This window comes from Rhinatrema bivittatum, chromosome 6 (genome assembly GCF_901001135.1).
Source record: "Rhinatrema bivittatum chromosome 6, aRhiBiv1.1, whole genome shotgun sequence".
NCBI lineage: Eukaryota > Metazoa > Chordata > Amphibia > Gymnophiona > Rhinatrematidae > Rhinatrema > Rhinatrema bivittatum.
In genome coordinates this window covers 258,309,431-258,597,788 of record NC_042620.1, presented here as the reverse complement: position 1 = coordinate 258,597,788, position 288,358 = coordinate 258,309,431, and the positions used below count along the sequence as shown (strand labels likewise).

At 45.8% G+C, this 288,358-nt stretch overlaps 2 protein-coding genes across 3 annotated transcripts; both read left to right on the top strand.

Annotated features, from left to right (window-relative positions):
• Window positions 1-69,788: 69,788 nt before the first annotated feature.
• Window positions 69,789-199,660, top strand: FBXL19 (F-box and leucine rich repeat protein 19). Its single transcript, XM_029606906.1, has 12 exons — window positions 69,789-69,869; window positions 70,141-70,246; window positions 126,656-126,857; window positions 131,093-131,236; window positions 133,414-133,500; window positions 148,514-148,690; window positions 149,080-149,112; window positions 149,621-150,255; window positions 156,472-156,635; window positions 160,828-160,989; window positions 182,842-183,060; window positions 199,417-199,660. The coding sequence occupies exons 3-12, from the start codon at window positions 126,687-126,689 to the stop codon at window positions 199,599-199,601; spliced, it is 1,977 nt and encodes a 658-aa protein (XP_029462766.1). The 5' UTR covers window positions 69,789-69,869; window positions 70,141-70,246; window positions 126,656-126,686; the 3' UTR covers window positions 199,602-199,660.
• A 37,220-nt stretch (window positions 199,661-236,880) lies between these two features.
• Window positions 236,881-245,779, top strand: ORAI3 (ORAI calcium release-activated calcium modulator 3). 2 transcript variants are annotated; one of them, XM_029606905.1, is made up of 3 exons: window positions 237,450-237,577; window positions 238,216-238,386; window positions 242,186-245,779. In XM_029606905.1, exon 3 carries the CDS (start codon window positions 242,192-242,194, stop codon window positions 242,741-242,743), a length of 552 nt encoding a protein of 183 aa, XP_029462765.1. In that variant the 5' UTR covers window positions 237,450-237,577; window positions 238,216-238,386; window positions 242,186-242,191; the 3' UTR covers window positions 242,744-245,779. The 2 variants fall into 2 exon arrangements, with proteins under 2 accessions (XP_029462764.1, XP_029462765.1); XM_029606904.1 differs by lacking the exon at window positions 238,216-238,386 and having other exon boundaries at window positions 236,881-237,577.
• Window positions 245,780-288,358: the final 42,579 nt, after the last annotated feature.

Genomic DNA, 288,358 nt, shown 5'->3' with positions numbered 1-288,358 from the left:
TATGGTCCCAGGCCATGCCCCGGGACTTTCACTCACCGCGCGGCCCCGACCCAGCCACGGGAAAGTCTCCTCTTCGGCTCCCAGGCCCGAAATGCGGCCTACCGTGGCGTTCTCCCTGTGAGGGAGACGCCGTCGACAATCCGCTGCTGGCCCCGCCCTCTAGGCACGCGCGCGTGCCGGGGCTCCTGATTTAAAGGGGCCAGTGCAGGAAACCCTGGGACAGCCTCCTGGTGACATCAGATGCTGCTGGGTTATTTAAACCCGGCAGTCACAGCTATGCCTCGCCTTGCAACGAGGTTCCCTCTCTTCTGAGAGCTTCCAGTTGCTGTTCCCTTCTCCAGGTTCCTGACTTTGTACTTCTGACTCCTGACTTCTGACCCGGCTTCGTCATTGACTGTGATTCCAGCTTCCACCCCTGGTTTTGGCTTCGGACTTCTGACTTCTGACCCGGCTTCGTCATTGACTGTGATTCCAGCTTCCACCCCTGGTTTTGGCTTCGGACTTCTGACTTCTGACCCGGCTTTGTCATTGACTGTGATTCCAGCTTCCACCCCTGGTTTTGGCTTCGGACTTCTGACTTCTGATCCGGCTTCGTCATTGACTGTGATTCCAGCTTCCACCCCTGGCTTTGGCTTCGTTCTTGGACTCTGACTTCTGCTTCTTCCGCCTCCACAGGTATCTGCTTCTTACTGGCCCAGGGGATTCTCCTAAGTCCCAGCGGCTCGGGCTCTCATGGGTTCCTCCCGGGGGAGCCGCGGGCTTCTGAGGGTGAAGACTCTTCCAGCCTCCTGGGCCCTGCCGTCTTCATCTTCCATCTCTTCGGCCGCTTATTTATTTATTTATTTATTTATTTATTTATTTATTTAAACATTTTTCTATACTGTCGTTTGGTGGGAACCGTCACAACGGTTTACATTAAGGCACATACAATGGATCCTTGATCGCCCAGGGTCCCACCTAAGTCCAAGAGGTCCGGGTCCCTACGGGCTCCTTCCGGGGGGGACCTCGGACTTCCAGTGGTGAAGCCTTCTTCGGAGCCTCTTGTCAGCGCCGCCTGCCGGCTGCGACACTCACTGTGGGTCCCCACAGTGCAGCACCTGCAGCCTCAGCCGGCCCAAGGGTCCACGATCCTAACACCATGAGGTTAAGTTCTATATTAGGCGTTACTGCCCAGGAAAAGGACCTGAGTGTCATAGTGGAAAATGCTTTGGAATCCTCAGTTCATTGTGCTGTGACGGTCAAAAAAGCAAACAGATTATTAGGAATTATTAGGAAAGGAATGAAGACTAAAATGGTGAATGTCATAATGCCTCTGTATATCTCTATGTTGTGGCCACACCTAGAAAACTGTGTGCATTCTGGACACCGCATCTCAAAAAGATTTAGTTGCACTGGAAAAGGAGAAAGAATGGCCAGCCTATGAAGAAAGGCTAAAGAGGTTAGGGCTGTTCAGCTTGTTACTTTTTCAAAACTACAAAGAATAGGGGACCCTCCATGAGGTTTGTAAGTAGCACATTCACAACAAACTAGAGAACATTCTTTTTCACTCAATGCACAATTAAGCTCTGGAATTCATTGCCAAAGGATGTGGTTAAGACAGTTAGTGTAGCTGGGTTTAAAAAAGGTTTTGGACAAGTTTCTGGAAGAGAAGTCAATATACTGTTATGAACCAAATAGAGTTAAGAAATAGCCACTACTTATCACTACATGATAGCAGCCTGGGATCTATTTTGGGATTTAGCCAGGTACTTGTGATCTGTGTTGACCACTGTTGTAAACAAGATGCTGGACTTGATGGACACTCAGTTTCCCAGTATGGCAAATTGTTATGTTCTTCAGAAATGACCTATTTTAGCAGTATATCGGATGTGTGTAGAGTAGAAGAGAGAGCCATGATGGAAGCTTTTGTTTTCATAAAATAATCTAAGTAGCACCCAAAGAGGCTTCTTCAGCACATCATTCCCACTGTCCCCATTTTAGTGTGATGTCATTGTCACTCTGTGGCATCACAAAGGGAGAAACTAATTTGCATTCTTATGTATTGGTCTTTCATAACACAGATACCCCACCTGGTGCCCCCTGTCTCTCAGGAGAGCATCATGGTCCTGAATCATTTCCTGTATCTCAGGTGAACGTAAAATGCTATTCATATGGACATTATCTCTCACTTTCTCTTTTTTCTGCCTTTCCTATCTCTTTATCTGTTTCTTTATCTTTCTTACTTCCTGTCTGATTCACTATGTCTGTCTGTCAATAGCATTTGCCCAGAGATAGGCAGCTAGCAGTGACTGGAGTCTTGTCTCTATCTGCCTTTACAGTGCACCTCAAATTCCTGTCCCTTCCCCAGTCACAAATCCCCTAGGATAGGGAAGGGGCCAGAGTAGGGGGGCAAATGGGGACAGCAAATTGGAAGGGAGTGAATGGGTCCTGTCACCATCAGGTCTCATTTGCATGCCGTTGCCCAGCATTCTGTCAGCCTTTCTAGTATAGGAGGCTCCGGAGACCTGGAAGGGTCTGAGCTGCTATGATAATCCCTTGGCAATGAAGAGCGACCCATCAGCCAAGCCTCTGTCCCAAGACAAGCCGTGACCTGTCCTCCCTCTCTACCCCTTTATACCATGAACAGGTAGAGCAGGAAGCGACCTCCCGTGAGCCCTGCTGGTACATAAAGCGGACAGCTTCAGGTTTGCAATCCTGACTTGAGGGTGGCAGGAGGGCAGCCGAGGAATTACAGGAAGTGGGACTCCTTCCAAACAAACGAAAATATTCAGGACAGTTATATGTACCAAGTGCAGAACATGCAATGAGCTAGCATAAAGCAGTATTCCTTGCTAATTCTTACACATTTAGGACTACATTTTAAAATCCATTTCAGCATATATATCGTGGGTTTATGTGCTTAAATAGTTGTTGTAAAACGTTCCTGGGATCCGTGTGCATGTAACATATGCTTGCCACTTGATTTTGTATTTACTCCTATTTGCATTGAGGAGAAGGGTTCCGGGGGAGTGGAGATGGGACTTAATGTGCCTACTCCTATATTGTACGTGCCTAAGTTCACTTACGTAAGTTACATCAACTTTGTGCAGGTGAGTTCATGCGTATATCAGCTCAGTTACCTGGGAATTTTCAAGGAAAACTTGTTTGCATAAGTTTGCTTTGACAATTAGGGGTAAAGTACAGACTTTACTTATATTAATTACCCACCCTTTGGAATACGAAATTCACTCACAGCAGTTTACAGCATGTTAAGAGAAGTTAATTGCAACTTTCCAATAAGAAAGCTGCACACGATTTAATATAGCAGCAGAAATCACATAGTCCGTTAGTAATGAAGGTGTGCTTTAGCACTCACTTTGATCAGCACACATTAACTAAGCTCTGCCAACAACACAGCAGAGATACTAGTAGCTAACTCAGAAAATAAATAATCCAGTAACAAAGATATTAGTTTGCAGCAGCACATTTATGCACTCAAGGTGATTCGTGCAATTTTTGAAGGCAGTTTAGCATCCTCGAGTTCTGTATTGGGCATTAAAGGCTTGACAGGCTTTTATTTGCATCCTAAAGATGTGTAAGCGTGGATTTGTTGGAGCTCTTTTGGAAGTTCCAGAGGGCAGGTGCTGCTCACATGAAGGATCTGTTGTGGTTGCCTGTTCTTTTGATTTCCTTTGATGGCGGAATTGACAAGGAGGATCCGAGTGAGGATCTTAGTGGTCTGTAGGGCATACATAAGGATAGCCGTCTGCTTGCATAGGAACACTCACTTTTCTTAGAGCCTTGAACATCTTGAATTTTGTTCTGTATGGTATTGGTAACCAATGTTGTTTGTTTCGAATGGTTGTGATGTGGTCACGCGGTTTGCATACTTCTATTAGTCATGCAGAGGAGTTCTGTATTATTTGAAGTTTTTGTAAATGGCCTCATCTGTTATACCCTTGTAAAGTGTGTTACAGTAGTCCAGTCATGCGGTTATTGTGACATGAACCACTGTGGGTAAGTTTGTCTTCTTGATGACCGGGTGCAGTTTTCGAAAGTTTCGTAGTTGAAAATGTCAGCTCTTTACTGTGTGATGCTGTCAAGGAAGTGGATCCTTGTGGCTGGGGTGTGGTTGGCGCCATCTAGTGAGTGAACTCAGTAGGCACAAGCCGGCAGCTGGCAGAGAAGCCCATAGGCAGGACCGGCTGGAGCTTCACCTATACTAGCCACCTCCCCTGCAGGTTGAGCCCTTGGGTTCTGGCGACCGGCATGACTTTGGTGGGTTTCTGGGCAAAGCTGAATGAGAGTTCAATCTGAGCAAGGGTCATAGCAGGCAGCAGAATGGGTAACAAGCCAGAGGTTGAGGCAGGCAGCAGGCAGTGGAAGGACAGGAGCCAGGCCAGAGTCAGGATCCAGGTAGTCAGTCCAAGACAAACAGGACAGTCAAGACAGACAAAGCTAACAGGACAAGCAAGACTGTGTGTGTATTATGTGTCTGTGTCTGTGTATGAGAGTGAGTTGAGAGATTGTGTGTGTATTATGTGTCTGTGTTTGTGAGTGAATTGAGAGATTGCTTGTGTATGAGAGTGAGTTGAGAGACTGTATGTGGGAGCGAGAGCCTGAATGTTTGGAGAGACAGCATGTGAGAGCCTCTGTGTGTGAGAGAGACAGCATGTGACAGTGAGAACCTGTGCTTGAGCAGGACAGCATGTGGGAGTGAGAGAGCCTGTGTGTGTGAGAGTGAGACAGCATGTGCAAGAGAGACAGTGTCTATGTATGTATGTGTGAGAACGAGCATGTGAGAGTGAGAGCTGGTATGCGTGAGACAGCATGTGAGTGTGAGAGCCTGTGTGTGTTGTATGTGTGTCAGCATGCATGTGAATGAGAGTGTGTGATAGTCAATGTGTGTGTGTGTGTGTGTGAGCACTCCTGCTTCTTAATCCAGCTTTGATTGAGCCTGCATGTGAGTGATCATGTGTTACAGAGTGCGGGTGTGTTATATGAGAGAGAGAGGAGAAAGTTTGTGCATATCCTCCACCCCTGACTAATGCACAATAACTTATTTGATTTTATATTCCCCTTTCAGCTACTTCAAAGTGGATTTCATACTCAGGATGACTGTAAAAATAAGTTCCAAGGTTGGGGGAGTGGAGGATTGCTTTTAATCATTATTAGTTTTAATTATTGGGTGTTAATTGATATGAATCCTATTTTGAAGAATGTTGTTGATGTTTAGGAATTTTTAAGAAATGAGTTTTTAATTATTGGATGATCTGTTTGTCAGCTGTTTTGAAATATTCTTTTTATTAGTATGATTTTACTATTATGTTTTATTTTTCTTGATTTTATGGTTTGATGTTTTATGAGGCATGGTGATGTTTCTGTTTTTCCATTGTTGCACTGCATACAGAGTTCGGCTTGTAGTGTCCAGTTCATTTTTTGTCAGCACATTTTCTATTTATACTTCACGATCTCTTTGTTTGTATTTAGTGAAGGTCTGGCTGTGTTCTGCATGTTTGATCAAGGTGAGGTATTTATTCTTCTAGCATAAAGTTCAGTTTATTTACTTTCTAGATAGCTTTTAGATCCCTACACCAGAAAAGAAACTTGGCTTGGTCTGTTTTCCTTATAGGAAGTGTATTGCTGTCTTAGGGCCTGGTTTAAAATGTGCAGTGTTGCTTTTTCATAGGTAGGGTTGTTATTGTTTGAGTGCTGGCAGTTAGTCCTATTTTGGCATGGGAATTTACTCTGTTGTAATGCTAATTGTTTACTCATAAATTTGAGGGCTAAGCCCACACCCAATGCATGTTACAATAGGCCTAACATCATATGGGCTCCAAGTTGCATGATATGAAAAAATGCAAATTGATGCAAAAGAAGGGGAGGGAATAGACATCGCCCTCGGTCTTCAAATGTCCAGTCGTGATCTGTGGAAAAGTTGGCAACCCTAAACAGAACATAGGGAAGGAAGGACAACACAAGGAAACAAAGCAGGAACACAGAACAAGGCACAAGGCAAGAACAAGACAAGGATAGCAATACACACTGGAATGCAAAGGCACCAAGAAACCTGATGCTGAGGTGCTGGCTGGTTGCAAGAGACTTTCTTATTACTCCTGGAGGATATGACATCATTAGCCAGTGCCACAGAAAGTCCCAGTTAGGGGACCTATAAAGGCAGTCTAGAGATGGAGGAAGTTCTATCCCGGGTCCTTGGAGCATGCTGCTGGAGGTTATGCAAGAGCCGCTTTGGATCAGAGTGCTCCTCCAAAGCACCCCCTCCCAGTCTTTTGGGCCTGGCCTTCAAGGGGAATCTGCGGTGGAAATGGTAAGCGGAGATGAAGTCTAGGACAATCCCAAATTTCTGGCATAGGCTTCTCCAGTACTTTGCAGTGAATTGGACCCCCCCCCCCCCCCGATCTGAAAGAAAGTGGGTAGGGAGTCCATGGATTCTGAATATGTGCTGAGTGAAGAGTTGAGGAAGTTTGGGCGTGGATAGGAGTCCAGGGAGAGGAACAAAATGTGCCATCTTTGAAAACCTAGCCACAACCATCCATATGATGGTGTAGCCATTCGAAGGAGGCAGATCGCAGATAAAAATCAGTGACCACATGGGTCCAGGGTTCCATAGGAGCTGGCAGTGGCAGTAAGAGCCACTGCCACTGCCAGGCTCGGTCACTCTTCTGCATGGCACAAATAGGGCAGAAACCCACATAACGTTGAATGTCATTCCTCATTTGAGGCCAGCAGTAATGGCACATGCTGAGTTCCAGGGTGCAGGTGATGCCGGGATGTCCTGAGAGACGTAAGTCATGGGCCCATTCTAGAACCTTTTGCTGTAAATGCCGGGGAACCACATTCTTACCAGGAGGAACTGTGACGGTTGCCAGGAGTACAATCTTGGCTGGGTCGAGAATGGGCTGAAGTGGCTCTGGTGCACCTTCTGCATCGAAGGAGTGAGATAGTGCATTGGCTCGACAGTTTTTGCCAGCAGGGTGGCAGCGCAGCTCGAAGTTTAACCTGTTAAAATACAGGGACCAGCAGGCTTGTCTGGGGGTCAATCTCTGCGCTTGTGCCAGGTGTTCAAGATTCCTATGGTGCATATAAATGGTTACAGGATGCTTGGCTCCTTCCAGCAAGTGCCGCCATTCCTTCAGCACCAATTTGACTGCAAGCAGCACATAGTCTCATATAGTGTAGTTTCTCAGCCGAGGAGAGTAAAATGTGCGGCTTGGCTGCACATTTTACTTACTGGATCCCGCGCGCATACCTAATAGGGCCATCAACATACATTTGCATGTTGAGGGTGCTATTAGGTGCCGCGGGTGGGCCGCGTGTTTTCCTCCCCTTACTGAATAAGGGGTAAGGGAAAACACGCGTCCAGAGCAGGCTGACAGTGCGCTCCGACGGAGCACACTTTACTGTATCGACCTGTTGGTGAGATGGGTTCCCTCTGCCGAGGGTCCCTGGACTGCTACCTCTGGATCAACTCACTACTGCCACCTCTGGCAGCAGTATACATCAGCTGTACAATAAAAGACAAAACTCTGTGTTTGTGCGTCCTGAGTCTAGCCCAGTACTGTGGCACCCCACGGGGCTCCTCCCTGTGGGCGTGGTCATCTCCCACAGTACCCAAGAATCCACTCAAACACCTCGAAACCATAACAGTTTGCTAACTCCATGGATTCGGCTCAGCCCACCGCATTGCAGGCCATTCTAGGCTTGGCCCAACAAATCTCCGAACAGCAGAATGCACTGGAGAATTTGACTGCTGCATTTAACCAGCTGCACGCACAGATGAATTCACCAACCACTCTAGGGTTACATGATAATGTCCTGTATCTGAAAGACAAGATGAGATTTATATGGAGGGCATAACTACAACTGAGCAGCACCAAATTGAAGCTATATTCAGGAGAGCTCAAGCGGTCTTTGGAATTGTTTCAAATGCAGTGCAGCATACATGGATGTATTCTTGAGCTTGAGTTTGATTTAGTGAAAGCCAATCAGAAATCACTGTTTGACATATGAGGACCTCGGGCTAATCCAGTTCACCATTCCTGCTAAGCTAAATTGCATAGAACATCAATGCTCCAGATCGTTGTTGAGACAACAGCTGATCAATGCATATGTATTTCATGCACCACCAATATCTGTTCCAAATTAAGTCTATGTTGAGCTCTGCCCCAGTATTTCACGTGCTCAGTGCAATGTACCAGTAGCAATATGTAATGTGGCACAGAGTGGACCCTTGGGCCAATGTGAGGAGGGAGTACTGCGAGGTGGCTCTCTTCGATGTGGCATGCTGCAGCCTGATGGTAGAACAAGAGTAGACAAAGTCCGAGCTGAGGTCATGGCAGGTGGTAGGCAAGGCAAGGTCAGTGTTCAGTCCAAGGTCAAGGCAGGCAGCAGGCAAATGTGTAGTTGCCGTCCAGTGTTGTGGCGGGCAGCAGGCAAGGTGAGGTCAGTATCCAGTCCAAGGTCAACAACTGAATATCAAAGCCAAGAAGACAAAGACCAGGGAAATACAGACGAGACTGGAAGGCAGGATGAGACAGGAAGACTGTTGCACAACAAGTCAGGAACAAGGCAGGACAACTGGAACACAGCAGGGCGAGAACAAACACTGGCACATGAAGCGACTAGTGCTGCAGGCAGGAGCATGGCAGGAGACCTGTTGCTGAGGAACTGGGTGGTAGTGCTGAGCTTCCTTTTATACTAGAGCTGAGATGACATCATCAGTCAGAGACAACAAGAAATCTGGCTACATGGGCTATAAAAGGGCTTCAGGACTTGCAGGTTCCAGGTCCTAATATTACAGGAATGTTACAGGAATATTACAGGAACGTTACAGGAGGCTATGCCGGGAATGTCTGGAGGTAAGGGGTGTTACACCATAAAGCCAGAGATCAAAGCACAAAAGGACAGGCATGAAGCTGTTGGTCATCTGGCACAAGTGACAGAACCAACTGATTGAATAAGCAATATGGTCATAGTAAGGAAACTGGAGAAGTTTAGAATTAGTATTGATTCAAGGTTTCTAAACCCAGCACTGAAGAGATCTCTCTACTTCATGCCAACATTTGAAGATGTCTTATACAAACTGCCTAAGGCTCGAGTGTTTATACGTGTTGATGCATGGAATGCACTCCTGCAACATAAATTAGATAAGAAAAACATTCTCATGACAATGTTCTGCTCCCCCTGGGCAGAAAACAATTGGTTCAAACTACCATGTTGAGTCTCAGTAGTACCAGAGGTGTTTCAATGGCAGCAGCATGAACTGTTAGCAGGGATCAGTGATATTGTGCCAATAGCTTCATCATGGAAGCATAACAGGACCATGCTGACAATTTCCTTCCCCTAATGGATTGATGCAGGGAGGAGAAGCTAAGGCTTCGTGCAAAGAAATTGCAGTTCAAGGTGAAGGAAGTTCGCTTCCATGGACACATCCTGTTCTCACAGGGACTGAAAGTGAACCCGGAAAAGGTCAGAGCTGTACAGGATATACCACAACCAACAGATGTAAACTGTGTGAGTGCTTTATTGGGATTGTGACTTAGCAAAATTCATGTCACACTTGTCCGAGCTGTGTGAACCCTTAGGCAAACTTCTGGATAAGGACACTGCTTGGCACTGGCTTCCAAAGCATGAAGCGGCAGGTCAGGAAATAAAGCGCTTAGTTGTAGATGCACCTGTGTTGAAGTGCCTCAATGTCAGCAAACCTGTTGTGATGCCAGTAGAAAGTGGGTTTGGATGTAAGATGCAAGCGTGACAGCAGTGGAATTTGCTTCTAGAGCGCTTACCCCAGCTGAATGGAATTATGTGCAAGTTGAAAAGGCATGTTTGGGCATTGTGTTTGTCTGACAACTTTTTCATCATTATCTCTATGGCTGCAATATAATTACAGCAAAAAACTGACCATAATCCGCTGCTAGCAATCTTCAAGAAGTCCTTATTGTGAGCTTCCAAGCGTCTTCAGAGCCTGGTGCTTACACTGCAGCACGACAACCTTGAGGTTGTTTATAAGCCAGACCCTGAGATGTATATCAGTGATACACTTAGTAGAGGACCAGAACAGGATCGGCAGTCCAGTGCAGAGCCTGAACGGCTCAGGGTTTGCTGAATGCAACAGAAACAAACAGACGTTGCACAAATGTCATGGACCAGAGCCTGCATCAGATCGTACAGCACGCTGCAGGTGATAAAACCTTGCAAGCACTGAAATCTGTGAATGGTTGGCCAGAAAAGAAGCAAGTGCCAGCACCATATGAGAATACTGGTCAATCAGGGATGAAATCAGCCTACAAAATGGCATTTTATAGAATGGGCTAAGGGTCATTATATGTAACTCACTGAAATCAGAGCTGACTACACATTGCAGCTATATCAGTGGGGAAACATGTTATTTATTTTTATTTATTTAAAAACTTTTTTATACCGGCATTCGTAGGACACATCATGTCGGTTTACAAATAACTGAGAGAGGAAAGGAAATTACAATGAACAGGGGAGGGGTTAACTGGGTGATATACAAAGAAGAGGAGAGGAGAATCAAACAGGCAGCGTTACAAAAAGAACCAATATACAAGGTTAGTTGGCATGTTACAGTTAGTTGGCATGTTAGTTGGCATGTTACAGGCAGGCACACAATATCCTATACTTGCCGAACATGGTGAGATCAAAGACTTTGTCAGGACTTGTAACGAATATGTGCAAAACAGCAGAAGAAAACTATAAGGTCGCAAGACATGCCAGTGCAGCCTTGGCGGAGTGTCAGCATGGATTTATTCAGCTGTGCTGGGAAAGAGTTCCTGTCGAGAGCTGATCACTATTCTGACTTCTGGGAAACCGAACTGCTCCCAAACATATTTGCAGAAGCTACAATTAGGTGCTGCAAAATACAGTTTGCTGCACGGTTGACATTATGGTCAACCAGACTGAGTGATTTCAAATAATGTAAAGGTATGTATATCAAAACCCCCTTAAAAGACCAGAGCCAGACATTTAGCCTGGTCCACTTAAGATACAGCCCAGAAGGGAATCTTGCTCCCAGGGTATCTCCATGAGCAAGGGATTAAGAGAGCAGGCGTAGGAGGAAACGGAGGCCCTGTGGTGCTGATTCTTGATTTATGCTGCTGAGGTGAGCAGGTTGTTTCTGTTATTGTGTCATGGAGTGTAAGCGCTTGGCGGGCAAACCCACTAGGCCCACACCAACAGTAGGTGGACACGCTTTCTCTGGCACAAGGTCTAGGCTTCATCTATACCAGCCCCATTCCCTGCAGGTTGAGCCCTTGGGTTCCAGGGGCCGGCAGAACTTAGGCGAGGGTCCCATAGAGTGGATAAGTGAAATTGGGTAACAGGCCAAAGTCAGGACAGGCAGCGGACAAGCAGCGTTGTGGTCCGGGCAGAGATCTGGGCAAATGGAGATCAAGAAGCATGGTCAGAAACCAAGGCCAAGATCAGAACTGGAAGACAAGCAGAGACGGACAAGACACCAACACGCAAGGCAGGAATGGAACTAGGTGGGATGCAGCAAACAGGACCCAGCAGGAGGCAAGGCAGGGACTGGACAAGTTAGGACCAAAACACGGCAGGAGTGGGACTGGGCACGGTAGGGCAAGATGAAGACAAAGGCAGAGACAAGGTAAGGTAAAGACAGAATAAGCCATAGGAGCAGGACAGCATGACAGGAATATAAGCAACACATACTGCAAATGAATGCAGGAGGACCTGTTGCTGAGGCATTGGCTTGCTATCCAGTGGCGGTTTAAATAGCTAGGAGTGATGATGTCATCCATCGGCGCTGCAGAGAGGTTTCCCGCCATGTGACCATGTGCGCCAAGCGTGCACTCGTGCACCCGTGGGAGGCCGGAAAGTCAGCGGCAGTGGAGGCTGCATGGCGCCGAGGAGGTAAAAGGGACACCAACCGGGATATGGCATCCGCATCGGCAGCACATTACATATTGTTTTGCTGAACTGTGAATAAAGCATTTTTCTGTGGAGAAAAGGGCCAGAGTCCATTGTTCTGTCCTCTAAAGCCTAAGACCGCTCACATGGCATCACAGACCTCGGTTTGCATGCACGTAATTTAAAAGGTCTGCTACGGATTGGAAGCCCGAGCATGTCACAACATCTCCATGGTATCCACAAGCTAACGGCAAAGCAGAATCCACTGTGAAAATATTAAAAACCTGTGAAAGAAGGCAAAAAGAGATGGAAAGCTGTACTCTGTAGGAGCAGCAAACCAATGGAAGGGACGTAGAGCAGTCCAGCACAGCAACTGATGACTTGGAGACATTATTGCCAATAGCCAGTAAACTACTTGATCCCTGTGCAATACAAGATATATTGAATAGGCTGCGGCACAAGAGACAAGTGTTTGCCAAGCTGTGGCATATCTGCTAAGGATTGGCCTAAGTTGAGGACTGGTGAGCCAATCTGTATGAAACCATTAGTAAGAGATCAAACAAGCTATTGGAAGCTGGGTACCTGCATGCAAAAAAAAGTTGCACCTCGCTCATATCTGGTGGAAGCTGAAGCAGCTTTCTGTCACCGTAATCACGTGGATCCGTGAGAGTGGTTGGGCAGCCAGCTTCATAAGACTGTTGTGGACAGCACACACACGGCTCCACTGAAAGGCCAGGCCAGGCCAGCCCTCCCGCACAGGTTTGTTCCCGAGCACGGGGAGCAGCGGATCTCTGGGGAACGGTACTCAGACCCGTGAAGAAGCAGGCAGTTTGGGGGGCCAAGCATGACAGCCAGGAGAGATAACAGCTCATTGATGCCAAAACAGACCACAGCAGCTGCTTGCGGTGATTTACACTCAAAGCCTTCTCTGACTTAATCCATAGGACATTTTCCAATAGAAAGTTGTGCATATACTGAACAAAAAAAAAAGGAGATGTTAACTTCTAGGACGATGCCACTTTGTTGCTGAATGTTGTACTTTACTGTTTTCTGCTTCCTGTCCCTGTCGTTACTGTTTGTTGCTTGCTGGGTAATACAACAAGGTACCCATTCACTAGCAGTTTTCAGTTGACTTTATTTCTCCAAATGAAACACTTCACCACTCATTCCTCTTTCCTCTGAGTGATGTCCATTTACCATTACCTTGTTGCTTTCTATCAATCACTCAGCCAGTTTCTAATCCAGTCAACCCTCTCAGAGCCCACCCCCACTCTGTTTGTTTGTTTTTTCAGTGAGCCTCCTGTGAAGGGCAGTATCAAAAGCTTTATTGAAATCTGAGTATGGTACATCCGGTGTACACCCTTGATCTAATTCTTTGGTCACCCAAATCAAAGAGATTGATGAGATTTGTCTGGCCTGACCTCCTGTCAGGGCCGGTGCAAGGGGATTGGGCGCCCTAGGCACCTTCAGCCTTGTGCCGCCCCCCCCTGTCGTACCGCCCCCGGTCGCAGCCCCGACTCCTCCCCCCCAAAAAGAAAACTTACAAAATACCTGGTGGTCCAGGTGGGGGCCTGGGAGCGATCTGCCGCTCCCGGGCCTTGGCTGCCACTAAGCAAAATGGCGCCGGTGACCTTTAGCCCCTACCATGTGACAGGGGCTACCGGTGCCATTGGTTGGCCTGTGTCACATGGTAGGGGCTAAAGGCCACTGGCGCCATTTTGCTTAGTGGCAGCCAAGGCCCCAGGAGCGGCAGATCACTCCCGGGCCCTCCGCTGGACCACAAGGGGGGTGTCGGGAGGGTGACCCGGTGCCATGGCGCCCCCTAAATCGCGGCACCCTAGGCACAGGCCTAGCTCACCTAGTGGTTTCTCCGGCCCTGCCTCCCCTTGGTATAAACCATACTACCTCAGATCTTGCATCCCACTGGATTCGAGGTACTTCACTATCTTTTCTTTTTTTTTATATTTGAACGATTTTTATTAGGAACCAGAAAAAAGCAGTACCAGATATGAAGCATAATACATGGTGAGCCAAATGAAAAACATAATGTGAATCAAACCTCAATTAACATCTGAACAGAAAGAAAAAACATCAACTGGCTCCATGATATACCCAAACATCACAACCCCCCGCCCCCCCCATACCCCCCACCCCCCTGACCAATTCAGCAGAGAGCATATTATAGAGGATGCAATACACCACTGTAACACCGAAAAGAGGAACATAGAAATCAGATTAACAGAAATATGTGGGAAAATGGCTCTTAGCCAAGGGTGCAAAAAAAAAAGATGATGGAGTAGTCACTATCTTTTTTTTTAACAGACTCTTCATTAGTTAGGTAAGACTAAATGGCCTGTAATTTCCTACCTCTTCTCTATTATCACTTTTATGAAGAAAGATTATATATGCCCTTCTCTAGTACCACGAAATCATTCCTATTGCCAAAGATTGATTGAACAGATCCATCAGTAGACCAGCCAGAACGTCCGAGTTCCCTTAAGGTGTTAAAGATAAACAACGTATTTAAGAGGCATTTTATAGTGCTTTCACTATAAGAGTGTTTTTCTAATTTCTTAACTTTATTTTTATGATTTGTTTTGTTTGGATGATTTTGTTTTATAGAATAATTTGCAAATAAATAAAAAAATAACGTTGATAAACTAGCTGGCAAGGGACACACAGCTAAGGGGTAGTCTGCCGTGCGTCTTATCTTGGGAAGGGTATTTCAGAAAGCCATGTTTTTAGTCATAGGATCCAACTTTTCCAAACTATTGGGGATGCTAAATTATTCCTCTCTGGACACTTCAAATATATAAATAAATATAATGAAGGAGTTAACATTGTGGGTGCTCAAGCATCCACTACACCTAAAGAACTTGCTCCTATGTTTTCAGTAGTTTTCTGATGACTAGCAGATTCATGGCTAGTCTAATGTTTAGTGGCAGAGTGTGCCACCGAACTGACCCTGCGAAGGCCCTCTCTTTGCTACTGGGCAAATGAGGTTTTTTGGTTTTTTTTCCAAATTTCTTTTTGAGGAATACAAAATAACACAGCACACAATACAGTATTATCACTAATACAACCGGACTCCTACAGATTTTCTCCCCCTCTTTTTCTCCCCACTTCCACCTGCCCCTTTTCCACTCAAAATCCCATAACCTTTAAGTTGACCTTTCAATATCCACATCTCTAGCAAAATTTAGATATTTCAAAAGGGTCCACAAATTAAACAAACACACAACTTTCAATGTACAATTTCTTACTGCCCTCAGGTAGTCTCAATCATCAAATGGGAAGGCAGCACATACTCCATCAGGCAGCATCTGATGAAACCCAATCCAAATGTCCTTGACGTACATCTTTTTGCGAGCCAACCTGCGATATAAGGAGCCATATTCCACCTGAAGCAACTCTGACACTAATGATGACCACATTGTGATCGTAGGAGATGTCAGCTTTATCCAATGAAGCAAAATGTATTTCTTTAGCATCAAGCCTGCTTTTAGTAAAAACATGATATTGTCTGAATTTACACTCTCTTCCCCTGAATCATTCCCCAGCCTACAGAAGAAAAAGATCATTTTACTTCGAGTCCAAACATAGTACTTATCATTTTTCTCACATCTTCCCACAGCCCCTGGATATTAGAGCAACTCCATAAGCAATGTATCAATGTAACCTGCAAGTTACCATATTTGGGGCATCTTTTGTGCCTGCTGGAGCGAAAAAATGGTGCAATGAAATATTCTCAGCTGTAATTTCCTTAATCCAACATTATTAGACATTTTATACACCGGATCAATGGCAGTCTCTAAGCATTATGTCATCCAACTCCTCCTCTACATCTCCCTGCCATTTTGTTGCTGAATTCTCAAAAATGTGGTATTTTTTATTATGCAACAAGAAGTGATAGAGGTGAGTAGTTACCCTTGTTTGGCAGCAATCAATTTTAGCAGTGCTTCATATGAGGAATTACTCAGTTCCCCATCCAGATTAGACATGGCTTTTCTAAAAAAAAAAAAAAAAAAAAGCACGTATTTAGTCACATAACAAAAAATGAGCCTGCTGGAAACCTAACCGCTTTTGGCATTGATCAAACATATATAGCTGCCCTGTGGTGTTATCAAAAAATGTATTTAATTGCCAGTCAGGAGATACCTTCAAATTATGCCTCTTTGGTAAGATGTATGATGGAAAGCTGGGCTTACCCTGCAGAGACTGACTGGGACATAGCCTTACCTATGAACAAACATACTTTTCTCACCAACCCAACCAACATCGAGGCCATGATTATACCATGCAACTCCTCTGATTTAGCATGCAAGAGATATTTTATTCCATATGGAGCACAAAGTGCCTGTCAGTATAACTAGATGTACCATATAACCAGTCCTCTAGAAATCGCAAATTGGCCGCCCAAGCATACATTTTGAAATCGGGTACTCCCATGTCTCCCATTGCCCGGGGGCCATCATGGTAGCATACAGAAACACAAACACAAAAACAAGAAGGACAAAAGATGTTAATTAAATCTGAACTATAAATCAAGCGATACATTATTACTCCTGGGGGTATTCTGTGCAAAATAATTTAAAATTCTGTGCATAAAAAATATTAATTCTTTGCACTTAAAATTCTGCAAATTTTATATTGGTTAAAATAACACAATTTACATGACAGTCCTTAAGTAATTACATTTTTAATTAATACAGAAAAAAAGTTATTACTTAAAGATGCAGAATTTTAAATATTTTGAGCAGAATTTCCCTAGAAATTCACTGTAAGAGTTTCCCTTCCACTCTCTCTCCCTACTCCCCTGGCCACTTTGCCCTCTCAGGCCCCAACTCCTCCACCTGCCAGTATCTCTCCCCTTCACCTCTAGGCTCAACCCCTTCCAAGCCAGTCCCCGAGTTTGACCCCGTTCTTAGTACTGCCCCTCACACCAGCTCCCTCTGTCCCTCCCTCTCTCACATACACACAACCTCATCCAGGCTCCCTTACTCTCTTGCACACACTCATCCCCTCATACAGGGTCCCTCTCTCTTGCATGCACACCCACACAAGCTCCCTTTCTCTCTCACACATACACCCTCACACAGGCTACCTATGTCTCTCTCTCATGCACCCCTTCACACAGGCTCTGTCTCACACATACACATTCCCTTCACACAGGCTAGCACCCTCACATACACATGATCCCTTTTTCATACACACGAGCTCCCAATCTCTCACACACATACACACTGCTTCACAATCTCCTCATATAGGCTCCCTCTCTCTGGCACCCACACTCAAACATCCCCCTGCTCTCTCTCTCTCTCCCCCCCCCCTCCTGCTTACCCTCCCCACTCTCTCTCACACTCATCTGCTCTCTCTCCCACCTTCCTGCTCACCCCCTGCTCTCTCTCACCCCCTCACCCCTCCTCATCTCTCATACCCGTCCCCCTCTCTCACACCCCTCCCCCTCCTCACACACACACTTTTCTACATACATTCATGCTCACCGGGGCCTTCATCTTTGCCGCGAGTGAAGTGTGTCCCGAGGCACGCAGGGGCCTTCATGTTTGCTGCGAATGGCGCACATGCTCCGTTTGCGGCACACCGGGGGCCTTCATGCTCACCGTGAAGGGACGCCAGGGGCCTTCATCTTCAGTGCGACTGGTGCCCTGGGGGCCTTCATCTTCACCAAGACATTATGCTGGGAACCTTCATCTTCGCCACGAATGGTGCACTCCATTTGCGGCATGCCGGGGTCTCTGCCATTTTCTGTGCAAAGAGGAATTCTGCACAAATTCTGCGCTCTGCAGTAGTGCAGAATTCCCCAGGACTACACATTGCAAAATCTTCAAAACAACTCAATAACTAAGACATGAAACCATAACCTCATAACTTCACTATCCAAACACTATACCTTTTGTTCTAGATCAATGTTAATATATACTAGAAAATAGATTTAGTAGATTTGCTAGATAAATGCCTGCCTTTACATGCTCCCTCTGTAACCACATTTGTCTGTAAACTATGCTATAACTATAAATGTCACTTTGTAAACCATTGTGATGTATAAATGGAACGACGGTATATAAAATGCATAAATAAATAAATATGGCAATCATGCTGTCTTCCCTCATCATAGAAAAGTCCTAAACATCTTTTGTACAGCTTTCAAATCCTTTGTTTTAAAAACAAAACAAAACAGGAAGCATCAATAATAAATATAGTAGTTTGGGTGCTATAACCATCTTGATTAGTGCAATACGCCCTTGTAATGTCAGAGGGAGGGTCTGCCAGCTATCCAGCTTTTTCCAAATCTTTTCTAGCAAAGGAGGAATGTTAGAAACATACCCCTGATAAGCCTATCTATGGATTTGAAACCCTAAATACTTTATACATTCTCCTACCCATTTAACCGGAAAATTATCCCAGTTTTGGTGAAGTGTATTAGACACATCTAGCACCTGTCTAGATTTAATTTAAAACCTGATACCTTTTGATATGTTGAAGATCCATAAAGCCACTGGCAAAGCCATTTTTCCATGCAACAGTAATAAAAGTATATCATCCGCAAACAACAAAGTCTTAACGGGAAACTCATTTATTGGTATCTCTGTAATTTCCTTAATCATTCGCAGTTTTTGGACCAACGGTTCATCTGTTAATGGAGAGAGGGGGCATCCCTATCGTGTACCTCTTTGTTGGCCAAAGGCCTCAGATAAATGCCCATTCTCTAGGATTCTAGCTGTGGGAGTTTTGTATAATGAAACAATATATTTGAGAATCCTACTGTGAAATCCAAACTTTTGAAGAACCTTAAACAAGAAGGTTCATGACACCCTGTCAAATGCCTTCTAGGCATTACAAGCGATCAGTAGGGGTTCTGGTACAGATTTATATACACAGCACTCCAAAGCTGCATAAACTTCTTGGATGTTAGCCGAAGAGCCCTTCTCATAGACAAAACCCACTTGGTCGCTAGATATCAGCTCGGGCATGAGATACATCGCCATGATTTTCACATATATTTTAATATGCAAGAGAAGAAGTTATATAGGTCTATATGATGAAGAGAGATGCTCATCTCTACCTGGTTTGGGAAAGACAACTATGGTTGCTTCCTTCATTGTATCTGGCATCTTACCCCCATCACACATATTCTCAAATGTTAAATGGAAAAATTCAGGAATATCCTCTACTAATGATTTATAGAATAGTGCATCCTACCCATCCAGGCCGGTGCCTTCATTGGTGGTAAGGATTTATTGGCTTCCCTAAATTCACCCACTTCAATTGGTCAATTCAATTTCCGCAATTGCAGATACCACAAGACCTTGTTATCTGCCAAAAAATCTGTCTATATCCCCAATCTCAACCTCCCCAGTTGCATATAGACTTTGATAATAATCTAAAAACACCTTTACAATGTCCTCCATGGAAGTTAGTGTAGTATTTTGCCCCATTCTCATTGCCGAGACAAAGTTGGACTGTTCCCGACTCTTCAAAAGATTAGCCAGAAGCCACCCTGGCTTGTTCCCAAATTGGAATAATTTAAACTTCATTTGATTTATTGAGGCCATCGCCCTTGAGTGGAGCAGATTATTCAGGGCTGTTTGTACAATTTTAAATTCCTCCAGAAACTTCCCATCAACATCTCTGTCCAATTTGTGGTTAAATGCTCTTAAGTTTTTCTCCAAATCAATTATATCTACATTTTAACTTTTTATGTTTGTATCTAACAAAACTGATTATTTCCACTTGGAGAACTGATTTGGCCGCTTCCCAAAACAGCACTGGATTATCCAAATGCTGACATTGTTCAAATATGGCAGCATCCTCCACTGGACCATAGTGCCCAGTACCAGGCAATGATCCGATATCACCAGGTCTTCTATGCTAGCTTTAGAGTATCGAGATAATAAATTCTCAGATACCAACAAATAATCCTAGCGAGATGGGAAAACTCTTTTTCTCCCGGGTGTAATATGTGCCATAGCCTCAGATGATTGCATAAGAATCTGATGCCCTTATGTTCGCTCATCATATGCCCACCTAAGCTAGGGTGCCTGTCAATAGTCAGATCCACTATACAATTCAGATCCCTTCCAGTTATCATTGGGTGATTCCCATTTGAGATACCTGCAAAAACAATTCCACGAAAAATGTATGATCATACTTGTTTGGGACATATGCCGACACTAAAGTTACCCATACTCCCATCAGATCTCCCATAAGAATTATAAACCTTCCTTTAGTATTCGCCACGCTCTTTATCAGCTTAAAGGATATAGTTTTATGAATTAATATTGCCACATTGCAGCTCACTTTGTGGATCCAGTGGCAAAATAAACCTGTGCCACCCATCACTTTTTCAGTTTTGTAGCTTCTATAGAAGTTAAGTGAGATCCTACGAGACTATGATGTTTTTTATTGCAATTTATTTAAATGGCTCAATACTTTTTTCCCTTTTTACCAGGGCACCTAGACCAGCCACGTTCCATGTTACTATATTAAATGGCATTTTTCCACAAAAAAACAATTTCACATACCGCTTGGCATACTTTCTCCATATCGAATATTACCTATCCCCCACTTGTTGATCCTTCAGCATCAGACCCTGCCACACTGAATACCACATCTGATGTGGACACTCTCACTACCTTCCCCTCTTCTCACCCTCCCCCACATGTCCCAGTTGGATCCCCTTTGTTTACTCATGTAACTCATCCTAAACATCCCGTCCAGCCCTCCCCTATTCCCCCCATTCCCCAGAATAAACAAACCAGAATCATCCCCAGTCTGGAGTCACAGAATCATAACACTCAAGAAGTGCTCAAATACCAACTTCCCTTACAAAATATTCTTGGGCTTAAGATGAAAAAAAAATCAAAATCTTTGGAAAGCATTTATATAATCCATGTACTGCACATTTTACTGCCCTCTTCCTTGAATAACTTACATGGATTGTAAACCAAAAAGATTATTTTTTTTTTTTTTACATGGGCCATATAGCTCTACTTAATCCAGACCAATTTATAAATCTATGCAGCTTCGCATAGCCAGAACACCACTCTTGCTATTGATCCTGAGAGCATAGTTTCAGATCTCCCCGTAGTGTTAACAGTTCAAGCACAATCTTTACTTGTTTCTCCTCTCGGCAGTTGTTTCACAAAATCTGTCGCAGCGCTTGCTGTCTTAACAAAATGTGTGGAACCTTGGTGCTATACCCGCAACTTGGCCAGGTACTGGCGAGCAAAGCGAACTTGTTGCCCTGCCATCTCCATCCAGATCACCGAGAATTCTTTCCGTTGATTAGATACTCGGAGAGAAAAGTCTTGAAATATTAAAATCTTTTGGTTTTCAAATTGCACCTGCTCTTCTTCCAATGTAATATGTGCCATCACCTGCCAGCAATGTCCCTCTGCTGTCTACATAGGACAAAGAAGTAAAACTGTAAGGTAAAGAATAAATGGCTATAAATCTGACATTAGAAATGGTAACATTCAGAAACCAGTAGGAGAACATTTCAACCTTCCAGGACATTCTCTATCTGACCTTAAGGTTGCCATTCTCCTTCAGAGAAACTTCAAAGGAGCACTCCAGAGTGAAACTGCTGAATTGGAACTCATTAAAAAAATTAACATCATCACCCTAGGGCTGAACAGAGACAATGGCTTCATGACTCACTACAATTATCTATGAAGTTAACTGTTAGGAGATCATTCATTCTGTCTCTTCACACTTTCCTCAGTTGTCAGTAGGCTTTACTATAATGCTATTAACACTCTCTCCACACCATGTCCTGCCTAGTCCAATGCCTTCTCTGTTCTGTGTACATTTTTTACCCATATCTTGTACATCCCTTCGTGCATCTGACAAAGTGGATTCTGACCTTGAAAGTTCATGCTTTAATAAATTAGTTAATCTATAAGTACTACTCGATTCCTGTCTTTTTTGCTACACCAGACTAACACAGCTATCCCGCTAAAGATTTGTGTGTGAATGTATCTTTGCTCTATAGTAGACTAGTTCTTGATTCCCTTCCCTCTACACCCTCCCTCCCCTCACTGGATTCCCTATAATCTAAGAGGAAATGAGTCCTTATTCCCCCAATCTGTTCTTTGTTTTTTAAATAGATGAGTCCTTTATTTAACCGGGTCTCCCCTTTGGTTTGGGGCAGATGAGCTCTTTATTCCTCAAATCTCCATTTAGTCTATAAATAGATGTCTCTTTTAATCCCCCGTGTTTCTCATTTGGTCTGTGGGTGGTTGAGTTATTTATTTCCCAAGTTTCTCTTTAATGTATGGGTGGGTGAATCCTTTATTCCTGCTGATGGTACCTTTATGGGCAGAGTGCTTTATTCCACTAAATCTCCCCTTCAGACTGTAAGCAGATGAGCCCTTTATTCCCAGGAGTGTCCCCTTTCTTCTATGGGTAGAGAAGCCATTTTTATCCTCAGTTTCCTCTTTGTGCTAGATAAGTCCTTTATTGACCCCCCCCCCCCCCCCCGCCCTAGTCTTCCTTTAGTCTATGAATGGATGAGTCTTTTATTCCCTTGATTTAAAAAATATTGACTTTTGTGAAATGGGGACATACCTTGAGGAGGAGCTAGAAGGCTGGGAGAAGATGGATTAAGTGGAACAGCAGTGGACTGAACTAAAAGTATTTAAGGTAAGAGGAAAAGGAAACCTGCATGGTTCTCCAAAGAGGTGGCTAAAAAATTAAAAGCAAAAAATGCAGCCTTCAAAAAGTACAAAGGATCTCAAAGGGAAGAATATCTGGTGAAGGTAAAAGAGACAAGGAAACAATCAGGACAGCAAATGCTCAAGTGGAAGAAAAGATTGTTGTCACCTCTTTTTACCTTTCTAGCATTCTTCAGATATGTCAGAGGAAGGCCAGAAGCAGTATTGTAAGATTGAAAAGAGACAAAGGACAATGTGTGAAGAAAGATGAGTAAAAAGCAGAAACATTAAACAAATACTTCAGTTCGGTGTTCACTAAAAAGACCTATGAGATGGATTGCTGCTGGTTGACAAGGATACGAATGGGTGTAGGATATATTCCAACCCAGTTATGAAGAGAGTGTTTTAGTGGAACTCACAAAACTGAAAGTGGACAAGGCGATGGGGTGGGATAAGATATATCCCAGGGTACTAAGGGAGCTCAGTGAGGTGATGGCAGGTAAGGACCTATTCAATAGATCCCTGGAGTCGGGAGTGATGCCAAAAGACTGGAGAAGGGAAGTTGTAGTCCTGTTTCACAAAAGTGGTAGCAGAGAGGAGTTTGGAAATTAAGGGCTGGTTAGCGTCACCTCGGTGGTCGTAAAATTAATGGAGAACCTACTGAAGGAAAGGAAGTGAACTATCTACCATCCAGTGGGTTTCAGGATCCAAGGTAACATGGTTTTAGCAGAAGAAGGTTGTGTCAAACAAATCTGACTGATTTTTTTTTTGATTGAGTGACTAGAGAACTAGAACAAGGATGAGCACTTGATGTAATTTACATGACTTTCTGCAAAGCTTTTAACACAGTCCCACATAGGAGGCTCATGAATAAAATAAGCAATCTCAGAGTGTGTCCCAAGATGGTAGAATGGATAAGAAATTGATTTAGTGACAGACAACAGTGCATAGTAGTAAGTGGAAGTCACTCCAAAGAGAGAGGCGATAAGTGGAGTGCCTCAGACTTCACTTATGGGGCTGGGTCTGTTCAAATATCTTTGTGAATGATATTGTGGAGGGTTACAAGGAAACGTTTATCTTTTTGCAGATGGCATCAAGATCTGTAACAGAGTGGAAAGCTCTGAAAGACTAGAGAGAATGAAAAGTGATCTAAGAAAGTGGAGTGGTCAAAAGTTTGGCAGCTGTAATTCAGTACAAAAGAGTGCAGAGTCATGTATTTGGGGTGCAGTAATCCGAAGGAGCTGTAGGTGATGGAGGGGTGAGAGAGTGATTTGCATAAACCAGGAAAGAGATAGTATCTGTTCTCAAGATAGCAAAGCAATGTGCCAAGGCTGTGACTCAGGTCAGAGGGATGTTGGGCTGCATTGAGAGAGACATAACCAGCAGAAAAAAAGGAGGTGATAATGCCCCTGTACAGGTTTTTGGTGAAGCCTCACATGGAATATTGTGTTCAGTTCTGGAAATCATATCTCAAAAATGATAGAGAGGTAGCATAAAGATGGTCCAGAGAAAGGCAACCAAAATAGTGTGGGATCTGTAACAAAAGACATATGAAAAGTGATTTGAGGACCTAAATCTTAAATATGTATACTGGAGATGAGAGATGGGGGGGGGGGGGGAGGGAGGAGATGATTCAGACTTTTAAATACATGAATGCTATTAATAATGCACAAGTATCAAACCTTTTCTAATGGAAAGGAAGCTGTATATGTTATAATTTACTATGTTACTATGAGTTTCTCTTCTAGTCTAGGGTTTAATTCCTACCTATCTGCTTGAACATTCAAGTAGAGTGGGACAGTCATCTCTCAGACATTACACCTGTGCCATTTGGTGTTCCACAAGGATTCATTCTGACTCTTCTCTTATTTAAGATTGTGGGTTCCGCCCTTCTCTCTATGCTGATTACATTCATATTCCATCTTTAAAAATACTAAATCTATCTTCAATCTTGTTGATCTAAATAACTGTCTAGATCAAATAGCACAGTGGCTATCTGACCATAGGCAGAAGGTCAATCTATCCAAATTTGGTTTAGCTACAGATCATCAGTTCCTGTCTTAGTTCCTGTAATTATTGGTATTCTAATTTCGCTTAAAGATACTGTCACTGCTCTAGGAGTTCAACTTGACTCAAAACTTTCCATGGTGCATTACACTTCCTTTATCTTTGTCCATTGTTGGACCACTATGACTTGAAATATTAACACATACCTTTGTAATCTCAAGGATTGACTACTGTTATTCCCTTCTTCTTGGTCTTCCTAAAGGTCTACATCAGTGATGGCGAACTCCAGTCCTTGAGTACCACAAACAGGCCAGGTTTTCATCTCATGCATATTCATTGTAGATATCCTGAAAACCTGGCCTGTTTGTGGCACTTAAGGACTGGAGTTCACCATCACTGGTCTACAACTATTACAGAACATTGTTGCTAAGGTAATCTGTGGTGTGAAGAAATTCTATCACGTGACCTCTTCACTACAATCACTGCATTAGCTCTCTATTAGCTACCGTATCAGACTTAAAATCTTATGTTTAACCTTTTATGCTCTCTACTCAAGATCCCCATTCTATCTCTCCAAGCTCCTGACTGCTTAATCTCCGTGTTATGAAGCACAGTTCGCAGAGCCTTCCTGTGAGCCACCTCACTTACCACAGACACTACCAGATCTCACATGTGGCAGGAACGTCACTCTTTGCTTCCTGGGTGGCGCCATGTAGCTCGCATGTCAACGCGATGCCTGGGCCTCACTGTCTTCCTGCTTCCTCTGGCTCCCTCTAGGTACACGCCTGCGCTTAAAGGAGCCATGGCAGAAATTCTGACCCGGGCGCCCAGTGATGATGTCAGCCACCACCAGAATTTTAAGCTGCTGCAGACACCCCCTCAATGCCTCAGCAATGGGTCTCCAGTCGTAGCAGTGCATGTTGCTTGTGAGTTCCTGGTTCCTGTTGTCCTGCATTCCTGAATCTAGCCTTGCCTCTTCCAGCTTTACCGCCCAGCCTTGCCTTCTCCAGCCTTCCTCCTCCTGCCCTCCTTGTCCAGCCTTACTTTGTTCCATCTGTCTTGTCCAATGTCTTCTGTGTGTCTGTGTTCAACCTTTGCCCGATTCTTCAGACCTTGACCTCTTGCTTGGACCTGACCACGATTTCCTCTGCCTGCCCCGACCTTGTCTGTCACCAACTCCATTAGGTCTGCTGCCTGCCCTGACCCTTGGGTACCTAGGGACCCGCCTAAGTCCTGCCGGCCGCCAGAAACCACGGGCTCAACCTGCGAGGGAGGCGGCTGGTATAGCTGAAGCTCCAGACTGTCCCACTACAGGGATGCAGGCTTGCCTACAAGGCTCCATCAACTACACCGAAGCACAAAGGGCTCACACCCCTGCTGCCCTTCAAACTCCAGTTCTCATCTTGCGTTCTTCTCAAAATTGCTTTCTTTATCTACCACCTCCCTCAGTTATCTGGCCTGACATTACCAGAGAATCCTCATTCAGTTACCCGGCCCCCAGCTCTTTGGAACTCTCTCCCCTCAGACAATGACCCTGAACTAAATTTTATGAAATTCAAGAAGACGTTAAAAACTTGTTTTTTCAATCAAGATTTTAACTGTGAAAGCTCTGTTGCCTCATAGCGCAGCCGTATGTTATTATAAGCCAGTTGCCTTTGAAATGTGTCTTATGTTTTAATTTAGGACTGGTTTGTTTTATGTGTATCTGGACCTTCTTGCTCCTGCTGAAAACTCTGTATGTGACTTTTATTGTATAGCTGCTTGGTTAACTCGTTTTACAGGCGGGACATTACATTTAAATAAATAAATGAGCCTTTTCCTCTTTTCATAGATACCTTTTTTATAACTCGCTTTATTTTCTTTGGCATGGCCCTGTCTCACTGCCCTGGGGTAATTATGTCATCATTACATAACTATTAGGTCACCTTAATAATTCTTAATGGGAAATGCTTCATTAGTGACTCACAGCAGTATTCTCTCATGTGGTAGAAAAGTGTGTGAGAGCGAGAGAGAGAAAATAGAAGACTTTACCATTAAAGAATGAACAAGAAAAAGTCAGAATTATTCTCAGGGAAACACCAGTCACAACAGCTATGGCAGTAACACAATAATGGGTTTCATACTGCCACTAGGCCACAAATCTAATACCAACTAGAGACAACAATGAGCATCACTAGATACCTGGAATCCTCTTTGTTATTTTTCCTGTCCCCCTCGTATTTCTTTCTTATTATTTTAGCAAGGGATTGACATATTTTCTTTGGGCATGCAGGACTGCACACGGGCAGAGAGAGGGCGATGGGATTCTGGTGGAGGAGGAAAAGGGGGCTGGTGAGGAGAGACAGGCAGATGTAGGGGTAAGAAGGTGCATTGGATGGGTAAGAGATGGAGCTGAAAGACAAAGAGAATGGAGAGAGATCACGGGGGGAAAGAGATGGAAGTGGAGAAAATAAATCTGCATAAAGGTCAAAAGAAAGTAAGAGAGATAAGGTAAAGGAGGGAGGACTGGAGACAGGAAGACTGGGATATAGAAAACAAAGCAAATGTAAAGGAGATATAGCTTAGGATATTAATGCAAAGTATATCTCTGACTGCATGCAGCCCATCCTAAACGTTGCATATAATAAATGAATCCACAAATGCCTGTATGCTTTTACTGTTTGTTTGTTTTTTTTTAATTTTATTTTTAATTCAATTTACAATAAAGACAAGATACCTTGTACCAGTAATAGGAACACCACTGAAATACAATTTTAGGAAATTTCCAAAAAAAAAGAAACAATAATTGACATTCCTTCAAATATTAGAAGAAATTGGGGAGTCCAAGAAGAATAATGAAGCGAAACTGCCAATGAATAATCATAAAGAGAAAAATGAGAGCTTAGCCTACATTACAACTTTACTGACAAGACTGCATAAGGGACCCTTAGGAGAGGCTGCGATGGTTCAAAGAATACATAATTAACATCTAAATATTTCACCAAGCATTTACATGGATAGCGTAATAGATATTGCTCCCCCACGAGAAAGAACCTCAGCTCTCATGGACAGAAACTACTTTCGTTGCTCTTGTGTTGTTCTTGTCACATCTGGATAAATCCAGACTTATTTTCCCCATGAAAAGTAAGGTTCCTGTTTCGTAGGAAAAGCCTTCGGGCAGTATTCCTTTCACTCATAAAAGCAAAAGAAATCAACATAGTCCCCCTTTGCGTAATCTCTGTCTCTTGGGAAAGTTCCAATACGTCTGTAATGTCCATAAGATATTGATCTTGAGAGTCAGCTCCCGATGGTTCGAGCTCCTCTCGAGGTAGATAATAAGCCCTCGTTATAAGGGGCGTAGCATTGGATGGAATCTGAAATCCATCGGTGATGCTTTTACTATTTTTTGTATGCCTTACCTGATGTAGACTCTTTATGCTACTATCTCATACCCTTTACAGGATCTACAATTCTAATCAGCTGAAACATGCTTTAAGCTCTCTTGTTGAAAAAGTATGAAATAAATAGATGATGATGATGATGATGATCTGAAGGGGAAGCTTGATGGGAATAAAGGACTCAGCTATAAATGACAGAAGACTTGGTAGGTAGGATGGGAAGATAAAGGGGTAAAAGGATTCATCTACTCTTGTACCAAATGGAGGCTCACTGGGAGGGCAGGGGAAGGAATAAAGGACTCCTAGGCCCAGAAACCAACACAGTGGGAATAAAGGACTCATTTAGGTATAGAGCGAAGTGGAGTTTGGAAATTAAAGCATAGATCAAAGGATGACTCACAGACAGACAGTCACAGGCACACCTGCATCCATGTTGTCCTGGGATTCCAGTGTATACCTCGGTGCTGGGGGGTGGGGAGGGGAGAGAAGAGGAGAGGAAACTCACAGACACCCCTGGATGTCATGTCTAAATATAGAAAATGACCTCACGAGGGGGAGGGGTCTATTTTATCAAAGGCTTTTAAAATTCTTCTGCTTGTGGGCATGAGACGAGAAACGAAACTCAATTATGATTCAGAACGCTTTGCAGATTCCCGCCTTTGGATCTGTTTCCCAGGGACAAACTCTTATTCGTTAACCCTTTCAGTCATACCCTATAATTATAATGGAGAGAAAACGCACGTCGGGCTGCTTGAAATATCCTTTTCTTTGTTGTTTCCTTTTTTGGTCTTATTCATAGGTGTTCTTTATTTGCTCCAAGGTGTGTTATGGCTTATTCTCATCTCTCCGCATCCACCGGGTCTTCACCCTTCCAAGTGGTATACGGACGTCAGCCCCTGCCTCTGCTTCCACTACCTCTGTCAGTGGCCTCTCCTGCGGCGCAGGCCATCGCCCAAGAGTTGCATCAACTTTGGGATGATACTAAATGACTTCTACAACAAGCTTCCCAGAAGTCCAAGAAATGCTATGATACCCATCATCAGGCAGCCCCTCAATTCAATCCTGGTGATAAAGTATGGCTTAGTACTTGATTTATTCGCCTGAAACTACCTTCAGTCCGTTTCGCTCCCAGATACATCGGGCCATTTCCCGTACTTTGTCGCCTGGGCCCAGTTACATACAGCCTTCGCCTGCCCACATCACTCAAGATTCATAACGCCTTCCACATCTCATTACTTAAGCCTCTCATCCCGTCCGAATTTTCCAAAAAGCTGCCTGAATCTCAACCTCTGGCGTCAGAGGAGGACATCACATATCAATTTCATTTTTTCATTTATCAAATTTATTAATCGCCTAACACTGTTAGGCCTAGGCGATATACAAGATATACACACATAATAAAAGCAAAACAAACTAGGTACACATGCAGACAAGACGTTTCTTAGATACTAAATACAAATAAATAATTAATAAATAAATAAATAAATAAAACAAACAACGGTACATGTTATCCAAAAAAAGAACAATTAAAGTCTCATCCAAAATTCATAACCAAAAGCATTAAATTAATCAGAAAATTTGCATTAACAGTTATATATACGTTTGAGTAAAAATTCCTTAAAAGAACTTTTAAATTTCTTCACATCTTCAATGGAACGGAGATCAAACGGAATCATATTCCAGTGATTAGGTGCCGCTATAGAGAAGGCTGTTTCCCTTGTACTATATAGATGGGCTAATCTTACGGAAGGAACCTCAAGTAAATTAAGTTGTGATGACCTAAGTGTTCTAGCTGGCTTATGAATCCGAAGTAGAGCGTTAAACCAAACATCTGAAGGTAAAGCACGGAGTTTAAAAACTGTCATACCTATCTTAAAAACTATACGTTCTATTACAGGCAGCCACTGAAGTCTAGATAAAACAGGAGTAATTTGGTCAGACTGCTTAGAAGCAGACACTAGCCTGGCTGCTGAGTTCAGCAAAAGTTGAAGTGAGTGAATTGAATTTTTCGGCAGACCAATATAGAGACTATTGCAATAGTCGATGTGTGGAAAAGTAATGGCCCTTACAACCATCAGAAAATCAGAGTCATACAGTAAATGTCGTAATCCGGCTAAAGGTCTCAACTTAAAGAAGCCTACTTTAATTACAGAACTAATCTGTGCTTTGAATGACAAAATTGGATCTATCAAAAAACCCAAGCTTGTAATCGGTTTAGAGAGAAAGAGAAATTCTCAAAAGAAATAGTGTCAGAAATAGGTTGAGAATGAGGACGATGGATCAGTAGCATGGAAGTTTTGCTCGTATTCAGAAGAAGCTTATTATGTTTTAACCAACAAGAGATGGAATTCATATCAAGTTCAGGACGTCCTGGATTTACGGAAACAAGGAAGATGATGGGAAAATCTGATATTGTGGGAGGGCTTTGGGCCCAAAGAAAATAGCTGGGAGCCTGCAGCCAATATTCTCGATAAAGAACTGATCAAGCAGTTTCTTACTTCTCACCCAAGAAAACCCAAACCCCGGGGGGGGGGGGGGGCCCTAAGAAGGGGGGTACTGTTATGCTCTGCGGCCGCAGACAGCTGCAACCTCTGTTGCTCACCTCCTTTTTCTCTGCTTTGGCTCTGTTGTGGGAACTCGCAGCCTCAGCCAGCTACCACCAGCCTTCCTGCCTCCGTTCCTGGGCCCATCTGAGCAGCATGGACGCGACCAAATGCCATCTAACCCTCGGGGTCCCCTAGGCACGCGCATGCGCTCCCGGGCCTGCTTTAACCACATCATGGCGGGAACCTCGGGGGTGTCCCCCTCAGATGACGTCACTCATCTTGCATACTTAAGCTCGCCGGCCCAGACAGCCGATGACTTGGCAACGAGTTCTTCTTGCTGAATCCACCTACTCTTACTTCAGTACTTGTTCTGGTTCCTGCTTCCGTGGTGTGAGACTGCCGGGTACCCGCCCCTCGGGGGCCCTGCCTCATCTCTCAGCTATCCGCTCCACGGAGGGCCTTTCATCCGGACTCCCGCCTGCCTTGCTTCCCGAGGCTTTCTACTGAACTACTCCCTTGTCTTCAGTCACTGTGAGTAACCACGCTGTGGACCACTGCTGTGATATCTACGTTGGAATCCTCTCCGGTGTACCCCGCTCTGCGGACCATTGCCGTGATATCGCTAGAGGAGCCCTCTCCGGGTCTACCCTGCTCTGCGGACCTTTGCTGTGATATCGCTAGAGAAACCCTTGCTGGTGTACCCCATTCTACGGACCACTACCATGACCTCCCACCGAGGAACCCTTTTGTGTACCATCTCTACGGACCCCATGTACTTCAGTGACCGTACGTTCGCTCTGCACCTCCACGCCTCGGGCAGTGCTGCTCCTATTGCCTGACTCCAGTTATCCGAGCTGAGTCTGACGTCAGCACCTGTGCTGTTGTTCTGTGGCCCGCCTCCTGGGGGTCACCCTCTCCTTCTCTACTCTGCTGTATACCAACCCACAGCCGAGACCTCGCCACCCGATGGTGAGGCTCAGTGGGGCTCCTCCCCTGGGCGGTACCATCTCTCACCTCGGCCAAAGGGCCCACATACTCACAAATCCTAACAAGGCTCCTATGTCACTCGTGAGTCAGCCCTTAAAGGTTTAGGAGTTGGAGGCCCTGGAAGCACTGGAATCACTGCCAGTCCATAAGGAGGCTAACTTGCACAGGAAAACAACACTGCCCTTGGGCTAATGTCCTGGGGCTGTCCTGTAAATGTTTGAGAACATCAAAGTTTTTCTGTGTACTCTCTACATCTTAAAAGTACAGGAATGCGGCATGCCTGACCTCAGTGGAAGCCTATTTACATAATGGCTTTACAGCATTTTGTATGGAGTAGCTGTCATAACCACAGAGGGAGAGGGAGAGACAGTGAGTTAAAAAACCCAAAACATAAATTAAAGGGTTTTCTGGCCACTGCTGAGAAGATCAACAAAGAATGGGGTAAGGGTTAGGGGTCTAGCACAATGCCCACCCTTGTTAACCTTGGGCCCCCACCCTAGTGCATTTAAAAAAAAAAAAAAAAGTCTTTCCCTGAGGCCTGCTTTTCAGACGTCCGTGCATCATTCATGTGACACCCATATGGCGTGTGACACCCAGTAGCGTGTGGTTATATTCATAGTAAGAACATAAGAACATGCCAAGCTGGGTCAGACCAAGGATCCATCAAGCCCAGCATCCTGTTTCCAACAGTGGCCAATCCAGACCACAAGAACCTGGCAGGGGGAATTCAGTCTCGCTCTATCAGCCCTCTTTCTGCTTCCAACTCCACCCCCCGCAACAACCAAGTCACCAACAATCTTGCTCCCTCCGTTCCCTTTACCCTCCCCAACCCTTCAGCAGTTTCACTCTTTGTCTCCTTTCCCCAACATACAAAAGACAGTTGGAGCCCATATGGCATTAGGCTTTTTGTAGGCTAATAAGAAGTGGAGGTGATGAGCGGTTTACAGTTAGGTAAACACCATAGAAGAGGGTATAGCACTATAAAGGTTCATGGATCCAATTTTTAAAGGATTCAACAAATCAAACTTGAGAAATTGATGAGATCAACACATCCTTCATTTATTAATTAAATAATATTCTTGCAAAGAGGTTTTTAGGTCTCCCGACATGGACCATGTTTCGCCACAAGGGCTGCGTCGGGAGGGACAAAGCCCAACAGTAGAACGGTGGAATGTGTGACTTGACAAAGTGGGATATGTTGAATGTTGAGCGTCAGAAATCAGTGTAGAAATCAGAGCCCTAAGGAGGGGATCCAGAGCAACTAAAATCTTGCAAATATAAGCGGCAGTGTCTCCTTAAGGAAGGGTTTCAACCGAAATGTTCACATTTTAACCAATTCGACGAAAAAGTATGGCGCTCCGTAGGGCTCTACACTGATTTCTGACGCTCAACATTCAACAATTCCCACTTTGTCAAGTCACACATTCCACCGTTCTACTATTGGGCTTTGTCCCTCCCGACACAGCCCTTGTGGCGAAACATGGTCCGTGTCGGGAGACCTAAAAACCTCTTTGCAAGAATATTATTTAATTAATAAATGAAGGATGTGTTGATCTCATCAATTTCTCAAGTTTGATTTGTTGAATCCTTTAAAAATTGGATCCATGAACCTTTATAGCGCTATACCCTCTTCTATGGTATTAGGCTTTTTGTAACATGCATTGGGTATGAGCTGGGCCCTCAGAAAGCCATGAAGAGACAATTAAAATATAAATATAGTAAAACCTCCCACATCAAAACAGCACTAACTGCCGGTACTAAAACTGTAAAAATCTTATATATAAAAAGGCAACAATGTAAATGTTACATCAGGCCCTAAAACACCAATACGCCACCTTTTAGGAAAACAGAACAAGCCAGGCTGCCTAAAAATACCTGCAAAATAAATACCTTTACCTAAAAATAATGTACAAGACCTTTTAAACTACATAGGCTCCTTCTTCAGATGTCAGATCAGATATATTCACATCTAAGGACGGGTCCTATATTGTGTCAATAGCTCACATTCAGTATTTAGGGATAATATTTGCATAGGTCCAATAAAAGCTATGACAGCTTGGCAAGAATACAGTTTACCGCAAGAGACAAATCTGCCATATCAAAACAACACTAACTCCCAGGACTCAAACAACAACAACCCTATCCAGGAAAGAGCACCATTGCAAATAATTACATCAATAAAACATTTAAAAACAGCAGACATATCAAATAATATCCAACAATTAAAACCAAAAAGGATTTTAAAAAATCCTCTGCTCTCCAAACCTGGGAACCTTTGATTTCCAGTCACCTTGAGATTGCCCTGGATTAGTAGAGGGGGAAGAGTGTACAAACTTTATCCTCTTTCTCTCCTCCACATACACACTCTAACACACACACACACACACACACACACAAAGGCACTCTCTCACATTCAGTGGCTCTCTTTCCCTCACACATATAAAGGCACTCTCTCACACTCAGTGGCTTTTTGCCCCTTACAAATACAAAGGCACTCTCTGGTTCTCTCTTCTTCACACATACAATGGCACGCTCTCACACTCTGTGGTTCTTCCCCCTTCTTATACACACACAGGCAATCTCACACATACACACACACATACACTCTCTTACACTTTGACTCTTACACACACAAAGGCACTCTCTCACATTCAGTGGTTCTCTCTCCCTCACACACGCATACACACATATTCAGGCACTCTCTTACATTCAGTGGCTCTGTCCACAGAAATACACACATACTTTGGCACTTTCTCATATTCAATGGCTTTTTCTCCCTCACACTCACACACACACACACACATACACACACACACACACATGCAATCTCTCACATTCAGTGGCTCTCTGCACACACACACACACACACATACATACACAGGCGCTTTTCACATTTAGTGGCTCTCTCTCCTTCACACACAGATAGCCACTTTCTGTGAAAATGCCTATCTGCTCACACACATGCACACACTCTCTTTCTTACACTCTGGCTTTTACACACACAAAGGCATGCTCTCATACAAAAAAGGCACTCTCACACTCAGTGGCTCTCTCTCTCCCTCACACATATTCACACACACACTCACATTCTGTGGTGCTCTTCCTCACGCACTCATACACACATATTCAGGCACGCTCTACATTCAGTGGCTCTCTCCACACAAAACCACACATACTTTGGCACTTTCTCACATTCAATGGCCTTTTCTCCCTCACACACACACACACGCACTCTGGCAATCTCTCACATTCAGTGGCTCGCTGTCCCTCACAAACAAATTCCTTCTCTTATACTCTAGCTTTTACAAACACAGGCACTCTCTCACACAAAAAAACGGGATGGGCTCCGCTGGCAGCTGCTGGGTTGCAGGTTCTACTGTCTTCTTCGTCTGCCACAGGATAGGGTCCGTGGCGGCCTGCCAAATCGCATGGACCATAGAGTCATGTTGATGCAATGTAAACTCCTGCTGCTGCAAGGCCGATCTCGCAATAAACTGTGAGTTTGGCCCTGCGGCAGCAGGAGATGACATTCAGTTATATATGGCTCCTGCTGCCAGCTGGGGGGGGGGGGGGAGTAAGGAAATGGCAATAGAGTACAGTATCGGCTCGGCAGGGGTTTGGCTTATCCCTGCCCGACTTGAAAAAAAACCAAATTACAAAGATAAAAAGAATTAAATAAAGGAAATCGGACAGGGCTGGGGATTCACTGAATCCCTTGAAGGCCCTGACTGCCCACCACTGGTGACACCTGCATGGGGTTGTGATGAGGAACCTGATTTAGATTGAGAGCCCACTGGGGACAGGGAAATGCTCACAGTATCTAAACGTAATCTGCTCTGAAGTGCCTAAAAGGCAGAATATAAATCAAATAAAAAAAAAAAGAGCCACTTTTCAGATGTCGGTGTTGTATTTAAGCTTTCAATGCACAACAAGTGGCACAACCCACATCCAAAATATATAGCAAAAACAAGAAAAATGTTGATCCAACCCTCTATGTAACCCTTCAGGAGGGGCTCACCTTCTCAGCCCTGCAGAGCACTGGGATTTGCTCAACTAGGGTGGGCAAAAAGGGTTTCTGGCTCCTGTGTTAACTTCTACTCAGTGGCCTGCAAGGCCACTGAGTAGAAGTTAACCCCAAAAAAGTACAATCCATATAAATGCTGTGCTCCAGAGAAAAGTTTACTTCGAAAGCAGCTCAGTTCAGCAAATACAAAGGAAAAAAAAAATCCACAACAAGAATAGTAGAATATCCAGGTACAAGAATGGAAAAGTTCAAAAAAACTCATCCAAAATGACTTTCTAGAAATTAGACCTTATACCCCATAAGTCTCTTCCAGGGTCAGCCCCCTGGCTCCTTCTTCCCCAGGTTCTTTGCTGCTCTCCAAAGGTTATAGCGTCTCTTTATTGCTTGTTCACGATACTCACAACTTAGTAGATGACGCAGAGAAAACTCTTCACCCTGGCTTCCTGTGAACCGATGTTCCAGGTTCCAGGTTTCTGGGCTGTCCAAAGAAGAGTTCACTTCCTTCCAAAAGACCATCCAAGAGCGAGAGAGTCAGGCTAGCACAAGGTCTCCATGTTGTGTCTCCCTTTTCCCCAGTTCCTTACTCTTCATAGCTACTCTCTGTCAGTAACACCACGTAGATCTTTCAACTTCAAACTCCTCCAACCAACTCCTGCAAAACTCTACCCTGTGCCTCCTGGGAGGCCTTTTTATATTTCTTTCTTTGTCCTAACCTTTTTCGGGGAAGGAATCCGCCATCACTCACCAGAAGCGCATTCACCCTTGGGCCTCCCACTACTAGAAATTTACCAATGCTTACCAAATCATTTTAAACTTTTGTAGGGCCTAAGCTGCCCTACATTCTCCTCTCAGCTTGACAAATAAATGCTGAACTTACAATTGAACCATTTTTTTCCCTACAATATACATAATACATTAAGACAGTTATACACACAGGCAGTATAGCAAAATGGAAAAGATTCAAGTTATCTTCCACCTTGGCCACAATCTCCTAGAAAATAACCAGTGAAGTTAAGTTCCTTCATTTAAGCAAATATGATAGATGGATATAAGGAAGAGACACATAAAGAGATATGAAGCATATTTTCTACATTTTAAGGTTTTTATGGGATTTTTTGGTTTTTCACATTTTCTAAAACTTTCCTTACACATTTTAAAACTCTGTCAATTAGTAACATAGAATGCCCAAAATACATTTCCTTTGGATCTGATCTTAGGTATATGAAGCTGTGAGGCAGCGCCCCTAATGTTCCCTTGTCAGCATGTGCAGGATCAGGCTAGGAGCCTGATCCCCTTTAAATATCCTAAAGGGAGATTGTCTATGGGCAGGACCCTGCCGGGCAGGAGGTGCTTGGAAGGTGTGCCCAGTACAGGGGAGGATAAGTTGTTGAACCAGCGGGGAAAGGATGAGCCCTGTGGGTCTGGGAGTAGGAGCTCCAGGTCTTGTCTGAGAGTGGAAGCTCCAGACCTTTCTGGGAGACTTCTGGAGAGTGCCTAAGAGATACTGTGAAGGTCAGGCCCAGTGCGACCGGGTGTGCAAACCGTGCAATTGAACAGGGCGGCATACCCAATAGGGCGGTGGCTGCAAAGGAAGGGAGCCCAGGGAAGGGATCAGCCAAAGGCCCATGTAGCCACCAGTGGACCCCATCCCACCAGCAACAGAAGCATACAGAGGCCCGTGCAGTCACCGGAGGCAGCAGCAGAAGAAAAGAGGGAGTTCGTCATGTGACTCCTCCTCTTGTGCTGGCCAGCCCCATGGTACTCAATACTCACAGTGCTACAAAATCATGAAAGGACTTGAAAACGTTAATATAAATCAGTTATTTACTCTCTCAGATAATAGAAGGACCAGGGGGCACTCCATGAAGTTAGCAAGTAGCACATTTAAAACGAATCGAAGAAAATTCGTTTTCACTCAGCGGATAGTTAAGCTCTGGAATTCATTAGTGTAACTGGGTTTAAAAAAAGTTTGGATAAGTTCCTAGAGAAAAATCCATAAACTGCTATTAATTAATAAGTAATAGTAGCTTGAGATTTATTTAATGTTTAAGTACTTGTCAGGTACTTTGTGACTTGGTTTGGCCACTGCTGGAAACAGGATACTGGGCTTGATGGACCCTTGGTCTATCCCAGTATGGCATATCTTATGTTCTTAAGTTACAGCAGAGTTTGAGTGTGATTCCTCTGGCTGTATCCAAGCCATTGACTGCTCGAGTGCCACAGAAGCATTAATAACCAGAGTTATTCTTCTGGCCCTGAGCCAGTCAATTAGCTTTAGGGATCTGGTTCCCTTCAATTTCAGTAAAAGTCCAGCATCTCAAAAAACCAAAAGGATCAACTTCTTTTCCAGAGGCTGGATACTTTTCCCATCTGAAAACAAGCACCAACATGCATACATACGGTAATAGAAAAACAACACAAAGAAAATGTCCACTTTGTGATCAATTTTTCTTCAAAAGGCCTTCTTGCAATGAACAAATCCAGATTATCAATTTTGTTAAGTTAGCTTGGCTTGGTCAGTTCAAGGTGAATACCAAGCAGGCTCTGGAATCTGAACATTATTTCCTCAAGGCAGAATTCTAGTCTTGGAATATCTTCTGGGTCTCCTATCTGTATCCACAACAAACACAGCATGCTTCCTCACGCTGCAGCCTACTTGGCCATGGAGCACACTGCTTATTTATAGTTGAAACCACCAGTGGCTGATCCCAAGAAAAGTCCTTGTAGGCTATTACAGGTCTCTTGTTTTACCCATTCCTCTCATGGCAGTTCTACTATGCACATTACAGGAAGAGGCACATATGGATAAGTATACTTCCACAGCTTATACATCATCTGGCGCATAAACCTCTCTTCTCTGGACTAGGCATGCAGTTTCTTCCAGCTCAGCAATCTGCCTTAATCCAGGAATCAGTCATGAATTCTGTAGTAACCAGCATGGTGGCCAGGCCCACTTCTTCCTCGCAATCTATTCCTCTGACCCCCTGAAGCAGACACAGCATCTTCCAGTATGTGGTGCTACCTGCAGAAGATCTGGTCTTCAGTTCCTGGCTGGACACAGAGCAGCCTGAGGAAACTCTGGAGGTGATGGAATCCTCAACCAAAGATCCAATGGCCAAAACCACAAAGTTCAGTACAGTCTCCATTCTCGGTTCCATTTCCGTCACTGGCGTCTGTCTTCATGGAATAGATGCACCTGCTGGTTTCTGATCCCACCTCGGTCCCTGCTGAACTCCGAGCCTCCCAGGAATCTATGCATTCCAGCCATGACATGGCCTCCCAGCTGGGCTGGGGATGTCAATAGCACTGGGCCGAACACCTTCTCATGAAGACGTTACACAAATGCCCTCTCCCCTTTCCAGCTTTTCCTGGGCTCCCTCTCTATTTAAGATCTCCAGTCGAATAAGGCTCTTTCCCCACCCCTTCGATATCGGGACCAATACGTAGGGTGGCTGTAATTCACCTCCAACTAATTTTTCTTCGACTGGGCCACCATAGAACTTTCTGGGAGATAGGTTGGTCTCTCCCTGGTCCTCACCATCTCTCCACTGCTGCTGCTGTTCATTCCTGCGAGTTGCCTTGCAGCCTCCTTTGGTCCATTGCTATCTGCTGAGAAACAGGCCGATGCAATATCGGCGCACGTTAAACGGGTGCTCATGATTGAGTGCCCGATCTCTTAACGCACTCTGATCCACCTCTCCTGGACGCCCAATTTAATATTTAAATTTGCTGCCATGGTAGAAAGGAGGTGCTAGGGAAAATTTTGCATCTCTAACATCTTCTCGTCATCGGGCGCCCACTTTTTTTTTTTTGTTCTCCTTTTTTAGGTTCCTCCGACTTAATATTGCCACAATATTAAGTTGGAGGAACTATAGAAAAGCAGTATTTTCTGCTTTTCTGTTAACTTTTGGGGCTCCTAAGGAATTAACGCCAGCTCCAGGGCCGGCGTTAATTTTTGAGAGTAATAATTTGCTCCTCAGGCGCACTTTTTTTTTTTTTTTTTGCATCGGGGGTAATAGCTAATAGCCTCATCAACATGAATTTACATGTGATGAGTGCTATTAGCTTCATGCTTGTTTGGACGCGCTAATCCCCTTATTGCATGAGGGGTTTTGGACATGTGTCCAAAACGAACGTCCAAGCACCGGTAAAGTTGTGTGCTCAGCCGAGCACCCTGTATTGCATCGGCTTGAAAGTGAGAAAAGTCAGAGATCCTTCAGCTTTCACTGCAGCTTCTCTTCCTCTTTCTGACAATAGAATAGCTCCCTCTGGCAGTACCTCTCTCAGTTCAGAAACCTCCCTGAACACCGCTGGGGGTGCGGGCAAGGCTGGTCGAGTCTACGATCCAAACCATAAATGTACTGGAAGACCACTGGTCATGAGTATTAAACCCAGAAGCAGCCATGACATTCTGACTGCACGATGTCCACGCCTCCTTCAGTGGAAAGTCAAATGCAGTCTTTCAGCCTGTAGGTCAACTTGTCTTGCAATGGAGCAATCTTTGCACAACAGAGAGGCTTGATCAGGTCTCCTCCACCTGCTCAAAGTGCAAGGTGATGCATATATAGTTACACAATGTTAGGTTCCATATTAGGTGCTACAACCCAAGAAAGAGATCTAGGTCTCATAGTGGATAACACATTGAAATCGTCGGTTCAGTGTGCTGCGGCAGTCAAAAAAGCAAACAGAATGTTGGGAATTATTGGAAAGGGAATGGTGAATAAAACGGAAAATGTCATAATGCCTCTGTATTGCTCCATGGTGAGACTGCACCTTGAATACTGTGTACAATTCTGGTCGCCGCATCTCAAAAAAGATATAGTTGCGATAGAAAAGGTACAGAGAAGGGCGACTAAAATGATAAAGGAGATGGAACAGCTCCCCTATGAGGAAAGACTAAAGAGGTTAGGACTCTTCAGCTTGGAGAAGAGACGGCTGAGGGGGGATATGATAGAGGTGTTTAAAATCATGAGAGGTCTAGAACGGGTAGATGTGAATCGGTTATTTACTTTTTCGGATAATAGAAAGACTAGGGGGCACTCCATGAAGTTAGCATGTGGCACATTTAAAACTAATCGGAGAAAGTTCTTTTTTACTCAACACACAATTAAACTCTGGAATTTGTTGCCAGAGGATGTGGTCAGTGCAGTTAGTATAGCTTTGTTTAAAAAAGGATTGGATAAGTTCTTGGAGGAGAAGTCCATTACCTGCTATTAAGTTCACTTAGAGAATAGCCACTGCCATTAGCAATGGTAACATGGAATAGACTTAGTTTTTAGGTACTTGCCAGGTTCTTATGGCCTGGATTGGCCACTGTTGGAAACAGGATGCTGGGCTTGAGGGACCTTGGTCTGACCCAGTATGACATGTTCTTATGTTCTTATATTTGACAAATCTTCTCCCTTGGAAAGAAATCCGTAGAACTAGGGGTCACGAAATGAAAATCCAGGGAGAACGACTCAGAACCAACATCAGGAAATATTTCTTCACGGAGAGGGTGGTGGATGCCTGGAATGCCCTTCTGGAGGAGGTGGTGAAGACAAAAATGTTGAAGGATTTCAAAGGGGCATGGGATAAACACCGTGGATCTGTAAAGACTAGAGGATGGGAATGGAGAAAAGTGTATGGGTGTAACTTGCTGGTGTGGCAGTTACTACCCTTAACCGATAAGCCTTATACTTGTGATGTAACTCCAACATTGCTCTCTGCTTCAAATGGCAAGAGTTAACAGGGAATTGGACTCAGACAGGAACCAACAAGAGCCCTTACTTTAATGGTTTGGGAAACTAAGTAAGAAAGTAACTTGTAAGGCACGGCAGTTGCCATCCCCTGATGATACCTTTATAGTATAGGGAGACTTGTATGGTGCTGGTGCAGCTGGTGCTACCATAAGCTTGCTGGGCCGACTGGTTGGACCATTTGGTCCTTTTCTGCTGTCATTTCTATGTTTCTATGAACAGCACAGCAGAATCCCTAACACTATGTGGGAGAGTCCAAGTAGGTTTGAAAGGTCTTGGCAGAGCTGTGTGCGAGTCTGAGTGCTGGAATTTAAGGGGCTGATATACTTCAGCATGAAATGCGTTAGCAGAACTCAGGGTTGCCAACTTTCAACCATCAAATTTCCAAACACTTGGAAATGTTGTTTAATCTCGTCACTGATGGGGGTTAATCACATGTGACTTTCATTGACACTCTCCACCATTAGAAAAACACAAAAACAGATTTGGTCTTCCCAGTTTACTTCCTGTTACAGTACAACAGACCCCAGTTGATCTCCGGTTTTCCCCTCTGTTCCTCTGTACTTGCTCCATGCTTTCCTGAACTGCTGTTGATTTTGCTCTGTCACCTGTGCTGCAAGGCTGTTTCATGCATCCTCCTCCCTTTCTGCAAAGAAATGTTTTCTGATGTTGCTAAGTCTACCCCTTTGGAGCCTTACATCATGACCTCTAGTTCTGGAACTTTACTCGGAAAAGGTTGGCTTTTATCAGCCCAGAGGCCAACTAGTGTTTGATAACATTTTTCAGGCCTCTGATTAAATCGTGGACTAAAGTCAATGTAAGTGACACAAAATAAATGTATCCAACACTTACTGAAAATAGAGTAGCTACCAAAGTGCACTCTGTATTGTATAATTGCAGGGGAGGATCAGATGCTAAGCTTCAGTGAGAGGGCTAACATATTTTTCTGTACAGTATCTCAAAAATCTGTACATGCTGTAAAACCATCAGGACAGTTGGCAATCCTAGCAGAACTGTGTGTGGACAGAAGGAGGGAATCTCAGAATTAGAATCGCTTCGCTTCCCTAGTATCATTAAAAATGGAAGAAAGCAGGTAGTGCAGCATGCAGCCTAATGAGCCTTTTGCAGTGGCAAAATACAGGAATGGCATATAATGGAACCCAACTATCAATGGCTCAAAAAAACCTCACGTATTAACCATTGAAAAACACCACACCACTCTCAAGGAACACTTCAGATTCTTATCAATATATTTTTTTTATATATATATATATATAGGGAGTCAGTATCAGAGATAATTGTGCTCTTTCAATCTCCAGGCTCTTGCCCGCAATGGGCTTCAACCAGTATCATCAATGAGCACCAGGTTTTACGTCATCTGCTGCTTCCCACACACCACTTTATTTAATTTTTATTTAATACTTTTTATTATGTCTTTTTTTTTTTTAAAGCAAATTTCTTCTTTTTATGCTTAAAACCCTTTAATTAAACTTCCAAATTGAAATGTACTTATCTTTCACTTCGAAGATTTTTACTTTACAGGATCTTAATTTTTTTTTACTTTGCCCACTGCGTTTTCTTCACTAAATGCACCCGACATTGACAATGTTTCGACATAATCTTATGAATTTGAAGAACTGCACTCGACAGTTTTAGAAGTGGTGAGATGTGGAGTGAGAGGTGGTGATGTAAATCTGTGATTACTTCAGAGTGAACAACATTGGATCTTTAAATTAGGAACTGTACATCCAGCCAGCCTGAATAAAGAGGTAGATTGGTCAGTATTCAGATAGGTCCAGTGGAAATGGTTTGATAGGTTTACAAAGAGGTGGTGCCGACCTTTAAAAATCTTACTTCCGGTGGGGGTGCTTGAGCGTTTTTTGCCATTCTGTGTGAGCTGCAAGGAGAAGCCAAGGTGGCTATGAGAAAAGGGTGAGTTTGACTCTGGTAGCCTGTTTAAAAGTTTAAGAAATGTTGGTGAGTTTGACGTGTTCTTTTAATTATAGAGAAAGTTGTATCCCCTGAAGAAGGCATAAGATTATGCTGAAACATTGTCAATGTCGGGTGCATTTAGTGAAGAAAACGCAGCGGGCTAAGTAAAAGATTAAGATCCTGTAAAGTAAAAATCTTCGAAGTGAAAGATAAGTACATTTCAATTTGGAAATTTAATTAAAGGGTTTTAAGCTGATGCTTTAAAAAAAAAAAAGAAGTAATAAAAAGTATTAAATAAAAATTAAATAAAGTAGTGTATGGGAAGCAGTAGATGACGTAAAACCTGGTGCTCATTGATGATACTGGTTGAAGCCCATTGCGGGCAAGAGCCTGGAGATTGAAAGAGCACAATTATCTCTGATACTGACTCCCTTTATATATATATATATATATATATATATATATATATATATAACGCTATGTTTTAATGTAACGCCTTAGCTGCTATTGTTATGTTTATTATTTATTTATAACTTTTATATACAGACATTCAAATGAATATCACATCGGTTCACATACAACTGGGAAGCCAAAAAACTAGTAGGGAGAAAGGAAGGATAACGTTACAATTAACAGGGGATCATAAGGAACGGGGAGAGAATGCGGAACGGTCTAAGGGACCAAGTGAGAGTAGTAGCAGGAAGGATACAGCAAACTTACAACTTTGTTGAGATAGCAACTATATTACATAATATATTTACAAAAACTGTATGATAGTCAAAAGCCCTAGTGGTTGCAGCAAATTGTTGTGACAATGTATAATATTTGGGTTTACCAGAGATGGCTATAGGAAAGTTAGTTGGATAAAGGGTTGTTTTATATATTCTATTAGAAGCTTTGTTTTAATGTAACGCCTTAACCGTGATTGTTCTGTTGTATTGTAAACCGATATGATTTGTTAATAATACAAGAATGTCGGTATATAAGAATTCTAAATAAATATATATATAGATAAATATATATAGATAGATAGATAGATAAGAATATGAAGCGTTCTTCATGAGTGGTGTGGTGTTTTTCAATATATAATGGAACCCTGCAGCACTCATCCCGGGCAGTATACAGAATTTACTGGCTAGTTGTACTCAGTTTTAATCTGTCACATCCCTGTAATCGTGGGGGAGGGGCAATCAGATAGCAAGCAAAGTATGATGAATGAAACCTGGCCCCTTTTTCCGCTTCTACGGAACAGGAAGCTGGTTTTCTAAGAACTGGTGGGAGATTTCTGCTGATAAATCCTGACTTGAGAAAGTTAAACAAAATAAAAAAAAGTTGAAAAGATTTCGTTCCTCTGTTTGCTAGAGGCGGAAGAAGCGAAAGGGAGCAGTGTGTATTTGAGTGCGTACTGCAAAAAGGAGGGGGGGGGGGGGAGGGAGGGATTGGCCATGATATGCAAATGAGATGGTCCTCATCTGGTCTGAAGACAGAAACCTGGCTGCAGTATCCCTTGCTACTTCCTCTAAAATGAAAAGCAACATCCCCAAGCAAAACCCCGGCCCATTTTTCTTTCAATTTCTATTTTTGTCGTGTAACAGTTGATTGTTCTTCTGTGTGCTTTTTTTGGGAACTTAATCAGGGCAGAGGATGATGAAATAGGATGAATCGAAAGTGATAAGGGAAAGCCCACTCCGAAATCTTCCAGCTATGAACGGAAAGGGCTTTTGTTCTCCCGGAGTACCCGTGTCATGTTCTGGCCACGATCAGCTTCCTGCCCCTTCGGCTGAAATTCTGTGTAATACTGGAGGGCTCAGCATGCTGCCTTAAGAAACATGTGGAAATACCCAGCCGCTTTCCAAACGGCCAACACTGGAGGAATCAACTTCCTGGAAAAAAAAAATAAATGCTCTCATTTTTTTTTTTGTTTTGCTTTGGTTCTCAGCCTTCCTTCGGTTTGAAGTACACAGCGCTTCTATTTTTGGCTTCTGTGGTTAGCCTGCCCTGGGGGAGCTTGCTTTCTTCTTCCCCACTCCTGCTTTTTCAGGAGACATTTCCCTGTTCAGGAAGGACTGATGTTCTTAGGACAGGTTTCTCCTGTCCTCGCTACCAACTGCAAGCCTCTCCCTTTTTCCGAAGAAACTCCTCAGCTCCCGAGAAAAAGGCTAGAGGTGGAAGGAACGCCTAGAACAAAATGTCAAGAATAGAACAGAAAATAAGGAAGATTATGAAACAGTGAACAGAAGAAAAAAAAAAACTAGGGTGTTGGTGGTTAACTTTCATGATCTGATTCTGTTTAAAACTGATAATTTTACAATGTCGGTTTACAATGTAACCTTGTTACATTGTAAACCGGCATGATGCGATTCCCATCACGAATGCCGGTATAGAAAAACTCTAAATAATTAATTAATTAATTAATTAATTAATTATATTTTTTGTATTTGAACTGCAGCAAGATTTCCCTTTTCATAAAGTGAGAGAATGTATTTCCACATTAATTTGGGGGCCTTATCTGATGTCAGAATGCCTCCCTGCAAAGGCCTGGACATCTTGGGGAGAGCTGTTTATTTTGCTACTCAGATTATATGAATGAAATTTGGATGAGACGCCAACAAAAGGTAGAACACAGGGTCTGATAATACCAGTGACTCCAGGCTATCAGAAACCAATAAAACCGATAATACCAGTGACTCCAGGCTTTCAGAAACCAATCCTAAAATGATATAAAAAGGAAGAAGAATGAGGAGCAGGACTTTTAAAGCACAGCATGGAGTTACTGAGAGAAACAGAGGAAACTGTGGAAAAATGGTCAATTAAGAACATGCCATACTGGGTCAGTCTAAGGGTCCATCAAGCCCAGCATCCTGTTTCCAACAGTGGCCAATCCAGGCCATAAGAACCTGGCAAGTTCCCAAAAACTAAGTCTATTCCATGTTACCGTTGCTAGTAATAGCAGTGGCTATTTTCTAAGTCAACTTAATTAATAGCAGGTAATGGACTTCTCCAAGAACTTATCCAATCCTTTTTTAAACACCAAGGGGTAGATTTTATAAACTTGCGCGCGCGCGTCCATGTGTGCACCCTACCTGGCGCGCGCACATGGATGCCCAATTTTACAACATATACGCGCAGGTATATGCATGTTATAAAATCAGGGGTCGGTGCGCGCAAGGGGGTGCACAATTGTGCACCCTCTACACACTGATGCCCGCAACCTTCACCCATTCCCACCCCCTTACCCTAACCTCGCTTCCCCTTACCAACCCACCCCCCTATCCCTAATCTAGGCCCCCACAAAAAAATAGTTTTACCTGCTGCGCCTGCAAATGGCCGCTGTGCGGGAGGCTTCTGGCCCCACCCCGCCCCCCAGACCACATTTGCTATCCTCCAGTCTTCAGGTACAATGGATGATTTTAATGATAGGTTACAAAGTTTTACTAATAGGTCTGAAATTTCATTTTTTAGTTCCTTCAGAACTCTGGGGTGTATACCATCCGGTCCAGGTGATTTACTACTCTTCAGTTTGTCAATCAGGTCTACCACATCTTCTAGGTTCACCGTGATTTGATTCAGTTCATCTGAATCATTACCCATGAAAACCTTCTCCATTACGGGTACCTCCCCAACATCCTCTTCAGTAAACACTGAAGCAAAGAAATCATTTAATCTTTCTGCGATGGCCTTATCTTCTCTAAGTGCCCCTTTAACCCCTCGATCATCTAACGGCTTTCTGCTTCGGATATATTTTAAAAAGTTTTTACTGTGAGTTTTTGCCGCTACAGCCAACTTCTTTTCAAATTCTCTCTTAGCCTGTCTTATCAATGTCTTACATTTAACTTGCCAACGTTTATGCTTTATGCCATTTTCTTCTGTTGGATCCTTCTTCCAATTTTTGAATGAAGATCTTTTGGCTAAAATAGCCTCTTTCACCTCACCTTTTAACCATGCCGGTTATTGTTTTGCCTTCTTTCCACCTTTCTTAATGTGTGGAATACATCTGGACGGTGCTTCTAGGATGGTATTTTTTTTTTTTAATTTTTTATTTATGCGAAAATATTTTACATACAGACAGCAATATCAGCTTGCCATTTAGATAGGTACAAGCAAAAAAGAATACCACTTGAGACTCTTAGTTTAAACTAATACATCTTAGGAAGTTAATAATATAAAGTATTTTAATTAAACTTATTTTCTCATTGATGAGGAAATGAACCCTGTTATAAAGAAAATAAAGAACCAAGATAGCATACATTTTGAGCAATTTCAGGCAAATTATAACATTAAGAAATTTGTGGTACTACTTCTTCATTACCGAGACTTGGAATCAGTGCAGGTAATCTGGCATCAAGAAATTTCCTTAACTCAATAGGAGCTAGAAACACAAACCTCTCTTGTTGGTATTTTACAACGCATTTACTTGGATAGTATATTGTGCTTTGAGCTCCCAAAGTTGTCAATTCCTGATTCATTTGAAGGAAACTTCTCCTACGAGTCTGAGTGTTTCTTGTAATGTCTGGAAAGGTCCAAACCTTTTGACCCAGGAACAATTTATCTCTATTTTTTAAAGACAACTTAAGTATCTTATCCCTCTCTAAGCTGTTCACAAATTTTACACATAATGTTCCCCTAGATTCGACCTGCTCAGACATAGATTGTTCTAAAAAAGCTGTAAGATTATTTATTTCATTTTGCGATTGTATATTTTGCTGAGAAACTTCATTCTTTCTTTTTCCCAACGATATAAAGAACATTTTCTCAATAGATGGTAATTCACCTATGTCTAGCATTAAATTCTCTATCATACATTTTTTATACTGCTCATATGGTGATATGAGTTTAACATTGGGAAAATTAAGAATTCTTAAGTTATTATATCTCATTGCATTTTCTATCATTTAAATTTTCCTATTATTCACTAATTCCCCCTGAATCAATCCTGATTGAACCTTTTCAATTTGCTCAAATCAATTTTCAAGCCTTACAATTTTTTCTCCATGTTGAGACATTTCTGGTTCCACTTTCAATATCCGATTCTGTATATCTACAACAATATTATTCAAAGACAAACTAACTGATTTTAAATCGGTTAAAGTAGACCAGACATTTTCCAGAGTTACAGGCTGTGATTGAGACACTTTTGAGTTATTAGATAAACTCACTGTTCCTGGAGAGCAGGGTTCATTCCTCCTATCAGAGGCCTCTGTTCTCCCCTTAAGCCCCGATGGTGTAGATGTTAGGGGGAATTCATTTCTTCCATTAGAATTCCCCCTAATTTTTGGTCTTGCCCCTTCTTTCTCCAGATTTCCTCCGATAGAGACGACTTTCTCTGACAACTCAGGTCGATTCCTGTCGCCCAAAACTGGAGAATGAGCAAGATTCGGTGGCATCGGAGCCTCAGGCTCTCCAGGGCTTAGAGAGATATTTAAGTCCAGTGGGATGTGTGCTTGCTCGGCATTTACACCCATACCTGGAGGCCCACCCGGAGTTATGGTACCACTTCGTGTAAAAAAGGTTCCAATGGTAAGCTGAGGTGGGACAGGAGTAGTTGGAGTCGGGGGTTCCCCTCTTACTCTTCCCTTCCTCTTGGTGTGAGGCATTGGAAGAAAAAAGGAAAAAAAAAGTCTGGGACTCTTACTTACACAAGTCAAACTGCTATCTTGGACTCTCACTTGGCAGTCGCTGCGTCTCGAAGACTCCTCCGCCGCTACTCCGTCCTATTCCGTACTAAGCCGGACAAAGCCGCGCACGCCCCTTTGGCGGCGCGCCGGCGGCTAAGGCGCGCTGCAATATCGCTGGTTATATGGGCGCAGGCCCCTCCCAGTGAAGTCAGGGGGACCAGGAAACGGAGAGGTTCGGCTGTAGACTGGCACCAGGTAGGGTCTCCATTCACAAAACAGCTGCAGCTTGCACACCGCAGTATCGCCGGTTATATGGGCGCAGGCCCTTCCCAGTGACGTCAGGGGGACCAGGAAACGGAGAGGTTCGGCTGTAGACTCTGGCACCAGATAGGGTCTCCGTTCACAAAACAGCTGCCAGGATGGTATTTTTTTTAACAATGTCACGCCTCTTGCACACTTTTAACCTTTGTAGCTGCTCCTTTTAGGTTTTTCTCATTTTATCAAAGTTTTCCTTTTGAAAGTTTAGCACTAGAGCTGTGGATTTGCTAACTGTTCCCCTTCCAGTCATTAATTCAAATTTGATCATATTATGATCATTATTGCAAAGCAGCCCCACCACAGTTACCTCTCTCACCAAATTCTGTGTGCCACTGAGAATTAGATCTAAAATTACTCCCTCTCTCGTCGGTTCCTGAACCAATTAAACCATAAAACTGTCGTTTATTCCATCCAGGAACTTTCTCTCTCTAGCATGTCCAGATGATTTATTTATTTAATAATTTTTATATACCGACTTTTCATACAAGCATATCAAGATTAGACTACTGCAAATATTTGCTAACAGTAGTTAGCAAATATTCATTTAAAAGTATTTGCATTTCCAAAGAAGAAAGGAAGTAAATACATTGTTTCATAATATAAATAATTAACATAGCAAAACGAAATAGTAGGCTAAATAATCAAAATTTAAACACTTTGGGGTAGATTTTATAAGAAGCGCGCGGGCGTACTTTTGTTTGCACAACCCTGCGCAAACAAGAGTACGCCGGATTTTAATAGATACGCGTTTTTAAAATCTGGGGTCGGCGCGCACAAGGGGGTGAACATTTGTGCACCTTGCGCGCGCCGAGCCCTGCGCGCGCTGCCCGTTCCCTCCGAGGCCGCTCCGAAATCGGAGTGGCCTCGGAAGGAATTTTTTTTTGTTCCCCCCCACCTTTCCCTCCCTTCCCCTACCTAACCCAACCCCCAGCCCTAACTAAATCGTCCCCCCCTACCTTTATTTTAAAAGTTACACCTGCCCAGGCCGGCTGCTGGCGCGCCATTCCCCGGCCCAGAGGCAGTTTCGGAGGCCTTGGCCATGCCCCCGGAACGCCCCCGGGCCAGCAACATAGGCTAGGCGCGTGCAGGGGGAGCTTGGGGCAGGTTTTCGGGGGGTACGCGTGTATCTTATGCGTGTACCCCTTTGAAAATCTGCCCCTTAGAGAGGTAGTATAGTTAGTGTAGAGATAGTATAATAAAAATAAAAATATACATTACCTTGGTATAAAATCAGAGGTGTAAGAAAAGCCAAGTTCTAATCCCCTTTTTAAATAATTTGATGTCAGCTTCTAATCATAATTCCTGCAGAAAAAAGTTTCATAGTAGGGGTCCAGCAATAGAGATAGTTCTTTCTCTTACATTATTTAGGTGGGCAATTTTGGGGGAAGGAATTGGCAGCATCCCTGTTCCGGTTGATCTGGTGATTCTTGAGGGGGTGTGGAAGTGAAGGAAGAGGTTAGCCATTTAATTTTTTCATTGTAGAGGGTTTTGCGAATTAGTGATAAGATTTTATGCTGGGCCCTGTATTTAACCGGTAGCCAATGAAGTTCTTTTCATATTGGGTAAATATGTTTGGATCTTCTAGTACCTGTCAAGAGTCTAGCTGCAGAGTTCTGCAGAAGTTGCAATGGTCTTGTGATATTTGTGGGAAGGCCTAAGAATAGTGAGTTGCAGTAGTCTAATCTTGATAAGACAAGTGTCTGTAAGACAGTTCTAAATTCTTTTGGGAATAGGAGGGGTTTTAATCTTTTGAGTATGTTTAATTTGAAGTAACCATTGCTTATGATGGGGTAATTGAAATCTCCCATTATTACTGCACTACCAATTTGGTTAGCTTCCCTAATTTTTTTTAGAATTTCACTGTCCGTCTCACCATCTTGGCCAGGCAGACGGTAGTATATTCCTATCATTATACTCTTCCCCAGCACACAAGGGATTTCTATCCATAAGATTCGATTGTACATTTAGTCTCATGCAGGATGTTTATCCTGTTGGACTTTATGCCATCCCGGACATAAAGCACCACACCGCCTCCCAGATGCTCCTCTTTGTCATTGTGATATAATTTGTACCCTGGTATAGCATTGATCCATTGGTTATCCTCCTTCCACCATGTCTCTGAGATGCCAATTAAGTCTATTTCATCATTCACTGCTATACATTCTAATTCTCTCATCTTACTTCTTAGACTTCTGGCATTAGCATACAAACATTTCAAAGTTTGTTTTTTGTTTGTATTTTCATTCTGCTTTTTAATTAATAGGGATAAATTAGAATTTTTTAACTCAGGTGAGTTTTTAGTTACAGGCACTTGGACTACTTTTCTTATTATTGGAACCTCACTGTCTGGATGCCCTAATTCTAATGCATCATTAGTATCCTTTGAAGATACCTCCCTCCAAACCATGCGTTGCTGAATGACTGTCGGCTTTCCCCTTTGTTCTAGTTTAAAAACTGCTCTCTCTCCTTTTTAAAGGTTAGCGCCAGCAGTCTGGTTCCACCCTGGTTAAGGTGGAGCCCATCCCTTCGGAAAAGGCTCCCCCTTCCCCAAAAGGTTCCCCAATTCCTTACAAAACTGAATCCCTCTTCCTTGCACCATCGTCTCATCCATGCATTGAGACTCCAGAGCTCTGCCTGCCTCTAGGGACCTGCAGTTAGAACAGAGAGCATTTCAGAGAATGCTACCCTGGAGGTTCTGGATTTAAGCTTTCTACCTAAGAGCCTAAATTTGGCTTCCAGAACCTCCCTCCCACATTTTCCTATGTTGTTGGTGCCCACATGTACTTCAACAGCCGGATCCTCCCCAGCACTGTCTAAAATCCTATCTAGGTGACACGTGAGGTCTGCCACCTTTGCACCAGGTAGGCATATTACCAGGCGATCCTCACGCCCTCCAGCCACCCGGCTGCCTACATTCCTAATAATCGAATCACCAACTATGATGGCCGACCTAACCCTTCCCTCCTGGGAAGTAGCCCTTGGAGACACATCCTCAGTGCGAAAGGACAATGCATTACCTGGAGAGCAGGTCCTTGCTACAGGATCCTTTCCTACTGCACCTGGTTGGTGCTCTCCCATCATGAGACCTTCTTCCTCCAAGGCAGCACCAGGGCTGCCAGTCTGAAGTTGGGAATTGGCTACTATGTCTCTGAAGGTCTCATCTATATACCTCTCTGTCTGCCTCAGCTCCTCCAGGTATGCCACTCTATCCTCCAGAGATCGGACTCATTCTCTGAGAGACAGGAACTCTTTGCATCGGATGCACACATACAACTTCTCACCGGCGGGTAGAAAATCATACATGTGACACTTGATGCAAAAGATTGGGAGGCCCCTTCTTGCTGCTGGACTGCTGCCTTCATCTCAAATGTATTCAGTTCCTAGTTAAGTTTTAGGTTGCTGTGGGAGTAGGAATGTGTCTAATTAGCGTCCTTTAAATGTATTAGAGAATTCACTATTTGTCCAGTAGTGGCCTATAGGAGAATGATCAAACTCTCAATAAGGTGTGGGGAAATCATGAAGTGAAGTTAAAAGGCTGATTTTTTTTTTAGTGTGAAAGTGGCACCTGCCTATAAATTAAAGGATGAGCTAGGGGTGGGTGTGTGAGGGTTGGGAAATACAAACACACTAACTTCTGTTTATTAGCTGCCTTACTGACTATTAAAAGCACAAACACACTAAATAATATACCCCAATAGTTTACTTCTCCCCAATACTTAAAAAAAAAAATTTCCCAAGCAAAACTTACTGATTCTCTTCAGCCACCAGCAAGGTGATCCTCTCCTTTCAGTGCTCCCAAATTAAGAAGAAAACAGTGCACTAAATATCTTTAAAAAAAAACAAACAACTTACTAAATGAACTTTATCTTATCACAAAATACAGTGTCAGTAAAGTTGCCTTTATTCTCTCCATCAAAAAGAGGAAACAAGTGGTATTCCACAGACCCAGGAAGAACTACACGTCCCATCATGCCTCTTTGAAGAAAGAAACTGGCTAGCAGCATTGCCAACTTTTAAATGGGGTTTACAGCCCAAAGCAAGATACTTTGTAGCCCAATTAACCTGGGGGAAAGGAAGTCCCAAGCCCAAAAGAAGCTCAAGCTTCAAAAGATGAAATAAATGTTAATATAAATAATATTTTCAATAATTATTTTCTTTCCGATGTAGTAAAACAAACAAACAAACTTGTAGAGCATTAACAGTATGGCAATAAGTGGATATATAAAACTGCATCAAGCAAAACTGAAAATAAATAGATTTTGTAAGAAAAAATTCTTAAAATGTTCACAAAAAACTTTGTACATTAGGAAAGCAATTATCAAAAGCTATTTCTATGCTAAAAGAAAAAAAATGCAGCTTTAGATATCTTACATGGTGCTGTCAAACTTTACCAGCACCTCACAAGGAGGTATAAACTATGCTGAAGTCAAGCCATTTCTGTGCAGTCCAAATCAAATAGGCAGTATGTTGGATAATACTTTTGAGTCCCAGTCTGTTACGAGTGTCATCTGAGAGAATACGCTTTCAACTTGGGCATTTGACATTGGAAATGATCACAGCCTGATCACGCCTAACACCATCTCTTAAAAGCAATAGGTACCAGCAGCATATATTATTTGTATACTTCCAACCTGAATCCTTCCATGTTTTCTTTTTCTGTAAATTTACATTAAGACATGGTCTGCCATTACGATTCAAGTTCTTCTGTTGAGCAAGTAAAAAATTGTCCCGGAACTTCAGTCACAGATGGTTTTACATCAGACAGTGTTGCCTTTGGCTTTAAGAGCTAATTTCTTCAGCATATCCAATGATGCTGGAAGCCTCATTTAATACTTACATAGAAACAGAAATGACGGCAGAAAAAGACCAAACGGCCCATCCAGTCTGCCCAGCAAGCTCCCACACTTATATTCCCATACTTATCTGTTTCACCGACCACCAAGTTTAGGGCCTTTGTTGGTAACTGTTTGATTCAAATTTCCTGCCACTCCCTGCTGTTGATGCAAAGAGTAATGTTGGAGTTGCATCAAAGGTAAATCATAAGGTTTAATGGTTAAGGGTAGAAACCGCTGCATCTAACATGCCATACTGGGTCAGACCAAGGGTCCATCAAGCCCAGCATCCTGTTTCCAACAGTTATCCCGATGCTTGTTTACCCAGACTGCACAGATTAATGCCTTGTTGGATGTTGTCTAAATGTAAATCCTCATTTCCACATTTCCCCCTGCCGTTGAAGCAGAGAGCAATGCTGGATATGCATTCAAAGTGAAGTATCAGGCTTAATTGGTTTAGGGTAGTAACTGCCGCAATAAGCAAGCTACCCCCACACTTATTTGTTTACCCAGACTGTGTAGTTCAGACCTTTTTGGTTGTTGTCTGAATGCAAATCCTCTTTTCCACATTTCCCCTTGCTGTTGATACAGAGAGCAATATTGGAGCTGCATTAACCGTGTGAAAGCTTATTGAGTAAGGGTAGTAATCACCAGGTAGTAGCCATCACCATTTCAGCAAGCCATCCCCTTGGCTCTTCTCTTCATTCCCATCCTCTAGCCTTTATGGAGCCACAGTGTTTATCCCATGCCCCTTTGAATTCCTTCACAATTTTAGTCTTCACCACTTCCTTCGGAAGGGCATTTCAAGCATCCACCACCCTCTCAGTGAAGAAATACTTCCTGAGATTGGTTCTAAGTCTTTCTCCCTGGAGTTTCAAATCGTGACCCCTAGTTCTACTGATTATTTTCCAATGGAAAAGATTTGTTGTTGACCATGGATCATTAAAACCTTTCAAGTATCTGAAAGTCTGTATCATATCACCCCTGCTCCTCCTCTCCTCCAGGGTATACATATTTAGGTTCTTCAATCTCTCCTCATAAGTCTTTTTATGTAGACCCTCCACCTTTTTGGTCACCCTTCTCTGGACCACCTCCATCCTGTCTCTGTCCCTTTGGAGATATGGTCTCCAGAACTGAACACAGTACTCCAGATGAGGCCTCACCAAGGCCCTGTACAAGGGGATCATCACTTCCTTTCTCTTACTAGATATTCCTCTCTCTATGCAGCCCAGCATTCTTTTGGATTTAGCTAGCTATCACCTTGTCACATTGTTTCGCTGACTTCAGATCGTTAGACACTATCACCCCAAGGTCTCTCTCCTTCAGTCCTTCACCCCCCATCAAATACAGTTCTTTCGCATTTCCACACCCCATATGCATGACTCTGCACTTCTTGGCATTGAATCTCAGCTGACACAAACCAAAACAACAGAAGCTGCCTCCTCTCAATAATCACAGCAAAACAATATCATGTGAGATTCACATTGAATCTCAGCTGCCATATCTTCAACCACTCTTCCAGATTCCTTAAATCCCGTCTCTTTCTCTCCACTCCTTCCGGCATTTCCACTCTGTTGCAGATCTTAGTACCATCCACAAAAAGACAAACCTTACCTTCCATCCTGTCCGCAATGTCACTCACAAAGATATTGAACAGGACCAGTCCCAACACCAATCCTTGCGGCACTCCGCTTAACACCAATCTCTCTTCAGAGTAAGTTCAATTTACCATCACAAATTGTCTTCTGTCCGTCAACCAGTTTGCAATCCAGGCTACCACCTTGGCACTCACTCCTAAGCTTCTCATTTTATTCACAAGCCTCCTGTGCAGGACCGTATCAAAAGCTTTGCTGAAATCCAAGTAGATGACATCGAGCGCTCTTCCTCGATCCAATTCCTTAGTCACCCAATCAAAAATGTCAATCAGGTTTGTTTGACAGGACCTTCCACTGGTGAATCCATGCTGCCTCTGGTCCAGCAATTCTTCTGACTGTAGATAGTGAACTGTTCTTTCTTTCAGCAACGATTCCATTACTTTTCCCACCACCGAGGTGAGGCTAACCGGCCTGTAGTTTCCAGCCTCCTCTCTGCTCCCACTCTTGTGAAGCAGGACCACCACCGCTCTTCTCCAATCACTCGACACCACTCCCATTTCTAGGGATCTATTGAGCAGGTCACCAGCGGACCCGCCAGCACATCTCTGAGCTCTCTCAGTATCCTAGGATGAACCTCATCAGGTCCCATGGCTTTGTCCATGTTCAGTTTTCCTAGCTCTTCCCATAAGTTCTCTTCTGTAAACTGAGTTCTTCTACTCCACTCCCTTCCAGTTTCTTGTTAACTAGCGATGGTCCTTCTCCAGGGTCCTCTTTAGTGAACACCGAACTGAAGTATTCGTTTAATATTTCTGCCATTTCTTCATCTCTCTCCACACATTGATCCTTTTCTCCTTTCAATTTCACTATACCACTTTGGACTCTTCTCCTTTCTCTGATGTATCTGAAAAAATGTTTTGTCACCTTGCTTTACGTCTTTGGCAGTCCTTTCTTCCGCTTGACTTTTTGCTTTCTTGATTACTTTCTTCATCTCCCTCAGTTCCACCAGATATTCTTACTTATGATCCTCCCTTTGGGATCCTTTATATTTCTTAAACGCTGTTCTTTTAACTTTATTTTATCAGCCACTTCCTTTGAGAACCAGATAGGTTTCATGTTTCTCTTGCTTTTCTTTACTTTTCTAACATATAGATTAGTTGCCTTGGTAATTGCTCCTTTTAGTTTGGCCCACTGTTGTTCCACATCTCTTATTTTCTCCCAACCTTCTAGGTCTTCCTCCAGGTACTTCCCCATTTCAACAAAGTTCGTGTTTTTGAACTGCAAAACTCGGGTCTTCGTGCGACTTCTCCGTATCCTAGTTGTGATATCAGCACATCTTTTATGAACTCAATGCACCTGGTGACAATTGCCTCTTTAGCAGCAGCAGGTAGTTTGCTTGCATCCAGGTGTTACACAGCTTGGAGTAGACCCTTGGGCCAATGGGAGGAAGGAATATGCGAGGCAGCTCAACCCTCTGGTGGCAGGCTGCAGGCCAAAGGCGATACAGGAGAAGTAGGAGTCTGGGCTCAGGCCTGGGCAGGTAGTAAGCAGGCGGGATCAAGGTCTAGGCAGACAGCAGGCAATGGTGTGGTCAAGGTCTGGGGTCAAGGCAGGCGAAAGGCCGAGAGATGGGAAACCAGGAAACATAGGCAGAGGCAAGGATGGAGCACGCAGGATGACAGGTGCACGACAAAGAAGAGATGAAGGATCAGGACAGGACGGGACATGAAGCAATTCACTCTACAGGCAGAGGTTCAGCAGGGGACCTGCTCCTGAGGCGAAGGCTTGTAGTACGAATAGGGTTTAAGTAGACCAACCGGCCTGATATCATCAGGGAGAGTCTTGTGAAGCCAATAAGAACATAGGTTTCCCACTGTGGAGCCAATAAGAAGCGGCAGTGTGCATGCATACACATCTACAGGCAGCAGACAAGTTAGTGTCGGGCTGGGAGCAATGTCCCAGGCCTGTCCTGGGTGACAGTAAGGTGTGCTGCCATGGAATGGGCACCACAGTTGGCTTGTTACACCAGGTTTTGATGGAATATGAATCCAAGGTCTGAATCAGCTTGGGAAAAGTAGATACTTGAAGTCTGTAAATCCAAACTGAGAAACTGCTTTTCATTGCTAATTCTCAAAACATGGTTTTATAACCTTTTTGAGAGCTGACACATAAAGCTAGGCAGATCATGGAAAATGGCCAATGTACCTCCTGATTCCTGCTGGAAAATTTTGTTCACTGCTTAAATTAAAATGTGATGGGCTTCGGAAATGTCAAGTAAAGAAAATTCACCTCATCATTGTGCATTTCATTTAGTAGCCAAGCAGAATAGCAGTGCTTCACATAAGATACTTGACTCAAGTGCAACTTCAGTGCATCAAATTGCTGCAAGACCCACTTTACAAATTCTGCTATAACAAGCCTCTGATGCAGCTAGGAGAAATAATTTCAAGTGGTGAGGTTCCTTCTAAAGTTTGGTACAACTCCTTATACTCAGCCTGTCTTCTTGCAGAATAGACAAAATGAATTATGTTTCCTCGATCATAAAGTCCAAGTTGCAAGAAAGCTTTGCATGGCGTTTTGAGCATCAATGGAATGGTGCATACAATGCATCAGTTGCATAGCAGGCTGCTTTTCTTTTAAAACTGTGTAGACAGAATGATTCTTGCCACATATTACACTTGCTCCATCTGTGGCAATTCCAATAAAGATTTCAATTTTAAGACCATTATCTTATATGAAATTAACAATAGCATATGCTGTATCAGTTGTACTTGCTTTGCATAATTCAGTCATACCGAGGCATGTGCTGACAAACTTCTGGTTGACATGACTGAAGTAGAGGCAAAGAAGTTTCTGTACTGAAATGTCAGTTGATTCGTCAATCAGTAGAGAATATGGAGTTGTGCTGACATCATCAAGCAATTGCTGTTTGAAGCGTGGTCCTAAAATGAAGTTAATAAATGCTGTATATTTTGAACAATACATTTTAAACAGTCCAATTTCATCCTGAAGAATTTCCCCCAACTCATCTACTGCATTTATAGATGTTTTATCAGTGATGTAAATTGCGATCCTTAATTCCCGGTGTTTCTGGTCATTCGATATGTACTTGGTCGAGTAGCAGCAACACCAAAACATGTCATTCCTGCAGAAGACGTACAATTTGCACAATGCTTGTTTGTCACTGAATGCATTTTTAAGTCGTGATAATGCACACGGATTTCCACTCAACAGTATTTACAACGGTCCTTTGTCTCATCAGTTGGAACAGGATTTATCCATTCAGTTAACTCTGGATCAGACTCCCATGCTTTTCTATACTGCTTTCTCTATTGTTACCATTTACCCACTTTCTGGTTCTCAAATCTGAAGTAAAAAATGATCATGAGTATCTCAAAATTACTATATTTTTCCAAAAATTATTGTATGCAGCTAAACAGCAAAAATATGCAGTCTCCGTTCTACTGGCCACAAAATATACTGTGGGCAGCATGGTCATGCAGCAAGCCAGATTCAGGCAACTCAGGCAAAAGGAGAGAGCAAAAGCACAGAGCACATGCATGCATTTGACCAGGAAAGCACCCACTTCTGCAAGGCAGTCCCTAGCCTTCATGTTTGCATATCAGTGCAGCAGGGCCTCTGTTTCTCATTGGAGTCCAAGCCTTCATTTTAGCCAATACCTGGCACCTTCCTCCACTGGTCTCTGAGACTAACAAAAATACACCATGTGATGCATGCACCTCATGTGTAGGTCTTTCTTGAGGTCCGGATGAAACAGGAAGGCAGACACCCTGGCCAAACAAGATCACTTACCTGATACTAAGCCTGGTCCCCCAGCTCCACACACATAACCCTAAATGGTATGATATAGAGAGAAGCGTGTGGGGGGAGAGGTAAACCTGCTGCTGCTTCATCAGGGAAGCAATGATGGGTCTGGGAGGTACCATGTCAACATTTTGCTTTTCCCCCTTTCACACAGAAATGTACTCTCTTAATATGAGCTATTTCCACGGCTTGCTTTCTCTAGTGTTCTATAGACAGGAATATCTTCTAGGAAGTTGCAGTTTGTAAAATTAGCTGCTAGTGCAGTTAGCCCTGCAATTTCTAAAAATTGACAATCCCTCCCATCTACCTAGCAGCCCCAGTTTAGACAAGAGAAGACCAAGAGGTATGAGGGAATATTGAGAGGAGAAGATTTGGCTGGTGGCTGACGAGGATTGGTAAGTATTTCTTGTTGGGTAATACTGGGTCTTAAAAGTTTGGGGAGAGATGAAATTGCGGAGTAAATTAAATTCAAGTGTGTATCTAGATTACAAGCCAGGAAAGGTAAGTAATTTCTTTTAGTGTGTACGTGTGTTCCTGATTAAAAAAAAAAAAAGACCAGGGAGGTAGATAATTTCTTTTCTAGTGTGTGTGCCTTTGATAAAAAATGGAAGACCAGGGAGGTAGGACATTTATTTTCTAGTGTTTTGTGTGTGCCTTTGATAAAAAAAAAATAAAAAAAAAAAAGGCCAGGGAAGTAGGTATGCTTTTCTGGTGTCTGTGTGCCTTCAATATAAACAGAATACCAGGGAGGTAGGTAATTTGTTTTGTAGTGTCTTTCTTTCTCACCCACCCACCCCCTAAATTCATTCTTTGATTTAGAAACTCTTATCCCATATAAGAGGACAAGAGTCATTTCCAAATCAAACTTCAATCAGGGAGTGATATAGAACAAGGGAGTAATGCTGCTCTTATCAATTAGATTAATTGTCCCCTTGCAGGTCATTGCCAAATTAACATTAAATACATCACATAAATTTAAAGGTCTCTGAGTTACACTTCCCCATTTCTACAGCAACATAAATCAACAATATGAAGATGCAGACAGCAGTCCAGCAGCAAGATGGGGGTCTTCCAGTCTTTTGCACCGAGTGCCATATGTATGATTACCTACCAGTTGACAAGATATTGTATGTGTGCACCTGGTGCTAAGAGCTCCTTACTTTTGGAGAACATCTCTGGAGGTTAAAGTGGCAGATATGGAGGAGCTGAGGCAGATAGAGAGGTATATAGAAAAGACCTTGAGAGACATGGTAGCCAAGTCCCAACTCCAGTCTGGCAGCTCCTGTGCTGCTTTGGAGGAACAAGGTTACCTGGTTGAAGAGCATTACCCTAGTGTAGCAGGAAATGATCCTGTAGCAAGGACCTGCTATCCAGATGATACATTATCTTCTTGCACTGAGAATGAGTTTCCAAGGGCTAGTGCCCAAGAGGGAAGGGCTAAGTTGGCGATTGTTTGAATGTAGCTAGTTGGATGATAAGTTGATGTGAGGATCTTGGTAACTTATCTGTCTGGTGCAAAGGTGGCAGGCCTCGTGTTACCTAGATAAGGTTTTAGACAGTGCTGCAGAGGAGATGGCTTTTGTGGTTTATGTGGGCAACAATGACAAAAGAAAGTGTGGGAGGGAGGTTCTGGAAGCCAAATATAGGCTGTTAAGTAGAAAATTGAAATCCAGAACCTCAAGAGTGGAATAGTCTGAAATCTCTCCGTTCTACACACAGGACCCTAGAGACATGCAGAGCTCCGGAGTCTCAATGGGTGGATGAGGCGATGGTGCAGGGAAGAGGGTTTTAGTTTTATTAGTAGCTGGGAAACATTTTGGGGAAGGGGGAGCCTATTCCGAAAGGATGGGCTCCACTTTAACCAGGTGGAACCAGGCTACTGGCGCTAACCTTCAAAAAGGAGATAAAGCAGCTTTTAAAACAGAACATGGAAGAAAGCCAACAGTCGATCAGCAGCGCCAGGATTGAGGGCTTAACTAGTTACCTCAAATAGAGCTGCTACTTGCACTATGAAAGTCTGTAAATATTTTAAAGGAGAAAGCTGCATGGGTCATATTGGAATAAATAAAGATTCTAAACAATATATTTATCTTCAGCAGATTGATCGTTCCTGCTCAAGAGACAGACAGCTCTAGCCACTCCTGCATATCATTTTTAAATGTCTGAACAAGAACAAAAAGGTCATAGTAATTATTCACAATCTAAGATTTTGAAATGCCATCCCTCGCCACTTTAAACACAGAAAGACATTCTGTTATTAGTCCAATTGGGAGCAATTCTGATTTTGAAAATTTGTATACCTTGATACAGCAACACACTCCCTTAGTGACTACATTTTTTATTATAGTTTTGAGAGAGAGAGGGAAAAAGGATGAGAGAAAGCAACAAAAAGCAACAAGGGCTCACTGAGCCCAATATACGACTCGCCCTTCCACAAGAACACCACCACTTCTACTAATATTATTTAATATCTACCTTGCGCCCATTTGTGATATTCATGCCAGTCTTTGTGAGGGCTGGAGACATAATTCCCTCTAAGCTGAGTGCGTGAGCGATCGCTCATTCATTTCAGAGCATTGCTCACAAGTTTTACATGGTTGCTCATATGCATTTTTCTTTGTAATACAGAAATGCAATGTTAATACTGGCGCTCAAAAATTGTTGGTTTAAAAAAATTGTTGGGAGGCGGAGCAAGATGGCGGCACTGAGCTAGATGCGGCTCTCAATGCTGATATTCCTTTTGTTTCCTCTCTTCATTTTTTTCCTTAAGATGGCTCCTAAGAGGAAAGGGAAGATTAGAATACTTCCTAACAGACTTTTGGCGATGACGTGAGGGAGATGGAAGTGCAGAGACAGAGCTCCGCGGCCCTGCTTCCTTTAATCGAGTAAAAGTAAGGTTTCCGCCTGCCGAATTCAGGTCCCTAATTGCTGATGGCTTACCTGACCTGTTGCTGCACAGCCCCGAGACAGCATAGTCGAGCAGGTGAGGAGTGATTCGGGCGCTCGCTGTGCCTCTGCCTGCCGAGTGAAGCCAAAATGGCGGGGGCACAACACTTTTTTTTTTAATTTAAAGTTTTTTTATTCAGCTTTTACAGAATTATAATCATAACATTTGCAAGCTTAATAAAGTACAATTCAAACATATATCCCCTCCCACCAATCCCTGATTCCCCCCTTCCCTCCCTCTCCCCACATGACAGAGTCTCTTTCTATAATAACAACGTAATGTAGTCAACAAAACCTTAAATCAATAAAAAGGTGAACAACAGGCATACAATTATGGGGTAGATTTTTAAAAAACGCGAATAGGCGTACTTTTGCTGGCGCATCAGGCGCCAGCAAAAGTACGCTGGATTTTAGTGGATACGCGCGGAGCCGCGCATATCCACTAAAATCCTGGATCGGCGCGCGCAAGACTATGAATTCTGTATAGCCGGCGCGCGCCGAGCCGCACAGCCTACCCCCGTTCCCTCCAAGGCCGCTCCGAAATCGGAGCAGCCTTGGAGGGAATCCTCTAACGCCCTCCCCTCACCTTCCCCTCCCTTCCCCTACCTAACCCACCCGCCCGGCCCTGTCTACACCCCCCCCTTACCTTTCTCCGGGGATTTACGCCTCCCGGAGGGAGAAGTAAATCCCCGCACGCCAGCGGGCCTATTGCGCGCCGGGACGCGACCTGGGGGCGGGTACGGAGGGCGCGGCCACGCCCCCGGACCGCCCCGGGCCATAGCCACGCCCCCGTACCCGCCCCCCAAAACGCTGCCAACACGCCCCCTAAACGCCGCGACGACCGGGCCCGCCCCCCCTCGGAGAACCCCGGGACTTACGCGAGTCCCGGGGCTCTGCGCGCGCCGGTAGGCCTATGTAAAATAGGCTCACCGGCGCGCAGGGCCCTGCTCGCCTAAATCCACTTGGTTTTGGGAGGATTTAGGCGAGCAGGGCTCTGAAAATCCGCCCCTATATCTTAGCGTTCTCTTCTCGATTTCAATACAAAATAATCAGTAAGTGGTAGAAAGGAGTCAGACATCCAAAACCATAAAGAGATATCCCTGCTCTGACTCTTACAGAGAGCAGGACACAAGAGACATTCCAGAGTAGTTCCTGACATATCACAAGTGTGCTAAGTAATTCAAAAAAGGTTTCCAGGTTTTCATAAAGGACGACACTCAGTTATATTTAGTGGCTGTCAAAGAAGCCAATCGATAATAGGAATGTAGTCTCTCTTTGTCCTCCGAAAGCTTGGGTATGCTCCGATTTCCAACGAAGGGCCATTAGGCTGCGGGCAGCTATGAATAGTTGTGCACACAATCGCTGTTGATTCTTAAGTATCGTGTCTGGGAATACATTCAATAACGCCGTGGGAGCCGAGGGCAATACCTCAACTTCCAAAAATTCGCTAAGCCAGGCGAAAATCACTCTCCAAAAAGGTGCGATTCTGGGGCATTCCCACCAAATGTGTAAGTATGTGCCCTGGGCTCCGCAATTACGCCAACATGTATCCTCTACTTGGGCTTAAAACCTATGAAGTTTATCTGGGGTGAGGTACCATCTGTATACCATTTTGTAACAATTCTCCTGGAGTTTGGCAGAAATCGAGCATCGTCTGGCCGTTCGCAATATTTCTCCCCAAGTACGCGCTCCCAGTTGGATATGCAAGTCGGATTCCCAGTGCTTTATAAATACACAGTGGTCTATCCCGTGTGTAAAAAACAATTGGTAGAGTTTAGAAATGGAGCCTTTAAGCAGATCACTATGTAAAAAGTAGGACTCTACCAGAGAGGACTGGGACATAGATGCCTAGCTCTTTGCAGGGAATGTATGAAATGGGCAATCTGCGCATAAGTCAAGAAATCACGATTTTCAAAGTTATAATTAAGAGACATCTGTTCCAGTGAGAGAAGTTCTCCCTAGGACAAGAATTGTCCTATAGTAAGTACCCCCTTCTCTTGCCATTGTTTAAATTGCTGAGATTGGTACCCAGTGGGGTATTGCACATTGTAGAATAGGGATGTCTGATAAAAATACCTGTGATCCCCCACCAATTGCTTCCGCCTCTGACCCCAAATGCACAAGGTAGTCTCTAGAGACCAGGGGACACTCTTTTCAGGCCGCCAGGTGTTGCGCGGTTGTCAAGGCATGGCGGCTAATGCCATAGGGCCTACAATAGCTTGTTCGATTTGCACCCACTGTTTGGGAAACTGGGTCCAGTTAATATCTAATAGGGCCCTCAGCTGTGATGCAAAGTAGTACCACAGAATATTGGGGACCCCCCAAGCCGCCCTGTAATTTGGGTAGGTATAGAAGAAAGCGTGAAAGTCTAGGGGGACGACATCACCAGATAAAGTCAAAGATCTTTTTCTGCCAGCTGCGAAGAATTGGAGATGGAATATAGACTGGTAAGGAAGAAAACAAGTAGGGGAATTGCGGTAGGACATTCATTTTAATAATGGCAATTCTGCCTAACCAGGAGAATGCGCCACTATTCCCTTGACTCAGGTCTTTGAGGATTTTATCAACCAAGGGCTGTCTAGTAATTTGGCACCATTCTTGGGCAGCCATGGGCAGGATGCGGGGTCCATCTGTCTACATTAAAGAAAATGAAATTATCAGGTCAGTAATTTCTCCATTTCCTAGCCAGATGGACTTAGGACCAATGGGATGTACAAAAGCTACTGCCGATTGGGGTGGGAGGCTGCCCACGGTCCTGTTAACATCGCCCTTGCAAAGGCCGCATCCTCTCGGGCCTGAACATCCAGGCAATAGAACCTGGAGAAGGTGTGCAGGGAGAACCACGTTGCTGCTCGGCAGATGTTCACAGGAAACAGCAGTCTAGCTTCTGCCCATGAGACTGCCTGAGCCCCCAGTGGAATGAGTTTTAACCTGAAAAGGTAATGGCTTTCCTGCCTCCATATAGGCTCCCGTGACCACCTCCTTAATCCAGTGAGTTATGGTAGCCCGCGAAGCTGGTTCACCCTGCTTTCTTCCACTGTGAAGGACAAACAGGCAGTCCATCTTTCGGACCTGTTCTAAAACTTCCAGGGATGGTAACAAAATGCACTGGTTCAAATGAAAATCCAAGACTACCTTGGGCAGGAAGGATAGAATAGCATGTAGCTGTTACGCTCCTGGAGTCATCCAGAGGAACGGTTCCTGACACGACAAGATCTGTAGTTCAGAGATGTGATGGGCTGAGCATATAGCCACTAACAACATCGTTTTCAAGGATAATAAACGCAAGGAAAGACTGCACAGTGGCTGAAAGGAGGGCCCTTCCAAAAACTCCAATACTAGATTAAGATTGCACAAGGAAACCAGTTACCATAGGGGTGGCCGGAGGTGCTTCAAACCTTTCAGAAAACGGGCCATGTCCAGGTGAGCCAATAGGCGGGTTCCTTTCACCTCGTCCCTGAAACAGGAGCGAGCTGCTACCTGGACCTTCAAGGAGTTAAGGGTCAAACATTTATTCAAGCCGTCCTGCAAAAATTCCAGAATTAGTGGGATTTTGACTGTCCAAGGGGAAACACCGCGTTCCTCGCACCAGGCCCACACATACGCTAGGGACATAGAGAACTTCCCTGTGTGGAGTAAGCTGGCTATTACATGAGAGAGAGACATAGGTAGCCTGTGTGAGGATATATGTATGAGAAAGAAAGGGAGCTTGTGTGGGTGTGTATGCAAGAAAGAGAGCCCTACATGAGGGGATGTGTGTGCGCGCGAGAGAGAGTGAGGGAACCTGTATGAGGATGTGTGTATGTGTATTAGAGAAAGGGAGCATGTGTGAGGGGCAGTACTGAGAACGGGGTCAAACTCTGCGATTGGCACTAGAGTGGAAGGGGTTGAGCCTAGAGGTGGAGGGGAGAGATACTGGCAGGTGGAGGAGTTGGGGCCTGAGAGGGCAAAGTGGCCAGGGGAGTAGGGAGCGCGAGTGGAAGGGACACTTACAGTGAATTTCTAGGGAAATTCTGCTCAAAATATTTAAAATTCTGCATCTTTAAGTAATAACTTTTTCTGTATTAATTTAAAAAGTAATTACTTAAAGACTGTCATGTAAATTGTGTTATCTTGACCAATATAAAGTTTGCAGAATTTTAAATTTTTCTGCGTGGAATTCCCCCAGGAGTAAAGTGCACCAGGATTCACTTTTTTCTCAACGCTGTCTCTACGACCACAATAATCTTGGAAAATGTTCTGGGGGCAGGGGGCAGTGGCCAGGCCAAAGGGCAGCGCCCAAAACTGAAAATGGCGACCCAGTACTGCAAAGCGTAGGAAACAGTGATGTTCTTCATAGATTGGAATATGTAGGTAAGCCTCGGATAGATCGAGGGAGGTTAAGAACTCTCCTGATTGTACGGCCGTTATCACAGAATGTAGGGCTTCCACGTGGAAATGACTCACTCGCAGATGTCTGTTGATGCTCGAGGTCCAGGATGGTGCAAAAGGAAACTTTCTTCTTGGGTAAAGATGAAATAGATGGAATAATGCCCCGTATTTTCCTGAGATGCAGGTACTGGGATTATAGCCCTCATCCTGAGGAGCCTTAACAGGGTGGTCTCCACTGCCTGCCTCTTGTGCTGGAGTTGCAAAGAACCAAAAACTGAAAAAATGTATGGTATATATGATAATCGAAATAAAAAAAGAACCACACAAGTTTGGAAACTTTTTGAAAATAATATATAAAAAAGTGGGAAAGACCTCATATTCAAGGAATAGGTGCTATTTTTTTGCAAAACTAGCATTCACTTATTTAAGGTGAAATCATATATTCATATGTCACCGAAGTGATTGTGCACCCTTTAAATATAATCATTGGGCTCCACACTTTTTTTTTTTTAAACTTAATGGCACACTTATTTTATATGCCACAACTTAATGCGCTCTAGAATAAAACAGAAAAGCGCTCTTATTTTATAACACCGCGATGCGATCTACTCCGGATGGGAACAATGGACACTCATGCATATTATGCAATTGGTTTCATAATGCACGGCCCGACATGGCTTGTGTTTTGAAAACCTTCTTCAGGGGCCTCGGGCATATATTAACTAACTTGAGTCTTAGCTCCAGTTACTACACCCGCATGGAAAATGCCCGAGGCCCCTGAGGAAGGTTTTCGAAACACGAGCTGTGTCGGGCCGTGTGTTATGAAACCAATTGCAAAGTTGAAAGATTCAAGTTTGTCCGATAAGTCTCCAGATCAAGTGTCAAATTAACTACATCTTTTTGCACAGGCCTAACAGTGGCGTTTTTCAGTGATTGTTGGACAATCCCTTCCATTAAAGATCTGTTTACCATACACAAAATAGCTTCATATGAAACAGACTTTACTGTCTTGACTACACTAAATGGACAGGGATCTAAAACTGAACATACTGATTTTAATCCCCCAATAATGGATTCTAGCTCTTTTAAGGAAATGCACCTGAATGTGGTCCACTTGTCACCCTCCAATACTCTTTATTTATTGAGATTTTTTTATATTCCACTTTTCAGCACTTCAAAGTGTACATCAAAGCGGATTTCGGATTACATTTAGGTACTATAGGTATTGCCCTCTCCCCACAGAACTTACAATCAAATTTTTGGGCCGATACAGTAAAAACCACGAGAGAGCCGGCGCTCTGAGGTGAGCGCCCACTTTCCTGGGCACGGGATCGAGTATTTAAATGAGGGCCCGCGGTAAAAGAAGCGGCGGCTGTCAGTGGGTTTGACAGCTGACGCTCAATTTTACTGGCGTTGGTTCTCGAACCCACCGACAGCCACAGGTTCGGAAAACGGACGCCGGCTAAATTGAGCGTCCATCTTCCAACCCGCGGGCCGATTTTAAATTTTTTTAAATGTTGGGGCCTCCAACTTAATATCGCGTGGGAATAACTAATAGGCCCATCAAAATGCATTTGCATGTTGCGGGCGCTATTAGTTTTGGGGGGGTTGGCCACGCGTTTTCAACGCGCTATTACCCCTTACCGCGGCTATTACCCCTTACGCGGCCAAACTGGGGCTAAAGGCCGAGCGCACCATATTGAATGGGCCCGTTTGTACCTGAGGCAATGAGGGTAAAGTGACTTGCCCAAGTTCACAAGCAGAGACAGTAGGATTTGAACCCTGGCTTGTAGCCTGCTGCTCTAACCACTAGACTACTCCTCCATTCCTGCTATTGGTTTTAAAGGTGGAATTGGCCTACATGTACAATCCAAAGTGGAACCTATCTTCTCACTCTTATCCTTAAAGCAGGGTTTCCCAAACCTGTCCTGGGGACCCCACAGCCAGTTGGGTTTTCAGGATATCCACAATGAATGTGCATGAGATAAATTTGCATATCATGGAAACTCAGTATTGTGGATATCCTGAAAATGCAACTGGTTGTGGGATCCCAAGGACAGGTTTGGGGAACCCTGCCTTTATGTGATCAGGAAAGAATGAAGGCGTTAAATGATAAAATGGTCTTTTTTTTTTTTTTACTAGCCTTTGCACGATAGAAAATAATATACATAATGATTAAAGTAAAAGGAGAAGAAAAGGGAAAAGATTACAAAATAATAACAGGAAAGTAAAATTACAGATTACATACGGGACAACAGCATGAACAAATCCCAGGTTTTTGTAGGCAAAAAGATTGTGAGCTTTGATAGAATTCTCTCGTTGTCTAACATCCCTCATAATCTCTTTACCAGAGGATGCTTAGTTCCATCTCACAGCTCCTACCTCAAGTCACCTCTTCTTGGGGTGGGCTTTAGGACTTAAAAAAAATAGATCCCTAAATCCTAACGTTTAATGCTCAATTTTTTTAAACCCGCATTTTTGGGAAAATAAAAGTCAGAAATCAGAACACACCATAATAATGGGTGTGGGGGCTTGTGCTATTCAGATTTAAAAGTAACACCATATTTCCCCTGTGTAGATCCTCAAAACTACTTCCTTTCCAGGCCTGAGTTTGATTTCAAGGTATTTCTTGCGAAGAGGAGAAAATTATTTTCTGTACACTGTGTGATGGACTAGCTCTTCCTCTGCTGCGTTCTTTAGGCTGCAGCAACAGTCGCGGCTCTGCCGTTTCTGCCGCCTCTGATTGGCTGCTACAGACGAGTCATCACTCTGCGACTGCTGGCAGGGCTGCCTGCGGCAATTCAGCAAAGAAAAAAAAAAAAGGTGCCAGTAACAAAGAATGTTACTAGCCCTCAGCTGCCCAGTCGCCTAACACAAACCTAGTCAAACCCATACAGCGGGAAAAAAAAGTAGCCCATTTGGGCGTGAAATAGCCCAATCTGGCAATACCAACCTTTTCCGCGTGACTGCCATTACGTTTGTAGTCCGCAGCGCCACGGTTGCCCATTGCTTCTCAACAGACTTGAATTCGAGACAAGACTAAAATTCCCGTCCTTCCACGCTCGCCTTTAGCGTCTTGCCAGGCCCCCTCCGGCGGCCATGTTGGATTTTTTTTTGTGTGTATATGTGTGTGTGAGTGGTGTTGTGTGTGTTCTCTTAAAGGGGGAATGATTGCTGGCAGAAGGCCTTAAAGGGTGAGTGAGGGGGAGAGGGCACCACACACCTCCGACTCCAAAGTAACTTCGGTTGCATTGCTCCCTAATGAGGGGGAGGTCTTTAGTAGTTCAAACTTTGCAATCAGCTCTTTGTTTCTCTAGGAGAACCTTCAAAGATTGGGATTTTGTGATGGGGGGCGGTTTATAAAGGATTCTGGGGGAAGGAGAGTGGGGGTATCAATGATAGTGCTACTAATAATGCTGATGGTGTTGACAGTGATGGTAATAATTAATCACTGGTCTTTTCCAGGAAAGCTGGCAGTGCCAGGAACCACCATGACATCACCAAGGAAAGGTGGCCGTGGTGTCGTTGGAAGAGATGGGCGTGTAGAGGTCCAGGCAACCAATTGCAGCAGGTCAGTGGACTTTGTTTTTTCCGTGCTAGTGCCCTCATTCCACCCTAAGGTGAAGGTTGGGGTGTGGCAAATGTGCTGTTATATATGCAAGTATACCAGGTTGTGATCTGGTGTCAAGATGCATCGAGAGGGGGCATGCTTCCCCTGCTGCCATTTTCCAGTCCACGTTTACTTTTCTCCTATACTGCCTCCATTTGATTAGTGGGTGTGGGATGGAGTCCATTCTTTTTCAAGTAATTGTATCAAATTGTGAGTTGAAGAGTGGGGACCCATGAGTGATCAGGTGGCAAGGAAGGGGACCAAAATCTTGGGTGAGGCATATTTTTATGATGAGCAGAGCAATCTCATGCACAATCTTGGAAGCAAAGGCTTTGCCACTGGTGAAACCCAGTAGCTCCCCGCCCCAACACACAACCCCTGCTTTTTTGCATTCTTTTGTATATATGGCAAAGAATGCATTAAGGGATGACTGTCTGTCCATCCAGCCGGAGTGTGTATAAGTCTCCAAGAAATCAAGGAACAGTATGGTGGATGGAGAGATTTATGTGTGTAAGTCTGCGGGCAGAGTACATAAACTAGTAAACACAAGTGGAGAGCTGAGCATTCTGTTTACAAAGGACACATTGGGACCCTCTAACCCTTTCCCAACTAGTTAAATCGAGTGGCTGAGGAACAAGAAAGGCAGTGCACTCACATAAGAAATGCCATATTGGGTCCGACCAGAGATCCATCAAGCATCCTGTGCCAATCCAGGTAACAAGTACCCAGTAGGATCACAAAGAATAGATCCAGTCCTTGCCTACAACCAGGCATAAATGGTGGCTTTCCCAAATCTTTGTGGCTAATAATGTTTTATGGGCTTTTCTTCCAGGAACTTTCTAAACCCTTTTAAAAGCTATCCTAACATGCTTTCACCTCTGGCCACAAATTCCCCAGTTGTGAATTGAATGAAAAAATTACTTTCTCTGATTTGTTTTGAATGTGCTACCTATTGGCTTCATGGAAAAGGTAAATAACCATTTCCTGTTTACCTGTTCCACCCCACTCAAGATTTTATAGACCTCTGCCTCAACCATCTCTTCTTCAAGCTAAAGAGCCCTAATCCGTTTAGCCTTTCCTTAGAGAGAAGTCATTCCATTTCCTTTATCATTTTGTTTAGACCTTCTCTGTACCTTTTCTAGTTCCTTTATATCTTTTTTGAGATGAGATGACTAGAATAGCACACAATACTCAGTGTGGTCACACCATGGATCAATGCAGAGGCATTATGGTTTTCTCTGTTTTATTTTTCATTCCTTTCTTAATACTATTTAAAATTCAATTTGCTTTTTTTGACCACCTCCACATACTGGACTGAGGATTTCAAAGTATTGTCCATAGTATTATAAGATCCTTTTCCTGAATGATGATGCCAGCATTGTGTACCTATAGTTTGGATTTTTCTTCCCTGTATGCATCACTTTGCACTTGTCCACATTACATTTATCTGCCATTTAAATACCCAATACCCCAGTCTCGGAAGGTTTTCTTGTAATTCCTTACAGTTGTCTCATGATCTAACAACTTTTGAGTGCATCTCTGCCCATTGTATTCTGATCCTGGATTTTAAAGCTAGGTCCCTCTTATGCTCCGAAATGCACTTCTTGCATCACATTATTGGTCCCCAGCCCTGCTCAGATTTATGTCAAGAAGAAATGTCTTTCCAGGGAGCTCCTTTATGATTTCTGCTCCATGAACAAAGGAAAAAATATGACTTTCTTGCTCCTTAAATCTGCCCTGTCAAGAGAAGTGAGGAGACAAGGCAGATTGAAGGAACAAGAAAGTCTAGTGTTCCTGGAAAGACCGTTACTTTCCTCTTGACATAAATCTGAGCAGGGCTTGTGGGTTATTGGGTATTTAAATGGACGATAAAATTTAATGTGGACAAGTGCAAAGTGATGCATATAGTGAAGAAAAACTATAGGTACAAAATGCTGGGTTCCATATTCAGCATTGCCACTCAGGAAAAGGATCTTATAACACCATGGACAATATTTTGAAATCATCAGTCCAGTTTTCAAACATTGTCTATGCTCTTCCTTTCTCAGGGTTCATAAATAGCAGAATTATTTTTTCCAGACTGTGAAATGTCTATTGAAGAAATCACAGAAGCAGCTGATTATTATTAAATAAAAACCTACAAAGTAGTTGGATATTGATAATAACTTTATAATTGTAATATGAGGTATAATAATGTTTATATAGCACCGACAGTGTAAGCAGTGCTGTACATGATATAAAAATAATACATTGTAGAATATGAAATTATTTTGTGGGTTCAGTTCACTGAAATTTGGAACTTTAGAAACATTTCTAACAGTAAAGTATTCATTGGCTGTGCCACATAAAATAAAGCATATCCTGTGTTTAAAAAAACACAGCTGAGAGGCCCTGCATATCTCATAAAAAGTTTTTAGGCTGGCTTTTGCTAAGAGCTGCATAATCATTATCATTTTCATGACAGGCTGACACTGATTATTCCCTTCCCCATATGCACAGTTGTCTTCCCAGAGCCATCTTTAGGCAGAGGCAAACAGTGTGGCTGCACCAGGCCCCACAGAGATTATATCTGAACAGGCTGGTGGGAGTATGTGGGGCCAGCAGGAAGATGCAGGAGCATTCTCTCCCACTTCATGGTTGCCTGTTTCCTCCAGTGCAGAAGGGCCCTAGTTGTGTGGGAGCTGTGGGAGGGCATTCATGAGCTGCAGCTACTTCCTTATTTCCTAATGCTGATTGATTCTTGTCAGCAGGAAGAGCCAATCAATTATGGGAAGCAAGGAAGGAGCAGCTCAGAAGTGCTTTCTATTGGCTCTCTCCTGTAGTTACGAGAGAGAGATGAGAACAAGGGGGTAGGGAGTGAAGGATAAGAGTAGGTGGTGAGAGCAAGGGAGGAGAGAAGAAATAACAGTGGATGTGGTAAGATTAAGGTGAGGCTGAGAGTAAAAATGGGGTGAGTGAGCAAGATGGGAAGAGAGCAGAAGAAGAGAGAACATGGGTAGGGTGAGGAGGTGGTTTTCAGAAGGAGATCACAAAAGGTGGTAAGAGATATACTTGGTGCAGTAATGAAATTTTGTGCCCTGCATTATACTGCACTGGGCACCATGCTAGCCAAAAGATGGCTGGGTGTCACCTTGTTGTCACCATCTGGAACTGAGCAGAGGAAATGTACTAGTGTGCTCTGATTGTGATGTAAGAAAATGAAGCTGAAAAACTAGCCCATGTTTCACTCACCACAATTCCTCATTTGGATATCTTTCAAAATATTTATATGTTCCGACTGCATAACAGTTGTTGGGAGAGAAAAGATAATAAAAAGAGAGAGAGAGAAAATAGTCATTAAAAGAAGGTCATGCACTGAGCCACATATATGTATATCAAGTACAAATTCCTCTGTGGTAGGTGAGCGGGTAAGGAGTCAGATCACATCTCCTGACTTTCTCATACTGCAAGCCCTTCACTGAAATCCTTTATCCTATTTTCTATATTAGTTTTGAGAAATGGACAAGAGGTCTTAAAATTCCTCTGCAGCAATGCTTCCCTTGTTGCATCTGGGGCCCTGGCGCTGCACCTCTCACATAATTTTCCTCATTGCCTGATTAATCTGGATGACGACTGCAACTGGATCCACCAGACTGGTCATCTGGGGGCCTAGGCTGCCCTTCTACCAACAACTAATGCTCTTGAGGCCATAATCATGACCTTAGGGAGGTTCCTCGATGATTCTTCTGAGAGTCCTGTAAGTACTTGTTTTTTCTACTATTATTTCACCAGCCATGTAAAATATGTGTGGGGAGAAGAGAAGATTTATAGTTGAAATTTTGCTGTCTTACAAAATTGCATTGGAAGTCTATGATGTAGAGGTTCAGATATATTTACTTTTAATATTTAACTGAATTTAAATGAAAATTTAGTTTCTCTTGTCTTTCAGATGACTGCTTGGCAGAGGAGAGGTGCAGGACCATCTTCCTGGTTTGGAGGAGTGGTCAGGGCAGAAGGTTTTTGGGGCATCTTCCCAGGCCTCATGTGGACAACAGGGTGCCTCAGTAGCTGTAGGAGGGCCCAACAAGGTACCCCACAAAGGAAGCATCTGTGGTACATGCTTTACAGCAGGGGTGTGAGTACAGTTTTCTGCTGTTTTGCTTGCTTACTTGGCTGTGTCCGGGTGCAAGTGTGAATTCACACGTCTGTTTGAAGGGCATGCTTGTGTGGCAGCTATGTCCATTTCATGCATGCGAGTGCAGTGCGCGTTCACATTGTCCATAATGAATGCATACATGGTAGGTGTGTGTTTGCTGTGTTTTTTATTATTGTGGGGTGGCATGTGAGTGTCATTTTGTGGTTCCCTATTGTGTTCACAGTCACATTCTAGAGCTTTCCATTTTTTTTTCCTTTTTACAACTCTCTTCAGTGTTACTGGTTACAATGTTGTAATTTTGAGAAATGTTTTGAATTCTTTTATTTCCCAGCGTGTAGCCAGATAGACTCAGGACCAATGGGTTGTGCTCCCCTGCCAGTAGATGAAGCTGACGTCATCCTAGATACAAACCCTGCAGTGACCTTAGCCCTTCAGTATTTCTCCATCTCCAACAGATGGTGGACATACCTCTCCCTATGGGGATTGCTGTACTTTTTGGAAGGAGAAATTCTAGATTTAAATTGGAGAAAAAATTTAGCCCCACTCTCCTGCGGTGATGCCTAAAGAGCCCATCCCCAGTTGAGAATTCCTGAGGCGACTTCCGAGATCCCTCAAAGGTGTGCCTTGGTCCGGTAGCCGGTTCCTAGCATGGACTTTGCTAGCAGCTGAAAGGCAGCGGGTGCAGAAAGTTGAGCACAGTGGTGACTGCCAAAGCCCTCTCCCCCTGCAACCAGAGACCGTCACTGAACTCAACCGGTAAGCGCTGAGCCCAGGTAAGTTTAAAAAAAAAAAAAAAAGAGAGAGAGAGAGATTTACCTCCCGTTTCAGAGACATTTGGAGGGGTTTTGGTAAGACTTCCTCCGGTCTCCTTGCTCGGTGTGGTACCGACGTCATTCCCGATCCCGTTGGGGTAAGGGGAAGTGGGCTTCCGAGCGGGCTGAGAGGCCCCCTGGTGGGCTAGGCCCTGCTTTAGGCTTGCTTGGCATACCGACCGCGTGGTAGGCCGCAGCGGCACTATCTTGCGCACATCTTTGTGCTTGTCGTATTGCCCTCCATAGAACATTGGTACGCGCAGTGTGTTGGCTCTGCACACACGCTCCACACATAATGTCACGCGCAGACATACACGCACAACCTTCTAAGCACAGAATACAGGTAAAGTCGGGTGCATGGGCTGTGCATGTGCCTCGCCGTGTACTACATAGGTGCCCAAAATCTGTGCGCATGAAACTTTAAGAACGAGTCGACAGAACACATAGTTACTGCTGCCAATGGCTCCAGCAGCCAAGAAACATAAGCGCCTTACCTCTCTGCACTGCTTGTCATATTAGGGCTTCACAGTTTGACCTGGATTCCAACTTATGTCAGCACTGTGAGGAAACCCAAGGAGAGTTGGCCTCTCCGGACTTTGCTAAGCCTGGCTCCTCCCATTCAGAAGATGGGTTAGTCACATCCTTAACTGGAAATACCCAGGATCTGAGTACCCCTGGGACCAGTTCATCCATGGGAGAGGGAAATTCAGCAGCACCTACCCCAGTACCTCCTGGACTAGGCATTGGACCCGACAGCCTTCTCTTGGATGGAATTTTTTCAGGGCATTCAAGCCTTCGTGCAGGCGTAGTCTGCTACCTCATTTGCCCCTGTCTGGACAGAACCTCAACCGGCAAGTCCTCCCTCTCCCAGTCCTATTGGCAGACTTCGAGGAATGCCTCGTCTCACCAAGGGTATTCTGGCAGGGACCCAAATGGCATGGACAAAGAAGAGGATACAGATTTCTTGGAAGATGGGAAAATTCCCCCTGGTTTAGAACCATATCGGACAACCAAGACAAGTGCAGTAAATATTTCATAGTCCATATGATATTTGAAAATTTTATTAATTCGATAACGGCAACGCCACTGTTTCAGCAAATCGTTCTTCCCTGTACGTACCAGGATCAGTCCAGACTGCTGGGTTATGCCTCCCTTCCAGCAGATGGAGTCGGAGAAAAGCTGAAAAGCACCCCCCAGATAACCTGGTGTGCCACCTGCGATCCCCCAGTATTCTCTGGCTCCAGCAGATGAGAGGATGGCATAACCTGCGGTCCTGATCCTTATTAGTATTTAGTGATTCTTGAATAGTTATTAGGCACAATTAGTGTCTACCCTCTTGCTAGATCAACTTACTGTAACTTAAATTAAAAACAAAAAAAAATACTTTTGTCATCGTTTTGAATCCAGGCAGGCAAGGCTAGGCAGTGCCTACGGCCTCTGTACCCGGAGAAATTTGCCCTTGCCCGGTGACTAGGGGGGGAGATTTACCGGTGGGCCGGTCCCTCTCCCCCCTCTTCGACAGACCCAGAGACGCTTTTCATTCCTCTGGTGGGTGCTGTATTTGCAGGGAAGCTGATTCCCCTGCTTGCTGGCTGACTGACACAAAAAAAAAAAAAAGAAGAAATCTTACGAGAGAGTTTTCTCCCTCACAAGGTAGTTTTACCTAGTTTCGTCAGCCCTACCTGCCGCTATTCTCCCGGGCCTCCGGATGGGGTGGAATTATTCACTCTCCTGCTCTTGTTTTTTCGCACGTTTGCCATGCTCCATGGGTTCCGTTGTGAGGCATGTGGTGAGAGCTGGCGTTGCGGCTCTCCCGCGAGGGCCTCTGCTCCCGATGTATTCCCGGGGGCGAGGGGCCCTCGCAGCGGCTGATTTCACGCCCAAGGTCGGCCCTGCTGCGCTCCCGCGCTGCGGGAGCAAGTCAGCCCGTACAGAGGCAGAGGCCTGCCCTGCTCGGCACGGGAACGGTGGCCATCTTACCTGCTTCAGGTCCCGATCTTCAGGACTCGGAGGGAGGAGATCTTCCTCCGCTTTCCCCGCCTGCTCTGAGCCCACAAAGGCCATGTTTTACACAGCCTGCCTTGACTCCACCTCCAGCCTTGCCTTCGGACCCGGCTCCTCCCGGGGGGGGCTGGCCCTTAAAGCGGCAGCACCCATTTTCCTCCCAGTTTGTTTTGCTGCTCCACAAGGCATATATGGAGGCTGAGGCTGACTGGGATGCACACCCTTCTCCTGCAAAGAATTTCAGGCCGGCGGGGGACCAGGGACCTGTTGGCTTGCGGCTTCCCCGTCCAGTTCCTACCGAGGAGCTACCAGCTTCAGCCACACCTTCAGACCCCATGATCCCAGACCCCTCCACAGTGGATTTGAGCGATGACGTGGATAGTGCCGCTCCGATGGAGGGTGATGATATGCAGATACTCCGCTTATTCCGCAAGGAGGAACTGGACTCTCTAATTCCACATGTACTGCAAGAACTAGATATCCGGCTCCTGAGTCAGTGATGGATTCTTCCTTGGGCGATCCGGTGTTATCCGGCTTACGGTCTCCTCCTCTAACCTTTCCTTTTCATCCGAAACTTTTCCATATTATGTCCCGAGAATGGGATGCTCCAGAAGCCTCTTTGTGGGTTAGCAGGGCTATGGAAAAACTTTCCCCGCTGCCGAATGAGTCCTTGGAGGAGCTTCTCAAGGTTCCTAAAGTGGACTCGGCTGTCACGGCCATAGCTAAGCGCACCACCATTCCGGTGACCGGAGGAGCAGCTCTCAAGGATCTCCAGGATAGGAAGCTGGAGGTTTTGCTCAAGTGCATATTTGAGGTGTCAGCGCTTGGGGTGAGGGCAGCCTTCTGTAGCAGCCTTATGCAGAGAGCTACCCTCCGCTGGATTCAACAATTGCTCACCACTCAGGACCTTCCTTCGGGGGAGACTGAACAAGCAAACCGCATGGAATCGGCGGTTGCCTATATGGCTGATGCTTTTTACGATCTTTTTCGTACCTCGGCTCGGACTATGTCCTCAGCAGTTTCTGCAAGACGGCTTCTGTGGCTCCGTCATTGGACGGCTGACGTTTCTTCCAAATCCCAGCTGGGATCCTTTCCTTTCAAAGGGAAACTATTATTTGGGGACGAGCTGGAACAGCTGGTTAAGAACTTGGGAGAAAACAAAGTCTACCAGCTGCCTGAGGACAAGCCCAGACCGTCTCGTCCCTTTGGTGCGTTCAGAGGTCGTTTTAGGAGTCAGCGCCATTTACGAACAAGCAGGGGATCCTCTGTTGCTCCTTGACAGACATCGGCCAGGTATCAGTCCTGGGCTCATTCCTTTCGTGGTAGGCAGCCCCAGCGCGACAGCACATCTCATAGTTTCGCCTCCAACAAGTCTTCTCAATGAAGTTGCGCCGATCCATTCCTCCGTTCCGGAGATCGGGGGACGCCTCTCCCTGTTTTGCGAGGAGTGTGTCAAGATCACTTCGGATCAGTGGGTCCTCGATATTATAAATCACAGTTACGCTTTGGAATTTGCTTGCCCTCTTCGGGATCTCTTCTTGGTGTCCCCTTGCGGGTCTCAGCAAAAAAGGCAGGTAGTTCTTCAAACTCTGTCTCGATTACTGGCCCTGGGGGCGATTGTTTCGGTGCCACAGGCCAAGCGTTGGACCGGTCGTTACTCCATTTACTTCATGGTCCCCAAAAAGGAGGGCTCCTTCCGGCCGATTTTGGACTTAAAGAAAGTCAACAAAGCGTTGCGAATACCTCTGTTTCGGATGGAGACTTTGAGATCCATGATTGCAGCCGTCCCGAAAGACGAATATTTGGCTTCTTTGGATCTGACGGAAGCTTATCTGTACATAGGAATCCGTGCCCACCATCAGAGGTTTCTGCAGTTCCAGGTCTTAGGAGAACATCAGTTTCGCGCCCTTCCCTTCGGACTAGCAACGGCTCCGCGAATTTTCACCAAGGTGATGGTGGTTGTGGCGGCATGCCTTCGGAGGGAAGGGATTTTAGTTCATCCATACCTGGACGACTGGCTCATCCGAGTGAAGTCGGAGACACTTTGCAGACTGGCAGTCCAGTCGGTTGTACAATGCTTACAATCCCTAGGCTGGGTCATCAATTACGACAAGAGCCAACTTGTGCCGTCTCAGGAGTTGCAATTTATGGGAGCCCGTTTCAACACATCGCTGGGCAAGGTTTTCCTACCCAGCCTCAGGATGGAGAAGTTGATGTCCCAGGTCCGGCGTCTGTTGGCCCTGCCTTTGCCCATAGTGTGGGCCTATTTACAAGTTCTTGGTTCTATGGCGTCTACTCTGGAGCTGGTTCCTTGGGCCTTTACAGAGAGTATTGCTATCCCGTTGGGATCCCAAATCAGAGGAGTTCTACTTGCCCTTACCCCTGCTGGAACCAGCCAGGACCAGTCTCGATTGGTGGTTGATTCCGGATCACTTGCTTCAGGGCATGGACTTGGAGAATCCTCAGTGGACAGTCGTGACGACGGAAGCCAGCCTCTCCGGGTGGGGAGCAGTTTGTCAATCCCGATCGGCACAAGGTCAGTGGACAACTCAGGAAGCCAAATGGTCCATCAATCGATTGGAAACCAGGGCAGTTCGCCTAGCTGTACGCCATTTTCTTCCCCTGGTCAGGCACAGGGCTGTACGGATTCTATCCGACAATGTGACCACCGTGGCTTACATAAATCGACAAGGAGGTACAAAGAGTCAACCGGTCGCCTCCGAGGCAGACAGATTGATGATATGGTCAGAGCGCAATCTGGCCCGTCTGGTGGCGTCTCATATAGCCGGGGTGGATAACGTCCAAGCGGATTTTCTCAGCCGACAGCGCTTAGATCCCGGCGAATGGGAACTGTCCGCGGATGCGATGGTCCTTGTGATCCACCGGTGGGGGAGTTCCCCGGCTGGATTTGATGGCGACTCGATTGAATGCGAAGGCAGCTTGCTTCTTCAGTCGCAGAAGGGAACACGGGTCGGAAGGGGTGGATGCCCTGGTCCTTCCATGGCCTCCTGAAATTCTTCTCTACGTGTCTTCCCCCCCCCCCCCCCCCCCCCAATGGCCGCTGGTGGGAAAAGTTCTACGGCGAATAGAATCTCACCAAGGACCGGTTGTTCTGGTGGCTCCGGAGTGGCAGCGACAACCATGGTTCGCAGACCTGATCAACTTGGCGGTGGACGGCCCCTTGCGCCTCGGGCAGGGTCCAGTATATTTCCATCAGGCCGATCGCTTCTGTCTAGCGGCTTGGCTTATGAGAGGAGACAGTTAAGAAAGAAGGGCTACCCGGAGGCGGTTATTTCCACTCTGCTCCACGCTCAAAGCTTCTACGTCTCTTACCTACGTTCGGGTGTGGAAGGTCTTTGATTCTTGGTGCAGTAGGTTTGGTGTGTCCCCGCGGCAGGCCACTATTGTCCACATTCTTGCCTTCTTGCAGGATGGTTTAAAGAAAGGTTTGGCGTCCAGCTCGCTCTGAGTTCAGGTAGCGGCTTTGGGTTGTTTTCGGGGTAAGGTTGATGGTGTTCCTATTGCTACTCACCCGGATGTGGCACGATTCTTGAAAGGGGCCAAACACTTAAAGCCGCCGGAATGCGCAATCTGTCCGTCATGGATTTTAAATTTGGTTCTCCATGGTCTCTGCGCTTCTCCTTTTGAGCCTTGAAAGAGGGCTAAGCTGAAGGATTTAATGCTTAAGACGTTTTTTCTCGTGGCTTTCTGATCGGCTAGACTGGTTTCGGAGCTTCAAGCGTTGTCCTGTAGAGAGCCTTTTCTGTGCATCTCTGACTCTGGGGTTCCACTTTGGACAGTACCTTCCTTCCTGCCAAAAGTAGTATTGGCCTTTCATGTCAACCAGTCAGTTGAGTTACCAGCATTCTCAGATGAGGATATGAATTCCCCTCAAGCTTAGGATCTGAGGAGATTGGATGTCCACAGAGTCCTCTTGCGGTACTTGGAGATAACTAATCCTTTTCGATTGTCTGATCATCTTTTTGTCTTGTGGAGCAGTCGTAAGAAAGGGACTAAGGCTTCTAAAACTACTATTGCCCGCTGGTTGAAAGACGCTATTGCTTCAACTTACATATGTCACGGGCGACCTGTGCCGGAATGGTCTAAAGGCGCATTCTCTTAGGTCACAAGCAGCGTCCTGGGCAGAAAGTCAATGTGTGTCGCCCCAAGAGATTTGCAGGGCGGCTACTTGGAAATCTTTGCACATGTTTGCTAAGCATTACCGTTTGGATATCCAGGATCCGAAGGTGGATTCTTTTGGCAGCAGTGTGCTTCGAGCAGGACTCTCAGGGTCCCACCCCTTTTAGGGCAGCTTGGGTACATCCTAGCAGTCTGGACTGATCCTGGTACGTACAGGGAAAGGAAAATTGGTCCAGGCGTCTGCCCATATGCAGGAGAGTCCGCTCGGCTATTTGTTCCTTTTCTCTTTGCAGATTTTTCGAAGATTGCACACCTACACGACATTGTTTTTTGTCACAAGTTATAGTTTTTTATAAGGTTAATCTTTGGCTTGATCTAGTCATTGGTTGTTAAATTTTACTTCATTCTGCTTTGATATTCATTATACTGAGGGATCGCAGGTGGTACACCGGGTTACCTATGGGGTGCTTTTCAGCTTTTCTCTGACTCCATCTGCTGGAAGGGAGGCATAACCCAGCAGTCTGGACTAATCCTTGGTACTACAGGAATGAAGATTAGCAGGTAAGAACCAATTTTCCTTTTCAAAGGGTTCCCCGACACAGACCCCGTGTTTCGCCAAGGCTGCGTCGGGAGGGACAACAATTTTAACAACAACCGTAGTAATCGATGTTAATATTTTACAGGGATCGTATGGACTATTTATTTATTTTTATTTATTTAATTTTATATACCGGCAACCGTTTGCACATCGTGCCGGTTTACAGATAACTTAAAACAAGGATATATATAGGCAAAGCCTTTACAAGGAACATTGTGTAACCTAGAACATAGTAACAGATCAATAACTAAATAAATAGGGGAGGGAGGGGAGGGGGTGGTCGAGACAAAGGAGGGGGCGGGGGGGGGGTGAAGACGGAAACGTGAGGAGAAAATATGTACAGGGAAACAATGAACAAGTGGTATGTACATAGGTTGTGTGCAATATTTGAATATGCGCATGGGCAACAGTGAAAGGGGTAAGAAGATATGTACGGTGCTAATAAGAGATAAATTATTGTGTGCATGATAAGTGAGGGGTTTGTGGTTGTCTTGAGGGGATGGGTGTAGGTCCTGTGGTGGGGGTGTTAGTACTAGTACTAGATGGAGGTTGGGTTAAGGTGTTTATAGGTGGTGAAGGTGATTGGGGGTATGCTTGGAGGAAGAGCCAGGTTTTGAGTTTCTTTTTAAAGGTGGGTGTGGAGGTTTCGGTGCGAAGGTCAAGTGGCATGGAGTTCCACAGGGAAGGGCCTGCGAGGGAAAGGGCCCTATTGGTGGTGGAGATGAGTCTTGTGGATTTTATAGATGGGGGGATAAGAGTTCCACGAAGGGAGGAGCGGGTAGGTCTTGTGGAGGTACGAGGGAGGAAGGGTGGGCTTAACCAGTTGTAGTGTTCATTAGTAATACTTTTGTGGATGAGGGTAAGGGTCTTGTATAGGATGCGTGAATGAATGGGCAGCCAATGGAGATTGATGAGGGTGGGGGTAATGTGGTCTTTCTTCTTGACATTAGAGAGGATGCGTGCAGTAGCGTTTTGAAGGAGTTGGAGAGGTCTGAGGTGGGTGGCAGGGAGTCCAAGTAAGAGTGCGTTACAGTAATCGATTTTTGAAAAAATTAGTGATTGGAGTACTGTGCGGAAGTCATGGAAGTAGAGGAGGGGTTTGAGTTTTTTCTGAGTATTTTCTGAGTATTTTCTGCACTTGTCTTGGTTGTACTATAATTGTTGAGTGCAGTACTTGCTTTTGTGCTCTTTGGATTAGAACCATATCGGACCATGTTATGATTTTTCCATAGAGACAAATTGCCAGCCCTGGTTTTCCCAGACCCTGAAGGTGCTGGGAGTCCCTGAGGTAGACTCTACGTCAGAACCAAAGAACCCCATTCTGATTTCCCTACGGAAAGCCTCTTGCTACTTTGCAGTACTGGAAGCCATCCAGGAGTTGATTGACTTGGAATGGGATGCCCCAGAAGCAAGTTTTAAAGGGGGACGAGCGTTAGAAGCTCTATACCCACTGTACATGGCAGCGAGAGAGCATTTGCGTTTCCCTAAATTGGATGTGCTGGTCTGTGCTGTCTCTAGGCAAACAGTGGAGGGAGGAATGGCCTTAAAGGATGCGCACGATAGACAGATGGAGTCCATCCTTAAACAGGCCTTTGACACAGTAGCAATGACCTTACAGATTGCTTCTTGTTGTGCCCTGGTAGCTCGTTAGTGGCTACTCCTCTCTTAGATGGTGGATGACTCGGGGGGGGCATGAATCCCAAAGCGGTTATGGAACCTGCCATTGCCTTTTTATTTATTTATTTATTTATTTTTTGAAACTGTATTTATTCATATTTCAACCAATTAACAGTACAACTTCAGGTAACATTCACTATTGTAAACACCCCCTCCCCCCATCCCTCCCCGCTCATGCAATCCTTATTTGAGATGTCCAGGTATGCAGTATTAAGAGCAAGCTGCGCGCCTCCCCTCCGGTGTGTTATTCTATGAATCCTGTTGATCAGTCTCTGTGTCCTTTGATGCATAATTATCTTGGCCAGGGCTCCGGTCCAGGCTCCATGGGTCTCGGTAGGGTCCGACATGTGGAGCGAGATAAGACGTGAAAGCTGCCCATACGCTTGATGCTTTAACAAATTTCTGTGGCAGAGTTTCTTTAGCAATGGCATGTTCCATAGAGCAGAGCCACATCATTTTGTGAAACCATTGATCATAGCTGGGAGGTTGAGGATTGAGCCATTGTGCCAATATTACCTGTTTCCCCACTAGTCCCGCTTTCTTAATAAAGAGTTCAACTTCCGGGGTGAGGGACAAGTAGGGAGGAGTATCCAAACCAAAAAGCCATAGATTGGGGACAAGCGGCAACTTTGTATGTATAAAACTCATACATGCTCTGCATATCTGCCTCCAAAAATGAGTGATATGCGGGCAATCCCAAAAACAGTGGGGATAACTACTGTCCTCCTCCTTGCACTTAGGGCAGCAGGAGGACTGCGTAATTTTCATTTGCTTGGCTCGAAGGGGTGTGATGTGGCTCTGCCATAGAAATTTGTAATGAGTCTCCCGCATTAGTACCTTTTCAGATACAAGTGGTATTTCTTCAAAACATTTCTGAAATTCAGCCTGAGTTAATGAAAATAAAGGCCATTCCATCCATTTGATATATAAGAGATCCAAGCTCTGTAGGGGTACCAAACGCACTACCTCTTTGTAATAATAGGATATGGAAGCTTTTGTATTTTTTCCCCTTATACACCAGGTCACTGATATTATGAACAGCGGGAGAGTCTACTATGCGAGATCGCATAGTTCGTAAGAAATATACTATCTGTATGTATGCATACTGATCCGAGTCCGGAAGTGCAAATTTCTGTTTAAGGGTGGCAAAGGTAAGTAGAGTCCCAGACACCCTGTCATACAAATCGGAAAGGAAACTGAGCCCCATTTGATTCCAGCGAGAGAAGGTCCCTTTGCCTTTCCCTGGAGGGAATAAATCATGGCCTGTGATAGAAAGAAGGGAGGTTAAACGGCCCGGTACTTGGTGTAGCTTGCATAACAGAAGCCAGGCTTTCCTGCAGACGAACAAAAGAGGCTGGTACCTAATATGGTGAGGCAACATCTGGCTTTCTAGCTGCAGCAAAGGATTAAGGGATCGCACTCCATACCACTCTAAAAGATATGGGCTTGGGACTAATGTTGACGTAGCGAGAAGCCAATCTTTAACATATCGTAGACAACACGCTAGGTTGTACATAAGTAGGTTTGGACATCCAAGACCTCCCCCTTTTGGCTGAGTCATGAGTACCTCTAGAGGAATACGGGCTTTTTTACCACGCCACAGGTACAATCGCAGGGCCCTCTGTAATCTGTGAGGGTCCCTTTTTGTGATCCAAAGGGGTACCAACTGTAGAATGTATAGCCATTTAGGCACCAGGACCATCCATTGCCTTTTTAGTTGATGCGGGCTCGGATCTAGTCCGTACCTCAGCCAGAGGAGTGGCCTCAGTGGTGGCGGCCAGAAGACAGCTATGGCTGCAGAATTGGTCAGCAAACGCAACCTCCAAATGTCACAGGAAATAGCTGTCCTTATGGAATGGGCAGAAATACATCTACAGTGATCTCAGCCTCCCACATCGCAGGAAAAGACAACGTCAGAGCAGACTTTTTAAGGAGGGAGAGTCTGGATCCAGGAAAGTGGGCGTTGTTGGCCAAAGCCTTTCAGCTGATAGTAGATTGCTAGGGGTCTCCCGTCCATCGACCTGCTGGCCGCATCTCATAATGAAAAGGTTCTCCGATTCTTCAGTCAAAGAAGAGATAAGTGGTTGCTGGAGATCGATGCTCTCGTTCAGACCTGGCCGGAAGAAGAGTTGCTATTTGCTTTCCCTCCGTGGCCCCTGCTGGGCAGATTGATTTGCAGAATTTAGCACCACTAGTAGCTCCAGATTGGCCCAGGCATCCATGGTATGCAGACATGCAGAAACTCCTGGTGGAGACCACCCTGTGCCTCCCACCACATAGGGACCTGCTACAGCAAGGACTAGTCCTTCACGAGGGTCCGACTTGATTCTGTCATATGGTCTGGGTCTTGAGAGGGCGCACCTGATGAAGCGAGGATATTCTGCGGCAGTAATTGCTACCTTACTTCACACTCTGAAGTTCTCTACGTCACTAGTGTTGTGCGGTTCTGGAAAATATTTGAGGCCTGGTGCAAGCAACACGGTGTCCCCCCCTCGGACAGTCAAATCCCACTAATTCTGGAAAGTTTGCAGGACGGCTTGAATAAAGAACATAAGAAATTGCCATGCTGGGTCAGACCAAGGATCCATCAAGCCCAGCATCCTGTTTCCAACAAAGGCCAAACCAGGCCACAAGAACCTGGCAATTACCCAAACACTAAGAAGATCCCATGCTACTGATGCAATTAATAGCAGTGGCTAATCCCTAAATAAACTTGATTAACAGCAGTTACTGGACTTCTCCTCCAAGAACTTATCCAAACTTTTTTTGATCCCAGCTACACTAACTGCACTAACCACATCCTCTGGCAACAAATTCCAGAGCTTTTTTGTGCTTTGAGTGAAAAAGAATTTTCTCCGATTAGTCTTAAATGTGTTACTTGCTAACTTCATGGAATGCCCCCTAGGCCTTCTATTATTCGGAAGTGTAAATAACCAATTCACATCTACTCATTCAAGACCTCTCATGATCTTAAAGACCTCTATCATATCCCCCCCTCAGCCATCTCTCCTCCAAGCTGAACAGCACTAACCTCTTCAGCCTTTCCTCATAGGGGAGCTATTCCATCCCCTTTATCATTTTGGTTGCCCTTCCCTGTACCTTCTCCATCGCAACTATATCTTTTTTGAGATGCGGCGACCAGAATTGTACAGGTTTGACTCTTATCTCTTTGAAGGTCCAGGTAGCGGCTTTCTCCTGTTTCAGGGCCAAGGTGAATGGAACCCGACTGTCACCTCATCCAGATGTGGCCCGTTTTCTGAAAAGGGTGAAACACCTCCGGCCACCCCTACGGTGGCTGGTTCCCTTGTGGAATCTTAATCTGGTATTAGAATTTTTGGCAGGGCCCTCCTTTCGACAGCTGCGCAGTCTTTCCTAGCATTTATTAAACTGGAAAAGGTGTTTCTGGTGGCTATATACCCAGCACATCGCATCTCTGAACTACAGGCATTGTCGTGTCTGGAACCGTTCCTCCGGATGACTCTAGGAGCATTTCAGCTTCGTACCCTTCCATCCTTCTTGCCTGAGGTAGTCTCGGAGTTTCATTTGAATCAGTCTATTTCGTTGCCATCCGTGGATACACACAAAGATGTGGAAGAATACCGTCTCCTCTAGCCCAGTAGACTTTTGGTGCGGTATCTGGAAGTTTCAGAAACGGTCCGAAAAAAAGGCCTGTTTGTCCTTCATGGTGGAAGGAAGCAGGGTGAACCAGCTTTGTGGGCAACCATAGTTGGTTGGATTAAGGAGGTGCTCACAGGAGCCTATGTGGAGGCAGGAAAGCCATTACTCCTTCAGGTTAAAGCTCTTTCCACTAGGGCTCAGGCGGTCTCATGGGCGGAAGCTAGACTGCTTTCTCCTGTCGATATCTGCTGAGCGACGATGTGGTCCTCCTTACACACCTTCTCCTGGTTCTATCGCCTGAACGTACAGACTCGAGAGGATGCGGCCTTTGCAAGAACGGTGTTAACAGGACCGCGGGCAGCCTCCTGCCCCGGTTGGAAGTAGCTTTTGTACATCCCATTGGTACTGAGTCCATCTGTCTACACGCTAGGAAATGGAGAAATTACTTACCTGATAATTTCGTTTTCCTTAGTGTAGACAGATGGACTCAGCATCCTGCCCACATCTGTCCAAGAACAGTGCCAAGAATTTGCCTGTGGAGTGGATATTGATTCCAAGAGATTACGGGTAAGCCTTCATCCAGTCCCTAGATCAGGGCACCTATATTCTTACTGGGGTTCAGTGTTTGGTTGAGTACAGTTACAGTTATCCCTTTTTAATCATTTTAAATCGTCTTTTTTTTTTTTCCCAGTAGATTTTCACAGTGGCTTTTGAAGAGAATATTGAAGGGCTGATGTTACTGCAGGAGTGTATCTAGGTTGACGTCAGCTCCATCTGCTGGCAGGGGAGTATAACCCATTGGTTCTGAATCCATCTGTCTACACTAAGGAAAACGAAATTATCAGGTAAGTAATTTCTTCATTTTTCTGTTATTCTCTTACTTATTTATTGTGACATTTATTTGGCACTCTTACTTAGGGCATCGTACAACAATTTACGAATAGACAAAGTACATGTGTTAGAAATGGATGAACTAGACCAGAAGGATTTAGTGGAAGGTTAAATGGAATAAATGAGGTTTAAGTTTAGTTTTGAAGACTAGTAGAAGCCGGGTATCCTGAATATCTGTTAGGAGCTTGTTCCAAGGAAAAGAGGCAAGATGTGAAAAGGCTTGCTTGGTTTGTTGATCTGCAAGAAGTGCATTGTTAGAAGAGCACAGTGACTGTAAGGGACTATAGCAAGAAATGCTTATAGTCTGGTTAATAAAATCCAAAGCTTGGAGTCCATAGTGGCAAAGGCAGAAATGAATGTTGTTGCTGTCACAGGGACATGGTGTAATGAGTACCCGACTGAGGTATAGCTATAAAAAGCTATATATCTTCATGAAGGACAAATAGGGTAGGTACAAAGTAGGAAAGAGTAGTACTTTATGTCAAAAATAACATTAAAAAAACAGAAATGCAGTGGGTATGGGGAAGGGAGGAGTTAATATGGGTTTTCTTGAAAACAAGAAATGGCATTTCATTTATAGAAACTTCTGGTACAGGCAAAAGATTTGGATAGAGATTTTATTTAAGAACATTTATTTATTATTTATTTATTTTTAAGTTTTTCTATACCGGCATTCACAATAGATATCGCATCAAGTCGGTTTACAATTAACAAGTGCATAGGTAACAAAAAAGGTTAAAAAACTAATATTTATCTTAATAATAATAATAATAATAATAATCGTAGTAATAATAATAAAACATTAAACAAGAGAAGGCTAAGGTATGCAGTTACAATAAAACAAGGGACATGTATAAGATGTATAAGATTGCAATGAAAGGGGAGGCAAATTGCAAATTTTAATATACTAGATGTTGACTGGCATCCCTGCTGCAGAATCCATGAGAAACAGGGAGATCTTGGACTCTTCTGGGGTGCACCTGCAACAGAATCCACAAGGGAGAGGTGATACAGGACCTGGTACTTATAAAGGGGAAAGTGTTTTCAGTATCATTGTCAGGCCTGGTGCAAGATTATTTGGCACCCTAGGTGAACCTTTGCTCATGCACTCCCCTCTTCCAACTTTTCACAAAGCACAGCACTCCCTCCTACTGGCAGTACTGGTGCCAGGAAAGTGCTCCTTTCTTTCAGGCCGATTCAGTAAAGTCCGCGGGAGAGCGGACGAACGCCCGCTCTCCCGGCGCGCGCACCGGCTCCTCGCCCGGTGCGCGTTGCAATATTCAAATTAGGTGGCGCGGTAGAAACGGGGAAAAGGAGGCGCTAGGGACACTAGCGCGTCCCTAGCGCCTCCTTTTGCTCCGGAGCAGCGGCTGTCAGCGGGTTTGACAGCTGATGCTCAATTTTGCCGGTGTCGGTTCTCGAGCCCGCTGACAGCCACGGGCTCGGAAACCAGACACCGGCAAAATTGAGCGTCCGGTTTTTGGCCCGACAGCCGCGGGCCGAATTCAAAATTTTTTTTTTTTACTCTTCAGGACCTCCGACTTAATATCGCTATGATATTAAGTCGGAGGGTGCACAGAAAAGCAGTTTTTACTGCTTTTCTGTGCACTTTCCCGGTGCCGGAAGAAATTAGCGCCGACTTTTGGGTCTGCGCTAATTTCTGAAAGTAAAACGTGCGGCTTGGCTGCACGTTTTGCTTTCTGAATCATGCGTGCATACCTAATAGGGCCATCAACATGCATTTTTGTTTGTTAGGGTTGGCTTTGGTACAGTACCCTTCTAAGGCTCTTGTTGGGATTTTGCTACCCTTGGCAGCAGCCTAGTTTGCCTAATGGAACCACCAGCCCTGATCATTTTAGTTGGTCACCCGAGATCCAATGGTCACGAGACCATGTGGTTTAATATATATAACCCCCTTTTCAGGATCGTTCCCTGTTCTGAAGAAGTGGCCACTTTGCAGGGGCTGAGCAGTGCCTGAAACTTGTGGCAGTCCTGGTAGTACTTACACATTGGGGAAGCAGCTTGCTCATTAAACCCAAGGAGAACCCATAGCTCAGCCACTCAAAACAGTCCTCACCCCAAAAGTGTTCCAATTATAATAATAAAGACGATTTACCTTGTCAGAATGGTGTTAGGCAATAAAAATTCCACTTCCAGAAAACAGAACAAAATTAGGGTTTACAGTCGATCAAAAACACTGACCTGCAATACTTAGGGCTCCTAATTGCCTAGTGGTCTTCCTTGCCTCCCAAGACTTCTTTAAGAGCGATTTAGGGACCTTCTGTTTCGTTTTTCAGACCTCCCCCTTGAATACCTGCACTGTGTAGCCCCCTTAGACTGGTTCTCCTTTCCATTAACTTTGGATGAATACCTTTAGGATGCGGATTTCTCTGCAACCAGCACACCAGACTTCCTCCAACTCAGGACAAGCAGATCCTTGCAGTATTGGGTTTTCTATCAGGTCACAAACCTAGAACCTTTTTGAACTTGCTTCCTCCCCCCCCCCCCCCCCCCCCCGGGGAATAAGTGGAAGATGGAGGCTATTGCTGAATCCAAACCAGTGGGTTTTGGCTTTTTTTTTCTTTTTTCTAAGAAAATTACCCCTGGATCCTTGTCCTTGACTCCCACCTGAAGAGAGCAGGCAGTCTCGCCTTCCTCTGCTACTTGGGAAGGAGCCAGCAACAAACTGCTTTTCCTTCCACCACTCCTTGACTCGACTCTCTTCTAGTGACTGTAGGTAAATTCCTATCTACTGCTAGGAAAGATCCCTCTGCTGGGGGATGGGTCATGCAGAATAACTCCACTCCTTCATGTCTACCCATTCCCAGTAGGCCTTACATTTAAGAGGAGAGGCAAAAAAGAGGTTACAAATAAGTCAGAGTCCTGGATTTCAAGAGTACCACAGGCGGCATCGGCAGGATAGGAAAATCAAGATGAAGTAGAACAGTGGACCAGACTTAAAGGCAACAAGTCTGTATTTTAGGAAAGGAAATAAAAATGGTTTAAAAAAAAATAACAGTGACTAAAAGGATGAGGGCAAAAAAAAATTAGCATTCAAAATGTATGCAAGATCTCCAGCTAGAGAAGGATAGGGAAGAATATCTAGAAAAACTGAAGGAGGAAGGAAAGGTATTTAGGACAAGGAAGGCTCAAACAAAGAGGGACATATAGTTTAGGTAGTAAAGCAGCATGATGACCTTTTTAGGGAAGCGCAGAGGTGAGATTGTGAGACTGAGAGTTAAAAGGAGGAATGTGACAATAATAAAGTAAGGGTACCGAACAAATATTTTTGTTCAATGAAGGAGATCCACAAATAGTTGTCAGGGATACAAATGACAATAGGTAGATACCACATCATTTACAGAAGAGATGATGCCATCAGAGACCAAGAAAATGTGGAAGAAAGTTACAGAAACAGTCCCTGTTGTGTTAGGTGCCGCTGACCTGATTACAAAGAACTTCCGGGTGTACCTTGATATGTTGCTTATACATATGGAGGTTAAATTCAAAGTATCCTGTACGAACCCAGATCAGTCTAGACTCCTGGGTTTTGCCTCCCTTCCAGCAGATAGAAACAGAGAAATCTTTACAGCCACCAGCACATAACCTGATGTAGCACCTGCAGTCCCTCATATTTCTCTGTCTCCAGCAGATGGAGGAGGGGCAAAACTTGCAGTGTTGAACCTCAAAAAAAAAACAAAACAAAAGAGTGAAAGAGGAGAGAGAAGATAGAAGTTTGGTCTTCTAGAGGAGATTTCTCTCCTAGGAGGTTGTCAGATTCTGGTGGGACCATCCCTCCTGGTCGTAGGGGCGAACGAGCAGGGGTTGGGGACCCTAAATTGCTCTTGGTGATCCATTGGGGGTTAAAGCTGGTGGTCCAGTTCCCTCACCCCCAGGAGCCCGGGGACGATCTCTTTACCACTCTTCAGTTAAGCCTGTTGTTTTTCTGTCTTTTTTTTCCTTTTTTATAAAGTTAAAAAAAAAAAATAGGCGAGAAAGGCAGGAGGAGATCATGTGGCTGTTTCCCCACGCCGGCAGTGCTGGGGAACGTTTTTGGGGGTTAGTTATTTTTTTTCTGTGTCGTTCCCCTGATGGTTCGCTTCCCCAGCCCACGTGGTTGCCGTGGGAGCTCCGATGCGCTGTTTGTAGCTCTGAATCTTCGCGCTTGTCAAGGGCTGGCCGCTGTGTCCGGTGCCTCACCGCCAGTGAGGGCACGCCTGTGGTGGCGTCTTCTAGGCAGCATCGGCCTAGCGGTCTGAAGGCTACGTGGCATGAGACTGAGGAGCCATTGCCACTGACCACGGGAATGGCGGCCATCTTGGGGACCTTTGCAGATCATTGCAGGGGGGAGGGGATCTCCCACCCGCACTTTCCCTGAAGCCACAAGGAGGCCCAGGGAGCCTGCGGGGGGGGGGGGGGCAGTCTGAAGGGGAGTCAGCTCCTCTGGATGAGGATCCAGATTATTTTTCCCCTTTTTCATCTGAATTCCTGCTCTTAATGCACAAGGCATTTTTAGCCCGTGAAGATGTGGGTCGGCCCTCTCGCAAGCGATGGGCTGCTGGTCCTCCAAAGGAGAAGAGATCTAAGCTCTCAGGTGCTCCAGGGGCCACTAGGGTTCGGGTCCAGGGACCTCTGAAGGTGGAGATTTTGGAGGGGGTTTCCTCCAATGAATCTGAGGGTGAATTGCCTCCGGTGGTTGGTGCCTCAGACACTGATCCTGATCGGGGCCCTTGGACTCGTACGACGAAGTGGAGAAGGTCTCATCCATAGAGGGTGATGATCCCAAGGTGCTTTGCCTTTTTCAGAAGGAAGAGCTGGGTCCCTTGATCCCGCATGTCATGGCGGAGTTAGGCATAGCGGCACCTCATGAGGATTCGGACCCAGAGGATGTGGATCCGGTCAAGGTAGACTTGCGGAGTCTAGCCATGAACATTCCTTTTCAAAAGTCAGTGAAGCAATTGGTGGTCAGGGAGTGGGATACTCCAGAGACTGGCCTTAAGGTGAGCAGAGCTATGGATAAACTGTATCCACTGCCCGAGAACACGTTGGAGTTGCTTTGGGTTCTGAAGGTAGATGCCTCCGTTTCAGCGGTTACAAAGAGGATGACTATTCTGGTTGCGGAGGACACCACTCTGAAGGATGTACAAGACAAGAAGCTGGAGGTGCATCTTAAAAAGATTTTTGAGGTGTCAGCGCTGGGCATTCGGTCAACTGTCTGCAGCAGTTTTATGCTTCGAGCATCTCTGAGGTGGGTGCAGCAGGTACAAGAATGTACGGATATGTCACCCTCTGAGTCTCAGCAGGCATAGCATCTGGAGGCTGTGGTTGCCTATGGCACTGACACCTTATATGACCTCATCCATACGTCGTCCAGAATGATGATCTCTGCAGTTTCCATCAGAAGGCTTCGTTGGTTGTGGAACTGGTCGGCTGATGTTTCCTCAAAGGCTCAGCTTGGAGCATTGCCATTCAAGGGCAAGCTTCTTTTTGGTGAGGACTTGGATCAGTGGATAAAGCTTTTGGGAGAGAATAAGGTTCACACATTGCTGGAGAACAAGCCCAAGGGTTCTAAGGGATCTTTTCAGTCTCACTCCCGGTTTCAGGCGTAAAGGCGCTTCAGGCAGAGCAGAGCCCCAGCTACTGGACAGAGGCATACCTTGAGGAGGTCGCAGTCCTGGAATCCTTTCGGACCCGCAGACCGGGCAGGGATGGCTCCAGCCAGGGTTCTGGCGGAGCTGAACCCTCACAATAAAGTGAGGCTGGTCCTCTCCTCTGTCCCAGTGATAGGAGGTTGTCTTACTCATATTTTTACAAGGAGTGGACCAAGATCACGTCAGACCAGTAGATTCTAAGCGTGATAGAACAAGGTTACATAAGAACATAAGAAATTGTCATGCTGGGTCAGAACCAATTCTGGTTGCCGCATCTCAAAAAAAAGATATAGTTGCGATGGGGAAGGTACAGATAAGGGCAAATAAAATGATAAAGGGGATGGAACAGCTCCCCTATGAGGAAAGGCTGAAGAGGTTAGGGCTGTTCAGCTTGGAGAAGAGACGGCTGAGGGGGGATATGATAGAGGTGTTTAAGATCATGAGAGGTCTTGAACAAGTAGATGTGACTCGGTTACTTACACGTTCGCATAATAGAAGGTCTAGGGGGCATTTCATGAAGTTAGCAAGTAACACATTTAAGACTAATCGGAGAAAATTCTTTTTCACTCAACGCACAATAAAGCTCTGGAATTTGTTGCCAGAGGTTGTGGTTAGTGCAGTTAGTGTAGCTGGGTTTAAAAAAGGTTTGGATAAGTTCTTGGAGAAGAAGTCCATTAACTGCTGTTAATCAAGTTGACTTAGGGAATGGCCGCTGCTGTTGCTGGCATCAGTAGCTTGGGATCTTCTTAGTGTTTGGGTAATTGTAAGGTTCTTATGGCCTGGATTGGCCACTGTTGGAAACAGGATGCTGGGCTTGATGGACCCTTGGTCTGACCCAGCATGGCAATTTCTTATGTTCTTAAGAAGAGAGGGGGATCGTGGTGGAGGGAAGAGGTAAGAGGAGGTGAGAGATGGAAGTGGCAGAAGGGGTTGAGACTAGAAAGAGATAAGAGAAGATAATGAGCTGTAGAAAGACAGCCAGTGGATAGAAAGAGGTATACACATGGCGGAAAAATAACAAATGATAAAGAAATAAGAGGGAGACCAGAAACTAAGCTGTAAAAGAATAAGGCAGAAAGGAACTAAGAAAGCCAAAAGCCAGCAAAGATGGAGGATAGATTCAAACTACAGACACAAAAATTGGAAAATTGTTTATTTGAAGTTTGGTGAAGATTTCTGGGCTAGCTTGGCAGGGTCAAGAGTGGGGGGGGGGGGGGGCAGGTAGTATCTTCCATTTTCTTCCTACAGTCACAGGGGAAATAAGGTATTTTACTGGAAATATAGGGAAGGGAGAGGAGCTTGTGGTGGCATGTGACGACATAGGCTCAAGTTCTCTCTCTTAATTGGCAGCTGTGGTCAGGGCTTGAGTTGAGAGGAACATTGTTCCCTTTGTTACAAAAATAAAAAAAAAATATTCCCCTGTTATATCCCACAGAAGACAGCAGTTATTTCTGAGGTTCCCAGATCGAGGGCAGAAAGCAGCAGATCAGTGTGGCCCCGGAGCTGGAGAGATACTGTCTGCTGAGCTTCTAGGGTTCAGGATGGGCAGGTAGTGGAGTGTCTTATGTGGACTCTACGTGCCCCTGCGGGAGGGGGAGAATTAAGAATGTAGAGAGAGAGAGGAAGGAGGGGAGGAAGAAAAGGAGATTAGGCGAGAGGGTGAAGGAAGAGACTGTGATGTGGATGGGTTGTTGGTGGAGAGAGGGGGGGGGGGAAATGGAGCAGGAGAGAAGAGACTGGGGAGGATGAGCTGGTATTGGGAGAAAAATGAATTGTGATTATATTGTGTGCTTTCCTGGCTTTTTGTTTTGGCCACGTGAGCCTTTCCCATGTCCACATTACCTCTCCTCTCTAGCCGTTTAAACACAGGCTGGTCGATCATATTCAGAACCCGCTGTCTTCTGGGGTTTTTTCCTTTATTTTAGTTGGGAGTGCTGTAATTTGTGTTGAGTTCAGCACCCCCCAATCATTTTCAAAAGTTGGCTCCTATGGCACACTGACCTGCAGACTTATTGGAGGGGTGAGGGTGTGAAGTACAGCAGGATCTTGGGGAAGGGGCAGGAATCAGGCCACAGGCACGAAAGGCACTTTAACAAAAATGTAGCCAGGTAACTTTAGTTGAGTATATTCAGTGGGAATATCCAGTCAAGTTATCTGGCTAACTTTATCCAGATAAATTCTCCGCTCGCCAGCTACCGAATATGAACCACATTATATTCTGTCAACTCCAGAAGGAGATTTTCTTTGGCACAATTCAAGAGTCAAGAGCAGTAGCAATGAATTTGAGAGATTGAGATCATATCCTGGTTTACGAGTGAGGTTCACATCTGACCTCGCAAGCGCAGAACTAACCTGTTTACAGACACCACCCCTATGAGAACTAGCATAGGAACTCGCAAAACTGAACATAAAGAAAGAAGTAGAACCAGATGGGATGAATCCAGGCTAGAAAAACCTTGGGTGTCAGGTCACCTGGTTGCCTAAAATTCAGTGCCTGCTTCCAGCCTGTGCGGAAGAGGTGACGCTGTGGCTAGGCCTGTTCTGAGCAGTAGGGTCACTGCTGTAGCTGTATCCAGGCTGAGGAGAGGTGCTGTGTGGCTGTGCCCAGGCCAAGCAGAGTTGACATGGTTGTGTCCAGGCTAGTAGTGCAGGTGAGCCCAGGCTGAGGAAAGTTGATGCCACTGGACCCGGGAGCAATCCCAATGCAGCCAAACTCCACACCTTGCCCAAGAAGAGACATTGTAGTAGGAAGAGAGAGACTGGGGAGTAGATGTTTGGAGCAGATAGAGGCTCTAGAGGAGGAAGAGCAGTTGGGCGGAAGGAAAAGGAGGAGAAGAGAGAGAGCAAAGAGTCAAAAGCATAACAAAAAATACAGAATAAATAGACCCTTCCCATCCCTCTAAAACAGATTAAACAAAAAAACTGAGCAAAATAGGTACAAGAAAAAATTTTGTTTTGGTACCTAAAAATTTTCTAGTGACCATCTTGTCTAAATATTTTCCTTTCCTGGATGCTTGTAAAAGTTGTTTAGAAGAGGTTCTGGCAGCTTCATTGACTGCACTATTCAAATAGTCTTTGGAGGTAGGAATTAATTCCAAAGGACTGGAGATGGGCAGACATTGTTCCTTTTTATAAAAGTAAAAAAATGGGAAGGATATTACTAACTACAGAACATAAGAAATTGCCATACTGGGTCAGACCAAGGGTCCATCAAACCCAGCATTCTGTTTCCAACAGTGGCCAATCCAGGCCATAAGAACCTGGCAAGTACCCAAAAACTAAGTCTATTCCATGTTACCGTTGCTAGTAATAGCAGTGGCTATTTTCTAAGTCAACTTAATTAATAGCAGGTAATGGACTTCTCCTCCAAGAACTTTATCCAATCCTTTTTTAAACACAGCTATACTAACTGCACTAACCACATCCTCTGGCAACAAATTCCAGAGTTTAATTGTGCGTTGAGTGAAAAAGAACTTTCTACGATTAGTTTTAAATGTGCCCCATGCTAACTTCATGGCGTGCCCCCTAGTCTTTCTACTATCCGAAAGAGTAAATAACTGATTCACATCTACCCGTTCTAGACCTCTCATAATTTTAAACACCTCTATCATATCCCCCCTCAGCCGTCTCTTCTCCAAGCTGAAAAGTCCTAACCTCTTTAGTCTTTCCTCATAGGGGAGCTGTTCCATTCCCTTTATCATTTTGGTCACCCTTCTCTGTACCTTCTCCATCTTTTTTGAGGTGCGGTGTCCAGAATTGTACACAGTATTCAAGGTGCAGTCTCACCATGGAGCCATATAAAGGCATTATGACATTTTCCATTTTATTCTCCATTCCCTTTCTAATAATTCCCAACATTGTTTGCTTTTTTGATTGCCGCAGCACACTGAACCGACTATTTCAATGTATTATCCACTATGACGCCTAGATCTCTTTCTTGGGTGATAGCACCTAATATGGAACCTAACATTGTATAACTACAGCATGGGTTATTTTTCCCTATATGCATCACCTTGCACTTATCCACATTAAATTTCATCTGCCATTTGGATGCCCAGTTTTCCAGTCTCAGAAGGTCTTCCTGCAATTTATCACAATCTGCTTGTGATTTAACTACTCTGAACAATTTTGTGTCATCTGTAAATCTGATTATCTCACTCGTCGTATTTCTTTCCAGATCATTTATAAATATATTGAAAAGTACGGGTCCCAGTACAGATCCCTGAGGCACTCCACTGCCCAATCCCTTCCACTGAGAAAATTGTCCATTTAATCCTACTCTCTGTTTCCTGTCTTGCAGGAAACTAGCAGAGGCACTACTGAAAGAAAGGATAGTGGAGTATCTTGACTCCAGCAGGTTGTAGGATCCAAGGCAGCATGGTTTTATTAGAGGAAGATCATGTCAAACAAATCTGATCAATTTCTTTGACTGAATAGTCAAAGAATTATTTTAGGGATGAGCACTGGATATCGCATACTTGGGCTTCAGTAGGCTTTTAACACTGATGCACACAGGAGACTCATAAATAAGCAGCCAACAGGTGGGTCTTAAAGTAATGAACTGGATTGGAAATCAGTTAATGATAGGCAGCTGAAGGTAGTTGTAAGTGGAGTTAAATCCATGGAAGAAGGGTGGTGGTCAGTGTCTTACATTGGGGATCAGTCCTAGATCTAGTTCTGTTCAATATATTTTTATAAGTGAAGTGACAACAGCAGGAAATCGTCCAGTCTGATTATTTCAGGTTGTCAGAGGTTTGTCTAACTCCAGTTTTCTGAAGGATGTACTGAGAATAGGATTGCTATCATCTGAGGAATATGTAGGTTTTTTTGTTTTTTTTTTTGAGAAAAGGCAGAGTTGATCATCTGTAACAGGTGTTCTCTGAGGACAGTAGGAAGCCATTCTTCATACATGGATAACATCATCAGACGGAGCCCAGCACAGAAATTTGATATCAAAGATTCTAGAAACCTTGAGCATACACTGCTGGGCGTCTGCAGCAATGCTTCACTGGCACATGTTCATGTGGGGGCCCCTTCAGTCTATAATTTAGCTTATGCTTGAAGAAACCAACTCCAGGGGGACCCAGGCTGGTTACGTGAGGACTGATATGCTGCTTATCCTCTGAGAACACCTGTTAAAGGTGAGCAACTCTGCTTTCTCCAAAGACAAACAGGATGGCAGTCCTCCCACATGGAGAATCCATAGCTACACACTGCCCGGAATATAAATAGGGAAAAACCCAAAACAGTGCTAACGGGCAAAAATTGTTTTTGCTGGCAACAAGCCGGTTTTCTATTTTCTTACATTATTATAGGGCAGATTGAAACCAAAACAACAAACTCTAGCAGGGATGAAATTTTGGTTTCTACATCTCAAAGAGAATCCGCAGGATAGAATGGTCAAACTTACTGTCGCATCAGGAGTCCCTGTCCAAGAAATAATGCGATGTGATTGGCAAAATCCATGTTGCTGCCTAGCAGTTCTTCTCCATGGAGATCGATCTTAAGTGGACTACCAACACCACCATGGTTCTAATACTATGAGACTTGCATGGCCCACCAGGTTCAGGACTACCTGGGCATAACAGGAGGAGAAGCAATCTGCTAGTTTACTGATATAAACTGAGTACATATAATTGCAATGCACAGCAGTAAAGGTGCAAGAATGTACTTATGTAGTGTAACCTCAGGCAGCCATTCAGCTGGATCTGGAGCGACTGGGTGGAATGGACTGGTGCAGAGAGAGCGAGACAGACAGACTGGCAGGGATGGACTGGTGGAGAGAGACAGAGCAATTTGTTGGAAATGGACTGGTGGGGGGGAGAGAGAGAGTGTGGCAAAAATAGATTGGAGGGTGAGAGAGCGACTGGTGGGGATGAACTGGTGGAGGGAGAGAGAAAGCGAGTGACGGGTGGAGCTAGACTGATAGAGAGAGACTTGTGGGGGAGACTGGTTGGGAAGGACTGCGGGGAAGAGAGAGTGAGAAACCGGTGGGGAAAGGGGAAGGATGGATGTTTGAGACCCACCTACATCACTAAAAGAGAAAGCTGGAGAGCGGCCTGGTACACATTTCCCTCCCTTCCTCCTCTCCCCCCCCCCCCCCCACACACAATGGTATTACTTTTTTATTATTATTTTTTTATTATTTTTTTTAAAGAACATCACCTGTGACAGGGAAACTACCTGTTTTATTTTGGTGGGGGTTCAATGGCTTTCTCCACACCTGTCTCTTAGTAAATTCCATACATGCAGAGACAGGACACCCTCGCTCATAAAGCAAGAGGCACTGCTGCAAACATTTTGCACCATTGTTGCAAGGTGCTGAGCATGCATGTACTTGAACCTATAGGAAACCTGTCCTACCCTAACAGACTGACTGCCAGACTCAAACAGCAATGATCATGTCTAGGAAAAAGCTTGTTACACTGCAAGTAATACACCAGGCCCTAAAATACCAATATACCTCCTATTAGGAAAACAGAGCAAGTCAGGCCACCTTTAGATCCCTTTACAGAAACTACAAGTTCCCTGTACGTAGCAGGATCAGTCCAGACGGTGGGTTATGTCCCCCGTGCAGCAGATGGAGTCAGACAAGGCTTCGGAGGGTGCTGGTATATAAACTGGTGCACCCTCTACAGGAGCTCAGTATATCTCTGACTCCAGCAGATGAGAGTAGGGGAACCTAGAGCTTCCCCTCCTTGAAGGCTATTTTTCCTTCTCTTTTCTTTCTCTGTGTTTTCTAGGCTGGATCAAGCTTGCTTTTAAAAAAACAACAAAAAAAAAAAATACTAATTGCAGTGTTGCTGGTGGGAGGAGTGTCTCGGGGCTTGCAGGCAGGGCTGAATACAGTCTCTGAAACACCCCCCCACCCCCCTCCTTCTCTCTCTTCCTGTTCTGCCTCGGGTAAGTTCATTTTTTGTTTGTCCTGAATTTTTTATTTGCAGGAAAGTCGTCGGGGGTTGTTTGTCCTGCATCTTTTATTTCTACTAAAGTCATCAGGGGTTGCTGGGGAAAGCTGGTGGTGCCAGCCTCTTCCCCTCCTCACCGCAGGTGCCCCGCGACGTTCACATTCCCCGGGGCCGCCGCAGCAGGGAGGGAGCATTCCCCTGCTGCTCCGTCGGATGTCCGGGGGCAGCGCAGGGTCTCCCTGCTTACCGCGGTGCTCTCTTCAGTTCTTCAGCCTCCCGCGCGGCTCGCCCCTCCCCCTCCCCCGGCTGCTCCATGCCGCGGCCGGCCCACTGCTCTGCCTGCGGAGAGCCGGGGGGCAAGGATCTCGAGGGAGGGTGTCTGTTCCAGGTGCCTCCCTGATGGGGAGGGCACCTCCAGACCGCGGGACTCCCTCCCTTCTCGCGCCTCAGCGCGATCCGAAGCTCAGGGGTCGGCCCCCCCGCCGATTTCGGTGGGAACGGCGGCCATTTCAGGCCACCTATAGATCCCTTTACAGAAACTACAAGTTAGCAGAATACCTCATTTCAGTTACACATGCAGAACAAGAGACAAAACCTTGCCAGATACAGAGTAAAGCAACCATAAAGTAGAAATACAATTGTTCAGACAAAATCTGAACTGGAAACTGCAAGAAGCCAGACTGAATGCAGTGCAACAATGGAAAAACAAAAACATTACTATTCCTCATAAAACATCAAATAATACAGTCAAGAAATATAAAATATCGATCATAATTGTAAAAACATACTAATAATAAATAGTTTAAAACTGATGAAAACAACATTCAGTAATTAAAAACTCATGAACATTTTAAACATTTACCAAACACCAATGAAATATTTTAAAAGAGCAGACGCATCAAACAATAATTAAAACTAACAGTAGTAAAAAAAAAAAAAAAATCCTCCACTCTCCATACATGGGAGCTTTTAATTTCCAGTCACTCTTGGATGTCTTGAATCAGTGGAGTAGGGCAGGGGAGCACAAACTTTATCCTCTCTCTGTCATATACACACATTCTATAACATGTTCATTTTGTCACACACGCCCTCTATTTTTCTCTCTTACACATGCACACTCTCCCTCTGTCACACATACTGCCTTTCACACACATGCTCTCCCACCTGCACATGCTCTCACGTACACATGCTGTCTAACACAAATACATAGGCTCTCACTCCTACAGGCTCCCTCACATGCACATGTGCTCTCTCTCAAACATGCATATACATGGTGTTGAAGGCAAACAGATCAAATGGTTCCTGTGACTTATTCCAGCAAGCTTTAGCTTGATGAATCTAGCAGTGCTGGGAATATAATGTGTCAGAGTCAAGAAGTGGGTGGAGAGGATTTGGGTGGAATAATAAGGCGAAGTGAAATGAGGGAATTGAAAAGTGCAGAGAAAAAAAACCAGTCTAGAAACATGAGTAGATGTGGAGACTATATAGAAGAACATTTATAATAAACTATCCAAGTCTTGGAAAGCTTAATATGAGTGCGGATAGGAGGAGTTAAGAGAGGATGAGGTGGAGAGAAAACCAATGAAGAATATAAAAGAATGTTTCACTATTACCACTTTGTGACCAGAGGAGAGGGAGAGAGTAATGTCTAGTAGAAAAATGAAGATGTGACCAGCTGAATGATTCAGAGAGGTAGAAAGGAAGAGCAGAGGAATATTCACAACTATCCAGGTGAATGTTGAGATCTCTGTGCAAGACAACCCAAGACGATAAAGCAGACAGAGTTGGAGAGGGAATTCAAGTTATCAAAAAAGTTTAATGGCCAAGGGACACAATAGAGGACAATTATGAATTGAAGTGGAAACTAAAAGTGTGCCAGATTAAATTGAAAGGAAGGCTGAGATAAGACCAGCGGGAGTAGAGAAGGGAGTAGAGAAGAGGAGACCAGCCCCACTTACAGCCTGAGGGTATAGAACTATGGGAGAAGAGAGAAATAAACAAGTAGAGGCCAGAGTCAGTTTCTTGGGGGAAGCCAGAAGAGATGTGGCTGACAGTCACTAAAGGTAGAATATAAATTTAAAAAAGATAGATTAGAGGAGGCAAATAAGTCAAGAACAGCAGTGGTACTGGGGCAAGGGACTAGGCATTCCAAAAACCAGTAGTATATGTGGAAATCTGTGGAATAGGGTGATTACTGGAGATGCATGTAAGATTAGCCAAGTTACAACCCAGTTGATACGCACAATGAAAATTGTGATAAGGTGAAACAAGATCAGGGTTGTGGTGAATGCTAGAGTAGGGGATATTCATACTATGAGGAGAAGGAAGAAAGCGAGAGAAATGCAAGTGATAAGCGTATATAAACAAGAAAGAGGATCGGAAAGAAGGAGGTGATGATAAGCCCTGGAACCATGGGAGGCAAATAGATGCAGTCCAGGAGTAAATGAGGATAAGGAGACTGTTGTAAAAGCAGTAGGTAGTGGATAATGGACTGATTCCAGGATTTGGTCAGACTGGGTAGCCAGGAAAAGAGCATAACTAACAGTTGGTGAGGAGTGATGGTAAAGGTTGCAGTAATGTTGGTAATACTGATTTGCTACTTAGTACAGAAGCATGGAATTTGGGTGTTTTATTAGATTTCACGTTTGTCGCTAAATTTCAATTGAAAAACGTTGCATATTTAAAGTTGCTTTTTTAAAGTTGCAGTTAAGACCCTTAAAGAAGATTTTGTTTATGCAGGACTTTAGATCGGTCATGCAGGCATTGGTGCTTAGCATCTTGGATTATTGCAAGTCACTATATTTGGGGTTACAAAAATATAATACATAATAGCTCCTATTGATTCGTCCTCTTTATCTGCCAGGCATCTGATTCATTTAGTCCAAAAATTTTGTTTGTAATTGTAGTGATTCTTGGTTTTTATTGTGAGTGGTTTTATATAACCAGCCCCGAACTTTGGAGGATGCGGGATATATAAGCGATTTTTAAATAAATAAATGAAATAAATTAATGTGCGCCATGCCTTGCAATTAGTACAAAATGCCACAGTGTGTCAAGAGTGATGTTTAATTTAATTTTAATTTTTAATTTAATTTATATTCCACTTTTTGACACTTCAGAGTGGAGTACATTCAGGTACTCTAGGTACATTTGTACTTACAGTACCTGAATGTACATTAGCTTATAAGGCTTGCAGGCGAGTAGAGCCAGTGTTTTGCAATTCTGTTTTGTGCTGGTGATTGTGTTCTTGCAAATGTTACTAGCATTCCTTTTCCATTTTTACAGTACAGTTGAATGTCACTGGTTGCACTATTCTAATTTTAGACATGCTCTGATTTCTGCTATTTTTCTGTTATTCTTTTGCTGTTTCCTGCATGTTCCACTCCCATCGTCTACCTGCTTTATTTGTAATGTAGGCATGGTGTTAGCAAGACGTTCCACACAGAATTAATGGAGCCTATCTTTTGGGACATGCAATTGTCCATATGTCTACACATATAGGTGGATCTAAAAAAAAACCTCTCTCGTAATCCTCTTAGATCTCCTGTCGTGTCCTGAAAATTTGATGTGGCCAAAAATGTTGATAGGGTGACACAGGCACACATTTCACACATCCCATAAGCCTAAGTTTCTTCCTTTGGAAAGTAGGCTAAAATGGCAAATCTAGACACGTTGGAAAAATTTTTATGGAAAGGTTTAGGTACTTACTATCTTACAGTTTCTCTCTTTTCAGTCATACAGTAACCTGCTGCTCATGTGACTTCAGGAAGAGGAGAGAAGGGACCTCAATCCCATCCAAATGTAGTAGCAGCAGCAACAGCTAGGATGGGAGATGGCTTTAAACCTCAAGAAAGAAGATGGCATAATTTTTATTATTTTTTTTTGTACTGTTAAATAAATGTGTTATAAATTAGGTTTGCGGCATGTGGTCTGTCTTCTGTTTGGTGTTGTGATATGGAAACGAAAGATGAGTGGGAAAACTAAGTGAAAGTGGGATGGGGGTGAGTATGTAGTGTGAATAAGGATGGTGAGTGCTTTAGCTTGTGTTACAAAAAAAAGAATGGATGTCGTGATAGTGCTGCCTTACTGTGGGTGAGTTCTGGTTGAGGATGTGCAGGATGGCAATATTATGTCTTTATATCCATACAGTCCTGGGGATTCTTAATTCCATGAATGCACATGCTGTGTGTTCAATTAGATGAGAGGTAAAAATGGATTTGCATCCATGTAAAAAAAAAATGTGTAGAGTGTAAGTCTTGAATGTGGGAGGTGTGACATGGAAAGAAGGAGTAAAGTTGAGAATGTGAAAAAAAACAGAAGAGATATGGTCTGAATATTATATAGACAAGAAAGAAGGGGGACAGTCAAAATGTTCAAAGTCCACAAAGGACACTACCGAGACTGCCTAAAGTCTGCCATAATTAAACCCGTCCTAAAAAAGAATAACCTGGATCCAGTCAACTTACAAAACTACCGACCTATTTCAAACCTACCGTTCATCGCCAAAATCATTGAAAAAGTTGTGCACACCCAACTAACAGACCACCTCGAAATCAACAACTTACTATATCCCGCACAGTTTGGGTTCAGGAAACATCTCAACACTGAAACCCTACTTCTCTCACTAAACGACACCGTCTCAGAGGCTTCGATAATGGGCAAAGCTACCTACTAATCCTATTAGACCTGTCTGCTGCTTTTGACATGGTAAACCACGCAATTCTCATTGAACACCTAACTGAAATAGGGGTAACTGACAAAACCCTACTCTGGTTCTCATCCTACTTATCCATCAAGTTACAACCAACAACAAGGACCTCTCTGAAAAAATACAACTAAACACAGGAGTCCCCCAAGGCTCTGCCCTTTCCGCAACACTCTTCAACATATACCTACTCCCAATCTGCCAGCTCCTAGCCAGCTTAACATAACACACTTTCTGTATGCAGATGACATCCAAATACTCATCCAGATTCAAAACTCCCTGGACGAAACATAAAAGAAAACAGCGACCTATCTCACGACAATCAAACAATTGTTAACCAAATTGAAACTCGTAATAAACATCGAAAAAACGAGAATAATTCTTGACAGAAAAACCAAACCAACACCCCCATCACCCCTAATTATAGAGAATCAAATAACTGCAATCTCCCTGATCTCACATGCACGCAATCTTGGAGTCATCATAGACAGCGAACTCTCATTCAAAAATAAAAGAAGGATACCTAAAACTACTAACCCTAAGACGAATAAAACCCTTCATAACCCAAGAGGACTTCAGAACAGTATTACAACTCATTCTCTCCATACTTGACTACTGCAACTCTCTACCACTCGGACTACCGCTATCCACCATCCGTCCCCTCCAAATTCTACAAAATTCAGCAGCCAGACTACTCACCGGAACCAAAAAACACGAGCACATAACCCCAATTCTTACATCCCTACACTGGCTTCCAATCAAATACCGAATTGACTACAAAATATTAACCATTGTACACAAACACATACATGAAGAACGAAACGACTGGCTAAGCGAAGCGATTAAACCATACAAACCACAAAAAAACCTCTGCTCTGCCAACAAAGGACTCCTGGCAGTCCGTGTCCCCCCCCCCCCCCCCCCCCCCCCGCCGAACCACACAACTGACAACAGTATATGAACGCGCTATCTCCCTCGCAAGCCCCCAACTATGGAATACACTACCGACTGAACTAAGACTACAACCTAGCCAAAAAACATTCAAAAAAGAACTGAAAACATGGTTGTTCACCAAAGCCTACCAAAACGCACACTGTCACTAACCTACCCCACACCACTCTGAAAGATCACAAACACCCATGCTACTTGTCTAAACCCATAAGTGAAACCTTGCTGTAGACTGATAACTTGGCTAACCTTAACTATTTAACGTAATACTGTATTTCCTACTATTTCATACTAATTGTTGTACTATAATTAGACCTCTGTTACCTTTTAAAAATTTAGCATTAGAATGTACTTTCTATGAAAAAATTGCTAACCATGTTAACAAAATATTGGAATTGTAAACCGTTGTGATGGCAATACCAAACGATGGTATATAAAACTCTACAATAATAATAAATATCGAGATTTGCACCAATGTTCAATTTTATTTAAAGCGAGGGATGGCACTGCAGGCTGAAGAGAGACTTTACATGGTCCCCCGACATGGAACCGCGTTTCAGCAGTCTGCGTCAGGGGGAGGGGGGGACCTCTAAGCTGAAAATGAAGCACGGTTCCATGTCGGGGGACCATGTAAAGACTCTTTTTAGCCTGCAGTGCCGTCCCTCGCTTTAAATAAAATTGAACATTGGTGCAAATCTCTATTTGTGGAATTTGAACATTTTGACTGCCCCCCTCTTCTTTCTTGTGGGTACTCCTTTGTGGGGTGGTTTTTCACCATTTATCTGTGCTGAAAATTATATAGCACGATATGGATGTTAAGGGAGGGCAAAGTGGGTTTTAAAAGGCAACTGCTGCTAGACTGTTGGAAAGGTAGCAGTGGCCTTTTGCAAGCAACTTTTGCATTTATTTATTTATTTATTTAAAGTTTTTCTATACCGGCATTCATGATTAGAAACCACATCATGCCGGTTTACATGTAACAAGGGGTGTGAACAAAAAACGGAACATACGAGTGCAAAGAGATCAAAAATTACATTACAACAAGGGTCTTAAACTGGGAAGAGAATTAGAATAAGAAAGTTACATTACAACAAGGGTCTTAAAAACTGGGAAGAGAATTAGAATAAGAAAGCCGAGCAGTTAGGATTACATTATTTACATTATATTGTGAAGTCTCTTATAAAAGTTTCTAACTCTTATAAAATTGCTATCATTTAATTCGGATCTGGGAAGGCTTGTTTAAATAGCCAAGTCTTAAGCCTTTTTCTAAAAGTAGGCAGGCATGGTTCTTGTCTCAAATCCGGAGGAATAGAATTCCATAATGAAGGACCGGCTGTGGAAAAGGCCCGGTCTCTGAAAGTTAGGTGGTGAGTGGTTTTGGTTTGGGGAACGCGGAGTGATCCTCTGTAGGCTTCTCTGATGGGTCTAGTGGATGTGTGTTGTCTAAGTGGAATTTGTAAATCGAGCGTTGCTTGGTGATGTATAGCCTTGTGGATGATAGTGATGGATTTGTGGATGATTCTAAAGTGTATAGGCAACCAATGCAGGTTCTTGAGAGTGGGGGAAATGTGATCTCTTCTCCTGGTGTTAGTCAGAATTCTCGCAGCTGTGTTCTGGAGCATCTGAAGGGGTTTAATGGAAGCGGAAGGGAGACCTAGTAAGATAGAATTGCAATAGTCTATCTTAGAAAAAATAACCGCTTGAAGGACTGTTCTGAAGTCTCGCACGTGAAGGAGCGGTTTGATTCTTTTAAGTACCTGGAGTTTATAGAATCCATCTTTAGTGGTTTGTTTGAAGGATTTTAAGTTAAGATGGTTGTCTATAATTATTCCTAAGTCCCTTGTTTGGGTGAAAATCCTTCAAGTTTAGGGAAAATTAGAAAAACATGTTTTCGAAACTAATATTTGATTATTTTTGATTGTAATAAAATATGAGGGCTTGATAGAGAATAATTAATTGTATTTTCCCAAGTTTCTAATTTTTTTTATCTTTATAGTGGGAAAACTGCTGCCCTGCCATTAACATATGTGTGATTGTGGCAATGTTGTTCTGGCTCAGATTTATGCCAGGAGTGACAGTGTGAGCAGGGCTATATGAGAGAGAATTATTTTATTTTTATACAGTTCTGAGAGTATGCACAATGCTTTGTGAAGTATAATGAAGGCTATATAACCTTCTAAGACTGGATGGCGCACAGTGTTTCACCTCTAGGACTGGGATGACTCCAGGGGTGGGCTCAGGGACACAGAGCCTCTCACCACTCAGTGAGGGTGCTGCAGATCAGGATTAAGGTGCATTAGCAGAATTGTATGTATTAGGGCATAGTACTGGCATATCAAGGTATATTGCAGGGCAGGTTTGAGGTGCATTGACAAAGTTTATGTAGGCACTGGAGTGTGTGTGACTTTTTATTTTTCTTTCTCTCTTTTAACTCGTAAATTTAATGACATTTTTCCTTAGAACAGAAAACTGCCTTTTCCAGTCCTGCTGCTGACTTGGGTGTGGTCTACTGTGAGCTGAGAGTTTTTCCTTGGCCTAGTTACTCCAAGCATTTACAGAATTGTAGCAGTAATGGTGCATGCTGGGAGTTATAGTTCTAAATCCAGTTCTTCCCTTATCTCTCCCCCCCTTGGTAGTTATTATGTTTCTGAGTAAAACCAAGCCAGAGGAGAGCTACTAAAATATTGCTTAAATCTGTATATTAAGTCCCATGAGGTGACACTTAAACATTCATATGTAAGAGGAGGGCAAGGGATAAAGATATTTGAATATTTCCTAGTGTGTAGACAGATGGACTCAGGACCAGTGGGTTATGCTCCCCTGCCAGCAGATGGAGACGGAGCAAGCTAACATCACAGTAAATATTCTCCTGCAGTGACCTCAATCTGCCAGTATTCTCAGTCTCCATCAGATGATGTACGTGCATCTCCCTATGGGGATTGCTTCAGATTTGGAAGGAGAATTTTAGAAAGAAATACAAAAAGCCCCACTCTCCTGCGGATACCTGATGGTCCCTCCCTGAGTTACAAATTCCTGAGGTGATTTCTGTAGTCCCTCAGAGGTGTGCCTTGGTCAGATAGCTGGTTTATGCCAGCATGGACTTTGTACAGCTTAAAGACAGTGGGTGCAGGAAGCCGAGCGTGGCGGTGATGGCAGGTGCCCTCTTCCCCCCACCCCCACCCTGGAGCCGGAGACAGTCTCTGTACCCAGCCAGGTAAGATTGAGCTCTGGTAAGTTTAAAAAAAAAAAAAAGTTCAGGCAGAGACAGTGCGGAGGGCTTTGCAGGACTTCCTCCGGTCTCCGTTCTTGGTGCACCGTCCCAACATTCGTTCCCACTCCCCTCGGGGTTAGGAGAACCGGGCAGCCTGGTGGGTTGGGCAGCCCAGATGGGCTGCAGCGGTGTTTTTGCGCACTTCTGTGCGTGCTTGAGTGCCCTCTATCTGAATGTCAGTGTGCGCAGTGCATCCAGCTCTGTGTACTTGTTGTGTGCTCTGTTTTGGGCGCATCCTTTTGTGTGCACGTTTTTTAAGTATATTGGCAGTGCGCCCAGATTTTGGCACACAGCGTGTGTGTGTGCCTTTTTTTTACGGCATTTGCGCTTGGGAACGCCTAATTTTTGTGCGCATAAAATTTGTGTGCTTGAACTTTTCAGCACGAGCTGGCTGGACATACATTCTCCATTAGCTGCGCGCTAATGGTGCCAGTGAACAAGAAACCTAAACGCCTTTCTCTCTGTGTTGCCTGTCATATTCGGGCGTTTCAGCTTGGAGAGACTTCTAACTTGTCAGTGCTGCTTAGAGGCTCAGGATGAATTGTCTTCCTCTGATTTTTCTTAGCCTGGATCATCCCAGCCTGATGATGGTCTGGCTAAAGATTGGTCTGGAGGTACGCTGGACCTTGAAACTCCCTTGACTGATTCCTCTGTAGGAGATGGCAGCTTAGTGGGCCCTGTTGTGGGCCTGGATCTTGCTGCCTTTTCTTGGGTAGAATTCTTTCAAGGATTGCAATCCTTTATTCAGGCAGACCTCAGCTTCAACCAATCCTGTCAGGTTGGATCCGCAGGTGGTGCTCCCTCCCTCTTCCAGTCCTATGTTTAAGCGCCAAAGCAAGCCTCTGTTAGCTGCGAGTATCCCCATTCAGGAACCCGAATGGCACTGATGATGAGGCAGATCATGACTCCCTGGAAGATGGGGAAATTCCTCTGGGACTGGAACCGAATCGGACCATGTTGTGCTTCTTTCATAGATATGAACCGCTGGCCCTGATTTCCCAGATCTTGAAGATGCTGGATGTTCCCAGAACAGATTCGTAGCCGAGCCAAAGAAGAATCCTATTTTGGTTTTCTTGCGTTAAGCCTCTTGCTTTTCCCTGTTATGGAAGCCAATCAAGAATTGATTAATCTTAAATGGGACACTCTGGAGGCAAATTTCAATGGGGATCGCGCTTTGGAAGGCCTGTACCCTCTGGATCCGGCAGTGAGAGAGTGTTTGTGTTTTCCGAAAGTGGATGCGCTTGTCTGTGCCATCTGTAAGTGGACGATTATCCCTGTGGAGGGAGGAGCAGCCTTGAAGGATGTGCATGATGGGAGGATTGAGGCTATCCTTAAGCAAGCCTTTGAAGCAGTGGCGATCACTTTACAGATAGCTTCCTGTTGTACTATAGTGGCTCGCTCTTGTCTGCTTCTCTTACAAGAAGCCGATGATTCTAGAATGAATTCCAGAGCAGTTATGGAACCCGCCGCCACCTTTTTAGCTGATTTGGGCTGCGATTTGGATCATACCTCGGCTAGAGGAGTTGTTTCCGTGATAGCAGCCAGTCGTCAACTATGGTGGCGAAATTAGCCAGAGCTAATCTTACAAAGCTGCCACTTACTAACAGGTCGATACAGTAAAGTGTGCTCCGTCGGAGCGCACTGTCACCCTGCTCTGGACGCGTGTTTTCCCTTACCCCTTATTCAGTAAGGGGAGGAAAACACGCGGCCCACCCGCGGCACCTAATAGCGCCCTCAACATGCAAATGCATGTTGATGGCCCTATTAGGTATGCCCGAGCGATCCAGTAAGTAAAATGTGCAGCCAAGCCGCACATTTTACTCTAGGAAATTAGCGCCGCCCAAAGGTCGGCGCTAATTTCTTCCGGCGCCAGGGAAGTGCACCCTCCGACTTAATATCATAGCGATATTAAGTCGGAGGTCCCCAAAAGTTAAAAAAAAGTAAAAAAAAAAAAAAAATTTTAATTCGGCCCGCGGCTGTCGGGCCGAAAAACGGACGCTCAATTTTGCCGGCGTCCGGTTTCCGAGCCCGTGGCTGTCAGCGGGCTCGAGAACCGACGCCGGCAAAATTGAGCGTCGGCTGTCAAACCCGCTGACAGCCGCCGCTCCAGGCCAAAAGGAGGCGCTAGGGACGCGCTAGTGTCCCTAGCGCCTCCTTTCCCTCGTTTGCACCGCGTCAGCTCATTTGAATACTGAATTGCTCGCACCGGCCCTTGGCCGGTGCGTGCGCCGGGAGAGCGGGCGTTCGTCCGCTCTCCCACGGACTTTACTGTATCGGGCTGTAAGTGATTTAAAAAAATGTTTGTTTGTTTGTTAGATGTTCACCCACTAAATCGTTCGCCTTGTTACTATTCAGCTCTGCTTGTTATCCATTCTACAGTTGTCCTGAGTTCATCACCCTGTTTCATGTAACTTTATGCTTTTATGCTCCTATATCGTTGGTTACCCCATGTTTGATGTAAACCGGTACGATAAGATATTTTATCTTGAGTATCGGTATATTTCCTGGCATGTAGCCAGATGGACTCAGAACGAATGGGTATAGTATGCTCGTGCTAGCAGTTGGAGACGGATCTGACGTCAGCACGGGTATATATACCCCCATAGGAAGTGTAGCAACTCAGTAATTTCCGTCTCCAAAGCAGTTTGGAGAGCCTGCACGCTCGCTGAGCATGTTTTCCAAATCTACTTTCTATTTTCTACTTTCTACTTTCTTTTTACTAAAACTTCTACAGCATCGAACCCCGCACTCCTGCGGTGATACCCTAAGGTCCCTCCCCCAGTAGAGTTTCCCGGGGTGATTTCCGTGATCCCCCGGAGGTTTAAGTCCTCGGTCCGGTGGCCGAATCGCGGCAGGGACATAGCCCCCGGGCGAGGTTCGGGTGAGGCATATGAGGCGCCTCGGTCCCGGCGTGGACGAGGCAGCAGGTGCATATCCTCAAACGCGGCGGTGAAGGTACTTGCCCTCTCCCCCCGCAGCCGGAGACCGCCCGGGTTCCAGCTGGGAAGCGCCGAGGATCAGGTAAGGCGTACATCTCTTACTTTTGGTCTCAGAGGAACCGAGGATCGGCGGCGTGGCACGCCGTGAAGGGCGCCATTTTGTGGGCCTTGTTCAGGTATTGAGCGCCCGTGATAGGCGCATGTCTATGACTGAGCGCATATTATATACATCATTGTGCGTATATCTTATTGCTGAGAGCATATTGAATACCATTGAGCGGGTATTGCTGACCGCTTATTGCTGAGAGCATATTGTATACCATTGAGCGGGTATTGCTGACCGCTTATTGCTGAGAGCATATTGTATACTATTGAGCGTGTATTGCTGACCGCTTATTGCTGAGAGCATATTGTATACTATTGAGCGTGTATTGATGACCGCCTATTGCTGAGAGCATATTGAATATCATCAAGCGTATATTGCTGCCCGCATATTATTGTGTGCCTGTTCTAAGCGTATATTGCTGCCGCTTATTATTGTGCGCCTGTGGTATTCAGCGTATATTGCTGCCGCATATTATTGTGCGCCTGTTATATTAAGCGTATATTGCTGCCGCATATTATTGTGCGCCTGTTCTAAGCGTATATTGCTGCCACATATTATTGTGCGCCTGTTCTAAGCGTATATTGCTGCCGCATATCATTCAGCGCAAACTTTTCAATGGAACAGAACGCCTCAGCGTCTTCAGCGGGGGCGCCTCCTGCCTCCGGCATTAGAGCCCTCGGCCTCTGCTCCGCATGCCAGCTTCGAGCCACGCACAGTGAAGAGCCAGACTCCCTATGTGCCCAATGTGAGGAGGCCGTGGGACCCTCTGGCCAGGACCAGTCTCAGCCCCGATTTGCTGACAGTTCCCCAGGGGCTACCCCGGATTTAGCGGGCAGTCTCGACCAATCGGGAATCCCGGGGGACCTTGTACCCCGGCGATTAGAGGCTGCTTCAATTTCCTGGGTGGATCTCTTTAAGGGGATTCATGCCTTTGTACAGATGCAAACGGCTTCCCGTCCAGGCCCTGCGGTTCCTGCTGTTCCTGTTGTTCCTGCTGTTTCTGCGGTTCCTGCGGTGGCTGCGACTGCGGCGGCTGCCGCTGCGGTGGCGGCTCCTGCGGAGCCTGTTCCTGGACCCTCATGCCCTTATCGTGAGCGGGACCTCCCGCCGCTGGACAGTCCAGATCAGTCAGACCAGGAGGTTTCACTGGACGAGTCCGAACTCCCAGACGAGGGGGAACTTCCCCCAGGGATTGAGCCATATAGAACCATGAGGCGGTTCTTCCCTAAGGAGGATCTCTCCGACCTGGTGTCTCAGTGTCTGGCGGAGTTGGATATTACAGGTCCCAGCGCTACGGTACCCTCTGCGCAGAACCCCCTACTGGAAGGTCTTCGTCCTACAGCCCGCCATTTTCCATTCTTGCAAGTGGCACAACAACTGATAGATTTAGAATGGGCTGCACCAGCGGCTTCCTTCAAAGGGGGCCGGGCCCTGACGGGCATGTACCCATTGGCACCGGCTATCCAGGACCTGCTGGCGTGCCCTCAGGTGGACGCCTTGATTAGCGCTATGGTCAAGCGCACTACCATTCCATTTGAAGGGGGGACGGCCCTCAAGGAGCCTCATGACCGGCGACTGGACGCCATTCTGAAACAGACTTTTGAGGTGGCAGCTCTATCTTTGCGGATCGCAACCTGCTGCACAGTGGTGACGCGTGCATGTTTGTCACAGGTCAGGAACAACGCTCCAGCAGCTGACATGGAGTCAGCTCTCTCGTTCCTCACGGATGCTGCATCAGACCTAGTCCGAACAACAGCCAAGGGGATCTCATCCTCCGTAGCTGCCAGGAGGCAGCTCTGGATCCGGAAATGGTCAGCCGATGCGCCTTCAAAGACACGCCTCACCAGATTGCCCTTTAAGGGCTCTTTCCTCTTTGGCAGCGACCTTGATAAACTGGCCAGCACATGGGGCGCCTCTCCAGTACCTCGACTGCCGGAAGATCAGTTCAGGAGGAACCAGCACGCCTTTCCAAGGCCCTCCAGGGGTAGAAGCTCCCAGCGCTTCGTTCCCTACAGGAGTAGCTACTAGGCACCTCGTCCTCAGGCCCGGAATCAGTCCTTTCGGACCAAGCAGCGCAAGAGGGGAGCAGGCCCGGGCTCAGGCCCTGGCCGCACCTCACAATGAGAATCCGCCGATCCATCTGGGGGACGGAGCCATAGGAGGCAGGTTAACCCTCTTCTACCCCAGATGGGTCGAGATTACATCGGACCAGTGGGTCCTCGCCATCATCCGAGAGGGGTATTATCTGGACTTTCATCACCTCCCTCCAGACAAGTTTGTGGAATCTTCCTGCCCCACACACAAGAAGGCAGCACTGGAAGCTACCCTGGCGAGGCTCCTGTCCTTGAAAGCCATCATCCCAGTACCTGCCTGGGAAGTGAATTCTGGACACTATTCCATTTATTTCATGGTACCCAAGAAAGGGGGCACCTTTCGGCCTGTACTGGACCTCAAGTCAGTCAATCGATACTTAAGGGTCCCGAGGTTTCGCATGGAAACTCTGCGCTCCGTCAAGACCGCAGTACAGCCAGGAGAATTCCTCACGGCTTTAGACTTGTCGGAAGCCTACCTGCATATCCCGATCCATCCGGATCATCAGCGCTACCTGCGCTTCAAGGTTCTAGGCCGCCGCTTCCAATTCAGGGCTCTGCCCTTTGGGTTGGCCACTTCACCGCGGACCTTCACCAAGGTGGTCGTAGTGGTAGCAGCGGCACTCAGACGGGAAGGAATTCTGGTCCATCCCTACCTAGACGACTGGCTGATCAGGGCGAAATCTCGAGAGGAGAGCCATCAGACAACCGACAGTGTGATCGCCCTCCTGGAAAGCTTGGGCTGGGTAATCAACCTCAGCAAGAGTTGCCTACAGCCTTCCCAGTCACTGGAATACCTGGGAGTACAGTTCGACACCCAGGCAGACACAGTCAGTCTCACTGCCAAGAGAAGGTTGAAACTTCAGACGCGTATCCAGTACTTGATGGGAGCCAGTCGGCCCATAGCTTGGGATTATCTGCAGGTTCTCGGGCTCATGGCATCCACCCTGGAAGTGGTACCTTGGGCAAGGGCCCATATGAGACCTCTACAACACTCCCTGCTCTCTCGCTGGAGCCCCCGTCTACGGAACTATTCCACGCACCTACCTCTGCCGGCCAGAGTACGGACCCAGTTGCGGTGGTGGTTGCAGTCCAACCACATGAGCAGGGGGTCGAAGATATCCTCCCCCACGTGGACTCTGCTCACCACAGATGCCAGCCTGAGCGGCTGGGGAGCACACTGCGAGGGACTCACCGCACAAGGGTGGTGGAACAGAGAAGGGTCTGCGTGGAACATCAACTGTCTAGAGGCACGAGCGGTCCGGTTAGCCTGCCTGCAGTTTGCTCACAGACTGCGGAACCGAGCAGTCAGAGTGATGTCCGACAACGCCACCACGGTGGCATACATCAACCATCAGGGCGGAACCAGAAGCCGACAGGTATCTGGATTCGCCATCTGCCCGCTGATGGCTTGGGCAGAGGCGAATCTTCAGGACATCTCCGCCATCCACATTGCCGGGAAGGACAACACCACGGCAGACTTCCTCAGCAGAGAAAGCCTAAATCCGGGAGAGTGGCAGCTGTCACCCACAGCCTTCCAGATGATTGTGGATCACTGGGGGATTCCGGACATGGATTTACTGGCAGACAAGTCCAATGCTCAAGTACCCAGATACTTCAGCCGCAAGCGCGACCCGTTCTCACACGGAATCGATGCCCTGGTTCAGCCATGGCCTCCAGGGACTCTGCTATACGCCTTTCCTCCGTGGCCTCTGCTGGGCGCCATCATCCACAAGATTCAGAAACACCGGGGCCTAGTTCTTCTAGTGGCACCAGACTGGCCAAGAAGACCCTGGTACGCGGACATGAGAAGACTACTGGCAGGGGAGCCTCTTCCCCTGCCTCCTCTCCGGGACCTTCTACGTCAAGGTCCCATCCTCCACGAGGATCCAGCTCAATTCTCTCTTACGGTCTGGCCATTGAGAGGGCTAGACTGAAGAAAAGAGGTTACTCGGAGCCCGTGATAGATACACTCCTCCGAGCTCGCAAGTTTTCCACTTCCCTCACCTACGTAAGGATCTGGAGAGTATTCGAAGCATGGTGCGACACTCATGGCACCAATCCACATGCGACCACGATCCCTATTGTGCTGGATTTCCTGCAAGATGGACTTCAGAAGGGTCTCTCCCTCAGCTCCATCAAGGTTCAGGTGGCTGCGCTGTCTTGCTATGGTCCCAGGAGGGATGGCAAGACCATTGCCAAACACCCAGATGTTTCTCGCTTCCTGAAAGGAGTCAAGCATATCCGTCCGCCACTGCAGTGGCCTGTGCCCTTATGGAACCTCAACCTTGTTTTGGATTTCCTCGCGGGATCCACCTTCAGACCCCTTCGGGGCCTGTCTCTCCGATCTCTAACCTTGAAGATGGTGTTCTTGCTGGCTGTCTGTTCAGCACGCCGCATCTCAGAGCTACAAGCACTGTCCTGCCGGGATCCATTTCTCAGGATCACTCCTGAGGCTATCCATCTTCGCACGGTTCCCTCCTTTCTACCTAAAGTGGTCTCACAATTTCACCTTAATCAAACTATTTCCTTGCCTACCACGGCGGGTTTGAAGAAATCTGAAGCAGGGCGTTTATTACGCCATCTCGACATTGGCAGATTGCTGCCCAGATATCTGGAAGTGACACAAGAACTACGAAAGACGGACCATCTGTTCGTCCTGCACAGCGGGAAGAAGCAAGGTGAAGCGGCCTCGCGGCCCACCATCGCCCGCTGGATTAAAGAAGTTGTCCGAGCAGCTTACATGGAGGCTGTGGGAAGTCTCCGCCTCTACAAGGCTCATTCTACCAGAGCACAAGCGGCATCCTGGGCGGAATCCAGGATGCTGTCGCCTGCAGAAATATGTAAAGCGGCGACATGGTCCTCCCGCCATACCTTCTCCAGATTCTACCGTCTGGATGTCCAGGCCAGGGAGGACTCACCATTTGCGAGGGCGGTACTACATGGTCCTCAGGCAGCCTCCCGCCCAGGCTGGGAGTAAAGCTTTTGTACATCCCATTCGTTCTGAGTCCATCTGGCTACACGCCAGGAAATGTTGAGATTACTTACCTGATAATCTCCTTTTCCTTAGTGTAGACAGATGGACTCAGCATCCTGCCCAGCTGCCTGTGTACATGGGTTTCACCGATTCAAGGTACGCCATGTCCTTTGTTTGCATAAGAGCGTACACTCTACCTGGTGTCAACGCCTTCCGGTTATGTCTGCTGGCGGTCTCCAGCTACTATCAATCGGTCAGGGGAATCCTGTTTCACTATTTCACTGAGCGTCAGTACACACATCCATAACAGCTTTTGCAAGGAAGATTACTGAGTTGCTACGCTTCCTGTGGGGGTATATATACCCGTGCTGATGTCAGATCCGTCTCCAACTGCTAGCACGAGCATACTATACCCATTCGTTCTGAGTCCATCTGTCTACACTAAGGAAAAGGAGATTATCAGGTAAGTAATCTCAACATTAAAAGATATTAAATAAATAAATAAATAAATGCCTTTTAAAGGCTCACTCTTGTTTGGGAGCAAGTTGGAGAAACTGGCCTATAAGTGGGGCGAATCTCTGGTTTCTTGGTTGTCAGAGGATAAGAAGCAGTTGCTGTGCCCCTTTGGTATGAGGAGTTGTCTCCAGGGTACCAAGCAATTTTGGACCTGTAAAGGGTTGACCTTTCAGAGGACTCTGCCTTTTGGTTGGTCTCAGTCCTTTCGTCCCAGACAGCCTAGGCGAGGAGCAGCTCGGGTAGCGGTTCCACCCAAGCCTCCCAATGAATGTTCGGGAATAAGAGGTAGGGGGATTACCTCTCTTTCTCTTATTAGAGTTGGGTCAAGATCACATCAGATCAGTGGGTCCTGGAGGTGTTACGAGAAGGATATCGATGGAACTTCGCAGTGTTCATCAGGACGAGTTCATGGTGTCTCCTTGCCAGTCCCTGCAGAAGAAGCAGGCAGTGAAATCCTTGCTATTAAGGCTTCTCAGTCTAAAGACTGTGATCCCAGTGCCTGCGTCTCAAAGTATGGGGCGATATTCCATTTATTTTGTTGTACCCAAGAAGAAGGGCTCCTTTCATGCCATCCTGGATCTCAAGGGAGTCAGTTGTCATTTGTGGTGACTTATTTTCTCAAGGAAACCTTGCATTCAGTGATACTGGATGTGCAGGTGGGAAAATTTCTGACATCCCTGGATCTGTCTGAGGCCTACCTTCATATTCCCATCCATTTGGAGTATCAATGTTTTCTGCATTTTGCGGTGTTGGGACGCCATTATCAATTTTGAGCATTTCCCTTTGCTCCAGCCACTGCTCCCAGAACCTTTTCCAAGGTTATGGTGGTAGTAGTGACAGAGTTGAGAAAAGCTGAAATACTGGTACACTGGCTGATTCGAGCCAAGTCTCTGGAAGAGAGCTGCCAGGTGACCCGTAAAGTGATCGCTTTGTTGCTCGGTTGGATGGTGAACCTGGCCAAGAGCAGTCTTCAGCCTTCTCATTCATTGGAGTATCTGGGGGTTCGGTTCGACACAAGGCAGGACAAAGTTTTCCTGCCAGATGTTGGAATTCAGAAGTTGATGTTGCAGGTGTGACTTCCGGTGAACATTGTACGCCCAAGCGTGTGGTCATGTTTATAGGTGCTTGGTTTAATGGCAGCGACCGTAGAAGTGGTACCGTGAGCAAGGGTGCATATGCATCCTCTTCAGTGCTCTCTGCTGTCTTGTTGGAATCCGCAGTCTCAGGACTATTCGGTTCTGCTCCACTTGCCAATGGAAATCTGCTCTCACCTCCAGTGGTGGTTGCAGGAGGATCATTTGAGAAAGGGTGTTACCTTGCCCTCTCCAAACTGGTTGATTCTCATGACAGATGCGAGTCTCCAGGTTGGGGAGCTCACTGTCAGGAGCTGATGGTGCAGGGGTGTTGAAATACAGAAGAGTCCCTCTGAAGCATCAATCGCCAGTAAGCCCAGGCAGTCCAGTTGGCATGCTTGCAGTTCAGCCATAGACTGCGGGGTCAAGCAGTCCAAGTGATGATGGACAATGTGATGATGGTGGCCACATCAGTCGGCAGGGAGGAACCAAGAGCCAGCAAGTGTCACAGGAAATAGACCAGGTGATCTCGGCCTCTCACATTGCAGGGAAAGACAATGTAAGAACAGACTTTCTCAGCAAGGATAGCCTGGACCCAGCAGAATGGGTATTGTCAGGCGAGGCGTTTCAGCTGATAGTGGATCACTGGGGCCTTCCGTTGCTAGACCTGCAGGAGAGATCCGTGGTCCCTGGTTATCGATGTTCTCGTACAGGTCTGGCCGGAAGACAAGCTGCTTTATGCCTTTCCCTTGTGGCCCATATTGGGCAGAATAGTTTGCAGGATCGAAGGACACAGGAGGATGGTCCTCCTTGTGGTCCTGGATTGGCCCAGGTGATCGTGGTATGCAGATCTGTGAAGGCTCCTGGTGGACATCCCCCTTTTGTCGCATCAGAATCTGTTGCAGCAGGGACCGGTTCTTCACGAGGATCCAACTCAGTTCTCCTTTAAGGTTGGACCCTTGTGTTAGGATTCGTGGGTTTTGTGGACCCTTGGCCCAAGGTGAGGGTTGACATCACCTGTGGGGAGGAGCCCCACTGGTCCTCACCATCGGGAGGCAAGGTCAGTTACAGCAGGAGATACGGTAGTAGTGGTGGTAGAGAGAGAGAGCGTCCTGCGTCATAGCCACATGGTCACAGAAGCTAGTAGAGCGAGTACTGTGAGGGATCCCGAGGAGCGGGGCAAGAGACACAGTCTGGAGGGAACACACAGTATTCAGGCAGAACTGGAGATGCAAGTACCAGAGCAGGTACCTCCGACAGAGAAGCACTAGGCAGGCCCCGGGGAGCGCGAGACAGGAATTTCCGTAGGAATGCAGCAGAGACTGTCTTGAGGGGCGGGACAGCGTAACGAGAGAGGCTCTGGTGTGATGTAGGCTGACCCGCGGAGCGGGGCCAGAGTCGAATCTCTGAACCCCCCGAGGAGCGAGGCTATGCACGATGGAATCTCTGGTAGAGAAACGAATGCACTACCCCGAGGAGCGGGGAGGTGCAGAGTACAGTCAGTGGTGTAGAATGTAGGCACTGGCCCTAGGAGCGGGAAGCGCGGAGTACAGTAACTGGCTTAGGCAATGCCCCGAGGAGCGAGGTCGCGCAGAGTTGAGTCTCCAAAGCAGTAAGGCAGTTTGAGGGACAACCCCAAGGAGCAGGGAAGCCGGCAGGCAGGACCTCTGGAAGGCGCAGGACTACCCCAAGGAGCGGGGAAGCCTGGAGACGAGGTCTCCAACTGAAGCGCAAGCAGGCCCCCGAGAAGCAGGTACCCGAGACAGAGTCCAGAGCTGCAGGTAGATCTGATACGGGAACCACAGGTCCGAGGAGACAGGAGCAAGCACCAGTAGCAAAGGAACTTGTTGCCAAGTCAGCGAGCAAAGGGCGCGGGAGATGCTTATGAATCACAAACTTGTGATGTCATCAGTCGAGTCCCAGTGGCTCGTGCACCTAGGGAGGCCGGGAGTCGGCATGGGTGGCGGCGGCGTCCTGCCCGCCACGAGGAGTCTTGATAACCTGGAGGTATGCGGCGGTAGCGGCTAGCCACAGCCGCGAGTAGACCCGGAGAGGAGAGCAGGGCAACACATGACGTGAGTTGAATCGGTCGCAGCTGTCTGCGACCGACGGTCACAACACCTTGACAGGGCTTGTCTGTTGAAGTGTGGATATTCTTCTGCGGTGATTGCCACCTTGCTCCAAGCTCGAGCGTTCTCCACTTCCTTAGCCTATGTATGGGTTTGGAGAATGTTTGAGGCCTGGTGTGAGGATTGTGGTATTTTTCCTCATTCAGTTAAGATTCCGCTTATTTTGGAGTTTTTACAGATTAGGTTAGATAAAGGCTTGGCCCTTAATTCTTTAAAGGTGCAGGTTGCAGCTCTTGCCTGTTTCCGGAGCCAGGTGACTCCTTGTCTCTTCCTGATGTGGCCCGTTTTCTGAAGGGAGTGAAGCTTCTTCAGCCTCCCTTGAGGTTACCGATTCCACTATGGAGTTTTAACCTGGTGTTGGATTTCTTGGCGGGCCCTATGTTTCGACTGCTGCGTAGTCTTTCCTTGTGGTTATTGACCTTTAAGAGGGTGTTCCTGGTGGCGATATGTTCTATGCATCAAACTTCCGAGCTGCAGGCCTTGTCTTACTGGGAGCCGTTCCTTCAGGTGACTCCGGGTCGATACAACTGGTACTGTTCCCTCCTTCTTGCCTAGGGTGGTTTCGAATTTTCACTTAAATCAGTCTATTTCTTTGCCATCCTTGGATAAGGAGAGGAATGCAGAGGAGTATCGCCTCTTGCATCCCTTGTCAGGAGACATGTCATGCAGTATCTGGAGGTTTCTGAACCTTTCCGTAAGACAGATCACCAGTTTGTCCTTCATAGTGGGAGCGGGCTACTGTGGCTCGCTGGATTAAGGAGGTAGTCATGGCCGCGTATGTGGATGCTGAAAAGCCGTTGCCTACTCAGATTAAGGCTCATTCCACTAGGGCTCAGGCAGTGTCATAGGCGGAGGTTAGATTGTTGTCTCCTGTTGACATTTGCTGAGCTGCAACGTGGTCTTCCCTACACACTTTTTTCCCAGGTTCTATCGTCTGGATGTGCAGGCCCAGGAGGATGCAGCCTTTGAATGTGCGGTGTTGACTGGACAGCAGGCAGCCTTCCTCACTACTCGGGAGTAGCTTTGGGACATCCCACTAGTCCTGAATCCATCTGTCTACATGCTAGGAAATGGAGAAATTACTACTTACCTGATAATTTTGTTTTCCTTAGTGTAGACAGATGGACTCAGCTTCCCACCCTTGGCTACCGAATGATTGTGTCCATGGTCCTCCTGTGGGGCTCTGGGCCTCAGGGAATTACTGGTAAGTGTTCATCCAGTCCCTAGATTGGGGTACATACATTCTTACTTGAGTTCAGTGTTTCTTGTTGGTTGGGTACAGTAATGGTTGACTGTTTTTAATCAAGTTTTTTGCTAGTCTGACCACAGTTGCTTTTGAAGAGAATACTGGCAGCTGGGATCACTGCAGGGTTATATATACTGTGACGTTAGCTTGCTCCATCTCCATCAGCTGGTAGGGGAACATAAGCTTACTGATTCTGAGTCCAACTGTCTACACTAAGGAAAACAAGATGCTTTGCTGCAAGGAAGTGAGAGAAAGGCTGACGTTTTGGTTGAGTCTGCCATATTCTAGCAGGCAGGAAAAATGAGCAAACTGGATGGACCTTGCCATTTTCTGCCTTTTATATTCTCTGTTTCCATACATCTATTTATTTAAAATAATTTGTTTTCCACCTCTGCACAGTTGGAGGCAAGGAACATAAAAACATTCATTAAGTACAGTTGCCTAGACAGTGAAAACAAAATTAAACGTCATACAACACTCAAAACTAAGCCTGCACAAACTTATGTCATACAACAAAAGGAAACTGCAGCTTAGAAGAGAGGGAACAAGAGCCATATAGAAAGTTTAACTTCCAAGCTCGAATGCCTGGGAAAACAAGAAGCTCTTCATTTGTTTCTTGAATGTCCATGTGCATGTGCTAGAATGTAAATTCTCTGGTAAAGAATGCCAGGGGATGGTCCCTGCTGCAGTGAAGGTTACTCAGGGGTCTCTGGGAGGTGCGCAAGCTGAAAAGAAACCTCTAAGAGAGTTTGTGGCACCTATCCTAATATCAGAGGAGGGTAATATAAGCGCAGGCTCACACAAATCCAAGGTGAAGAAGGGTTATTCAGTAGTTAATGTATTGATGTGCTAACTTTCGGGCCGATTCAGTAAAGTCCACGGGAGAGCGGGCGAATGCCCGCTCTCCCAGCGCGCACACAGGCCACTCGCCTGTGCGCGAGATTCAGTATTTAAATTAGGCCCGGCGGTAGAAACGGGCAAAAGGAGGCGCTAGGGACACTAGCGCATCCCTAGCGCCTCCTTTTGTCCTGGAGCGGCGGCTGTCAGCGGGTTTGACAGCCGACGCTCAATTTTGCCAGCGTCTGTTCTCGAGCCCGCTGACAGCCACGGACTCGGAAACCGGACGAAGGCAAAATTGAGCGTCCGGTTTTTGACCCGACAGCCGCGGGCCGACTTCAAATTTTTTTTTTTTTTTAAACTTTTTTTACCCTTTGGGACCTCTGACTTAATATTGCCATGATATTAAGTCGGAGGGTGCACAGAAAAGCAGTTTTTACTGCTTTTCTGTGCCCTTTCCCAGTGCCCGAAGAAATTAGCGCCTACCTTTGGGTAGGCGCTAATTTCTGAAAGCAAAATGTGCGGCTTGGCTGCACATTTTGTTTTCTGAATCGCGCGGGAATACCTAATAGGGCCCTCAACATGCATTTGCATGTTGAGGGCGCTATTAGGTTTGGCAGGTTGGACGTGCGTTTTCGGCCCCTTACTGAATAAGGGGTAAGGGAAAACGCGCATCCAATGGCGGGTTAACAGTGCGCTCCGTCGGAGCTCACTGTACTGTATCGGCCCGTCTGTATGTAAGCCTTCCAGCAGAAGCCAGTGAAGCAGTTGGAAATCAGGTGTAATGTGATCGCTACGACCAGTGTCGGCACTTTTCCTTTGTATGTTTAAAGTCAGGAGATTGCTTGTGTCCCTTTTGGATTTAAAGTGATGGGCTTCTTTAGGATTGGATGATTGAGTGGCACCCAGAGCGTTTTGCCTCTGACCGGGTGTCTTCTCTGGGTTTTGATGGAGGGTGGGGTTTTTTTGTTTTGTTTTTTTTTTGGCTCAGCAGTTTCCCTCCTGCTTCTTCAGGCTTCCAGCTCAACTGGAACTGGCCTTTACAATGTCATGAGCCTCCTGTCTCGCATCCAACCCATCCATTGCAATGGTGGTCACAGGCTGAAGCTGCTTCTGGTACTCCAGACGTGTGCATCCTGAGTCTGGCCACTGTGTGTCTCGGATAACTGTGACTTCTTCCCTCAGGGGCTGATGCAATAAGGGGCACCCAGCCTAGCGCACAAGTTTACAGGTGGTTGGATGCGCTAGACTAGCACCCGATGTAATAAGGAGATTAGTGCTCATCACATATAAATTCCATGTAGATGAGGCTGTTAGCTATTACCCCCCGATGGAGAAAATCGCTGGGCGCCCAACGCACACTTTTTAACGCGGCAAATTTAACTCCAGCCCTGGAGGTAGAGTTAAGTCAATCCGCAAGTCAAGGGCTCATGAGAAATTTAAAAATCTTTATCTTTATTAAAATGTATTAATCGCCTAAATACTAGGTGATGTACAAAGCAAAAACATACATAAAATTTCAATCAAACTTGTACAAACAACATACCAACACGTTGCAAACTATTAGAAAGTTAATAAAATACGCTATGGACAACTAATAGAATGCCTGCCTGAATAGCTGTGTTTTTAGAGATTGCTTAAAGGTCTTTAGGCTGTCTGCCAATCGCACTCTTTCAGGAAATGTATTCCAGGGAGCCGGAGCTGCGATCGAGAGTGCACGATCTCTCGTACAGCTGAGCTTGCCACGTGCCGGCGAGGGCACATCCAGCAGACCCCTCTGAGTGGGGGCAGTACAAGTGCAACAAGGCATTACACCATGGGGTAACAGCAGAAGAAATGAATTTAAAAGTAATTGCTACAACCTTGTATTTGATATGCTCAGAGATGGGAAGCCAGTGCAAGTCAATGAGAACCGGGATAATATGTTCACGTCTTTTGGTGCTGGTAATAAGTCACACTGCAGCATTTAGAAGCAATTGGAGAGGTTTTAAAGTTAGGGCTGAATTACAGTGGTCCAATATCGGGAGAATAGAAGTCTGTACTACAATTCGAAAATCACCCATGTCCAATAATGTTGGAGACCACATAAAATGTGCAGTTTGAAAAAAAACAGATTTGATGATGATCTTAACATAGGAAAGAGCAGGGTCGATCAAGACACCCACATTCCGAATACAGGCGTTGAGCGTGAAAGAAATATTTTCTATCATAATCGTAGTATATTGGATCCTAGCATGGGGACGCTGAATCAGCACGCACTGAGGTTTAGTAATGTTAAGGGACAATTTGTTGAACAACAGCCACCTCTTGATGGTTTTGATACACAAATTCACCAGGTCGACTGTCTCGGAGCAGGAAGGATGGACCCGGACAAAAAACTGAATATCTTCTGTGTAAAGCTTATAGCCATCACACAACCCGGCTAGAACTTTACACCGAGGAGTTAGGTACAGATTAATCAACGTTGCTGAAAGGGCTGACCCCTGTGGCAGGCCAGTTGGTAGCTTGGCCCAATCAGAGTATTTATTCTTAAACTCAGTATGCTCTTTGGGGTTAGTATGATTGTGACATTTAAATTTACTGCTTGCGGTGTTTAAAAATAAAGGTATATGGGCTTGATTTAAAAAAAAAAATTTCTGGTCGCACAATATACACGCACAATAGCAAGGGGTGCTTAGCTATGGGCATCCAGCAACCTCAGCAAAATAGGCTAGAAGTGGGATAAAAACAGACACTTGTATAGCGCGCCCATTGCATTTGTGGGTGCCTGATGCAGTTGAGCGCTAGGGATAAACAAATCTTCCCTAGTGCGTCCTTTTTTACGCAGCCCCTTATTTACATACTGCAACAGGTGCCCAGGGGATGTGGCTGTGCACGCATTAGGAAAACGGATGCTCAGTACAAGCAGACCTTTATTGCATCGGCCCCGTCTGTCTTTCCTATATATATATATATATATAGTGATAATGGCATAGGGTTTCAAGTGATGTCACGGGTGTCTCCTTAAGTGATGATGTCCGAGGCATCCTTTGCAGGTTTGACGGGATCGTGTGACTTGTCTCCCTTTTGATGCCCTTCCTCACTTTCCTTGTTCCACAGCCCCCGGCACAGCTGAGGCGGTACTTGGTCAATGTCGTCGAGCCGAGGTGGGGGAGGATCTCGCCGGCGCCGGACGCGGTGCCGCCGCTGCCACGCTTGTCTGCGTACGGAGTGCGGGGAGTGTCACTTCTGCAAGGACATGAAGAAATTTGGGGGCCCTGGCCGCATGAAGCAGTCTTGTCTGCTGAGACAGTGTACCGCAGTGAGTCCATGGGAGTCTTCAGAATCAGTTCTTCTTCATAGTCTTGTTGTCTGTACCCCGCTAAGAAAACTCATAGGAATACTGGGATTTACTGCTCCAGAAAGCTTATAGTCACCAGCCCAAATGCCAGGAGGGGTTAAGCAGTTTTAAGGGTTACAAAGAGCTATTGATAAAGCATAGGAAAACTTTCAGCAGACAGAGGCCAGCACATGCATCTGAAGAGAGATACAACTGCAGTGCCCTGGTTTCACATGTACCTCCCTAAAACGTTACTAGAAGAAGGGAGGGAGTGTAAGGAAGCCAGGAGAGAGATCAAGCGGTTTGGCCTTGGGATCACATCCCTCACAAGCCCTGTAAGTTTTGATCAGACATAAGAAGGAGAAGAAAGAGGTTAGGAGAGGTGGAAAGAGAGGTTCCCTGTATGTACCAGGATCAGTCCATACTGCTGGGTTATGCCTCCCCTCCAGCAGATGGAGTCAGAGAAAAGCTGACAAGCACCCCCCAGATATAAAAAAATATAAAAAATTGACTATTGCAACTCGCTCCTTTTTGGCCTACCAACCTCATCCATCAAACCCCTCCAGATGATTCAAAACTCTGCAGCTAGAATCCTTACCAATACGAATAAAAGAGACCACATAACCCCCATACTAAAACTCCTCCACTGGCTGCCTATTAAGCAAAGGATTCTCTATAAAGTATACACAGCAATTCATAAATCTATTTACAACATATCCCCACTCCACTTAAGCACCCAACTACGTTTTCATTCTTCAACTAGACCTATCAGAGGAGCTTATAAAGGCACACTCTATGTTCCTTCAACAATATCCTTACATCGGAAACGTTCCATTTCTTTAGCAGGACCTGTCCAATGGAACATGCTCCCACCAGACATCCGCCTTGAGATCTGCTTTGCTTCCTTCAAAAAGAAAATTAAAACCTGGCTCTTTAGCCAAGCTTTTCCAGAACTTTGATTATTTTTTACCTCCAGCTATCAAGATTTTCTCACCATCTCAATCCCTTTTGCAGATCACAGTTATCTTAGACAATTACGCCTTATTTTATGATTTGATTTCTCAGAGACTTTACAACTTTATCAGTGTTATTATTCGAATCTGTTTTCCATGTTTTCCAAGTTCTATAACCTTGTTATATGTACCGCCTCTTGGCATAATTTTTATGTTTCAATGTAAACCGATGTGATCTGTATTTTAATACAGGAACACCGGTATATAAAAATCTAAAAATAAATAAATAAATATACTGCTGTGCCACCTGCGATCCCTCAGTATTTCTCTGACTCCAGCAGATACCAGAGGGGCATAACCTGCGGTCCTGATCCTTGTCACCTTTTCCAGATTATTCTTTTGTTGAACAGGTTTGGAAGTAACACCTTTGACTAGACCATCTTCTTTAAAAATAAAAAAAAGATTAACTTAAATTAGTAATAACTCAGGTTTTCTTTTCTGACGTCTGGCTGAGCGGAGGCATATTTAAGGGCAGGCTAGGCAGGGCAGTGCCCTAACACCAATACTCTGTGACCAGGGAGAGTATTTACCGGTGGGCCGGTCACTCTCCCCCTCCCTGCATTCCAGAGATGTTAATTAAATGAATTCCTCTGAAGGGGGCTCATAGATTCCTATAGGCAGGGGAGTATTGTACTTTGTACAGGGCTTTCTTAAGTTTTTAAAAAAGTATTGGCGTTAGGGCACTGCCCTGCCTAGCCTGCCCTTAAATATGCCTCCGCTCAGCCCGACGTCAGAAAAGAAAACCTGAGTTATTACTAATTTAAGTTAATCTTTTTTTTTTTTTTTTAAAGAAGTTGGTCTAGTCAAAGGTGTTACTTCCAAACCTGTTCAACAAAAGAATAATCTGGAAAAGGTGACAAGGATCAGGACCGCAGGTTATGCCCCTCCGATATCTGCTGGAGTCAGAGAAATACTGAGGGATCGCAGGTGGCACACCAGTATATCTGGGGGGTGCTTGTCAGCTTTTCTCTGACTCCATCTGCTGGAAGGGAGGCATAACCCAGCAGTCTGGACTGATCCTTGGTACTACAGGAACGAAAATTATCAGGTAAGAAACTAATTTTCCTTTTAATGCTGGAGGGGAGGGGGGTTAAATGGCCATGCTAGGGACAGGATACAGGGCCCCCAATTTGCTGGCAACTGTTACAGAATTTCTCGTGCAGCAAAATGTGCCTTCTACTGTGTAACTGAGTGCTGGCACCTGTTCCCTCCCATGCTTTTCATCATCACCACTACTCTATCTTTTCCCCTTATTCCTTCCTCTCTACTTCTCTGTATTTGGTCTCATCCTCCCTCTTGCCTTCTCCTAGTTACATGCACTTTAGCCTTCCAATCTACCTCACTGATTCTGTTTTCTCCCTTCTTCTTGCTCCTGAAGCCGATGCAAGGGCCAAACATTCTCTGTTTTAAAAAAAAAAATCTGACTTGCATCACTGAGCGTTTAATAAGGTTACACGTCAGACAATTTTGTTCTCAAGTTGGTGGTGGTGCTGGCGTTTCCAAAAGTGGAAAGAAGAGCTAAAGTAGCATCAGTAAGGATTGGATAGTTGTAGAGGCAGGGGGGATGGGCTTTGTTAGCCATAGGAGATATTTGGAACCAGAGAAGGAAAAGAACTTATGGAGAAAAAGGAGATGCATGTTAGAAAGAAATGGCTCAAGAGAGAGAGAGAAACTGTGGAAGGTAGGAAAAAAAGAATAGACTGGATTGGGTTTGGATTTCATTATTCACCTTTCCAAACCTATGCTCAAGGCAAGTTAAAATTCAGACACTCTAGGGGGCATACAACCTAAGGGGGGTCATTTATCAAAATGCGCTAAGGCTTTTTCGCATGCGTTAAGGGCTTAGCGCATGCGAAAACGTGTTTAACGAATGCGATAGCACCATATCGTATGGTGCGATGCAAATATGGAAAATAGGAGGAGTTAGGGGCGGGAAGTGGGCTGGGTTTGCCTGTCTGCGAAGAGCTATCGCACAGACTTAACGCCGATTTTAACAACACTTTTTTTTGAATTGCGTTAGGCTGTGCGATAGCTGCCGTGACCGGGCGGTAAGGTTTTATCGCCTTGCGCGATATCTCCCGCAAGGCCTATTTAGATGAATTGAAGCTCCCAGAGCATCCACCTAGCCAGCAGGGATGAGAGAGAGAGAGAGATGGAAGAGGTTTAGGTATCAGTGTAGGGGGTTAGGGGCCCCTTTCACATTCAATGTTAGATGTACGAACAGAACAGTGGTCTCTTGTGAACATTTGATGAGCCCTCGGAGTGAGGAAACTCACTCCAAGATGAGATTTGTGCAATGTTCTCTCCACCTAGCTTGATGTTACCCACCTAGCTTGATGGACTCTTCTACCTGGGTAACATCAAGCTAGGTGGAGAGAACATTAGACAAATCTCATCTTGGAGTGAGTTTCCTCACTCCGAGGGCTCATCAAATGTTCACAAGAGACCACTGTTCTGTTCGTACATCTAACATTGAATGTGAAAGGGGCCCCTAACCCCCTACACTGATACCTAAACCTCACCTCGAGTTACTAGGTGGGCCTACAATAGGGATACATATACCTGTCTAGGGAGATGACATTATGACCAGTCTCTCGCTCTTGCTCTCTCGCTCTCACTGGTTATATGTGGGAAATACAACAGGTCTGGCTCCTATCGCAAAGTCTGATAATGTTATCGCAATTTGCACTAACTTAGCTCTTCGCATAGGTAATTAGTGCAAATTGCAATAAAATGAATATTTGCATAAACCACGCCCCTTTTGCTATCTCATGCGATAGTTACCGCATTTTGATAAATCTAGGTCTAAGTTGGTACCGAAGGCAATGGAGAGTAACATGACTTGCCTATGGTCAAAAGGAGCATTGGTGGGGAAAAGCAGCCCACTGCTCTAACCACTAGGCCCCCTCCTCCATGCCAAACTGAAAAAGAGAAAAGAGACCGGGAGAGTGGAAGAAGGTGAGGGGAGAAAAATATGGGGTGGGGAAGACAGATGGCAGACAGGCTGCAGTGAGAGGTGGGGAAGAGGGAAAGCAAAGAAAGGAATAAAACCGGAAGAATAGATAATTTTTATTCTCTCTGCATTACCTTTCTATTATCCACACAAAATGGGATGGATATTACATTTATGAAATGAAAATTGTTAAGGCTTCAAAGATTTTCAATAAAAATAGTTTTTGATGCCCTTTCCCTGCACGGTGGCAGCCTGTGCTCCCTCACACAGCAGTGTGCTTGTTCTGTGGAGAAGCTGGAAAGGAGGAGACCGTGGAGGAAGAGGAGGAAAAATTCAGCCTTTCACTGATGGAGTGCACCATCTGCAATGAGATTGTTCACCCAGGATGCATAAAGGTGAGACACCCATCTGTCTGGCGTCACCCCCTACCCCAACCTGTGCTATCAGAAGCTTTCTCCAGCCTTCTCGTCACCTGCCAGATCTGTACTGGAGAGAAACAGGCTCTTCATGTCATGCTGCCAGATTTAAGGGTCAGACCAAAATAGTTACAAACCAGTTTGCTTGCAAAATTAAAAATTGACACAACTTTTTTTTTTTTAAGGATTTAAATTCTGGAAATCTCTATCAGAGGGAAAAAAAATCTCATGGGAAGAAAATTCATAAAAATCAAAAATAAATGCAGAAAGCGCTGCGGAACCTTTATCCTCATAAGGGATAAATATAAATACGGACCAAAAAATCCTACAGCACTTAATCCATTTTTGTTTTTACAGTTCTTTTTTCCTCTTAAAGTTGTAGGAAATTAAATCCTTGAGCAAAATCTGTTCTTTCAGAAATCACTAACAGGTCAATACTATAACGCATGTGTTTTTGTCGTGCGTCCTCTCCCCCTTAAGGGGTTTAGCGTGTCACAAATGTGCGTGGAGGAACCAAAAATGTTAAATGTGCCAGCCAATCAGGTTAGGAAAATGGTCACTCAATTTTATCGGCATCCGATTTCCTAACTCATGGCTGTCAGCGAGTTCGGAAAAACGATGCTCGTAAGATTGAGCGTCTGTTTCCTGAAGCCGCTGTCATCCACCTCTCCTGGGTTTCCGCTAATAAGGAGGCACTAGGGATGCGCTGTTGTCCTTAGCACCTCCTTTTTAGTGCGACCCCCTCATTAAAATACAGGATTGCGTGCACAGGAGAGGTGGCTGGGCGCACGCTGGGAGAGCGGACGTTTGCCACTGAGTGCCCTTTTTCCCACACTCTTATTATATTGGCCTGTAAATCGGATATATGCTGATTTTACACATACGTAAAACAGATCTCGGAAAGAAAATAGCAGATAGCTGTTTGATAGGACAATTTTCAAAGCTTTTGATGCAGGTAAAGGTGTTCACCAGTGTGAAAAAAGCTTTTGAAAATTACCTCTGCCCTCCTCCCCCCCCCCCCCCCCGTCCCTCAGTGATGCTAAAAGTGCATGCGGTGTTTCTACATATGGGGTAAAGGGGGTGAGGTTAGGTTGGGGGAGGGGAGTGACGCATGGTGATTTCATTTTGAAATCGCTGCATGTACTTTGAGGCACCTACTTTGCAACTGCTATAGAGCAGGTGCAGAATCCAATCCATGGATGCTTTTGTGACCACGATGTGCTTGCCTGAGCATTTTCAAAGGCAAGTTCTGTGGAGAGGTTCCTATTTGAAAACGAGCTTTCAGATCTACCCATGGACCTGCAAGTTGCATGGAGGGACTGAAAACGTCCCCCATAAAGAAAACACATACATTTCTGTCTAAAATCTTATTTGTATGCAAAAGGGCAGCAAGATTATCATCATTGCCAAGATTGTCATACTGAGTTTTTTGTTTCTGTTCTATAATTTTCTCGATGTGAAAAAAATCTTCTGGTTTGGAAATATGGTCTTTAAACATTTTTTTTTTTCTGTTTATTGTAATTGTTTTGACTGCAGCTGCTAATGTCTGGGGCTTTTTAACACACTCGACAAGATCTAGGAAACCTCTAAGGCACTTTACATTTGATTTGTTTGGACTAAAACTCAGAAAATGAGGGAAACTTTGCTCAAAATTTGGAGCCTGATATTCAAAATTGATTAGATATAGCCAGATAAGTTGGATTTATCCGGCTAAGTGATGCCGCTGAATAAGTATTTAGCTGGATAACTTGGGGGTGGGAAATGGGCAGATTAGCGAGGAGTTGAATTAGTCGGATAACTTATCCGGCTAACTCCGGTATTCAGGATTAGCCAGGTAACTTAGCCAACTAACTCTGGTTGGCTCATATGTATTCAGCAGCGTGGCTGCGCCATTGAATATACAGCACTAGCTAGCAAGATAAGTTTATCCTGCTCTCCAGCAAGAGGTTAAGCCACTGTGTGTGGTGGCTGAATATGGACCTCTTGAATTCTGAGGTGGTTTTTGTCCTGGAACTATATTCCAGGTATCCAATCAGAAATACCACTTTATTAATGGGTACAGGGAGAGGGTTGTAACTGGCTGTTTGTACTTCTGAATTTAATACAGCTCTGCTTCTGTCTCTCTCTTTCTTTCTTTCTTTTTCTCTCTTTTTCAGATGGGGAAAGCTGATGGTGTCATTAACAATGAAATTCCCAACTGCTGGGAATGTCCAAAATGCAAAAAGGAAGGAAAGTCCAGTAAGGTAAGGAAGAGAAGGCATTACTAATTCAAGTGCTGGAATAGCTGGTGGTGCTGCATGACAGGACTGAGGTGGGGATGTGTGATGGGGGGGGGGGGGGATTGGGAGGTGTCTTGTACGGGAAGAGCAGGGTTACAGTAGGGCAGGATTTAGGGACACCAGTTCTAGGGGCGGGGATTCTCAGACTGAAATATCAGGGGATGCTGCAAGTTGCACTTGTGACCAGGTGGAGGTGGGAGAAATCTGGACCAGGATGAAAATGTAATATCTTCGTCCACCTGATCTACAGTGTTGTGAGTGGTTTAACGCTTTCCAGTGGTTTGTGGAGAGAAAAGAAGGTGGTTTATTAAAAGACCTCTCAAAACGTTTGAAGACGACAACAATCTTGATGTATCATTATAAGAAAGGATGGAAAGATGATTTAAAAATCTCTGCAAGAAAAAAAAAGAGGGAGTTCTGAAGTGAAAAGAGAGAAGTGAAAATGAGGCTGTTTCAACCATGGAAATAATGGCACAAGATTTCAAAGAGTCAAAACACAACAGTGGGAGCCTGGCAAAAAAAAGGGAGACCCAAGGAGTGACAAAAGGAAGAATAAAAGTAAAAGCAAAGACACAGGCAGATGAACATTCTGAGGGCTAGTTTCCTTTTTTTGGTACAGAAATGTGCACATGCTTTTGATTAATGTATTTCTTTCTCATTAGGGAGAGGCAGATGGGTACCTCTTAACAGGGGAAAGCATTTACTTCAAGATCCTATTGGCGTAAAAGACACTTCAGATTCTTGTTGTTTCACAAGAAGACAAGTTGAATGCTTCCGAAACTGTTCTTTCCACTTCAAATAATGATTAAAAGAAGAGTTTCACAAAAGAAAAACATTACCTTTTCCTAGCATGTAGCCAGATGGACTCAGGACCAATGGGTTATGTGCTCCCCTGCTAGCAGATGGAGATGGAGTCAGGTTTCAAAGCTGACGTCACCCTAGATACACCCCTGCAGTGACCTCAGCCATTCATTATCTCTCCATCTCCTAGCAGATGTGGATTGTGTCCCAGTTCATCTCTACCTGCAATCTTACCAAAGAATATTTGGCAAAAGCTTCTCACGCTCTTGACAAAAGAGAAGACATCGTTCTCGACCCGCAGTGGACTTTTCCAGTTCACCATGCTCCCTTTTGGCCTTCATGGCGGTGCCTCAATGTTTCAAAGATTGGTCGACCACCTTCTCCTCCTACATTAAGGGTACTTAGCCGCCTACTTGGATGCTTTTTAATATATTTATAAATGATCTAGAAAGGGAACAACGAGTGAGGTGATCAAATTCACGGATAACACAAAATTATGCAGAGTAGTTAAATCTCAAGTGGATTGCAATGAATTGCAGGAGGATCTTGCGAGACTGGAAGATTGGGGTTCCAAATGGCAGATGAAATTTAACGTGGACAAGTGCAAAGTGAAGCATATAGGGTAAAATAAACCTTGCTGTATTTACACAATGTTGGGTTCTGTCTTAGGAGTTACCACCCAGGAAAGAGAGCTAGGTGTCATAGCGGATAATACATTGAAATTGTTGGCCTAGTGTGCTGTGGCGATCAAAAAAGCAAACAGAATGTTAGGAATTATTAAGAAGGGAATGGAAAATAAAACTGAGGATGTCATTAATGCCTCTGTATTGCACCATGGTGAGACTGCACCTTGAATACTGTGTGCAGTTCTGGTCACCACATCTCAAAAAGGATATAGCTGTACTGGAGAGAGTGCAGAGAAGGGGGAAAAGGGCAACCAAAAAAAGGGGCATAGAATGACTGCCCTATGAGGAAAGGCTAAAGAAGTTAGGGCTGTTAAGTTTGGAGAAGAGACGACTGGGTGGGGGGGGGGGGGGGGAGATATGACAGACGTCTACAAATTCATGAAAGGACATGAACAAGTTAATGTAAATTGGTTATTTACTCTCTCAGATAATAGTAGGACCAGGGGGCACTCCATGAAGTTAGCATGTAGCTCATTTAAAACAAATTGAAGAAAATTATTTTTCAGTCAGCACATAGTTGAGCTCTGGAATTCATTGCCAGAGGATATGGTTACAGCAGTTAGTGTAACTGGGGTTAAAAAAGGTTTGGATAAGTTCCTAGAAGATAAACCCATAAACTGATATGACGGTAATTAATAAGCAATAGTAGCTTGTAATCTGTGTAATGTTTGGGTACTTGCCAGGTACTTGTGACTTGGATTGGCCACTGTTGGAAACAGGATACTGGGCTTGATGGACCCTTGGTCTGACCCAGTATGGCATATCTTATGTTCTTATGTGTCTCCTATTGGGAACACGGTACTCCTTAGATGACGAAAATGTACTTTCAAATTTCTACTTTTAAATTGGAGAAGATCGAGCCCCGCTCTCCTGCGGTGATATCTAAGGGTCCTTCCCCCAGTTGAAAATTCCTGAGGCGAATTCCGAGATCCCTCAGAGGTTTGCCTTGATCCAGTAGCCGTTTCCCGGTGTGGACCTTGCTGCTTAAGCAGCTGAAAGGCAGTGGGTGCAGGAAGCCAAATATGGCGATGATGGCCTAAGCCCTCTCCCCCTGCAGCCAGAGACCATCTCTGTACCCAGCCGGTAAGCGCTGAGCCCAGGTAAGTAGAGAAGAACTCCTCTTATCTAGAGACTTGGAAGGGCTTTGGTAGGTCATTCCTCCAGTCTCCTTGCTCGGCACACTGTACCAACGTCATTCCCAACCCCGATAGGGTGAAGGAAGGGGGTTTCTGAGTGGATTGAGCAGCTTGCTGATGGACTAGGCCCCGCTTCAGGCATAGGCATACCACATGGCGGGCCGTGGCGGTGCCATCTTGCATGCGGTTTTGTTGCAGTGTCATTTTCCCCCATTGTCCATTGGTATACGCAGTGCGGGCCGGCCCTGGTGCACCTAACACACATATAACTGAGCGCATATCTACACGCACAACTGGCCGCTCAGATTTACGCATGCTGAGGCGGACCTGTGCACACTTGAGAGGCATTATCCGGCTGAATGCACAAGCTACAGAGTGCTATGGCCCCGGCAGCAAAGAAGCTCAAACGACACTCCCTTTGTGCTACCTGCCATATTAGGGCTGCGCAGCCTGACCTGGAATCCTTCCTGTGACAGCACTGTGAGGAAGCCCAGGGAGGGCTGGACTCTCAGAACTTTTCCAAGTCCAGTCCCTCCCAGTCGGAGGACGAGTCAGCCACGATCTTATCTGGCAGCACCCAGGAACTGAGAAATTCCGGGGCAGCGGCATCCCCCCCAGGAGAGGGAGGTTCAGCAGCACCTACCCCAGTTCCTCCTGGACTAAATATGGACCCAGTGGCCTTCACTTGATTGGAATTTTTTCAGGGCCTGCAAGCCTTTGTTCAGTCGCAGTCGGCTACTTCCCCTACCCAGCCAGAGCCCCAGCTGGGAAGGCCTCGCCCTCCCAGCATGCCTCGGGACATGCCTCGCCTCACCAAGGGTATCCCTGACAGGGACCCGGACACCACAGACAACGAAGGGATTGCGGATTCATTGGAGGATGAGGAAATCCCTCTGGGCCTGGAGCCATACCAGACCATGCTTCTATTTTTCCACAGAGATGAATTACTGGCCCTGGTCTCCCAGACCCTGGGAGTTCCTGGCACGGACCCTATGTCAGAACCAAGGAAGAATCCCATCCTGATGTCTCTACAGAAAGCCTTTTGCTATTTCCCGATGCTGGAAGCCATCCAGGAGTTGATTGTAAACCATTGTGATGGTCCTTGAATGACAGTATATAAAATTATGAAATAAATAAATACCAGATTAAGAGAGTAAAAATGAACTGTGCAAGTGGGTAACACTGCAGGTTTCGAGGATTTGGCAGTTTAACATCACTGAATGGTCTGGTAACCATGCACCACCCAAGAGAAAACACAACTGGCACCCTGGCACCAAACTCCAGGCCACAAATTCCAGGCCCAAAACTAAACAGCCTAGAGCAGTTCCATATGCCCAAATTTCAGCTGTACATCTTGATCCGTCAGCAAGCGTTTTGAAAAATACTGCCATATCTTGAAATCATCCAACTTTATGATCATCCCACTTCAAATATTACTCTCCATTCAGCGACTGCAGGAACCGTTGCGCCTCAGTGGGTGTATTGTAAATGATGGATGCTCCCACATAAGTAACCCACAACTTACCTGGGTACTGTAGGGAAAAGCGGAGCCCAGCCAGTTTCATGAAGTAATCCTGAAAGATCAAAATTCTCCTCTCCACCATACAAGGTTGCACTCCCCTCACAATTTGCAGTATCACAGCCTTCTGATTGAAATCTAGAAAGCAAACTATGACCACTCTAGGCCGGTCACAATTTTCCTGCCTTGGGCCTATTCGATGTGCTCTCTCAATACGCAGGGTTCCCACCATTTCAGGTAACTGGAGTATTGCAAGCAGCCATTTTTCCAGAAACTCTAAGTTCATTGTCGAGCAGTGTTTCAGGAAGTCTCACGAATCTTAAATTGTTGTGGTGCACCCAGTTTTCAAGATCTTCTAACTTGCTTTCAACTGCCTCCAACCGCATCTCTGCCCTGACCACCGCTCCTTCAGTACTATGGGTGCCATCTTCCATATCGGACACACTGTGCTCCATAGTCATCAGACGTTGAACAGCTGACTCGAGGGAACCTGACAGACAGCATATCGAACTTCTCAAATATTTAATCAAATTTCCCATCTAACTTAGTATCGATGGCCTTTTCTACCGCTCCAGTCACCACAGCAATCAGCGCATCCATCTGTGTTGATTCAACTGCCCCCTCCACCTTACTGTCGGCCATCTTGGAGTCTAGTTGGATCTTTTCTTTCTTGGCAAGCTGGTTAGACATGACTTGTCCTAGACAAGCACGGTCACAGTAGCACTCATTTCTCAGTGCTAGAGCATCCAAAGTGACCACAATTTCGATCAGATTTGGCAGACTCGGTGTGGATGGTGAGCAGGCCCGAAAGGAGCAGATCAACAACACGTATGGTTCCTCTCTCAGCATCACATGACTCCCAAACTTAAAGATTTAAGTATGTATACTCTTCTAAGAAAAGCGAGAGAGGGGAAATATTTATTATAGAGACATTTAAACATCTCAGAGGCATCAATATACAGAACAGAGATTCTGAAACAAGAGGTCATGGGATGTGGGTGAAAGTGGGTAGATGGAGAAGTAATCTAAGGAAGTATTTCTTTAAAGAGAATGTGGTGGTGCATGAAACAGCCTCCCAGTAGAGGTGGTGGAAACAAGGACAGTGTCTGAATTTAAGAAAGCATGGGATCTCTGAGTGAGTGGTAGGGATTGTAGAGCTGAGCAGTTGTATGGATGGGCAGATTAGATAGATCATATAGTCTTTTTCTGCTGTCATTTCTGTTTTTATGTAACATGTATTAACATGTTTGTGAACTTTGGCATAGGTTAGTGCATTGACCTTTGTATGAGAAAGATGAATAGTGAAGCAATTTAGACACCAAACAAGTTAATGGGACTGGTTTTTCTCCCAGAACTAATTCTTGCCCACAGCTTCATTAATCTGAGAATATTTACAGTAATATCACTACCGATGAAGCATCACACTATAATATCTCATAACAAAATAAGTATAATTACAACATTAGGATTATACGTTGGACAACCACACCCATAATAACATTTCATACTGTAATAGCTCTGTTCTGAGATTAGGCAACTCCTCAGAGAGCGAATAGAGCCACTGCATAAGTTCTGACAAACTGGAAAATAAAATGTTTTAGCCATCTCTCGTACCAATGACTGGATAATCACCATCTGAACAAATTTTTGTATCATTACAATGCCTGTGATTGATCCACCGTGCCTGTGGTGGAATAGTGAGATGTGCATTTCTTAGAATTCAGTTTTAATCAATGTCTGTGACCTGAGTTCAAGTAATAGATAAACAAGAGAAGCAGTTCCCTTTCTGCATAAGAAGCCCTGGTAAAGGAATCGGCATAAAAAAAGATATGTCGGAGACATTTATGGGAGCACTTTTTTATATTTTATAATTTTTTTTTGTCATTTTTCAAAGTAATAACATAGAGCCCAGAGAAACAGTCAAATCATGTGTATCCCTCAAAACAAACAAAAGGGCAACATGGCCCCCCAAGTGAAAAACTGGTATCGTAAATGGTGATCTCAAAGTGAACTAAGCGGACACCAGACCCATGGTAGTCAGTGCCAAGCTCAATGCACACAGCATGTGCTGAGATATATATCACAAAAATTTTAATCATGTATGTACCAGTATAGTCTTTTTTTTTTTAATATTTTTTATGCAATAAACCTTATTATCGGAATCATCCTGGATGGAATAAATGATAGCTTTATGGAACAATTGGTTCAGAACCGACGAGAGAGGGAGCAATTGTAGATCTAATTCTCAGTGGAGCACAGGATTTGGTGAGAGAGGTAACGGTGGTGGGGCCACTTAGCAATAGTGATCATAATATGATCAAATTTGAATTAATGACTGGAAGGGGGACAGTAAGCAAATCCACGGCTCTCGTGCTAAACTTTCAAAAGGGAAACTTTGGTAAAATGAGAAAAATAGAAAAAAACTGAAAGGAGCAGCTACAAAGGTAAAAAGTGTGCAAGAGGCATGGTCATTGTTAAAAAATACCATCCTAGAAGCACAGTCCAGATGTATTCCATACATTAAGAAAGGTGGAAAGAAGGCAAAATGATTACCAGCAAGGTTAAAAGGGGATGTGAAAGAAGCTGTTTTAGCCAAAAGATCTTCATTCAAAAATTGGAAGAAGGATCCAACAGAAGAAAATAGTATAATGCATAAACGTTGGCAAGTTAAATGTAAGACATTGATAAGACAGGCTAAGAGAGAATTTGAAAAGAAGTTGGCCATAGAGGCAAAAACTCACAGTAAAAACGTTTTTAAATGTATCCGAAGCAGAAAGCCTGTGAGGGAGTCAGTTGGACCGTTAGATGATCAAGGGGTTAAAGGAGCACTTAGAGAAGAAAAGGCCATCGCGGAAAGATTAAATGATTTTTTTGCTTCAGTGTTTACTGAAGAGGATGTTGGGGAGGTACCCGTACTGGAGAAGGTTTTCATGGGTAATGATTCAGATGGACTGAACCAAATCACGGTGAACCTAGAAGATGTGGTAGACCTGATTGACAAACTGAAGAGTAGTAAATCACCTGGACCAAATGGTATACACCTGAGTTCTGAAGGAACTAAAAAATGAAATTTCAGACCTATTAGTAAAAATTTGTAACCTATCATTAAAATCATCCATTGTACCTGAAGACTGGAGGATAGCTAATGTAATCCCAATATTTAAAAAGGGCTCCAGGGGCGATCCGGGAAACTACAGACCAGTTAGCTTGACTTCAGTGCCAGGAAAAAAAGTGGAAAGTGTTCTAAACATCAAAATCACAGAACATATAGAAAGACATGGTTTAATGAAACAAAGTCAGCATGGCTTTACCCAAGGCAAGTCTTGCCTCACAAATCTGCTTCACTTTTTTGAAGGAGTTAATAAACATGTGGATAAAGGTGAACCAGTAGATGTAGTGTACTTGGATTTTCAGACGGCGTTTGACAAAGTTCCTCATGAGAGGCTTCTAGGAAAAGTAAAAAGTCATGGGATAGGTGGCGATGTCCTTTCGTGGATTACAAACTGGCTAAAAGACAGGAAACAGAGAGTAGGATTAAATGGACAATTTTCTCAGTGGAAGGGATTGTGCAGTGGAGTGCCTCAGGGATCTGATTTGGGACCCTTACTTTTCAATATATTTATAAATGATCTGGAAAGAAATACGACACGTGAGGTAATCAAATTTGCAGATGATACAAAATTGTTCAGAGTAGTTAAATCACAAGCAGATTGTGATAAATTGCAGGAAGACCTTGTGAGACTGGAAAATTGGGCATCAAAATGGCAGATGAAATTTAATGTGGATAAGTGCAAAGTGATGCATATAGGGAAAAATAACCCATGCTATATTTACATAATGTTAGGTTCCATATTAGGTGCTACTACCCAAGAAAGAGATCTAGGCATCATAGTGGATAACACATTGAAATAATTGGTTCAGTGTGTTGCAGCAGTCAAAAAAGCAAAAGAATGTTGGGAATTATTAGAAAGGGAATGGTGAACAAAACGGAAAATGTCATAATGCCTCTGCATCGCTCCATGGTGAGACCGCACCTTGAATACTGTGTACAATTCTGGTCGCCGCATCTCAAAAAAGATATAATTGCGATGGAGAAGGTACAGAGAAGGGCTACCAAAATGATAAGGGGAATGGAACAGCTCCCCTATGAGGAAAGACTAAAGAGGTTAGGACTTTTCAGCTTGGAGAAGAAACGGCTGAGGGGGGATAGAATAGAGGTGTTTAAAATCATGAGAGGTCTAGAACGGGTAGATGTGAATCGGTTATTTACTCTTTTGGATAGTAGAAAGACTAGGGGGCACTCCATGAAGTTAGCATGGGGCACATTTAAAACTAATCGGAGAAAGTTCTTTTTTACTCAACACACAATTAAACTCTGGAATTTGTTGCCAGAGGATGTGGTTAGTGCAGTTAATATAGCTTTGTTTAAAAAAGGATTGGATAAGTTCTTGGAGGAGAAGTCCATTACCTGCTATTAAGTTCACTTAGAGAATAGCCACTGCCATTAGCAATGGTTACATGGAATAGACTTAGTTTTCGGGTACTTGCCAGGTTCTTATGGCCTGGATTGGCCACTGTTGGAAACAGGATGCTGGGCTTGATGGACCCTTGGTCTGACCCAGTATGGCATTTTCTTATGTTCTTATGTTCTTATAACGACTAATTGCCAGATGCGGTTACAAAATTGGTCTGCAGACACAGTTTGCAAGTCCAGTCTCACAAGGTTACCCTTTCAGAATTCTTTTTTATTTGTGCCCTTTTGGAGGAACCTCTACTCAAAATCTCATTCCTTCAGAAGGTCTCAGTCCTTTCGACCTAGAAAGCCTCATAAGGATGCAGGCTTCAGAACCTGGGCTCTTATCTTCACAGTGAAGGTACAAGGACTCACCTAAGGAGGGGTGGGTCCAGAGTTTGACGGACCAGTGGGTCCTAGAATTGATAATGGACAGCCATGCTCTGGAATTGCTCCAGATTACTCTGAATGCCTTTTATGGTCTCTACATGCAACTCTCCGCAGAAGAGTGTGGCAGTGGAGATTACCTTCAGGATGCTGTTGGCCTGTAGGCCACTATTCTCTTTTTCTGTCATTCCCAAGAAGGAGGAGAGATCTTTTGACCCATCCTGGATCTTAAGGAAGTTAATCATCTTTGGCATTTGACTCATTTCCAGATGGAAGCTCTGCGTTCTGTAATTTTGGCAGTACAAACAAGGGAGTTTCTCACATCTTAGATCTGATGGAGGCATATCTACACATTCGCCAGGAACATCAGCTTTTCCTGAGCCTTGAATTTTTGGGCTGCATTATCATGTTCAGGCTCTGCCCTTCGGGCTGGCAATTGCTCCCGGGACTTGCTCCAAGGTCATGGTGGTAGTAGTAGCATTTCTGTGCAAAGAAGGCATCCTGGTACATTTGTATCTGGGCGACGTATAGTAATCTAAAACGCTGGAGTGTTTCAGCATATGATTTGACGTGGAGTTGGGTAGAGTATTTCTGCTGGAGAGTCGTATTCAGAAGTTAGTTGCTCAGGTTTAGGCCCTGAGGGAGGACTATTAGGCAGGCCTCCTCAGGTCCTGGGGTCGATGACGGTTACTTTGGACATTGTCCCCTATGCGAGGATGCTCCTGTGGCCCCTTCAATACACGTTGCTTTCCCAGTGGCAGCCATCTGCAGTAACAGGAATGCATGATGTGATTTCACTTGACCCTGGTGGTGCGCGTTCAGTTGCTCTTGTGGCTACAGGTGGATCATCTCAGGAAGGGGATTTCCCTGGAGGCACCAGGTTGGTTGGTTCTTATGACAGATGCGAGCCTTCTGAGTTGTGGGGCTCATGGTCAGGAGTTGGAAATGCATACAATTCCACTGACATGTTGGAGGTTTGCCGAGCGACTGGAAGCTCTTGCAGTGACGATACTGTCGGACAATACATCAACGATGGCCTACATCAATCATCAAAGCGAAACCAGAAGCTTTTCAGCTTATGGTAGTGTGCTGGGGTAGTCCGTTTTGGGTTTTGCGGGCATCCTCCGCCAATGCAGCAGTACCACAGTTCTTTCGTTGTAGTAGAGATCCGAGAGCATAGAGTATCAATGCTCTTGTTTGGATGTGGCTGTTGACAGAATGGTATATGCCTTCCCACCATGGCCACTGTGGGATCATTCAGAAGATTGCTAGCCAGACTGAAACCGTACTTTGGATTGACTCCAGAGGCCGTAATAGACCGTTATGCAGAGGCAGCCAGAGGGCAGACCTCTTACGGCTACTGCTCAGGATGGATCAGTTGTGTCAGGGACCCATTCCACACTACGATTCGGGTTGTTTTTGTCATTTGGTTTGGACCTCTAAAGGACTCGGTTGTTAAAGTGTGGTTATCCTTTTGCAGTGATTTCTACTTTGCTCCGCGCCAGAAAGGTTTTTTTCTATGTCTCTGGCCTTTGTTACAATTGGAGAGTTGAGAGGCCTAATGTAAAGATTGAGGAGCGAGGTTAATAGCCTCTCAAGGGGAACTTCCATTAATTTTGGAATTTCTGCCAGAAGGTTTGCTTTAAAGGCTTGGCCCTTACCACCCTGACGTTTCAAGTAGCATCTCTCGCTTGTTATAGGGGGCGAGTCATTGGTGAGCCATTGTCTTCTCATCCTGATGTGTTCCGGTTCTTGAACGGTTCCCGCTTTTCATTCACTTCATGGTCTTTCCTACTTCCCTTGAAGACAGTTTTTTCTCATGGCAATCTGTTCAGCATGTCGGATTTCTGAGCTGCATGATCTTCTTGTTGTAGACTCTTTCAGTGTGTGACTTCCTTTCTTTTGCTGATAGTGATTACAGGAGTTTCAATTGGATCACTCCTTTTCCCTGCCCACACTGGACAGGGATAGTGCTGTGCGTGAGTTTCATCTTGGATGGATGGATGTCAAGCAGCATTTGATGAAGTATTTAACGATTTCTAAAGCTTTCAGAAAGTAGGATCAGCTGTTTGTACTCCATGGTGGAGATAAACAAGAGGAACCAGCAACACAGGCAACTGTAGGCCATTTGAAAAAACGATGTCATCACAGCTGCTTTTGTGGATGCTGAGATTCCACTAGTTAGAGTGCCTTCCACTCGAGCTCAGGTGGTATTGTGGGTGGAACCTTAGTTATTGTCTCCGAATAAGTTTTCCTGAGCAGCCATGTGGTCTTCCTTGCATACCATGCCAAGCATTACCGCTTGGACATTCGGGCTCCAAAGGGAGCAGCCTCCCGCCTGTTTGGGAGTAGCATTGGCCTGCCTGAGTGCAGAGGAAAGAGAAATTATTACTTACCTGATAATTTCCTTTCCTCCAATGAAGGCAGGCCAATCCCTGACCCACCCTCAGCTGCCGATTTTTGCCTTTGATTCGCCCTTTAGGTGCGGATGCTGCAGAGTGTTCTTCCTGCTGGTTCATTGGAGGACTGGTAAGTGTCTTAACCAGTCCCTCAGTTTAGTGAATGTTAATTCTTTTGTCTATGTTGCCTATTGGTTGGTAGCTTGCGTGGTTGACTGTTAATAGTCATGTTCAAGTATAATCAGTTTGTCCATAGTTTGGCTTTTCCAGAGATTACTGGTGGGTTGATGTCGAGGCAAGGCTCTGTGTCCATGATGTCAGCTTTTATTCAGTCTCCATCTGCTGGTAGAGGTGCACAGCCCACTTGTAGGGATTGGCCTGCCTTCATTAGAGGAAAGGATATTATCAGGTAAGTAGTAATTTCTCCTTTGATTTTAAAATTATCAGCCAAATATTGCAGCATTAATGTAAATAAGTAAACAGATATCTGTTTCATTGTTTTTCTCTTCTAGTTACAGTGCAAATAATTTTGTTTAGGCGCTTTCTGATTGATTACCTTTGTTAAATTCATTTGATTACATCAATTTGTATAGACTGTGTATAATGTAAAATGTCTTTCTTAAATTTGTGATATAAAATAAATATGCAGTGCATGACTAACCACTAGAGGAGCCAGTTGAGTCCATCTTAAGGCAGGCAATAGAGATGATTAGAAATCTGTGAGAAAAGGAAAAGTTTAGACCATGAGAGATCTGGAGGAGGTTATGGCAAAACATAGTGATAGAGAGGGAGAAAATATGGTTTTTGCTTATGCACATTTACTTTTGTATGGCTATTTACAACATTGTGATAAGTGCAAATAGTTTATGTGTATATGACTATTAATTTGTTGATATTTCAAATTAAAATGTGTAGGGTAGGACTGATTATTTATTTATTTATTTTAGAAGTTTTGAGCACTTATGTAACCCCTGCCCTGATCCTGGACATGGGCAAGAGCAGTATCCATTCCTCCCAGGTGTTTTCCGCATGTGGGAGTGGAGGTTCGCTTTTCCAAGGCCCTTAGAGTTTTTACAGGAGGACTTTTCTGCACCCTGTCCAGTTACAGTCAGCCTGAACACCACACTGCATACCAAAGCAGTTCAAAAATAAATTTTTAGCACAAGTGTACACCAAGGATTACATGCACAGAAAAATGGCCAATAGCAAGAAAAATACACTCACAATAGCAAATTGCTGTGCACCCCGGGAGGTAAGAACATAAGAAAATGCCATACTGGGTGAGACCAAAGGTCCATCAAGCCCAACATCCTGTTTCCAACAGTGGCCAATCCAGGCCATAAGAACCTGGCAAGTACCCCAAAACTAAGTCTGTTGTAAGTACCCCAAAACTAAGTCTCTGAAAACTAAGCTCTCTGAAGCAGAAACCCTCCTCTCTTGGCTATTCTTTTCCTGGATGCAATTCTCCTTTCTCACCCTCTGTTCTCTTCAGTCTTACAGTAGATGAGTCTCTAGCTGATTCTTTTTTTTTTTTTTTTCAGTCAGCAACTCTTTAGGATCTTCCTTTGATAGGCTGTTTTTATTCCCTGTACTCCCACAAAGGACAATCCTCTTTTTCCACACTTCTGAAGAACTTCCCTTGGATAGGTGAGGTGTAGGGACTACTTCTTATGTTCACTAAAACTCTCAGGAATCTCTCTCAGACCCCAACACTTCTTCCTACTCCTGGAGATCTGGGCATCCTGACCATGGGCCCCAGCCATTCTTCCAGGAGAGCACTCCTCTTCAGGCAACTCTCTGTTGAGAGAGGACTCCTGGTCTATTCCCTGTGGAAGGAAAGAACCCAAACTAGCATCTCACTATGGAGAGAGTCACTCCAGCCAGCACCTTCGTTTTAGAAAGGCCCCTTTTAAAAACTCCATGCACTCACATGGGCACAGGATTTGTATTAAACCTGTCACTTCCCACCGAGGAGTGTCTGTCTTCTATACCCACTCCTGCTCTACTTTGATATCGCTCTTAGAGTCAGGGTCTGTTGAGATCGCTGATTCTTCACTAGTATGGGGCAAATTCTGGTTTCTCCTTACATTTGTATGTCTCATTAAATACAAGTTTATTCTTGCTGTTTCTCCTGACCTTTTTTCCCCACAATCATAACACCAGAAACATAAAGTTCAATTTCCATTAAAAGAAGTTGACTCTTTTTTGTTAGGCCACTTTTAGGGCCATACATTAAATTTCTCTCCATTGATATAGCCCTTCTTTAATTATTCACTGGAATATGATTTGAGACTGAGGTGGCCACCAGTAAATGGGATAAATGTATATTTTGCATGTTCTTTGGAATTTGCTGGCATCCTTGCAGACTTTGCTAAAAGTCACTATGCCTTCCCAGATCAGATTTCTTTAAATGTCATCATGCCTTCATTAAACGTGAGAGGCTGTCCAGTCAAACTCTTCTTAAAAATGTCTCTAAAATTCACACAGTCCCAGTCACAGATTTCTCTACAAGTTAAAACTCTTCCCTAGTCTCAGACTTTTGAAAATTTCACAAGTCCTTCCTAATCAAACATGCCTCCAAAAATTATTATATCCAATATGTTACTCCACAATACCCCACCCACTATTGATGAGAATGCCATTTGTACTAGGAGATGAAACCCGACAGTGAGGAGAAAAGACACAATGAGGACTCCCCTGATGAAGAAAAATTTGTTTTTCGAAACATGGCCATGTTGGGAGAACTTGACAGCTAAGTTTTTTTGGGACATTTAAAGTGAATAGGAATTTTAAGAGGCGTGTAGCCGGCTTGTGAGAGTTTTAAAGGGAGAGCTAAGTATTCCCTCGGCGTTTTTTGAAAGTGTATAAGGAATTTAAGTGGTGCGCTCAGCCGGTTTAAGAGAGATTTAAAGCACAGAAGAATTTGAAGTAGCGCTTAGCGCAAAGCCAGTTAGGTTGGCGCACAAAGCTGAGAGAATTTGATAGTTAAGCGCTTTTGGGACATCTAAAGTGAATAAGGAATCTAAGCAGCGTGCACAGCCGGTTTGAGAGACATCTTACGTGCTTTAAGCACGTAAGAAGTTGAAGCAGTGCTGAGCGCAAAGCCAGTTAGATTGGTGTTAAATACACAAAAAGTTTCTTCAAAAACACCATTGGTTTTATATAAAAACTCATTAAGAAAAATTAAAAAATATTTAATAAAATGTTCATCTGAGAGTGGGAGGGGGGTAGGTTCATGATTACAATTGAAAAATTGCTGTAGCAAGGCCGTGGAGGCATTGAACAGATTAGTGTATGAAACCTACCTCATCCCATATTAAAATGTATTACATCACTAGTGGGTGGGGTATTGTGGAGTAACGTATTGGATACAATATTTTGATCTCACCACGAGCGGAGATTTTTTTTGAAAGATTTTTCCCAAAAATTATTAGGCACCTGGTAGTCCCAGGCCTTTCTAAAAATGACAGTGGGTGAGACCTCCTTGATAGCAGCAGCAGCAGCCCTTTGATGCTTCCTCTTCTGTCCCTTTGCAGGACACTGATGCCACGGGGAAACGCCGGGTAGACAATGGGGAGGATGCAGCAGTGCGCTGGAAGCTGACGGATGAGCCAGTGCTGAACAAACCCAAGAGGTTCCTGGACGAGACCCAGGGCCCAAAGCGCAAGAAAGAGCGGGACTTGGGCCCAGACGCAGAGGGCCCCAAGAAGAAGGTAGAGCTGGGACAGACTGGGCCTCATGAGGGGAGACTGGAAAGTCACATCTGCCTCACACTGGTCCAGCATTCCTCTACTGGAGAAAAGGGGGTGCCAACAAAGAAACCTGGCTCTATTATCAAACACTTTTGCAAGCCTGCCCTTACCCTAGAGAAAGTCAGTACCTTAAAAACTGGAGTCCAAGGCAGGTGCTGGTTTCTGAGTGCCCTTCTTATCCAGCACCCCCCCCCCCCATTTTTTTGTTATATTCATTTCTTTAGGGGTCAACACACCTCCCCTTCTTCTCCTTGTCTGTCCCCCCCACGCTTCCATGAGTGGAAGGGGGGGTCCCTGTGTCTGTATTTTCACTTGCTAACATTTTGCTTGTCCTCTCTCTCTCTCAACAGTTAAAAGGAGACAGGGGCAGGCACCTGAAGAAGGTGGGTGGACTAATACTGTGTGCTTTTACTCCGTAGCCACCTCGCTGGCTTTCTACTGTATTTCCAAGTCATCTGTGGAGCTTGTATCACCTCATTGGTGCCGACTGGCACAGCGTGCTTACACCGCACCATCGCGGGGGGGTGTGGGCACGGCCATATTTGCCCGACCCTCTGCTGAAGATTGGCGATTCAGCTACCCATGCTATATTCATGCTTTACATGTACTGGTGTGACATCTGCATGGGCTTTTCTGATGATAATCCACACAGCAGTGTCTCCTGGTTTGTACTGGCAGGAGCAGCTAAGCAAGAGAAACTTTAGAAATACTTTAGTCTTTTCTCAGGGAACAAAATAAAAAATTGAAAGATAAAAAAAAAAAGAAAAGTGAATCTTGATAAATGAATTACCGACACAAGACAAATGCATTGTGTTGGTGCGACTGTTGTTTAATCTCATATATAGTGTCTGAATAAATGTATATGCTCCTGTCTCTTTGCTTCCAATCCAGAAACCAAAAGCACCTCAGGGGCAGAGTGAGCCAGCTGTCCCTTCAGAGGAGACACCTCAGCGGGAAAAACTTGAGCGCTTCAAGCAGATGTGTCAGCTACTTGAAAGAGTTCGGGGTCCTTGCAGCTCCACCTCCAGCTCTGACTCGGACTCTGACACAGATTCCCAGGGCTCGGATCCCAGCAGTGAGGCAGCTTCAGGCTGCCCCTCCCCAGCACTGGGCTTCAGCGAGAGCGAGGAGGAGGAAGAAGAGGAAGAGGAGGGCCGGAATGGGGGCTCAGAGGCTCGCAATGGGAAACAAAGGGCCCGGGGGGGCTCACGAGAGAAGGAGAACAAGCGACATGCAGGGGGTAAGGGTTGCAGGAGAGCCGTCAGGGCCAGTGGACAGCCAGGGCTGCGGGTAATGGCCAAGGCACAGTTTTTGAGTCGGCCCCCAGCTCCCTCTCCATCAAAACCACAGCAGTTGGAGCGGCATGTGGTGAGACCTCCTCCGCACAGTCCTGAACCGGATTCCCTGCCTCTGGCTGGTGGCTCCCAGCATGTCATGCAGAGGCACGTCTGGCTCGCTGTCTTCCGCCACCTCAGCCATCGGGAGCTCTGTGTCTGCATGAGGGTCTGCCGGACATGGAGCCGCTGGTAAGCAATGGGGGACCAGGAGAACGGGATAGAGAGGCAGGTTAGGGACTCAAGGAAGAGGGAGAACTGGGGACCCTGTCCTATTGTGGGATGGCAGCATTGTACTGGCTCTGAAGTTATGGTGCAGTAGGTACCATGAAGGGAGTTGGCTCTAGTCTGCAGGGTGCTAGGATAAAGCAGAGATAAATTGTGGTATTGGAATAAGGCTGGAGTAAAACTAGGATTCTCCAAGGACAAGCAGATGGTAGTCCTCACACATGGGTGACATCATCAGATGGAGTCCTGAAGCAGAAAACTTATGTCATCTAGAACTTTGACTAGGTACACTGAGCATGCCCAGCATGCCCTATACCATGCATCCACATGGGGTCCCACATGGGGTCCCTCTTCAGTCTCTCTTTCTTTTTCCATGGAGATGTAAGCCTTACGGAGTAATTGAACTCACTTTGGCTGGTTTTTGCCTTGTGGAACTTTTGCTCGTCCTGTTTTTTCACGGTTTTTTTCTGCGATCTGTTGCCAGATCCCTCTCAGTGCCTTCTTGTAGTGTTCCCAGTCAGGATTTTCAGCATTTCAGGTTAGTTCCTTTCACAGTCGATTCCCGCTGTGGTGGTGGTCCCTCGGTGCCCACCGACTTAGATGCCCGCTGCCCGCTGCCATTGCTTTTCGACTTACAGCCCTTTTGTTTTGCCCCGTCATGACCACGTCCGGTTTTCGCTGATGCCCCCAGTGCTTGAGGGCCATGTCTATCCCTGATCCTCATGAGGTGTGTGCACCCTCTCTCTGCCTGGGGGCATCGTATGACATCTGGGGTTGCCACTCGTGCACCGAAGGGACGTTGGCTTTGACTCGACAAGATGGATCAATTCTTCGGGTCGAGGAAGTCTATGCCATCGGCAACAAAGGACCTCAGAGCTACACCAATGGACACCATGCCATCAACATCGGTGGGACCGTCCTGTCAATGTTGCCGGTGGCTAGGGCAGCTGGAGACTGACCGTTGTTGATGTCATCTGGGCCGAGGATGCTGGGTTCATCATCTCCAACCTCAGCACCAGAGAAAAACTGGGCTGAGCTTTAAGGGAAGCCTAAGAAGCTTCAGCATCAGTCCCCATTGATGCACAGCCGGGCACGGAGATAGACCGGCTTTTGCCGCGATGCTCCTGAACTGGCCCTGGGATCCGCAATGGTCTCCACTGGTCCTGGTGCCAGTCGCCAATCCCCCTTATGAGTCTAAAGAAGATCTGGCCATCACTCCTTCCTCCCAGTCGGTGTTGGCATTGGCAGCATTTGAGGAGAAGCTGGAGCACCAAGTCCAGTTGGTGGTGGAGTGGGCGCTGCAGGACTTCAGTCCTGTGGTAGTGTCAACACCAGAGCCACCCATCCTCATACCGCTTCTGAAGAAACTCAATGTGCTGATTGGTGTGTTACCGACCCAGCTGGCATTAGTGCCTGGCAGGGCACCGAGGCCTCCCCTTATCGACATGGTAGTCATTGCCAGTTCCTCTGAGGATGAAGCTCCACCGAGGCTGGCAGAGACGCCGAGGCCTGCAGCCCCCCATCCAGTTCTACTGGTGCCTGCACCTCCGGATGTAGGCTGAGCACCTAGGGCCCCATCCCCTGTAGCATACAGCAAGGTTGAGGGTTCCTATGACCCCTGGGGGGATGATCTGATGGAATCCTCACTGAAGACTCTGATGGTCTCCTGTCAGACCCTTCTCCTCTAGATGAGCGAAGAAAGTCTTCACCTGAGGACTTAACCTTTGCAGGGTTTGTGAGGGTGATGGCGGAGGCCATCCCTTTTCAGTTTTTGACACAGGAAGATGCTAGGCACAAAATGCTTGAGATCCTCCAGTTCGTGGAGCTTCCTAAGGAAATTGTGGCGGTACATGAGATCCTTAAGGAGTTGCTGTTGAGGATATGGGAACATCCCCTCACAGTGTCTCCCATTAGCAAGAAGGCGGATGGGGCTACCTCATCCAGAAGGCTGCGGATTCGATAAGTGTCAGCTGCCTCACCAGTCAGTGGTGGTCGAATTCACTCTAAAGAGGGCCAAGCGTTCTCGGGCCCATTTCTCGGTGCCCCCGGGGAAGGACCACAGGGAGATGGACGCTCTTAGGAGGAAGGTGTTCTAAGGTGCTTATTGCTCACGTCATTGCCTACCAGCTCTACATGAGCCAGTACTTGCAGAACATTTGGAAGCAGGTGCAGGAGGTGACAGAGCAAGTGCCTCAATAGCAGCAAGTCATCCTCATGTCTGTTGTACACAAGGGTCTAGATTGCGGAAAACACGAGGTCCATGTGACCTACGATGATTTTGAGTTGGCATCGAGAGTCTCTGCAGCGGGAATTGGTGCCTGCAGAATGGCACGGCTGCAGTCCTCAGATCTCTGACAGGAAGTACAGGAAAGATAAGGTGATGGATGCTGTGGCCACCATGAAACCCTCCAACAACTCTCCATTAGTACTCTGGACTCGTCCTTATCCTGGAAGCCTTCAAGACCGAGGCCCAGGAAGTCTTTCACCATGAGAAGTACTATCCTCCGCCTCCTCGATCCCATCAGCAGCATCAGAGTTCCTGCAGTTGTTCCAGGCAGTAGAGAGCTCCCAAACCCCAACCAGGTTCTTAGTCAACTCTGGGATGGGGTTTTGACTGGGCTATAGGGAGCATAAGCTAGTTGCCCTTACCCAGGATGATGAACCCTCCGGTCGTGGGCAGGCTATGGTTCTTTGCTAACCAGTGGCCCAGAGTTACCTTAGACCAATGGGTTCTGTCCATCATCCATCAGAGGTACCAATTTAAATCTTTTGGGTGTCCCGTCAAATTGCCATCAGTGCCCACACTGGGGACTGGTAGGTCATCAGGAAGTACTACAAGTGGAGTTCTCCTACCTCTTAACGGCCAGAGTGATTGAGCCTGTTTCACCAGGGCAAAGAGGGTGGAGATCCTATACTAGGATCTTCCTGATTCCAAAGAGAACAGGAGGACTGTGTTCCATCCTAGACCTAAGGGCCTTGAGCAAGTTTCTAAAAAGAGAAAAGTTCAAGATGGTTTTCCTGGGCACCTTGATCCCCCTTTTGCAAAAAAGGGACTGGCTTTGCTCCCTTGACCTAAAGGACACACACACTCACATTGAGATCCTTCCCAGTCACAGGTAGTATCTCCGATTTGTTGTGGGAACACAGCATTTCTGGTACCGAGTGTTATCATTCAGGCTTGCGTCCCTCCCACGGGTCTTCACAAAATGCCTGGCCGTGGTGGCGATGCACCTTCGCAGACTGGGAGTGTACGTCTTCCCATATCTGAACGATTGGCTGGTCAAGAGCACGTCTCAGGTAGGGGCCATCAGGTCCATGCACTTGACCATTTGGGTTTTGGAGTCACTAGAGTTCATTCTCAACTACCCAAAGGCCCATCTCAGCCCGTCACCTCAATTGGACTTCATAGGAGGCCTGCTAGTTATGGCTCAGCCAAAGGCCTTTCTGCCCCACCAGAGGGTCGTCGCCATGGCATCCTTGGTGGCAGAGATTCAGCAGAGCCAGCAGGTAACAGCCTGGCCATATGGCCACAACCATCCATGTTACTCCCTTGGCACATTTACACATGCGAGGAGCCCAAAGGACCCTGAGGCCACAGTGTCACCAGGCTACTCAGAGCCTCCAGGATTGCATCCAAGTCACCCTGTCTCTCAGGGACTCCTTGTCCTTGTGGCAGGTACTTTCCAATCGGGAACAGAGAATCTCATTTTGGAGTCTACCCACTCAAATTGTTCTAACCATGGATGTATCTACCCTGGGATGAGGAGCTCATGTAGATGGGCTCGGTACCCAGTGTCTTTGGTCCATCATCTAGGAATGTTTTTGTCAAATCAACTTCCTGGAGCTTCGGGCGATCCGGTACATGCTATGGGCTTTCAGAGATCAATTGTCCAACAAAGTTGCCCTGATCCGGACCAACAACCAGGTAGCCTTGTGGTATGTCAACAAGCAGGGAGGCACGGGATTGTACCTTCTGTGTCAGAAAGCAGTCCAGATCTGGTCGTGGACCCTGTCCAATGGGATGGTGCTCAGGGCCATGTACCTGGCTGGGACGAAGAACTTGGAAGTGGGTAGGCTGAGTCAAGCCCTCCAACCCCATGAGTGATCCCTGGACCAGGGGGTAGCGAATTGGATATTCCACCTCTGCGGGAGCCTGGATGTAGATCTGTTTGCATCCCCCTGCATCAGGAAAGTGCCTCTGTTCTGCTCCCTGTACAGGCCAGATGGCAAACCATGTTCTGATGCCCTTGCCTGTCATTGGGGCAAGGGTCTTCTGTATGCGTATCCTCCGATTCCCTTAGTGGTGAAGACCCTCTTGAAGCTTCACAAGGACAAAGGAACTATGATCCTTAATCCCTCATTGGCTGAGACAGGTCTGGTTTCCACTCCTGCAGGAATTGTCCATCCGGAAACTGATCAGCCTGGGGATTTCCCCAGATCTCATCACGCAAGATCAGGGCAGGCTGCGACATCCCAACTTCCAGACCCTGTCGCTCAAAGCCTAGATGTTGAGAGGTTTTTCTGCAGCTGCTTCATCTTTCAGAGGATATGTTTTGGGTCATGGTGGGTTCTAGAAAGCCTTCCTCTAGAAATTCCTACAGACTGAAGAGGAGGAGAGTTTCCTTGTGGTGTGAGCAGAAGGCCCTAGATCCATTCTCCTGCCCCACACAAAAAATGCTCATTACCTTCTACACCTGTCTGAGGCTGGCTTGAAAACCAACTCCGTTAGAGTTCATCTGAGTGCAATTGGCACATACCACCAAGGTGTAGATGTGCGCCCATCTCTGTACAGCCTATGGTACGTTTCATGCGGGGCCTGCTTCAATTGAAGCCTCCCCTAAGGCTTCTTGCTGTGTCTTGGGACCACAGCGTGTACTTGATCTGGATCTTCATATTTTTGGTGGCGGTCACTTCAGCACGCAGGGTTAGTGAGCACCAAGCCATAGTGACTTATCCACCTTATACTAAATTTTATTAAGAAATGGTGGCCTAAGGTGGTGATTGACTGGTTATGATGGAAATCCATCGTCCTGGCAATATTCTTTCCCTGGCCCCATTCGCACCAAAGCGAACGAGCACTGTACAGTTTAAAAACTGCAAGTGAGCCTTAACCTTTTATCTGGAGTGGACAGAACCCCTTAAACAGTCCACCCAACTTTTTATTTCTGTTGACAAGAATAGGTTGGGCATTAATGTTGCCAAACACATACTATCCAATTGGCTAACAGATTGCATCTCCTTCTGTTATGTCTAGGTGGGCCTGCATCTTGGGGGTCATGACAAGACTCATTCTGTTGGAGCCATGTAACGTCTGCCCATTTCCGAGCAGTTCCAGTGGAGGAGATCTGCAATGTGGAGTTCTCTCCACACATTAACATCCCATTACTGTCTGGATAGGGATGGCCGATGCGATAGTAGGTTCGGCCAGTCTGTCCTTCGAAACCTGTTTGAGATGAAGAACCCAACTCTCCCAAATAAGGGCCCATTATTTGGGTTCAGGCTGTCTCCCCCTCTGTTACCAACAGCATTGGTGGTGTTGTCTGTTGGTCCCCTTTTGTATTGGGGAGCAGCCTGTGGCTAAGGATTCACCCATGTGTGAGTATAGCATCCTGCTTGTCCTCAGAGAAAGCAGAGTTGCTCACCTGTAACAGTTGGTCTCAGAGGACAGCAGGATGTTAGTCCTCAAGAAACCCACCCACCACTTCGTGGAGTTGGGTTTCTTCTATTATTCTATTTTATTTTAATTGTAATTCTATGTTACAAGACTGAAGAGCGACCCATTGTATAGGACTTGCTGGGCATGTTCAGTTTTCTTGGTCAAAGTTCTAGAAACTTTGATATAAGTTCTCTGCATCATGGCTCCATCTGATGATGTTACCCATGTGTGAGGATTGACATCCTGCTGTCCTTGGAGAACACCTGTTACAGGTAAGCAACACTGCTTTTTCTTGCAGGTTGCTTAAAGTTAGGTTGACATTAGCTTGCACAGTACTGGGATTAGGTTGGTTTCACCCTACAAGGTTCTGAAATAATAATGAAATTGGCCTATGTGCTGGGCTATGCCTTGCTTTAGATTAGGATTAGCTTTGGGTATTCTGTGGGCTTATTTAAATGACTATTGTATTGAAATATGCATCTATTCTAATCCTTTCTCCTATTCCTCCCCATCTCTGGTGGCAGGTGCTGTGACAAGTGTCTCTGGACACATATTGACCTGAGCCGGCGGAAGTCCATTACGCCACCAATGTTGAGTGGCATTGTGCGGAGGCAGCCAAGCAGTCTGAATCTGAGCTGGAGCAATATTTCCAAGAAACAGCTCATGTGGCTCATCAGTCGACTGCAGGGTAAGAGAGAGAGGCTCTAACTGATAGATCCCTGCTGTAGAAAGCTGGGCTCTAAATGTAACAAACATCCACCTGTGACGAGATAAGCTGCAGAAAGACAACTGTTACAACCTGACTGTACTGAGATGGACTTTGACGGACAGCTATTCAAAAACTGTCTCTGGCTGTGACAGAGTTCAGCAGAGACAGTCTGACTGTTCCAGGACTGGTTGTGACAGAATCCTGATATATTCTGACTGTGACGAAGATTTGACTGCTAATGTCTGACTGTACAAAGACAAGTGCTGACTAATTCTTTGACATCTATACCCACATAAACAAGCTATACATCTATACCCATATAAGCAAGCTAATTCTTTGACATCTATACCCATATAAGCAAGCTCTCATTGGGACCGATAGAGCAGCTTTTAAACTAGAACAAAGAGGAAAGCCGACAGTCGCTCAGCAGCGCATGGTTCGGAGAGAGGTATCTTCAAAGGATACTAATGATGCATTAGAATTAGGGCATCCCGACAGTGAGGTTCCAATTATAAGAAAAGTAGTCCAAGTGCCTGTAACTAAAAACTCACCTGAGTTAAAAAAAATTCTAATTTATCCCTATCAATTAAAAAGCAGAATGAAAATACAAACAAAAAACAAACTTTGAAATGTTTGTATGCTAATGCCAGAAGTCTAAGAAGTAAGATGGGAGAATTAGAATGTATAGCAGTGAATGATGACAGACTTAATTGGCATCTCAGAGACATGGTGGAAAGAGGACAATCAATGGGACAGTGCTATACCAGGATACAAACTATATCGCAATGACAGAGAGGAGCACCCGGGAGGCGGTGTGGCGCTTTATGTCCGGGATGCCATAGAGTCCAACAGGATAAACATCCTGCATGAGATTAAATGCACAATTGAATCTTTATGGGTAGAAATCCCTTGTATGTCGGGGAAGACTATAGTGATAGGAGTATACTACCGTCCACCTGGTCAAGACGGTGAGACTGATAGTGAAATGCTAAGAGAAATTAGGGAAGCTAACCAAATTGGTAGTGCGGTAATAATGGGAGACTTCAATTACCCCAATATTAACTGGGTAAATGTATCATCGGTACATGCTAGAGATATAAAGTTCCTGGATGGAATAAATGACATTTTTATGGAGCAATTGGTCCAGGAACTGACAAGAGAGGGAGCAATTTTAGATCTAATTCTCAGTGGAGGACAGGATTTGGTGAGAGAGGTAACGGTGGTGGGGCCGCTTGGCAATAGTGATCATAATATGATCAAATTTGAATTAATGACTGGAAGGGGGACAGTAAGCAAATCCACGGCTCTCGTGCTAAACTTTCAAAAGGGAAACTTTGATAAAATGAGAAAAAGTTTAAGAAAAAAACTGAAAGGAGAAGCTACAAAGGTAAAAAGTGTGCAAGAGGCGTGGTCATTGTTAAAAAAAAAAAAATACCATCTTAGAAGCACAGACCAGATGTATTCCACACATTAAAAAAGGTGGAAAGAAGGCAAAACGATTACCGGCATGGTTAAAAGGGGAGGTGAAAGAAGCTATTTTAGCCAAAAGATCTTCATTCAAAAATTGGAAGAAGGATCCAACAGAAGAAAATAGGATAATGCATAAGCATTGGCAAGTTAAATGTAAGACATTGATAAGACAGGCTAAGAGAGAATTTGAAAAGAAGTTGGCATTAGAGGCAAAAACTCACAGTAAAAACCTTTTTAAACATATCCGAAGCAGAAAGCCTGTGAGGGAGTCAGTTGGACTGTTAGATGATCGAGGGATTAAAGGAGCACTTAGAGAAGATAAGGCCATTGCTGAAAGATTAAATGATTTCTTTGCTTCTGTGTTTACTAAAGAGTATGTTGGGGAGATACCCGTTCCGGAGAAGGTTTTCATGGGTAATGATTCAGATGGACTGAACCAAATCACGGTGAACCTAGAAGATGTGGTAGGCCTGATAGATAAACTGAAAAGTAGTAAATCACCTGGTCCGGATGGCATACACCCCAGGGTTCTGAAGGAACTCAAAAATGAAATTTCAAACCTATTAGATTACAAATTTTTACTATCATTAAAATCATCCATTGTACCTGAAGACTGGAGGATAGCTAATGTAACCCCAATATTTAAAAAGGGCTCCAGGGGCGATCTGGGAAACTACAGACCGGTTAGCCTGACTTCAGTGCCAGGAAAAATAGTGGAAAGTGTTCTAAGCATCAAAATCACAGAACATATAGAAAGACATGGTTTAATGGAACAAAGTCAGCATGGCTTTACCCAAGGCTAGTCTTGCCTCACAAATCTGCTTCACTTTTTTGAAGGAGCTAATAAACATCTGGATAAAGGTGAACCAGTACTTGGATTTTCAGAAGGCGTTTGATAAAGTTCCTCATGAAGAGGCTTCTAGGAAAAGTAAAAGACAGGCTAAAAGACAGGAAACAGAGAGTAAGATTAAATGGACAATTTTCTCAGTGGAAGGGAGTGGGCAGTGAAGTGCCTCAGGGATCTGTATTGGGACCCTTACTTTTCAATATTTTTATAAATGATCTGGAAAGAAATATGACGAGTGAGGTAATCAAATTTGCAGATGATACAAAATTGTTCAGAATAGTTAAATCACAAGCAGATTGTGATAAATTGCAGGAAGACCTTGTGAGACTGGAAAATTGGGCATCGAAATGGCAGATGAAATTTAATGTGGATAAGTGCAAGGTGATGCATATAGGGAAAAATAACCCATGCTATAGTTACACAATGTTAGGTTCCATATTAGGTGCTACAACCCAAGAAAGAGATCTAGGCGTCATAGCGGATAACACATTGAAATCAGCGGTTCAGTGTGCAGCGGCAGTCAAAAAAAAGCAAACAGAATGTTGGGAATTATTAGAAAGGGAATGGTGAATAAAACGGAAAATGTCATAATGCCTCTGTATCGCTCCATGGTGAGACCCCACCTTGAATACTGTGTACAATTCTGGTCGCCGCATCTCAAAAAAGATATAATTGCGATGGAGAAGGTACAGAGAAGGGCTACCAAAATGATAAGGGGAATGGAACAGCTCCCTATGAGAAAAGACTAAAGAGGTTAGGACTTGTGAGCTTGGAGAAGAGACGGCTGAGGGGGGATATGATAAAGATGTTTAAAATCATGAGAGGTCTAGAAGGGGTAAATGTGAATTGGTTATTTACTCTTTCAGATAATAGAAAGACTAGGGGGCACTCCATGAAGTTAGCATGTGTCACATTAAAAACTAATCGGAGAAAGTTCTTTTTCACTCAACGCACAATTAAACTCTGGAATTTGTTGCCAGAGGATGTGGTTCGTGCAGTTAGCATAGCTGTGTTTAAAAAAGGATTGGATAAGTTCTTGGAGGAGAAGTCCATTACCTGCTATTAATTAAGTTGACTTAGAAAATAGCCTCTGCTATTATTAGCAACGATAACATGAAATAGACTTAGTTTTTGGGTACTTGCTAGGTTCTTATGGCCTGGATTGGCCACTGTTGGAAACAGGATGCTGGGCTTGATGGACCCTTGGTCTGACCCAGTATGGCATTTTCTTATGTTCTTAATACAGTGCGCTCAGTCGAGCGCTCTGTTTAACCCGCTGTCGGACGTGTGTTAATTAGGAGCTAATCCACCCCCTAATGCAATAGGAGGATTAGCGCCTATCTAACGTGCGTCCGACGCGGAGTGCATGCAAATGCATTTGAATGAGGCTATTACTCATTCACTCCTAATGCAAAAAAATGAATGTGTGACTCAGACGCACATTTATCACTCAGCTCTTAACGCCTGCCTGGAGCAGGCGTTAAGAGCTGAGCGCACTGAAAAAAAAGTACAGAAAAGCAGAAAAAACTACTTTTCTGTACTTTTTTAAAAGTTAAAAAAAAAAGAAAAAACTCTCTGCCGGCATCTGACTGCAGTTATGAACACAGACGCCGAGTTTATCGGCGTCTGTGTTCATAACCGGCAGACCGCAGGGGCGGCGTTATCAAGGAGGCGCTAAGGTCGCGCAAGTGACCCTAGCGCCTCCTTGCTAGCGTGACCCCCTAATTTGCGTATTGCATGGCGCCAAGCGTGCGTTAAGAAAGTGGGCGCTGAAAAAGTCAGCGCCCGTTTTCCGCGAATAATATTGCATCGGCTTCATTGTTCCTAGACCGAGTTCTTTCTCTTTCTTTCTAGGGTTGAAAGAGTTGCTGCTGTCTGGCTGTACTTGGTCCTCGGTCTCTGCTCTCTGCACTGCTTCATTCCCCTGCCTCCGGCTGCTGGATCTCCGCTGGGTGGAGGATGTGAAAGATTCTCACCTCAGGGAGCTCCTCTCACCTCCTGCTGATACCAAGCCAGGTGAGGGGGAAGAAGGATAGAAGGAGAGCTATTACTAGCATCAGTAGCATGGGATATACTTAGTTTTTGGGTACTTGTTCAGGTTCTTGTGGCCTGGATTGGCCACTGTTGGAAACAGGATGCTGGGCTTGATGGACCCTTGGTCTGACCCAGTATGGCAATTTCTTATGTTCTCATACTTAGCTTTGCTATTCTGTTCTCAGAGCCCCCAAAACAGTGTTGCATGTACCCTCTTATACCTTAACGTCCTACTTTAAAAGTCCTAAATACAGGGCGTTCCTTCTGTCAGCGCAGAATTGCTTTGGTACCTCAGACCAGGATCTGTGCAGAATCCATCAGAATCACACTTTGTCTCTCTTAGATTCAGATTTAGTAAACTTTACTGACATGACAGTTTGTACATGTGTTGCCAATGTAATACATAATTTCCTAGCATGTAGATCGATGGACTCAGGACCTGTGGGTTTATGCTACCCTGCCAGCAGATGGAGATGGAGCAAGCTGACATCACAGTATATATAACCCTGCAGTGACCCCAGCCTGCCAGTATTCTCAGTCTCCAGCGAATGGTGGACATGCATCTCCCTATGGGGATTGCTTTGAGTTTTTTGAAAGGAGAAATTTGAAATTCTAAATTGAGGAAAAGAAAGCCCCGTTCTCCTGCGGTGATGCCTAAAGATCTCTCCCCCAGCTGAGAATTCCTGAGGTGATTTTCGTGGTCCCTCAGAGGTGTGCCTTGATCTAGTAGCTGGGTTTCCCAGTGTGGACTTAACTGCTAGTGCAGGAGGCCAAGCACGGCGGTGACGGCAGATGCCCTCTCCCTCCACAGCTGGAGACAGTCTCTGTACTCAGCTGGTAAGGTTTAAAAAAAAAGAAGAGAAGGTTTTACCTGAATCAGAGACAGTTAGAGGGGTTTCAGGATTTCCTCCGGTCTCTGTTCTCGAAGTGCCATGGCGACATTTGTTCCCGCTGCCATTGGGGTTGGGGAACTGGGCAGCCTGGTGGGTTGAGCGACCCCTGGTGGGCCAGGCCCCACACTTAGGTTTTCTTCTTGCATGCTGCGAGGTAGGCTTCGGCGGCTGTTTTCACGTGCTCTTCTACGTGTTCTGCTGCCCTCTGTAGGCAGTCAGTGTGCGCAGTGTGTCAATGTGTCTCTGCGCACGCGTTGTGCCCTCATTTTTTGGGCGTGCTTTTTATGCACCCAAACTTTTATGCGCTTAACCTGACACACAAGTTGTGCGTGCACCTTGCCGCGCTTTCTTCTAGGCGCTTATTTTTTGGGTACATTTCATTTTTTAGCTCGAGTCGTTCTGATGCATGTTTACCGAGCAATGGCGCTGGTTTGCACAAAGTCCAAGCATTTTCCTATTTGTGTTGCCTAACATATTAGGGCTTCTCAGCCTGACCTGGCTTCTAACCTGTGTCAGCGCTGCTCAGACGCTCAGGGAGAGTTGTCTTCCTCGAATTTTGCTAAGCCTGGCTCTTCCCATTCTGATCACAGCCTTGACTGGGGGGGATGCCAGATTTTGGTTCTCCCTTGACTGGCTCCTCCGCTGGCGAGGGCAGTTCTGTGGGACCAGCTCCAGTTCCTTCTAGGCTTGGTCTGGACCTGGCTGCTTTTTCTTGGTGGAATTTTTTCAAGGCTTACAAGCCTTTCTTCAGGCGCAGTCCTCTGCTTCCCCCATTTCTGTCCGGTTGGACCCTCAGCCAGTGGCTCCTCCCTCTTCCAGTCCTATACTTAAGCGCTGGGGCTCACCTCTGCTCCCTGCAAGTGTTCCCGACAGGCATCCAGATGGCACTGATGATGAGGTTGATCCTGATTCCCTGGAAGATGGGGAAATTCCTCCAGGGCTGGAACCTTATCGAACCATATTGTAGTTCTTTCATAGAGATGAACTGCTGGCCCTGATTTCCCAAACCTTGAACAGCTGGGTGTTCCTGGTTCAGATGCTATGTCAGAGCCGAGGAAGAATACCAGTTCTGGTTATCTGTTTTTAATCATGTTTTTAATCAAGTTTTTTGCTAGTCTGTCCACAGTTGCTTTTGAAGAGAATACTGGCAGACTGGGGTCACAGCAGGTCTGTATATACTGTGTCGTCAGCTTGCTCTGTCTCTATCTACTGGCAGGGGAACATAAACCCACTGGGCCTGAGTCCATCTGTCTACACTGAGGAAAACAAAATTATCAGGTAAGTAATTTCTTCAATTGATTAAATAAAATGAGAGAGAGAATACACACATGATACTAATAAAATAAAATTACAAAATATGGAAAAGACAGTAACAAGATTCTGATACTGGCATGTATAGTCTCTGGTTAGATTATATGACTGGTCTGGTGGAAGAATGACATATTTGCAACTGTAGCTGCTAATTCTCCTGTTTCCCCCAGAATTATGATGAATCTTTTCCTGCTCATCTTTAAGGGAAATCTTTGATTTTCTCTACTCTGGAAAATATATATTTTTGATATCTTTGTAGTTTGCACAGTTCAGGAGGAAATGCATTTCTGTTGCTGTTTCTCTGGTGTTGCACTGCATGCAGTCTAACTTCTGGGGTTTTTCCAGTTCATTTTATATCTGCAATATTTCTAATTCTAGTCTGTGGTCACTTATTCTGTGTTTGGTGAGGGTCTGTCTGGGTGTTCTTTGTTTGTGACCTAAATAAGGATTTACATTAGCGTGTAGGTTCTTTAAAAGGGATTGAAGTCCAGTTCCCTGTATGTACCCGGATCAGTCCAGACAGTGGGTTATGTCCCCAGTCCAGCAGATGGAGTCAGAACAAACTTCAGAGGGCAGTCCCTTATACACCAGGGCACCCTCTGGAAAAACCTCAGTATCTTTCTGACTCCAGCAGATGCGAGTGTGGAACCTTTGGTTCCCCATTAGATTCTTTTATCCTCACTGACTTTGCTTTATTTAGTCTTGTGTTTGTTTGGATGGATCAAGTTGGGTAATTGTTTAAAAAAAAAAAAAAAGAAAGAGAAATTCTGTATTTACTATTAAGGGAGATTTCTGTCATTCAACAACTGGCTTGTAGTCTGAACCCTTTTTATATCTCTACCCTTTCCTATCGTTTGTGAGGTAAGTGTTCTGTATATTTTATTTACAGGTGAATTCCTGGCTCTCCTCTCTGGGGTGCATGCTGGTAGGCCAGCCTCTCCCCCCACCCGGCATGATCCGATTCTCTCCCTCCCCCCGCCCCTGAGAGGCGCTTTCCTTGGGGCAGTTTACTCAGGGAAGCGCCATACCCCTGTTGTCACCGTTCATTTTATTACCTGGTCGGATAGTAGCCAAAGCCTCCCTGTCGCAGCGGACGAATTTCCCGCCGTTTTTCAGCGCCACTCTGCCGCACGGCGCCCTTCCCCCACTCCCGATGCCGCGATCATACCGGTGTAGTGCATGCGGTGAGCCCGGGTCAAGGCTCTCCCACGAGGGACTGTGTTCGAGGTGCCTCCCCGGGGGGGAAGGGTCCCTCGAGGTCGCCGAAGCGCACAGTTTCGCGCTCTCATTCGCGCTCTGGGGGGCACCAGTCAGCTCCGTTCCCTCTTAGAGAAGAGACGGCGGCTATTTTAGGTGAGGAGCCGGATGCCCCCTCAGTCAGGGGATGATCAGGACTGCGATTTGGACACACTACCGCCGATTTTAACTCCGGTACCGCCTCTGGGAACTTTGCCTCTGTCTGGGGACCACTCGATTCCGGCCCCCGCGGGGGCTACACCGTTTACCACGGATTTTGTTCTTTTGATGCACAGCGCTTATCTGGCTCGACTGAGCCAGCCACAGGATCCAGCACCAGGCCCTTCTCCACCCAAGATCCCAAGGCTTGTGGACCTTTCCCCAGCGGGGGTTTCCCAGGGCATGGTACGGCAGGCGCCAGTGGCCCCCCCAGGCACTTCCAGGATTCGAGTGGCGCACCCACCGGTGGGAGGCGCAGATCCCAATATGGATCCTGACCTGGATGATTTTTTTCCAGCGGCTCCGGCAGAAGGAGACGATCCCAGAGTACTGAGGATTTTCCACAGGGACGAGTTGGACCCTCTCATACCGTTCATTCTTCAAGAGCTGGACATTGATACCCCGCTGGACATTCCGGTGGCCACCCTGCAAGGAAAGAAGGGGGACCCTGTTTTAGCGGGATTGCGGCCTCCAACAAGAGCCTTCCCTACCCACCCTACTCTGCTCCAGCTTTTGGCCAGGGAATGGGATTCCCCTGAGGCCTCGCCTAGAGTAGGAAGAGCGATGGAACGTCTTTATCCACTTCCAGATGACTTCCTGGAACTCCTCCAGGCTCCCAGAGTTGACTCGGCGGTCTCAGCCGTCACTAAGAGGACAACCATCTCGGTGACTGGGGGCACGGCACTCCAGGATCTGCAGGACAGAAAGCTCGAAGTTTATCTCAAACAGGTGTTTGAGGTGTCCGCTCTACGGATTAGAGTGGCCTTTTGCAGTTCCCTGGCGCAATGGGCAGGACTTTGTTGGGCACAGCATCTACTCAGCTCCCAGGAGCTGCCTCCGGAGGAGGCTCAGCGGGCCAACCACTTGGAGGAGGTGATAGCATATGGGGCGGATGCTGTATATGACATTATCCAAGTCTTGGCCAGGTCGATGGTCTCTGCAGTTTCAGCTAGGCGTCTTCTCTGGCTCCGCAACTGGTCGGCGGATGCCTCCTCCAAATCGCGGTTAGGATCGCTGCCCTTCAAAGGCAAATTCCTATTTGGAGACGATCTGGACCAAATCATCAAATTACTGGGAGAAAATTCAGTTTATAAACTGCCGGAAGACAGACCACGATCTAGATCCTTCAGCGCTTCTCGGAGTCGCTATTGTGGACAACGTCTGCCTCGTCCTGCGAGACAGTCGACTCCACGCCAGCCCTCTGTGCGTTCCCAGACATGGTCGCGCTCCTTTCGTGGACGAAGGCAGGCTCGGGATGGGACAGCCCAAGGCGGGCCTTCAAAATCAACTCAATGAAGCCAGGCGGACCCACTCCCCGGTCCCCAGGATAGGGGAACGGATTGCACTCTTCTACGAGGAGTGGGTCAAGATCACGTCGGATCAGTGGGTCCTAGATATTCTAAAACACGGTTACGCATTAGATTTTGCTCGCCCTCTCAGAGACTGTTTCCTCTTCTCTCACTGCGGTTCAGCTCAAAAAGAAGTCATTGTACGCCAGACGCTCGACAGGCTTCTTGCGCTTGTGGCCATCATGCCGGTCCCTCCTCGCGAAGTGGGGACAGGTCATTACTCAATCTACTTCATGGTTCCCAAGAAGGAGGATTCCTTCCGCCCGATTCTGGATCTCAAGACTGTCAACAGGGCGCTCAAGGTACCACGCTTCCGGATGGAAACCCTGCGGTCGGTGATTGCTGCAGTGCATCAGGGGGAGTTCTTGGCCTCCTTGGATCTGACGGAAGCCTATCTCCACATCCCCATTTACAAGCTGCACCAGCGTTTTCTTCGCTTAAAGATTCTGGGGCAGCATTTCCAGTTTCAGGCACTCCCATTCGGCCTGGCTACCACTCCAAGAGTCTTCACAAAGATAATGGTGGTGGTGGCGGCGGCCCTCAGATGGGAGGGCATCCTGGTCCACCCCTATCTAGACGATTGGCTCATTCGAGTGAAGTCTCTCAGCCTGTGTCATCAAGCGATCAACAGGGTGTTGCACCTCCTCCAATCTCTGGGCTGGATCATCAATTTTGCCAAGAGCACCCCGACTCCCTCTCAGTCGCTGGACTTTTTGGGAGCCCGCTTTGATACGGTGAGGGGCATGGTATTCCTGCGCCCGGATCGGGCCCAGTCGCTGGTAGCACGGATCCGAAGCTTTGAGTCTCTTTTCCTTCCCACGGCCTGGGACTATCTCCAACTGCTGGGCTCGATGGCTTCCACAATCGATCTCGTGCCATGGGCGTTTGCACACATGCGGCCCCTTCAGAGAGAGCCCTACTCTCCCGATGGAAGCCGGTGTCTCAGGATTACCAGACCGTCCTCCCCCTTCCTCAGGAGGCCAGGGACAGTGTGTCTTGGTGGCTCCACCCTCTTCATCTGGCTCAAGGGATGCCCTTGGAAATGCCGAAGTGGGTAATTGTCACGACGGATGCCAGTCTCTCCGGCTGGGGAGCAGTATGCCAGACGAGCTCGGTCCAGGGGCAGTGGACGCAGGTGCAAACACATTGGCCGATCAATCGCCTGGAGACCAGAGCGGTGCGCCTGGCCTTGAAGCAGGTTCTTCCCCTGCTCTACCGTCAAGCAGTAGAGCAGGGGAAGTGCCCCATGCACTCCATGAAGTTAGCATGGGGCACATTTAAAACTAATCGGAGAAAGTTCTTTTTTACTCAACGCACAATTAAACTCTGGAATTTGTTGCCAGAGGATGTGGTTAGTGCAGTTAGTATAGCTGTGTTTAAAAAATGATTGGATAAGTTCTTGGAGAAGTCCATTACCTGCTATTAAGTTCACTTAGAGAATAGCCACTGCCATTAGCAATGGTAACATGAAATAGACTTAGTTTTTGGGTAATTGCCAGGTTCTTATGGCCTGGATTGGCCACTGTTGGAAACAGGATGCTGGGCTTGATGGACCCTTGGTCTGACCCAGTATGGCATTTTCTTATGTTCTTATGCTTTCCGACAATGCAACCACCGTGGCCTACATCAACTGATAAGGGGGTACAAGAAGTCGTCACGTCTCGCTGGAGACGGACAAGTTAATGGCCTGGGCGGAGGTTCACCTCGCCCGGTTGGTGGCCTCCCACATTGCAGGAGTGGACAACGTTCAGGCAGACTTCCTCAGCCGACAGTTCCTGGATCCCGGGGAGTGGGAACTCTCCAAGGAGGCAATGCAGCTTCTGGTCCAACAATGGGGCCCCCTGCAGGTGGATCTGATGGCCACGTTCAGCAATACAAAGGCACCGCGATTCTTCAGTCACAGAAGAGAGTGCGGGGCGGAAGGCGTGGATGCCCTTGTTCTGCTGTGGCCTCCTTACATCCTCCTATATGTCTTCCCACCGTGGCCGTTGGTCGGGAAAGTTCTTCGCAGGATAGTAGTTCATCGTGTCCCGGTGATACTGGTAGCTCCGGAATGGCCTCGTCGGCCTTGGTTTGCGGACTTGGTCAATCTGGCAGAGGACGGACCTCTTCGGCTGAGCCATCTCCCACGGCTGCTGCACCAGGGGCTTGTATTTTTCAACCAGACAGATCGCTTCTGTCTTGCGGCTTGGCTTTTGAAAGGCGCCGCCTGAGAAAGCGGGGCTACCCGGAGGCCGTGGTTCCACCCTCCTCCAGGCGAGGAAGACCTCTACGTCTGTGGCCTACGTTCGGGTCTGGAAGGTCTTTGAATCCTGGTGTTCTTCGAGGGAGACACCTACTCGTGCTGCTTCAGTGGCGCAGATCCTGTCATTCCTACAACAGGGGCTGGAGAAGGGATTGGCCTACAATTCTTTGAGAGATCAGGTAGCAGCCCTTGGATCCCTGCTACACCATCGTGAGGGAGTTTCCCTGTCTGCACACCCGGATATCGTCCGTTTCCTCAGGGGCGTGAAACACCTACATCCACCGGTTCGGGCTCCGTTTCCCTCCTGGAACCTCAATTTGGTACTCCGGAACTTGGGGGGCACCCCCTTTGAGCCCATGTGATCCGCTACTCTTAAGGACCTCACTCTTAAGACAGTGTTTCTCGTAGCTATCTGTTCCGCCTGTCGGATTTCGGAACTGCAGGCTCTCTCCTGCCGGGAGCCATATTTGCGTTTTTCGGACTCGGGAGTCTCTTTACGAACAGTTCCATCTTTTCTTCCCAAAGTGGTTTCCGCTTTTCATGTGAATCAGACGGTGGAACTTCCGTCTTTTGCGGATTCAGAGGCCAGAGAGCTGCGTAAATTGGATGTTAAGCGGATTTTAATTCGCTATCTAGATATTACAAATTATTTCCGTTTGTCCGATCATCTGTTTGTTCTCCGGGATGGACCTCAGAAGGGGTCCAAGGCATCCAAAACCACGATTGCCCGCTGGTTGAAAGAAGCTATAGTAGCAGCTTACCTGGGATCAGGTAAGCAGCCGCCGGCGGGTATCAAAGCCCATTCTCTCCGGGCTCAGGCAGCTTCCTGGGCGGAAAGTGGCTCTGTTTCTTCTCAGGAAATTTGCCGAGTGGCAACTTGGAGTTCACTACACACTTTCGCTAGACACTACCGGTTGAACCTTCAACCGCCGGTCTTTGGCTTGTTTGGCAATCGAGTCATTCGGGCAGGGCTAGCCGGGGCCCACCCTACGTAGGGAAGCTTTGATACATCCCACTGTCTGGACTGATCCGGGTACGTACAGGGAAAAGAAAATTATTCCTTACCTGCTAATTTTTGTTCCTGTAGTACCATGGATCAGTCCAGACGCCCTCCCTAAGGTTTTGGAAGATGGGGGGGTTGGCTATCCCTGCTTTAATGTTCTTCACTTACTGCTCTGTTCTTTCCAAGTCGGTCAGACTGGAATCATAGTTCGTTTTGCAAGTTTCCTTACCAATTTATACAACTGGTTGCATTCCTATCTACCATGCTGGTTGGGTAGTTGTTTTCTTTCCTTGATCCATCCAGATCTATTTTGTATTCATGCTTGGATATTCTCTATATACCGAGGTTTTTCCAGAGGGTGCACTGGTGTATAAGGGACTGCCCTCTGAAGTTTGTTCTGACTCCATCTGCTGGACTGGGGACATAACCCACTGTCTGGACTGATCCGTGGTACTACAGGAACGAAAATTAGCAGGTAAGGAATAATTTTCTTTTTCTTTTGTTTTCCAATCTGCATCTTCCAACAGGAGGAATACTGGTGTTTTAGTATTTATATTGCTGCCTTTTTATAGGTATGTATTTTGCAGTTTGAGTCCAGGGAGTTGGTAATCTTTTAGGAAGTAATTTTCAAAAGGATTTATGCACTTAGGAGGTAATTTTAAAAGGAGTTAGACATGTAAATGTAACAGACTATCAGCAATTTTCAAAAGCTATTTACACATGTAAAGTGCACTTATGTGAATATCCTATGGACAGTTCAATGGTATATATTGTAGCAATTTTAAGCATGTAAATCAGGCCCTTAAAATTGTAACCGAACTTTATTGGCACCTGTTAGAATGTACGATATCCTAGATTTACTAACCTTAGTCTATGTGCCTATTTGTAAACCGTTGCGATGGTATATAACTTAGCGACGGTATAGAAAAGTTTTAAAATAGATAAATAAATAAAACTGGCTTTTACACATATAAATGCACGTTACCCATTTAAGTGGGCTTTTGAAAATTGCTATATTATATACCATTGAATTGTCCATAAGTTATATATGCACAAGTGCACTTTACGTGGGTAAATGGCTTTTGAAAATTGCAACTATAGGGCCATATTTTATAACATGTGCACAGGCATAGATTTGTGCGTGCAACCCGGTGCGCACAAATCTACGCCCGGCGCGCATGTTATAAACTCCAGGGTCAGCGCGCGCAAGGGGGTGCACACTTGTGCACCTTGCGCGCGCCGAGCCTTAGGGGAGCCCCGATGGCTTTCCCTGTTCCCTCCGCCACCCAGCCCTACCTAAATCCCCCCTACCTTTGTTGTCCTTTTTACGCCTGCGCCAGCCAACTGCCGGCGTGTGATCCCCCGGCACGGCACGGCCCCGCCCCCTTCCTGCCCCTTTTTCAAAGCCCTGGGACATAATTGCGTCCCCGGGCATGCGCGCGTTGCCGAGCCTATGCAAAATAGGCTCGGCGCGCGCAGGGGCACATTCTCGAGGTTATGCGCATAAGTTACGCACGTAACCCTTTGAAAATCTGCCCCATAGTGTATTTCATTTAAGCAGGTAACTCCTTTGAAAATTCCCTCCTTCATATGGTAGTTTTGCTACACATGTGCCCAGTGTGAGTGTATGTGTGTTTTGGGGAGGGATGGGCAGCGGGGGGGAGGGGGGTTAAGGTGGTGGCGCAGTTAAACTTGATAGAAGTTTTTATTGTGTTCATTAGGTAACAAACACTATGCAAAACATGAATACATGTAGCCATAAATGAGGGAAGCTTTCAAAGCTATGGGTTTTAATGTCAAGTCTGGGCTTGTTTCTTGTGGGCTTTTCACCAGCTTTCCAAGGTAAAGTGCACACATGCTTTCCCTTAGAAAATTGTGGAAGGAAAAAACCTGCAGTTTGAACCTTCTTTATTGCAGGTACTTTTTTTTTTACAGCCAAAATAACATATGTGCTAGTTTTTTAAAATGCAAAACTGCCTAGGAACTCCTCTAGGACTCTGGATAAAAATGCACATGTGCTAGAACAAGAACAAGTGGGCAGTTTTTACACAGCCTATCTACCAATGCAAATGGTTTCTGAACATTTCCCTCTAAATACATTTGTGGTTTCAATTTATTACACAGATCAACAAAAAAAAAAAGACTTGTGTTGCTGATGATGAATAAAAAGTCCATTCTGTCTCTGCATTTTTTTTATTTTTGTAAGAAAGAAGAGAGAAAAGCAATAAAAAAACAAACATGAAAATGAAGGAGACATGCAAAGTAGTGGGATAGTGGTGTGAAATCCATGGAGGTCAGCCTATTTCTGTTTCATGGAGGAAACTGTAAAATGTATTCAATTTAGTAGGCCTTTCCGTGGTCAGCTGTGCCATCTCCCAGACTCTGATTGAGCAATCCGCTAGCTCCTCCTTGATCTTGACACATGCGTTTTGAGTGATTGCACAGTTTTTCTTTTTAATCCATAAATAGAAATTTAGGCCTACTGCAGTTTAAATAAGTAGTTCTCCCATGTACTCCCAGTGCAGCCTATCAAATTCCTTTTCAGCATTAATTGTCAGAAACATGGCAGATACCTGAGAGAATATGGACAAGATCAGTGGTTTTGCGGATATTATCTTGAGGCTGTCTTTGAGTATCATTGTGATTAATAGATGGTAATTCCACCGCTAATCTGGATGGAAGAATTTTTGCAAGATTATAATATTTAGATAGTAGCAAACTTGGTCACTAGAAACTGCATTCATACTTTTATTCCCTTTAGGGATCTTTGTAATGCAAGCCTCCATGAATGAAGGAGACAGATCTTGGTCCTGCAGAACAGTATAATAGACCTTAGTTAATATTGAAGAGCATTCTTTAAAGTAGTGGTTCCTAACTTTTATTTTTTTTTTTTATGTTGTAGCATACCTGGCACTGCATTTCCTTTGTCACGGTACACTATCGCCTTTCCTTGCCCTGCCCCCCACCAGCATCACCTTCCTTTATGCCCCACTCCCTGGCATTCATCACCTTCTCTTCCCTTTTCCCCTTGGGATCACCTCCATCTTGCAAAAGAAATCTCATGAGCAGCGCTGCATACCTATTGCTGCTACTGCCACCTCTTCTGGCTGTCTTCTGAAATCAGAACTAGGTGGAGTCCTGTATTTCATGAGTGGCTGGCCCTGTACAGTTCTGACTTTAGAGAGGAGCTGGCAGAGGAGGAGCAGCAGAAGATAAGGAATGCTGCACATTGACTCCTCTTGCTGATAGGAGGGAATAGTGCAGGGGACACAGGAGAAAGAGGGAGATGAAGACTGTGCCAGCTGTGGTGGCTGTGACTGCCTTGTTCCCTGTATGTACCCGGATCAGTCCAGACACCTAGGTTTTGCCTCCCCTCCAGCAGATGGAGACAGAGAAGTTTTCTCAAACAACCCTGCCATACATACCAAGATGCCACCCACAGTCCCTCAGTCTTACTCTGTCTCCAGCAGATGGTGGAGGCGCAATACCCACAGTCTCTTCTGATGCCCTGATTGAAGCAAGTTGGTAGTGTAGGATTTTAGTCAGGGTCTAGATTGTACATTTTTGTGAGCTATCTCTTTAAGTTGAAAAAAAAAAAAAAGGACAGAGAGCAAGTCCCTCGTCAGCAGTTGTGTGAGCCTCCCAGGGGGTTGTAAGGTCCTGAGGGGACCATCCCTCCTGGTCGAGGCCGCTGCTAAGGGTCGAGGACCCTGCACTTACTGGTCAGCAGCTTTGGGGTGATACCGGGGAGCCAGGCTCACTCACCCCCACAGGAGCAGAACCTCTATCCAGAACCAGGGACAGCGAACGGCAAGTTTATTTTATGTAAAAAAAAAAAAAAAAAGCTTTTGTTGTTTGTGTGGTGCGCGCCAGCTCTCTGATACTTTGCCTGGCGTCTTTTCATTTTTTTTCCCATCGCCGTTTTCAATTATTTTCGCGGGCCGCCGATGCTTTGGGCTCTTCATGTCGCACGTGCGGCTCGGCGCACGCTCGCCTCTTGTGGGAAGGCCTCTGCTTGAGTTGTGTGCAGGGAAGCAAGGGACCCTCCGTTTCCATTCGGGGGGGGGGGGGGGGGCGGAATCAGGCTCCACGTTCGCCGGCGCATGTTGGGCTGAGTGCAGAGTTGGCTGAGGACCCGTTCCTGCTGAGTGTGGGAACGGAGGCCATTTTGGGCATCTTTAGAGAAGCCACGCGGGCAGCGATGGGGGAGGGGATTTTGCCCCCCTCGCTATCCCCGCAGCAAATACCTGCCGGGGGGGGCGCTCCTGAAGGGGCAGGATCTTCTTTGCATGTGGATAGCCCTGCAGGGGCTACTGATTCATCTTTGGAGTCTTCATTCTCCTCAGAGTTTGTTTTGCTTATGCACAAAGTTTTTAAAGCAAAAAAGGCAGGGAGAAAGCTGGCACCTGGGAGGCTTGTACTGCAGCCACAGACCCAGAGGACACGAAAAAGGGATAGGTCCCAGGGGAGCTCTGACCCACCTAAGGGTAAGAGGCCCTTAAGGTCCGTCCCAGCGGAGATGAACACAGACTACGTCTCAGGAGGAGCCAGATCCGCCGGTGAGGCCCCTGGGGGGGGGGGGGGGCTGATGCGGATGCACATACTCAGCAAAGGATCTCAGGCGATGGAAGGGGACGATCCAAAGGTGGTTCGTCTATTTTAAGAAAGAGGAGCTGTCTCCGCTTATTCCGGCCATCCTGCAGGAGCTAGGAATAAAGGCTCCACCAGCAGAGTCCCGGATGGGAGCTATGGATCTGGTCTTGCTAGGCCTCAGGGGGCCTACGGTTTCCTTTCCTTTCCATTTCTCGGCGATGGATCTCCTGTTCAGAGAGTGGGACACCCTGGATTTAGGTCTGAAGGTAAGCAAGGCCATGAACAAGCTATTTCCTCTCCCGGAGGACGCATTGGAGCTTCTTTGAGTTCCTAAGGTGGACGCAGCGGTGTCGGCTGTTACTAAGAGGTCCACTATCTCAGTTACAGGAGCGACGGCCCTCAAGGACTTACAGGACAGAAAGTTGGAGCTTCAGCTCAAGAAAGTCTTTGAAGTGTCTGCGCTGGGGGTCCGTGCAGCGATGTGTAGTAATTTTGCACTGGGTGCGGGTCTTCGCTGGGCACAACAGCTCCAAGCCAATGCCGATCTCTCTGAGGGGGAGGCTATCCAGGCGAACCGGCTGGAGGCGGTAATCGCGTACAGCGCAGATGCTCTTTATGACCTGCTGCGCACTTGGGCCAGATCCATGGTTTCCACACGCAAGCTCCTCTGGCTCCGGAATTGGGCTCCGGATGGTTTTTCCAAGGCCCACTTCGGTTCACTGACTTTCTATTTATTTATTTATTTATAAACTTTTATATACCGGTATTAGTGGGGACATCATACCGGTTTACATTTGAACAAAAAAGGCTTGAAAATACATGTTAACAGGGTAAGCGAACTGGGGGGGGGGGGGGGGGGGGATAACAAGGCGCAGCGTGGAAAGAAAGATTTAACATAACAGCAACAAGCATAAGTTAACAGAATAAATAGTTCCTTAATATAAGGAGGTTGTGGACACCGTGAGAAGGTGCAGGGATGGGGTGGGGGGGGATCTATTCAGGATAGGCTTGTTTGAATAGTAGCGTTTTTAATTTCTTTTTGAATTTGAATAAGCATGGTTCGAGGCGCATGTGTACAGGGAGGGAGTTCCAGAGGGCATGGCTGCGAGTGTAAGAGAGGTGGGCTGTTTTCAGAGAGGGAACATGTAGTGTGCCCTTGTTGGTGGATCTGGTGGGGCGGGTGGACTGTGGGGTATTGAAGGGGATGTCGAGCCAATTGGAGTTGTGGGTGTGGATGGATTTGTGTATTATGGTCAAGATTTTGTAGTGAATGCGGGAGAGGATGGGGAGCCAGTGAAGGTCTTTGAGGATGGGGGTAATGTTTTCATATTTGCGTGTGTTAGTGATGAGTCTTGCTGACGCGTTTTGCAACATTTGTAAAGGTTTTATGGTAGAGAGGGGGAGCCCTAGGAGGAGTGCATTGCAGTAGTCTAGTTTGGATGTTATGGTGGCTTGTATTACTGTACGGAAATCGTGGGTGTACAGTAGGGGTCTGAGTTTCTTGAGTACGTTGAGCTTGAAAAATCCTGTTTTGAGAATGGAGTTGATGTATGGTTTCATACTTAGTTGATGGTCTAGGAAGACACCGAGGTCCCTGACAAATGGTTGTGCTGTGATAAGGTTGAGTTTGGGGTTGTTAGGCTGAAGGGGGGTGGGGGAGGAGTGTGAGGAAATGAGGAGGAGTTCAGTTTTATTAGTATTGAGGGCAAGGTGTAGGTTAGTGAGCAGCGAGTTAATGGCTGTAAGACAATTTTGCCAGTGTTCTAGTGCATCAGAAATGGAGGTGTGGATGGGGATGATGATCTGTACATCATCCGCGTAGAGGTAGAATTTGAGCTTGAGTTCAGAGAGTAAATGGCATAGGGGGGTAAGGTAAATATTGAAAAGGGTTGAGGATAGAGATGAGCCTTGTGACACTCCTTGTTGTAGAGGGTATGAGGTGGAAAGGTTGTTTCCAATTTTAACAGAGAACTTTCTGTTAGAGAGATATGATTTGAACCAAGCAAGGGCTAGACCAGAGATGCCGATGTTTTCTAGTCTAGTTAGGAGGTGATGGTGGCTGATGGTGTCAAAGGCGGCCGAGATATCGAGGAGGGCAAGGAGGAAGCTGCGGCCTTGGCCAAGGCCTCTGAGGAGATGATCTGATAGGGATAGGAGTAGGGATTCAGTGTTAAAGTGTTTCCGGAAACCAAATTGGGAAACATGGAGGATGTCATGATTTTCTAGATGGTCCATAAGTTGGGAGTTAACAACCTTCTCCATCAGCTTGGAGATGAGAGGGAGGTTGGATATAGGGCGGAAGTTGGAGGGGTCTTTCGGGTCTAAGTAGGGTTTTTTTAGGAGGGGTTTGACTACTGCATGTTTGAGTGAGTCAGGGACCATCCCATGTGCTAAGGAGCAGTTGATAATATCAGCTAGGGCTCCGGCTATGGTGTTGGGTATGGCTATTAGGGCTTTAGTTGGGATAGTGTCATTGGGATGTGAGGCAGGCTTGAGCTTTCTGAGGATATTGATGATCTCTTTAGAAGAGGTGTAGTCGAGAGTGGCCATTGCAGGTTGGGAGGATGTGGAGAGGAGAGGTGTGTTGGGGGGGGGCGCATTTATTGGAGGGGGGAAATCTAGCGAGGATGTTGGAGATTTTGCTTTGGAAGTAGTTGGCCAGTTCCTTACATTTGACTGCTGCTTCATTGTCTGGAATGGTGGGTGGTGGAGAGGTGGTGAGATTTGTAACGTATGAGAAGAGCACTTTGGGGTTGAATCTGTGGTCATGGATTCTTGTTGCGTAGAAGTCACGCTTATGTTTGAGGGTGGAGAGTCTGTAGATGTGTAGGGCTGTTTTGAAGCTGGAGGCGTGTTGAGGGGTTGGGTCCTTGCGCCATTTTCTTTCTTTTTGTCTAAGGAAAGTTTTTTTGTCTAAGGAAAGTTTTTAAAGGAAAGTTGTTGTTTGGCAAGGAATTGGAGGTCATGATCCAATCTCTGGGAGAGAACAAGGTCCATAAGCTACCAGAGGACAGGCCTAGGTCACGAGGCTCGTTTGCAGCTCAGGCTCGGTTCCGTGGTAGCAGGAGACCCCCACCAGTGCGGTCTTCCGGGTCGTCCTTTCGCCCAGGCTCAAGTAGGCAACCGTCGTGGCCTCAGTCCTTTCGCGGCAGAAGATTCGGCAAACCAAGTAACCCTAAGTTGGGGGCGGGTACTAAGGCCTCACAATGAGATACGGCCGGTCCATTCCTCTGTTCAGGTTCTCCATCAGGTACCAAACGTGGGAGCCAGACTATCGCTATTTTTCGAGGAATGGACCAAAATAACGTCGGACCAGTGGGTCCTCACCGTGAAAAGTCAAGGTTACGCTTTAGATTTTGTACAGAGTCCTCGGGACAAGTTCCTGATCTCTCCATGCGAGTACCGAGAAAAGCGAGAGGCGGTACAAGGCACTCTACAGCGCCTAATGGACTTGGGGGCTATAACACCAGTTCCGTCCGTGCAACAACGCAAAGGCCGCTATTCCATTTACTTCATAGTCCCTAAAAAGGAAGGAACTTTCAGACCAATCCTAGATTTAAAAAGAGTCAACAGGTGTCTTCGGATACCGCGTTTCAGAATGGAGACTCTTTGGTCGGTCATCGCCTTGTCCGACAAGGAGAGTTCCTGGCTTCTCTGGATCTCCATATCGGCATCTGGTCATCCCACCAGAAGTTCCTCAGGTTCTGCATTCTGGGAAATCACTATCAGTTCCAGGCTCTGCCTTTCGGTCTTGCCACCGCTCCCTGAACGTTCACCAAGGTGATGGTGGTGGTCACAGCGAAACTCCGGAGGGAAGGCTTGCTGGTACATCCCTACTTGGACGATTGGCTGATCCGGGAGAAGTCCAAGCTTCTGTGTCAGACAGCTGTCAGCCGGGTACTACAGCTCTTGCGATCGCTTGGATGGGTGGTCAACCTTGCCAAGAGTCGTTTGACTCCTTCGCAGTCTCCGGAGTTCCTGGGAGCTCTGTTCGACACGAAGCAGGGCAGAGTATTTCTCACAACAGAATGTGTACTCAAGTTTCAGGGTCAGGTGAGGGACCTGTTGTCCCTGCAGATACCGCAGGTGAGAGATTACCTGTAGGTTTTGGAATCCATGGCAACCACTCTGGAATTGGTTCCCTGGGCCTTTGCTCATATGCGTCCCTTACAATCCGCATTGCTGTCCTGCTGGAATCCGGTGTCCAAACAGTTTCACCTACCGCTTCCGCTTTCAGACTCCGCGAGTGCCAGTCTCGACTGGTGGCTTGTCTCGGATCATCTGACGTGCAGAGTTCCCCTGGTAATGCCTGACTGGACGCTCGTCACCATGGATGCCAATCTCTCCGGCTAGGGAGCGATTTGTCTGGGAAAGTCTGTGCAGGGGCAGTGGTCCAGAGAACAATCTCAGTGGTCTATCAACCGCCTGGAGACCAGAGCAGTGGCTCTGGCCTTGCAAGCGTTCCTCCCGCTCCTTCGGGGGAAGTTGGTCAGAGTCTTGTCCAACAATGCAACCACAGTGGCCTACATCAATCGCCAAGGAGGAACCAAGAGTCGCCCGGTAGCAACAGAGGCGCAACAGTTGATGATCTGGGCGGAACAGAATCTCGTCAGCATTGCAGCATCTCACATCGCCGGGGTAGACAACATATAGGCAAACTTCCTTAGTCATCACCATCTCGATCCCAGAGAGTGGGAGCTGGCCGACGAGGCGTTTCAGCTCATCTGCGATCGGTGGGGCATGCCACGCATGGATCTGATGGCCACATTCCAGAATGTCAAGGCTTCACGGTTCTACAGTCGGTGCAGAGAGACAGGAGCCGAGGGGGTCGATGCCCTGGTCCTTCCCTGGCTGACGAACATCTTACTGTACGTGTTTCTTCCATGACCGCTGATAGGCAAGGTGATCCGGCGAATAGAGCTTCATCCAGCGGAGGTGATTCTACTAGCTCCAGAATGGCCGAGTCGTCCTTGGTTCGCAGATCTGCTTAATCTGTTTGCCGCGAAACCTCTACGGTTTCGGGAGTCCACGGCTCTTCTTCATCAAGGCCCCGTCTGTTTGGAAGAGGCGGCTCGCTTCTGTCTCACAACATGGCTTTTCAGAGGCAGTGGCTGAAGAATAAAGGTTATTCTGACGCGGTGGTGGCCACGTTATTGAGGTCACGAAAACCGTCTACTTCCTTAGCTTATGTTCGAGTCTGGAAAGTTTTTGAAGCCTGGTGTGCGGATCACGCGGTGGATCCTATGCGGGCTTTGGTCTCAGACATTCTAGGTTTTCTTCAAGTCTGTCTTTCTAAAGGTCTCTCTTGTAGTTCCCTCCGAGTGCAGGTTGTGGCGCTTGGTTGTCTCCGAGGTAAGGTCCAAGGGGTACCATTGGCGTTACACCCAGATGTGGCGTCCTCCGCTTCGCCATCCATGTCCTTCCTGGAACCTCAATTTGGTACTTCCGTCCTTGTGTGCGCCGCCTTTTGAGCCTATAAAGCAGACGACGCTGAAGGATCTCACGCTGAAGGTGGTATTTTTGGTTGTGATTTCCTCGGCACGTCGGTGTCTGAATTGCAGGCATTGTCGTGTAGGGAGCCTTTCTTGCGGATTTCTGATTCAGGTGTGTCCTTGCGGACAGTTCCCTCCTTTCTCCCAAAGGTGGTGTCTTCTTTTCACTTGAATCAGTCGATTGAGCTTCCTTCCTTCTCCGAGGTGGAGCGATCGGATCCTATGGCACGGGATTTACAGAAGCTAGATATTCATAGGGCTTTGATGCGATATCTAGAGGTTATGAATCCTTTCCGTTTATCCGACCATCTCTTTGTGTTGTGGAGTGATCCGAAAAGAGGTGGTAAGGCCTCAAAGACTACGATAGCTCGCTGGCTGAAGGAACAGGCAAAAGAGCTGTAATCCTCAGTATGGATTTGCAATACAAGCTAGAGGACTTAGTTATTTCAGTAGGACCGATCTTCTATCTAGGCCTGCAAAAAACCACAATTCATGTGCTACAATTTATTCAAAATTCAGCAGACCGCTTGGTCTCTGGCACTTCATTTCGTGCATATCTCTCTCCAGTTTTGGCCGTACTCTGCTGGCTCCCAATAGAGCAGCAGATCCAATTTAAAATATTCTAATTTTTAAACTATTGAGGACCTCATTCCCTCTTCTTTTCCACAACCAGTGTCGTCCTTGCGATTTACGCTCAGTAGATCATAGATTATTGGTGATCCCTACACATGAGTCCATTCGCTTAGCTGAGACATGTTCTCGTATTTTCAGCATCACAGGCTACACCCTTTGGAATAGTCTCCCAGAATCACTAAAAATGGAGTATGACCTATTAAGTTTTAGAAAAATGTTAAAATCTTACCTTTTACTGTGCATTACTATCATTGATGACTAGCAGTTTTTTGCTGTTGTATTTAAAATTAAATTAAAAACAGAATAAAAAATCTTAATTTGTTTAGGCATTGTATTAGTTTCATGCTGTTTTTAAGTTACTGTATTTTTATCTCGTATGTAATTCTTGTTACCTCTAAGATCTGTGGATTAGTGGGCCACAAATTTACTAGATAAATCTGTATGAGAGGCCTGCCAGAAATAAGTGAGTACACAAATTGTGTTGAGGTGGTGCAGAGGATAGGCGGGGAAGTGGCATCTGATCCAAATCCAATTCACATTCCCTGTACATACCATTGAAAGAGCGCATAGAGCGCTAGGCAAGTACAAATGGCTGGTTCCATTTGGTTTGTTTCACTCTGTGGCATGTCATTTATAATTAAAAATTTGGAAGACGCCAGAAGCATGTTGTGGAAGGTGGACCTGAGTGAGGAACACGTGGACCAGCACGAGGAAGCTGGAAAAATGGCTTCCATGACTTCATTTCCACAGCTTTGCAGAACGGCAGCGAGTGCTGGTACAGAATAAATGGAATGCTAAATCAGCATTGGATTGAAGGAACAGAGGGAGAAATTCCACATTTGAAACGTTTTATCTTTTCTATTCCTTTTATTTTCTTCAAGGATCTTTGGTTCTCCTCTCAATGCATATTCAAGGTATAAACTAAAAGTTTGGGATTCATGTTATAAATCAATGGTCTGTCGGCTTTGTTCTCCACTAAGTCCTATTCAATCTAACAAGGGATGTTCTTCAGGTTTAGAGGCAACCATTTTTAAAAGATGGGAAAAGCAGGGTTTACATCCCATAGGGCAACTTTGTGAAAGAAGGTTAATGATGAACTTTGCTGATACAAGAGAAACATTTTCTTTGTTGAATGCAGATTTGTTTGCCTCTCTTTCAAATTCGCCATTATCTTGAAGATTAAATTGGGAAAAAGTATTTGAGAGCTGCTCAGATGAACTTTGAAATGTTAAGGGCCTCATTTCTAAAACGTACAAGTTTTGGGCTGCTTTGGGGAAAAATTTAAGCCCAAGGAGGCATCGGAGAGGGATCTCAGCTGCTCTCTAGAAGTGGATGACTGGGAAGATATAAGGATGCAGAGATGTGAATCGGAACCGGAATCGGTTCGGATTCCGGTTGCGATTCACGTGGGTTTTTTTTCATCGGGCCCGATCGCGGTTTTGTTTATCGGCTGCGCCCGAGCCGATAAACAAAAAACCCACCCCGATCCTTTAAAACTAATACCTTAGCTTCCCCCACCCTCCCGACCCCCCCCAAAAACTTTTTACAGGTACCTGGTGGTCCAGTGGGGGTCCCTGGAGCGATCTCCCGCTCCCTGGTTGTCGGCTGCCACTAATCAAAATGGCGCCGATGGCCCTTTGCCCTTACCATGTGACAGGGTATCTGTGCCATTGGCCGGACCCTGTCACATGGTAGGAGCACTGGATGGTCGGCGCCATCTTGTGCTCCTACCATGTGACAGGGGCTGACCAATGGCACCGGTAGCCCCTGTGACATAGTAAGGGCAAAGGCTATCGGCACCATTTAGATTACTGGCAGCCGATGGCCCGAGTGCAGGAGATCGCTCCCGGACCCCCGCTGGACCACCAGGGGCTTTTGGCAAGTCTTGGGGGACCCTGCTGACCCCCACAAGACTTGCCAAAAGTCCAGCGGGGGTCCGGGAGCAACCTCTTTCACTCGGACCATCGGCTGCCAGTATTCAAAATGGCGCCGATAGCCTTTGCCCTTACTATGTCACAGGGGCTACCGGTGCCATTGGTCAGCCCCTGTCACATGGTAAGAGCACAAGTTGGCGCCGGCCATCCAGTGCTCCTACCATGTGTGTAGAGTCCGAAACACAGTACCGTGTCGGGCAGAGAGACCACAACCGGCTAACAGCATGAAAAACTTGGGCATGCAAATCACAAGTGGCTGACAGCTTCATGTGAAACGAGACACAGATAACTTTCTTGTGGAATAATATATAGACAATCTTTCAGATAAGTCACCATTTATTCATGAATTGAAAGGAAATGATAAGGAAAATTGATTATTTTATTTTAATCTCACGGATAAAGTATTCACGGAGCACACAAAAAAATATTTAAAAAATAGTTTTGTTTATATTTTGGGACTGACCGATTATTAAATGTAAGGCAGAGTGGAAACAAAGCTGTATAGCAATACACAATGATGCCTATTATGATGGTCATTTGTAAGCGTCAATATATTGTTCTGAGGATTGGGAAATTAGTGGTTGGTTTTGAAGTGATTCTATTACATTCAGTTTGAGCCGAATTTTTAAGGTGCTCTCATTCCTGAGTGTATGTTTGGCATGGTTTTGTATTACTTCAGAAAGTGCCTAATAGTGCAGGAAGTTTGTGTTGCTGTTACAGAGGCAATACCAGAATCTGAATATTTTTTTGGGTGAGAAGTAAGAGGATATGTCCTTACTCTGCTTTGCACCTACTGTTGGGGTTTCTGTGGACACAGAGCATATCTCTCTCTCTCTCTCACGTTCTCTCTCTCTCGCTCTCTCTCTCACGCTCTCTCTCTCTCTCGTAACTCTGAGGGTCACTTTTTTTTCTCGCTCTTCTTTCAGGTCAACTGGATGGGCGGGGCCGGTTGCTCACCCTCTCAGACTTGCGACTGGCAGGTTTGGGCCTCACCGACACTTCCCTGCGGCTGCTGACCCGACTTACTCCACACTTGACCCGACTGGACCTCAGCCACTGCAGTAACGTAGGCGATCAGTCTATAAATCTACTCACCGCTGCTAACTCCCCGCTCCGGGAGTCACTGTCTGAAATCAACCTCTCTGGTATGTTTCTCAAACACATTTTTGTTTGTCCTGTCCTGTCTGTGTGTGTGTATACATTGTTTCAACAGTATATTATAGTTCAACAGTGAACTTTGTAATATCTAATCTCACAACTATCAATACTGTTTCCTGTGTGATTTACAGAATCTAGTCATTCGCCTTTAACACCTGCAGATTTTTTTTCCAACCCCACTGCTAACACCATTTCTCACTGTGTGACCTTCAGCAATGAATCACTCAGAACTGTTTGCAAGTCCCCTGCACCTTACTCACTGTTTTGACCAACAGCAATGAATAACAAAAATAACCCGTGCTAAAATCAAAGTTGAATATTAGCATAGGTTTTATTTAACGCACAAATTAAATAAAGTGGACTCCACTGGAGGCAGGAAACTAAATGCATGCAAATGGACCAGGAGTTAAAAAAAAAAAAAAAAAAAAAGTAGGCATAACAGCTTTTCCATTTCATCCTACTACACTAGTCCAAGTCAGTCCATATAAGTGGGTTGTGACTCCCTACCAGCAGATGGAGGCAGAGCACACTGAATTCTTCTGTGACATCATTGCCACTACTTAGAAGTGGTACAGCACAGAGAAATCCAATATTCACTGCCTCCAGCAGATGATAGAACTCACTGGTGGTGCAGCAGGATTTTGAAGGCACTATCACAGACTGAGGGCCAGGCCATTGGTGTACCCAGTAGAGCGAGCCTGCCTTAGGAATTCCCAGTCTCAGAGGGGTCTAGGTTAAACCCAGGGGGAGGTTAAAGTCTTGGTCGGACTTTCAAAAAATAAAAAAAAAATTGAAGGAGGAATGTTTCCATAAAGGAAGATTGGGAAATGACTGTTTTTCTGCTTTCAGTTTGTGAGAGAGAATCCTACCTCTCACTTCTCCCCCTCCCTCCTTTGCCTGCCCAGTAGATCTTTTAAAAAAAGGAGACTGAGAGGAGAAAGCGGCGAAATTTACCTGCATTTGCAGCTGAAAACTCCGGGGGTAAGCTTAATCTTGCCCCGACGGCTTAAATAACACCAGATTGCAATTACTGACGCCGGAGGGGCGTGTCCTTGGCCGGACCCGGAAGAGGGTCCCTATAATTGGAACTCTTTGCGTTTTTCCCTTTGAGACTGAGAGGAGAAAGCGGTGAAATTTACCTGCATTTGCAGCTGAGAACTCCGGGGGTAAGCTTAATCTTGCCCCGATGGCTTGAATAACACCAGCTTGCAATTACCGACGCCGGAGGGGCGTGTCCTTGCCCGGAACCGGAAGAGGGACTTATTATTATTATATAATTGATTCTTAGAGGTGCGCAGCTGCCGCCGGCGCACCACTAAAGCCGTGCGCGCTTAAGGGGCGCGCGGCTAAGCTGGGCTTTGCCGGGATTCAGCCAGATTCGCCAGAAATCTATGGACTCTTGAATAAAGAGAACATTATACGCGAATGACTATCCAGGTAGGATTTATACTAACACTTTCATGCTCTCTCATTCTCCCAAAGTGATAACTTCATTGATATTTTGCATTACTATATCTGAAACGATCCTAGCCTATTGATTTTTTTTTCCTTTTTTTTATTGTTTCTTGTTGATGCAATGCCACACACTAAAAGGAAGGCAAAATTGAGGCCTTCAATTAGTGTGACAACAGCAGAGTCTGGTCAGAGGACTGATTCAGAATGGTCTACCCCATCTGATTCCCCAATAGGGCAGACCGTTGTGGGAGAGGTATTGGAGTGGAATTCCTCTCCCCAGGTTGAAGAAACATCACTAAGCCCTGGGGCACCGGAAATACCACCACCACCTGGGATAGGGGGTTTAACCCTAGAGAAACCAGGAGGAGAACGAGAAGGAAATCTGAGTACCCTAGATATGAATAATTCGGTAGAGCAAGTGGAGAATTTAGAACTAATTGGGCAAATAAAGCAAAATTATCCTCAATTGTGTAACTTGGAGAAATCTAGTATTTCTCCTAAAGAGACCAGTACCCCAAAGTCAAAGAATTTAGATAAAGAGAGTCATCAAGAACAAGATATTTAAATTGTTATTAAATCAGATAGTTTCCTATCTAAACCTGTAAATGTAACTTTGGAAAATGTATGGAACTTCTTGGTTAAGATGGATGGTTCAATTAATAATTTAACTGAAGCAGTATTGAGAACAACTAATACTTCAGTTCAAAATTCCATAAAGTTGGAAGAACAAAAAAAAAATGGGTTGAATTAGATAAGAGTTTTACAAGTTGAAAAAATTCAAAACCTTCAAATAAAGGGAGAAGCAGAAGTAGATAGAAAGATGGAGGAGTTGGAAAACTCGATAAGATCTTTAAATTTAAGAATACATAATTTCCCAATTATTAAAAAATTGAATCCTATAGAATTATTTAGAAGTTACTTATTGCAAATTTTGAGTATTCCTGAAAAATGTCTCCCCGTTATAGTAAGAGCTTTTTATTTGGGAATAAAGAAAAAGGAATTAGAGCAAGAACAGCGGATAAGGGAAGCTGAGGGAAAAGAAAGTGATGTCAAACATAATTCTATAGATATGTCTTATTGCAAAAGTCTCAAGAAGAAGTAGAAGTTACATCCCTAAGTAAACTTGATTAATAGCTGTTAATGGACTTCTCCTCCAAGAACTTCTCCAAACCTTTTTTGAACCCAGCTACACTAACTGCACTAACCACATCCTCTGGCAACAAATTCCAGAGCTTTATTGTGCGTTGAGTGAAAAAGAATTTTCTCCGATTAGTCTTAAATGTGCTACTTGCTAACTTCCTGGAATGCCCCCTAGTCCTTCTATTATTCGGAAGTGTAAATAACCGAGTCACATCTACTGGTTCAAGACCTCTCATGATCTTAAAGACCTCTAGTGTGTGCATAATGTCCCGCACGTATATACGCGCACAACTTACTAACCACACATTTCTAGTAAAGTCAGGTGCATGGGCTGTGCATGCACCTTGCCGCGGCCCGCATAGGTGCTCAAAATCTATGCGCATAAAATTTTAAGTATGAGCTGACTGAACATGCAGTTACCGTCACCAATGGCTCTAGCAGTAAAGAAACATAAGCGCCTTTCTCTCTGCGCTGCTTGTCATATTAGGGCTGCACAGTCTGACCTGGATTCTTGCTTATGTCAGCCCTGTGAGGAAGCCCAGGGAGAGTTGGGCTCCCTGGACTTTGCTAAGCCCAGCTCCTCCCATTCAGAGCATGGATCAGCCATAACCTTAACTGGAAGAACCCCGGATCTGAGCAATCCCAGGACTGGGTCATCCATGGGAGAGGGAAATTCATCGGCACCTACCCCAGTACCTCCTGGGCTAGGCATGGACCCGGCTGCCATCTCTTGGGTGGAATTTTTTAAAGGCCTTCAAGTCTTCGAACAGGCGCAGTCTGCTACCTCACGTGCCCCTGTCTGGATGGAACCTCAGCCGGTAAGCCCTCCCTCTCCCAGTCCTATCAGTAGAACCCGAGGCATGCCTCGCCTCACCAAGGATATCCCTGGCAAGGACCCAGGCATCACGGACAAAGAGGAGGTTACAGATCCTCCTCTTTAGATGGGGAAATTCCCCCTGGTTTAGAACTGTATTGGACCATGTTACAGTTTTTCCATAGAGACAAATTGCCGGCCATGGTTTCCCAGACCCTGAAGATGTTGGGAGTTTCTGGGGTGGACTCTATGACGGAACCAAAGAAGAATCCCATTCTGATTTCCCTACAGAAAACCTCTTGCTACTTTCCAGTACTGGAAGCCATCCATGAGTTGATTGACCTGGAATGGGATGCCCCAGAAGCAAGTTTTAAAGGTGGACAAGCATTAGAAGCTCTATACCCACTGGATCCCGGCAGCGAGAGAACGTTTGCGTTTCCCTAAAGTGAATGCGCTGGTCTGTGCTGTCTCTAAGCAAACAACTATCCCAGTGGAGGGAGGATGCACACAATAGATGGATGGAGTTCATCCTTAAACAGGCCTTTGCAATAGCAGTAACCTTACAGATTGCTTTTTATTGTGCCTTGGTAGTTCGTTCGTGCCTTGCTCCTTTCTTGGGAGGTGGATATCTCGGGGGAGAAGTCCAGAGCAGTTATGGAACCCACCACCGCCTTTTTAACTGATGCGGGCCGTACCTCGGCCAGAGGAGTGGCCTCAATGGTGGCAGCCAGAAGACAGCTATGGCTGCTGAATTGGTCAGCAAACGCAACCTCCAAGGCAAATCTCACACACATGCCCTTTAAAGGATCACTCCTCTTTGGAAGCAAATTGGAAAAGCTGGTCAGTAAATGGGGCAAATCTCCAGTTCCCCTGCTATCAGAAGATAAGAGAAAGCAGTTACCACAACCCTTGCCCATGAGGGGTCAATCCAGGGGCTCCCAACACTTTCGCACCTTCAGTAACTTGACATCTCAGAGGTCTCTGTCTTTTTGGAGGACTCAGTCCTTTCGAAGTCGACAGCCCAAGAGAGGGGCAGGCTCGGGTTCAGGTTCATCCTGAACCCCCAATGATGTTTTGCCGACCCACCCTCGGAATGAAGAGATAGTGGGTCGACTGTCCCTCTTCTACCAATGGTGGGTTGAGATCACTTTGGACAAATGGATACTGGAGGTCGTACGAGAAGGATTTGCGCTGGAATGTCTCAGCATTCCTCAGGACATATTCATGATATCTCATTGCCACTCTCAGCACAAGAAGCAGGCAGTGGAGGCTACCCTGTTTAAGGCTCCTCAGGATGAGGGCTATAATCCCAGTATCTGCGCCCCAGGAAAATAAGGGGTGGTGTTCCATCTTTTTCATCATACCCAATAAGGAAATTTCCTTTTGCCCCATCCTGGACCTCAAGAGTGTCAACAGACATCTATGAGTGATTCATTTCCGCATGGAAACCCTACGTTCCGTGATAATGGCCATACTATCGGGAGAGTTATTAACGTCCCTGGACCTATCTGAGCCTACCTACATATTCCAATCCGGCAAGAACATTGTTTCCTACGCTTTGTGATACTGGGTCACCATTATCAATTCTGGGCACTGCCCTTTGGCCTGGCCACCACCCCCAGAACATTTTCCAAGATTATGGTGGTCGCAGCGGCAGCATTAAGAAAAGAGAGAATCCTGGTGCAACCATATTTGGACGACTGGTTGATCTGGGCAAAGTCCGTGGAAGAGAGTCTCAGGGTGACCTCCTTGCTTCAGAAACTCTGTTGGGTTGTAAACCTGGACAAAAGCAGTCTCAAACCCTCCCAGTCCTTGGAATATCTGGGAGTCCGGCTCGACACCAAGCAGGGCAAGGTCTTCCTCCTGACCACGTGGATAAGCAAGTTCTTGTCCCAAATGCATCTGGTGTTGAGCACGATACGCCCGACAGTGTGGAGCTATCTCAAGTCCTTGGTTTGATGGTGGCAACACTGGAAGTAGTGCTGTGGGCAAGGACACACATGCGACCACTTCAACGCTTCCTGCTGTCACGTTGGAACCCACAGTCTCATGACTATTTGATTCGCCTCTACTTACTGATGGGAGTATGCTCTTGGCTCCATTGGTGATTGCAGGAAGCTCATCTGAGCAGGGGTGTACCTCTGTCCTCTCCGAACTGGCTCGTCCTCATGACAGATGCAAGCCTCCTGGGCTGGGGAGCTTACTGTCAGGAACTGATGGCCCAAGGACGTTGGACCAAGGAAGAGGTCCTCTGGAACATAGACCTCCTGGAAGCCCGGGCAGTCAGATTGGCATTCTACAATTCAGCCACATACTCCAGGGTCAAGGAGTCCGCATAATGTTGGACAACGCAACAATGGTAGCCTACATCAACTGCCAGGGTGGAACCAAAAGCCAGCAAGTGACACATGAGATAGATCTCCTTATGAAATGGGTGGAAATACATCTACAGATGATCTCAGCCTCCCACATCATAGGAAAAGACAACATCAGAACAGACTTTCTAAGCAAGAAGAGTCTGGATCCAGGAGAGTGGACGTTGTTGGCCAGAGTCTTTCAGTTCCTAGTAGATCGCTGGGGTCTCCCATCTATCGACCTGCTGGCCGCATCTCACAATACGAAGATTCCTAGATTCTTCAGTTGCACAAGAGATCAGTAGTCCCTGGGGATTGACGCTCTCATTCAGACCTGGCTGGAAGAGGAGTTGCTATACGCTTTCCCTCCATGGCCCCTGCTGGGCAGGGTCATTTGCAGAATCAAGTACCACAGGGGGTTAGTCCTATTAGTAGCTCCAGATTGTCCCAGGTGTCTGTGGCATGCCATTCCAAATTGCCACTTTCCCCAAAATGGATATAAATTTTACTTGATCCATTTAGTCTACAGTGTGATCTTGATGGAGAATGCACGAGCCAGAACTAAGTAATTTTAGAAACCATCAGTATTCTGAATAGGGAGGGATTGTAGCGAAGATGCATTATGCTCTGTGATTTGAAATTCTAAGAGTTTTCTTCAACAGGGACCGGTTCTTCATGAGGATCCAACTCGATTCTGTCTTATGGTCTGGCCCTTGAGAGGGCTCGTCTGATGAAGTGAGAATATTCGGCAGCAGTAATTGCCACCTTACTCTGCGCATGAAAGTTCTCTGCATCTCTAGCGTGTGTGCAGGTCTGGAGAGTATTTGAGGCCTGGTGTGAGGAAAGCAGTGTTTCCCCTCGGACAGTCAAAATCCCACTAATTCTGGAATTTTTGCAGGACGGCTTGAGTAAAGGTTTGACCCTTCACTCCTTGAAGGTCCAGGAGCAGGTTCCGTTCACCTCGCCCTGTTTCAGGGGCGAGGTGAACAGAACCTGCTTGTCGGCTCATCCGGACATGGCCTGTTTTCTGAAAGGGATGAAGCAGCTCCAGCCACCCATATGGTGGCTGGTTCCCTTGTTGAATCTTAATCTAGTAATGGAGTTTTTGGCAGGGCTCTCCTTTTGGCCGCTGCACAGTCTCTTGCGTTTATTAACCTTGAAAAGGGTGTTCCTGGTTGCTATATGCTTGGCACGTCGCATCTTTGAACTACAGGCCTTGTCATGTTGGGAACCGTTCCTCCGGATGACTTCAGGAGCGCGTTACAGCTTTCATCCTTCTTGCCCAAGGTAGTTTCAGATTTTCATTTGAAACAGTCCATTTCGTTGCCATCCCTATATAAGCACAAGGATGCGGAAGAATACAGTCTCCTCCGTCATTTAAATGTCGGTATCTAGAAGTTTCAGAACTGGTCCGAAAGACAGAAAGGCTGTTTGTCCTTCACAATGGAAGGAAACAGGGTGAACCAGTTTCGTGGACTACCATAGCTCACTGGATTAAGAAAGTGGTCACGGGAGCCTATGTGGAGGCAGGAAAGCCATTACCCTTTCAAGTTAAAGCTTATTCCACTAGGGCTCAGGCAGTCTCATGGGCAGAAGCTAGACTGCTGTCTTTTGTCCACATCTGCCAAACGGCGACAAGGTCCTCCTTGCACACCTTCTCCAGGTTCTATCGCTTGGACGTTCAGGCCCAAGAGCATGCAGCCTTTGCGAGGGCGGTATTAACCAGACCGTGGGGAGCCCCCCGCCCTGATTGGGAATAGCTTTTGTACATCCCATTGGTCCTGAGTCCATCTGGCTACATGCTAGGAAATGGAGAAATTACTTTCCTGAAAAGTTTGTTTTCCTTACTGTAGACAGATGGACTCAACATCCTGCCCACGGCTGTCCAAGAATGGTGCCAAGGATTCACTCATGGAGTGGATATCGATTCCAAGATATTACAGGTAAATTGTCATCCAGTCCCTAGATCAGGGCATCTATAATCTTACTGGGGGGTTCAGTGTTTGGTTGAGAACAGTTATGGTTATCTGTTTTTTAATAAAAGTTTTAATCAAGTTTTTTCAATAGTATGTCCACAGTGGCTTTTGAAGAGAATACTGAAGGGCTGAGGTCACTGCAGGGGTGTGTGTAGGGTGACGTCAGCATTGAAACCTGACTCCGTCTTCATCTGCTGGCAGGGGAGCATAACCCATTGGTCTTGAGTCCATCTGTCTACACTAAGGAAAATGAAATTATCAGGTAAGTAATTTCTCCAATAGTCACTACCGAAGCAAGCCTCTCCGGATGGAGGGTGGTGTGGCAAGATCAGTCGGCGCAAGGCCAGTGATCGAAACAGGAGGCCTCATAGTCTGTCAGTTGGTTAGAGACGAGAGTGGTGCATTTCGCATTGCTTGCATGTCTGCCAAGATTACGCAGCCATCCAGTACGGATCCTATCAGACAATGCGACGACAGTGACCTACATCAACTGTCAAGGTGGAACCAAGAATCAGGCAGTGGCTCAAGAGGCCCGGGTGTTGATTCTCTGGGCAGAGCAGCACTTGGAGTGGCTGACAGCTTCTCATATCACTGGAGTGAACAGCATTCAGGCAGATTTCTCAGTCATAGAAAGTTAGACCCCGGGAAATGGGAGCTGTCGGAGGAAGTGATGTGCCTCATTCATGGAAGATGGGGGTATCCTGAGCAAAGAGAACACCAAGGCATTGTGGTTTACAGCCACTGAACAGAACACAGTAAGGAAGGAATCAGAGCTCTGGTGCTGCCATGGACTCGAGGGATTCTTCTTTGTCTTCCCTCCGTGGCCTCTGGTGGACAACGGATTACGGTGGATAGAGAAATATCTGGGCAACGTGATCCTGGTAGCTCCAGAGTGGCCATATCGACCCTGATCTGATCAAGATAGCCATAAACGGGCCCCTGATGTTTGGACATCTGTCGACTCTCTTCCACCAGGGCCCAATATTTTTGGGTCATGCAGTTCACTTCTGTCTTGCGGCTTCGCTTCTGAGAGGAGATGACTGAGATGGAGGGGATATTCTGAAGCAGTTATTTCACCTTATTGCTGGCTAGGCAACCTGCATCCTTAATATATGTGCGAATTTGGAAGATCTTCTAGTCCTAGTCCGCTGTTGATGGAGTGCAGCCTCAGGCTGTTCAGGCTATGGTGTCGCATATTTTGGCTTTTCTACAGAAAGGTTCTGGTCAAGGGACTGGCCTTTAACTCTCTGAGTGTCCAGGTAGTGACATTGTGTTGTCTCTGGGTTAAGGTGCAAGGGGTAACCTGTGTCCACACATCCATATGTTCAACAGTTCCTTCGGGAAGCTAAGAACTTGGCGTCCTCAGGTGTGGAACATTTGTCCATCTTGGAATCTGAATCTAGTGTTTAGAGGATTGTGTGAGGCTTGGTTTGAACCACTAAAGAGAGCTACAGTTAAGGACTTGACTCTTAAAGTGGTTTTCTTGGTGGCTATTTGTTTAGTCATGAGAATTTTGGAGCTCCAGGCACTGTCGTGTCGAGATCCCTTCCTACAGATATCTGATTCAGGGGTATCTTTATGCATGGTGCCTTCTTTTCTGCCTGAGGTAGTTTCAGCATTCCATCTTAGTTAGACAGTGGAGCTTCCAGCTTTTCTGGATTTGGATTCCTCTACCTCTCTCGCTGGGGAGCTTAGGCTCTTAGATAGGAGGCATGCATTTTTGAGGTATCTAAAGGTCACTTATGATTTCCGTAAATCGGATCATCTCTTTGTAGATCGGATCACCTGTTTGTACTGTGGAGTGGTCCAAAGAAGGTAAATAAGGCTTCTAAGGCTACAATTTGCGGTGGCTGAAGGAAGCGATCAAGTCGACTTACATTTCTAAAGGGTGCCTGCTGCCGGGGGGTGTAGGGGCCCACATGACGCATTCTCAGGCGACTTCCTCGACTAAGTCACAACAAATGTCTCTGCATGAAACTTGCTGGGTGATTACTGGAAAGTCATTGCACACTTTTGCTAGGCATCATTGCTTGGATGTCGGGACTTTTGTGAGAGTGTTCTATGAGCAGAACTCTCCAGGTCCCACCCAAGTTAAGGGAAGCTTAGGTATATCGCAGGAGTCTGGACTGATCTGGGTACATACAGGGAAAATAAAATTGGTTCTTACTTGCTAATTTTCTTTCTTGTAGTACCTCAGATCAGTCCAGAGACCCACCCATTTACTGGGGGGGAGAGTCTGTTGCTCAAACTGTTGCTTTGTATATAGTGCGAAGTTGGAGATTTTCAATGCTGATCGCTTATATTAAATTTGGGAAACAAGTTTTCCATTGTCTTTTTGGGCAACTTCACCTTCTTCCAGTTCGTTGGAAGGGAGGGAGTTTGCTTAGAAGTTTGGTTAGAAATTTATGGTTGTTGCTGTCATCTTGGCTTGGGTACAGGTCAGTACTGAGGGATTGCAGGTGGCTCACTGGGTTATGTATAGTGTCAGTGAAACTTTCTCTGTCGCTTTCTTCTGGCAGGGAGGCAAAACCCAGGAGTCTGGACTGATTGATCTGTGGTACTACAGGAACAAACATTTAGCAGATAAGAACCAATTTTCCTTTAGATATTATCCACCACTGTTATGCCTTAGAGTTAGCTGCTCCTGTTCCCAACACCTTTATGGTCTTTCCCTGTTCTTCAGCCCCCAAACAAATGGCAGTTCGCGAGACCTGCACAGACTTCTGTTGCAGGCCGTGGTGCCTGTTGCCTCGTCCAAGCAAGGCCTTGACTATTACTCAGTATATTGTGTAGGTTCAAATAAAGAGGGAGCCTACAGGCAGATTTCAAGGGATTTTATTTATTTATTTATTTATTAACTTTTATTTACCGACATTCGTGAAGCACATCATGCCGGTTTACAAAGAACTCAGATGAGATACAGTAAAACAATATAGCAAAATAACAATATAACATTATAAACAATATAATATAATATTACTAACCAAAAAGAATAAAAAACAAAATGAACAAAATAAAACAGTACAAAAGCATTACAAAAATGAACCAATGGATCAGAGATTTAAGGGGGGAGAACGGGGAGGGAGAGGAGGGGGAGGGCGAGGGAAGGGAGGATGGGATGAACAATTCTCTCCAAATCTCTTATTTCAGAATGGATGCTCTTCAAGCGGCACTCATGGTGGTGTGGAAAGGAGAGTTTCTATCCTTTCTGTACCTGTCAATGGCTTATTTTCATATTCCCATCAGGAGGGAAGATCAACTATATCTCTGGTTTTGCATTCTGCAGGAGCATTTTCAGTTCAAGGTGCTTTCTTTCAGGTTGGCTATGGCACCGTGTGCATTCACCAACGTCATGGTGGTAGTGGCAGCATTTTTGAGGCCAGCAGATATCATTGTTCACCCTTACCTGGACAATTGGTTAATCAAAGCCAAATCTTACCAAGAAAGAATTTCGGGTTCCAACAGAGTAATCCAGGTTTTAGGAAACTTGGACTGAGTGATCACTTATTTGAAGAGTAGGCTTGTTCTTTCCCAGTCCCTGGAATACCTGGGGATGCTCTTTGACACACATCTGGGGCAGGTGTGTTAACTAAGGACAAATAGATAAATTAATTGGTCAAGAGGTTCATCTCCGAGGCAGTCCCCAGAGTTTGGGATTATCTGCAACTTCTTGGGTCCATGGCAGTGCCCTGGACTTAGTCCTGTCGGCAGAGAACTCATATTTATTTATTTGTAAAATTTAAAACTTGCCTATTAAACATTCCTTGAAGCTCTTTCAATATGTGCTTCTGTCTTGTTGGTCACCTCAGACTCAGGATTATGAAATTCATCTTCCTTTGCCCCTCTAAGTAAGGGACAGTCTTCTCTGATGGACATTTTCTTGGAACCTGTTGTGGGGAATCAGTCTCGATATTCCCACCTGGATTCTGGTGACAACAGATGCAAGTCTCTCTGGTTGGGGAGCTTGTTAACTGGATCTGGTGGTTCCAGGGCTTTGGTCACCAGAAGAAGTATTCTGGCTCATCAACAGTCTGGAAACCAGAGCAATGAGGCTGGGCCCTGAGACATTTCCTTCCTGTTCTCAAGGGGAAAGCAGTCAGGGCATTCTGCGAAAATGTGACAGCAGTGGCTTATATGAACAGACAGGGTCGCCCAGGAACCTGGAAAGTGTTGGACAAGACCAATCTCCTTTTCAGATGGGCAGAGGAAATCTTGAAGCTATTGTCAGAGGCTTACATTATGGGGGGGCAGGAAAATATCCAAGCCGACAATCTGAGCAAGAATCTTCTGAATCCCAGAGAATGAGAGTTGAGCAAGGAGGCCTTTTGGCGTATAGTTTTTAGATGGGGCATGGATCTCATGTCATCTCGCAGGAAAGCCAAGGTTTCTCGCTTCAGCCATCACAAAGAGCTTGGAGCAGACATGTAGATGCTCTGATTTTAGCCTTGGCCAAAGTGGGAGCTTCTTTATGTCTTTTCCCATTGGTCGTTAATTGGCAAAACTTTACGCAAAATTGAGTTGGAGAACAATCAGGTGATTCTGATTGTTCCAGAAAGGCATCACAGACTGTGATATGTGGATCAAATGAGGCTTCAGGTCAATGGTCTCCTGCATTTGCCAGGGCCCAAGACCTTTTAGTACAAGGTCTGATTCTCATGGAGGACCATCTCCATTCTTTCTACGATTTGCTCTTGAGAAGACACATTTGCAGAAGACTGGTTACTCTGCTTATGTGGTCTGAACAGAAACAATGGCTTCATGACTCACTACGACTGTCTATGAATTTAACTGTTATCAGATTGTTCCGTCTTTTCACGCTTACCTCAGTTGTCAGTAGGCTATAGTATAATGCTATTAACATTCTGCACACCATGTCCTGCCTAATTCACAGGCTGATACAGTACAGTGCACTCTGGTGGAGCGCACTGTTAACCTGCATTTGGACGCGCTAGCTTTACCCCTTATTCAGTAAGGGGTAATAGCGTGTCGAAAATGCGCGTTCAACCCCCCCAATAGCGCCCGCAACATGCAAATGTATGTTGATGGCCTTATTAGTCATTCCCGCGCGACACAGAAAGTAAAATGTGCAGCCAAGCCACACATTTTACTTTCAGAAATTAGCGCCTACCCAAAGGTAGGCGCTAATTTCTGCCGGCACCGGGAAAGTGCACAGAAAAGCAGTAAATATTAAGTCAGAGGTCCCGAAAGTAAAAAAAAATAAATAAAATTTTGAAATCGGCCCGCAGCTTGAAAACCGGACGCTCAATTTTGCCGGCGTCCGGTTTCCAAACCCGTGGCTGTCAGCGGGCTCGAGAACCAACACCGGCAAAATTGAGCGTCGGCTGTCAAACCCGCTGACAGCCGCCACTCCTGTCCAAAAAGAGGCGCTAGGGACGCGCTAGTGTCTCTAGCGCCTCTTTTTACCGCCGGCTCTAATTTAAATATTTTAGTTTACTGAATCGCACGCACAGGACACTGGCCTGTGCACATGCCAGGAAGCCCACTCTCCCACGAACTTTACTGTATCATCCTGTCAATGCCTTCTCTCTGTTGTGTATATATTTTACTCATCTCTTGTACATCATTTCATGCATCTGACGAAGTGGACTCTGTCCTCGAAACCTCATGCTTTAATAAATTAGTTAGTTTATAAGATGCCACCTGACTCCTGTCATTTCTGCTTCTGTTATTTCTACCCTTCTCAAGGACTGTAAGTCTTCCACTTCACTGGTTTATATTCTAATTTGTCATATATTTGAGTGTTTCTGTTCAGATTGGCGGTTTCCATCCTGGTGTGCTGATATTTCTTGTTTTTTGGCCTTTCTCCAGAAGGATTTGGAAAAGGGATTAGCCTTGAAGTCCCTTAAGGTTCAGGTGGCAGCAATCTCATGCTTCATAGTATTTCAATAGTTGCTATTCTGGATGTCTCCCGTTTTTGCTTCGGGGAGAGGCAGAGTTTAAGAGGTTATGACCACCATTTCAACCTTTTGGTTCCACATTGGGTTCTCAATATGTTTATGTTGGCCTTGTTCTTACTTCCTTTAGAGCCTTTGAAACGAGCCTCACTCAAGGATCTATCCTTGAAGACTGTGTTTTTGGAAACCGTCTGTTCAGCTTGCCACATTTCCGAGTTTCAGCTCTTGTGGGGTCATCTTGTCGGATTCGGTGTACTTTCAACTTGTCCCTTCATTTTTTTCAAAGTTCATGTCAGCTTGTCATATCAATCACTGTTTTTCTGCTTGCCTTTTCCACAGAGGAGTGCCAAGGCGCTAACAGGTCTTTGAGGTTCCTGGATATTTTTTTGGGACATCAGGTATCTTGGAAGTAACTAATTCCACAAAACAGGTTTTGTATTGTTTGGAGAGCCACATAAAGGGGAAGTGGTCCCCAGGGTGACTCAGGGCAATGCAATGGCATCCTTAATCCATCTAGTCAATTCCTCAGGGACCAGTGAGCTCCAGAGCTTATTTGTGTTCATTCTTTTCTGGTGCAGTTGTCTTCTTAGACAGAAATGGTTGCTGTTACGACTGCAGACATTTGCAAGGCAGTGGTCTAGTCGTCTTTGCATTTGTTTTCTAAAAATTACCATTTGGATGCTTTGACTAAGGTGGTCACAGCTTATGGAACTGAGGCTCTCTGAATAGCCTTCCCTCCTAAAGTGGATAGGCTTTGGTATCTCCTACTTGTATGAACTGAACTGGACTGATGTAGCAGAATGAAATGGAAGAATTTGTATCTGTTAATTTCCTCTCCATGAGTCCTGCACAACAGTCCAGGATCCTCCTGAGAAGTAGGGCCTTCATTTTCATGGACATATGCATATCTACCTTGCTGTCATGTACATATTTAGCAGAAGGATAAGGCTTTTTTCAGCCTGGAGTGTTATATTCCTATCCTTTTTTGTTTCTTTCCTTTGTTACAGTTTAGTGGACAGATGTTTAAGGTAGGAGGAGTTCTTCCTTACCATGTTGGAAGTTTTATTTTATTCTCACTGGGTTTTCTCATAGTCTGTTTTATAGTGCTTTATTAAGAACATAAGAAATTGCCATACTGGGTCAGACCAAGGGTCTATCAAGCCCAGCATCCTGTTTCCAACAATGGCCAATCCAACAATGGCCAATCCAGGGGAATATTGGATATTTCTGTGTTGTACCACCTCTAAGTAGGGGCAATGATGTCACAGAAGAATTCAGTGTTCTCTGCCTCCATCTGCTGGTAGGAGGACACAACCCACTTGTATGGACTGACCTAAACTGGTGTAGCAGGATTCACAGAAAGGAAATTAATAGGTAAAAATGTCTTCTTTTCACTCAACGGCCATTTTGCATGTTATTATGTCAAGGTCAGCTTCATCTACTCTGAGATAGAGGATTCACCTCGCCTGACCTGTTCTGGCCCGCTGTGCTCTGGGAAGGAGGACTCGCCCGGCCAATATCTTTTTTGAAGTTGAGAAGGGGTTCAGCCTGCTTTGTAAAGGAGGGAAGACTTGCCTGCCTGATGCCCTGAGTAGGGTTTGATGGCCTTCTCTCTACTGTGAGAACTTTTAACTCCTGCCTCTGACCAGGAGTTAAATTTCCCACAATAAAAAATACAAAGGCCTGCTAGATAGCCTCTCCCCTAGCTGGCCTCCTTGGCTTATTACCCTGCAAGTTATATGCCTTGAGTTCTTTGGCACTAAAATCCCTAGTATCTTATCTTATTATATAACAGGGTTAGGTTAGCGCAAAAAAATCAGTGCTAAAACAGAATTTAAAAACTTGCAGTAGGGTCAGTGCGGCTTATTAAATTGGCCCCCTTAGAACTGTCACACTTGCATACCTAGCTTCCAGTCCTCCAGCCATCACCAGCTGTCTCGCTTAATTTGTGTGGGGAGGGAGATTTGCAAATAGCCTGCCTGGTTGCAAATTACATGCCTGGTTTTAACATGTGTGTACATTACACAGATTTTCAATGTTGTTTGTTTTTGACAGTTAGCACGTGCGAAGTATGCATATTAAAAGCATCCACAGACTTCGCACCTGCTATTTCTTTGGTTGGAAGAGGGATGGCAAAACAATGTGCCCACATTTGAAATCAAATTTATTTTATTGTAACTCACTCCAGGTGTCTGCATAAGGATATCAAATTAAAATAAACATAAATTATTGTACTCCCTCTACCTAAACATGCCCACTCTTTCTTTATCACAGCTAAAAGTGCGCGTGCTATGGCAGCCATGTGCACTTTTCAGCCATACCTGAGGAGGGCAAATTTCAGTCAGACCATTCTACTGGGGGAATTGCCCGAAGAAATTAGCGCCTACCTAATAGGGCCGTCAACATGCATTTGCATGTTGAGGGCGCTATTAGGTTCGGCGGGTTGGACGCAAGTATTCCGCTCCTTACTGAATAAGGGGTAAGGGAAAACGCGCGTCCAATGGCAGGTTAATAATGTATCGGCCCATCAGTGAGTATGTATCGGCCCGTCAGTATCTGCGTGTGTTCTGTTCTCCTGTGTGGACTGCTTCTTGCTGGGGAAATGCATATATATATCCCTTTTTTTTTTTTTTTGCATTGCCTGCACTGTACCACAGATTTTTTTTTTATTATGATCTTTTCTCTCCAGGGTGCCATAGACTGACTGACCAGTGCCTGCCTCTTTTCAAGCGCTGCCCACGACTCTCCCGCCTGGACCTGCGGTCTTGTCGCCAGATCTCTCCAGAGGCCTGCCAGCGCTTCACCGAAGAGCCCCGGGCTCCCTCTTCCTGCTTCCGGTGCTCAGAAGAGAAACTTCTGTTGAGGGACAGCTAGCAGTGTGGTTTCACAGATGCCAAAAAAAAAAAAAAAGACCAGAACAAAAACTAATCCCATGGCACTGAGATCCGAGGAGGGAGGAGGTGGAAGAGAGAGAGACATATCCCCCTCTCCGCCAAAATTATCCTTGGTTCCCTCTGTGAAACACATCCAGCAGGCTGAGCTTCCAAATTGCATATTGAACTCTCTGGTGGAGGAAGAAATGAGGGATGGTGGACACGACCATGTGGAGGAGGAAGCAGGAGAATTGCGCAGGTGTCATTCCTTGCTATTGAACCCTTTCCATGTATGGCCTGTTCTTCCCGCGTGCTTTCTCTTAGGGTGCCTGATCCAAATGGCATTGGCCTTTGAGAGCTCGGATTAAGTGGTTATAAGTGTACGCATGTGTATATGGGGGGAGTGGAAGGGGAGCACAGTGTGAAAGTACCACTAACCCCTTCCTATAGGTTGTGACCATGGGGGTCAGGAGATGGAGAGTTAGGTCACTGGCATGTTTTCTGCTGCATAGACTATCTAATTTATCTCTCTTACATTTTTTTTTAAATGTCATAATGTTTGCTGTCCTTGGCATTGGAGAGAAGAGCCTGAAGGGGGTGGAATGAGGGGTCCCTTGGGGTCAGAAATTCCTTTGAAACTTTTTGTTTTATTTTAGGTAACAAAGAGTCTCCGTGAGTTTGAAGGTTTTCTGCCTTTGCGCCCTCCTGGGACAGCCATCTCCGTTGCTTAACTCTGAATGGCAGCTATTCATGGGAACACTACTGTAGGGGTTGGGGAAACTGATCTGGGGAGGGGAACAGGAGGGAGCGGGAGGGTCTGAGCATGAGGGGAAAGGGGTGTCTTTATATTATTATTGTTTTAAAATCTTTGCTTTTTAACTCAGCCACAGTCTCCGTCTCATTGTTTCTATCTTTCTCTCCATGTGGCTTTCTGTCTCTGCTTGTCTAATTGTCCCTGCCTGTCTCTAGTTCTCTCTCTCTCTTTCTGTCTCTCATGATGCAGCATTTATGGGGATTACAGGGTGGGGTTGGGGATTACCTCATTTCTGAAAATAATTGGTTACTGAAGGATTTTGTTTTGAGGGGTGGGAAACTTGGCCCCAAAATTAAATAAGGTAGCTCATAGGATAGCCCAGAGGGCTTGTGCTAATTTTCACTCTACCCCTTTTCATTTTTATTGCTTTTCAATATCGTGGAAAAGCGCTTATGCAGCGATTGTCTATCCGTTTGCTCAAAAGCATGATAACTTTACTCTCAAGTGGACTGATCAGGGTCAAATTTGGAATGAAGCCCAACCATGGGCCTGGAAATTACTGTTTTGGAAATGACCTCATCCTGTTGAGGCCGAGGTAATTTGCAATAGGGTCATGTTGAAATGCATGATTTTTATTTCCTTCTTTTTTTGTGTAGGAGCTCTTACCTGACTTTTATTTAAACATATTTTCTCAAAAAATCAGATTTATTTTTTTTTAAATAACTCTTTGAAGACTACATGTAACTCCAGTTCTTGAAAGGGGACTGTACTTGTGTGCTGATGACCTTACTCTGGAGGGTAGGAGTCTGAGTTCACATAGAGCTGGTGTCAGAAAAGTGGGAAAATAATCTCAGTAGAGCCAATTTTCAAAGAGTTTAGCCCTTAATTTTTGGAGTTAAGATTCCAAAATTTCCCTTTTGGAAATGTACTAGGGCTAAGCTCCTAAATGTATGCTTCTAGTTTCATTAGCATCCTAAACTTAGGATCCTAAAAAGTGGGTGGCCTTGGGTGCAGACTTAGGGCGGGGAAACAAAATTAGGAGTTTAGCACTGATTTTCAAAACTAGGCACCTAATTTAGGAGCCTTAATCTAGGCAAATGAATAGCACTCCTAAATATATGTGAATTTTCAGCTGAAAACTTAGGCTCCTAAGTTCGGCTGAAAATAGTTGCCTAACTAAGGGTTCCTAAATTTAGGGGCTCAGCTTTTTTCGAATATTAGTCCCTGTATCATTAGCTGTGTGACAGGTGTTTGTTTGGAATTGGGTTTGCGGGGGAAAGTGGGGCTTGGGAGTGAATACATATCCGGTGTGGTCTCTGCCACTCGCCTCTCTGGCTCTGAAAGATACATTTTAAAAAATAATAACATGACTAATATCAATATTACTAATTACTGTCATAGAGAGCAATGTTATCTTCCATTGTGCAAAGATACCCACCCTGTGGGTACTGTGGTTACTTTTCCTTTAGGGATCTAATCAGGTTCCACTCAATCAGTGTTTCCCCCCCCCCCCACTCCTCTTCCACAATCGTAGTGGGATGAGGGTGGGGGGGGCACAGAAGAGGACAGGAAGGAGAGTAATGGAAATCACGAATAATAGTGCTCAGATGTGCTCAATTTTACTGAAAAGTGTCAATGGGATGCAAAGTTGGGGATGTGTTCTATTTGGATTTAATGATGTCCTCGGACATCAGTTTGCAGATTACGTGCTGTTACTGCAGAGTGAGTGTGGAGTGCAAAGCTTGGAATGTGTTTTGTCTTGCACTGATATCACCTTTGACTGATGGGGCCAGAGCAGTGTGGAACAATCATGAGTTTGCATTCCGTGTTCACTGCTGCAGTATCCCAAGGATCTAAAAACCTTAGTCACTTTTATTTTATATCAGTTAAATTAACAAAGATGAGTCCTAGCTGCAATACACCCAGGCATCGCTTGAAGGGGGATTATTTCTTCAGAGGAGTGTGAGTGTGGAAAAATTATTAAGGAATTATTGAGTTAATGTGAAGAACTTTGTAACGTGATAGAAATTAGTGGAACAGAGTAGCCTTTAAATGTTACCTCTGTTCTCTTGGTCTGTCCTTTTCCAGTTTGAGTGACCGAATTCTGTGTCCAGTGCTTTATATTAATCTGGAGCTCATTGAGGTCACATTTTTCCATGAATTATTTGGGGGGGGGGGGGGGTGGAAGGGCAGTAAGGAGCTTCTGTTGACCATTAGCACTGTATAACTTCGGGTGTATCAGGTGTACAGAGATGCTAGTTATCTACATTAGGGAATCCCATATCCCCAGATGTCCTCAGTCTTTAGTAGTCATTACAGTCTGAAAGTGAACTCTGCAAAATTCGCAACCTCCCATCAGCATTAACCCTCCACCCATCGCGTGGTACTTGAAAATAAGGATTGTTTTGAGTGGACAATGACCTCCTCCTCCATCATCCTTGCTGCTTCCTTGACTTTTTCTCCTCTTCTTTATTGGTACTTTGAGTGTATTAGGAACAAGCTGGGAAAAGTTGCCAATGACAAACAATGCAGCTGCACATCCTTCTTCACTTTGATCCATACAGGTGGAGGATAAGGGAGAATTAGGGCTCGGGCTTCTCAAAACAACTTCCCACAGAATGGAGAATATGTGACTTAAAATCATCCGGTGTGTTGTAAACTGCTCGTTGCATTATTGCTTTTCACAAAACTGGTTATAGTTTGGCGGGGGGGGGGGGGGGCTTATCTGCACCCCTCATGCTTTGAAGAAAATTCTTGGAGATGTGACTTGGCCAGCAGACAGGCTGTGCTTGTCTTACCATTGTGTGCAGAGAGACCAGAATCCAGGGCTGAGGGAGAGGGGGGAATAGAAGAAGAGGGGGATGCTTTTACATTTTACATTTTTTAAATTGCTTTTTGTTTTGCTTTTTATTCTTCTGAACCATTGGAACAACCTTTCTCATACTTGAATTTTTCTTGATTAGCATTTGAGGCAAGGTGGTTTTATTTTTTTTTTTTTACTTGAAATGTTGTGAAAAAAATGTTTAAAAAGTGGGAGCTGCCTAAAGCTGAAAATATGAAAGGTTGGACAGATTGAAAGAAAAGTGGTTTAAAAAAATGTAATTCTCAGCTGTTAAAATCTTTCAAGGATGTAAAACACCCAGTTCAACTACAACAAAGTTAATATAATTAATTAATTTTAGAAACCATATATATATATATCTGTATCTCCCCCAACACTCTGCTGCTGTAGCCCATGAAGGTTGTCCTCAAGAATTTTGGGGGCAAATCATCTATGAGGGAAAAGAGGGTTAGTGACCAGGCATCCTGGAATTCATGAGGCTGCCTTGGGTGCAACTGAAACCCTAATTCCAGCTTATGCTGCCACTGATTCTCCATATCCAATCTGAGAGTGAGTCATACTTTCTCCTGGGCCTTAGTTCTGATTCCTGGCTCTACCATATATATACTTTTTTTAATTAAAAAAAAATCTTTTAAAAACTACCTCGGATAGAATTTTTTTCTCCCTCAAGAAAACTCCATTGCTGCTGTATTGTCCCTGTACTATTAAATAATAACAGTAATAAAAGGGACACAAGAAAATGGATGGCTTTCCCTATTTCATTTTGTTTTGACGGGAGCAAGTGCTGAGAAAAATCATTTCTTTTAACCTGATCTAGAAAACATTGCCTACAATTAAAATATGTCTGGGTGAAAAAAATAAAGATTTACAAAAGAAAGATGCTAATTTTAAACTATCTGCTTTATCTCAATATTGGTGGACAGATTTTCAAAGGCTTCTAGCTGGAGGTACATTTTGGGAGTTCTTGTGGAATGAGGGAACATTAAAACTTGATTTAATTTTTTTTTTTTTTTGTGTAGGATGGAACAGTGTCATTTTTCGATTAAAAATATAAACATTTGTCCCCAAACTAAAAATTAGGTGGTACATTGTGTCCCCTGCCTTTCTTAGAGCTGAGGGAATTGGATAGTGAGAAGCAGGCATGTGCCTTGCACCTGTGTCATGAATGAGCATCCCCATAATGTTACTGGCATTTGAGGGGAGGGGGAAATATTTTAAATTTTATATTTAATTTGTCATTTTTTTCCATGCTCTTAAGGCACTGAGACGGTTCAATATCACGATTTTCTGTGTTAATTATTATTTTAATTTTTTTAGTTTAATTTCTTCTTGGGTTTATTTTCTGTTTTTTTTTATATACATATATATATATATATGAATATATATAAACTTTTGTTTTCTAAATGCTGGTTTACTTGATTTTGTTATTGTATGTTTGGGGTAGTGTTGAAGGAGCACTCGGCCTTTGTCTCATTGTTTCTTCTGCTGTTTCTAGCAGATGGGGGGAGCACCTGAAGAGCTGTTACTAAGCCTATCAGGCTTGGTTGAGGGGAGGGGGGCCATTTGCGAAAAGCATGAGCTCTTATTCATTGAATAAGGAGGGAAAGTGGTGGGAGTTGGGGGCAGAAAACCCACCAGCCTTGTCTTGCTGATCCCACAGCCAGTTTTTATGATCGCCACAATGAATATGCACATGTTTTCAGTGGCTGTTCCATAAATTCTGGAACTCTCAGTTCAAATTAGCATTAGCAACCTTTGCACATTTCAAGGTTATGTAATTAGATGTGCTGGACTGTGTGCAGCACTTAATGCCCAAATGTACACATGATATACTCCACGATGCACGAAGGATTTCCACATGTAGAAAAAGTGCGAATAGACTAGCTCTCCGACATGGTAATCCAGTGTAAATGAAAGCACTAGCTATTACTTTCTCATGCAGGGAAGTGCACAGAGATCCAGAAGGCTTAACAATCAGTTTGTTAATGCTGGGAATTTAGCGCCTGCTCAGAGGTGTGGAGTAAGTTAGCTTACATTTCCAGTGGCTAGCCTCCGTAAAGGTTCGGTGACAGTTTCTCTAGTGTTAGCATGCTGTACCTGATGCTCTTTCTGTTCACCTATTTCTTGCACATGAAGGCTAGTCTCAGAGGAGCTAGAGGAAATAAAGAGAAAGGAAAGACAAAAGAGCCATGGGGCAAGGAAGACAATGAAGGAAAGAGGACCATCTGGTCCTGGCTGGAGCCATCACCAGGAGATATATATTTCGACCAGTATGTTCAGATTACCAGAGACAGAGGTCGTGCACAGGTACAGGTTGAGCTCCAGGGCAATTTTCTCAGTATGAGGACAGTTGGAGTAATGTTGATCCTCTCATAGCTCAAGGGTATGCCAAACCTGGGTTGGTGAAAATGCTAAGCACCTTACAATTTCTGACCAGTGGATCATTCCAGAATACAGTGGAAATAGTGGGCAGAATGGATTAGTCATACATTACAGAGATTTCAAATACTGCAGGCCATGACAAAATGCATGAGGGCCTACATCCAGTATCCTCAACAGCAAGCACAATTGCAGGAAATAATTTGTGTGATTTTTTTTTTTAATAGCACTGATATGCCAAATATGATGGGTGTGATAGATAGATTGCATCCCATGTTGCTCTCACTCCTCCGTCTGATTGAGAAATGATACAATAGGAAGCACTTCTTGAATATTCAGATTATGTATGATGCACATCTCAAAATCCAGTGCATTGATTCAAGGTTTCCCGGGAGCTGCCATAACTTATACACTCTCCCAATCTGGCTGTAATTTCACAGAAGGAAAGTATGGCAATGGCTAACTGCTGGGCAAGTCAATACTACAGCTGTCTACTGTTAGCTTGTTGAGGTGAGTACTTATTCTCACTTAAAGGGAGAACCCATTGTAGATCACTATACACTATATAATGCTGAGCTCCCAGTGGGGAGACAATATGTGGAACGAAGATGTGGGGCTTACCTGTGGCAAAAAGGTGAACACTAATGCATGCACCCATGACTGTTCATCCATTGGTGAGGAGCAGGGAAAGACAGTGGTGTTATGTGCTCGCATGCTCTCTGCATATAGGTATAGGTCAGCTCTTTGGAAGGGGGTCATTGGTGGTGCATATTTTTGCTCTTTGCATAAATATTGATTGGCTCCTAGGGAGGGGAAGATAATTATGGTACTAGAGTGTTTGCAAGCACACATCGCTCACTCTCTACATAAATACAGTATGTGACCCAACATTTTGGGGAAGGGGCAAAAAATGTAGCACAAATGGGGTTAGGTAACCAATTCATTTAGTAGCCTTTGAAGGTGTAGGATATAGATGCAAGCCATGACTAACTCCCTTGTTGGTGCAATGTACAGCTGCAAAGGGATGAAATAATGAGAATATACCACCACAAGGTCTGTCATTAAGGCCCTGAAAAGTTGTTTCTGTTGCTTGGATAGTTCCAAAGAAGCACTACAATACGCACAAGAGGCAGTGGCGACCATTGTTCTTGTGTGCTGCATGCTTCACATCGCTCAGTTTGGCAGATATGATAGGATGAAGGGGTTTTTTTTTCTTAATTTCAAAAAAATAATGCAACAAAATGCTTGTACAGAAACATGATAGATTCTGTCTCCATTATATAATGAATTATAGATGGTCCCCATTCTAAACAAGACCACTAATATATGGGAAGGGCAGAAAAGAGAAAATGGAGCTTTCAAAAGGCAACACTTAATTAGAAAAGAAATATAACACAGACTGAATTACTATAAAAAAATACCATCTCTATCTCTACTTAAAGAAGAACCAGCAAATTTTGAATGCAAAAAAAAACTTCTGTTGTTCAGGCAAGAAGACATACTTAACACTAGAAAAAAATAATGAAATATTTACAAGGATAACATAAGTAAAAAAAAAAAAAAAGTCCCCAAAACCCAAACTTCTCGTTTCATTTCCAGGAACAATTTACCATCCCACCTGGCAAAACCGTGGTACCTAAAAGACTGCGCAATAAAGTACTGGCCTGGGGGCACGACACTCAATTAGCCGGACACCCGGGAAGAACTCGGACGCAACAGCTCTTACAACAATATTATTGGTGGCCAGAATGCATAAAGATATCCGAGCCTATGTGGACTCTTGCCCAACACAAGATTCCCACCGGGAAGCCGTGGGGGCTTTTACAGCCGTTATCTATCCCCAAGAAGCCATGGACCCATATCTCCACAGATTTTATTGTGGATCTTCTGCCATCAGAAGGCAACACGGTTATATGGGTAGTAGTGGATCGTTTTTCCAAAATGGCCCACTTCATCCCGCTACCCCCCCTCCCATCTGCTCCTCGCTTGGCTCAACTATTCATGCTCCACATCTTTCGTCTCCATGGTCTTCCACAGCATATTGCATCTGAGCGAGGCCCTCAATTTACGGCTCGCTACTGACTAAATCTGTGTAAAAAGTTTAGTATTTCCTTGGACTACACTACTGCATTTCACCCTCAGGCTAACGGTCAAGCAGAGCGTACAAATCACACGTTGAAACAATTTCTTCGCATGTATGTTAATTCCCATCAGGACGATTGGGCTATGCTTCTTTCATGGGCCGAATTCTCTCATAATTCTCTTACCTGTACCGCAACGGGGGCCTCCCCGTTCCAGATTGTCTTTGGCCGACAGCCCAGGCTGCCCTTGCCTTTACCCATGGCTGTACCATCACCAGCGGCCCAGCTCACGGCTGTACAGTTGCGGAAACTCTGGATCCATACTCACACATGCTTCGAAAAGCAGCCCACGATGCTAAGACCTTTGCCGACAGACATCGGCGACCAGCGCCTTGATTCCATCCTGGAGAGAAGGTGTGGTTTAGCACCAGGCACATCCGGTTGCGAGTCCTATCTATGCGCCTGGCACCACGTTATATTGGGCCTTTTCCGGTAGTACAACAACTTGGGCCGGTGACTTACCAACTCCGTTTGCCGGCATCATTGAGAATCCACAATTCTTTCCACTCCTCTCTACTGAAGCCCCTGGTCCTTTCTTGGCCCTCCCGGAAGTTTCCTGCCGTTCCACAACCCAGGGCAGAGGAAGAGATCATATATCAAATGCAGGAGGTCCTTGATGTTAGGAGACGAGACAAGTCTTGGGAATACCTCTTAGCATGGGAAGGATTTGGACCTGAAGAAATTCCTGGGAGCCTGCTAAGAATATACTGGATAAGTCTCTTCTCAAGGACTTTCACGCCAAACACCCTGGTAAACCCAAGCCTTCTAGGGGGAGGCCTAAAGGAGGGGGTACTGTTAGCACCGCCAGCCACGAAATAAATGATTACCCAGGATGTCCGGCATCATCAAGGGCTCCGGTAGCTGCAGGCAGCCGCCTTCTGCATTCTCCAGCGGCAGCTGCCGCGGCCAGGTTCAGCAGCGTGGTCCCGCGGATGATTCGGCTCCTCCCCCTCTGCCTTCATTAGAGCCACGCGCGCGGCTGAAGACTACTCTTAAAGGAGCCATGACAGGAAATAGTCATGGCTCCCCCTGAGACTCCTCCCCTGATTTCCTGTACTTAAGGCAAGGTCTGAGTCTCAGACCTTGCCTTGGTATCAAGGTTCCTGGCTGGGTTTCATCCAGTGCTTTGTGCTCCTGTTTTGGTTCTTCGTCCCGCTCTGCTCCTCCTCCCTGTTGGATTGACTCTTGGCTCCTGACCTTCGGACTGGCTTTCGTGTTCCCTGTGACTTGATCTTGGACCGACGTTCGTCTCTTCTCCTGGCTTGCTCCTGGACTGGCTTCGGACCCTTCTCCTGACTCGTCTCTTGATTGGCTTTTGACCCCTCTTGTGCTTTCGGACCCTCGGACCGGCTCTTGACTACCCTGCGACTCCTTCTTCAAGACTACCACAACCTGCTGGAGGCGCCAGCCATCTGGAATCCACGACCTGCAGGAGGCGCCTGCATCCAGACCGTTCTTCAGTCTTCAAGGGAGTCTCCTAAGTCCCAGTGGGGATCACGAGCTTCCAGGGTGAAGTCGTATAGCAACATCCACTACCTTCGGCCTTGCCCTTTGACGGTAGAGACCTAAAGGATGTCAAGTTCCTTTTGGGTAGCGCTAACTCTACCTCAATACAGGGGTCCACCTTCCGGTCCATAACACTCATATCAGAATTTAAATCTTGTTTAAAAACAAATTTCACATGTGGTTTGCTGCTGAGTTTCTGCAACTGATTGTTCCAAAATAGCAGAATTATTTAAAATATCTACAGTAGTGCTTTTTGAAGTGCCAAAAATTAAATACATTTTTAAAAAGTCTGAGCTACATCTGCCCCCTTCCTTGATGTCTCATTAAATTTCCTATAAGGTTGATAGCAGATCTTACTAATCAAAGGTACTGCTTCAAAAGGGAGTCCCAAAACCTCTGTGAGATACTTTTTAAATCTCTTGGAGAAAACCCCAATATTCTTGGAAAGTTCAATAAATGAAGATTCGCTGACCTAGAAAAATTTTTAAATTGCTGATGGATTTTTTGATTTATCCTATATTAACTTGAAATAGTTCACTTTTAAGTCCTTGACTTCTTTTTGCAAAGTCTCCCCTCCAGTTTCTCTCAATGAAATATCCTGGAACTGAATAATTCCATTCACTCTTTGAGTCAAAGAAGTTAAGTCTCTAGAGGATTTCTGCACAAACATATCCAGCCTTACCAAGACCTCTCAAATGGAGTCTAAAGTGACTACCTAGGGCTTGACCAGTGACATGGGGGTCTACTGATATCAACTCGGTACTTCCACTCGGTTTCCTGGGCAACTTTCAACTTGCTCCAAAATCCCACTCTCCACAGATTTTCCACTGGTATTTTGATGGTCATATCAGCCGGCACCAGAAGGCAAAGAAAACAAGCTGATCCCTCTATTGTCTGACTAGGTGCTTGATTCCACCTCCTGTGCCATGCATAATTCACTCCCACGATGCTGCCGCCTGAGCACTGTTGGGTGGGATCAGGGAGATGTCTACCCTGGAAAAGCCAGTTACTCCTAAGACTGGCATTCCATCAGGGTTTGCCTTGGTCCCCTTCAAAACAGCTGGTTCAGAGACAGCAAATTCAGAATATTCTACTGAACAGGCTCTGAGGAGTAAACCTTGAACATTCCTTTTTTTGTTTAGAAGGAAGGAAATACAAAGCAAAGCTCAGAAACGCTGTCACGCCACCATATTGAGACTTCTACCCAGTTCTCCGCATGTGGAAAGAAGTTGATCCAGACCTGCACTCTGATTCCACCCCCACCCCCTTGTCGTCCTGACAGAAGAGGTGGATGATACTGTGCGAGGTAATGAGCTTTGTCAGAAGGCCAGAGCAGACTCATACTGATCATGTAAGCTCGGAAGTCAACTTACTAAAAAATTTAACTTTATGACTAGGTTACAATGCTGATCATAATATAGTGGGTCCTTCAAGAGTCAAGGTTAAATTTCCAAGTACTGTGATTAACCATCATCTCTTTTTTTTTTTTTATTTCATAACATAGAAACATAGAAATGACGGCAGAAAAAGAACAAACAGCCCATCCAGTCTGCCCAGAAAGCTCCCACACTTATTGTCACATACTTACCTGTTTCACCAACCACCTGTTTCATGCGAATTTCCTGCCACCCCCTGCCATTGATGCAGAGAGTAATGTTGGAGTTGCATCAAAGGTGAATCATAAGGCTTAATGGTTAAGGGTAGTAACTGCTGCATCAAGCAAGTTGCCCCAATGCTTGTTTACCCAGACTGCACAGATCAATGCCTTGTTGAATGTTGTCTGAATGTAAATCCTCTTTTCCACATTTCCCCCTGCCGCTGAAGCAGAAAGCAACGCTGGATATGCATTCAAAGTGAAGTGTCGGGCTTAATTGGTTTAGGGTAGTAACTGCGGCAATAAGCAAGCTACCCCTACGCTTATTTGTTTACCCAGACTGTGTAGTTCAGTCCTTGTTGGTTGTTGTCTGAATGCAAATCCTCTTTTCCACATTTCCCCTTGCCATTGAAGCAGAGAGCAATGTTGGAGTTGCATTAACCATTGGAAGCCTTCACATGGTTAATGCAACTCCAACATTGCTCTCTGCTTCAATGGCAAGGGGAAATGTGGAAAAAAGAATTTGCATTCAGACAACAACCAACAAGGACTGACCTACACAGTCTGGGTAAACAAATAAGCGTGGGGGTAGCTTGCTTATTGCCGCAGTTACTACCCTAAACCAATTAAGCCTGAGTAAGGGTAGTAATCACCAGGTAGTAGCCACCATACCAGAAAGCCACCCCCATGGCTCTTCTCTTCATACCCATCCTTTAGCCTTTATGAATCCACAGTGTTTATCCCTTGCCCCTTTGAAATCCTTCACAGTTTTAGTCTTCAACACTTCCTCCGGAAGGGCATTCCAGGCATCCACCACCCTCTTCATAAAGAAATACTTCCTAACGTTGGTTCTAAGTCTTCCTCCCTGGAGTTTCAAATTGTGACCCCTAGTTCTACTGATTTTATTCCAACGGAAAAGGTTTGTTGTTGACCATGAATCATTAAAACCTTTCAAGTATCTGAAAATCTATATCATATCACCCCTGCTCCTCCTCTCCTCCAGGGTATACATATTTAGGTTCTTCAATCTCTTCTCATAAGTCATTTTATGAAAACAATCCATCTTTTTGGTCGCCCTTCTCTGGACCGCCTCCATCCGGTCTCTGTCCCTTTGGAGATACTGGTCTCCAGAACCAAACACAGTACTCCAGGTGAGGCTTCACCAAGGCCCTGTACAAGGGGATCGTCACTTCCTTTCTCTTATCAGATATTCCTCTCTCTATGCAGCCCAGCATTCTTCTGGCTTTAGCTATCACCTTGTCACTTTGTTTCGCCGACTTCAGATCGTTAGACACTATCACCCCAAGGTCTCTCTCCTGCTCCGTGCACATCAGCCCTTCCCCCCCCCCCCCCCCCCCCCCCCCATCAAATACAGTTCTTTCGGATTTCCACACCCCATATGCATGACTCTGCACTTCTTGGCATTTAATCTCAGCTGCCATATCTTCAACCACTCTTCCGGCTTCCTTAAATCCCGTCTCATTCTTTCCTCTCTGGCATGTCCACTCTGTTGCAGATCTTAGTAACATCTGTAGAAAGACAAACCTTACCTTCTATCCCGTCCACAATGTCGCTCATCAAAGATATTGAACAGGACCGGTCCCAACCCTGATCCTTGCGGCACTCCGCTTAACACTGCTCTCTCTTCAGAGTAAGTTCCATTTACCATCACACATTGACTTCTGTCCTTCAACCAGTTTGCAATCCAGGCCACCATCTTAGCACTCACTCCTAAACTTCTCATTTTATTCACAAGCCTCCTGTGTGGGACTGTATCAAATGCTTTGCTGAAATCCAAGCAGATGACATCGAGTGCTCTTCCTTGATCCAATTCCTTGGTTACCCAGTCAAAAAAGTCAATCTGATTTGTCTGACAGGACCTTCCCCTGGTGAATCCATGCTGCCTCTGGTCCAGAAATTCTTCTGACTATAGATAGTTCACTATTCTTTCTTTCAGCAACGACTCCATTACTTTTCCCACTACCGAGGTGAGGCTAACTGGCCTGTAATTTCCAGCCTCCTCTCTGCTCCCACTCTTGTAAAGCAGGACCACCACCGCTCTTCTCCAATCACTCAGCACCACTCCCATTTCTAGGGATCTATTGAACAAGTCACACAGCGGACCTGCCAGCACATCTCTGAGCTGCCTCAGTATCCTGGGATGAACCTCATCAGGCCCCATGGCTTTGTCCACTTTCAGTTTTCCTAGCTCTTCCCATATATTCTCTTCTGTAAACGGAATTTCATCTACTCCACTCCCCTCCAGTTTCTTGTTAACTAGCGACGGTCCTTCTCCAGGGTCCTCTTTAGTGAACACTGAACTGAAGTATTCATTTAATATTTCTTCCATTTCTTCTCCACACATTGATCCTTTTCACTTTTCAATTTAACTATACCACTTTGGACTTTTCTCCTTTCTCTGATGTATCTGAAAAATGTTTTGTCACTTCGCTTTACAAGTTGGAAACATGCTTTATGGATGAAGTGAATGCTCTCTATCTACATCATTGACATTGTGTTTTATTTATTTTTTAAATTTTTTGAGTTAGAAAATATAAATTGGTTTTGAATAACATCGTTATTATTGGATCTGGAGAAGAAAATTATTCCTTATCTGCTAATGTCCCCCGTCCAGCAGATGGAGTCAGACAAAGCTTCGGAGGGTGCTGCCATAATAACCAGTGCACCCTCCATAGATCCTCAGTATAGAGAATATCAAAGCCAGAATAATAACATAAGAAGGATGGATCAAGTGCACTGAACAGAACAGAATATCAGCAATGGAGGCAACTGGTGCCACAACTTGAACTTTAACTTACAACAAGAACTGTCGTGTGACCTCAAAAACGCGGAGGCAAAGCATCCAGAATGAGAGGAAAAATCAGAAGAACAGGTCGAGCAGGAGCGTTGTAGTATCCCAACCTCAACAGGGAGGGCTTCTGGACTGATCCATGGTACTACAGGAACAAAAATTAGCAGGTAAGGAATAATTTTCTTTTTCCTGTACGTACCAGGATCAGTCCAGACAGTGGGATGTACCAAAGCTTCCCTAAACCGGGTGGGCCTCTGAAAGCCCTGCTCGAATGACCCTGTCACCAAAATAACCAGAGGTAGGTGACTACAAATGCAGTCGATAATGGCTTGCGAAAGTGTGCAGGGACTTCCAAGTCGCCGCTCTGCAAATTTCCTGAGAGGAAACGGACCGTGATTCCGCCCAGGACGTTGCCTGGGAATGGAGAGAATGAGCCTTGACACCCAATGGAGGAGCCCGACCCACTTCAATGTACGCCTCCACTATGGCTTCCTTGAGCCATCTAGCAATCGTAGTCTTCGTGGCTTGAGTTCCCTTCCTTGATCCCGACCAAAGGACAAACAAATGGTCCGAGAGCCGTAACTCGGTGACTTCCAAGTAGTGGATTAAGCTACGCTTGACATCCAGGAGTCGTAGAGATCTGGACTCTTCGGCTGCGAAGGTCAGCAGCTCCACCATCTGATTCACGTGAAAAGCTGAGACAACCTTGGGAAGGAAGGAAGGAATTGTATGTAAGGATACGCCGGTGTCCGTAAATCGAAGGTAGGGTTCCCTGCATGAGAGTGCTTGGAGTTCCGAGACATGGCATGCAGAACAAATGGCCACCAGGAACACAGTCTTCAGGGTGAGATCCTTGATGGAGGCTCGACGCAGAGGCTCGAAGGGAGGCCCTGCCAGAATCTTAAACGCCAGATTGAGACTCCAAGAAGGACATGGATCCTGGACCGGCGGTCGTAGATGCTTCACCCCTTTGAGGAAGCGTGTGATGTCAGGATGAGCCAAGAGAGAGTGATGTCCGGTCGACTGAAGGAGCAAACCCAGAGCGGAAACTTGTACTCATAGCGAGTTGTAGGCCAGTCTCTTCTCCAAGCCGTCCTGTAGAAATGCTAGGATCTGGGGTACTGAGACTCTTCTGGCATGCGTGTCGTGGGCAGTGCACCAAGACTCAAAAACCTTCCAGACCCTCATGTAGGCGACCGAAGTCGAGGTCTTCCGAGCTTTGAGGAGGGTCGAGACTACTGCGGCAGGGTATCCTTTGCGCTGAAGCCGCCGCCGTTCAAAAGCCATGCTGCAAGACAGAAGCATTCTGCCTGGTCGAAAAATACCGGTCCTTGGTGGAGCAGGTGCGGAAGATGGCCCAGACGTAGAGGGCCATCCACTGCCAGGTTGAGGAGGTCTGCGAACCAAGGACGACGTGGCCATTCCGGGGCCACCAGTATGACGGGGCCCAGATGGAGCTCTATTCTCTGTAGTACCTTGCCCACAAGAAGCCATGGGGGGAAAATGTACAGCAGAAGATGATCCGGCTGTGGGAGAACCAGAGCGTCTACGCCTTCTGCACCGTGTTCTCGCCTGCGGCTGAAGAACCATGGCGCCTTAGCATTGTGGAACGTCGCCATGAGATCCAGACAGGGTGTCCCCCAACGACGAATGAGGAGTTGCATCACCTCATCGAAGAGGTAACTCTCTGCCCATGACATCAGCCATGCTGTTTCGATAGACACGTGTCGACTCCTCGTTCCGCCCTGTCGGTTGATGTAAGCTACTGTGGTCGCATTGTCCGACAGGATCCATACCACTCGGTTGTGCACGAGGGGCAGGAAGTGTATGAGCGCCAGACGTACCGCTCTTGTTTCCAGACGATTTATCGGCCAGGTTGCTTGTGTCTTTGTCCACTGTCCCTGCGCCGAGTTCCGTTGGCAAACCGCCCCCCAGCCGGTGGTGACCACCACCCAATCCAGGATCTCGAGCGGAGTGCCTTGTGCCAGATTCCTTGGGTCCAGCTACTAGCTGAAGCTGGATCTGGCCAGCTGAGGGAGCGGGAGGATGAGTTGGTAGTCCCGCAAGACCGGTTTCCAGCAAGAGAGCAGTGCCCCTTGTAAGGGACGCAGGTGCGCGAAAGCCCATGGTACAAGATCGATAGTAGAAGCCATGGAGCCCAAGATCTGTAGGTAATCCCAGGATGTGAGCATAGGAAGCACGGCGAAGCACTGGATCTGCTCTCGTAGCGATTGCACCTTGTCCAGACATAGGAAGACCTTGCCCTGGACTGTGTCAAAATGTGCCCCCAAAAAGTCCAAGGACTGCGAAGGGGTGAGACTGCTCTTGGCGAAGTTCACGACCCAGCCGAGAGACTGGAGTATTTGGATGACCCAGGTGACCGTCGCCTGACCCTGGGAGAAGGTCTTCGCCCTGATGAGCCAGTCGTCCAAGTGGGGATGAACTAGGACTCCCTCCCGTCGAAACGCAGCCGCCATCACCACCATGATCTTTGTGAACGTCCGCGGGGCGGTTGCTAAGCCGAAGGGAAGAGCCTGGAACTGGAAGTGCTGGTTCGGGATCTTGAAGCGAAGGAACCTCTCATGGGCTGTGTGGATGGGAATGTGGAGATAGGCCTCTGTCAAACCAAGAGAGGCGAGGAACTCTCCCTGATGAACTGCCGCAATCACTGAGCGCAGGGTCTCCATCCGAAAGTGGAGGACCCAGAGGGACTTGTTGACTTCCTTGAGATCCAAGATTGGTCGAAAAGCACCATCCTTTTTGGGTACCACGAAGTACATGGAATAATGGCCCGAGCCCACCTCTCCAGAGGGGATGGGCGAGATGGCCCCGAGGGCCAGTAATCTGTCCAGGGTCTGTTGTACCGCTAGCCGCTTGGGACTGGATCCGCAGGGCGAGAAGAGAAACCTGTCTCTTGGAACGCGAGCAAACTCCAATGTGTAACCGCTCCTTAAAACATCCAGTACCCACTGGTCCGAAGTGATGTGAACTCACTCCTCGTAGAAGAGAGATATTTGCCCTCCAATCTGGGGGGGTCAAGGAGTGGGTGAGTCTGGCAGCATTGAGGGGCCTTGGACGAGGCCCCCGGGGTCGGCCCCTCCCGAGATGTTCTGCGGCCTCGAAAGGAACGGGGCCACGACTGAGATCTGGAAGAGGGTGTCCTGGGCACCGGCTGTCTTGAGCCACGATAGCGGCATTGTGTGCAGGGTCGACTTCTGAAGAAATTGAAAGATCTGGTGGAACGCCGACAGTCCTCGGACTGCGTTTTCCCCCAAAGACTTGATGATTTGGTCGAGGTCGTCCCCGAAGAGGAACTTGCCCTTGAATGGAAGAGATCCCAGACTGGATTTGGAGGAGGAATCTGCCGACCAGTTGTGAAGCCAAAGAAGGCGCCTTGCCAAAACCACGGAGACCATGGACCTCGCCAGGACGTGGAGCAGATCATACAGAGCATTCACTCCGTAGGCAATGACGGCCTCCAGGCAGTCTGCCTGAGTCGCTTCCTCCGGCGGGAGCTCCTGGGAGGTGAGAAGTTGCTGAACCCAATGAAGTCCTGCCCTCTGCGCTAGAGAACTACAAATGGCAGCGCGGACTCCCAGAGCCAAGACCTCAAATACCCTCTTGAGGTAGACTTCCAGCTTTCTATCTTGAAGATCCCTCAGGGCCGTGCCGCCCGTGCCCGGGATTGTCTTCCTCTTGGTCACTGCCGACACCGCTGAGTCCACCTTTGGAAGCTTGAGGAGTTCCAGGAAATCCTCAGGGAGGGGACAGAGCTTTTCCATCGCCCGCCCGACCTTGAGTGAAGCCTCGGGAGCCTCTCATTCCCTGGCCAATAGCTGGAGAAAGGTGGAATAGGTAGGAAAAGCCCAGGACAATGGACGCAGCCTGGCCAGGACTGGATCCCCCTTTTTACTAGTTGAGGAGGCGACAAGGGGGCCGGCGGCTCCCGGGGGCTCGTGGGGGTGGGGGTTCGAGGTCCAGCTCCTGCAGGATGTGAGGAATGAGATCATCAAGCTCTTCTTTGTGAAAGATGTGGAGGACCCTCTGGTCATCTCCTTCCAGTTGTGCTGCCAGAAGCAGGTCGTCCCCCTGGGGTGACGGCAGATCTCCCCCCATATCTGGGAGTGAGCCGGCCTCTCTCGCCAGGGGGGGGCAAAGCGTACCCTGGGCACTCCAAGGGTGGTCCCTGGGCCCCCCCCCCCACTAAGTCCTGGGCCCCCCCGGTGTCTCCGATAGCCGGGGTACCTTAGCTGGCTACTGTCTTAGCGCAGGAGCCCTGGGCTGTTCCATACACTGCAGGTAGGTATTGTGCATGAGCACAATAAAATCCGGCGAAAACGCTGGGAGGCCCTGGGGGGGGCAGAGGAGGCGTCCCCCGTGGATCCCTGGGGAACCAGTGCAGGAATCGGCGACAAAATCTGTGGAGGCAAGTCGGGGAAACCCTCTCCTTCATTTCCCAACACGTGCTGCACGCTGTCCTCTGTATCTAAAATGGCCACCGTTCCTGCTGAAAGCAGAGGCGGGACCGGCCCCTGCTGCCTGAGGCGCGCAGAAGCTCGCGAGGAGAATTTGTCTGGCGGACTGGAGGTGCCCTCCCCACCAGGCCCCGATTCGCAGCACGCCTAGCAGCGGGACGGCCGCGGCATGCTCGGGGCGAATGGGGGGGAGAGGAAGGTGAGATCCGCTGGGGGCCGGTCGAAAATGAACGCCGCAGGGAGCGGTAAACGCCTCCGCTACCATCCTGTCCCTGAACTAGGCAGCAGAGGAATCTGCCTCTCTGCTGCAGCGGCCCCTTGGAATGTGCGTCTTGGGGCCATGGGGGGGGGGAGGGGGACACGGGGAGGGGGAGAGGCTGACACCACCAGCATCCACCACCCTGCGAGTCCTGAGGCTGAACCCTGCAACTGAAAGCGGGAGAAAAATTGACAAGAAGAGCACAAATAAACCACTTACCCCACCGGGGAGAAGTGGGGGAGAAGAAGAGGTGAGCAAGCAGTGCTTCTTGCAAGCCACAGAAATACTCTTACCAGGAAAAACTTTCCTGTCACTAACTTGAAGAAACTGGCTCTTCCAGCTGTTCCCAACTTTGAAGCTGTGTTGCAGGCTCTGGAGCTCCACAGTCCAAATCAAAGGAGAAAAACAATAACTGGGTACCCCAGGTCATGTTTGACACATCAAGGTGCTATGTTTCTGGGTTTGATATAGTTAAGATTTATGGGGCTCTGCACAGATCAGCTCTGGAACATGCAGCATAAGAATCAAGTATCTTTCCAAACAGATGGTCATGGCCTCTAGGTGTCAAGGGCTGAGAGCAAATGGGAAGAAAGTTCTTACAGGTCCTAAGTACTGCCCTTGCCGATAGCATAAGAAATAGATGATCATAAAATATAAAAAGTAAAACAAGCAACCTTCAGAAAAGTCTATTAAATACCCCATCAATCAAGACAATTCCTAAAAACAGCTGTTTAATGAAGAGCAGCCTCAAGCACCATGGACTGCAGAGATAGAGGATCTGCTTCAAAAGCAACCCGTCAGATGTAAGAATGAGAGTGATTCCTCAACTATCATTTAACAAGGGAAGAAAAAAATGAAGGCAAGGACTTCCCAGACACAGATGGTGGAGTGCAAAGAGAGAGAGTCGACTGCAAGAGCACAGAGAAGAACCTGTCAGATTCAAGCCCAAGAACACGCGAGTGATTCCTGAACAGTCAGTAAACAAAGGCAAACAAAATGGAGGCAAATCCTTACTGGGCACAACAAGGTGGCGCACGAGGCAGGATGTGTAGCTGGGTCTGGGAGAGGAGGTGGAGTGCTGGTGTGAGCCAAAAGTCTGAAACGGGCTCTGATAAGGTTCATTTTTGTTTAGGTTGCCACCTGCCTCCATGTCATAAGAAAAGAACAAACAAAAACCGTCCAGATTTTACCTGATAGCATGCAGAGACTTCTACTTCCGAGTCGCAGCTAAATGACTTAGACAATCTGAAATGCAAGTCCCTGTATGCAATTGGGTTGAACCAGGATGGGATTAACATGTTTCTTATGACTTGGAGCAAAGTGGCATCCCAAAGGAAAAACTATTGTTCATTTAGGAAGGGGGTGGGTGTGGGGAGCGGGAAGCTCATTTTGGGTACCAAGGGCTAGTGTCACATTTCAGGACATTTTCAAGTCCCTGAATTAAACTAGCCAGATTAGTAAGCAGAATGGTCATAATTTACCCGTGTGTTGATGGTGGATACTGCCTCCCGCCTCAACTTTTGCGGGTCCTTCTGCATGCCCACGCAATTGTCAGGCCGGGCCTGGAAATCATTTTGATTGCCAGCTTATCGCCAAGATCTTCCATGCATAGGACTGGTACTGACTGAATAACACTGGTTCAACTTCAATGGGCTCAATTTCGACAGACTTGACAGGTGCAGGCGGAACAGTGTCCTGCTCAAGCCCCTCACTGGTGAGGCAGGGAAACACTAAGCATAGTTCTTCTTCCATGTTGACGAATGTAAAGGAAATGTCAACCAGCAGGCTCTCCTCACTGGCCCTTGACTCGACACTGAGAAATGGTTGGCTGTTCACAGTGATGGAAAAATCTTCTAGGGAAGGAGTTTCCCTGTTTTTGTTTATGCCTTCTGTGGTCATCTCCTTTAGACAAACACCTGTCCAAGGGTAAGAGAAACACGTGTGTTGCTGTCCCCTGGTTTATTTCCTAGTGTTCCAGGGACACACTGTACCATCCCCTGCCCCTGATCTCCTATCCCCCCTCAGGGAAATAGTCAACCATTATTGTGCACTCACCACCTTGAACTACTATGGGCCAGTGCCATAGCCAGAACTGAATTTTTTGGGGGGGTCCAAGGTAACATGGATGGGCAAGTAGGCATACTGGTCTAGGCCCTACTAGTTGTAGTCTTATTGATAAATAATGCCTTGGAGTGCACCTATCAATAGATTTCTAACTAGTGTGCAACAGCCATCATGCATCATGAGTAAAACTTTAAAATATTTTAATTCAATTGTTTCAAGAACTTACCAACATTAAAAATGCACTATTAATCTATATTATTTATTTTATATACTATCATGTAAAAATTAAACAAAGAATACTTAAAGACAGTTTCTTTTACCCAGTTTCTTTTACCCAAAATATAAAAAAATATACATCAGATTAAATCATGTAATAAAACAAATATCAATTTATTCTTTTATGAATACTCTCCAATACTCATAACCACAATAAAACACAGCACTGGCGCCACTGGGTGTGCAAATTGTGCAATTGCACGGGGTGGCACATCCAGTGGGTTGGTGTCGGGAGCAGGGAGAGGCCCGTGTTGCCACCGGTAGACCCGTTCCCACCAGCGTGGAAAAAATGGAGGCCCGTGGTGCAGCCGGTGAGATCGGGTCCACTGGCAGCAGAAGAAAACATCATGTCCAGGTGCTCCTCCTCTTTCCTGCCTGCGTGGCCCCGGAAGAAAAACGTTGCTGGAACCACGCAGGCAGGGAGGAGGAGGAGCATCGTGGACGCTGCAGAAGAAGAGCAGCATTTGTGTCAGGGCCACTGCGTTACGCAGCAGCCCAAGAAGAGAAGGCCCGGCAGCAGTGCCACTGCTGACCCCACCTCACAGCGGCCGAGAAGATCAGGGCCCCCACGGAGCCCATCCTGTGGCAATCTGTGAAGTGGAGGCACAGAGGTGAGAGAGAGGCTGAGGCCCTGTAGAATGTGAGTGTGAGAGAGTGAGTTGAGAGATTCAGTGTGTGTGTGTGTGTGTGTGTGAGAGAGAATTGAGACACTGTGTGGGAGTGAGAGCCTGTATGATTGGAGAGGCAGCATGTGAGAGCCTCTGTGTGTGTGTGAGAGACAGCATATGAGAGCCAGAGCCTATGTTTGTGTGAGACAGCATGTGAGAGTAAGAGCTTGTGTCTGAGACAGCATTTGAAAGAGAGAGCATTTTAGAGTGAGAGTTGTGTGTGTGTGTGTATGTGACTGCATGTGAGTGTGAGAGCCTGTGCCTGTGTATGTGAGCGAGAGAGCAAAGAAAAAAAGAGACCCTGTAAAAGGAATTGGCAAAAATCCAAGAAAGGGAAGGTGGGAATAAAAGCTTGACCGAACGGATTACAAAACTAAAAAAAATTATAATTTTTGAATTTTTAGTGATTGGGAACCTTCCTGGGATGGGCAGGGAGTATGTGTGTGAGAATGGGAGCCTGTGTGGGATTTGGGTGGATGTGAAAGGGAGCCTGCCTGGGGTGTGTGTATGTATGTATGTATGTATGTATATATATATAAGAAAAGAGAAGGTTTGTGCATCTCTCTCCCACTAATCCATGACAATCTCAGGGTGACTGAAAATCAGAGTTCCCAGGTATGGAGTGTGAATTGTTTAAATACTTTTTAGTTTTATTTTTCAGGTGTTATTTGATGTGTCTTCTGTTTTGAAATATTTTATTGGTGTTTGGGACATTTAAAAAAAACTTGTATGAGTTTTTAATTATTTGATCTTTTATTCATCAGCTTTTTTGGAAATATTAGTATGTTTTTAGCATTATGATTATGTATTTATTTTATTCTTGTATTTATTGTTTGATATTTGAGGAATGGTGATAGTTCTGTTTTTTCATTGTTGCACTGCATAGAGGGGTAGATTTTATAATTTTGTGCGAGCGCGTACTTTTGTTCGCGCACCAGGCACGAACAAGAGTACGCGGGATTTCAATAGATACACGTGTATCCATTAAAATCCGGGATCGGCGCGCACAAGGCTGCCGATTTTGGGCAGCCTGTGCGCGCCGAGCCGCGCAGCCTGCCTCCGTTCCCTCCCCTTCCCCTCCCTTCCCCTACCTAACCCACCCCCCCAGCCCTATCTAAAACCCCCCCTACCTTTATCGACAGATTTACGCCTGCCAGAGGCAGATGTAAATCTGCGCGCGCCAGCGGGCTGCTGGCGCGCCATCACCCAACCCGGGGGCTGTTCCGGAGGGCGCGGCCACACCCCCGGAACGCCCCGGGCCGAAACCACGCCCGCGGCGCCACCCCCGAAACATCGTGTCACCCGCGCCACGCCCCCGAAACGCAGCGTCACGACCGCCACGCCCCCGCCACGCCCCCGCCACGCCTCTCCATGCAAGCTCCGGGACTTACGCGCGTCCCGGGGCTTGCGCACGCCGCCGAGCCTATGCAAAATAGGCTCGGCGCATGCAGGGGGGGTTTGGGGTAGGTTTTCGGGGGGGTATGCGCGTATCCCTTTGAAAATCTACCCCAGAGAGTCTGGCTTCTTGTGGTTTCCAGTTCAGTTTTTGTCTGTGCTTTTGTATTTCTACTTTATGGGTACTCTATTCTGTATTTGCTAACGGTCTGTTTACGTTCTGCATGTGTGACTGAGGTGAGGCATTCTCCTAATAGGAAGTGTATTAGTGTTTTAGGGTTTTCGGAGGATCAAATCCACACCCAACACACATCACAATAGGCCTAATACCATATGGGTTCCAAGTGTCTTTTTTGCAGGGATTTCTAGTTGGCATCACAGCAGTGCATGTAAATATAATATAAGTGATACTTACCTAAGAATATTGTACTTTGATATTTTTCATGTAAAATATAAATGCATAACTCTTAACTGAGTGTGTGGAATGGGGCAGGGAGCATTGTGCAAGGCTATAAGGTTCACCTAGGGCACCTAATACCCTTGCACCAGCCATGAGTTCGGGGAGGGGGGGGGGGGGAATGGTGTCAGTCAGCTTTTAAAGTTTGTATCATTGAAGGGAGCTGGGTGTATTTTTGGTGGGCCCAGGACAGAGAATAAATAAATGGCGGAGGGTGGGGGGCAGCACAGTAATTGTTCGCACAGGGCAGCAAAAAAGCTAGCACCGGCCCTGATAAAACAGCAATAATTATAAGAACTTAAGATCTGCAATTGACGCACAACAGAACTAGAATAATTAATCTAAGAAAAGGCAGCAATGCAAATATGCACTGGGCCCTAAAACACTAATACACCACCTACTGGGCAAACAACAAGCTGCTATAAATCCCTACAAAAATACTACATGCTAGCCAAAATACTGCATCTCTGTCACACATGCAGAGCACGGACTGACCCTTACATAACACAGAATAAGGGGCTACAAATTAGAATCAGAAATATGCAGATAAGATTGAAATAGAAAGCCCAATAAACCAGTGTCTGTGAACCCCGGAATACTGAAGAAAAGGCAATATACAAATATATAAGAAATGCACATTCCCAAAGATGACATATTCCAATCGATAAAAGTCAAAATATTTTTTTTTACCTGGTTTGTCTGATCTTATTTTTCTAATCAGTGGGCCCAGTCTCTTTTTTTCCCCTTGTCTGTCTTTTTCTAATTCCTTTTTCAGGGGCTTTTTTATTATTTCTATTTCTTCTCTCTCCTGCTTTTCCCTTCCTCCCTGATACACACACAGGCTCTGTCTCACACACGGACTCCAATTCTCGCATGCTCTGTCTCACACACATAGTCTCCCACTCCCACACACTCTCTTGTATCCAGGATCCCACTTGCACACAGGTTCCCACTCTCACACAAAGGTTTCTACTCACACACACACAGGCTCTAACTCTTACATGCTCTCTCCCACATGCAGGCTTCCACTCCCACATGCTCTCTCTCAAACCAACTGTCTCACACCCACATGCTTTCTTTCATACATACACAGGCTCTCCACTCCCATGCTCTCTTTCATACATACACACATAGGCTTCTCACTCCCATGCTCTCTCTCATACATACACACATAGGCTTCTCACTCCCATGCTCTCTCTCATACACACGCAGACAGGCTTCTCACTCCCATCTCTCTCTCTCATACACACACATACAGGCTTCTCGAACCCATGCTCTTTCATACACACACACATAGGCTTCTCACTCCCATGCTCTCTCTCATACACACACACAAGCTTCTCACCATGCTCTCCTACACACACACAGACAGGCTTCTCACTCCCATGCTCTCGTTTTCAATAACACGCAAACAAGCTCTCTCTCTCTCATACACACACATACATACACAGACAGGCTTCTTGGGCCCATGCTGTCTTTCATACACACACACACACACACACACACACACACTTCTCACTCCCATGCTCTTTCATACACACACACACAAATCCCTTTTCATACACACACACAGGCTTCTCACTCCCATGCTCTTTCACACATACACACACGGGCTTCTCACTCCTATGTTCTCTCTTACACAACAACACACACAAATCCCTCCCCCCGCTACACACACACAGGCTTCTCACTCTCATGCTCTCTCTCATACATACACACACTGGCTTCTCACTCTCATGCTCTTTCACACACATACATGCTTATCACTCCCATTCTGTCTCTCTCTCTCATACATACACAAACCCACAGGGCCTCTCTCTCTTTTCCGGGCCTCCTTGCTATAAGTTGGCCGTATGTATTGAGCTCCGTGTTGGCACTAAGATGGTCAACCCTCTCTTCTCAGGCTGTGCGGGATGAGCTCCGCGACGGCCCTGCAATGGTCAGACCTCCTCTCGGGCGATGTGGGATGAGCTTCGCGACGGCCGTGAAGGTCAGGTCAGACATCGGGCCGCGCAGAATGAGCTCTGCGACGGACCTGCGAAGGTCAGGTCCAGCCTCAGGCCGCATGAGATGAGTTCCGTGATAGCCCTGTATCGGGCCTCTCTTCTCAGGGGCCGGGTAAATCTGAGTGGATGGGCCTGAGTGCAAATTGGATGGACTACGGTTCCCTTATGGCTACAACACTGCTGTGGGCATCTCCTCAGAATTCAGGATCCCTTCTATTGCTTCAAGTCAAATTATGGCCCTTATCAATTCCTCCAAGGGGGTCTGCTCCAGTGTGCATAGTGGGCCATCCCAGTCTGTTGCTTTGACATTTCTATCTTCATTGTTTTCTCTTTTTCCTCCTTTTGCATATTACGCCAATGATGCTATACCTTCTTGGTCCAGTTCTTTACTGCCAGGCTACTACCATGTTTGCATATTAAGGCCCAAATTTCCCTCTTGGTCACCACTACTGTCTTCACCCCATATAATGTGGTGTCATTTTTATACACACACACGCACTCCCCACTCCGCCCCCGGTGCAACAGGTCCTTCTCAGTTGCAGACTAGTGAACATCATGGCGATGTCCTTTCGTGGATTACAAACTGTCTAAAAGGCAGGAAACAGAGAGTAGGAATAAATGGACAATTTTCTCAGTGGAAGGGAGGGGGCAGTGGAGTGCCTCAGGGATCTGTATTGGGACCCTTACTTTTCAATATATTTATAAATGATCTGGAAAGAAATACGACAAGTGAGGTAATCAAATTTGCAGATGATACAAAATTGTTCAGAGTCGTTAAATCATAAGCAGATTGTGATAAATTGCAGGAGGACCTTGTGAGACTGGAAAATTGGGCATCGAAATGGCAGATGAAATTTAATGTGGATAAGTGCAAGGTGATGCATATAGGGAAAAATAACCTATGCTATAATTACACAATGTTAGGTTCCATATTAAGTGCTACCACCCAAGAAAGAGATCTAGGCGTCATAGTGGATAACACATTTAAATCATTGGTTCAGTGTGCTGCAGCAGTCAAAAAAGCAAACAGAATGTTGGGAATTATTAGAAAGGGAATGGTGAATAAAACAGAAAATGTTATAATGCCTCTGTATCGCTCCATGGTGAGACCGCACCTTGAATACTGTGTACAATTCTGGCCGCCGCATCTCAAAAAAGATATAGTTGTGATGGAGAAGGTACAGAGAAGGGCAATCAAAATGATAAAGGGAATGGAACAGCTCCTCTAAGAGGAAAGACTAAAGAAGTAGGACTTTTCAGCTTGGAGAAGAGATGGCTGAGGGGGGATATGATAGAGGTGTTTAAAATCATGAGAGGTCTAGAACGGGTAAACGTGAATCGGTTATTTACTCTTTCAGATAATAGAAAGACTAGGGGGCACTCCATGAAGTTAGCATGTGGCACATTTAAAACTAATCGGAGAAAGTTCTTTTTCACTCAACACACAATTAAACTCCGGAATTTGTTGCCAGGGGATGTGGTTAGTGCAGTTAGTATAGCTGTGTTTAAAAAAGGACTGGATAAGTTCTTGGAGAAGTCCATTACCTGCTATTAATTAAGTTGACTTAGAAAATAGCCACTGCTATTACTAGCAACTGTAACATGGAATAGACTTAGTTTTTGGGTACTTGCCAGGTTCTTATGGCCTGGATTGGCCACTGTTGGAAACAGGATGCTGGGCTTGATGGACCCTTGGTCTGATCCAGTATGGTATGTTCTTATGTTTGGCAACCTTCTACTGGTCACCGCTGTGCCTTGCTAGCTCCTCACTGGGGGGGGGAGGGTCCATACCTCCCTCATCACATCTCTCGTTCACAGCTGCCTTCACTCCCATCCTCCTCCTTTTCCCTACATCTTTTAACTCAAACTAAACCCCTCTAAACCAGAACTACTCTGGCTATTTTGTCACAATCATTTCCTGTAATCTCTATCTTCTCTATTATATCCTAAGGAATCAATGCAAAGCCTAAGGGTTCAACTAAATCAAAACCTCAGGATGGAAACATCTTAAAGGTAGTAAGAAACTCCTTTATGCATCTTCACCAAATTTGCCAAAATGCAACTACCTTGATAATGCATGTGAGGTAGCAAGATTGTGTTTAATTACCAACCAAACTGACTATGGCAATTCTCTATATAACAGCTTCTCACAATACACTCTGAAATACCTTGCAGAAGACTGCCACAAACATTTTGATAGGGGTCAAAGAAACTGACCTCATAAGGCCAATCTTATATCAACTATATTGGCTTCCAGTTGAAAGCAGAATAAAATTAAAAACCCTTTTATGTCATCTTTAAATGCATGAATAAATAGGCCCCCAAGCGGCTCTCTCAACTTCTTTCCTCCTTCACTCCTACAAGAGAACTCTGTTCCTTCTAAATGACCCATATTTTCTCCCTTCCCATGGCTTTTACGCTAGATCGACCTTTACAAGACTTTGGGCTTTCAGCTGGTATGCACGAAACATTTAGAACAAGGTACCACTACTCCTACGGCTTGAGCTGTGTTGCTTCACTTTCTAGAAGAAAAGCTAACTCTTATCTGTTCAGCCAGGCCTTCCCCTAAATTCCTCAGCAGAGCCATCCTGTTTTATGACTCAGCTATCCAATTTCAATCAAAAACTTTAACTTAGACACCATTGAGCTTTTGTAGTCAAGATTCTTACTTCATCTACACAAGTACATCTCAACTGTAGATATGATTGAATTATTATTGTAACTTGACGTTGCAACTATTGTTATCGTTACTGTACTTGTGAGTATACTTTAAATGTAATTATAATGTGCCTTCAGGCCACTCTTGGAAAAAGGGGGCTATCAAAATTGTTATAAATAAATAACAGATCCCTGGTCCTCTCTATGCCTCCTCCTCCATACCCACTTCTTACTGTACTATCTCCCTTCTCACCCAGTGCATGCCTCCTAACCTTTCTCACAATACTCATCTTGCAGTTACGCTCCCCCTCTCCAGCACTCATAACTTTTAGTCGAGGCGCAGATCGTGTGTGCAGGTAGGCACATACACCTACTCCACTGCAAAGGAGGACAAACCACTGATTCAAAGGCAGAGAACAGCTTTTGCTTAACCTCAGACAAAAGACCAAGGCATAGGTTAAATTGAAAATAAAGGTTAAACACTCAAGACAAAAAGACCAGTAATTTCCCCGCCCTCCCCCCCACCAAGCAAAGGATGGGAAAAAGGTTAAACACAGGACAGAAAGACCGGCTAGCAGCGACCACAAACAAATGCAAGCTTCAGGCAAGCCTGTGCGTAGAGCTCACCTCCCCACAAAGGGGCCGATGCAATACAGTGCCTCAGCTGAGCGCACTGTATAACCTGCAGTCGGATGCGGGATGTATAGGCACTAATCAAACCCCTAATGCAATAAGGGGATTAGCGCGTCCAACGCGGAGTGAATCTAATAGCACTCATCACATGCAAATGCATGTGAATTAGACTATTTGGCATTCATTCCGATGCAAAAAGAAAAATGTGCATCTTGGACGCACATTTAGCAATCAGCTATTAACGCCTGCCTGGAGCGCACTTAAAACAAGTACAGAAAAGCAGAAAAAAGTGCTTTTCTGTACTTCCTCCTACTTCATATCATTGCGATATGAAGTAGGAGGAGAAACTTAAAGAAACAAGTTTAGAAAAAAAACCACTTGACAGTCGGATGCAGGAAACGGATGCTAAACTGAGAAGCGGCCCTGAACCCCTGGTGTCGGTTTTCCTAACCGGCGGACAGCCGAGTTAGGGAAACCAATGCCGTTAAACTCGGTGTTGGTTTTCCTAACCGGCAGATGGTAGGAAAACTGATCGGGTTCTTGTTAGCAAGGAGGCGCACAAGCTGACTCTTCAGTGCCCGCTTTCTATGCACATTTATTGCATCGGCCCCAAACACAGTTGCGCTTTATATAATCCCCAAAATTGTCCAACACTTGCTGTGGTTTACGATTATTTTATGGCACAGTTTTCCAAGCATTATAATTTTTTTTCTACTATGAAAAAATAGTAAGTGCATATTCATTGGCGTTTACCTACCTGCATGTCTGTTTTGGGTAAAATAATAGGTTTTTAGACGCACATCGCCCAATGCAGGCACCGTAGACACATTTTCCCTTGTTCATACTTTTTTTTACCGCTGCATTAATTTCAATGCTTTTAAAACATCAGATGCTTTTCTTTTTAGCACTGGTGCAACGCAACCGCCAGATTTCATAAGAAAATTATTCCTTACCTGCTAATTTTCGTTCCTGTAGTACCATGGATCAGTCCAGACAGTGGGTTATATCCCCCGACCAGCAGATGGAGTCAGAACAGAGTTTGAGAGCGTCAGCATATAGAGTAGTGCACCCTCTGCTGGAGCTCAGTATTACGCATAGCAAAGCCCAAAAGCAAAAAACACAACATTTTGGATCCAGAACCGTTCCCAAAGAGGAACAGAGAAAGATATAAGTAAACAAACGGTCCAGGAACAGTCAACTTGTGAGGAGCTGTGAACAGCAACAATAATCAGAGACAAACAGAATGAAAGATACGTGGAAGAATCCGAGCAGGACCTAATGAAACCCCTAGTGGCGGGCGTCTGGACTGATCCATGGTACTACAGGAACGAAAATTAGCAGGTAAGGAATAATTTTCTTTTCCCTGTACGTACCTGGATCAGTCCAGACAGTGGGTTGTACCCAAGCTTCCCTAAACCGGGTGGAGTCCTGAGAGACCTGCTCGGAGAACCTGATCGCCAAAAGAACCCGTGCACTGAGGCGCCAGGTGTAGTCTGTAATGTCTGGAAAAAGTGTGCAACGACTTCCATGTTGCTGCACGGCAGATTTCCTGGGAGGAAACAGAGCGAGATTCCGCCCAGGACGCCGCTTGGGATCGCGTGGAATGAGCCGTAACGCTGCGAGGCGGCACCCGCCCCGCCGCAATGTAAGCGGATGAGATGGCATCCTTTATCCAGCGAGCAATAGTAATCTTGGATGCCTGAGAACCTCTCCTCGGTCCTGACCAGAGGACAAACAAATGATCGGATACCCGGAAGTCATTGGTAACCTCCAGGTAGCGGAGCAGTACACGCTTGACGTCCAAGAGCCGGAGAGACCGGGGTTCCTCTGGAGCAAACGCTGGAAGCTCCACCGTTTGATTGACGTGGAAGGCCAAGACCACCTTTGGTAGGAAGGATGGCACCGTACGAAGGGAAACCCCGGAGTCGGAGAAACGCAGATAAGGGTCTCGGCAGGACAAGGCTTGAAGTTTTGAAATCCGGCGAGCAGAAGAGATGGCTACCAGGAAAACCATCTTGAGGGTCAGGTCCTTGAGGGAGGACCCCCTCAGGGGTTCAAAAGGAGGGCCCGACAGCGTTCGCAGCACCAAGTTGAGGCTCCAAGAAGGGAAAGGATCCCTGACCGGTGGCCGCAGGTGTTTGGCACCCTTCAGAAAACGTGCGATATCCAGCTGAAGGGGTAGAGAGCAGTCCTTCTGTACTAAGACATTCAAGGCCGCCACCTGAACCCGGAGCGAATTATAGGCGAGACCCTTATCCAGACCATCCTGTAGGAAATGAAGGATCAGCGGGACAGTCGCCTCCATGGTTTGGACTCCACGGTCGGAACACCATGCTTCGAAGACCTTCCAAACTCGAACGTAAGCGACGGAGGTCGAAGGCTTGCGGGAACGAAGCATCGTTGAGATCACTGTCTCCGGGTAGCCTCTGTGGCGGAGACGGCGCCGTTCAAAAGCCAGGCCGCAAGACAGAAGAGTTCTGCCTGCTCGAAAAATACCGGACCCTGGCGCAGAAGATGAGGAAGATGGGACAGGCGAAGTGGGCCATCCACCGTCATCTGAAGTAGATCTGCGAACCATGGCTGACGGGGCCATTCCGGGGCGACGAGAATTACAGTCCCTCGATGATGTTCTAATCTGCGGAGAACCTTGCCGACCAGAGGCCAAGGAGGAAACACATAGAGCAGTTGATCCGACGGCCACGGAAGGGCGAGGGCATCCACCCCCTCCGCGCCGCGCTCTCTTCTGCGGCTGAAGAAGCGTGGAGCCTTGGCGTTAAGAAAGGTCGCCATTAGATCGAGGCGTGGAGTCCCCCAACAACGGATGATGAGATGCATCGCCTCGTCGGAGAGAGCCCACTCGCCGGGGTCTAGCTGTTGACGATTCAGGAAGTCTGCCTGAACGTTGTCCACCCCGGCGATGTGAGAGGCCGCTATCCGGACGAGATTGCTCTCCGCCCATTCCATCAGGGGAGTAGACTCGAGGGAGACATGCTTGCTTCTTGTCCCCCCTTGCCGATTGATGTAGGCCACGGTGGTGGCGTTGTCCGAGAGGATTCTCACCTCCCTGTGTCGCACCAGGGGAAGAAAACGCTGGAGAGCGAAACGCACGGCTCTCGTTTCTAGGCGATTGATCGGCCACTTTGCCTCCTCTGGCGTCCAAGTCCCTTGAGTGGCGCTTCTTTCGCAGACGGCGCCCCATCCCGCGAGGCTGGCATCGGTGGTCACCACCACCCAATTGGGAACCTCGAGCGAGACTCCCCGAGCCAGATGCGAGGGGACAAGCCACCAATCCAGGCTTTTCCTGGCTAATGGTGGGAACGGCAGGATCACCTGATACTCCTGGGAGACTGGTTTCCAGCGGGATAGTAGGGACGCCTGCGTGCAAACGCCCAGGGTACCATGTCGATGGTGGAGGCCATTACTCCCAGGAGCTGCAGATAATTCCAGGCGGCTGGTTCTTCCAGAGCCGAAAACCGAGACACGTGCTCTCTCAGGGCTTGCGCCTTGTCCTGGCGCAGGAACACCATCCCCCGCCGGGTATTGAAGCTCGCCCCTAAGAAATTCAGGCGTTGCGAGGGCACAAGGGAACTCTTTGGAAGGTTCACCACCCAGCCCAGAGAGCGTAGGAATTGTACTACTCTGGCCACTGAGGTCTGACCATGTGAGAAGGACTTCGCTCGAATCAGCCAGTCGTCTAGGTACGGATGTACTAGGATACCCTCCTTGCGGAGGGCCGCCGCCACCACTACCATGATCTTTGTGAAGGTCCGAGGTGCGGTCGCCAAATCGAAGGGAAGCGCCTTGAACTGAAAGTGTTGACCGAGAATCTTGAAGCGAAGATACCGCCGGTGAGCCGGCAGGATGGGAATGTGCAAGTACGCTTCCGAGAGGTCCAGTGAAGCGAGGAATTCTCCCTTGTGCACTGCGGCAATCACTGATCGGAGAGTCTCCATGCGGAACCGGGTGATCCTGAGGGCCTTGTTTACCTCCTTCAAGTCCAGGATGGGGCAAAAGGAACCGTCCTTTTTGGGAACGATGAAGTAAATGGAATAGTGGCCCAAGCCCACCTCGTCGAAGGGGACGGGAACGATGGCCCCTATTTCCTGCAGTCGGTCTAGTGTTTGTTGAACCGCTATCTTCTTGAGATCCGAACCGCAGGGGGAGAAGATGAACCGGTCCCTCGGGGGGCTGACAAATTCCAAGGCGTAACCGTCTCTTATGGTGTCCAGCACCCATTGGTCCGTGGAGATAACTGCCCACTCCTCGTAGAAGTCCATGAGGCGGCCTCCGATCCGGGGAGGTGAGAAGTGGGCTCCTTTGGCATCATTGGGATGACTTTGTGGGCGGAATTCCCTGCCCTGGACCCTCTCTCGCGGGCCTCCGCCCACGAAAGGAACGAGAGCAAGGCTGGGGTCTTGTCTGCTGTGTCCGGGAAGCGGACTGTCGGTAAGACCTATAACGTCGCTGTGCCCTGGCCCTGGTTCTACCGGAAAAAAATGATCTGAAGGAACGCTGTCTATCCTCCGGCAGCCGATGCACCGAATTTTCCCCCAGTGACTTGATGATCTGATCCAGGTCCTCTCCAAATAAGAACTTCCCCCGAAAGGGGAGGGAGCCAAGGCTCGACTTGGAGGAAGCATCCGCTGCCCAGTTGCGAAGCCACAAGAGACGTCGGGCTGCTACAACCGAAACCATGGACCTCGCCATTACGCGAAAAAGATCATACAGGGCGTCCACCCCGTATGCTATGGCAGATTCCAGCCGGTCCGCCTGGGCGGCCTCTTCGGGGGGGCAATTCCTGAGAGGTGAGAAGCTGCTGTACCCAGAGTAAGCTGGCCCTTTGCGCGAGCGAACTGCACATCACGGCCCGCATACCCAGGGTGGAGACTTCGAAGACCCTCTTGAGGAAGGTCTCTAGTTTACGGTCCTGAATATCCCGCAGGGCCGTTCCCCCCCGTGACCGGGATGGTTGTCCTCTTGGTCACTGCCGACACCGCTGAGTCCACCTTGGGAACCTTGATAAGATCCAAAAAATCCTCAGGGAGCGGGTATAGCTTTTCCATGGCACGTGTGACTTTCAAGGATGCCACGGGAGTGTCCCACTCCCTGGTGAGAAGCTGTAGGAAGGACTCATGAATAGGGAAAGCCCTTGCTCTAGGACGAAGGACGGCAAGTACTGGATCTCCTTTGCGAGACGAGGTGGCGACGGCAGGAGCCACAGGGATCGGCGGATCTGGAGGTGGGTCGAGGTCCAGCTCCTGAATAATATGGTGGATGAGTTCATCCAGCTCTTCTTTTTGAAAAATCCGTAGGGCTCGAGGGTCGTCCCCCTCCGTATGTCCATCCGGATGCGCCTCCGGGGGTTCCGGGGAGACGTCTCTCACCGGCGAAGCCACCCCTGTGGTACGCCGGGGTGGCACGGGAGAGGGACCCGGCAGGGATCCAGGCGTAACGGACGAGGCGGTGAGACCAACAGCAAGTTTAGGAACCTTGGGGGGAGGGGCCCCCAGGGGATTAGGGGCCTGCGCTCCCATACCCTGCAAATAAGCCATGTGCATTGCCAGAATAAAGTCAGGTGAGAAAAACGGAGAGCTGATTGGAATCCCTGGGGGGGGACCGTCCTGGGAGCCCCGGTCGGGCAAACCTCCCGCCGGGGGCAAAGCCTGTTGAGAGCCAGTGCAACCAATCCTGTCTGCATCTGGGAGCGAGTCCGTCTCACGCTGTCCCCCTAAAATGGCCGCCGTTCCCGCCAAAGGCGGCGTCGTGGCCGGCCTGCGCCACCCGGGCTGAGGAGGAGGCAGGTCCGAAATCGCACCGGAGGACTGCAGGGTGCCTTCCCCGTCGGGGAAGCACCGCTCACAAAGCCCCTCCCTCAGAAATTGATTTCCCGGCTCGCCGCAGGCCTCACACCTCGAGGACCGCGGCATGTCAGCACCGGGAAAAAGAAAAGCCTCGGGGGGGGGGGGCCAAAGACGAGCTAGTGCCGCGGGGGGGCCTGGAAATGGCCCTAACAACCCGCCGAAGGGGCCCAGTAACTGCGGGGGAAAACCCCCGTTTTAGTTGAGCACACACCCACGGGCGGAGCTTGCGAACCGCGGGACCCCCAACGACGCGTGGAGCGGCCGGAACCACCAGCATCCACGGGGCACCACCAAAAAGAAGCAAACCTATCACTCAGGTGGGCCATGTTTTAGACAGCGAGGGGCACTTGTTGCAGCCTGCTCAACTGTCCTCTCTGTATGGCTTTGGCAATATTCCCATGTTTACATATTTCCAAATTGCCCATTATGTTCGTTCCCTTCCGGAGGCTGGTTTTCAGTTGAGCGGATTCCAAGCTTTGGTGGCGTGTTTTTTACTAAAGGGAACCATTGTGCCTTCTCTCTCTCATTATTATGCCCACCTGCGGAAGCTTACTTATCAGAATCCCTGCTCTGACTTGGCTGACCGTTGGCAAAGGGACGGGGTATTTCAGGTCACGGCTACCCAATTGGGCATTTGTTTTCGGCACATAGCGCGCATCTCTCCCAATTCTTACTACCGGGAGATGCAATTCAAATTTCTCTGGCGGGCGTATGTATCTACACCAGTAGCGTTCCACGCTAGATTGGTCTCCTCGGCCGCCTGTGGGAGGTGTACCATGGAGGTGGGTACTCTGGCCCATCTCTTCTGGGGATGCCCCATACTCCAGCAGTTTTGGAAAAGGGTGGTTGCTTATTTGACAAGACTGTTGGGAGTGTTCCTGCGAGCTTCCCCCTTGCTGATTCTTTTCGAGTCTATCCCCCTGGCACGCTTGCGGCCAGCGGGACATCGTCTGCTTTTTATGAAAGCTTGTTTTGTAGGTAAAAAGATGATTCTTCTGCACTGGCGAGAAGCCGCGGCGCCTTCCTTCTGGGCCTGGCGGAACCATTTCCACAGACTTATGCAAATGGAACATTTGACAGCACGTGCCTCCCCTCGACAACTCCGTCGTTTTCTGGACGTTTGGGAGCCGTATATTCAGGAGTTGCCACATCGTGCGAGGTGTTTGATTTTGAACAATTGACCATTGTTGTTTTGCGCCTTGACTGTACGGGTCGATATAGTCTCACCCTTTGCATCACAGTATGTATGTTGGGTTATGGGTCTGCTGGGGGGGGGGAGGGGCTTGAAATGGGGGATTCATTTTGTAAGGATATATAATGGCGACTTCCCTGTGATGTTGTCCGTTGGACTCTGAAGTGTACCTTTGTCCGACGGACTGTTAATGTATTGTTACATTTACTACGCAATAAAAATTGTTTATGCTAAAAGAAGCAAACCTGTGGAGAAAGAAACTCAAAAAAACTTCCACTTATCCCAACGGAAGAGGAAAGGAGTACAGAATAGAGAAGGCAAAGCCACAGACACACGCCTCCTCAAAAATTGAAAACTTTTTTTTTTTTAAACTTTAAGGATCCAAAATGAAGAGAAACATAAGACAGGGAAATACTGTGGAGAAAAAGAAAGAAATAACTAAAAATGAAGAAACCCTGTCAATCTCGGGGAGCTAGTGGATCCCCCCACTGGCATCTGCTGGAGTCAGAAGAATACTGAGCTCCAGCAGAGGGTGCACTACTCTATATGCTGACGCTCTCAAACTCTGTTCTGACTCCATCTGCTGGTCGGGGGATATAACCCACTGTCTGGACTGATCCAGGTACCTACAGGGAACACAGTTTTCACACTGCTGTTTTACATCGGCCTCTTCTTATAACAGCCTAAAGCAGGTTTTTTGTAGCATATTTCGGCGAATAACGTGATTTTCTTTTGTTAGCATAGTTTACTTTTTCCAGTAATTTGCTGGTTTTAGGTATTTTTATTAATTTTTTTGTTTATGATAGGATTTATATGAGATTTCTGTTGATTTTATGGTTTTCTTTGTATCTTTTTTTTTTGTGCATCGCATTAAGCATTTGTGGCCTTTGCAACTTGTAAATCTAAATAATCATAAGTATGTATATAGTGGAAATCTAATGTATGGAAATTTAGCTGATCCGTATTTATTACGGGATATCCTCAGTGGCGGTGCTTTCACCAAAAGAGGTTTAGGGCGCTCTACTTTAGCTGGAAAACTTAATTTTACTTTTTTTTTTTTTTTTTTTTTTTTAAGATCACAGGAAAGAAAAACAGACGACTGACTTTTTTATCTTATTTAGCTTTTGTTTTTTAACTGCTTTTCTTTGTTTACGACTGCGGCTTTTAAAGAGAGGCGGGAGTCACTTGCATTTTGCAAAGACAACTGCAGTCAACAACTACTCGTTAAAAAGGCCCGGAGCAGGAAGGGGTGTGTGCTGCTGTGGAAATATATATTTAAATATAGTCCCTGCAACCAGTGCCGGAAAAACGAAACGCGGCCAGCGCTGTCTCTCCGTCGTCCAGCCACCGCTCTTCGTTTTGCGTTCTCTTCCTGGCTCCTCTCCGCTCCCACCCCCTTTTTTTTTTTTGCTCAGGTTTCTGAAAGCTGCTCTTGCAGTTCTCCTTTTAGCCGACCTGCCAGTCAGCGACCGGAAAGGGGGGGGGGGGAAATAACGAACGATTAAAAAAAAAAAGGGGAGCAGTTTGCGCCTGTCACTTCGTCTTAAAAACTTTTTTCCCAGCTTGTGGAGGGGCTTTTGGCGCCTTTCGGGTCTACAGCGATTTTCTGCCAGAGCCCAGGGGCGCGAGGCAGAGTAGTCGCCCGGCTGCTGTCACGCTCATAGCTGTCTTGTGCTCGGGTCTTTTTTTATTTCCCCCCCGTTTCGGGTGCCGGCAGTACTGTGCTAACCTGTGTGGACGGATTGTCCTTAGGCGTTACTTTTTTTTTTCTTTCAAAGGGGGGTTTCATGTTCTGATGAAGCTGGGAGGGGAGGAGCCCCCGCCCGTGAGCCCCGCTGCGCCCGACACTGTCACCTACAGGGAGTTTGTGAGGAGGAGCTACCTGGAGTTGATGGGGGCCAACCAGCACTCCCTGAGCGCCCTGAACTGGAGGCGCCTCTACCTCAGCCGTGCCAAGCTGAAGGCATCCAGCCGCACATCCGCACTGTTCTCTGGATTCGCCATGGTGAGAGGGAGAGGGGGCACAGACTGGCACCCACAAAGAAAACCCCACCGCAAGGCACAGGCACGCACCCCATCACATCGCCACACGCAGATCCTTAAACAATCCCGCGCAAGTGCTGTTCTCTGGCTTTACCAAGGAGGGGGGGGGGGGACTGATACTGAGTGGCATCCGCAAACACAGATACAGACACAATCCACCCCCCCCCCCCCCCGATCCATAAACAGTCACACACAACTGCTGTTCTCTGGATTTACTGTGGCTAGAGGGAGGGAGAGATAGAGTGGCACCCACAAACACAGATAATAGACACAAAGAACCCCTGCCCCAACACACACCACTGATCTAGGAAGTCTCGTAGAGCTACAGTTCTTTGCATTTATGGTAATGGAAAGGGTATCATGGAGTTACTTGGTATGTTGGTGGAAATGCAAGAAAGAAAGAAATGCACAAAAAAAGTGAGAGACAGGCAAGTGTGAGATATACACTGCCGGAGTGGATGTCTCAAATTCCTAACTTGTTTATAAATTGCAGACTAAGCTGGTTGCAGGATGTCAAATAAATAAAATATCTAGGAAGGGTGCTTTGTTTAACTTTCATTCTCGTTATTTGTTTTATGCACTGCTTCCTGTCTCTGTAAGAAACACATACAAAAAGGCCTTACAGACAAAACCAATAATAATGATCTAGAGACTTCCAGTGTCCCTCATGCAAAACAGGATCTGAAGGAACTGAGGTGCAGTGACTGAAAGTGCATATCTTGAACCCAAACTGAAGAACAGTGTCCAAGCAAGCAAGGGGAGAAGGAGCAAGTATGTTAGTTATTATTGCACTGTTACAGGTGGGTAAGCTGAGGCACAAAGAGATAGCATTACTATGTTCAACCTTAGGGCCTTATTTTCAAAAGTATTTACTTGCATAAAACTGTGTTTTATGAATGTAAATGTACTTTACTGAAGTAAGTAGGCTTTTGAAAATTGTTACAATACTATGCTATATTTATATATTTTTGCGAGGTTTGTTCTCTCCGTGTGCCTCAGTTCTGATCTCTTCACTGACTACATGTGTGACTTTTGGCAAGTTATTCAGTATACTTGTGCCTCTGTGTTGACATCATCACTTTTTCTTTAAAACCTGTTATGAATAGGAAAGCTGGTAAAGCAGTGGCACTGAACACATCTTATATAATTGGATTATTGATTTTGCTGACACCTGTAGTAAAATAAGGAAGAGGAAATGTGTGATGGACATCAGATATTTTAACTATTTCTTTAGGGGATCAAGTCCTGACAAACTAAGGGCCCTTTAATAAGTGGTTGATCAGCTGGTGAAGTCTCTAGACATGCACTCCAAGGCAAGGGTGAACAAAGTTTCTCTGTGGCATCTGCTTTAATGTAATCATGACCCTGGAATCACTTGCAGGCATTGGTCAGACTTTTCTTTACACGAGAAAAATATATACACAAGAATAATTGCATGGCTACAATTCATAGAAAGCTAGTCTGAGTTTTTACTTTAATCCCAATTCCAGATCATACTCTCATAACAAAATTAAAGGATTTGACAGTGTTTTGTTTTTCCCAGCATTTATGAGGTTTACAGATCTCACAAATCCCTTTCCTTTCAGGGCTTATCCTCAAATAATCCTTTGTCTCCTGGTTATCCGATAGGTTTTCATTCATGTTCACTGCTCCAATCTTGGATTCTGTCATCAACTGGGTGGGCATGCATTACTGTTGGGATTCATAGTCCTCCTGAGTGCTGTAGCTTCACCAGGAGCTGTGTATTTTCCTCTCTGCCAGGCTCTGTCTTCTCAGCACAGACACTCAACAAGATTCCTCTCCACTAGGTTCTAAAACACAGGCAAGGCTGGTGTAAGGGTATTAGGTACCATGGGCAAATCTTCAACCTTGTGCCATCCCATCAGACTTACTACCAAAAGTAGCTCTATTTATTTATTTATTTATTTGCTTTTATATACCGACATTCGTTGGCGTACATCACATCGGTTCACATCACAACAGTTGGAATAGTAAGACTAGAGGTCGTACTATTTTACATTTTAACATTAACTGAGATTGATACTAAAAAAAATCATTTAACAAAAACTGTGTCTGGTACAACGAAATACAATACAACGAAATACAGAGTAACATTAATTTTGATTGCGAGCTTTAAAACGAGTGGTAAGGGTGTCAGGAATAGAATTTGACAGGGATAACAAAGGGAGTTAAAGGAGAGATGAAGGGTTGGGGAGTCTCAAAATTGGAAGCCAAATGTACTATAGTTGCAAAGGAGGGTCTGGGAGGAAAAGTCTGCGTTGATTTGGGGAGTGAGGGGGAGGGGGGAGGATTAGGATGTGTGAAGGTAGGCATTGAGAAATAGCCATGTTTTCAATTTCTTTTTGAATGAGTGAATGGAGGGTTCCAGTCTGAGTTGGGAGGGGAGCTTGTTCCAGAGGGTGGGGCCAGCTACAGAGAAGGTGAGTTGTCTGGTGGAAGTGAGATGTGCTTGTTTAGTGTGGGGAATGGTGAGTAGGCCCGTGTTTTGAGATCGCAGGTCTTTCTGGCTGAGGTGTGGTTGGGGAGGGTTGTCGGTCCACTTCATTTTTTGGTTGTTGATGGTTTTGTGAAGTATGGTGAGAATTTTGTATTGTGATCTGTGAGATATGGGGAGCCAGTGGAGTTCTTTTAGTATGGGGGTGATGTGTGAGGAACAGTTGCTGTTTGTGAGGGATCTGGCTGCTGCGTTTTGAAGCAGCTGGAGGAGTTTTAAGGTGGAGGCAGGTAGTCCAAGGAGGAGGGAGTTACAGTAGTCCAACTTGGATAGTATGAGGGATTGTAGCACGGTGCGGTAATCATAGTGGAAAAGAAGTGGTTTGAGCTTTTTGAGGACTTGTAGTTTGTAGAAGCCCTCTTTGATTGTCATGCTGACATGTTTTTTCATATTGAGATCTGAGTCCAGGGTAATGCCGAGATCTCTGACCTCATTGGTTAGGGAGGTATTAGGTAGGGGAGAGTAGAGGTCTTTGTTGGTTTTGGTGGAGGGTTTGTTTGATATGTGTAGTATTTCAGTTTTTTTGTGGTTGAGGGTGAGGGATATCTGCGAGAGGATATTCTTTATTTGGGTGGCGAGAGTGTCCCAGAGAGCGATGGTGGTGGTTAAACTTTCTTTGATGGGGAGAAGAATCTGGACATCATTTGCGTAGATGTAGAAAACGAGGTTCATGCTGGAGAGGAACTTACAGAGAGGGAGCATGTATATATTGAACAGGGTTGATGAAAGGGATGATCCTTGAGGAACTCCGTGGGGGAGTGGATATTGGTCTGATTCGCAGTTGTTGAGGTGGACTTTGTAGGATCTGTTGGCTAGGTATGATTGAAACCAGTTGAGGGTGTTTTCTCTTAGGCCGATCTCCACCAGTCGGGTCATGAGTAAGTCATGGTTTACGGTGTCAGAGGCGGCAGAGATGTCCAGGAGGATGAGGAGGTAAGAGCACAGCTCTAGTTCAGCTCTAGTACAGCATTTCCTCCTTTCTCTCCTCCTAAGCTCTTCCCCTTATCCATCTCTCTGTCGCTTTTTCCCTGCCCATTGGTGGCTCTAGCACAAAATCCCCCTTTTTCCCCACACTCTTCCCAGCATCTGCCCTCTTGCCTTCTCCTCCCCCTTCCCCCAGTATCCATTCTCTTGCCTCTTTCTTCCCTTCTCCAACATCTACCTTCCAGTCTTCTTCAGCATTTGTCCCTACTTTCTTCCCCTCTATCTGTCCCATTCCTAGGTATCTGTCTCTCCTGCCCCTGCTCCCCCCCGCATGTTCCCAGTATCTCTCCTCCCTCCCTGAGGGGTGGGAATCTCTGCTGCTGCTGCTGCTGCTCCCCACCACTCTGTTCCTTCACCACGAGCATGTTCAAAATTTGTAGTGGGAGCACAGAGTCCAGTGAGATGAGAAGCAGTGGTGCAGATTCCTGCTGCTCCAGTCGTTGACAACTGTTCTATCTCTTTGGCAGGTGGGGCCTGGTGATTCCTCCCACCCATATTGCTTGGTTCCTCCTGCAATTCTTCAAATGGTGGCATAGGTGCAGCATTTTGCAGCTGCCCCATTTCCCCCTGAATATTTGTTTTGTGCTCTGAGGCTACATGACCACCTAGTATGCCTAATGGTAGAGCCAGCCCTGAACAGATGATTCCTCTCTCCCTGGGATAAACCACGTTGCTTGGGGATTACAGACACAAGTTGATTTGGGGGCGGAAGTAAGCCTCCCTGTATGCTGTTGAGCAAGAAATGTGGTGTCAATACTCTTTAAGATAAAAAAAAATGTAAACTGATAAGCTTGCAAACAGCTGACACTCTTAGGAGTTTCTGCATTTGTCAGGAAACTGCAAGATCCATAGATGCAATGAGAGTAAAACTAGGAATGGTTCAGCCTGTCCCAAATGGGCTGCAGCCATCTGGAAATGTTAGCCTTGCTTATTTAGAGTTGGCAACTGTTTGCATGTTATCTGGACATGCTGAATCTTGATCCTGGTTTTGCCAGGTTGCATATATGTTTCTTAGAGAACTTGGACCAGTTATAGTGTTTTTACCCACAACCTCCTTCCTTTTCCTTGTAGGTGGCCATGGTGGAGGTACAGATTCAGGATGATTATGAATACCACTGGGGTCTCCTCATAGCCTTCATTGCCTGCACCACTATCCTGGTAGCTGTGCATCTCTTTGCTCTGATGATCAGCACCTGTATCCTGCCCAACATTGAGGCTGTCAGCAATATCCATAACCTCAATTCAGTCAATGAGTCTCCACATGAACGCATGCACCGCTATATTGAGCTAGCCTGGGGCTTTTCCACCGCCCTAGGTCTCTTCCTGTTCTTAGCCGAGGTGGTGCTCCTTTGTTGGGTGAAGTTCCTTCCTGTGGGGGCTCCAAGGGAGAAGAAGCCTGCCGCTACTGCCACTGAGCCTCCTGCTGAGGAGTACTGGGCCGGCTGGAGCGCAGCCTTGGCCTCCACTGTCATCATGGTCCCCGTAGGAGTCATTTTCATCATCTTCGCCATGCACTTCTACCGCTCTCTTGTGGGCCACAAGACAGACCGGTATCAGCAGGAGCTGGAGGAGCTCAGCAAGATCAAGTACCAGCTTGATGGGGAAGACACAGCCGTGCAGACAGTGTGAGACCAGCAGGTGTAGCAAAGAAAGCGATGTATGCAGGCAATTTGAGCCTTGCCCAGGTGATGGGGAGAAGACAGTACCATTTCCTCGGCAATTATGCTGAGAAAAAGATGTTCTGAATCAAGTGTCAGTTAAAAGATGATTAAGGAGAGAGAGGAACATTATATGTGTAATCCATGTAGACCAGAAGAGGAGGGACACATAATGCAGAGAATTTTATGTTTGAGCTATAAAGATCAGGTATGTATTTCAAATGGTATAAGCAAGTCGCTATTTTCAAGTCATTAAGGAGCACTGCAAGATTTTAAATTCTCACCTCTATTAGGCATATTAGGAACCATGCTCCTAGTTTCTTTTTTGGCAGGGCCTTAGTTCCCACAGTGTTTCAGAAGTGGATATTACAAGCCCAGGGTTGTGGTTTGATGTCTCCAAGTGATAGAAAGTCAGCCTGCTGTGGTTCTAAAATGGTCACTTGCTGAAGACTTAAATTGTGCTCTCTTTTCTTAAATCTCACCCAAAGCATCATGAATTCTATTTAATCGCTGAATCACTTGAATCACAGGCAACAGAAAAACACAACTAAATATTTGGATAAAGACAATACCTTTATTAAGCTAAAGAGTGTTTAAAAAAAGCAAACTTTGGAGTGGACCTTGCAGTCTTAAAAGCTTGCATCTTTACCATCACACATTTTTTATGCTATGGATACTTATCTGGAATTTGTTTGTATTTTTGTGATTTCTTAATACCTGTGCATCAATTTTCCCAGTGAATTATTTTGTTTTCTCGATATTTCCAAAGGATTTGGGGTAAAAGTGATGTCTTAGTATGCTGTGCTCAGTGCACTTCTTGGTATTGTCTACACATTCTAACACTTCATTGTCACTTTGAAATTGCACTGTTAAATTATTACTGTCACCTTCATAAGTAGGCAATGGGTTACTAAAATGTGAAACGCACTATGAAATGCTGTGAGTAGAAACAAAAGTCTTTGTACACAATTGCTAGCACGGTCATGCTTTCTGATGTCACAGAGAAGGGAATATTGGGATATATCCTGCCACTGGTAGAAAGAAGGTAACATGGTTGTGAGCTTGCTTAGCCAAGGCTTAGAAATGTTAACTTAAAAAAAAAAAATGACCCATTAGAAAAAATAGCCCTGCTGTTTGCAGCTTCTACTAAGCATAAATTGTAAATTCTCCATAAATGGTACTTTCCTGTTTTTAACTTTAATTTTGGAGGATGCAAACATTTGAGAATGGACACTTATTTTATTTATTTATTTATTCATTCACTTACTTATATTCCGCCTTTCAACTAATCAAAGCGGATTACAAAACACACACATCATAATAAATAAAACATAAAATAAAAACAACTATCACAGCAACACATTAAATATACTCATTTCTTTACATATAAGCACACAACATTAGTTAAAAGTTTCTAAAAACAACCCTGTTTTTACTTTTCTTTATAAACCTCAGGTAGTCAGTATCATTACGTATTGCTATAGGTAATGCATTCCAAAGCATTGGACATAAAATAGGAAAAGCCTTAACTCTAGTATTAGAAAAAAAAGTAGATGACCGAGTCGGAATAGTTAAATTCTGAGTCTTAATACAGATTACTTAATTACATGGAATTCTAGGTAGGCGTTGCAGTTGTTTATTAAGTTTTCTTTATTTTTTTGGCAGCAGCTTGGTGCACTGTTTTTGAATTAGCATCAAGCCGTTTGCTTTCACTGCTTTAGTTTTTCTCCTGAAAAGAGAAGGCGGTCAGTAGCTTCAATTGGTGCCCCCTGTGCGAGAAAGTCCCAAGATAAATGTATCCTGTGCCTGGGGGCCAATCACAATTTCTGGCTTTTACATGATTATGATCCCAAGAGGGTGTTGTCCCGGCTTGAGTTTATAGAGAAGCACTTTGGGTTCTGTAAGCCTAGCCCATTGGCATCGGAGGCATTGAGGGACCCGGGAATTGCATCAACCATTGGTGGTGTATTAGCATCAAGAGGGCATTGATTCCCTTTAACAGAAGTGAGGGAATAGACCATTGTCTGTTTCCTCTTACCAAAAGAGTGTGTAAGGTTTGGTCTCTTTGGTTATGGTGCATTGGGTGAAAGACAAGAAGCATCAACATCAGTCTCTTGTCAGTGCATGATGCTGAGAGCAAGGACACTATAGCAGCTGCTGGGCCCTGAGCCTAGGGGGCAATCTGGCTTGGGCACAGTGAGTTGTGCATTAATGTCCCAATGCTCCTGGAGGAAGTTAGGAACTCTTGAGTTGTAGTTAACTTCAAATCAAATAATGTGGCTTGCAATTTTTTTTGGCAAGCTGTGCTATTTGATTTGGATCATTTAGGGTATTAATTAATTGATTAGTTCATTTAAATACCCATGATGCTAGAACCAGATTAACACAAAATATTTGAAATACCTTTAGCTATCCCTATCTTAGGCTATTTACTGTGTGAAAAACAACATTTATAGTGCAGTAAATGGCCTAATGTGGCTTAGTGAATGAGCCCCTAAATTTGTACCTGAAGAAATGGGAGGGTTAAAGGAGTGGCAGTGGGATTTGAACCCTGGCTTACAACTTGCTGCTGTAACCATTTGACTAAACTAATTAACTAAATTTCTTTCTTATTTACCGCATATTACAAATCAGTTGATCTAAGCGGTGTACAGAGTTACATGAATCATTTAATCAAACACACAATAATAAAACATTCACCTGTGACAGTGGTCAGTGTTGGTCACATTCAGCAATTTGATGTACTCTTATGCAGAGATATTGCCATTCTGTTTGAAAGCAAAGATCTCTGAACAGAAATGGGATGTTGTCTTGACTGTATGTGTGGGTGGAAAAAAAAGCATATGCTATCATGTGTTCGCTGATCTCGCCAGCCTGGCCAAACATTAAGACATAGGAGGAGATCATAGCATTGATAAAGCAAAATTGCTTACCTTGTAATAGGTGTTATCCCAGGACAGCAGGATGTAGTCCTCACATATGGGTGACGTCATTGATGGAGCCCTAGGCGGGAAAACTTCTGTCAAAGTTTCTGTAAAGCTTTGACTGGCACCCTGAGTGCCTACTGAGCATGCCCAGCATGCTATGATATTCTCTGCCACAGGTGGCTCTCTTCAGTCTCATATGTAGCCTTAAGCTTTAGCAAAAAGAATAGTAAAAATATAAAAATTCCCAACTCCGCGGGGAAGGCAGGTGGGTTCTGTGAGGACTACATCCTGCTGTCCTGGGATAACACCTATTACAAGGTAAGCAATTTTGCTTTATCCCAGGACAAGCAGGATGCTAGTCCTCACAATATGGGTGATTAGCAAGCTAGAGGCTGAGTCATTTTGAATTGAAGCAACAGGGATGTATTGTTGATGAAAATGAGTCAGCCGAAGATCACAGCAGGATGGATGTAGAAGGAGTTGAGTTTAAACTGGAAACAAGTTCTTTAAGACAGATTATCCATAGGCTGAATCTTGTCTTCCTGCTTTGTCTAAACAGTAGTGAGCTGCAAAAGTGTGAAGAGAACTCCATGTTGCTGCTTTACAAATGTCAATTATGGGCACTGAACGATAGTGTGCTACTGAAGTTGACATTGCTCTTACTGCATGTGCCTTTACTCGCCCTTGGAGAGGAAGGCCTGCTTTTTCATAGCAAAACTGTATGCAATCTGCAAGCCAATTGGATAGAGTCTGCTTGCCCACTGCTTTCCCTGGCTTGTTTGGATCATAAGAAACAAACAGTTGAGTGGATTTCCTGTGGACTGCTGTGCGATTTGATATAAAATGCCAAAGCACGCTTACAGTCCAAGGTATGTAAGGCTGTTTCTCCTGGGTGAGAGTGAGGCCTAGGAAAGAATGTGGGTAAAACTATGGATTGGTTCAAGTGGAATTCCGTAACTACCTTGGGAAGGAATTTTGGATGTGTCCGGAGAACTACTCTGTCATGTAGGAACTTTGTGTAGGGTTCATACGTGACAAGTGCCTGTAACTCACTAACCCTTCTAGCTGAGGTAATGGCAATGAGGAAGATAGTCTTCCATGTAAGAAATTTAAGGTCAGAGGAATCTATGGGTTCAAAGGGAGAACGCATGAGTCTTGTTAACACCAGGTTCAGGTCCCATTGTGTGACTGGGGGCCGAAGTGGTGGTTTGAGTTGAGTTAAACCTCGCATAAATCTATTGATGAGAGGCTGTGTGGAAATAGGTGCATCTCCCAGCTTGTCATGATAAGCTGAAATTGCACTTAAGTGTACTCTAACAGATGAAGTCTGAAGACCAGAGTCTGAAAGATGATATAAGTAGTCTAACAGAGAAATCGTGGGGCAAGAAAAGGGATCAGTGCTCTTTTGTCTACACCACAAAGTAAACCTTTTCCATTTTGAAGCATAATTTCTTTGTGTGGAGGGTTTACGTGAAGCTATAAGTACCTGAGATATGTTGGATGAAAGATTGAGTGGTTGCAAGATCAAGCTTTCAACATCCATGCTGACAGGGAAAGGGATTGAAGGTTGGGATGTCGCAACTGTCCCTGATCCTGAGTTATGAGAGTGGGATCTACACCCAGGTGAATTGGATCCCTGATCGAGAGGTCTAGAAGTATGGGAAACCAGACTTGGCGAGGCCAATATGGGGCTATGAGTATCATGGACCCTTTGTCCTGCTGTAGCTTCAGTAGAGTTTTTGTTATGAGCGGTATTGGAGGATACGCGTATAGTAGGCCTAAGTTCCAAGGGCGAGCAAAGGCGTCCTTGGCTGGCTGGTTGTTCTGTTTGTGGAGAGAACAGAACTTGTTCACTTTGTAATTCAGATGTGATGCAAAGAGGTCTATTGTCGGTTGACCCCAACGTTGGAATATCCTGGTCGCTACTGAGGGATCCAGGGACCATTCGTGTGGTTGGAAGTGACGACTGAGGTGATCTGCCACTACGTTGTGAATGCCTGGCAGATAAGTGGCCTAGAGGAGCATTGAGTGGTTCAGGGCCCAGCCCCAGATTTGTGCAGCTTCTTGACAGAAGAGATACGAGCCCGTACCTCCCTGTTTGTTGATATACCACATGGCTACTGTGTTGTCCATTTGGATCAGAACAGTCTTGTGTGAAAGGCAGTCCTTGAACGCATTTAAAGCATAACGTATAGCTCGAAGCTCCAGGAAATTGATTTGAAATGTTGCTTCGAGTTTTGTCCAAGTTCCTTGGGTCTGAAGAGTATTTATATGAGCTCCCCAACCCAAGGTGGATGCATCTGTAGTTAATGTTATTTGTGGGACTGGTTGTTGGAAGGGCAGGCCCTTGCACAAGTTGTCCTTGTTCGCCCACCATAGTAGAGATGAACGTAACTGGTGGGTTACTTGAATTGGGGAATGTAGTGGTTGAATGGCTTGGATCCATTGAGATCTAAGTGTCCATTGAGTTATTCTCATGGCCAGTCTTGCCATAGGAGTCACATGAACTGTAGAGGCCATGTGGCCTAAGATGGTTAGAAACTGATGAGCTGTTATGTGTTCTTTTGAGAAGATTGAGTTTGCTAGTAAGGAAAGTGTGTCCGCTCGATCCTTGGGTAGAATGGCCTTTGAAAGTATGGTGTTCAATTCTGCTCCTATGAATTGAAGAAGGTGTGACGGTGTGAGATGGGATTTTTGATAGTTGATGAGAAATCCCATGGAGTGAAGTAGAGCAATTGTTCGGTTGAGGGAAGTCAGAGCTCCTTGTTGAGATTGACTTCTGATGAGCCAGTCGTCTAGGTATGGAAAGACATGGATTCTTTCTTTGTGCAAGTGTGCTGCTATTACTGCCAGACATTTGGTGAATACTCTGGGGGCAGAGGCTAGTCCGAATGGCAGTACCTTGTATTGGTAGTGTTGATGGCCTACCATGATGCGCAGATACTTGCGATGAGGAGGGAATATTGGAATGTGAGCGTAAGCATCTTGTAGATCCAGAGAACAAAGCCAGTCCCCTCTTTGAAGTAGTGGAAGCATGGTGCCTAAAGAAACCATCCTGAACTTCTCTTTTCTTAGAAATTTGTTGAGGTTTCTTAGGTCTAAGATGGGACGTAGGCCTCCTGATTTCTTTGGAATGAGGAAATAGCGGGAGTAGAATCCTCTGCCCTGCTGAGTCCGGGGCACTGGTTGAACAGCCCTGGCTCTCAGAAGGGTGGATAATTCTATTTGTAATTGAGTTAGATGAGAATTCTGTTGTGGGAAGAAACTCGGTGGAGATTCTGGTGGAATGGAGAGGAAATTTAGTTTGTAACCTCGAGACACAATGCAGAGTACCCATTGGTCTGAAGTAATTTTGACCCAATTGGAGTGAAAATGGGATATTCGGCCTCCTACCGGTAGGTTTTGTAGAGGGTTGTGGGATTGAGTTTGTTCTCTGGGTGAGATCTCAAAACCCCGCCGCTGGGCCTGATGAAGGTAGAGGTTGTGTGCGGGGAGCTCTAGGCTGTCTTGCTTGGGAGCGTTGCTGTTGAGGCCTAGTAGATCTTGGTCTGGAAGTTTGTGCATAGTATCTACGAGGCCTGTAATAAGGACGCCTAGGTTCCCTCCTGGGTAGACGACGTTGTGACTGAACAGAAGTGTCTTGGGGCATCTGGGACAGTTGTCATAACGTCTCAGTATGGTCCTTGAGTTGCTGAACTGCCTCTTGGACTTTATCCCCGAACAAATTGTCTCCCAAACATGGCAGATCTACCAATTTTTCTTGGACCTCAGGCCTGAGATCCGATGCTTTTAGCCATGCATATCTGCGAGCTGTAATTCCTGCAGCTGCAGCCCTGGAGGCAGTGTCGAAGCCATCGTAAGCCGCCCTCACCTCATGTTTTCCTGCTTCCAGGCCTTTATTAATTATGGCCTGTGCTTGTTTTGTTGAAGCTGTGCAGGAAAAGAATTTGTGAGCTCTTCCATCTGTTTCCATAAATCTCTTTGGTACTGCGTCATGTACAGTTGGTAAGCAGAGATTCTGGAGTTAAGTATTGCGGCCTGATAGATTTTCCTTCCTAAGGAATCGAGGAAGCGATGGGTCCTTGCCAGGGGGAGTTGAAGAGTGAGGGCGAGAACGTTTGGATTTCTTTTGGGCAGATTCAACTACCACTGAGTGGTGTGGCAGTTGTGCCTTCTGGAACCCAGGTGCTGGTTGCACTAGGTAGGTGGAATCCACTCGTCTGTTCACTGCTGGTACTGTAGAGGGATGTTCCCATACTCTTTGTTGGATGTCTAAGAGTACCTCGTGAATTGGGATGGCTAAAACTTGTTTGGGGGGGGTCCACGAATTGAAGGACTTCTAGTGTATGTTGTCTAGTGTCCTATTCAGCAGTCAGTTTAAAAGGAATGGTGTCTGCCATATCCTGAAGAAAATTTGAAAAAGATAGGTCTTCTGGAGGGGACTTTTTCCTGGGTTCTGATGGAGAGGGGTCAGACATAAAGTCTTCAGAAGACGTGTCTGAGTCTTGATCATCCCAAGAATCCTGTTCATCATCCCTATAAGGGGATCTTGTGATGGTTCTTGGTTGTGAGTGGAGTCCTGATGGGCCTGGTAAAGGGTCATCTGCAGGCCGTGAGGTAGGTGTTGGATCTATCGATTTCCTTGGCAAAGTGTTGATGACAGTTTGGTAATTCTGAATGAGACATTGGTAGAAAGCCAGATCCTGTGTTTCTGGCTGTTCTGTTGATGGTTGTCTCGATGGAATATCGATAGACCTCGACGTTGAAAGAGGCAGCTTCGGTGATGGTAATCCGGCCGTCGGCATCGAGGAAGTGGATGGCGGTTGTCGAGGAATCGACGTCGATGTAGCTGTGAAAGCTGGTGTCGACATCGCGTCTCGTGTCGTCGGTGTCAATGCAGACACCGGCATCGGTGAGCCCACCGGCAGAGTTGCCGGCATCGATGCTGGAAGCATCGGCATCGACGGTCCCGTCGGTACGCCCTGCTCTTTGAAAGCCTGTAATACCGCTTATCTGATAAGTGCAGACAATTCCGGCGTTACAACTGTCTGAGGGGGAACAGTTGTAAGCGGTGGCGGAGGCTGAGGCGTAGGATCTGGTGCAGAGCCCTGCAGAGGATCTGGTATCGAGGACGGAGGAGTAGGCCCAGGCTCCGATGTTTCCTCCGTGCGTGGCCGCTTCGCTGTCGAGGGTCCTTGGCCAGCGGTTTCTGACGTCGATGACCTTCGGTGTCGATATTTATGTTTTGACTTCTAGGAATCGACGGATTTTGTCGAAGACGCAGATGGTGAGGAGCGATCCCCGGACGGTCCCGGACGGGGCTTTTTGAGCAAAAGACGCTGAGTCGTTCCCGCCGGAGACTATCTCGACGACGTCGAAGTAGACGGTATAAGTTGTAACTGGAACAAGTGTTCCATTTTTTCCAGTCGAGTCTTGAGACTTTTCGGCATCATTTCGGCGCACTGCGGACAAGTATTTACCTAATGTTTTTCACCGAGGCATAGTAGGCATTCGACGTGCGGATCAGTGATGGACATTTTGCGGCCGCAAAGCGGGCATTTTTTAAAACCGGTAGCCATACTTCCCGTCGACATCTGTCGAAAAGGATAGGAATTTTATGAATAAAAAATTCCCAAAAATGGAAAATTTGAGACAGAGGTACTCACCAGCCGGTGTCAAAGTGTACCTCGAGAAACTTGTGAGAGAGAATATCAAAAATCACTGACTTTTCAGTCAGAAACGTATTGAGAAAATCTCAACGGCTCCTATCCCGTGGTGGTATAGCAGCGCGGAAAAACGAAGACTGAAGAGAGCCGCCTGTGGCAGAGAATATCATAGCATGCTGGGCATGCTCAGTAGGCACTCAGGGTGCCAGTCAAAGCTTTACAGAAACTTTGACAGAAGTTTTCCCGCCTAGGGCTCCATCAATGACGTCACCCATATGTGAGGACTAGCATCCTGCTTGTCCTGGGATAAAGGCCGATTTCTCACCTATGCCACCTGTCATAGTGCAAAGAGTTCAGTTACACAAGTGGAATGAAGTTTGTAATGAGAGCTCTGCCACCTATATGGCTGAGCTGAATAGACTTGTGGAGCACTGAAAATTCAATGAATTGTTACACATGACTTGTGACCGTGTAGTCTATGAGGTCCAAAATGAAGCACTGCAGTGCCTTCTTGCTGAGCCAACTCTAATCTTTGCAATAGCACAGGAAAAGGCTTTGGCAGCTGAAATGGTGCTATAGCACACACCAAAGAAATCTGGGTCACAGTGACCCAATGTGGACAATGCCAGCCATAATAAGAAAGTATAGCCATTCCAAGGGGATGTACTTCAAATTCATGTTTTAATTGTGGAGGACTGTATGCAGACTTAAAGGGGCAGAATGTCATTTTTGTTTAAAGAAAGATTTATATTGAACAAATTTACAGATCAAAACTGGTGAAAGGCATAGGGGAAACAACAAGGGTGCAGAGTCACAAACAAATATGCTTGACACAGCAATGAGTAATAAGCTTAGGAAACTATATTATATCCAGACTTTACAGAACATGGAGTAACATCATTTGGAAGTGTTAATAATAGTCCACAGAAATAGCTTTGAATGCAAAATGAGTTTAGGGTGTCAGTTTTCAATGAAGAAGCTCTCAAGGAGTGGTTTCCTACTCACAGTCCTCTCAAGTTGTCCACCCCACAGTATAGTCTCCACCATTACAATGGACAGAATATTGAGCTCGCAGGAAGTTGTGTTGGGAATGTAAAAGACTCCTGAGTTGAAACTTTCTAGCTTTTTGGTGACTCAAATAGAGGATTTGTCCTGGTCTACGGGCCTATCCTCAGTTTGGGGTGTCAAACTGATTGAGGACTGATTCAATAAGGCTTAACCACCAGTGTAACTGGTTGACTTCCTGGGGCTTCTGCTTTCAGCTGGATTTACTTGTACCAGACAGGTAGGCTTAGAGACTTTCCTACCAAGCCTAAAATGCTCTTGGTGATATCTCAGCATAGAAGCTGCAAGTAGAAATGTGACCTGCACCTAGATCAGGGATAGGCAACTCCTAGTCCTGGAATGCACTGCCTCCACTATGTGCAAATATATTTCACACATATTCATTTTGGATGCCCTAAAAACCAGAACTGTGACATTCCAGGACCAGAGTTGTCTATTCTTGACTTAGATGCTTGTAAGCACTCTATGTGGTGATCCATGAGGGACATCTTCTGCCAACATTTGGGACATCTCTTGAAGTTGCTTGACAGAAAGTGCCACTGGGGACAGAGGAGGAGGTGCCTGTTTCATACTGATTTCATAGGCAGCTTACTCTGTCTAATGGAAAATTATTGTATGTGGCTCCATTGTATGTGCTTATCTTCAGAGAACATGTTGACCATACCTTTAACTAGCTGTTTTGTATTGAAGAATGCTTGGTTGAGTAGCAAGATATTATCCCATGCTACTATAACACCATTAAGGCTAATAATACTTTTATTACATGGTATTGTGCAGATGCTGGTGGGGAGGAGTATAAGTGGCTGGGGTAAAGTCCAGTGTACAAAATTTATCTTTTTTATTTGTAAAATAAATTTTAAAAAAATTGTAGTTCTGGGCAGGGCTTACCTTAGGAGTGTGCAGGGCCCAGGGTAAATCAACTGCAGGGCTCTTGAACACTGAAATTATAGTGTTGGGAATGGGACTGCCATGGTGGTGTGGGGTCCGGCAAAGCATGGGACCAAGGGAGTCATCCCTATGTGCCCCCCCCACAAGGATGGCCCTGGTTCTGAGCCAACCCTTATGCCTTGTCAAGTAAATGACAAAAGATAAAGACTAAAATGGTCCATCTAGTCTGCTCAGGTGAGATTCATTCAATTTGAATAGATGCATATATAAACGTCCCTTATGTAACCCAACACCAACTCCTGTTTCCCTTATATCCATTACCTGCCCTCTCAGTTCCTGGGTTTGGCTTCTACTCTCCAAGCCAGCTGGGGAGGCTTAGGGCCCATGATTGCCCTGATGTGTGGCTCCCAGCTCAAGATTGTTGCAGTGACTGGGAGCAGATATAAAATATGGGGAAACCTACACCCCCCCCCCACCCCCAATAGTTGCAGGTTACAACTCATATCACCATAGCCCGTTCTAATTAAGTAGGAAAGCCAAGGAACAGGATGAAACTCAGGCCAAAAAAACTTGTACCAGCTCTTTTCATGTCAGTTAATGCATGTTTACAATTTTTGTAAGTGTGTTTTAAGTCTGTGTTTACTTATCTCGTAATATTAAAGTGTGGTGCCTGCCATGTTTACACATTTTATAAATTGTTGAATTCAGTCTATAGCATATTTACACATCTCTTTAATATGGGTGCACGAACACGTAGACATATCTCAGATGTGTTTTCATACATCTGTAACAAGTTTGCTAGAATGTTTACAAGTTTTCCATATATGTACATGTATAGACATGTTTACACATCTCTAATCGCTGTATATGTGCATATCTTTCCAGTATGACTACACATGTACACATCTCTTTAATATGCGCCAGTGCATGCTTTTCTATTTAGTGCTGCCCAAGAGTTTATCGCTCAGATGCCAAATAGTAAACCCACGTTTTGACTATTTTTGGCCTTTCACCCCTTTTCCTTTACTTTTATTTCCTATTTGTCTGCCTCCTTCCATCTCTCCCTTATTTCTTCTTTCTTCTCCCCCCACCTCTCCAGCCTCTTCTTTCACTTTTCCTTGATTTTTCTCTCTTCCGTCCCACCCTGTCTCCCTAACTCTTGTTTTTTTTTCTCTTTTTCTTTCTTCTTCTTTTGACATTTTCTTCTTCTCCCACTTCTCTATTTCTCTTCATCTCTCTGGATGGGATCCAGGGAAGATTGCTGCTCAAGCGCTGACCTGTTCATGGCTGTAAATAGAAACCCAGTGGGGCCGGTGAGAAGAGGCCAGACAAGGCAAGGAAGAAAAAGGAGGCAGGATGCAAGATTAAGGAAAAGCTCAAGGCTTGTTAGCTGTCAGTATAGACTCCAGTTTTTAAGGAGGCCTTAATATTAGGAGGTGGAACAGAATGACTCAGCTAACATGACGCTTACTGCCACAGCAGTGCACCCCAGGAATGAGTTATAATGTTTGTAAGAATGTTGCTAATGCATGGGAAGAGTTTCCTACAAATTATACACAAAAGGATTGCATTAGCATAAGTCTGAAACTCTTGAGAGGTAGGGCAAATTTTCAAGGCTTCAACCCTAGCTACTCTCTATTTGCACATCTTTAATACACATTTATAATTAACTTTTCTTTAAAAAACATACTAAAAATGTGTCTAAAGTAAGAGTGCATTTTACATTCACTCTTCCAAATTACAAAATGCATTTTGGTAAAAGTTCTTCACCACACTAACAATCGGGGCCATTCAGTGAGCTAATACTATATTCTAGAGAATAGAGCTGTGGCACCTGCAAGCTTAAAGGAGAATTTTGAAAACATTATGCCTGTAAAAATTAGCATATACATGTGTAAATAGCAGATACTTTGTATATGCTATTTTATGAAGCTCAAATACACAAGCATAAATATATGCATGTAAAAAGGGGCAGGCTAGGGGCATTCCAGGGCGGGGCCAACAGTTATGCATTTTAAATTGCTATTTTGTAAGACGGGTATAGATTTGGCAGCTTGCTTGCGTATATTTATGCCTCATTAGCTGGCACAAGTGATATTAAACATCTATATTTATTTATTTATTTTAAATTCTTTTACTATACTGATACTCAAGACGCGGTCTTATCGTACCGGTTTACAATAGAACAGGGGGAAACCAATTAACAACTATATAGAAGGTAAAAATTGTGAAGTATATTGTGAAGTATTGAGTGGATATGAGAAGTGGGGGAAGTTGAGGCTGAAGAATCAGGAGGGTCTCAATGACCTGCACATGGACTGGGCAAACTAATGGACTAACTGGTAAAACTAGTTTCCTTCACACGCACATGTTGGAAAACCTGCCAGTTTGCATGCTTAAAGCCAACTTATGGAGGGTATATGCATATAAAATTATGCGTGTAAAATTTCTGTGTATTTTTAAAAGTAAAAACTAAAACACACGCAGAGCGGTTACGCACCACTTATACGGATAAATTCCAGCTTATCTGGCTAAGTAGTGGCTTTGCATATGAATCGTGCAGGTTATAAAGTACTGGGGTAGATCTGCGTGTGGCCATATATACATGTATATGGGCGTGAGCGCAGGTCATTCAAAGTTATCCTCTCTGGTTTCAATTCCACTAACTCTTACCATTTGGCTATCCATAGTGAGTCAGAGATATAACACAAGCAGATCCATATTCCAGTACTATTGCTACCACCAAATCTCAACTTCTTAGTATCAAGTCACACAGAGATGTGACCCCTGCAAACCCCATTTTTAATCCCACTGATGCCACTAACATTCATCCTGTGGCTTTCTGTAAGTCACTTAGAGGACAGTCTGAAAATTATCCTCTGTCAATATGGCTAAAAATCTGCACATTGTCCCACTATGTGCAGACTTTTAGCCACATTCCTAGCATTTAGGTCAGGGGATGAAAAGTATGTGTTTTAGATGGCATTTTCAAATCTTTGCCTGTATTTTTCCAGCAACAATCTACCTGCAGAAAAAGTAGATGTAAGTGACTGTATTTACTTCGCACCTGTGGCAAGTTTCAAAGCAAAATTATATATTTTTGCTTTGTAAATTGATGCAAAGCCCACAGGGTCTTTGTCCCAGTTCAAACAGTTTGAAAATTGCTCCTTAACGAGGGATGTGCAGAGGCAAGATATTTGTATCGGTTTGTAGGTCACCTACCTTTGTTTCGTAATAAACAAAAAAAAATGTGTTTATAAGTACCATTTGTTTTCTATTGAAGTCAATGAGGGAAGAAATCCTTAGGCCCTATTGACTTCAATGTAAAAAACCCCCAAAAAATGGACCGGGGCTGGGACCAGGCCCTGAGACCGAGTCCTGAATCTGAAGCCTTGACCCAATACTATGGCCTGGCCCAAGTCCTGTCACTGGGTCCTGTCACAAAAACCCAGGCCTAGGCCTAGATCCAGACTTATTTATTTATTTAAACCTTTTTTTATATCGACATTCATGATGGGTATCATATCATATCGGTTTACACTGAACGAGGGTAAAAGAGAACTTTAACATTAATGGTAGCTAGTAGGCTACTGGAGGAGGTGGGAGAAGAAAAAAGAGAAAAGTTACATTGAACGCAGGTTACTGGAACTTGGAGGTGGAAGAGAATAGGGGGGAGCAGTTGCATAGTAATAATAAATATAAGAGAACACTTGCTAATATATGAGATAATATGTATAGGGTAACCATGGTAAGAGGAACAGTTGATTTAAATATGAAAATTATAATAATAGTACTATGACAAAAGTAACATTACAGATTATACAATAATAGTACTATAACAAATAAATTATATAATAATAGTATTATGATACATAACAATGACTTAAGCCCAAGGTCTAGGCCCAGGTCCAATGCCAGGTCCTGTTGTCTAGGCCTGAAACCGAGGCTAGGTCCCATCACTGAGGCCTGGCTTGAGGCGAAGAATCAGACCCAGAGGCTGAATCCTGTCACCCAGGCCCCACATCTAAGACTGATGCCAGAGTCTGGCAGAGGCTGAGTCCCATCGCCAAGGCCTGATGCCGGGGTCTGGCTGGGTCCAATATCCAAGGCCCAAGGCTGGGTCCAATAGCCAAGGCCCAACCCAAGGTGTAGGCCCAGGTCTGACCAAGGCTGGATCCATGGAGCCTGATGCTGAGGTCCAGCAAGGCCAGGTCCTGTTGCCAGGCCCAGGCTGAAGGTCTAGTTTCGATGTTGGGGCCTGGACAAGGCTGGGTCCCATGGCCCAGACTTGATGCTGGGGCCCAGCCGAGGCCTGTATATGTGTTTGTAAGGATCGCATTAAGAAAAGCCTTTATGAAGGGGCATATCATCTCTCAGAGTACGTTAGGCCAAGGCCTAGTCATGCCGGAGGCCCATTTTGGTAATAGTGTGCCCTGTTTTCAGCTGTCAGTAACTAAGTTACCATGTACTTATATATTCATAGGCAGAATAATTGGCTCATCATATATATATTTTTTTAATATTTAAATCTTTTATTGGCAAAAGAGAATAGTCAAAAATAACATCATAGCATATCAAAAAATATTTGCCCTATTTTCATATACATAGAATATAATGTGGTATGCAAAGGAAATACAATTATCATAAACATAACCATAGCTAGCCACACAATGTTCCCCCCCCCCCCCAACCAAGCTCATTTCAATAAATATAGTATACACTAATACAGCACAGATTACAGAGTATGCAGTGAAGCTATAAATACTCTATACAACAGGGTTATTATCAAGATACATGGAGAGAAAAAGAATTTCCTGAAAATCCATATTGGAACTCAGTTAACAGTAAAGAATATAAAAGGTCATGACAAACTTAAATACTCCTTCAGTAGCCATTAGTACAGCACCAAGAGGTGAACGGATCCCATACCTTTCTGAAGGCTATTATGCGGTCATATCTCAAAGCTGTGATATGTTCCAGAGACTGTATTTTGCGCAGACTGATCACAGCCTGAGTAGAAGGAGGATCAGGACTTTTCAGAAGCAAGCTAATTCCATTCGGCTGCCACATAGATTTGCTGACATAGGCGCTGTTGAGGAATGGGCAGCCCCTCTATAGAGCGCCCTAGCAGAGCAATTTGAGGAACACTGGTATAGTGGATCCCACATAGTTGGCCTATCCAAGTTGCAATAGTGTCCCAATACTTGGTCACAATGGGACATTGCCACCATATATGCAGGTAAGTACCAAGTTGGCCACAATTCCTCCAACAGCAGTTAGAGATTTGTGGGTACATCCTATGTAAACGTTCCAGTATATAGTGCCACCTATATAAGATCTTCAGACAATGTTCCTGTAGATTAGCTGATAGGGAACATTTGCGAGCCCTAAGGAAAGCAAAATTGCTTACCTGTAATAGGTGTTATCCCAGGACAGCAGGATGTAGTCCTCACATATAGATGACATCACTGGACAGAGCCCTATCACGGAAAACTTTCTGTCAAAGTTTCTAGGCGCTTTTGACTGGCACACTGAGCATGCCCAGCATGCCATGATACCTCGAGCCACAGGGGTCTCCCTTCAGTCTCATGTGTAGCAATAAACGTTAGCAAAAATAAAATAATAAAACGTATCGGACCCAACTCCGCAGGGTAGTGGGTGGGTTTCATGAGGACTACATCCTGCTGTCCTGGGATAACACCTATTACAGGTAAGCAATTTTGCTTTATCCCAGGACAAGCAGGATGATAGTCCTCAAATATGGGTGATTAGCAAGCTACAGGCTGAGTCATTCTTGTATTGGACCAACAGCAAACAACTTGTGCAACGGCACAACAACTGGTTTACTGTTGGAAAAAATGAGGCAGCCTGAAATCACAGCAGGTTGGATGCAGAAGGAGTTGGGATTACGCTGGAAACAAGTTCTTTAAGACAGATAAAATAATAAAACGTGAATCTTGTCGGCCTTCCTTGTCCAAACAATAATGAGCTGCAAAGGTGTGAAGAGAACTCCATGTTGCAGCTTTACAAATGTCAGCCATTGGTACTGAACGATAGTGTGCTACTGAGGTTGACATTGCTCGTACTGAGTGCACCTTTACTTGTCCCTGGAGAGGAAGGCCTGCTTTGTCATAGCAGAACTCTATACAATCTGCAAGCCAGTTAGAGTGAGTTTGTTTGCCCACTGCTTTACCTGGTTTGTTTTTAGCAAAAGAAACAAAGAGTTGAGTAGATTTCCTATGGACTGCAGTGCGGTCTAGGTAATATGCAAGTGCACGTTTACAGTCTAAGGTGTGCAAAACTCTCTTACCTTGGTGAGAGTGAGGTCTTGGGAAGAATGTGGGCAAGACTATGGACTGATTCAAGTGGAATTCCGTAACTAACTTGGGAAGGAATTTTGGGTGAGTACGTAGGACCACTCGGTCATGTAAGAACCTTGTATAGGGCATGTGACAAGTGCTTGTAACTCACTAACTCTTCTAGCAGATGTAATAGCCACTAGGAAGAGAACTTTCCATGTAAGAAATTTAACATCGCAGGAATCCATGGGTTCAAAGGGAGAACGCATGAGTCTTGTTAGTACTACATTAAGGTCCCATTCTGTGACTGGTGGCCTAACGGGGGTTTAAGGTGACTTAAACCTCTCATAAACCTACTGACAAGGGGTTGTACTGATATCAGTGCATCCCCTACTGTATTATGGTAAGCTGAGGTAGTACTTAAATGTATCCTTACTGACGTAGTCTGGAGACCAGAGTCTGAAAGGTGCCAGAGATAGTCTAATAAAGATGATGTGGGGCAGGAAAAGGGGTCAATACTTTTCTGTGTACACCACACGGTAAATCTTTTCCACTTAGAACGATAGGTTTTTCGTGTGGAAGTTTTACGTGAAGCCACAAGCACTTGAGACACATTAGTTGAAAGATTGAGTGGTTGCAGGATCAAGCTTTCAACATCCAGGCTGTTAGAGATAGGGATTGAAGGTTGGGATGGCGCAACCTGCCCCGATCCTGAGTTATGAGAGTGGGAGCTGTGCCCAGGCGAATTGGTTCTCTGATCGAGAGGTCAAGAATTATGGGAAACCACACTTGTCGAGGCTAATATGGGGCTATGAGTATCATTAACCCTTTATCCTGTTGTAGCTTCACTAGAGTTTTGGTTATTAGCGGTATCGGGGGATACGCATATAGAAGGCCTGAATTCCAGGGGTGAGCAAAGGCGTCCCTGGTGAACTTGTTGGGTTGCTTGTATAGGGAGCAGAATCTGTCCACTTTGCGATTCAGTTCAGATGCAAAGAGGTCTATGGTTGGTTGGCCCCAGCGTTGGAATATTCTGGTTGTTACCAAAGGATCCAGGGACCACTCGTGGGGATGGAACTGACGACTGAGGCGATCTGCAACTACGTGTTGTATGCCTGCTAGATAAGTGGCCCGGAGAAACATTGAGTGTGTCAGGGCTCAATCCCAAATCTGTGCAGCTTCTTGGCAGAGGAGATACGAGCCTATGCCTCCTGGTTTGTTCAGGTACCACATGGCTACTGTGTTGTCTGTCTGTATAAGAACAGTCTTGTGTGAAAGGCAGTCCTTGAACGCATATAGAGCATAACGAATAGCTCGAAGCTCCAGGAAATTGATTTGAAATGTTGGTTCGAGTTTTGTCCAAGTACCCTGAGTCTGGAGATTGCCTATGTGTGCTCCCCAACCTAAGGTGGATGCATCTGTAGTTAGTTACTTGCAGAACTGGTTGTTAGAAGGGTAGGCCTGTGCGCAAGTTGTTCATGTTCGCCCACCAGAGGAGAGATGAATGTAGTTGGTGGGTTATTTGAATTGGAGATAACAGTGGTTGAATGGCTTGTATCCACTGCGATCTTAATGTCCATTGGGTTATTCTCATGGCTAATCTGGCCATAGGAGTGACATGGACTGTGGAGGCCATGTGGCTGAGAAGAGTTAGAAACTGATGGACTGTCGCATGTTTCTTTGTGTGCAGAGATTTCGCTAATGTGGAGAGTGTCTCTGCATGGTCCTCTGGGAGGAAGGCTCTTGTGGTGTTCAACTCTGCTCCGATGAACTGCAGTAGGCGAGATGGTATGAGGTGGGATTTTTGGTAATTGATTAGAAATCCCAACGAGTGGAGCAGATTGATTGTGAGCCTGAGAGAGTTGAGAGCTCCTTGTTTTGACTGGCTTTTGATGAGCCAGTCGTCCAGGTAAGGAAAGACGTGTATACTTTCCTTGTGCAAATGGGCCTCTGCTACCGCTAGGCACTTTGTGAATACTTGGGGTGCTGAGGCAAGTCCGAATGGCAGAACCCGGTATTGGAAATGCTGATGCCCCACCAGGAAGAACAGAAACTTGCGATGAGGAGGGAATATTGGAATGTGAGCGTAAGCGTCTTGCTGATCCAGAGAAGAGAGCCAATCTCCTGCTCGAAGAAGGGGAAGCATGGTGCCTAAGGAGACCATTCTGAATTTTTCTTTCTGTAGAAATTTGTTGAGATTTTGGAGGTCTAGGATGGGACATAGGCCTGCTGTTTTGTTTGGAATGAGGAAATAGCGGGAGTAGAATCCTCTGCCCTGCTGAGGTCGTGGAACTGGTTCCACGGCCCTAGCTCTCAGGAGGGTGGCTAATTCTGTTTGCAGGAGAATGATATAATCTTTGTGTATCCAAAGAGACTTTGGTGGAGAGTCTTTTGGTATTGTGAGAAAATCCAGTTGGTAACCTTGTGTTATAATGGATAGTACCCATTGATCTGTTGTGATGTTTGACCAATTGGGTTGAAAGAAAGAGACCCAACCTCCCACTGGTAGATCTGGGATCGGGTTGGTGGAGTGGCTGCTGTCCTCTGGCAGGCTCTCAAAATCCTGATGCTGGGCCTGTCTGAGGCGGAGGCTGAGACCTAGAAGCTCTTGGTTGCCTAGGTTGACTTCTCTTTGCTGGTCTGGATGCCCTACCACGGGGTGCTGGTGGTTAATACCTTTGTGGTCTGTAATAGGGTTTCCTGGTGTCCTTTCTCACTGTTCTACATGCAGAAGAGGGCATTTATGTTGGAACAGCGGAGAGTTGGCGCAGAGTTTCAGAATGTTCTTTTAGCTGCACCACTGCATCTTGAACCTTTCCCCCAAAAAGGTTGTCACCAGCGCAAGGCAGATCTGCCAACTTTTCCTGAACCTCAGGCCTGAGGTCAGAGGCCTTCAGCCAAGCCCACCTAAGGGCACTAATTCCCGTTGCAGCCATCCTGGACGAGGTTTCAAAACTGTCATAGGCTGCACGGACTTCATGCTTGCCTGCTTCTAGACCTTTGTGTATAATGTTATTCACTGATTCTTGATATTGTTGAGGTAAGGACTCAGACAGTTGTTGCATCTGCTTCCATAGATTGCGTTGATATTGAGTCATATATAATTGATATGACGCAATCCTGGAGACAAGCATTGAACCTTGGAAGACTTTCTTGCCAAGAGTATCCAATAATTTTTGTTCCTTGCCAGGAGGTGTAGAGGAGTGTTGGCGGATCCTCTTTGACTTCTTTTGGGCAGATTCTACCACCACAGTTGGGCCTTTTGGTAACCTGGTATATGTTGTACTAGGTAGGTGGCATCCATCCTCTTGTTCACTGGTGGGATTGAACAGGGGTGCTTCCACAGCCAATGTTGTAGGTCAGCCAGGACTTCATGGACTGGTATTGCTAAAACTTCTTTAGGAGGATCAACAAATTGCAAAACCTCCAGGGTCTTTTGCCTCATGTCCTCTTCTGCCACCAGCTGGAAAGGAATGGTATCAGCCATCTCCTTTACAAAATTTGAAAAGGAGAGGTCCTCTGGTGGTGACTTCCTTCTTTCTTCAGGTGGGGATGGTTCAGACAGTATATCTTCCGATGAAGTATTGGTGTCATCGTCATCCCAGGTGTCTGATGAAGGATGTCGTGGAGGAGTAGAGTGAGGTATGAACATAGGCATTGATGGCTTCTGCGGTGGCATCAATGGAGGAAAAAATGGCATCGATGGAGATTCCAGACGGCCCTGGTACAGGTTCGGGCATCGGAGAAGCCCCGGAGGTGTCGTCTTCACTAACAGGAATCGGCATTTTCGGTGCCGTTGGTTGCATCAGAAGAGTATCGATGAGGGCATCGAGCTTCGAGAGTATTGGTGTGAAGACTGAAAGGTCCGGCGCCAGCATCGGCGCGGGCATCGGTAGTGGTACCGGTGCCGGCATCAGTAGTTGCATCGGCGACTGAGTTGGCGTTGTGCAGGCATTGGCCGTTCAGTTCCTCCCGTATAGCTGGTGAGGTCAGAGCAGCTATAGGGGGTGGCAGAAAAGGTGGATCCGGCTCTTGTACAGGTCTCCGTGGTGGCTCGGTACCTGGCACCGTTACCGGTGGGGATCGCCTTGGAGTGAGAGGCATCAAGGGTATCGAGACCTTTTCAGCGATGGTTCTACTGGCATCGACGGAGTTCCCGGAATCGATCCAACATTGGGTGTCGACATACGTCGATGATGATGGCGATGCTTCTCCCGATATTCGGTGCTTTTTTTCTCAAGCCCCGATGTAGATTTTATAGATGACCAGGATGGAATCGGAGATAATCGGTCACCGGAGCCATCAGGGCAATGTTTTCGGACGACTAACTTTTTGGCCGCTCCAGCCGGAGACGACTGAGTCGATGTCGACGTCGATGGCATTAGTTGAATATGGAAGAGATGTTCCATCTTCTCTTGACGGGCTCGCCTGCCCTTGGCCGTCAACTCGGCGCATTGTGGACAGGTGGAAACGTTATGAGATTCGCCCAAGCACAGCACACACTCAACATGCGGGTCGGTAATGGACATAGTGCGAGGGCAGTTCGGGCACTTTTTAAAACCCGTTGCCATTATGAAGGCTGGACAGGCATCGATGACCTTCTGACAGAAAAATCTGTTTAAATGGAATTGACCGGGAAAAAACAAGTACTCACCGGCCAGTGGAGACAGGGAGACCCCTATGAAGGGGATGAATTGAGAAAATTTAAATTTTTCTCTGAGAAAGTTGTGTGAGAAAACTCACACAGGGCTCCTTCACCGCGATGCTAACTGCAGCGCGGAAAAACGAAGACTGAAGGGAGACCCCTGTGGCTCGAGGGATCATGGCATGCTGGGCATGCTCATTGTGCCAGTCAAAAGTTTCTAGAAACTTTGACAGAAAGTTTTCCGTGATAGGGCTCCGTCCAGTGATGTCACCCATATGTGAGGACTATCATTCTGCTTGTCCTGGGATAAAATTTGTTCCCAATCATCCAAACCCAGCATCAGGTCAAGGTCTGATTCCCATAGGAAAAAACCAAAGCATGGTTCAGATCATACCTAAGTAGCAGATATTATCAAGTTCAAATAAAAAACACATTGTCAGAGAAAATAAATCTAGTAACCGGAGTACCACAAGGATCAGCACACTTTGCCACACTCTTTAACATCTACCTACTCCCACTATGCCATCTGCTAGCGGGCATGGGTATCATACACTACATATACGCTGATGATATTTAAATATTACTACCAATCGATGACTCACTGGAAAAAACACTAAACCTAGCAATCATGTACCTTGACATCATCAAACAACTACTAAATCAAATGGAGCTAGTCATAAACATTGAAAAAACTGAATTCCTCTATCTAGAACGAAAAAACATGACAGTCATTCAATCGCCGATACTACTAAAAAACAATCAGAAAATTGAAATAGCCGAGAAAGTATGGAACCTCGGTGTAATAATAAACACTGAACTCAGCCTCAAACAACACATATCATTAAAAGTCAAAGAAGGATATGCCAAACTAATGGTCCTCAGGAAACTTAAACCGTTACTAAATCAGAATAATTTCCGAACTGTCCTACAGGCTTTATTATTTGCCAGCACTGACTACTGTAATGCCCTACTATTAGGATTACCATACACAACAATAAGACCACTCCAAATACTCCAGAACTCGGCCGCAAGAATCTTGACAGGCAAAAGAAGGAGAGATCATATCACTGAAACACTGGCTGCCAATTGAATACAGGGTAAAATATAAAACCCTTTGCACTATACATAAGCTAATCCACGACGAGAAGGCTGAATGGCTAAACACAGCGCTCCGCGTCCATGTCCCACACAGGAACCTGAGATCTGCCAACAAAGCCCTCCTAACCATCCCCTCAGTAAAAATTGCAAAACTAACACAAGTCAGAGAAAGAGCACTATCATTGGCCAGGCCGATACTATGGAACACCATGCCCACAGAGGTAAGATTACAGAGAGACTGCAAGACTTTCAAAAAGAGCTTAAAGACATGGCTCTTTAGAGAAGCCTTTTCGCAATGCGAGCGAGATAGAGAGAAACGCTGAAAGCTGTACACACAAAATCCTTATACAGCACAAGCACATTTTATGTAAGTACGTCATGGTTTGTCACGACAACATTAATTGAATGTAGAAACTAACAGTCTTTATTATAGTCACAGGTCAGATTGAACAACACGGAACATCTAGCCATTATTATGAAACTATGTTACCGAGACTACAAGGCACCCCCTCTACTTATAATAGGAACATATACATGTACAATTTACTATATGTGCCTCTATGTAAACCGTTGTGACGGTAGTACACTCAACAACGGTATAGAAAAGACAAATAAATAAATAAATAAATAGTGACATAAAGGTCGGTTTAGCAGATGTGCAACCTTGAAATAACTTATACATTTTTTAAACCGCCCCCCTTACTCCCTGTGATTGCATACAATAGGCCTCAAACAGCGATTTACTATTAGAAATATGTTTGGAGGAGAGTAAAGTACGAAGGAAATGTGAAATCTGGGCATACTCCAAGTTGTGTGATGAAGTAACATTGGTGTTGAGCAAAAGAAAATCCAAGGAGATCACGTTCCCCTACTGTAAAAATTGGCCCAGATGTAACAAGCCCCTCGTTTTCCAAAAGGCTCATCATATATTTGACCTAGGTTGCATATATTAGGCATAGCCAGTAGATGGCAGCACACTATATTTCAATGTAAGAAACACTTTAAAGGGCTGATGTAATAAGTCGAGCTGACGTTAGCACTGGTTTTCACTCTTTTTTTTAGCTTGCGTGTTTCCTCATTTTTTTCACAGTAGGTTAACTGTAGTATTTAATAGGGTTTTTTAACTCCATAAAAATATGGGCTTAAACAGGAGTGAAAACCCTTACTAAAATTAGCACATGTGCATGCAAATCCCATTTAAAGAAGGTATTAATTATTCATCAGCAATGATAAGGTACATTTTCTTAATGCTGGAAATTTAATTCCTGGGTCAGAGCAGGAGTAAAACTTAACTCACATATCTGTTTGGTTCTATTTCTGTGACCATGTGGTAGAATCTAGTCAGGGCTTTCCAAACAGTGGGTTGGGACCCCAAATGGACTGGGTCAGTGCAAGCCTATTTGGCACCCTAGGCAAACCTATGGCTATTCACCCTCCCCTATCCCCAATTTATATATTGGCGACAGCTCCGGCATAGCACTTCCTTCTACCTACAACAATGGCTCCAGGACTGCGCTCCCTTCTTTGGCAGTATTGGTTCTGGTACTGCACCCTTTTGGACCTCACACTGGTGGTATTTTGCCGCCCCCAAAATCTCGGTGCTGTAGACAACAGGCTAGTTTTCCTAATGGACACATCGGCCCTACAAATAGGGTCACAAAAACCTTCAGCTAGAGTCACAAGGGCCTCAAATGGTAGCACTCTTCAGGCACCAGCAGCATTAGTAGTGGAAATCAGCGTGGGGCTCATGAGCCAGCACCCACTCACAGGCCCTGCAGTGGTACTGCCATTGCATGAGTTTTCATGGTAATAGGAAGCCCTGCATGAGGAGGATCAAGGATGCTGCAGGGCCTGTAGGTTAAACTATTCCAAAGGCCCTGTGACGACTTTCATTATTTATTTATTTTTTTATTTAACAGCTTTATATACCGAAATTCTTGTAAGAGTTACAAATCAATTCGGTTTACATTGTAACATTAACAGTGCCTCGCAGAGAGCAAATACATTGAAACAAGGGTGTACAAACTAGGATCAAGAATTGCTGAAAAACAGAGGTTTAACTCAAAACTATATACAAAGTCTAATAGGGTTATGGATTGGTTTGAGACAGTAGTATTGGCAAATGATCTAGGGATTGGGACTTTAGAAGGACAAATAGTGTTCATTAGTAATGCTGCTGCCCCTTGCAGATCACCATTGAGCTTGAGACCAGCCATGAGAGGAAAGAGAAGTCAGCGTGCATGAGCTGATGGAGATTGCCACTGCTCCTTTCTCCTCACCCACTACTGAACCTATCCAAAACAAAAATGTTGCCTCTATCAATAGCCTGCCCTCTCTTCCCACCAGGAGTTATCCATCTTTGGCCCTGGGCCCAAAGGAAAATGTTGCCACTGACCCTGGCCAAGGAATGTTTGGAAGATGGACTATTTGAAGGAAGGGATGGATTTGAGGGTTAGAAAAGGTGGCGAGGGATTGGCTGTGGAGGATGAGAGAGAGAATGACAAGATCAGCTGGGGGATGTAAAAGGAGTGGAGGTAAGAGGGGGGGATCAGTTGGAGGGGGGAAATGTGAGAGAGGGGTTGAAGGAAAGGATGGGAGGTGAGAGGTTATTAGGGATAAGAGTGAGGAGGAATGGGGATTAAGGTGAGAGGAAGGGGATGACAGAGGATCAGCTAGGGTAAGCAAAAATGTCTGGAGGGGATGAGAGAGAGGGGATGGGCTGGGGAGATGAGAGGAGCGGAGGTTGAGACGGGATATCAGTTTGAGTGCAGGGAGTGAAAAGAGTGATTGTTGGAAGGGGAATGCATCCTTTCTAATTTGTTTTAATCATCTGCTGGGGTCATGTGAATTTTCAAATGTTAAAATGGCTAAAAGTTTGGGAAACCCTGATGTAGCTGCTTCTGCCACACTGGAAACAGCAACAGAATAATTTCAGACACCAGAAATGTGAGTTTACTTCACCTCAGACCCAAGAGTTTAATGTTCAGTGTAAGATGACTGCAACCTGTTTTAAAAAAATTCCAAGATGGTTTTGCTTGGGCAGCACCGTTGGTTTCCTCTTTGAGCACTTCCCAGCTATTATTAATGTTCCCACAGGGAAGAATCTCAAGTTGGCCTTGGCAACATTTGGGGTATTCGAGCACTCATCTGACTGGGACAGTCCTAGGGAATCAGTAGGACAAGAGGAGGAGGAGATATTACTTAGTGCCACGGCAAGAACATCCGCCATAGTGGTGTTGGGTGCCTATGTGGGTCAGCACAGAATCTGGGACCTCTGATGTGTTCCTCTGTTTTTCTACTGCTGATGATCGGACTCGGATGCTGTAGGGTCTGATGCTGTGCGATGCTCGGCTACAGCTGCTCTTCGGGCATCAGTTCTTTTCTATCCCTTTCACTGGAATTGTCTTGTTCATGCCTTGGGCCTTTTTAAAGAGGCAAGGAGCAGGTTGGGGAAGGGGTCTGAACTTCTCTTCCCACCCACTGTGGAACTGTCCCCAGGATCACTTAGGAAGTGCTCCAGGTGGAATGAGATGTGGGACCTAGAGGATGGGTCCTCACATTTGTGGTGTTTCAGTGTAGCCCTTTAAAGAGGTACAACATACAATTTTGAGGAGGATTTAGAGAAGATCTTTTCTCTGGGGAGGAGGTGACACAATAGTGGTTAGGCAGTTTAGGAAGGAACAGCTGCTATCCCTGGCTGTTAAAGCCTTGAAGGAGTAGGGGACAATAAAGGCCCATGGGATACCCTATTATGGCAGTTATGGTGCTTCACAGTAGCTCAGAGGAAGAGCTCTAGCCCTCAACTGAGACAGTTCCCAGTTCAAAGCCAATCAAATTTTCTTTTAGGTGGTCCTCCAGAGTTTTTTCTGCTACTTCAGGTGATTGGAGAGTTGATCACTGGGGACGGGATTTTCCAAATTTCCACTTTTATGTAGGTAAGGCAATGAGTTTTTTGTACCTGCTGCAGGTAGAGGCCAAGGAAAAGGTGAGGGTGCCAGAGCTTGTGAGCACTGGTCACAGCATCTTCAGGATAGCATCCATATCAGACCTGAAGGAAGGAGATCACTTGGAGATAGTGTTTACCTTTGGCGGATGCTTGGTATAATCTGATTCAAGCTTTGGCTTGGGCTAGGGTGGCAGTGGTAGCAGCCCACTCTACTGTGAGTGAGGAATGGGTCATCAGATTCAGCTTCCAAAGTTCAACTAGCCAAATTCCCATGCAAGAAAAAACTTCTCCTGGGTGAGGGTCTCAAGTTAATTCAGGACTTAGGAGAGTCCAGAACTCCTAAGCAGAGGTCCAGCCCAAGGTATCTTCCTGTTCCTCTGCACCCAGGAGTCACTTTCAGGAGAGCATTTGTGACTATCTGTGAAGGTTTGCTTCTTCCCAGAGGGGCCTGCCTTTTCGGCAGCTCATCCCTATGAAAGAAGAGGTGACAAAGAAGGATGCATTGGCGGCACCAGTACTTCTATGTCCCTAAAATGAAGATTTGGAGGCCCACCCTCTGGTAGTGTAGATAGGCGGCCTTTTACCAAAGGCGGGCCCAGTTTATATTAGACTAGTGGACCCTCTATTGTGAAAGGCAGTAACACCATGGAATTTTCCTTTCCTATATCAGATGTCCTTTGTTGGCTGTTTTCCCTGTTGTTCCCTTCTAAAGAGAGAGACAGTTTGGGTGACCATGGAACATCCTTATCATTTGGGAGCAGTGGTCCTAGTTCTGGATTTGGAAGGGACAAAGAAAGTGTTAATTTGTTTTGGAGCTCCCAAGAAAGAAGGGACTTCCTAGCCCATTTTGGTTCTGAAGCAGGTCAACAGGGCACTGAGGACAACTTGGTCCCAGAGAGAAGCTCTGAAAACTATCATGATGCGGTGAGGTTGGAAGAGGAGTTTTTGTTGTGATATTTTTTTTTTTACCTCCTTGGACTTAACGGAAGCCTATTTTCATTTCCTCATCACAGAGGATGCTGAGACCTGGTCCTAGGCCTAGGCCTGCAGCCCAGGCCCATGCCCCATGTCGTCCTCTTCCGTTTGATGCCCTTTTCAAATGATGCATCCTGATTGGATGCTGTCATATTGTTGTACGGCCACTGAAATGTACAGCTGTACATCAATATGGAGCCATCCATTCTGCAGTGCAACTTCTGGGGTGGGGAGATCCAAAAACATGATACTCAGCATGTAGCAAGCACTGTATTGTTAGGTAATATGGCGTTAGTTCAAGGTCAGCATATCTGTTCAGTACAATGGAAAGATCATTGATGTACTTCATTAAGAGGGTGGCTTTCTGGATACATCCCTGTTGCTCTTGTCACTCTGTTGTGAAGCTGCCTGCCATCCTGTTGTATATGGGTTCCTTATGATAGATGCATTCATATGTAGATGTTAATCTTTCAGTGGTTGATGTGAGATAGTCCAGGGGTTAAGTCGCCACTAAGTGTATCTCCTGCAATATTTCAGGCTACTACAACTGAAACATGGGGCTGCATGCAAGTGGGCAAATCCTACCCCGTGGAAGCTGATTGCATATTTGAAGACTCTGAGAAGCCTGGAAAAGAGGTGGTTGGTTGTTTCGAGTGCAGCAGATGAGATGACAGTCAATGTCATGTAGGGCCTTACACCAAGCACTAATAGAGAAAGCATATAAAGGGGCAGATTTTCAAAGGGTTATGCGCATAACTTACACACATAACCCTGAAAACTTGCTTCTGTGCGCGCCGAGCCTATTTTGCATAGGTTCGGCGACGCGCACAAGCCCCGGGACGCGCGTATGTCCCGGGGCTTTGAAAAAGGGGCGGGAAGGGGGCGGGGTCGTGGGCATGGTGCCGGTCCGGGGGCGGGACCAAGGCCTCCGGCACAGCGGCTGTGCTGGGGGATGGCGAGCCGGCAGCTGGCGCGCACATGATACACCTGCCAGAGGCAGGCGTAAATAATTGAAACAAGGTGGGGGGGGGATTTAGGTAGGGCTGGGGAGTGGGTTAGATAGGGGAAGGGAGGGGAAGGTGGGGGGAGCGGAAGAAAAGTTCCCTCCGAGGCCACTCCGATTTCAGAGCGGACTCGAAGGGAACGGGAAAAGCCATCGGGGCTCCCCTGGGGCTCCCCTAGGGCTCGGCGTGCACCCCCTTGCGCACGCCGACCCCGGATTTTATAACATGCTCGCAGCAGCACGCGCATGTTATAAAATCGGGTGTACATTTGTGCGCACCGGGTAGCACGCACAAATGTACCCCGCGCGCACAGATTTTAAAATCTGCCCCAAAGTGACACAAAATAAATACACAAGACCAAAGAATACGGTTAAAATATGTGATCACTTTATTGGCATCACCATATAATCACACAGTTGTCACAATGAGTGAATCTTTGCCATGAATGTTTACAATGGACAAGAGACAAACTGTTATGCAAAAGTGACAGCACAGGTTCCCTCTTTGTCTGAAACAGTAATAAACATTGTCACAAAGGGCCTATATAAATAGGCATACAAGTCTTCTTATCCTTATATAAACAGGTTAACATAACAAAGACCATATCTTGTAGAAGTGGCAACTCTTATAAAAAGGTCCAAGGATCAGGGACAACAGATGCAACAAGTACAAATGTCAGCACAGCTTTTCCCAATACAGTCCATATTGTGGAAGTGCATTGGAGTAGGGCAGGCAACCAAGAGGCTTTTATCATTGTGAATCTTTAGAGGATGAGGTACCCCCAGCATTGGCCAGACTGGAAACAGGCCAGAGTGCAGCAGACTGGAGACCACACCGGATCGATGGGTGCTTTGTACAGAGCACGTCCACTATCACCAGTGTCAGGGAGGGCTGTACATAGCAGCAGCTGTACACAACACACAGAGCAGTAGGGTCCTTCCATCATTACACAGTCTGATTCTCAGACATTCTTTGGCAGTATGGCAGAAGCAGGGAGTCACTATATTGAAGTATACGTACCACACCTTTCTCTCTGAAATCAGTGTTGTGACATTGCTCTTGTTGACCTTCCAACACTCAGGCACAGAGACTCTTCAGCCAGGGCGGGCCCAGCAGACAGCTTTCCAACACCTAGGGACTCTTCAGCTAGGGCAAGCCCTGCTGATTGCATTACATTGTACATACATCTGTTGTGCTTGTGGCATTGTGGACCCTTGGTCGCTGTGGAAATGACTCCGTCTACAGGGAGGGGCCCCGTGGGGAACCACAGCAATAGGCTAAACTCAGATAGCAGACATGGAATGAATGGAAGGCTTTATTGTACTGCTGTAGATAGATGGTATGAAGCAGGAAGGTAAGGCACTGAGGTCCATGAGGTGCCAATACGTTCAAAGTCTCATATGTAGAATCTCACCCAGATGTTCAGGAGAGGTGGGGACCTGCGGTGCGGGCAACACCGAGCCTGGTGGGTGGAGTTGGAGCACCGGATCATAAAGGTACTCACAGGAGTGTAGGCGTCTTCCTGGTAGTGAGATGGTGGGACTGAAGGTCCGTGGTACAGGATACATAGACTGGTAGGCCCTCGAGGAGCAAGTACCCGATAGTCCGGAGATCCTGAAAAGAATAAGAGAGAGAGATTCCCGAGGAGCGGTTGTCTCAGTTAGTAGAGGCCCCAAAGGGTGATGGAAGCGAGAGACCCCCCAAGGAGCGGGTGTCTTGAGCTTCTGAAGGAGCGAGGCCCTTGGAGTGTAGAGCGGCGTCTAAGCGTGCAGCTTAGTGCGGTCAGAGTAGCTTAACCAAAGTCCTTGCTAACTCAAAGGTGGTAGTGAAGCGGAGGCTTTAAATACCTGGAGATATTGATGTCATGCGGTGGGGGCGCCCCCGAGGTTCCCGCTATGACGTATATTTGAGTGTAGGAGATGTGCGCACGTGCACCCTAGGAGGCCACGGGAGTGAGCATGGCGGACTGGAACGCCCATGCTAAGTTGGAGATGCTGAGGCCCTCGCCACTCGGCACCGGAGGCAGCCATCTTGCCCAAGGAGGAGGAAAAGGGAAGAAAAGAGGTAAGGCAGAGCGGTCGCAGCCATCTGCGATCGATGGACACAACAACATCTTTCTGAATCCTCTTTTGACATTCGGTTCCACGGCCCTCGCTGTGCTTTTTGGATGGGGGCTGAAGATCACCTCGGCCACAGCCTCTTGATGAAAGGTGAGGACTGCTTTTTGTTGTTGGTGTATAGAAAGATGAAGGACTGGTGCTGCCTGCTGGAATTCCTGTGGAAAGGTAGCATTTAAATTATTCACTGCTGTGGCGAGAGTGTTGAAGCCCTGGGACATGGTCAGTACTGCTGCATTGTTTGGATGGACTGCTTGATCAGATGGATATGCAGAAGTTCCCTCTAATCTGCAAAAGTCCTTGAAGGATCATCTGAGTGTGTATGCTTGCCAGGTTCTGCTGTGCCTCCTGAGGTTCTGGTTGTGGTGGCAGTGGCAACTCACTTGTGCCCCTTCTGCTATTTACAGTTGTGGAATGTCATGTGCTGACACAGATGGACATATCTGGGTCCACGACTTGTGGGGTACTGCTTCCATTTGCTCTTGGGGACTGCCTTGGTGCCAGTCAATGGAACTATCAGCCATCAGACCACTGAAAGATGTTGCCCAGCAGGATGTTCTTCACAAGCTCTTCCATCCACTCCTAATCTTGATGTTGTGTTCCCTGGTGGTCCTGACTGCTGGGGCCTATGAAAGGAAACAAAAGAGTATGTAAGTTTCATCACGCTCAAATAAGGCCTTGACATATGTCCTAACTTTTTTTTCATTACTAAGCAATAATGTGAAAATGCTACATTCCACACTACTTTGCAAGTTTTACCTGCCACTTCTCGATTGGTGTCCAAATCTTCTTGTAGGGCCTTGAACACATCAGGACCCAAATGGTCTTGTAGCTGTCCTCCATTGGGGTGAGGGTGATCGGGCAGGGAGTTCCGCCTCCAGTCTCCTTTTGATATTTCTTTATTTTTCTGATCTTGGCCTTTACCCCTGCCTTCAAGTCCTGGAACCTGGGGAAACTTGCTTAAATGACCACTAACTGGCATTGTGCCTGCTGATCCGGTCCCCTATTTGCTGCCAGATAACACTTTGCGGCCTTGGATGCCTTGGTGGCTAGCCTTCTAAAAAGGGTGCTATAATTTGCCAGTTCTCCCTCTATAAGCATATGATTCTCCTTCTGAGATAACTTGTAGTTATATATCGGCTACCTGACCATCAGGTTGGCTGCCTGCTGATGGGGTTGCCACTTAGAGAGTGTGATCAAGGGACTGTCTCTCCCTTCCTGGCACTCTCTCCTATGCCCCATACCCCCAACTTTCCTTGCTCCTATATCTACTCTGCTTCCCCTCCCCTTCTCCATGCTCTCTCTTCTTTATTTGCCTTTCTTCTCCCTCCAGACTCTCCTACACCTGCTCTGTCTGCTACCTCTCCCTCTCTCTATGCTTTCTCTGCTTTACCTGCCTTTCTCCTCTCTCCAGACTCTCCTACCTTCTCCCTCTCCACCTCCCTCCTCCCACTTCCTTTCCCAGCTTCCCTTATTCTATTGCCTTGCTGCTTCTGTCTGCTGCCACACTTCCCTCTAGCACTTCGGTCCTTCTCCTTTCTCCTCCGCTCCTGGCCTTCCCTTCTTCACCTGACCTGCCTTCCCTCTCTCCTTCCTATCTTCACTCATCCTACACACATGAATCATGCCCACGTCCACTCCTGCCACTCTCTATTCTCACACTTATCATGAACACACACTCCTCTCTTTTGCTGTCTAAACAAAAAAGGACAGACAGACAAACAAGAAAGACACAACACTCACACACGTCTTTCACACACAAGAAAAGACACCAGACTGTTAGAACCAGTTGGTCCGGGCTGTGGGAACACCTTCCTGGGAATGCTATGAGGCGGCAGTAGAGGGCAAGGGCTGGTCTTCCACCTAGCCAGTCCCCTCCCCCGGAGGTTGAGCATTTGGGATCTGAGGGGCCAGTAGGGCTTACCGGTGGCACCAGTATCTCTTGGTGAGTGCTTATGAAGGCAGATGCTGGTACAGGCAAGGCTGGACTGGACTGCAGGGCTGGAACAGACAAGGCTGGATTGGAGTGTAGGACTGGAACTGGCAAGGCTAGATACAAGGACAGATGCAAGACAAGGACTAGGGCAAGTCACAGGCTAAGGCAGGCAAAAGCTGGAACTGAGGTTGACTAAAACAGGACAGAACTGGATGAGACAAGAACAACACAGAACATGGAACATAAAGATCCAAAGGCAGTGTTAGGTAGGGATGACTCCAAGGGGCAAAACAAGGGAGAGAGAGGTGGATAGGCCATAGAACAAGACAAGGCCTATATAGGCCAGAGGTAAGGTAAGAAGCAAGGAGGCCCAAAGGGCACAAGGTAAGGATCAGAAGGCTCTGAGGACACAAGGCAAGACAAGACAAAGGTCAGAAGGCCTAGAAGCCACAAGGCAAGGCAAGGAGTAAAAAGGCCAAATGGCCACAAGGCAAGGCAAATGTCAAAAGGCCAGGAGGCCACGAGGCAAGAGACAGACATGGTTATGTAGGGCTGAAGCATGGGTGTGGTGCAGACAAGGAGGAGAACCTTAGCAAAGGTGGAGAGCAGGCATACTGAGGTCTTCTGGTGGTGAGGAGATTGCACCACAGGCTGAGTAGTGAGGAGCTGGCATGGGTAGCATGGAACAGAGCTCCGAGGAGACCTCTGGTGGTAGGGAGGAGTCATGGTCAGGGTACGATGAGACTGAGTAGCAGCTGAAATCGCAACACAGACAATGGAAAAGGTAAACATTGAGAAAACAACCAAAAGACAAGACAGTCCATTCAGGTAATCAATTCACAAGTTACAATCCTCTCTCCTCCCTTCACCAACACTTGACACAGCTCCACCAGTGCAAGATGGTCGTATCAGGGGACTGTATTGTTGCTAAAACCTTTAATAATAAATTAAATTCAGCCAGCATTTTAGAACTTTCAATTGTGTTTTTAATTCTTTTTCACACATTTCTGCTTGCACTTACTGATTTTATGTGTGAATTCTTTACTCCACCTATGCCTTGTGCTTTTGTTTATAACAGGTGGAGATCTTGAATGGCTACTCCAGCATCGGAAGACGTATTCAGCTATTCAGAGGATGATTATCGAGCAATATTAACAGTCTCTTCAACCACTGGTTCTTCATCCTCTTGGTTTGATACTATTATCATTCAGAAAAGGACTACTACAGTGGAACTTCACACAGCAACGTTAATAGAATATTGCTGTGTAAAAAGGATCTCACAGGGATTACGGTTCTTGAAAGAACCACGCCTGCGTACAGATAACCCTGACTTCCTGGTAAAATGGAATCAGATCCTGAATAAGTGTAGTTTTGATTTGATGATATTAATTATTGAAGCTACAAAGACACTTGTTGTCTCTCTGCAGGTACAAACCACCACACAAATAGACAACGTACAGAATGCCTTACCACCAGACTCTTTTTCTATACAACTGGCTGATTTCCACAAAAATCTGATCTAATCTCAAAGCCAACAAGTACAAAAACTTTCAACAGGATGTGACAGACTATTCGAGTCGGTTTACCCATGGATGGTTCCCTCTCAGTTTCGTAAACATAAGCCAGTTATGTTTGATCAGTCCTTTTCAGAAAATTAATCGGGGGAAGAACAATGCTCCTCAGTTCCTGCTACTTCATCTGCTTTGGACTTTTCAGCATCTTTTTTAGATCACCACTCATCCAATGCCCTGTCTCGTAGCCAGGCTTGTCAGCACAGCCCAGAACATCTAGTCCACATTACACACTCTTATCAGCAAAGAACTGCAAACCCATGGCAATTAATTCTGAGAGTGATTTAGCTAACTTACCGAAATTCATTTGTCTTGCAGGACACTTGCCAACTCTGAACTGCAGGTTTTGCAATGTGGTTTATCTTTTGTGCCATCTGTATCGTATGATGCCTTTAATGTAAACACTTACATACAACGGTTTCTACGCCTGCTTAAACTTAAATTATTTTTTTTCTACAGTAGATTCATCTATGATCTCTAAGAAATCCAGCTGGTGCCCACCGGATCCTCTGGATCCACAAATAGCCATGTTTGATAATGCCATCATGCATGATCTCTTGCAGCTTGAATCAATTTCAGTTTACTGTTTTTATAACCTTTCGAAACCTGAACGGTTCGCTATCCAAACTCTATATTCCAACCCTAGAATCATTATCAAGCCAGTGGACAAGGGAGGGAGGCATTGATATTCAAGATCACTCAGTTTATGTTGCAGAGGTCACCAGGCAACTTGCTGATATCCAGTTTTATCGACCAGTATCAGGAGACCCAACTGAAAGTCTATCCACTGCAATTGCGTCACTTGTCTAGTCAGCTTTGAATAATTCTTTTCTTACCACTAGAAAAGTTGTGTTCCTCCTTGAGAAACAGCCTGTAGTACCCACTTTCTACATTCTTCCAAAAGTTCATACATCTTTAGTTAACCCACTAGGTTGCCCTATTGTGGCAGGTATCAATTCAATTCTTGAACCACTGTCTAAATTTGTGGATCTTTTCTTGTGCCTGTTTGTCTCTTTGATTCCATCATATGTACGAGATACTAGTCACTTTATTAAGAACAGTAACATTCCCATCCTCTCCTTTATTCCTGGTCTCCTTGGATGTTGTGTCTCTTTCTTCTAACATTTCCCAAGAGGAAGCCATTGCAATTGTAAAGCACATACTGAACTAAAAGGAATCTCCACACCAGATCCCTGTATCTTTTCTGGTGCCCCTTACACATTGAGCCCTCACACCAAACTATTTTGTTTTTCTCGACACTTATTACCAACAGATTAAGGGAACGGCAATGGGGGCCACGATGGCACCCCCCATTGCCTGCCTTTGTGTGTCCATTTTGAATCTGCACACACTTACTCTTCTCTGTTTAAACTTTTCTTTGCCTTGTGGCTCCGCTACATAGATGATATCTTTATGTTATGGACAGGGACTGATGTGCAGTTCTTCATGTTCTTGGATTGGTTGAAAGCCACAGTCCTCACTTGCAATCTGATTTTCACATACATTCCTCACAATTGCCTTTTTTGAATACTTTGTTAATAGTCGGACAGCATTTACTTGCAACTTACATTTTCCATAAATCTACGGACCATAATACTCTGCTTGATTACTCTAGCTACCACCCACGCCGTCTCTGGGATAACATTCTTGTGGGACAATTTTTCCGACTTAGATATCTTTGCTGTACCTGAAGTGATTTCATTGCCAAAGCAACATCCATGATTGTCTGCTTTAAAGCGAGAGGGTATCCCTCCCATATCATTAAAAATGCCTACAAACTGGCTTTATACATCAATAGAGATCTTCTAATTCTTCCATGACAAAAAGTTTCTTCAGATACTTTAATCTGTGTCCTGCCCTTCTCTAATAGCATTTCTCAAGTTTGTTCCGTTATTAATAAATATTGGTCAATTTTGTGTCCCTACACTGTATTCCATACTCTGCCATGGTTTGCTTTCCACAGGGGTGGCAACGTCCGGGACCATTTGGTCTCCTAAGAGCATCGGGTCTCCCCTCTGGCCATACTTCAGCCCATGGGTCACTACCCATCTAATCAATGTTCTGTGTGCCCCTTGTCTCTCTCTCTTCCTCTCTTCTTTCATACATCCTACTTCAACAAAAACTTATAACTTAAAACACTGCTCAGATTGTGCTTCCACAGGTGTGGTTTATGTTATCTTATGTCCCTGCTCTTTAATTTATGGCGGTAAAACGGAAAGGGTTTTGCGCATTCAGATCATCAAGTTTAAGAACAGACTGTATAGAGGCCCCTCTAGTATCTTACTAGCAGGAACAGTCCCATACTATCTCTGATTTACGGTTCTTTGTATTAGAGGTCTGTAAGCCTTTCAATAGAGGGGAGGATTTTTCCACACATCTCCTCCATCATGATCAGTGGTGGCTCTTTGAACTACAATCTCTTTTTCCCTCCGGCCTCAATAAGAAAATTGAATGGCACCATTTTCTCTGATTCATTCCCCTATCTAGCAGGCCGATTCAATATAAGTCGCGGGAGAGCAGGTGAGCACCCGCTCTTCAGGCACGCGCACAGGCCACTCTCCTGTGCATGTGATTCAGGGAGGAAGAAGATGCAAATTAGGGCCCGAGGTAAAAAGAGGCACTAGGGACACTAGCGTGTCCCTAGCGCCTCTTTTTTGACAGGAGCGGTGGCTGTCAGCGGGTTTGACAGCTGACGCTCAATTTTTCCAGCATCGGTTCTCAAGCCCGCTGACAGCCACGGGTTCAGAAAATGGACGCCGGCTAAATTGAGCATCCATCTTCCAAACCCGCGGGCCGCCGGCCGATTTAAAATTTATTTATTGGAGATCATGTGATGCAGTAAGGGAATCAGACGTGAGATTTCCCTTCTCAGCCTTTCCGCCTCCATCCTAGCCCATCTGAGGCATCCCATCTCAATTTAAATTGAATGACCTAAAGCATTACCATCGTGAGACCTCCCAGATACATAAATTTTACAATATGACGTCCCAAGCCGTGAAAAAGACAAGGACAAGAAGAAGGCCCGACCACCTGAACAGGCCCTGGATGAGGAGACCATCATTCCGGAGGCCCCTCCGACAGTGGCGCTCGCAGAGATCAAATCAGCGTTTTGGGAGGCTTTAGGGCCCGAATTGCTAGCTATTTCTACTCAGCTCACAGAACTGATCACCTCTATAACGGGGTTTGAGTCCCGTTTCACCACGATTGAGCAACGTGTGTCTGATGTTCAGGACGGCCATGCTGACACCAGAAGAGAGCTAGACACCTTGAAAGCCACGGTGGATAAGCAGGCAGACCACTTAGAGGAATTAGAGAACTGGTCCTGACGATCAAACTTACGGTTTGTTGGTCTGCTGGAGAGCGTGGCTGAAAGGGACCTGGCAACCTTTTTGGAGGACTGGTTGTCCCGAGTGCTGGAGATTTCCCGGGCTCATGGGCCATTGAGGATTGAAAGGGCCCATCGTTTAGGCCCTAAACACGCTGAAGAGGCGTGGCCGTGGGTCACGATTGCAAAAATTTTAAACTTCCAGCATAAGTCGGCAATCCTGCGGGCTGCGCTCACTGGAACGGGCCTGGTATAAGACAATCAAAAAGTATTGGTTTTCCAAGATTTTTCGGCTGGGCTCAGCCAGCAGCACAGGGCAATGGCGCCATATTGCAACCGCCTCTACATGTTGAAGATTCAGGCGACTCTAGTCTATCTGGTGCGCATACGGGTCCCTACCTCGAATGGCACGCGCTGGCTTAATAATCCCGAAGAAGCCCGGCAATACTTGGCCTCCATTGAAAATTCAGCGCCGGTGGTAGCGGGAGCTCCCGGTCAGTGATCCGCGCAGCTAACCATGCTGCTCGCGGCGGGCCAGTAAGATCAGCTGGCGCTTGTTTCTGAAGGCTGGCTTGGTTGCTGCTTAACATTTTACCTTGCAGTGTTTGTTTTTTCGGCTGAGCCTCTCTGGTGCTGAACCTGTTAGCTGATGGGCTTTTCGGGATGCTCTGATGCGTGGGCGAAGGGGCCAGGCATGGCTGCTGCACACGGTTTTGACGCGCGGCCCACCAAGAGATTGTGTTTCTTTTTTTGCTTTACAAGACTGCCTTTGCGACTATGTGCTTAGAGCCCACCTCCCTGCTTTGGTTTTTGGGTTTTTCTTTTTTTTGGTCTCTCTTCTAAATTTTGTACTCCAGAGATGCCTGACGAATTTGACATTGGGCTCTGATTTCTACTACTGATATGTTATATGTAGCCTCTGGGCAAATTTGTGTTCATTTTGGGCCATACCGTTGTGTTATAAGACATTTATGGGAGGTTTTCCTGTATTACCTGTTTTTTTTTTTCATCTGGCTGAGTCATAAGTATTGCATTTCTTACATAGTGGATGCTGGATGGGTTGAGGTGGGGGATGGGGGGGTTGTAGGCATTGAAGTGATCTCCGCTAATTTGAGGGAATGTGTTTCTTGATCTGTTTGAGGAAGGGGGAGAAGGGAGGGAGGGAGGTATTCTGATGTATTTGGATGGTTTCTATACTGTGATGGGGGATTAGACCTCATTATTTCTTTCTCTAATGTGACCTGTGTTCTGGAGAAGGCGCATACAGGGATCTCAGCTGGGAGGATCTCTGTATCTCAATGTAATCTTTATCTTTTCACTTCCTTCACTGATGTAGTAGACACTGGCTAGATAATCGGTTCGTTTGATTTCTTGGAATATATGTGGTATTAACTTTCCTATTAAGAGAACGAAAATTCTAACCCTTTTAAAGAAAAAATCGGCTGATTTAGTGTTCCTTCAAGAAACACATCTCACAAATATAGAACATCAAAAACTATGCCGAGATTGGGTGGAGTCGGTGCACTTTGCTTCCACAACCACTAAATACGCTGGTGTCGCTATTTTGATACACAAGCGTCTGCCTCTTTCTATTACACATGAGATCAAGGATCCCCTGGGTAGATATATTATATTGATTGTTGAGTGTTTCCAGCATACGATGGTGCTATGCAATTTATATGCCCCTAATAATCCAGGCATGGCGTTTTTTCAAACTATACATGATCATGGTCTCATAGTTGGGGGTGACTTCAACACTATTAAAGACCCTCAGTTAGACAGAGGTGGGGACACTAGCCAAAGTAGGGGTCACTGGGGTAAACCTTTTTCCTTGTTTGAACAAGAATTGGACTTATTGGATGCGTGCTGCATTTTAAACCCCACAGCTACTGACTTTACGCATCTCTCCCGTGCGCATGCCACCTATTCTCGTTTAGACTACATCTTGCTTAGCACTGGTCTGTTTTCCCAACTTACTGACATGGGCATAGATGACATCCTGCTTTCAGACCACGCCTCTTTCTGGGTGGAGTTGACCTGGTCGTTGGGGACCCCTACGATGTTACATTGGAAATATCCATATTACTTAGCCGAGGATAATGATTTCCGGGCGCACCTCCAGGCTAAATGGAAGGAGTACGCTTCTCATAATGTACAACACACAGAGGACCCGGTGCTCTACTGGTACGCTTCTAAAGCGGTTATGCGGGGGAGGAAATCATTTCTTATGTGGCGCATAGGCAGAAAATGTTAGACAAACGGATCCTTACTTTAAGCTCTCAACTCCGTGGTGCTAAACAGACTTTGATTTTTGACAATTCCCCGACTCACAGGGTCCAGTATCTCTCAGTGCAAGCTGCTTTTAACACTTTACTCCACCAGCGGGCAAAGAAAAGCGTGTTGTATTATCAGCACAAGCTCTTCCAAATGGGGAATAAGCCGGGTAAAATCATGGCTAACTTAATTAGAGCCCGGCGGGCGTCCGGTTTTGTGGCGGCCCTGAAGTCCTCCACGGGACAACTGGTTACAGATACTCCCAATGTCCTTAAGGTTTTTAGAGACTATTATGCTACCTTATACACTGCTGAACCCCGGGATGTAGATAGGTGCCAGCGTTTTTGTGATGGGTTAGAATTGCCCCAAATTACTCCTGAACAGCAAGGTCAGCTGAACCAACCGATTTCAGAGGGGGAGACACGGCGGGTTATTTGGCAGGCAAAATGTTTCAAAGCACCAGGGCCTGATGACTTTACAGCTGAATACTACAAGGCCTTAACAGATGCCTTGATTGGTCCCCTTACTAAAGCTTTTAATGCCTTGGTCGCACAGGGTACCTACCTGGGGCAAAGCATTGAAGCTTCTATCATGTTGATCCGTAAACCGGGGAAAATCCCACAATCACCTGCCGCATACAGACCCATATCATTATTAAACGCTGACCAGAAGTTGTTGGCAAAAATATTAGCTGATAGATTGGCTTTGATCCTACCTTTTTAATTAAACCGGATCAAGTGGGGTTTGTACAAAAACGTTACGCCCTTACGAATATCAGACGGGTACTGACTGCGATGGCGTTATATACACAGTTCCAAGAACCCTTTTTGGCAATAAGCTTTGTTGCAGAAAAGGCCTTTGATAGGGTGGAGTGGGGCTACTTATTTCACATTTTAGATGAAATGAATATCACCGGCTGGTTCCAAGAGGTGATTCATCTCCTCTATCAGGGCCCAGTGGCAAGGATAGTGGTAAACCAATCCTATTCTGACACTTTTTCAATTCATCGGGGAACTCAACAGGGTTGTCCTTTATCTCCTTTGCTGTTCTTACTACAATTGGAGCCGCTTCTATTAGCTATTCAAGGGGCTCGGCACATAAAAGGGGTTCGATTTCACAATCAGACCTTCAAGTATGCAGCTTTTGCCGATGACCTTCTGGTCTTCTTAACAAATCCTAAACCATCTTTGTCACATTTACTGTCCCTCTTTAGCGAATTTGGCTCCTTTTCAGGTTTTCGCTTAAATCCTGACAAATCTGAGTGCTGGCATATCCAGATGTGCTGCGAGATAGATGGGAGGGCCCCTTTCCTGTGCTCTGGGCACAGGGGCGCCTACGATACTTGGGGATCTACCTATCCACGGATTTATCTAAGCTCTATGACCTGAATGTCATCCTCTAATAACTTTCACTCTGGAACGGATGCACCGTTGGTGGTCTTTACCATTATCCTTGGGGGGTCGTATTCACCTTTTTAAGATGATCATTCTGCCCAAATGGCTTTACATTTTTTAGAATTTAGTGTTTACTTTAAAGATATTAAACGACTGGAAAGTGGCATGCGGGGTTTCTTTTGGCATGGGAAAAAATCTAGAGTTGCACTATATCATTTGCAGGGTAGGTGGGGGACTGGTGGTCTCAGTGTTCCTAACTTACGTTTGTATAATTGGGCGAGTAACTTACGGGTGGTACGGGAGTGGTTGCTAGGGGAGGGGTTTTATACACATCTAGCGGTCGACCATACGACCTTGGGCACCCGCGACCTGAGGTTTGTTTTACAGACCACTTGGGATAAATTGAACATGCCCGAACCATTGGTGGGTTTGATTTCCCTGATTAGGCGTGCCTGGATCCACTTATTAAAACTATTGCAGCTTCCTCAGGGGTGCGCCTATTTTTTACCTTTACAAGGTAACCCTGAATTCTCTCCCGGTTCAACCTCTATAGTTTTTCAGAGATGGGCGGCCCTAGGGATTAAGCAATTGGGTCATGTTTTGGACGATGCAGGGCAATTACTTACCCCTCAACAGATGTCTGACCTCTATGGTCTGCGAAATTTATCTGTATTCTCGTGCCTGCAGCCTTCTCATTACATTAAATCTCTACCGAAAGCTAGTCTAGTGCCCAGCAGATTCCGGGCGATCGCGGATTGCTTCCTGCTGGAACGGACACAAGTGCCCTCACTTGTGTCCGTTCATAATAAGTTGCGGAGTATAGTCTCCCAGTCTCCCTGTTCAGCCCTGGCGGAGCGCTGGACCAAGGAGGGGTTGTTTAATGTCACGGCCACACAATTGGGAGCCTGTTTTAGGCGCATTGTGAAAATCTCCTCTAACTCCTATTATCGAGAAATGCAATTTAAATTCCTCTGGCGAGCATATGTGTCCACGCAGGTGGCGTTTCGCTCTACCCTGGTACCGGTGGCCACGTGTGGGAAATGTAATCGTGAAATAGGCACATTATCTCATTTGTTCTGGGGCTGTTCTGTAATTCAACACTTTTGGAGGCATATCATATCTTACTTGGCTGGGTTACTGGGTACTTCCATACAAGCCTCTCCTCTATTGATTCTTTTTGAATGTATCCCTTTATTGCGTATTCGAGATGCCGGGAATCGTATGCTGTTTATGAAAGCTTGTTATGTCGGGAAGAAGTTGATACTTCTGCAGTGGAAAGAAGCGGTGGCGCCCTCTTTCTGGGCCTGGAGGAATCATTGGCATTGCCTGATGCAGATGGAGTGGCTGATGGCTCGAACATCTCCATGACATCGTCACCAGTTTCTACAGATCTGGGATCCATACCTTCAGGCACTGACACACAGAGCGCGGAGTTTGATCCTCAAAGACTGACACATCTTACCGTTTGGTATTGGACTATGGGTCGCGGGGCTTCTGGACCCTGCATCACAGTATGTTGTGTTTTGTTTTGGGGGGGGGGGGGGGGTAATTAGTTGCATTCTGGAATATTTGTTTTGCATTTTTGTATTTCTACTTTCGGTTGTTGGATACTGAAGGATACCTGTGTTCAACATGCTGTTTGGTTCTGTTGATATGTGCAAAATGCAATAAAAATTGTTTACCATAAAATTTATTTATTTATAATTTTTTTTTAAATTTTGGGGCCTCCGACTTAATATCGCTATGCTATTAAGTCGGAGGGTGTACAGGAAAGCAGTTTCTGCTTTTCTGTACACTTTCCCGGTGCCAGCAGAAATTAACGCCTGCCAAAGGCAGGCGTTAATTTCTGAGAGTAAAATGTGTGGCTTGGCTGCACATTTTACTTTCTGAATTGAGCGGGAATAACTAATTGGGTCATCAACATGCATTTGCATGTTGTGGGTGCTATTAGTTTCGGGGGGGGGTTGGACACGTGTTTTTGACGTGCTATTACCCCTTACTGTCAGGCAGATACAGAAAAAAGTGCAGGAGAGCCAACGAGCGACCGCTCTCCCGACATGCACAGGCCACTCTCCTGTGCGCGTGATTTAGTATCGACCCGCATGCAAATGAGAGCCCGCGGTAAAAAGAGGCGCTAGGGACACTAGCGCGTCCCTAGCGCCTCTTTTTTGACAGGAGTGGCGGCTGTCAGCGAGTTTGACAGCCAATGCTCAATTTTGCTGGCGTTGGTTCTCAAACCCGCTGATAGCCACGGGTTCGGAAACCGGGCGCCGGCAAAATAGAGTGTCCAGTTTTCAACCCAAGAACCGTGGGCCGATTTTACATTTTTTTTTTTTTAAAATTATTTTTAACTTTTGGGACCTCCGACTTAATATCGCCATGATATTAAGTCGGAGGGTGTACAGAAAAGCAGTTTTTACTGCTTTCTGTGCACTTTCCCGGTGCCAGCAGAAATTAACGCCTACCTTTGAGTAGGTGCTAATTTCTGAAAGTAAAATGTGCAGCTTGGCGGCACATTTTACTTACTGAATCGCGCGGGAATAACTAAAAGGGCCGTCAACATGCATTTGCATTTTGCGGGCACTATTAGTTTCGGGGGGGTTGAATGCGCATCAAAAACGCGTGTCCGAACGCAGGAGCACACTGTACTGTATCGGCCTGGCAGAGGATCTAAGTAAGTGACGTATCTTGTTGATGGTATTTACCCCTTGTTCATTTTTTCTTCTGACTCATTTCAAACCTCTTCTACAGTTGTCCATGTGTGGCTCAAATGAGTCACCTCTGCACTGTACTGACCTCACTTTCCAAGGCAAGTTCAACCTAGAATCAGCTGTGCTTTCTTTCTCTTGTACCTCTTCTCAGGCACCTGTTCGGAGCGCGGTCGTCTCAAGCGGGTGGTGAGCCCTTGGGCCACGGCAAGACTTAGGGAGCCCTAAGCCACACCGTGGGAGGTGAGCCAAGCAGGCATGGTGAGCCAGGCGGGTACAGAAGCAGGAAGTAAGGAGTGGGGTCTGACCCTCAGCCGGACCTGCACGCCCATGGCAACCAACACGGGGATGTTGATTGATGAACGGTCCTCAGACTGTTCCCGGCCCTTTCGGACCTGCCGCTGGGTACAGCAATGGGCGGCAGGCCGGACAGAAGCGAGGGCAGACAGAGTCCTTACACAGAAGACGTCAGACGGGGGCTGAAGCAAGACATCCAAGACAGGCTGAAGCAAGACATTGAAGACATCAGGGCAAGGGTTGAAGCAAGACATGTGCACTGTCTCTCAAGGCGCCCTACACAGCCAGCACAGCTGGACTGGTCACAGACTACCCTGTCCCACAAATGCGGGAGCGTGACACGCGCAGGGAAGAGGAAGCGGTGGGTTGCTGCACTCCTGGCAGCTTCAAGCAGGAAAAGTTGCTGCACTCCTGGCAGCCTCAAGCAGGAAAGGTTGCTGCACTCCTGGCAGCCTCAAGCAGGTAGGAACGGCAGGAACTGGATCAGGCATGGGTTCAGGAACAGACATCATGGCACATCCGGAACAGCCATCAAGGCAGAGACACTGGACAGGGAGCCATCAAGGCATGGAGGACCTGGATCAAGACAAAGGTACAGACAACTGTCGTGCTTAATCCGGAGGCAAGCAGGAACTGACAAGAAAGTCCTTTTATACAGCCGAAGTGGGTAACTCCCTGGGAGGAGTTTACCTGGACAGCCCCTCACTGGTCCTATAACTAAGGTGGAGAGCTGCGGGCCAGCCCCTAGGGAAAAGGGCGTGGCCGGAAACCAGGAAGTCCAAACAGCCAAGCAAGCCACAGGCAGGCCTCAGGAACAGCTAGACCTCTCAGGCCCTGGAGCAAGTCCTGGATGGAACACAGGCGAGGCCCTGGCTTCGAAGCGGCCTCCAGTGGAAGGTGAGATACCACCTGTAGCGCAGCAACAGGGGGGATCGTAACAGCACCAGGCATTATATAGTATTCTCCTACCTACATTGCAAAAGTTAGCATGGTCACAATTTGGTTTATTACTGTTCCTGCTCTTTCAGTTGTTTACCTTTTCAGCTATTTCACTAGCGCTGCTGTACTGCCCTGGCTGACCATCATCTTTCTGTTTTGCCCCTAAATCAATTTTAGCCACTACTTTAAGGTAATGGTATTGCATTATTTCCTTAATATTTGCTGGATGTGTCCTGGTATAATAATTAACAATACTGAGGGTTACTGTATTGCTGCCAAACTAATACTGCAATTTGCTCAGTTGGCATTTTCCTCGTGTTATATCAGTATTTAAAGTTTGTACAGTAGTCAGTTCTATTACACATTCTTGCATGTATCGGTCCCCATTCTTTAACTGCTTGTTGTGTCTCCTGAATATGTATAGACTACTTGTCTCTGTTGCATTAGCCACTGTTCACTTATTCTAATGTCTATTTATTTTTGTCATTATTCTAGAATTATTTGCAGGTCCC

Coding starts and splice junctions, on each gene's coding strand:
- FBXL19 (XM_029606906.1), top strand. CDS start 126,687: ATGTCGTCGAGCCGAGGTGGGGGAGGATCTCGCCGGCGCCGGACGCGG. Junction 126,858..131,092: donor TGCTGAGACAGTGTACCGCA/GTGAGTCCATGG, acceptor GCACGGTGGCAG/CCTGTGCTCCCTCACACAGC. Junction 149,113..149,620: donor GGGGCAGGCACCTGAAGAAG/GTGGGTGGACTA, acceptor CTTCCAATCCAG/AAACCAAAAGCACCTCAGGG.
- ORAI3 (XM_029606904.1), top strand. CDS start 237,368: ATGAAGCTGGGAGGGGAGGAGCCCCCGCCCGTGAGCCCCGCTGCGCCC. Junction 237,578..242,185: donor TGTTCTCTGGATTCGCCATG/GTGAGAGGGAGA, acceptor TTTTCCTTGTAG/GTGGCCATGGTGGAGGTACA.